The sequence below is a fragment of the Aspergillus affinis genome (assembly GCF_023601865.1).
Source record: "Aspergillus affinis strain CMG 70 chromosome Unknown NODE_51_length_216796_cov_86_014955, whole genome shotgun sequence".
NCBI lineage: Eukaryota > Fungi > Ascomycota > Eurotiomycetes > Eurotiales > Aspergillaceae > Aspergillus > Aspergillus affinis.
In genome coordinates, this window is record NW_026515832.1 from 1 (window position 1) to 216796 (window position 216796).

A 216796-nucleotide genomic window follows, 5' to 3' on the forward strand; every position below is an offset into this window, starting at 1 on the left:
AAAAACGGTGAATTAGTATGGGATACGGAGCTGCGGCGCTCGCTTGCGTGCGGCGCCCGCTTACCGGATACGTTAGTGGCGATGATAGTAGCGTGATAATTGGTGACTATCTCAACAGAGCGAGTATTCAAAGGCTGACCAAGCGCGGAAGGTTGAATCGTTACTAGTTCCCTATCTCTACAAGAAAGACCATTCTCTTCACCTATCAAGAGAGAAATATTTCAGAGTCCACCCTGTTACCAAGATATCCAGCGCACTGGGAAGATCAAATGCGGACAACTAAGCTACGGCTGTTACCTACGGAGGTCCGAGAGATTACTCGGCGAGGTGCGCGATGAGAACTGGAATCTGCCACCAGGAAATACATTTGCGTTTAAAATCAAACCATTGACCATACCTAAACGTAGTACTCCGTAGCTAGGAGTCTAGATCGAGTAAGAAGATTAACCGGGTAAAGTAAAGAGGATCGACGCGGGCCGCGACTAAAGGCGGAACGTCCAGGCAGAAAAGGCGAAAAGCACCAAGAATACCCGAGGGCGGTGAGAGCCCTACAGCCAGTCAGCGGGGGCGAAAAGAACGGCATAATAAACCTTCGACCTTCGATTCTTCCCTTCATTTCTCTACCCTCCAACGCTCTCCTCCACCACCTTTCTGCACCCCCCACCCGCAACCCTCCTCCCCCCCCCTTCAGTCTTCCTTGTCTCACTTTTTGCTGGCATTGACTTGTCAAGCATCGAGGATTCTCTGGGAGACCCGACTGCTTCTCCAATTTGTCTTCGTTGTCACTCAACTTCGTCGGTTTCTTTGTGTGCGCCGGTCTTTGCTGCGTCAGACAAACAACATCTCGCCACGCATCACCCGCTGTTCTAGAACACTACCAATTCGGTCCGTTGTTATTATACTCGCTCGTCCAGTCTCATCCGTTTGGCACACATTAGTCCAGACGTTATCTCTACAAAACCCACCTGAGTTTCTCGCGCCGTCCCCACCGGTTTTACCGTCTCTCGCCGCCGGCTTGCATCCCACTCAGTACATTTCAAGAGACCGGATTCGCTGAAGTCCTGGAACATTGCATCTGAACGCGCACGTTCCACCTCGACCGTGACTTTTTTTGACATTAGAATTTCCACAAAACAGAAGGTTTAACAAGACTCAAAATGGCTGCTCCTACACAGCTTGCGTGTATGTTTTAGCCTCGTCTCCTTCGCGCTTCCCTCCCTTCCCTTGACTCGAGTAGGTTTCGAGGTGATTTCGAGTCATTCGTGTCCAGGCACCGGTTATGATCGAGGATAAATCGCTAATCTGTCTTGAATTTTCGCAGACCGAAGTGTTAAGGGCATTGGCATCTTTGATGCTGATCCCGTTTATGCGCCTTTGTCGGGGTTCGAGAAGTATGCACGGCCTCGTATTTGCGTTAGATCTAATCGATCTTGTACATGGATAGTGGACTAACTTGACTGTCCCCAGACCTGAGGGGAACCTCCGTTGCAGTGCCTACTCGCCATGCGGTCGGTATTTTGCGTGGGCGTCTCAAGATAAGTATGTATACTAGTGGATCTTCCTGACGCGAAAACCCTGTGACTAACCGGCTTGTACTAGGGTTACCATCAATGATCCTTCCGTCGGTCATATCATCACGAACATCCCCGCCGACAACGTTTTTGAACTGGGATTCTCGCCGCTCGGAACCTACCTGATTACCTGGCAGCGCCCTACCAAGGATGCCAACGGTGACGCCGTCAAGAACCTGAAGGTTTGGAAGGTGGTGGAGACGCCTGCCGATAGCAATGGAGACGAGCACACGATCGTCGGCAGCTACGTTCAGAAGTCGCAGACAGGCTGGAATCTTCAGTACACGTCTGATGAGCGTTTCTGCGCTCGTGTGGTCACCAACGAGGTCCAATTCTATGAAAGTGGCAACCTGTCTAAGGTTTGGAACAAGCTACGCGTGGAGGGAGTGGCCGACTTTGCCCTCTCGCCCGGAAAGAACCAAGCTGTTGCCGTTTTCATTCCCGAACGCAAGGTTAGTGGTGAACCATGTTACGATGGCTCGTGCCAACATGTGGCTGATTTATCTCGATTTGCTCTTAGGGACAACCGGCCGCCGTCAAAGTGTTTATGGTGCCGCAGTTCGGAGCGCCCGTTTCGCAGAAGACCTTCTTCAAGGGCGACAAGGTCCAGCTGAAGTGGAATTCCTCTGGCAACACCTTGATTGTGCTTGCGCAGACCGATGTCGACAAGTCTGGCAAGAGTTACTACGGCGAGACCACGCTTTACCTTCTGGGTGCTAGCGGAGGGTTTGATTCTCGCGTGGACCTGGGTATGTGGCTATCGAACCCTAATGGCATCCCTGCACGAGGTACTAACTTATAATAGACAAGGAGGGCCCCATCCATGACGTGACCTGGAACCCCAATTCGAAAGAATTTGGCGTTGTGTACGGATACATGCCGGCCAAGACCACCATTTTCAACTTCCGTGGTATTCCCCAGCACAGCTTCCCTCTGGCTCCTCGAAACACCATTCAGTTCTCCCCCCACGGTCGGTTCGTTCTCGTGGCTGGCTTCGGAAATTTGGCGGGCCAGATGGATCTGTACGACCTTGAGAAGAACTACTACAAGATCGCTACCGTGGAAGCGTCGAACGCGAGTGTTTGCGAATGGTCCCCTGACGGCCAGTTCATTCTGACTGCCACCACCAGCCCTCGATTGAGAGTGGACAATGGCATTCGTCTTTGGCATGTCAGCGGGGCGTTGATGTACAACGAGGAAATGACCGAGCTTTACGATGTGTGCTGGAGACCTCAGTCGACCACTCAGCACCCTCTGACCGATCCGTTCAACCCTCTCCCTACTCCCCACCCCTCGGCTGCCGCGTATCTCAGCACCCGGAAGGCCCCCGTCAAGCCGGCTGGTGCGTACCGCCCTCCCGGCGCGCGGGGTCAACTGACTCCCCTGGCCTTCAAGCGAGAGGACCAGGGCGGTGCCGCCTATGTTCGGGATGGCGCCAACGGCCTTGCTTCTCTGAACGGATTCGGAAAAGCCCGGAGACGCGAGGTGCCGGGTGCCGAGGAATTCCTTCCTCCGGGAGCCGCTCCTGGGGGAGGCGTTGCTCTTCCCCCCGGTGCCGACCAGCCCGAGAAACTCTCCAAGTCGGCCGCGAGAAACAAGAAGAAGCGTGAGGCGAAGAAGGGCAACCCCAACGGAGAGGACGGAGAAGCGGCACCTCCGGCACGCAGCCCGGACCGCCGCGGCGACAAGGGCCACGAGCGCAGCCGCTCCAAGGCCAAGAACGGCAACAACCAAGCCAACGGCGCTGCGCCTCCGGCCAAGGCGAATGCTAATGCGGCTGCCAATGCTGCCGCCGCTGCCGCCGCCGCTGCCGCCGCCGAGGAAGCCGCAGGTGCCCCCACTGCGCAGGAAAAGAAGATCCGCGGACTTTTGAAGAAGATCCGGGCGATCGACGAGCTGAAAATGCGCCTTGCAGGCGGGGAGAAACTGGAAGACACGCAGATGAAGAAGATCCAAACCGAAGATTCGGTGCGCAAGGAATTGAATTCCCTCGGATATACTGGATAGAAAAGAGGGAAAGGAGGAAAAGACCTGGTTGTTTTTTAGGATATATTCCCAGGCCGCTCTCACTGCATTAGAATTTCCTGTCTGGATCTTGTTTGTATGTCAATCTTGTCTGCCTTTTCTCTATCTAGGCTGTACATATAGTCTGCCAATTCTGTTTCTACCTTTTTGGTTCTTGCTCTTGTCAATTCCTTATATCATCTGATGTCTATTAGAGCCAGGTGGTCCTCTTTCAAGAAACCGTCTCTGGTGACAGAGTTGGGATATATGTGTGCTGTATATATACATTGGATGAACAAAAAAAAAGACCAATACATATGATAAAAATATCGACCTGTCCTCCAAATCTCAGTAAACTATATAATTAAAATCCATCTGTAATACCCCCCTCTCGATCCCTCTCCTGTCTCTCTAAATTCGCCCTCCACCACCACCGATGCGTCTCGTCCATCTCGTCCTGGGGATCCTCATGCCACGGCTTCTTCGCAAAAATATAATGCACGTTCTTGACGCTCTCATCCCGCCAAATCGCATCATGCACCCCTTCCCACCGCAGCGTCTTCAGCGCATTATACACATACGGCAGCGCCACCCATCGCCCGCGGAATACGTCCGATAAGAGCTCCTGGTCCGGGAAGTCGTAGTGGTCGGTCCGTGACGGGGTGTTCATGGTATCAGTGATTAAGGAAAAGGTGCGCGTGGAGGGCACGACGACCAGGAGGCCGCTGTTTAGCATCCCCACACCGGTTGAGGACGGTGCGCCGTGGGTTTGGGCCTCTGTGGGGTTGCTGTGTTGGCTTGTGAAGGCGCAATTGGACGGGATCCTATAATCTTCCTTGTTAGCGATATGGTGTGGAGTGGTTGGGACATAACAGCCCGTGTAAGATCCCATATCAATCGACAGCCGAAAGAACTACACCCCAGGAATCACAGGATGAATGGATGGGGGAAGAGAAGAATGCATACCAAGTCTTGGGATAATGTCCCTTCTTCAACGGATTACACGCGCAAGCATGACTAGCCGCAAAGACCCTCGTTCCTTCTTCACCTGCACCTTCACCATCCAACTCCAACTTCATCAACTCATCCATATCCCTCCTCACCAACATATCCCCATCCAGGAGTACAATACGCTCATACTGCGTCAACGAAAACACAACCAGCTTCGTCCACGTCTCCTGGAACCGCGGATCATGCGCATACACTCTATTACTGTTCCCGGGCTGGAGGTTCGGAACATGTTGTGTCTCGATACCCCGCGCGCGCAGAGCAGCGAGGCCTTCGGCGGGGAACGAGGAGGTGTAGAAAGCGACGAATGGGTAGGCGGTGTTGCTGGCGCGGAGGGAGTGCGAGAGCGTGAGGAGGCCGGGGAGGTAGTCGAGGTTGGTTATTAGGGAGGCCCAGACTGGGTGAGATCTGCTTTTTAGTGATTTGTTTCTTGTTCTATGGGGTTGTTGGGTTGGGTATATTGAGAGGTGGGGAGAGAAGCGGAGGAGAGGGGTTTATATTGTGCGCGGGATGTGGATGGGGATGGGATGAATTGACATACTGCGTTTTGAAGAGTTGGATTGAGTCATTTTGAAGGCTGTAGGAACAGAGGGAGAGAGAATTGGAATAGTTGCTTGCTTTATCACCGCATCGTCGGCTGTTCACGGAGGTAGGAGAATCAATTTAATAACGAAGGCGGGGGACCTCCGATCGCGATGCCTTTCCGATCTTATCAGGGTGATTATGTAATGGGATCTAATCTCTCCGCATGGAGTGGGATCACGTGCGAGGCTGCATTGTATAGTGTCGCCGCGGATATACACTAGAAATAAGCCCTTACTACTAAGGGTTGACCCTTTTTAGTGTAGCGGTAATTTTTCTGCCACATATAGATTCAAAACTACTAGTCTTGTCTGATTGCACACCAATCTACGCGGCATAGATAGCAATTAACTCATACAATCAAGAATCCTACAATATGTTCCCATTCACTATCAGTGTCCATACCCCCTCTAGCTCCGAGTTGGCTGTTGTCCGTCTCCTTGATACAGCCATTGACGTAGACTTTGTCCAGGACAAACCGTGAGCCCCCCGCAGTTGAACAACAGGGTTAACAGGGTCCATCCGGCCGAGGCAGGGACTGATCAACGACAGCACAAAGGGACAGGACAGACAGGTGATCCAACAACGTGTTAAAAGGGTTGACGGTATCAACCGCCATGTGGTTCAACAGAGTCCAGCGAACTGGAATTGACGGGAAAGGCTCAAGGCCCATTGATATATCGCATCCGATACAGAGCTTATCCCTTCCGGAGAAAAGGATTTCAAGGCATGGTCCTCGCCTTGCGCTCCACCTTGCAGCGCGAATGTGAAAGCATGAGAAAGAAAGAAAAAGGGATAAAGGAAGAGCGGCGAAATGGGTTGGAAGATTTTCAAATTTGGGTATCTTTGGATCAGTCACGTTTCCATGTTTCATCTTACATTCTCAACAATTCTCTAAATGCAATATCCCATAGACCCCAAGACTCACCGAGGAATACGTTCGAACGACGGTTCGCGGTCCAATTATCACAACGCATGTCACACGCAAGAAAAGGACCATCTCCTGTTGTTTAATTCAAAGTAACGAGCCTATCTCACATACGCGCCCCGGAAGTCAGAACTAGGCTGGCAGATGGTGTTGGTCTTGACTTCAACCGAAACACTATGAAAAGATCCGTGTTCGCTTGGTAGGGCTTCCTGTGCGCAAAGACCGATTGCCACCTGTCATGCCGTTTAGAAGTCGTTCCATGCCTTCCACGTCAAGTTCGCCGCGGCGAAGCATGACCTGGTCGGTTTCCGCGGTTGGCGTGTGACTCGTGGACAGCCGAGAAATAGGGACCGGCTCGGGTTCTCTCAACCTGGGAGCGAGGATCATGATCCGATGTTCGGCGGTAATAAGGATGTCGAAGCTGTCGCCCTCAGACTCGCGGGTGTGGCGGGAGGTAGCGGGAATATGCCCGATTCCCTTCAGGCGTTCACCCATCAAGGAGATATCCTGAATGGCAGAGACTCGGCAGCGGTTGGACGCATCGAAAGTTCCGGTAGCATTCACAGCGTTTCGCCATAGCGACAGGAGACTCGGGATTGCCGCAGCCTGGTTGCCATGACGCAACAAAATTGATTCGTCGGGCAATGAATCCCGATAGGAGTTGGTCTGATAAACCGAGATCTCGCCGCATAACGATGGGTTGGTCGAGCCGACTGTGGCGCCCTTCAATAGCGTATCTTCGCGAACACGTTTAGTGGAAGGTGTCAACGGCGCAAACTTTGGCCTCTGTTCAACAAAGGAACCGTTGGCCTCAGCCCGACTTCCCCCAGGTAGTGGACTCAGAATACGACCACTGACCGAAAACGCAGTCAGCGAGCCGCCTGTTACCCCCTGTACGCTGGACTGACGCTGAAGAGGCCCCTTAGCGGTTCCTGGTCCGGCTCCTTCGATATCCCACACCCCCCAATCGCCATCAGCCATAAGGACCATCACAGCACGCCCTCCAAGAACCCATTCCGCGTGGATTATAGTTTTGCGCTGTGCGGAAATTTGCTCGAATCCAGGGTAGAGAGTGATAAGCCACTTGCCTTGCGTCTCGGATGTTTCAAAATCGCTCTGAGGACCGGATGACCGTCGCGAGGCCTTGGATGGCTTCGTGGAGAAGCAGGAATAGATCTTGACACATCCGGTGTGAAACGTAACGAGCAGTGTGGAGTGCCTAGGGGATGGATAGGAGGATGGGTTGAACGAGATGCTCTTGGCCGGGGTTGGGAGGTAGCGACGCCGAGTCTCAATTTCGTCATCACAAAATCGGTAGACTCCGGATTCTTCCACGACGGGGATGCGATGTAATATAAGCAGACCAGACGATTCCGCGGAATGGGTTGCTACAAGGAGATCCCATCTGCCCGTCTCTTTGGGTCGAGATGCAGCTCTGCTTCGCGTCCTGGGCTGTTCCTTCGACTGTTCGATTTCTTGATAGGTGAATGCGATGCTCACCCCTCTAGGGATCTCTTGATGCGATACACCTCCGCTGATCGAGAGCGTTTGAGCCCACGAGGCGACATCAGTTTCGGAGGGATGGGGAGGTGTCAAAGGTAGAGCGACAATCCGAGTCGAGAAGTCTGCGCAAACGGCCGCGATGACAATCGTATCCTTCAGGACTGGAGGGAAAGGATCTAGTGATGAGCGTGCAGTCTCGGGGGCAATGCGAGGCACGGCCAGCTCGAGAACTCTGCTCGCAAGGGGAATATCGATTTCACGCAGGAGCCCCTCATATGGGTGGGCAGGGTCAACTTCCGGTTCCTCATCATCGAATTCAAAGGTTGGAGCTTCGTTTTTGGGAGATTCCGCAACGTCTTCTTCATCGGAATCAATGATCATGACTGCATCGTCCGCGCTGCTGTTAACTGGCTGCGACTTGTGGTTTTCGGCGGGTTGTTTCAGCGCGCCGAATGCTTTGCCTCCTCTCCAAACAACTTTCAGACCATTCTCGTAGCCATATACTATGACCGATGACCCATTAGGGGCGAGGACTGGGTAGCCTTTGGCGGCGTAAACACGGTGAGGAAGCTGATAGCTGATTGTGGAAAGAACTCTCTATTAGTGCTGCAAAATCCCTCTAAATTATGCCGAGATCCATACCTTAGCTGGAGACCATCGTCCCTGGGACGGACCAAAGGTCTAGATGGAAAGGAAGGCATCTGGAAGGAATGGTGGCGCTTGATCGATCTTTGCTGAGCACCGGGGGAAAAAGGGAAGGGAAAGGGCGAACCACAGTTCACCCACGGTGTTAGGCCCCAGGAAAAATAAGAGAAAACAATTAAGTGAGAAACAGTTGCCGATTCGTGCTAGAAGGGATTATCCGTGGTCCGGTCGAGAGGAACGCCGGTAAAGTGTGAGGTGGGAGAAAGAGAGATGTTTTGGGAGGGAAAACCAACTGAGTTGCGGAGGAAAGAAAAAGCAGCTGATCCAAGCTGCCGTCGCCGCGTTTCGCGCGTCCACCCACCACCGAGTATTCCCATTCCACCTCCCCAAAGCTACGCCGCACCGTCACCCCCAACTCGATTTGATTTGGCCGCATGAATTGACAATGGTCATGGGTGAATATCCTGGCTTCCAGTGCCAGAGATTCTACAACTACATCTAAGCGTTCGCGCCGACAATGGCTACAGTCCGTTCCCTTGGCCTCCACGAACCCTCCGCCGTACCTTTCCTCGTCGCGGAAGGGCTCCTACCTACGGATCCATCAGAGGACCTTTACGAATGGACAACGAGTGTTGAAGAGGGCCCGGATGGCCTGGTGGAGGACGAACTTGCTTGGACGAAGAGCTGCGTGGTCTGGTCTCGTGCGGGGGTGGTAAAGAGGGTCTTTCGGCTGGATCTCGAGAAGGAGGAAATCAGACACGCCCTGCTGACCAGTTTTTCTGTTGGAAAGATAAAGAGGTCTGAAGATAAAGCTCAACAAGGTGTGGGGGGAGGAAGAGGAAAGCCCCGAGCAAACAACAACCCTGGCCGCAGCCGCGGCTCGCATAGTCCGCTTGCTTCGCCCGGCGAATCGATGGTTGCAGCCTCGGGGGTGACCTTGACCGTACGTGGACGAGGAGCTCAAGATGGCAATTCCGGGGAAAACACCAGCACGCTATCCCGGGCTTTGGTGGTTGTGCTCAAGTCGCAGGCGCACATATTCTTCCTAGCGGGCACCAGTCATGTTGTTCCTCTACCCTTTGAGGTTGAGTCGGTTTTCGCAACCCCTAGAGGCTTGCTGTTCCAAAGGAAAGTGCAGGAAGGGGATAAGAGTAGCAAGGAACCCAGTTTCTACCCAATGGCTCCACCCAATTCGTTCATGTCGTCTCAACCTACAATCACGGACTTTCGCACCTCCCAGTCTCTGGAAGTACCTTCGGGTAAAGCCAAGCGCCCTTCGTTGACGATATCCCCTGTCCAAAACACTGGCCTGAAGCCGCGCTCCCCTAAACATGCGAATCTTCCCAGGGTGTTCTCGCTCATGGACCCTCATTCTGAAATGGGACTTGTGGTAACCAACCAGACATCATCGCGTTGGCTCCAGGCTAGCAGCTTGAACAGTAGGCCTTCTGGGTTTGATACCCTGGATCCTGCAGATGAGATAGTATACGTTTCCCCGAAGGATGAGCTTTCTCACTCGAGCCGAAGCCTCGCTACTGGCCCTCTGATTATCGTGATAACGGTCAATGTTAACACAGGGCTCTATACCATCTGGACCGCACGATACAGGGAGGATGAAACTGCCCAGCCCTCGCAAAAGAAGAAGAGGCGAGAAACCGGTGGCACTCGGTCAAAGAGACGGAGCTCTCACTTTGGAATAACAACCGGAACAACGACTCCCGGAGCTCGTCCATCTGCCACTCGGGAGAGCCTGGGAGCCCGAGGCGATGATTGGAACACACCAGGACTTTCGCAGTCTCAATACTCGGTCGAAGGCAAACCTGATGAAGATGATCTGGCCTCGAAACTGGGACAGGATTTTGGTGATATCGGAGTGCCACTGAAAACTTCGCGAAGAGTAAGCTCTTTGCTTGCCAGAGCCGATCTTGCGGCCGGTCCGGATAGACTTACGTTTTCCGATCTGGCAACGGGAAGTCAATCGAACTCTGTCCCTCATGGAGGTCTTCGACAGTCGATCGGTGCTGGTAGCACGCGTGGCAGCTTTGGCTTCAACCCGCGAGGCTCTCTGCCGACGGGAAATAGTTCCGTCTATAGCACCACAAGCAGCTTTGTTGATGCTCCTATTGACAAACTTCTACAGGAGTTGAATGATGATAGCTTGTTTGAAGGTTTCGAGAACATGGACCTGAAAGAATCTGCGTCAGGCCTTCCGGAAGAGGTTTTTTTGTCTAAGGTTGAGAGTTTTTCTTCTCGATTCTCTGGTACCTTTCAGACGTCGAATCAGACAAAGTGGACCCGACGCCTGAAGATCATCACCCTGTGTCCCTCTGAAACTGGGAATGAGCCCAATGGAAATTCAGCTACTTTGGCCATTTGCGTCGTCGACCAAGAAGCAAAATCCATGTCTACTATTAATTTGAGGGCAGACAAAGTTACGCATCCCAAAAAAGACACTCTTTTTAAGAAGACAAAAAAGAAATCGAACTCTGAGGCACGCTCTCTCGTGGTACAAGCAACTGGTATCCAGCATTTTGCCGGTGTACACGATGCCTGTAAGATCGTGGATGGAGAGGTTTTACGAATCTTGACCTTGAGCAACGGGGATAAAGGGAAATCCGAGCTATGCTTACAGACTCCATGGACAAGCCCTATTCCAATCAAGATTCCTAAGAATCTTATGTTATACGATACATACGGTATATCTTCTAACGTATTGAGCCGCCCGAGAGAAAGTGGTATGAACCGGATCATGACGGACTCGTCCATCGCAGTATCTAGAATCGACCACCCTTCCACTCAGGGGAAGGTCGATCTGGTCGACTCCTTGGGAAGAAGACACAAACTCCAGATTAAGATGGAGCCTCATAACGAGCTTGTGAAGACTATCTTCAAAGTCTTCCGGTTTATCTTGCCTGATTCGGAAAAGGCCGGGGAAGGAATATTGGCCGCCTGGTGGGAAACCGTGAGATGGCTTCGCGGAAGGGAGATAACCGAGACGGATGTAGAATGGACAGGCTTGGTCATTGTGCTATTTTCAATGGCAGTGCCGTTTATCGAGAACGATCCCGCACACACGCCTGCAAAGCCCATACGAAGAAAGAAGGGATTGTTGCGGTCAAGTAGCGGAAGCTATGTCGACCTGGAGAGCTGGGAATCGATGCTGGAGCAGGAATCAGGTTACGCCGGAGTTGTCGCCCCTTGGATGACCAATAGCTCTTGGGGATGGATTGTCGAGCAGGATGCCGAAGAAGATCACAATGCAAGCTCCGGTAAAAAGACCCCGAAAACCGAACAGCAGGGTACAAGCCGATCTACCTACCGAAAGAACACTTATTTACTTCGCTGTGCAGCCTTGACTCGGCAATTTCTACAGACGCCCGAGGGCGCGGCGATTGTGGGTACTGATGGTCATCTGCCAACGGCGCTTTCTTATAGCCAAAGCTCACGTCGCGCTGCTCTGTGTACGATACTTGTAGGATTGCACCTTCTCCGAGAAGAGCACAAGCTTTCGATCTGCGAGAGTGAGTTGTCACGCAAATCTCTAGGACTCCTCGCCCCTGTTTTGGCACAGATTGGCGGGTGGCTGGGATGGGAATCATGGACATGGGCCGAAGACTCCTATTATGGTATGGAGATGTCCAGTATCGACCGCTGGGAGTTTGAGAAAACTCAAATCTCCACGCTGGACGTACCCTCGGAGCCGTTCCAGCCCCCTTCAATCTTCTCTCACGTGGAGAGTACATGGCGACAACACTCATCACGGTTCCTTACACTTCTCAGCTTGGTGACTGCATCTGAGCGGACATCTCGGAAGGGACGCCTGTGGCAAGAATGTTTTTCTCTAACTCCAAGGACCCTGGCATTAGATGGCTTCCTCTCGGAGGTGCAAAACCTGTCGACAGCATTCGATCGCATAAAGCTTCTCTATCGCTGGGGGTTTACTCGAAGCATCATTGAGACTTTGCCCGAAGGAGTCAGCACTCCATTGTACGAGATTATCATGAAGTCACAAATGCATGCTTCAACTTCGTGGAGCTCGACGCTATTAGAGCTTATCGACCGAGAAGATCTGAGCATCTCGATGCATACCAACAGCCACGGCCCCCCGTCGTCACCATTGCAGCCTGTTTTGACCCATGAGGCCATGCGCGACTTCCATCATATCGGAAGTTCGGCGTTGGATATCGACGCGATCAACTCGTTCGAGGCTTCAGCCGAAGCGGATAGATTCTCCGTGACCAGGTTGATCTTCCGTGAAGACAAACGTTTCATCGAGGCTGCTAGGTTGCTGAATCAATCCAAGGCTCCCATAGCAGAGTGTGCCCCCGAACCTGAATGGTCCGACTCGGACCTCCTTGAAGCGCAGAAAGAAGTGGTGCAGCTTGTGACGTTAAGGACCTTGTCAATTCCCACTGGTAGGGCTATGCTCGCTTTCAGCGGACGTCTCCCTTTGTTGACCGAGAAGCTACCGATTCCATCCTTCTCCTTACAGTGTGTTATGAAGCCGTCCAATGTAACTGTCAGCGCCGACCGGGCTGCGTTTAGCGAGGAGAAAGTCTGCTGGGCGTTTTTCCATAATGGCGTCTCCACCGGACTTGCCATATCGCGGAACTCCAAGGGAATAGACACGTCGTGGATCCTCTTCAACAAACCCCAGGATCTAACCAACCGACACGCCGGTTTCTTGCTAGCACTTGGTCTCAATGGTCACCTCAAATCATTGGCCAAGTGGGTTGCTTTCAAGTATTTAACGCCAAAGCATACGATGACTTCCATCGGGCTGTTGCTTGGACTGTCGGCATCCTATCTTGGTACAATGGATACCCTGATCACTCGTCTGTTGTCGGTGCATGTTACAAGGATGCTGCCTCTCGGTGCGGCCGAACTCAATCTGTCCCCGCTGACGCAAACAGCGGGAATCATGGGTATTGGGCTACTCTATTGCAATTCTCAACATCGCCGAATGAGTGAAGTCATGTTGTCAGAGATTGAGAACGTGGAACAGGAGGAGGGGTCTCCAGCATCACATGGGGACCTGCGTGACGAAGGATACCGCTTGGCTGCTGGTTTTGCGCTTGGGTTCATCAACCTGGCCAAGGGCAAAGACCTCAGAGGAATGCGAGACATGCACATCGTGGAGAGGCTACTGGCTGTCGCGGTGGGAACTAAAAACGTCGACCTGGCCCATATACTCGACCGGGCTACTGCGGGCGCGACAATCGCCTTGGCTATCATCTTCATGAAGACCAATGATGAAATTTTGGCACAGAAGATCGACATCCCAGACACAACCGTACGCTTTGATTATGTCCGGCCCGACTTGTTCCTGCTTCGCACCCTTGCCCGGCATGTCATTATGTGGGATAAAATTCAAGCCAGCGATGAATGGTTTATCCAAAGCCTGCCAAAGGTTTACCGCCGGCGTTATCGTCTGACCGGTGTCCGCCGCCTGAAGAGTGACGACATGCCCTTCTTCAACATCATCGCTGGTCTTTGTTTCACCCTGGGTCTCCGCTACGCCGGCTCCGCGCAGACTGCAGTGCGCGATCTCCTTCTGTCCTATCTAGACCAGTTCATCCGAATCTGCAGACTTCCCGTTGTGAATTACGATGGCAAGCTCGCGCGGAACTCGGTTCGACACTGTCAAGACGTTGTTGCGCTTTCAGCAGCGGCAGTGATGGCAGGAACTGGAGACTTGGCAATGTTTCGCCGCCTGCGCTCTCTGCACGGTCGTGTAGACATCGAGACACCGTATGGAAGCCATATGGCATCGCACATGGCAATCGGCTTATTGTTCTTGGGCGGAGGAAGTTACACTCTGGGCACGTCCGATCTGGCGATCGCCTCACTCATCTGCTCCTTGTATCCGATCTTCCCAACTACAGTGCTTGACAACAAATGCCACCTTCAGGCCTTCCGCCACTTGTGGGTTCTTGCTGCTGAGCCTCGTTGTCTCGTGCCCCGCGACATCGATTCTCGACGTCCCATTTCCATTCCCATCACAGTGACAGGATTAGACGGTGAAAGCCACAAGTTCGCCGCGCCTTGCCTGTTGCCCGACTTGACTGGTATAGCTAAAGTGGAGGTCAGCAGCGCCGACTTCTGGCCTCTGATGCTTGATTTCGCCAGCAATCCCGTCCTCCGCGAGAAATTCCGGCTCGGCGACCAGTCTGTTTACCTCCGACGCAAAACCAATTACAACCCCACAGGTTCATCCGTGTTCGTCTCGACCCTCGCCGGACATGGAGAGGCGCAGGACGTGCTTCCATCCACCACTTCGATATCGAACCAAGGCAAGGGCTTGCCCCCGGCGGCGTTGCCAAACCTGAACGCACTGCTCTCATCGGGCGCCGTCAGCCGCACACCTCCGTCACCCGCACAAAGCATATGGGAATGGGTGTTCAACCTGAAGTCCCTCCAAGGACTAGACGCCCGCGAAAAGGCCTTAGTGCTACCGGCGTTTTTCCCAGGACGCGCTCAACCCTCCCACCAGAGTAAGGTGTCGTATGCGCCCTGGCTGCGCCAATCCGCGGTAGACAGCAGACTCGTGATCGAAAGCACCGCACAAAACATGATCCAAGCCATGCTAGGCCGCGGTGCGGATCCCGACGAAGTTCGCGACCGCATATGGCAACTTCGACTCCTGTTCAGCTGGATCGAAACCGAGTCGAACGAGCGGGCGCGCATAACGGACGAGGAAACGGGGGGATCGGGACCGGGGCCGGCGAGACAATCGGATAGCCCGTGGCTTCGACGAGACTTCTTAGAGGAAACTCGTTGGAAGATCTGGGGGATTCAGGTCGGGGATCATGCGTAATAGTATAGTCTTTGATTGTTCTTTGTTCGGGTTGCAAATCTGTATCATGCTTATGCACTGTGCTGGAGAATGATGATTACGAATAGGGGTTATGGTATGTCTTGTATGGGTAGATTAATTATATTCATGTCTAGGTGAATGCGTGCATTATGTTCAATGTTCGATGACTCAATTGAGAAGCCGATTGATTCATACTCATAAGATGGATGATTTCCATTCATCATGGTAGAACTTGATACTAAAATAAACAGACCATCCCATGCGCCGTGCGTCGCCAGACCTGCAGTGTTATTCACATTTGATTTTGAAAGAAAAAACATTGATGGAGAATGCCACAGAAGAAACAAAATGAGAGAAACTACTGCGATCGAAGCTCTCCCTCCTTCAGAATCCCTCGATCTCCACCACCCCCAGACTGCCAGAGCCAAATTCCCTCGACGGCCCAGGCAGTAGCACTTGCATGACGGCCGATACCGCTATTAGCTCCGGAAGGACCCTGGTCTTGCTTTTGCTCCTTGTCTGCACGTTTCGTGCCAGATGATGATGATGACGATGCGCCGGCCGCTTCGGCCAGCATACCGGGAACTACACGCTCCTTCTCAACGACAGACCATAGTCCCTCGACCAGCGTGCTGCCGCGTTCTCCAAGCTCGCCTTTTCCAAGACGGAACAGGATCCGTCCGAGGACTTGCCACGCGATGCACCGTTGAGCAGGGAATGAGGAACGACTGAGGATGGCGAGTTCCGGGATCGTGTACCCGGCGGCGTGGGGGTCGTTGCCGTGGTGGTGGAGGCCCAGGGAAATGGGCAGAGCGAGCGAGGTGCTAGGGGAAAGGATGGTGCCGCGCAGAGAGAAACGTAGGTTTGCCGGGTGGACGGCTTGAGCGTCGCTGGCGGGGTGGTATGCCGAAGCGGCGTCCGGAGCGTCGGCTTCGGCGGAGGGCGTCTTGAGCCAGGAGAGAACGGACGGATCGTGTGAGATGTTGGGGAAGTAGTGGGTTTGCAGGTCGGAAAGGAAGGAGGGCGATGAGGGGTCGAGATTGGGAACGTTAGATGACTGGGGTGGCGGAGTTGGGAAATGGACGGCCCCGTCGGTTGGGAACTCGGATGCTGGGTGCACGTCTTCGGGGATGTGCGTTGGCCCTCGGTCATCTAGTGCGGCGGTTGACTTGTCCTGTTGCCTGCGCGAGTCCGATTCGGTGTTGGAGTTGGGTTTGGGGGTTGATTCTGAGGCAGTGTCTTGTCGAGGGGGTGTGGTTTCTTTTGTCGTCTGCGGCGGGGATCTTGCAGCAGGACGGGGCCGGGGAGTAGAAGGTTGTTCTTCCGGGGAGTCGATGCGAGCTCTGCGAAGGAACTTCTCTAGGAGGGATGTGTCCATAGTCTCCATCAGTTCCTCCCGCTCGGCTTGGATTTGATTCTCCGACATGGCTGCTAAGTGGCGACTGTTGTCTTGTCCAATTTGCGTCCTCTCATCAACGGGACCGGAGGTCGATGCGGACGGTTCCAGAACTGTGGAAGCGGCTTCTCGTCGCTGCTTGAAAGCCGACGGTTTGGTGCGACGACGATGCGCAGGGAATCCGGAGGTGGGAGGCTTTGGAGGCGCGGGGGCAACGGTCGGCTCGCGTTCGCGTATCTCGCCGATCATCCCGGGGGTGGAGAAGGAAGAGGGATCCTGAGGATCAATGACGGGGCCGGTCGGCTCCTCATCATCGTCGAGATCTAGCACAAATCGCTGGCCGCGGAACGCCATTTTCAGTGGAGGTCGGGAAGGATGCGACGTTGAAAATGTCCGAAAAGGACCAAGATGAAGCTATCCCGGGGCGGACTAGCGCGGGTTCGGCATGAGCAACTGGCTGAGTCAGCGTGCGGCTCAAAACCTAAATGGCGATGGACTAGTCCCGATAGGGGTAGCGCCATCACCTGATTATTCTGCCGGATTGGGGAAGGCGGGATCATCTGCTTTCCGCCTTTTGATATCAGGACTTTCCAGTCACCATCAGCATCTCTTGCCCTGCGACAGAGAGACGGTGAGTGGCGAGGAATTCCTGTTCAAAAGAAGTAACACAATCTCTCATATCCCTCGAGGGACAATTCTTCCTCCAGAGTCTCCTAGAAGAAGACCGATATTGACTGCGGAATGTCTGGTTCGTACTCTAAACCTGTAGTGCCACCTTGGAGGGCTGGATGGCGTTAGTTTAGTTGCTGTTCCCTTCTCTAATATGACCTGAACATCAGAATTCCCAGCGACACGGGATATAATCCTATCATCCCCAGCAGATCGAGCAATTAATCAATTTATCTTTCCTATTAATCTATCAATCAATCAATCAGCGTCCTTCCCCCCTCTCCGTCTCCCTCCCTCTGCCTCTCTTTCTCGTTTACTGTCTCATTCTACCCGGAACTGCCATCCTTTCCTCGTCTGAACCCTTTTTCCTTCCCTTCTTCACCCTCCCTTTCTCCTCCTTTTCCCGTTCGTGTTTTCTCCTCTCCTCCTCCGCGACTTCCATCCTTCATCTTCCATCCACCCTTTCTATCACATCTCGTCCTATGGTCTAATTCCATTTTCTTTCATCTGCGCTCATCTTTCTTTTTCTTTCTTTCGGTTTTTCCATTTTCTATTTTCCCTTTTCCTTCGGATCCTTCCGTGTTGGAGTTCATTCCCCCCCGACAGTTCAATCCTCGCATCGATCCATCAAAAACCGCGTTCCTGTCATCCACTCGTTTTCCACCTCGCCACCTGCTATACCCTCCAGTCTTCTCTATCTCGATGCTCGCACCCTAATCGTCTCTTTCCATCATGTCCCCGGAGCCGTCCGTCTGGCCGGCTCAGGACGATCACCGCTCGCGTTCCCTCGCCGCCGCCCAACGCCCTCGACGGTCGCGTCGCAAGAAGGACGACGAAGGAGATCTCGACCGCAAAGACACCAAAGCGACCAAATCCAAGGAGAAAGAAAAAGAAAAGGACAAGGACAAGGAGAAGGAGAAGGAGAAGGAAAAAGACAAGGATAAATCCAAAGAAAAGGACAGCAACAAGGAGAACGATAAGGATAAAGACGGGCAGGAGCAGAAGGAATTGAAACGGGGCAATCGGCGTCAACGCGATAAATCCGTTTCTACGCCAAACGCTCATTCTTCGAACAATTCGGCCGCACCTTCTCGCAAGAAACCCAAGCTCGAGGAGACGCCTCCGGAACAGAAGCCTCCCGTGCCAGTTTCCACTGCGCCGCCTGCTCCAATTCCAGCTCATACGGCAGCTCCAGCTCCGCCAGCTCCTACTACCCCCGCGGCCAGTCCTCCAGCTCCTCCGCCGGTCGTCTCTCTTCACCATCATCATCACCAACCTCAACCCCCATCGCACCTGCAACAAGGACCTCGCCACTCGATGCAGTCGTCCGCTTCGCTACCCTCGTCAGCTCACCCTACCCCACCTCCTCCTGTCCAGGTACAGTCGATTTCCTATCATACGATGGCTCCAGTAGGGCCGCCCCCGCGCCCTCAATCTCAACCTCCGCCGCCGCCGCCGACCAGGACCAGCGGCCAGAACTTTGACCCCATTCGATCGGCTTTTGACACGGCCACCCCGGCTCCACCTCCAGTTTCGACGCCAGTGCCTAGCTCTGTCTTCAGTCCATCGGCGCGCCCGCTATCACCCCGGCCACCGTTCCGTGCCAGCGCGTCACCGGCCATTGCCAGCATAATCGACCCCCCTACGAACTCGTCGCCTCCGCTCTATGCTCCCCGGTCTTATGTCTCCCCCGGGCGTGGCAATTCGGCCTACTCTCCCTCGCCGGCTGCCACGCCGGCCATCGCGCCCACCCCTCCACCGCTGCCACCCCCTCAAGTCCGACCAGTTTCTCCTTACGCCAATCGATCGCCCTACCCGCCGCAACCGCAACCACAACCGCAGCAGCCCTCTCAAAGATCTCCGCCCTCAAATCCGTCTCCCCCGGCTCAGCCTGCGTCGGTGATTCCACTTCCAATGCCCGAGCCTTCGCAACCGGCCTCGTCAAATAACCAACGGGCACCGTCGCATGAGCCAACTCCGATGGACGTCGATGCGGATCGTTCGCCCCCTTCTGCGGTGGTTAAAGCTCCAAAGAAGGAAAGCAAAGCACCCCCCACGGCACCACCATCGGACCCTACATCACCGAAACCACCCCGCGGGGCAAAGGAAGCTCCGAAGCCGCTACCCCAAGGCTCCGGACTGATCTCCAATGCGCTGTTCGGCGTGGGCGACGGTGCATCTGACGATCCCTCTTCGCGGCGCACGCCCAGTATCATTCTGCATATCCCCCTACAAGGCAATGGCGATCGGATTGTCAATTTTGCCCGTCTCGCAGAGGAGCAATATGGGTTTGCAGCGCTGCATCCCCGTCTTGCGGCCCACAAGGAGCGACTGGCCCGTGTGGCCGCGGCAGGAGCTGCTTTGGAACGGAACGATAAGACCGGTCGTGGAGTCTCGGCTGGAGAGAGTGCGGACGAGGACCTGAGTCTGGAAATGGATCGAGACAGTGACTTAGAAGGGGAAAGCGCACTAGGACCGTCAGTGGCTCGCGCCAACGGGCCCGAGGCTACGGAAGGAAAGAAGAAGCGCCGCAAGAAGAAGATGGAGGAATATGACCGAGACGATCCGTTTGTGGACGATAGCGAGCTAGCCTGGCAGGAACAGGCTGCGGCCAGTAAAGATGGGTTCTTTGTATACAGTGGGCCTCTGGTGCCCGAGGGCGAGAAGGTGCAAGTGGAACGGTACGTGATTTTATCCTTGTCGGACTTTGTGGTCACGTCGAGAGTAATGCTAATTTGTTTATCTACAGCGCCGATGGTACAATCAAACGTGGCCGCGGCCGTGGACGTGGAGGTCGCGGACGAGGCCCGCCAACCACCCAGCATCAAGTCCCTCTGGCGGCTGCCGTCCCCATATCGCAGGAAACCGGTCTTCCTCTGCGCGGTCCTGGGTCGCGAGGAGGCAATCCGCGCCGTCCACGGACCAAAACAGCTCGTCAACAAACGGAACAGGACAAACCGAGCGGAAATGGGCCTACATCGCATGGTCGAGGCGGAGGAGTCGCTGGCCGCGGAGGCTCGACGAGTACTCGAGGAGGAAAATCGCCGGCGATGATCGAATTGGCTCCCCGTCCGAACATTGCGCCTCCCCTTCCCGGACCTGGGCACGAACTGGCGACGAAGTAATTTCTCTCTTTTCCTTTTTTTTCCCCGTCTTCTTTTTACACCTTTCTATAACTGTTTCTTTATATCTCCCCCCTTTTTCATTATTTTCATTCTGTGTCAACTCTTCTTATCTGGGATCGAGTGCAGAGGGACGACCCAGAGGGTCTTTCTTGTAGAACGATTGATTGAAACTATTGTATGGGTGTGACTACAGTATACGGTGTCTGATTCGATTTTCTCTCTTTGGTTCTGTTCTGTGACATGACGTTCTCACGGGTTTCCTACGCTTCTTTGCTTCTTTGGTTGTTCTCGCTCGCCTGGACCGGTGTCGTTTCTATTTCCTGTGCATGATTCGGTGCGGTGTCAATTTTTTTTTTTTTTTTTTTTTTTTTTTTTTTTTTTTTTTTTGCTATTTTTCTTATTCCAGTTTCTTGTGTTCGTGTTCCATTTTACTATCCATCTTCCATGCGGAAAAATCTATCCGAGAAATAACTCTATTTGTAGTATTTGTTCGTGCTGATTTCGACATGATATGAAACCACAAAAAAACAGAAAAGAAAAGAAAAAAAACGATTCGTATATTCTGATTCTGTACTTTGTACCGACAGGGAGATATAGAAAACCCGTGATCAAACAGACAGATCCAAAATGGATAGAATCAGGTCAGATCAGATGTAACAAGAGTTCCAGCCTCGCTCGACATCTAACTTCCTTTGACAAAAAAGACTTGCATTGACCAAACAAAGACAGCGAAATGGAAGGAAGTATGTTATGGAAACCAACGTGATAAAACCAGAAAAACAAACAACAGATAAACCAGCGTAGCGTAAAAATAGAGAGACGGTTTCAAAATGAACCGAAGAGCCAATCGAGATTTAGAGTTTGAAGTTAAAGACAGGACCGAGGAAGAGGGAATAAAAGACGCCTTTGCCGATGCAGAAATCATCAGAAGTGAATAGATAGATAGGGATGGGTTGGTTAGTTCAGGATCGAGTATTTCGTTATCTGAAAATTGGAATAAGGCGGGATGGGTAAATAATCACGAAAGTAAAAGGATAAATCGCTAGTCCTGCAGGGGTGACGGAAAAGAGGTATGTTCATTGATAGCCAAAGATGACATTGACATGACATGGCGAATGCTACATAGATGTAGACAAGGCAAGGCAAGACCCCAAGCCAGTGGTTTATACAGCACCTCGCATCGAACCGGGTTGGCGCCCCCACGATCCTCCGCCCGACGTTGGGACCGGCGGCGGGGGACCGCTGGGCGGCGGTGCTGCGCGAACGGGGTGCGTCGAGGACTGCAGAGGCATGCGCGATTTCGTGTTGTGAGAGCTGGCCGAGCGGGAACTCATCGAAGGTCGCATTGGGGAATCGATGGCTGAAATGGGATCCACCAGGTGTGCCCGCGACGGACGACGGCCGGAGCGATATTCGTCTTCTTTGGTTTCCAGGGACAGGTGCTCCAGCGAGAGAGGCGGAGATCGAGTGGATCGGGAGGGTCGCGGCGACGGATTCGAAGGATACTGGTAGTGTCGGGAATGGGACGAGGATACCTCGGCGGGCATATTCAATGGGATGTCGCCGGACGAGGGGGGATACTGCGGCGTGCGCGAGGACGATTTGCTGGACACAGGTTTGGCAGCGGCCGGGCTGGGGTTGGCGATGGGCTGCGAGGCCTCCTCCTTGAGCGATTTGGGCGGCGCCGGAGCCAGATAAGATTTACGGTTATGTCGTTCCATCATGCTGATGGCCCATTCTTGTAGGTCGACGGGGGTGCGCTTTGCCGCCTGCAGGAAGGCATCCTTGTCCTGAATCCGGTTGTTAGCAAACGGGAACAAACCCACGGCTGTAATCTCTCTCGGGGTGAGGGCATCATACATATAGTTCTCGAGGCGTCGGTCGCTCCTCGGGCTTCTTCAACAAACATTTCGCCGCGAACTCGTGCAGGATGGGAGGAAAGGCGTCGCTCTTGGGCAGCTTGGGGGCCGGCTCATGCACGATTTGCTGCAGGAGATCCAGGATACCCATGGGACCGGCACTGGCACGGTCTCCGGCCGACGCGTCGGACGCATCGAAGGGGAAGCGGCCCACGGCCAATTCCATCACCGTCAATCCCACACTCCAGACATCCGATCGCACCGTGTACGCACCACCCTGGATCCGCTCGGGCGCCATGTAGGTGGAGGTTCCGACGAACGTGTCGGCGATGGAATTCACGGTCTCGGTGGCCACGCCAAAGTCGCACAGCTTGATGTTTCCTCGGGAGTTGACGAGGATGTTGGACGGTTTGATATCGCGATGCATGATGCGATGGGCCTCGTACAGATAGACTAGACCCGCCAGAATCGACTCGGTGATTTTGCCCAGGACGTCCACCCGAACCGGGCCAAAGTCCTTGGATATACCGTCGAGAGAACTAATCGGGTTCCGTCGGGTTAGAATCCCTACTCATAAAAGTAGCGTCCCAGGGTCGACTTACCCGCAATCCATGTATTCCATACATAGGACGATATCTCGAGCTTCATTCTGGAAGGCTCCGTAGAAAGTGACGATGTTCGGGGAATTGCAGTCATGCCCGACTTGCAGCTCCCGCAATATTTGCTTGCGCACCTTCTCCTTGGCATCGACTCGAATGATCTGCGTTCGTGAGGAGTGAGCAGACAGAAGAGAAGATGACAGACACGTCAAATCGACTGCGCGCATACCTTCCTGGCCATCACCACCTTCGTGGACGCATGCATCACCTTGGAGACCGTTCCGCCATTTCCTGCGCCCAGCTCCTTCAGGGTCACCAAATCTTCGCTGCGGAGGTCGAGTCGGAACTCCAGTCCAATTTCCAGGGTGTCTGTCTGTTTGACCTCGCCGCTTCCGACGGCACCGGAGGCTGCATCGCCGTCGGGGGCGTTGGACGAGGGTTTTGGGGCGGCGTTCAGGGCAAGACCCTTGACGTTCTTGCGTTTTAACGTACGAGCCTTGAATTGATCGGCCATGGTGAAAGGGGGGGAGGGAGGGAGAGAAGGAGAGGAAAGGAGGGTGAAGAGAAAGATCGCGAGCGAGAAGGGGGGAGGGGGAGGATGGATGGATGGATTTAAGAAAACAGAAAAAGGCGCCGATAAAAGGAAAAAGATGCGCCAACGAATCCCCCTGGGCGTGAATTAATGGGACGGAGGCACGGAGAGACTGGGCTGGTGAGACAAACCAGGTGGGTTTATTGGGCGCCGGAAGCCTGAGAGACGCAGCGGCAACAGGTCGAAGGTGGGGTAGTTTGTAGGCGTAGTCGACTACTATTTAGTAGTGTTTAACCTGTTCATAGTCGCAGCAGTATCCTATTCCTGCCTAGGATTATGCGCGTTTCACCAGAGGCGTGGTCGGGTGGGATTCCGTCGGCAGGGACGGTTCTCTCTGGTAATAGGATCTTCTCTACGGTACTCCCCGATTCTTCTTCCCTCCGTAGTGGCATCAATAGTCGGGGAAACATGGAACAAAGACCCTCAAACTATCGATCCTAAGGCAATCAATAACAAGAATTATTTAATCCTCCACTCTAGAGCAACGTCAGCATGCAGGACGGTCCTTTGTTAACTGTGGCATGTAGTGAGTGGATCTTTGAATAACTATAACTATTCAAGATTGTTAAATGTATACATCGTCTATTGTGTACATGGAGTATGAATTTAACTGTTGAGTGAAGCATACGATCACCTGATCTGGCTCTCACCTGATCGCGCGCGTTCAGCCACAGCTCCCGGGCGGTGAGGACAACTGCGCCACGGCCCTTTGGCGCAGCCGGCAAGTCTCGCTCGTCTTGTGTCGCTTCTTGTTCTTCGTCCCTTCTTCCTCTCTCACACTCTCTCTTCCCTTCCAATTCTCCTTCCTCTCTTGCTCGGGCTGTCTGTGCTGGAAACGTTGTCCGCTGCTGGTCTCGGTGGTGGATCTCGTCGCGTCCGTCACTTCTCGTTCTTTTTCCTTTGTCCTCGACAACAACCCGTCCTTCTCCCTACAGCTCGATCCTTTCTTTCCGCCCGAGAACCTACAAGATGAGCGCCCGCGACTTCGTTGAAGGAGAGGCTATGCTGGATGATGATGAAAATGAGGAGGAGCTTCCCGATGACTATGAAGGGAGAGCTCGCGAGGGTGCGGGTACCTCGAATCACTACAACGACTCGAGTGAAGAAGACGAAGACGAGGATGATGATGAAGAAGCCGCCCGCGCAGTAAGTCACGCGGTGATCGGAATTAATGCTGTTCCTGTACTGACCTGTTCTCGTTTGCTAGGTCCGCGAGGGTTTCATCGTCGACGAAGACGAAGAGCTCGAAGACCGCGCCGAGCGGCGGCGGGAGCGAAAGAAACGTCGCAGAGAAGAACGTGAGCGCGAGGATGAGCATCTGGACGATGAAGATTTGGAGCTCATCGGGGAGCTAGACCCGGGGCGCCCACCCCCGGCCGCCCCCGAGGTAAGCCTACTCCCATTCTCTTTGCCTGGGCTCTTTGGATATTGAAACGGCTGTCTCTTGGGGAGAGAGGTGTAAGCGAGCTAACTTGATTTCCTTTTCTCGATACAGTCTAAATTCAAGCGACTAAAGCGTGGCCATAAAGACCGTGACTCTCGACAACCATCCCAAGGTATCAATGATATCTTCAACTCGGATGACGAAGAGGAACCGGCGGGCGACTATGGCAGGCCCGGTCATCGGAGGCCCATGCACGATGAAATGGACGACTTCATCGAAGAAGATGTTTTCTCGGACGAGGAGGGCCAGCGGGAGCAGGAGGATTTGGAAATCGCCCGCCCCAAGACCTTCATGTCTAACCTGGGCACCACCGATGCAACGGGCTTGGATCCGAATGCCCTCGAGGATATGCGCGCCGCCTTCGGAGACGGAGATGACTACTACTTCGCCCTGGCCATGGAAGACCAGGAGCAGGAGCAGGAGGTGGATGAAGAAAAACATCTGGATCTGAAGGATGTTTTCGAACCGTCGCAGCTGGCCGAAAAAATGTTGACTGAGGAGGATAACCAAATTCGTTTGCTGGATGAACCCGAACGACACCAGATTGCCCGCAAGCCCTACCGAGACGTCGCTTTGACCGAGGAGCAATTCCGCGAGGAGGCCGCCTGGATCTCGAACCTCATGCTTTTGAAAAAGCGCATCGAACCCGAGCTCCGGGAGCCGTTCCAACGCTCGGTCGCCAAGGTTTTGGAGTTCTTGGTGACGGACGACTGGGAGGTTCCCTTCATCTTCCAGCACCGCAAAGACTACATGATTCATGCCGTCAAGGTTCCCGTGGACGGCGCCGGTTACGACGCCGATGCTTCGCAGTACACCACCAAGGCGGAAAAGCTGCTGAACATGACGGACCTTTGGGATATCTTCGATCATGACCTCAAGTTCAAGGCGCTCGTGGACAAACGCAACACGATCCAGAAGGCCTATGACAACGTGCAGAGTCTGTTCCAAGTCAACGACCCGGTGGTAGACGAGATGCTTCCGGCCGCCGTGACCATGGAGGAGCTCCAAGATGTGCAGGACTACATTCATTTCCAATATGCATCCCATCTACGGGACATGGCTTTGACGAACGGCGAGGCCAATGGCGAAACGCAGCGGCGGAAGGCTTCGAGCAAGACTTTCTTCGAGCGTGTCCGGAACGGAAAGGCCTACGGATTGGTGCGTGCCTTTGGAATTTCTGCAGATGCGTTCGCACAGAATGCTCTCAAAGAGGGCCGCCGACAATACACCGAAGACCCGACCGAGCGCCCCGACGATATGGCCGACGGACTAGTGGACAACGACTTCTCCAATTCGTCTCACGTTCTGAAAGCGGCCAAGACCATGTTCGCCGAAGAGATCGTTGTGAGCCCCAAGATGCGTAAGGTGATCCGACAGGCCTACTACATGAACGGCGCCGTCGATTGCTTCCGAACTGAGAAAGGTTTGCGGCGCATTGATGAGCAGCATCCGTACTACGAGTTCAAGTATCTGCGCAACCAGCAGCTCAGCGATATCGCCCGCCGCCCGGAGCTGTACCTCCGCATGCTCAAGGCCGAAGAGGAAGGCCTCGTGGAGGTGAAGGTTCGTTTCGAGAACTTCGACCATTTCCGGCAACGCCTGTACCCCGACATCGAGTCGGATAACTATAGTGAACTCGCGGACGCTTGGAACCGCGCTCGCCGTGACGTGCTGGACCTGGCCCTGGGGAAGTTGGAACGGTTGATCAACCGCAGCGTGAAAGAGAACATCCGTCAAGAATGCGAAAACCATGTGGCAAAGGAGTGCCGCGAGGCATTCTCCCAACGGCTGGATCAAGCCCCTTATAAGCCCAAGGGCATGGTGCTGGGTACCGTTCCTCGGGTCTTGACTCTCTCTACAGGATCGGGCATCGTCGGACGAGAACCGATCCATTGGGCCTACGTGGAGGAAGACGGTCGCGTGCTAGAGAACGGAAGATTTACGGATCTATCGATTGGCGACCGCGATCGCAACATCCCCGACAGCAAAGATGTCGACGGCTTTGACGAACTCGTGCGTCGACGCCGACCCGACGTCATCGGTGTGTCCGGAAGTTCTCCGGAGACTCGCCGGCTTTACAAGCTTCTGACCGACGTTGTCGATAAGAAGGATCTGCGCGGTGCTCCGTACACCGACGACCGAGACGACGAGGTCAGCGATCGATTGGAGGTCGTCATTGTCAACGACGAGGTGGCGCGACTTTACCAGCACAGCGAGCGGGCCAAGAAGGATCATCCGAGCTTCGCACCCTTGTCACACTACTGTGTCGCATTGGCTAAGTACCTGCAGAATCCGTTGAAGGAGTATGCGTCCTTGGGGCGAGACATCGTGTCCATTCAGTTCAAGCCGGGGCAGCAGCTGGTCAGTCAAGAATTGCTTCTTAAGCAGTTGGAGACGGCGCTGGTCGATATGGTGAACCTGGTGGGCGTGGATATCAACGAAGCTGTCGCTGACACGGCGACTGCCAATCTTCTCCCATACGTTTGTGGCCTGGGCCCGCGGAAGGCAGCCCATCTGCTCAAGATCGTCAACATGAACGGCGGCGTTGTGAACAACCGCGTAGAGCTCCTGGGTGTGAATGCGCAGTATCCAGCTATGGGCGTGAAGGTGTGGAACAACTGTGCCAGTTTCCTGTACATCGACTTTGAAAACGCTGACCCGGATGCCGACCCGCTGGACAACACTCGAGTTCACCCGGAGGACTACGATATTGCGCGAAAGATGGCGGCCGATGCTCTGGAGTTGGATGAAGAGGATATCAAGGCGGAGACGGACGAGAACGGACCGGGCGCCATCGTGCGGAAGTTGTTCCGCGAGGAGGCGCAAGACCGAGTGAACGACCTGATTCTGGAAGAGTACGCCGAGCAGCTGGAGAAGAACCTCAACCAGCGCAAACGAGCCACCCTTGAGACGATCCGTGCCGAGCTTCAGCAACCGTACGAGGAGCTGCGCAAGCAGTATGTCTTCCTCAGCACGGATGACATCTTCACCATGCTCACGGGTGAGACGGTGGACACGTTGGCCGAGGGCATGGTGGTGCCCATCTCCATCAAGCGCGTGTCGGACGACCACATCGACGGTAAGCTGGACTGCGGCATCGACGCCCTCGTGCCCGAGTCGGAGCTCACGGATCGATACGACATCCCGGTGCGGGCCCTGTACGCGCCACACCAGACCGTGCCGGCCAAGGTGCTGTTCCTCAACCGGAAGAGCTTTACCTGCAACGTCTCGCTGCGCGAGGAGCAGGTCAGCCGACCGGTGGGCAAGGTTCAAGATCGCCTGCAGGGCGAATGGGACGAGCGACAAGAACACCAGGATCGTGAGGCGATGCAGGAGAAGACCCAGAGCGGCGGGCGAGCCATGCGTGTCATCAAGCACCCGTTGTTCCGGCCTTTCAACTCCACGCAGGCCGTAGAATTCCTCGGGTCGCAGAGCCGCGGTGACGTGGTGATCCGGCCTTCCTCGAAGGGTCCCGACCACTTGGCGGTAACGTGGAAGGTCGCGGACGGCGTGTTCCAACATATTGATGTGCTGGAGCTGGACAAAGAGAACGAATTCTCCGTCGGGCGCGTTCTGAAGGTTGGCGGTCGATACACATACAGCGATTTGGATGATCTGATCTTCAACCATGTCAAGGCGATGGCCAAGAAGGTGGACGAGATGGTAGTACATGAGAAGTTCCAGGAAGGCAGCAAGGATGCCACCTGTAAGTTCCTGTTCCTTTCTTTCGTTTCTTGTTGCTTTGATTTGAGAGGCTAATATTCGTGCACAGACTCCTGGTTAGAAACCTACACCAAAGCCAACCCCAAGCGGTCGGCCTACTCCTTCTGCATCGACACCAAGCACGCCGGCTATTTCTTCCTCTGCTTCAAGGCCGGAGAAAATTCCCAGCTGCAGAGCTGGCCCGTGAAAGTGATTCCTCAGGGCTACGAACTGCAGCGCAACCCCTACCCCGACATGCAGGCGCTCTGCAACGGATTCAAGTTGATGTTTACCAATATGCAGGCTGGTAGACGGAGGTAGAGGCAGGGTGATAAGGAAAAGGGGGTTCTTTTTTCCTACTCTTCTTTTGTATACTGTAATATTTCTTGATGCCCATGGCCCCGGATGGTGTTGATTCCTCGGTGATTGCTGTCTTTTTTTTGTACCTTTTCTATTCTCTTATCATGGTGGTTATTATTTTTCAAGTGGTGAAAAACACGGCAGCAAAATTCCAGCACAGATGGCCTCCATCCATTGTACTCCGTAGTCAGGGACACCCTCGGTCCTTGTGAGCCCCAAAAATGGGCGCGGCTGACCAGCTCCATCCATGTGATTTCCCGCGGAGCCTCCTTCGCCCTCAGCTTCCGCTCTCCTCCGCATTCTTCCTTCTGTCTCCATCTCCTTATCTGCGCCCATTCTTCCTCTCCCGTTCGGCCTCGGTTTCATTCTTTGTTGTCGGTAATCCAGGGGTGGTGTTCTCGTCCCTACCGTTCTTCGGGGCCTTGGCCAGTGGGGAAAATCAAACAATCCTGATCCGATTGTTTCCCCAACCTGACATCAGCCGCGCCTTGCACATCTTCTTGTCCAGCCTTTCCGGCCACGCAGCCTCATCACCTTCCTCGTAGACCGGAATCATTTTTCTTTCCATCATCATTTCATTCTCCCTGTGTATCTAGCTCCAACAACTTCCAATTCCGCCTCGAACATCTAGTGTGTCATCTACTCGGACCCCCGCGCAACCATGGCCTCCATGGAGGAGTTGGAGATCCATAGCAAAGTAAGGGGACAATAATGCACGCAGAGTCCCACCCCCCTCCAGAGGAACTGACACCTGCAGACTCTGGCGGGACTCTTGTATTTTTTTTTATATCCCTCAAAAAAAGACCCGTCCGCTGACTCGATCCTTTGATCTTCGCTCATGTCTAGTCCTACTTTGTTCGTTGGGTGAATGTCAAACCCGGCCACACCATCTCCTGGAGCATTCAGCCGCACAAGAAGTCCCTCAATTTCGGGATTTTCAAGCACCCCGGCCATTCCGCCGTCTTGGGCTCCAACGGAGACCCTCAGAGCACCAACTCAACCGAAAATCTGCCATCCTCCGCAAGCACGCGATCGAATTCCTCCGTCCCGATCCTCGACCGACTCGCTGGCTTCGGCTTAAAGCAGATCCGCTGGCTCGGCAAATGCGAGGCTGAGAAGATCGTCAAAGGCACCTACGACGTGCCCGCGAATGAGGGCGGAAATTACGCCCTTGTCTTCGACAACACCTTTTCCAAGCAGATCTCCAAGACCGTGACCCTCGTACTGCTCACCTACCCCACGGCGCTGCCTCCGCAGTCGGTACCAGTCCCACATGCCGCTAGTCAGCCCTCTCAGACGACGGAAGCCCCCGAGGCGGGTGCGACTTCGCGGCGACGGGGTAACAGTACGGCTAAATCGCTCCCGCAGACGATTGACTGCGATTCGGGCTTGATTCATACCGGTATCCTACAGAAGAGACGCAGGAAGCGGCACCAGGGGTGGGCAAGACGATTCTTCTCGCTGGATTTCAAATCCTCGACCCTGTCCTATTATCACGACCGCAATTCCTCTGCCCTGCGAGGCTCAATCCCCCTGTCTCTGGCGGCGGTGGCATGCAGTGAGAGCACGCGGGAGATTTCTATCGACTCCGGCACCGAGATTTGGCACTTGCGAGCAAGCAACGATGAAGAGTTCACCTCGTGGAAACGGGCCCTCGAGAAAGCCTCTTCTTCCAAGACCCCGGCCGAGGAGGTCATACCGCCGTCGCCGCTTCTGCGCGTGCCGTCGCAGCGTTTCGCTCCCCCTGTTGCTGACGAGCGCGAGTGGGGACGTATTGAAGGACTGGTCAGCCAAGTGTCGGGGTCCAGAGACCTCATTCGTCGGTTGGCCAGAGATACGGATCCGAAGTATATGAGCAGCGCCAATGCACTCGAGCGACCCCGTGGCCGATCTCCGAGCCCACCGCCTCGCGAACCCAACGGCGGTGATTCCGAATCTCGCGAAAAGCGTCCATTCTGGAAACGAAAGACCAGCTCGGCAGCCCAACAGGGTGGTTACAAACGGCCTCCGACCGCCGTTGCCGCGTCCTCGTCCTCCCAGTTGGCGGTCCCGGCTCCAGGAAGCGGCGGAGATACTGCTTCCCTCTCGGGTGATCGGAAACCGAGCAGTATTTCTAGTCACCCCGATCAGATTGAGGAGATTCATGAACATCTTCTGACCGTTCTCCGGAACTTGGATCATGCCGTCAACGAGTTTTCTACTCTGATCGCGGAGGGCAAACAGCGCCAACAGCGCCAACAGCGCCAACAGCAACCCATTATACCCATTCAATCCCGCCGCAGTTTTGAGTCGGACGTGTCGCAGGAATTCTTCGACGCCGACGACGGTGGCGACGGGTCTCCGCTGTTGACTATCCAGGACAGTGACGATGAAGGCGCCGACAGCACCAATAACGCCGACGCTGCGACGTCCAAGCCCGAGGAAGATGTAGTGATTGACGATGCACCTTCAGACAGCGAGGATGAAGAGTCCGACGTCCCCGCTCCCAATAGCGACCGCTTCTCCTCTTTGTTCCCCGTTCGTCCTAAGTCTCTCACTCCGCTGCCGCTCAGCAAAGTGCCTCGTCGCTCGAACATCCCCGCTCCCACGGTGATGCCTCCTAGTCTGATTGGCTTCCTCCGCAAGAATGTCGGGAAGGACCTGTCGCAAATTTCCATGCCTGTGTCTTCCAATGAACCGCTTTCTCTTCTGCAACGAGCGGCCGAGGTAGTGGAGTATTCGGCACTCCTCGACCATGCGGCCAGCGCTTCTGACCCTGTCGAGCGACTGGTCTATGTGACGGCTTTCGCCCTTTCCTCGCTGTCCAACGGCCGGGTCCGCGAGCGCGCTATCCGCAAACCCTTCAACCCCATGCTCGGCGAAACGTACGAACTTGTCCGCGAAGACCTCGGGTTCCGATTCATCGCCGAGAAGGTCTCGCACAGGCCTGTGCAGCTCGCGTACCAGGCGGACAGCAAGGACTGGAGTCTTTCCCAATCCCCCATGCCGACTCAGAAGTTCTGGGGCAAGTCAGCTGAAATCATCACGGACGGCAAAATGCGCCTGACCTTGCATACCACCGGCGAGCATTTCAGCTGGTCCTCGGCCACCTGTTTCCTGCGCAACATCATCGCCGGCGAGAAGTATGTGGAGCCGGTCGGTGAGATGTCTCTGGCCAACGAAACCAGTGGCCAGAAGACCGTCTCCGTCTTCAAGGCCGGCGGCATGTTCTCCGGCCGCAGCGAGGATGTCAGCACTAAGGCGGTGGACTCGTCCGGCCGCGAGCTTCCCCTGGGTCTCACTGGCACCTGGACTACCTCGCTCCAACTCACCAAGAACGGCTCGCCCACGAGCACCACGGTCTGGAAGGCCGGTCCGCTGGTGTCCAACGCACCCAAGCACTACGGCCTCACCACCTTCGCCTCGGCCCTCAACGAAATCACACCTATCGAAGAGAACAAGCTCCCTTCGACCGACTCGCGTATGCGCCCAGATCAGCGAGCCCTCGAGGACGGCGACGTGGACCGCGCCGAAGAAGTCAAGGTGAAGCAGGAAGAGGGCCAGCGAGCGCGCCGCCGCGAGATGGAAGCCGCGGGCGAATCGTGGACCCCACGCTGGTTCACCCGTGCAGATGATGACGGCGGCGACGAAGTTGCCTGGCGCTTGAAATCCGGCAAGGACGGATACTGGGACGAACGGTCTCGAGGCAGCTGGTCTAGTGTTACCCCGGTGTTTGAGCCGTAATGAAGCGAAGCGAAGTTAGTACGCTCAGCCGTGTTATCTACCCATGGATCTGGGAATTGTTGTTTGCTCATCTACTGTCTATTTCGTTGTATATCTCTCTCTTTTTTTCTGGGCGCGAGGCATAGAAAGCTTGAATGTGCAGGAACTGTTTGCTATTCGGTTTGTACATTGTGTTTCTTTCTTGTTTCTTGTTCTATCTTCGTGGTATGGTATATCTTCTCTGTTAGATTCATATACATATACATATATATCCCCCCTCGAATATTTTTCTATATTTCGGACCAATAGATTCTTCTATTTTCCTAGAGTGCCTTTTCTTTCAATCCTGTTTGACAAGTCCTGAAATCTGCATCTCAAGAGATATTAATCGCCCACAGAATAAATAATACATATACACCAAGAATCTCAGACAAATCGGTAGGAAATTTTCATCTAAAGTATTTCTGATTGTATGTCTTCTTCTTGCTCTGACAACATAACGAACAACGAAACGAGACGATACTGGTAAATTCTACCTCTTGTTGAACAGAAATCGTATCGAGAAACGCGAAGCACGAATATGAGACGTAACCAAACAAGGAAATAGAAAGGAAAGAACATTGAACAATGAGACAGATTAGTAGAAATAGAAACAGAAACAGAAACAAAACGCCCATCAAGTTCATTAAGCAATACTCGTATGTGCGTAGACTACCTCGTATTTTTTTTATTCATTCAACCCATTTTTTGGTAATCCCGTCGTATCATTTGTTTTGTTGAAGTTATTCTTCATCCGATTGTTGATGGACGGCCCATCGTCGGTTGTTGCGCGACTTGGCCGCTTTCTTGGCCATGCCTCGGTCTCGATCGGCCGGCGTGCTTTGACGGACCATGACGGGGAGACTGTCCAGGACCGCCCGGTTGCCTTGGTAGTAATGCTGCGCGAAACCGCCCTGGAGAATGCGACGCAGGGAGTTGAGTCGGATCCATTTCCACCAGCGGTCGATGTTCATGACGCCCTGGCGGCCGATCTTGACGGTAAGCTTGCTGCCGTAGTGGCGGTTGGTTTCTTGGTCGATGGCCGTGTTGTACATGGGTCCGCGCCGAGGGTTCTCGACCGTGGTCAGGATTGAGGCGAAGTTGCTGTGCAGGTTCTTCTTGTCTCGCTTGCTGATGTGTTTGCTGTGTACCGTGGCTAGCGACTGGAGTTGAGTTTCAAGCTCGTGGGTATTGTGGTAGGCGTTGTAGCGTTTGATCAGTTTGGGACCGTCGCGTTCGCCCTGCGTGCTCATGAACGACTCCTCATCGGACTCTTCCTGGCTTTCTTCGCTATCTTCGTCATCCTCCTGCGGGGTGTAGCTTTTCTCGTACAGAAGCGCGATGTTCTCGCCCGCGGCGATCTGAACCGCCGAGTCGCCGCTGTTCAGCTGGTCCATGAAGATCTGAATGGCGTCTTCACTTTCGCCTTCCAAATCGTCGATCTCGGTCGCCATGGCACCCCACTCTTGAAGAGCTGCCGTGACGCTTCCCGGCTCATCGCCAGCATCGATGGACTGTCCATCGGAGGCTGCAACGTCCAAAAGGAAGGTCATTTGGTCTAGGATGCCGTCTTCACCGGCACCTCCAAACATAGTGCATGTGCCGAGACAATGAATGGCGGAGGCTTTGACAACGTGGGAGGTCGAGTCCCTGATCGCACGACTGAGTAGCGCCTCGACATTTTCGTAAATAGTGTTGTCGAGCGCGGTGATAGTGAGGAGCTCGAGGGCGCGGAGTGCCAAAGTGGTTTCGCGCACGCTGTTTTCAAACTTGACGCTGCGGCAAAATGCGGCCAACAGATCACTTACCCGGAAGCGAATCTGCTCTTCAATGTAATGCCCTTTGGATAGGCGACAGAATGCGGCGTAAGCTTCTTCGCGACTCAAGATACTGCTGCGCTTCCGATCTAGAATGTCCTCGACGACGTCACCAAGCTCTTCCGCCCAGTTGGCGTTGTCAATTTCCGGGTTATCAGTCAGATCATCCAGAGAGCCAATACTGTCGGATAGAAATCGTCATTAGTAAACCTGCTTCTTTTTCTTTTCCTTTTTTTCTACTATGACATCATTCCGCCACTAGTAATCCGACAGGAACAAGAAAAAAGACAAAAAAAAAGGACGAGGAAAAGAAAAAGATGCTCACCTCAAGGCAGTGTCGTCGCTCAGATTGCCAAGATCCTCTTCGTCCGATGCATGTCTACTTGCGTTCTGAGAGGACTGTCGAGAATTCGGAGTAGAGTTTGCGCGTGAAATGCGACGAGAGCCTTCGCGCGAGGCAGCCTTACGAGAGACCGTCTTGCCGCTCTCGAAGACTTGACGACGCAAATCAGGCATGATGAGTGGCGAGGAGGATGGAAACGAGGACGAGAGGTTGGAAAGAAGTCGGGTGAAATTCCCGAAAAGTAAAAAAAAATAGAGACCGAGGAAGAGAAGTTGGTTGGTGAGTGATGGTTGTCAGTGAGTAAGAGTACGGAGTACGGAGTAGCCAAAGTGGTGTTAGACCCCGCTATGCAAAAGGTATGGATGTTGTCGACAGTAAGAAATATTTCTCCGATACAAAGGACATGATATAATCAATTTTGAAAAAGCGGATTTAAACACACAGTGGCGTAAAAAGAAGAGAGAAAGAGGAAGTAAGGAGAAGAGAGAAAAGGAAGAAAGGAAGGGAGAGAAAGACGTTCGTTTTTTAGATTTTGGGACGCGAACCCCGTGATCGCTTCACTGCCGATAAGGACAAAGTTGGCCCAACGCGACCGAGGGAGATGACCACGACACGACAGGTTTATTATTACTATTACGATCCTCTCCCTTCGAACCAGAAGTCGAGAAAGAAGGGAAGAAACAGTGGAAGGACGCATTATTCTGGGACTCTCTGCCAATGACAGTGCGCCTATCGCCACGTGATGCGGGGAGTGCTTATCGGGCCTCAGGCAGAAGATGACGTCCCCTCCGAGTCCCTCCGATACCCAATTAGAGTCTTAGAGTCTATACTCGCTGCATATCATTCAATAGTAATACGCTAGATGCAGGTCAGGATCGCCATCCTAAAATATAGTGCACCGTGAAGAAGTCTATTACCAAATGGAGGGGTATCTAATCTCGTCGCAAGCATACACACACAACCGTCCCAAAGCAAATCTCTCAACTCCGTTCCAACGCCAGTTCCAAGATCCTCCGCGATTTGCTACCCTCCAAGTACTCTCGACCTTCTCCCCGGTGATCGTCGTCGTAATCATCATCCCCAACCTCCAAGTCCACCTGTAGACTGGCCTCGTATGCTCCCATCACCGTCTCCTCGTCCACCCGGACGCCGCCGTGGACTAGGACACGGATACACTGTGCTAGTCGTGCAATTTCACGGCGTGTCTGCGGGGGTATATCGTCGTTCTGGCTGGAGTAGATAGAGCTCGACACCATCTCCTCCATGCGCGTGATGGAAACACTGTCGGTCGTAGAGGATGCGGCGGCTGTGTCTTCCGCGTGCTTCGAGATCCAAATGAAACCGTTCACTCCGAGTATGACATCCACGTCACCGCCCCCGTTGGCGGTACTGATGGTCCATACCTGCCGCCGAGATCGAACGACTCCGCCCGTGGTGCCGGCCGCAGCAGACCCGGTGCCGAGGCCGCCCTTGACATTCGAACTGGACGCGCCGCTACCACCGGTCCCGGTCACGGCGAGAAAGACACCGTTCCGGAGTTTGCCGTACTTCAGCGACCGTGTGTGTAGCGAGGCGGCACCATCAGAATGTACATTTTGAACCTCGGCGACCAACAGATCTCCCTCGCTGAAGAAAGTCCGGATCTGCAGCTCATCCGCACTCGTTCGTCGACGTAGGATACCACCTGGCAGGTTGATTGCGGAAAGTGGAAGTTGTGCAAGGAGAGGAGCGGCGACGTCTACCTTCCACCGGCGCGACTGGACCTCGACAATGCGGCCAACCACAAGGTCACCGATCTCCGGAGTATAACGGGCTCGAAGGGGCTGGACCGAGAGCAATTTGTTGGTTTTCTGGACGTTTCCGGCAACAGTGGCGATGATAGAGGTCGAGAGAGGGTTCATGTAGGTACCGTGTCCTCTATATACAGATGAGCTGGTGCCATTGGGAGGTGTAGCTGCAGCACAGCCGAAGATGGGGATATGGGTGGAACTAACCTCATCCATTGGGGGTCATCGGTCACGGTCTCACCGGGTGTGACAATCCCTGTGTTGCCTGCTAAAACTCCTACTATACCGGAGTGCTTGCTCGGTCTTGAACCTTTTCCTGCAGCTATTCCGACGCCGCCGTCCGAGTCCACGGACATCGAATCGACGTCGGAGTCTGAGGGGATATCCACCTCGTCCACAACTGGCGGAAGAATTGTAATGGCCATCCTTGATAATTGTCGCCTTTCGGAGGATCACTTATTAAGGTGAAATTAAGAATTTCCTTTTCAAGCAATTATGGGAAGTGGCGATTCTGATCGTTTGCCAGTCTGAACGGTTTGGCTTGAAAGAAAAGAAGACTTTCCCCATTTGACAAACAGAGCAAACGTCGTGTGGAGACACACGTGAATGCCAAGCCCTATCATGGTTGATCTCCAACGAAGACTTCTAAAGACTCGCTTTACACCGTACGTCTATTTCTCGATTTTAGCTAGTGATATCGGTGAGCGTATCAATAGGTAACAGTTGTAGTTCAACCGAGGGTTTACATTGGATACTTAAAATAAGATGCAAGAGGAACAGATCGACGGAACACGTCGGGAAACTAAGCAGGACATACGAAAAGGAAGCTAGAGATATTGTTGTAAAGAGACTGAGGCATCATTTAGATTTCACTTGGCCTTCAAAATCACAATAGAGATATCATATGCGAACGAAAATGAACAAATTATTCCCAATAGTATTACACAGGTACGGAGTATCGGTACAGAGCAGGCAGGCAGCATCAAGCTCCCACTCCGGAGGACCTCTTCGACGAGCGCTTTGCGGTCGAAGAGGGCTCTTCTTTCTTCTTTCGGTTGGAACGGCTGCCTCCGCCTTTGTTTTTACCGACGCTCTCGTCGTCGCGCTTGCGTTTGCCCTTGGCACCTGAAGGCGTAGGGCCGCCTTCCATCAAGACGCTGTCGTCATCATAGAATTCTTCATCCTTTCGAGCACCCCCGGTCGCTTTCTTGGAAGTGCGCAAGTTTGAAGGCCGGGAGCCGGACTTCTCAGAAGCATTCTCGTTGTCTTGTAGGAATATATGGGGTTGGTTCCTCCGTAACCAATTGTAAACTGAGATGGAATTTCGCAAACCCGCATCTCTCTCTCGATCGGCAAACGTCGCTTTCTCGGGGGCCCGGCTGAGCTGCAAGGCTGCAGTTTCGTCGCCCAGTTTAGCATCCACGGCCAGATAATGTTCCGTTTCGTGTTGTGGGGTGAAGAAACCAAGACTTTGCTCAAACCCGCCATCCGCCGAAACCTCTTCTTCCTCCATCTGTGGCAGAGTATGGGGGACTTTCAACAATGAGGTATAGTCTAACCGCGGCGTGAACGCTTTGCCCTGTTTGACAGCGTTTTCCAGGTCACGATAGCTTTCAGCGGTCATGTTGCCAGTCGCAACCTCATCTTTGGCATGTTTTAGCATCGACTGTGCTGCTTCCGGGTCGTTGTACGATGGGGAAACTTGTGTTTCGTCCTTTGGCATAAGGGTGTCATCGCCAGAAGCACTCAAGTCGTACCGCAATTCGGGCGAGATGTGAAGGCTGTCGTTGAATTCCAAAAGGACTTCTAGAAGCTGGCTGCACTGGAGTCAGACGAATGATCGCGCAAAAGACAAGTAGGGAAGGGGGGGGGGGGGGGGGTGAATAATGTCAACTCACTCATTTTGCTCCTGAATCCGGTTTGAGAGATCCTGAATGCGCAATCCCTCCCGAACAAGTAACTCGCTATCCCTCATCTGTAGTTCGAACTTGACCTTAAGTTTCGCGAACTTTTTCCTGTGAGTGGATTAGGTATGAGATGTTGCAAGGTCGCACATGGTTGGACCTACTTGAAAGATCGGTATGACTGCTTGGTAGGGGCATCAGGTAGGCTTTCAGCGACAGAGCGAGCATCGTCGCCGTCTTGAGACATAATGAAAATGGAGTGACTAATGACCTCTAAGACAAGACAATGTTTCCAAAAACAAGAATTTGAGATCGAAGGATTCAAGGTGAAAAGGAGCTGAGCGACGATGGGATTGAGATGGGCAGAAGCACAGCGTTAGGTCTGGGATGGACGGAGGAGACGGAGACGCAGCTCGCCAAGTCCTGGACGGAGAAGCCGACGGGGGCTGGGCGGCCGCTTTCTGCCCGTCTTTTTTTTTTTTTTTAAAAAAAAAGCCGACCAGTATTGTTCTTATCCACTCGACTTTCTCCTCACACACCTGCTTGTGACTAGTCTTTATATAAACATTTCTTCTTTTTGTTCTCTTTTTACATTCGCTTGCCCTCCAATCATTCTAATTCATCGAAAGAACTACACTCAAAATGGGTGGAATTGGTGAAGGAACTCACAAGAAGCGCAAGTTGCCTGAAGCGAACGAGATCGAGATTGATGTCTCTGCTCCTGAGCCTCCGTCCAAAAAGGCACTGCGCAAGGCTAAGAAAAACCCCTCCGAGGCGAAATCAGAGACGGCCGCGGAACAAACTTCAGAGGCCCTGGTGAACGCCCAGAATGCTGCAGAGAAACGCTCTGATTACGGGGTTTGGATCGGAAATTTAGCGTTCTCCGTGACCAAAGATGATCTTCGCCGGTTTTTTACAAGCAACTGTTCGTTTGCCGAGACCTCCATTACACGAATCCACATGCCGAAAGGCGCGGAGAAATTTGGGAAGACGCAGAATAAAGGGTTTGCCTACGTCGATTTCTCCACCGAGAGGGCCCTCAAAGAGGCCTTGGGGCTGAGCGAACAGCTCGTGACCGGACGGCGGGTATTAATCAAGGATGCGAAGAGCTTTGCGGGAAGACCGGAAAAGAAGGAAGGTCAACAATCCGGCGCCCAGGCTGCATCTGGCCATCCTCCCTCGAAACGCATATTTGTCGGTAATCTCAGCTTCGACACTACGAAGGCAGACATTGAAGAGCACTTTGGGCAATGCGGAACTGTGGCACATGTACATGTGGCGACTTTTCAGGACTCTGGGAAATGCAAGGGCTATGCATGGGTGCAGTTTGAGGAGCTTGCGGCAGCGGAGGCGGCGGTGAGAGGGTTCATGATGGTTAACGAAGACGACGAGGATGAGGGAGATTCCGCATCCGAGACCGAGCAGCCGAAAAAGCCCATGAAGCCGAGACAGAGAAGGGTGTGGGTAAATATGCTTCTAGGTCGACGTATGCGGACGGAGTTTGCAGAAGATGCGTCTGTCCGTTACAAGAAGCGATTCGGCAAAGACAAAGAAGCCAAGGGAAATGATTTCGTGGAGGAGGCCAGCGGGGCTGACAATTCAGCCGAGAGGCAGCCAGCCCGACCTGCAAAGTCCAAAAAGCCGGCTTATTCACGGTACGATGAGGGAACCGTGCAAAAGCTGAGCGGTGCGATTGTCGAAGCCCAGGGAAAGAAGACCACCTTTGATTAGGTTTTCGGCGCTGGATGACAGGGAAAAAGCCCAAGGGAAGGGAAAGACAATCTAACAAAGCCTCCCGAGGAGAAAAAAAAAAAAAAAAAGAGAGATGACAAAAGAATGACTTCCTTACCCCCTTAGAACGGCCGGGGAGAATCTTGCTGGATCAATGAATCCCTTGCCGGAGAAAGGTGCAAGATTAGGCGGTATAACCCTGGCCGTTTTTCTGGTTTAGTTGCCATCACGACAGCGTCCTCTTCCCAGTCTACAACAAACCTTGCTTAGCCACGGTCAGCAGTCTGCTCATAAGTCCGTGCTGTCCAAATCCTCGACCTCTGATACCCAAAACCAAAAGTTACTCTGGCGTGTTCTCACCATCGTATGTGTGCTTTGTCGATCGATATTCTGTGATATGTATTTGTTAGAATCAATCAGCATCAATAATCAGCATCCATAAATGAAGACAAGACGAGGTTTCCACGGAGCAGCAGGGTGGGAAGTACGGAGTAGATCCGCGCAGACAGACGTGGATGATGCAGCATCACCGACAGAGGGGCTTAGTCAGCAACAGGCTTGTCGATCCCTGCGACGCGGTTAATACGTGATGATAACGAAGACGATAACAAGAAAAAGAAAAATTCAAGCAAATCTAAAAAAAGCCTAATCCAAACGATCGGATTTGGTGGTTGATCAAGTCCCACCTCCGTTTGGAGGTCAGGTCGACAGCCTCGAGATGATCTCGAATCAGCAATTACATGGTTATAGTAGAAAAGTAGTTGTACTGAGGAGAGTGAATTGGTTCTAGAATCGCTGATGTGGTTTGGGTAGGCGCTAACCCGATTGGGCCGGTTGACATCGAAAGAGATGTCATGGCTCATCGCCAAAACCACCAAATCCATTGCTTCTCCTCAACTCTCCCACCTTCCTCCGATCCTCCTCACCCTCGTTCCCCGGGTGCATCGTATTCCCATCAATATCCCTTATCCTAGTCGCTCGTCCATCCTATCGATCGTCCGTTACCCACTTGGTTCACTTTGGACTGTTTCGTTTCCGCCCGCCGTGGCCCTTCCTTGCAGGCCGCCGGTTTCGCCGCAGTTTCTGGTCTTTGCTTCCCCCCAATACCGAAAACCCTCTGAACCGCTTGCCAGCTGCGCCATCCTCCTACTCGACACCGCCTACGTCTACCTTCCCGTCAGATCTATCATTACCTATATATCCGCGTGAATGGCTCCGCGTCGTCACCACATCGGTGCGAGCCGGCGGACAAGGCGAGAAGAAGAGGGCGAAGATGAAGGCTCGATAGGTGGGGAATTGGAGGATGACTCCTTAAGCGAAGCGTCGGGTATCAGTCACCAGGAAGACGACGATGCCGATGGCGAGGGAAGTGATGATAGCGATGATGAGGTGTCGATACCCCCGCAGGGGGCCGACACCAATGGCCATCCGATCAATGGTCGTATGCCTGAGGCAGGTCAGCAGTCGGGGAGGCGCCAATCTATCTCCCCCGACAAACGGGCTGCGACCAACGCTATTTCCGACACCGAGGCTATGATGAATGGGATGAAGATATCGGGGAAGACAGACGAGGTGGCCGAGATACATTTCGACCAGATGAAGGGGGAGACGAGCCAACCGACTGGAAGGACGCCGTCCGCGCCGCCCACGGAACCGAGGAGAGAAACCTTTGCCGAGAGGAAACGTCGTGAGCATGAGAAGTACTCAAAGGAGAGAGACGAGAATCCGGCGTTCGTGCCAACGCGGGGAAGCTTCTTTCTTCACGATAAGCGTTCTACGGAGTCGATGGCCAATGGTTACAAGCCGTTCAACAAGTCGAAATCGAGGCCTTATGGCCTGATTGTGGACGGCAATGTGCGCAAGTAAGTTTATCATGCCCTACGCCTTGTTCCTCTATGAAGAAGCCGTGTTAACCTACCCGTGAGCAGACATCCCGTGAAACCAGCTGCCAGCGGAGGGCAGTGGACTCATGATCTCCACGACACAGTTGCTGGAGATGACCCGCCCGCTTCTACATTTGCTGCTGCATCGACCGCTATCCCCAACCACCCTCCCAAGCCTGTCCCTACGGCTCCCAGGTCATCGCCACCAAACAGATCGTTTTCGAGTACGACCCTGATTGGGAACGTGCCCGTGGTGGTTTTCCTGCCGGGAATGACTAGCTCCGCTTCGTTTCCTGCGGTGGCGAAAAAACAGCATACACGTTTACCCCAGCACCGGCCGCCTCTTCGTCGAGACAAACCCGTTCGGATTTCGCTCCCGGGACAAGCTCCCAGATACATATTTCCTGCTACGGAGAGATCATTCATATTCATACCGCGGGCATTGCGACCGAACCAGCAGGCTTTCCGTGGTCGTGGTCGAGGAGGGTTCTATGGAGGCCGACGCTCAAGTATCTACGGCGGCTCCTCCTATACGCCGAGTGTCTTGATGAGCCGAAGGTCGTCGGTCGGAAAAGCAGCCTCGCAAGAAGGCTATCACTCGCCGGCCGGTTCGGTCCTCTCGCGTCAAACGATAATGACAACGGAAAATGGCAAACCGGTAGTCCGGCTTCCACCACCTCGACCCCCTGGAGGCATTCCACCTGCAGGTGCCAACGCAGTAACCGCTCATCCCGCCATGCCGCTTCCTCTCCCTCATCCACAGACTCTGAATCCCGCTTATCGTGAGAGCCGCCCGGCTCCAATACCTATGCATCAGCCTCGTCCCCAAAAGGCGGTTTCTGTAGCCGATATCGAGACGCCGGCGAGCTTTACCTTCAACCCCCCTCAGCCACAGCAGGAACAGCCGTTCCATCACCAGGTGCCGATCCCCGGGAATGGCCCCATGTATGTTCCGGAGACTTCTGGTCCTCTCCCTTCTGCTCATTCCGCCGTGACCCCGTCATCCCACATACCCGATCGTGCGATTCACGCCCAACCGTTCCAACCATACGGATTCCAGCAACCCCAGCCCTACTATCCGGCACCCTATCCGACCGGCGCTGTTTACTATCCTAATTCCGGGGGTGAGTTCGCGCCGTACAGCGCCGGCGCGGGTCCAGGCACCTCGGTCTCGTCATTCCCTCCCGGGCAACACCCTCAGTATATGGTTCCTGGAGCCCACGCATCAACGGAGCAGTCATCACAAGCGGGGACTGTTGCACACGAGGCCGGTGGAACGGTGTACTTCTATGACGCGACGCAGATGTATCCGAACTCGTCTTTTGCTGTGCCTAATGCTCCCGGTCCTGGCGGAATTGTTGGCATGGGTGGCATGATGACTCCTCCCGGTCCAACTTATTACTACCCTCAACCTCCCGGGGGCGTTTACTATGCTTCCCAGTAGTGGGAAAGTAACCAAGCAAGGAAGAACGGCAATCCCATTTGTGGAAGTAACGGGGTCCCTCCACACTTATGTCGCCTCGTTTTTGCGAACATCATTCTTCACTCCCATCACTTATTGCATGCTATCCTTCCATTGATTTATTTCCCCATCGTGTGAATCTTTTTTATCCCCAATCTTTTTCTGCTTTTCTTTTTCTCGATAATGGTTCTCTTTCTTTTCATGGACATGTCAAGTATTCGATTTTTTTTCTCTCTTTTTTTTTTTACTTGATCTTACGACCTTTTCCTTCTTTTATCGCCCTGTTTTTTCATGGCCGTCTCGTCTTGCCGGAGCATTCTTTTTTACTTCCCATCTTTATTGTCCCTTTTTCTGTTTTTGTCTCATTTTCAGTGTTGGTCCGGGGCAAGGTCTGGTGCCAGTAGCCGGCGCCTCGCCCTATCTGCCTGGCTGCAATGTGGTTAGATTAGGATCCCATGCATTTACTAGCGATTGTTTTGTTCGTCTGCCGTGATTTTGTGTGTATGGGGATGCCTTATGATTTGTATGGATACCGTCTCTTTTATGATAGGGAAGGATGATTCGGCAACGCCCTCAACGCAGAAGTATTTCTGACTCCTTAGCTGGCTCCAGGCCATGAAACACTCCAACCCGGCGAGTCCTCGATTCCCCCGCTTTTGTTGGCTGCAGGGATCCCTACGTAATTGTGCATTGATGATCCCAAAGGTCTCCGCCACCGTCCTTTGGTCGGAAAGGTGATGTGTTTCTTTTTTTTTCTCCTTTTTCTTTTTTCCTGTTCTATTTTAAAAATTTCAGTTTGATCGGTTTGCTTTGCAATCATGCAGGAAAGGACAAATTGAGAAAAGAAAAAAGGGGGGGACTGTTCCGGTTGATCGTGGTTCTAATGACCTGTCAGAAACGGGGAACGAGAAGGTGATGGAGAATCTATATAATTTTAGTATCATTTTAGTCGGCGATCGATCTTAAGTTCCGGGCACGCACTGTGGATGGGAATAATTACTAATGACTTCATTCCTCTTATTTTCCTGTGCATGTAGGAATGTTCCTCTTTCTCCCCTACTAGGGACCAGACATACATCCTGGATGTAGATCCAGCCGAGGAACCGGAAAGTATGACCGCATATTTGTAATTTGCCCAACGGTACATGCCGTGCCGTAGAGCTGGCGGTATAGCCAGAGGTACTTCTGGGGGGGCAAACCGCCAACCAGCCGCCGGGAAGCCGCCTCACCGCCTCGACCGGAAGCAGTCAGAGCAGATGACCGCCAGGCAGCCAATTCTCTTAAACTCGTCATTCAAACTCTCGGTCTCTTCCACTTTTTCGTCTTCTCCTTTTCCATCTCATCTCTCTCTTCCTTCCTTCCTCCCTCTCTCTTTATATCTATCCACCCACACCCCCCTCGTCTCTGTCTTGTCCCCTATCCGTTGGTTCTTCGCTGCATTGCTCACCATACCCGGCCCTACTCTATCCATCCTCTGCATCGGCATCCATCCCCTGCCCTTGCCTTATCTCGTCCTCGTCTCTCACTAGCGTGCCGTCTTCCTTATCATCACCATCATCATTACTACATCTGTTTTCCATCATGTCAGCTCCTCATCCCCCCTCTGCGGTCACTCCCAATACCATCATCACCTTGAAGGTGCTTCATAACGGGAGCAATCGTCGCTTCAAGGTTCCCTTGAGAGAGCTGGGGGCTCGGGTTCTGCCCCAGAAGGTATGCATGTCCCCACCCGCCAGCCCCGACCGGGTCCTTTCCCACCCTTCCCCATACTCCCTCTCTCTACATCAGCCCACCCGTCACTAGGGCTGTTCATCTCTTCCCATTCTATTTCCAACTATCACCTAAAATCCAGGGCGGATGGTGCTCTACAATCACAGCTCCCATAAACATGCGATCGTCAACGCCCGTCATCTAACTTGCTTGATTGGTACTAATGTCTTTGAATCATGTCATAGCTCCGCCAACTTCTTGGCATCCCGGATGATGTTAACGTCATCTTCGAGCGCTTCTCCGACAGTGCCGGTTCTTTCGTCCTCTTGGACAGCGAGAACCCCGCCATTTACAAGCAACTCTACCGTGCTGCCAAGGCTAAACTGAAGCTGCGTCTTCGGGCCACCGTCGTGGACGAGGGCTCTCAGCCCCAGCTTTCCGAGGAACAGCAGCAGCAGAAGTATAGCTACCTTGATACCGTCCTCAGCTCTCCGCTGCCCGAATCTCAGGGTGAATCTTCTCTAGCCATGCCAAATGAGTCGGCGGACAACACCCCTGATATGGTAGAATGTGTAGACAAGCCTGCCGGCGCTGAGCGACAACCCATTCAGTTGTCGGACACCTTTACTGCTACTCAGCCTCAGTACCGCGACTTCGTGCTAGGCCAGGACAACTTGGATAGCCCTATTGTCTCTCACAAGTCCTTGACGGGGGTTTATTGTATTGACTGCAATAACTGCGGTCGGTCTATTCCTAATGAACACTACCACTGCAGCATTTGTGAGGATGGAGATTACGATCTGTGCCTTGATTGCGTTGAGAACGGAGTCACCTGCCCAGATGAGGACCACTGGTTGATTAAACGAGGCGTCAAGAATGGGGTTGTCACCAACAGCATTACCGAAAAGGTTCCTCCTCGAGCGGTTCAAGCCGAGTGCCGAGAATCTGACTCCGTCCCTGAACTCGTTTCGGAAGAGGCCCCTCGCGCTCTGCCCCCTGTGCCAGAGCCGGTGGTCCATGCCGAGGAGCGTATCTGCAACGGCTGTCTCAAGGGTATGTAGGAGTCCTCACTCCCCTCCCTTTAGAAATCCATTTTTTTTCCCGATCAATGGACGTTAGGAACACCGGCTGACCTGCACTAGAACTCGACGAGACCAAAATGGTTACCTGTGCTGATTGCGAGGACTATGATCTTTGTATCACCTGTCTCCTGAAGGACACGCATGGCCATCACCCTGCTCATACATTTTCCCTGCTCCATGACCGGCAATTCTGCCTGAAGAACATGGTGTTGTCTCGTTGCAAGCCTGGACGCCATCATCAGCATGCCGCCATCTGCGATGGGTGTGACAAGGTAAGGCCTGGTCTCCCCAACCTCCCCATATCCGCATCTGGACGCTAGCTTACATATCTCATCAGAGCATCATTGGTGTGCGTTACAAGTGCCTCACGTGCCCCGATTGGGATTTCTGTTCCATCTGCCACATGAATGCATCCGACCGCCACCCAGGCCATCGATTCGCTCCTCTATACGAATCTATTGCCGAGCCACTGCCATCTCACGAGGTTCACTTTGGCATTTTCTGTGATGGCCCCCTTTGCAAAGCTCAGTCGCGATCTACTTACATCACCGGAACTCGCTACAAGTGCTCGGTGTGCTACGATCTTGATTTCTGCGCCAAATGCGAGGCCCTTCCGACCAACTTCCACAACCGCACTCACCCCATGGTCATGCTTAAGACCCCCGTGCGAAACGTCACTGTAAGCACCCTCCAGGAAGACAAAGTCGACAAGCCGGCAGTCTCCTTAGGTGACCCGGTCCAAACGTCCACTCCCAAGCAGGCTGTTTCAATGCCACCGGTGCTTGAGGCGCCCACCCAGGAGACAACCCCCGAGAAAGCAGTCGTCGAGGAAGAGAAGATCGCGACCGAGTCGCCTTCAACGGAGCCCATCCAGCCTGAAGAGCTACCTACCAGCGATCCAGCCTCGAGCTACCAGGCTTTCTTCATCCGTGACACAATTCCTGATGGTTCTATTGTGTCTCCAAACAAAGTTTTCCAGCAGACCTGGACACTCTACAACCCTGGCCCCCTTGCTTGGCCCGTGGGTAGTGATGTGCGCTTCGTTGGTGGGGACTCCATGTTCAACGTTGACACGAACCACCCATTGAGCCTCAACTCGATCTCTGCTGCCATGGAGAGCAACAAACTTTCGGAACCATTGGAGCCCGGAAAGAGCGCCGACTTCACTGTGACGCTGAAAGCCCCTGGCCGGGTGGGCACCGCCATATCGTACTGGAGACTGAAGCTGTCAAATGGCATGCCATTTGGCCACCGGTTGTGGTGTGACATCCAAGTCCAGGACGATAAACCCTCTGCGGCCAGCCCCGCTCCTTCGGAGTCGAAGGCCGTGAAAGAGGAAACCCACCAGGATAGCACCATGACAGGTCGTGATGATGAACGCAGTGGAAGCCAGATGATCTTCCCCAAACTGGACAAGGAGTCGCCGGACTCTAGTACCCACGAAGCGGTGGTTACGGCCCCGGCGGCGCCCTCTCTCTCTACTGCATCCGAGCGGGATGTTCTCGAGGACGTTGAGAACCTGACCCTAGGTGACGACGACATGGAAGCCGGATTTTTGACTGACGAGGAGTATGATATCTTGGATGCCAGCGATCAGGAGTACTTGGACGCTCGGTCCGCCCGGCCTTGATTGGTGTGGGGCCAAGAATCATTTCTAATAATCTCTTTGTTTTCTTTTTATTCTTTTTTTTTTTTTTTTCTTAAATCAACCCTCAGCTCTTCAACCAGTTTGACATTGTTCCCGTCCTTTTCCTTTTTCTACGTTTATGGAAATAGGGGAGTTGCCATTGAAACTGACGGATGGAAAAATGTTCTCTCCCCTCTTCCACTCTCAAAGTCAAAGAGGGTGGAGTTAAGCTGCTGCTGTAATTGGTCGTAGTCTTTTCTACTTTTTGTTTCATCACGGACTATTTACTTTTTGCTATGAGGAATATCATTGCCTAGCTCCTTATTCACTCTTATGATACCAAGCACATCGTGACATCGTACTTCGGAATAGGTTACGTAGTATTTTTCGGTCTCCACATCCAATTCGAACCGAGGGATCTTCGGATTCTTTCCTCTGTCCCACAACACGAGAGAGCTTGTACGGAGTATATCTCCGACACAGTGTGACATGGTGACCCTGGTCCAGTAGTGACCTGTAAGCACTGATAGTCCCGAGGATAACTGATTGATTGATTCAAAATCCGGCCGCGGCAGGTGTCACAGCACTGCCAGCCATCCATCAATGCTCCCTTGACCCTTCGGCTTCCAGTCTCCACTACCTCCCTCGACAGACAACAATCGTCGTCCTACCGTTGGAGTAGACGTCACGAATCACGATTCCCACAAGAGTATCCACAAAAATGGAGGAACTCCACTTCGGTGCATAATAGGAAATGGAATGGGGGAAGAAAGAGCTGCCGTCGGCACATGTTTCTCACACGCCCCCGCACGCTACTGGGTGGTTTCTTTTGTTCTTTCTCCCTCTCTCCCTCTCTTCTTTCTTCTTGGTCATCTCTTCTCTGCACAGAGCCTGGTTGTTGGTTCTCTTTTCAGTTCTCCGGCACAAGTTCACGCACAACTTGCAAGCTCCAAGGTCGGTCTCGATTACCTCGATCTAGGCGAATAGTACCACCATCGCTGCGACAATGGGGTGGCTCATCCGCCTGGCGATTCTTTGCGCCTTCCTCGCAAGGTACTATACCCCGGTCGTCCACTATCTCACAGTTTTTGGGGTATCCCGAACACCGACCCCCGCGGTGCGACTGGCCACGGAACCGTCCTTCGTGAAGATCGAGGATACGGTGGTGTGCGAGGATTTGCACTATTATGAGCCAGCTGGGAAGATCTTCACAGCGTGCGAAGACCATTATGCTTCGCGTTTCCAGTGGTTTCCTCCGTTGGGACACCTGGAGGGAACCGGGGAGACAGTTGGGTCACTCCATGTCATCGATCCCAAGGTGAGATTTGTCTTTCCATGACTAGAAATCCTAGAAAAGGGCCTGGGCTGATTGGGGAATTGATTGGGGCATGGCCGAGTAGACATTGGTATCAAGCCGTTTGAAGTTCCAGAATTTCCAAGGCCCGTTCGTTACGCATGGAATCGACGTGATTGCGGATCCCACCCGGTCTAGTGCTGTCTATATCTTTGCGGTCAACCATTTGCCGAATCCGGAATATGATGGAACGGGGCACACTTTCAAGGCCCGCTCACAGATCGAGCTTTTTCACCATGTCCTGGGCTCCGGGGTCGCCAGACACGTACGTTCGATTCGCCATTCATCGATCGTCACGCCGAACGACATTTATGCCGAAAGTCCGTCCTCCTTTTATGTCACAAATGACCACTACTACCGCCACGGTCTGAAACGAATGATTGAAGATGTGTCCCCGTGGGCTCAATGGACCGACGTCGTTCACGTCCGGCTGGAGCAAATGGAATCCGCAGATGCGGAAGCTGGAATCAATGCAACGACAGCATTGACGGGGATCCGAACGAGCAACGGTATAGGTTGCGGTCGGAACGAGGAAGAAATGCTGGTATGCAGTGCCCTTGGTGGGATCATGTACCGGGCCCGAGCGGATTCCGAAAGTCGCAGTATCTCCATTGTGGATGAATTTCGATTCGACAGCACGATTGATAATCCTAGCTACTTTGTTGACCCTTACCGGACCCCTTCCCATGACGCCAGCGGGTATGTTCTGGCCGGCCTGCTAGGGGCTGCGAACCTTACACGGTCCCATGGGGACCCCAACGCTCGGGATGGCGTTATGGTTTGGCATGCTCGACGGAAGGCGATGGCCAATGGGACGACATCCGCAGACTGGGAAACTCGCCTTATCTTCGAAGACGACGGAAGTAATATCCACACCGGCAGCTCGGCCGTTATGGTGCCAACTGATTCGGCCAAACGAGCGCGACTGTTTGTAACCGGCTTCTCTTCGGAACACATTGTTGCAGTCGAGGTGGAGCTATAGCGTAACCCTTACTTTCTCTTTTTTGTTTCTTTCCTCTTTTCCTTTCTTCTCCCTCGAATGCGCCAAGCGCGCCGAGCATAGCGGAATGCGAGTTCTTCTTACCACTGTGCGCTTGGTGCATGATATTGAGTCCAGATGAGGCAGAATAGTTCGTTACGGGCTTAACATTGGCTCTTTTTGCTAGTAGGATATCCACTTCATATGGGATCTAGTTCAATCAGGGTTTCTTCTCAAGGCTTTTAATCACGTCCGCGGTGCTCATGACCTCCGCGAATTCCTCCTGCAGACTAGCCACGGAAACGGCATGAATGGTCTCGGCATCGATACCGGCCTTGGCAAATGTGGCCGTCGCGTCCGCCACAAGGATGATTCGTCCGTGGTCGATAGGCACAGGGTCCTGCTGGCCGGACTTGGCATCAATGGTGATCGGGCCCTCTGGGAAGTGGTCCACCACTCCCAGGTTTGCTGCCATGCGCGTTGTGGTTGAGACGCAGTGATCTGTCGTGAGACCGGCCAGGATAATCTGGCGGATTCCGCGGGATCGAATGTGCGCCTCCAGGTCGGTTCCGATGAAGCTAGAATTGACGTGCTTCCACATTACCGGTTCGGATCCATCAGGCGCAGGTTGGGCGAAGTCATAGGGTCGAATACCGTTGTCCGGGTGGTCGGCATGGAGCGGGGACACGGGCGAAGCGGAGGAATGGAGGATGTGAATGACCTCGAGATTATTCTTGTTATCCCCGGAGGACTGCTGAATGGCGGCGCGAAAGGCCGTCAAGAGCGACTCCAGATTGGCCTCGTAGGAGGGGTTGGAGCGGGAGGTACCCCAGTGAGTGGGGTGGTTGAAACCATACTGATTGTCGATCAGAATGAGGGCTGTGGGGAGGGAGAAGGAGAGAGACATTTGGGTTCTTGAAGGCTCTGAAGAGCCAAGCGGAGGAAAGAAGAGTATTGGGTATGTGGAACAATAATAGCATTGACCAGATGGACAGATGTGCCCAAAGACGGTCTTAAGTAAGTTCCAACCCAAATCGATAGAGATGAGTCAGAAATTAGGTACAGACTAGATAAATGTGTCCGGTTGCAATCCCAAGGTAAGACAGGGTCTTAACAAAGGGACGATCACGGAAGAGACGAGGTGCCATTGGATGGACTGATGATGTCAAGAGGGACGAGTGAGGAAAGACGACGAAGATAAGAAGCCGGTTCCGCTTGCATCCAGTCGCCGTGAGTGCCTGGGTGCCTAGGAGCCGGGGGGTCTGGGGGGGCCTGAGTGCCTTACTGCCTTACTGCCTCAGGCCTCCATCCAGATCGGTTCGCTCAACTTTCTTTCTGTCTCCCTGCTTCCTCATCCTCTTCTTCTCCGTCCCATCGACTGAAAACCCATTCCCCCTTCTTCCATCCCGATCAATTGCTTCAGTCCTTCTTGATCACACGGTCTGCCGGAATGTCGGTCTCTCTCGCCCCCCGCAGGGCGCTCTTCGCTCGTTCTCCGCCATGCGCTGTCGCCCCCGTCGTCTCTCTACTACGGCATCGTGAGATTCTCTCGCCGCGCCGCTATGCTTCACATTCCTCCTCCAGCAAATCACATGTTCGCCCCTCCTCATCCGCCCAGCCTGCCGACTCTGTCGCTCCCTCGACGTCCGGCACCGCCACCACCTCCCTCGCCGACGATATCAACCCGCCCCCGAGCACTCGCCCAGCCGACCTGAATCTCCCCGAGGCCATCGCGTCCTCTGCTTCGGCGGCCGAGAAGCTCAAGCGCTACGTGGCCATGGGCCGCGCATACCTCTCCTTCTACAAGACCGGTCTGAAGAACGTCTACCACAACTACCGCGCCTCCATCCCCCTCCGCTCCTCGCTCGGCCTCACGCCCTACCTCCCAGTCTCCCCGCCGCCCGCGGCCACCGGTGGCAAGGCGGCCGCCTTCCGCGACGCCGTCCACGCCGTGTCCCTCAGCCGGTCCAATTTCCAGCTCGTCCGCCGCGCCGCCTACGACATCCGTCGCATGATCCCCTTCACCCTGATGCTGATCGTCTGCGGCGAGTTCACCCCGCTGATTGTCCTGGCCCTCGGCAGCGCCGTCACCCCGTTCACCTGCCGCGTGCCGCGCCAATTGGAGAAAGATCGCACGCAGAGTCTTGCTCGGAAGCGTGCGGCGCTGACAGCTCATGAGGTCGCCCGCTCCGGTTCCATGAAGCCGGTGCCCGCGGGCTCCGAGCCCGAGCTGGATCTGCTGGCCCGGACATACACCCGCCCCGCCTGGATCGAGTCGGCGCCGGCCGAGGAGATTCTGCGGGCATGTGCTACCTTGGGTCTGGCGAAGACGCATGCACGGTCGACCGCTTTGGTGTCGCTGCTGTACCGGACGCGTCTGCAGCGCTACGCCCAGTACTTGGATCTGGACGACGGGTTGATCCGGCGCTGTGGTGGCGTGACAGCGATGGATGCCTCGGAGGTCCGGATTGCGGTGGAGGAACGGGGCGGAGTTGGTGTGGGCGAGGGGAGCGAAGGATGGGATCTTGAGAGGGAAGAGAGACGGTGGTTGGAGAGATGGTTGGAGGGGAGAGTGAACTGACCTTGACACTTCTGTTTTCAATTGTACATATACAAACATCTCGGATACTTTGTTTCTTTGTATACTATCTAGTATAGATTAAAAATGGGTTGGATTTAGGAACCTTATATAAATAGCATCTTTTGATTTTCATTCTCGGTGTTTCCAGTGCCGGAGAGAGAAAAACAACTTTATAATGTACATTTCAGAAAGCGACAAAGGGCGCGTTCCAACTCAACCCGTTCATGGGTCATTGCAATTTTTACCTTGATATATAACGCTTGCAAGGTGGCAATTTATACGTTTACGTCCAGATTTTCAAAGTCAGGACACAGAATATATGCAGCAAAGCACATCGTCAGCTGGCGGCGGGCTGGGCCTGTTGTGCCTGTTGTGCCTGCGCTGCCGCATTCCGAACCTGCTTGGCCCATCGGAGTCCGCAGCTGTTGCAAAGATCGCGATTTCCGCTGGGTCCTCGCCGCCATTCGGGCGTTCGCTTGGTCTTGCATATCGCACAGCTCTTTTCCGCCAACACGGTGCTCAGCTTGCGCTTGCGCTTCTTTCTCCGCGTGAGCAGTCGCTGCAGTTCCTCGGATAGGGAGCGGTTCTGTTTCTCCAGGTCACGCAGCTCTAGCTGCCAGCTTGAGCCTCTTGTTGGTATCAGCTCGGTGAAGAGAGTCTCCTGGGTGGATGGGTCGCGCTGGTTGCCCGACGGTAATCGACTAGGTGCGGGCTGAGTCTGAGCAGGTCGATTCAAAGATCCCGGGGAGGCACTCGCCGGGGGCCTGGGGAAAGTGATCTGCGCGACTAGAAAAGAAGGTTTCATCCCTTCTTGAGTATCTCCCGGGTACAGCGTGGTGTGCACCGGCAGCATATGTCCCTTTCGATGACGGATTTTATGCGCGAAAGTGGCTTTTTGGCCATTTCGAGACAGTCCCAGAGCACGCTGTGCCTCCCCGCGCGCATCAATCAGATCTTGGATGCCTTTGCCGACCAGGGTATCCGGCATCCGGCCTAGGACGGCCCGCGCTTTCGAAGACATGAAGAGAATGATTCCCGAATTGGACAATTTAGCCCAGAGGTCGTTTTCAGCCAACTCGCCACGTCCAAGCTTCGCGACCTGATCTAGGTTATAGATTGGACGAACTCTCCCGGATAAAACCATGAACTGTCGTCTCCGATCCGAGATGTGCCACGAGCCGTGGCACTCAAACCAGACATACCCACCGTGCTTCCTTCGGATCCGATACACCATGCTGATCGGGTCCGTGGTCGTACAAGCGCGCATATCACGGACCACGGGGCCGATGTCACTAGGATGGCACACTGTCGACAAGGTCTTGCCCACCAACTCGGAGGGCTCGTACTCTAGGATATTTCGGCAGGACGCTGACAGATAGAGAAATTCACTCTCGAATGAGAGAACGTGGATTACGTCGTCGGCATTCTCGACTAATACCCGTTCCAGATACATCATGAGATTTGGATCCCCGGTCTGGACTCCGTCCAAGACAGTGGACACCTCCTCGGGGCCAAACATCACACCAAGTTCGGGGTTGGTGCGGAAGATCTCAGAAGCAGGCACTACGTAGTTGGGCAATTGCGTGCGCTGGTAATTAATCATGTAGGTACCGTCTAAACCCCGCGAGTCAGTTTTGGGTCCGCCAAAAAGAACATGGGAATTGGGTGGGAAACCATACTTGGATTTCTCCGGGTGACGGCGTCGGGCTTTTCGACGAGGTCGACTTGGAACCCCACGTAGAATCGATAGTCGCTGGAATTCCACCGGATGGGGATCATTGTGATCAAGTTCATGAACGGCTGGCCACCTTTCCTATAATTTATGATACTGGCTTGGATTTCTGACCTGTCCTCGATGGTCGATCGCAGGCGGAAGGCAGTGTGCTGGTCGACAAAGGCACGCTGCATGCCTTGTTGGACCACACCATCTGGACCTTGTAGGAAGCGACAGTTCTGACCAACAATCTCGTTTTCCGTATAGCCCGTGAGCCGTTCAAAAGCTTCCGAGACATAGACAATGGGGTGGTCCTCTTTAGTTATGTCACAGAGAACAAATGCGCATGACAAATCGACCGCACCGATGTCAATTTTCGGATTCGGCCGTGAAACTACTTCAGCCTAAAGAACGAACATTAATGAACAAAACACCAGACGACTTTTGGGAACGGAAGGCGAGACGAGAGGAGGAAGGGATGGGGCTTAGGCCTTGTTCTCCGGTAGTCGAGTAATGGGAAGTGGGTTGTGGAGCTTACCAGGACACCCATGATATCAAAGCCGCTATTAGAATAGATACTAGCATATTGCGAAGATTCGCCGCGCGATGCGGACCTGGGATGTGATGTCGACGAGGAAGCTTTATGGTTGTCGATCTCCGCATCAGCCCGGTGCAGCACGTATTTGAGATAGAGTAAACCCACCCTTCACTGGTGACGGCCTCTTTGGTTGAATGAACCGGTGAGAGGACGCGTTACTTGACGATTGTGCGGACGACTGAAGTGTCCGTGGTCGCCTACGTGTGCTTGCTAGCTCGGCAGATAAAAGAGCATTTGCAGGCGTTATAGTGGTAGCGGATGCCGGTTGAGTACGGGGTATTTCGGTAATGTCTGGGGGGTGAGATTGGATTTGGAGTTGCATTTGAGGTTCGACTTGAGGCTGTTGAGCCTGGGATTGTTGAAGCTGGGGCTGTTGAACCTCGTGCTGCTGAGCCTCAGGCTGTTGAAATTGATGCTGTTGAAACTGGGGTTGTTGAGCTTGTGGCTGGGGTGGCTCCCAGTACGTGTTTGGGTACGTCGTGTGAGTTTGCATGGCCGCATACTGCGCCGTCTGGTCCATATTCATCGAATGCGACTGTAACGATCCGAATTGGGCCGCCGAACGGTGTTCCAAGTTTTGACCATGGGTATGGCTAGGGTCCAATGACATGGTGGACGGGAACGAGGAAGGGTCGTAGGCAAATGGATTTCCGGAGGTCATAGACATGGAGAGTGGATCATAGGCAAACATCATGTTGGGCACGCGACCCTCCTGGTAGCCCGTGCGCTGCAGAGGCAAGTTGGATGTTTGATGCTGAAACATAAACGAAGGATTGGTGGCCAGCATATCCGACCTCTGCGGCGGGTAGGAAAAGCTCCCGACCTGCATGTGATCGGGAGCAGTATAGGGCATCATCTGGCCATGTTGGTCGTCGACGGGCCGAGATTGATCCAGGTGTTGGTTCGCCGACGGAGGCATGTAATAATGGGAGTTGTAGAAGTCATCATGGTATCCGTCCATCCTGCGATCGGCCAACTAGCCAGATAAGCACACCCGATCGGTCCGATCCAGGGGAATGGAACCAATGGGGCAGATGCATCCACGCCAGAAGAGGATGGCAAGACGGGGGGATTCCGCCCAAACAAGAATTCTAGCTGTTTGAGAGGAAAACCGAGCTTCCTTCGAGTCCAAAAGCTAGTGGGTTTCCCCGGCGAGCAAAAAAGGTTGGTGGGAGGCAAGACAACCGAAATGAGGTGGGGAAGAAAAAAGGGATCAATTGCGAGAAGCACCAGCTATTCGGGTGCTTAATATAAAGCAATATACGATTGAAAATAGACGGGAGGAGATATAATAATAGACAAAATAAACCAGAGCAAAAACCAAAATCCTCAAGAATTAACGATTTCTATACAAGAGAGGGAGAGGGTATGTGGAAAAATGGGAGAGGGGAGAGAAGGGAAGGAAGAGGAAATGGAGAAAGGGAGCGAGTGGATGGGCGAGAGAGATGGAGACGGTAGAAAAGAGGGCAGACAAGATCCGAGCAATAATACCATTCACATCATCAACATCATTATGACCGAGATCGCGACGGCAAAAAGAAAAGAAAGAAAAAAGTCCCAAGAGGCCGGCTAAGCCCAGGTATACGAATGGAGAGCGAGGACAAGGGGAATGTCACCTGCAAGCGCGGGCCGTCAAAGAAAAAGTGGATATTGTGCCAATCAAAAGGATGCGGGAAGCACCGTTCCCCGGCGATGTGTCAGACGGCGAAAGGGGTTGGTTGATGGCGTTTGTGATGGATCAATTCGGGGCTGGAGTGGAAAGTGGAGAGGGAGAGAAAGGAAGCGAGAGGGAGGGAGGAAGAGAGAAAGAAAGGGAAGGTTGGAAAGTGGAGGGGGTCAAGGGAGAGAGATCAGGTATGTACTCCTATGTATGTACTTCGGTAGTGTCGGTTAGCGATGCAGATCGAATGCAATGACCTGCAATGGTAGACACGAATCTCAATCTGATCATTTCCAATAATAATAATTTCAGGTTTTAAGGATGGACCTGAAAGAGACGGGAGGGGAGACAAGAGAGAGAGAGAGAGAGAGCGAGAGAAGGAAAGAAGGAAAGAGAAAAGACGATGTCGTCATCTGCAAGGAGATCACGTGAGCTCGTCCATATCCAGTAGTCCGTACACCACACCGAGCACAGTTACAGTAGTAAGTCCAAGATCAAGAAGACTACTGGTTTGTCCAGGGACCAAAGAACTCGTGTTGCAGGTTTCCTCCGGGTCGACCCAAACAATGGACTTTGTTTGGCCGTTAAACCATGGATTTCCGTGGCGGATCGAGATAGATTAATGTCCATGATTCAGCCTTCGGGTCTTCCTGCCCAATTTAACATAGCAAACAGTCCTACCTGACTTACCCCTTCCGTAGATTATCTTCAATCCCATTGCTTAATCTTTCTCTCGGCCGTCAGATAACTACTATCTGCTCATCTCATCGGTTCTCTGCCGACATCAACTCCAAACAGGGGGAGGGTCCTCTTTTTTTCCCTGTTATTATACCCACCCTTGCTTTGAAGTTCCACGGATCTCCTTCTCCCGCCTTCTGTCTCTCTCCCTTTCTTTCACCTCGCCTTCTCTTCTTTTTCTTTCCCCCTTTTCATAATGTCTGAATTTCCTCCCGGGGAGATCTAGTCAATTTCATGGATGTTTCATTCACGCTCGTTATCTCGGAGATTGGAAGGGAATCGATCTTCATTCTTTGATCTGCTATCACGCTCGCTCTCTTACAGCGCGCTCTCCCTTTTCCGATTTTACTCCGTACTTTTTGGACCCGTTGAATTGACTCGTTAACCCCCGATTCCAATTCTGAATCAATACCACTATTGAACCTCTTGACTCCTGAGATCGCAATTCATCCGGGGACATCGTCGTCTCCTGTCTTTCTTTTTCTTTTTTTTTTATACATTCCTTAGATTCCTCTTTCGGCTGCTCCACGCGATGGCGGACGCGCCAGATAAAATTTCCATCACAATATGCGGGGACGGTGGATGCGGTATGTTGTATAACGCCCTGAGCATGTTTGCAACTTGGTCCCTGCTCCACTCCTGTCTTACGATCTAGTCGAGTCCGGGATCAGACTGGCAAACCTTCAGCCCTATTGGTCGCGACGACAGGCATCGGCATGCATCTAACATGCCTCCGTAGGAAAATCCTCCATTACCCTGCGCTTAGTCCGATCTCAGTGGATTCACGAGTAAGCAATTTTTCTCGTTGCCCTTTCCGCAGATTCCCGATGGCGCTTGGGCTCTCCTACACTGGAAATCGGCTAACCCCTGACGCGATATCAGATATGATCCCACCATCGGTAAATATAGACCTTCCTGATCCGATCACCTGGCATCGAATCGATCCTTGACATCCCCACCACTTTTCTAACGCCTGGGTTGTTTGTCGCAAATTACAGAGGATTCGTACTCGGTCACACGAACTATCGACGGTCTCCCCTACTTTTTGTCCATCACCGACACGGCCGGCCAGGAGGAATATCGCGGGCTATGGACGGCATCTAACTTGAAGTCCGACGCCTTCCTGCTCGTCTACGACATCACCAACGAATCCAGCTTGAGCGCATTGGACGACTTCATGGAATTGATCAATATCGAAGCGGAACAGCGCGTGGAAGATAACCAGCGTCTGCTGAAGGAACTAGGGGGCGATGCGCAGGGCTTAGACGTGGGCATGCCGCCCCCGATCAAGATCGTGGCAGGGAACAAGTGCGATCTCAAAGAGGGGCGCGTCATTGGCGCGCGGGAGGGTTTGGAGTATGCTCGAAAACATGGATGCGGGTTCATGGAGACAAGTGCTCGAGAGATGGTCAATATCGAGGAGACATTTGCGCGTACGTTCATTTCCGATCTCTAGCTTGTTGCCGAAATAATTACCGGGAAGGAAAGCGAAAGCGAAAGCGAAAATCTAACTTTGTTCTAGTCCTAGTCCGCCGTGTCGTGGAGGCTCGCCGACTTCATTACCAGAGAGGGACATCGGCGACTAATGCGCCACAGCCCCCAGGGCCTTCGACCGAGAAACCGACCGACGCAGCAGCAGCACCTGAAATAACAAATTCCCATCAGCCCAAGGCGAAAAATCTGCGCCACAGCATTCTCGGCATGTTCAAGAAAGGTGAGGAGCCGGCGCACAAGTCTTCAAAGCAGGAGAAACCATCGGATGACCTCAGGCCCAGTATCTGGAGACGCCTATGCTGTCGTGGTTAGTAACTGGATGGCTTGATTGGTCTCGTTCTTGTTTGTTTAATGTCGGTGGATGTTTTTATTTCATATACCCTTCAGGATTGAGTGTACGGATTTATTTATATTTTATGTATCTATATTGCCTGATTTCTGTCTAATAAAAATTTCTAAACCCCCACAGTAAAATAGTGATCAATAATAGTTCAACTTCGGGGTTACAGAAACCATTACAAATTGTGGTGAGGCGTTCAAACGGCGAAGTAACTTTCCTCGGAACAAGGTTGAATGATGAGGTCATACACATGCAAGAGAAGCTCTTATCAAGCCAAGGAAAACAAGAGGTTTGCCTTATCGCCGTTCAAGAACGAACCTTCCCTGCACCGAACCACTTGTTCCAGGCTAACCAACAAGAAATCAAGCGAATCGAAACGGAGCACAGTAGTACTAAAGTACTAGAAGTGTAGCAGACATCCCAATCCAGGACCAGTTCTCAAGTCACGGTGGGTCGATTTCTCATCAAGCATACGGGATGACGCTATTCGTATTATGCGATTTTTTCGTCTTCCCCCGGGGCCATCGGGGTCTAGAGCATCCCTGCGTCCTACGCGTAGCCTGATGTTTCGGTGATTCGGCCAGGTCGAGCGAGGAAACTAGCACAAGGCACCGTTTACGGAAATGTGAATTAAGGCACCATAAAAAAATCATTGCCGAGTCATACTCCGTAGTATGGGGCAATTCAGAAACCACTTCCAAGTTTCTGACAAACTATTAATGTAGGATTTGACACAGCTTGGCGACGGCGTTGACCTCGGTGCGCCAGTCCTTGGGTCATGGATCGTTAGATATCGGGGGGGTTGAAATCATATCCTGAGGGCAAAAGGCGATCATCTATGGATCGTGGTGTAAGAAAAAGGAAAGACGAGGGAAGCAAGACGATCCTGAAACGAGAAAGCATGATCTACCCGCACCCATGGGAGCCATCGCACCACCGGCGTCAGGGTTGATCTTCAGGGCTTGCTGAGTAGTGAGTACTGAGTCTACTGACTACTGAGATAAAGCAAACTATAGCAATCCCACACAGTACAGAATACTTATTCTAGTCGAGAGAGAATGAGGGGGAAGATAAGCATCAACGTCATGAAACATCAGAAAAGGCATAGTCAGCGGCATCGACAAGCCGGGGCTGATATAGTACCCCGTTTAGATGCATAGCATAGACCAGCATACTGTCCGTCACATCGAGCCAAAATCTGACGCCGTTTATAGCGTCAGGGATTGAAAGGAGGCCGGACTAGCGTTAAGCTTTCGAGAAGAATCGTCCGAAATTCCGAATCACATCCAGGCTCGTGATCCGTTTCCAGGGACATGAGCGATTAAATTTTTTTTAAAATCGAAATCGAAAATTCTCTCGCCGGGGCCAGGATGAAATCCAAACTAGTGCCAAAGCGACTAGACGCTCCGTCGCCGTTCGGCCTGCGTTTGCCGACGGATAGGAAATTCGGAGGCTTTCCCTTCGTTGCAGATTTTTGTACAGACGGGGGTTATGCCGTAATGCCGAGCTATGCACGTCTGAGCTGACATTGGCGTTTTGGCGATTGATTATTTGATTGATTTGTAGCATTAGATAATAATCATGATTAGTGATTAGTGCTCGGTCCTGCCTGCGGTCAACCGCCCCCCCCCCCCTTCCGTCTGAACGTGGGATCGAAGATTAATCATGATGATTCTAGATGACGCCGCGGACATGCATCCTTCGTGTCTAGTAATGGTGTACTGTACTATGAAACCTCCCCTTCACGAGGAGACATAGATCAGACTGGAAAAGTTTCTGGACGGAATCGACGTGAACCCACTCGGATATACGGCTCCAATCTGAGCAGGTTTCGATCCGAGTCCACAAAACCTTAATGGACAGGGTGGAATTTATGAGTCAATAACGTGAAGTCAGTGAGAAAGGAAATGAAAAAAGGAAAAAAGAAAAAGAAAAAAGAGCAGATTGCTGAATGAGGAAATCTCAAATCCCACACCAGCTCCAAGGCTAGGGATGTTGGCACCTCCGAGGTCCGAGCCAAGGCTCCGACTGCCAGCTCCGTTATCCGTACACCGTACGGAGCTGGTATCGTTACGGGTCACCAGGGCCTCGTATATTCCGGTCCTGTCAGGTATGGTACATACCTTAGGCTCTGTAGGTAGTAGGTAGCTACCTAGGTTTACTGTAGGTATCCTGACCGCTGTTCTTCATTTCATTGATGCTTTGTTCAGTAATATTATTTAGGTAGATACGTGTCTGCTAAATCACTGGTCAGATTGAACAGGAAGTGAGTATTGATCAAAAGTCCCTGGTATACCTAGTATTATCCGTCCAAGCTGCTCCCAGAGGTCCCCGTCAGTTGGGCCTCTCTCGGCTAGACGGACAGACACCGACCTGGATGGCGTACGGTCACAGTCAGGCCAGCACAGCTTGTACGGTACATGGTACGGTATCGGTACCAACAACTCCACCAGCATTACCTTAGCTAAGCCAATGATCTCCATCAGACGGACTCCATCGTCCATAATAATATTTAATATTTTAATTCATATTAACTAAAACGAGAGTCCAGCTGGAACTGCCTGCCTCAGCATTACTGACTGCTGCCAGAGTATTAGTGATGGGGACCGAAAATAAAAATAAAAATAAAAAATAATCCTAACATTTAATCCCGATAAAATAAAATAAAGAATTACCCTCCTCCTCATAAGCTTCAATTAGTTAAAAAGCACCGGCTCCCTCGTTCTCCTTCCTCCTTGACTTGACTCTCTTACTTCAGCGGTTACTCACCATCTTCAACCACTGCAACCTTCCCAGACCCGGTTTCTTGGGTCCATCCAGCTGCTACTTATTCATTACCCTTCCATGATCTAATGCACCCTTTCGCTCGTCGATTTTAAACCTTGTGCCTTAACCTCCCCGACATCGTTGGATCATCGAACCAACCTTAAACCGTCTTGTCGATCATCGGCGCTGACAACACCACGAGAGAGACCTTTATAACTTACACGCCCCCTAACCCGTGGAACCTTCTTGGGGAAAACCTTCTCCTAATTCTTTTTGAATTCATCAATATATATCTCACTCCTGTTCTATACTTCGGCTGCGGGATTCTTTCTTTGGATTGTTGGTGTTGCATCCGTACATACTACCCATCTATATACAACGCCACCTCGGCCTACATACATCGATTGTCAGCATGACAGCTCGCCAAACGTCACCCTCGTCAGACCACTCCCACTCGGACAATAATGTCCGCAAGAGGGTCTGCAAGGCTTGTGATCGGTGTAGACTGAAGAAATCCAAGGTAAGCAACGGCCACGGCCCAATCATTCGCATCAGCGCGTTCTGATGCACTGACCCGGTGCAGTGTGACGGAGGCAATCCTTGCGGTCGGTGTAAGGCGGACAATGCCATCTGCGTCTTTGGCGAGAGGAAGAAGGCTCATGACAAAGTGTACCCCAAGGGGTGAGCTTGCACCTTGCTGTTGCTGTTATTGTTTTTCAACGACTTTGGGAGAATGTCGTCGCGCTAACTCACTGCTATCACTAAACAGATATGTTGAGATGCTGGAGCAACAACAAGCGTGGCTAGTACATGGTCTGCAAGAGATGTATCGCCGCACCAGCGAAGGCGAAGGGTGGCCCGGCGAGCCCTTGAAATGCGAACCCAACGGCCACCCGCTCACTCACGATCTGCTCACCCGGTTGGGCGCCTTGGATCACCACAAGGGCGAACACTTCGAGGAAAACCCGGATGTAATGCAGCAGGACCTGTGGAAGCAGAACGCAGGGCACATGCAGCGCCAGGACTCGTCTGATGGCAGTTCCGAACCCGCACAATCTCCCGTCGTACCGTCGCGCTTCTCCGACGCTTTCTCTCGACCGATGCCGCCCTCGCCGTCCACCTTCAGCCCGTCGTCGCGAACGCAAGGACCGACGATCAAGTCGGAGCCGCAGATGACACCCAACAACCCGGCCTTCGTGGCGCCGCTGGCAATGCAAGGAGTGGTGAATCCCGTCGCATTGCAAGCGCCGCAGCAATGGAACAATAACTTCGGGGGATTTGATGAGATGGATCTGATGGCAACGCCCGATTACTCGAATTTCTCATTTGACGACATGTCGTCGCCCATGTTCAACCGTCAAATACCAATGAACTGCATGGTCCCCTCGTCATATATGGACACCAAGAACGACTACGAAGACATCAGCCAGTTCTTAAATGCGAACGCGCCGGAGATCGCCTCCACTTGAGCTTTGATCAGCAACCCTATCTGCTTACGCCGTTTGACGTGATGCATGTATAAGTATACATGTTACTTTCTTCTCTTCTTTCTCCTCTTATCATTCTATCACTTATACTTCTTTTTTCTTATTCAAACGGCGATTTTATTTCCGGCATGGGGAGTGACGGGGTGATTACGGAATTGTACAGTGTGTCTATTTTGAAGGGTTGGGAACGCTGTCGAGTCTATACTAGACAGTCCCCTTGAGGCGTTCGGGAGCAGGATCTCAAAACCAAAGTCTGGAACCATGGAGTTATTGGAAGGTGATTTTTGAACTATTCTATCTGTTATTCTTTGGCGAATACTTTTTTACTTTTTGCGATGATATTTTACACCGGTGTCTGGGCTGGGGGATAGATATCACCATTACACCATATCATCCAATATCATGATTCATACTTTCTGCAGCACATGCCCCTTGAGCCATGGTACATATTTATCTTACAGCCCAGCCGAGCTTTGACCGATCCAGGACCGTCTAGACGGCGGACGAATTTGTCAGGACGTTCCGAGGCCGATGACTAATCGGATGGGCGAGCGAAAGTCAAGTCCGACGCCCTCGTCTTATCTCCGGGCCGCCGCGCGAATGATGACACCTTCACCCCCTTCTCGTCTTCGTCATGACACGTCGAGTTGAACTCACTTGCGCTGATCGGATTCTGACTTCATCTTGGTTGTTACTTTCTATTCAGGGTTCAGGGTTTCAGAGTGCAATGTTTCGATCCTTTCCAGTCTCCCATCATGATGGTCATCTAAATCCAAATGGCGCCCCCTGGTCCTTTCCCTCGTTCTGACTGGGGCAGCGAGATGAAAAGAAGGAGGGTCCAGACTCCACTCCAGATACGACCGGATCAGAGGTCAGGAATCCACCGTCAGCCCAAGCGAACTAGTTAGTCGTTCTCGTGGAATGTTCTTCCCTGATTCAAAAAAGAACCCCGACGAGTCGGCGGCCCAAGAAAGGAAAAAGAAAACAAAAAGAAAGGGCCCCATAAGTCCATAAGTCCATAAGTCCATAATTCCATAATTCCGTGACTGTCAAAACTGGCCGAATGCCGACTCCCCGACGGTAGGAAACGAGGCCAACAGCTACCAGTACCCTACAACAGCCCAACAGGACAGCGCTACACAACTCCTGCGGTAACTGTTAAGCCGATCGGAGTTCCGAGAGTTGGCCTTAAACCGGAAGGGGAATCCAGCCTGTTGTTAACTTGTTCGTTAATCGTTTCCCTCCGGATTACGGCAGAATCCAATAAGCACTGATTCAGTGATTTCAGTTTCAGTCATGGAGTAAATAATAATGGGTAATGGATCTCCGGCCATTTTAGGCCATTTCCTTGTTTGGGATTTTTTATTTCCTTTTATTTCCTTGTCTTCTTGGAGATCCATTATTTTCCTTCTCCCTTCTTCATCTTCTTGGTCTTCCAACGCCTCCTGCCCCCCTGGTCGTACTCGTATCCAGCGACGCTTGTAATTTGCCCGAACTCCTCTCCTCATTATCTATAGAGTAAAATAGTTGAACTCACCTAGACATAGAAGAACTTGTTCTCAGTGCAGACACTACTCAGTACAAAGGATATACTTCAGACGTACGGTGTAGTAAATTTCGGTAACGGGGACCCATGTAGAGAGTCCTGAGTCCATCCAGAACAAAAGTGGGCTTGGTAATCGTTGGTAATCAACTCGGAGACTTTTTGTTTCTGTCTTCCTTTCTTTCATTTTCTTTTTGATTTTTCACTGTTTCGTTTCATGCTCGAAGGCCAGCTGCTTTGATAAGCGGACACGCCCCCCAGTCAGTCTAGATTTTTTTCTTATTGACTATCCTTTGTAAGAGTTTCTCAGGCATCAGCGTGCATGATGCATGAAGTCATCTGGAAAGGATTAAGGATTTTTACCTATGCTGTTTTCAGCTATCGAGCTACATAGGTTAGATGTATAGATAACATACCGTACATGTATGTATGTAAAATAAGAATACCAACCTCCGCACCGTGTAATGCACATGCAAATCGCTGCACATTTCCCAAGAAGGTAAGCTAGTATGTATACTTACGCCTCCGATCTGTCAAACACCGAAAATTAAGGTATCTATTACCACATTTCTTTCTTATAATATTAAGTTAATAACCCACGAAGTATGTCACACGGGATGCCGGGTCTTATTACGTAGATCGTAGCTACCTAGCCACAAAGCCCAGGAAGGCGGAGTTAACTATCCACAACCAAAAGTCGGCAATCAAGATGAGGACCATAGTAATCAGAAGGATTCTAAGAAAGCCCAATGTGGCCGTCGGGCTCGGCGCCGGGGCGAGCGACCTCCGCGGACACCGATCCGAGAGAACAAGGCCTTGGGGCCTGGGAGCCTTGCACGAATGGATCGTCCGGGTCACATGTATCTTGTCCTCCGCGGAGCATCCATCTACTGTGTATGTACACCCTAAGTTAACTAAGTTACCCTCGACACTGTTAGGTAACATAATGGTCTGAGAGAAAATTGTACACATGTCCATACAATTAGGGCATTCTTATTACTCAATACATTCATACAAAACATACTTCCATACATACCTACGGTATACTTTCCTATCCCTGATCCTTGAAACTCTGGGGTATAATTCGGAGACCGTCTGGGGCTCAAGAGGAGCCTTGGATATGTAACTATTAACTAACTAACTAGTGCCAGTGATTAGTTAACTAACTATTGTTTACTACCTATTATGTAACGAGAGAGTAGAGAGGGTATATACCCCTGACCGGGCACGGATTAGCTTTTCCCCTCCTAAAAGACACCTGATATGACAGACTGCCTGAGGCATAAGCCACCCCGGAAGTTTACCCTTTGGGGTAATTGTCAAGTGGGCAGAACAGCAACAGAGCTTCAACGGTGTAAACATCAGCCAAAACACGGGGTCAATGTCTTAGAGTAAGAGGACTTGAGGATCAAGGACCGGAAAAATTCTCGTCGACCCGCCAGTCTGCCAGAGTATCTAATCTGCCACGAACGGTTAAATGAGAGAGAGCTTCAGTCTTGCTATTAGGCTAATATCTCCGGAGCGGATTGCGGGGTAGCAATTAAGTCACTACCCCTCGTTTTGTTTTTTTCCCCTTCGCTCTCTTCGTCTCTATTATATTCACTATTATCCACACTCTGTTCCTGCTTCTGACTTCTTTTTGAGCTCACACACATACACAGGACTCAATACTCACGCTGCCATTGACATTGAATCCAACCTAAAACACCTCGCCGCACTACCACCATCATGGCTCAATTCCCTTCCGTCAAATTCACCTCCCTGGGCGCCATCATCCAGGAACTCAACGTCGCTGGCCAAAACATCGTCCTGGGCTTCGCTAGGAAGGAACACTACGAGAAATACAACGCGCCCTGGTTCGGCGCCACGATCGGTCGCGTGGCCAACCGCATCAGGGATGGCAAGATCAACAGCCTCAACAACCAGTCGTACGAGCTGGAGACCAACGATGCCCCCAATGCCTTGCACGGTGGCAGCCAGGGATGGGGGCGACGAGACTTTGAAGGCCCCTACTTGGTGCGCCGCAACGAGAAAGATGCCCTGCTGTATACCTATCGGAGCGAGCACCTCGAGGCTGGATATCCCGGGACGGTGGAATTGAGGGTCTTCTATACGACGGATGAAGAGGTCGATGGGAACGCCACTCGGACGGTGCTGTCCATTGAATATGAAGTCGAATTGGTGGGGGATGAGTGTGACGAGACGGTGATCAACGTGACGAACCACAGGTAAGGAGCGCCTATCAGTGAAGATGGATGATTCTACAGATTGGTAGTTAACCTGATCGGAGTTTCTAGTTACTTCAACCTGAGCGGCGACGAGACCTTCGACGGAACCTCGGCAAAGCTCTCGACCCAGGACTACCTGCCGCTGGACAAGACCGGTATCCCCTCGGGCACGGTCGAGGCCTATCCCCGCGGAGTTACCTCGCCGTTCACCATCGGTCCAAACCAGCCCGCCTTCGACGACGTGTTTGTCATGGACCGCGACGTTGCAGGGATCCGCCTGGACACGCGCGAGCAGCCACTGAGATTGCTGGCCGAATTCCGCCATCCGGGTTCGCACATCAACCTGCAGGTCTATAGCACCGAGCCCGCGTTCCAGTTCTACACCGGCCAGGGCACCGACGTGCCCGCCGTGGAGGGCAATCCTGCCCGCAAGCCCTTTTCCGGGTTCTGCATCGAGCCTAGTCGCTTTGTCAATGCGATCAACGAGCCCGATTGGCGCCACATGGTGGTCTTGAAGAAGGGCGAGAAGTACGGCAGCAAGGTCGTGTACAAGGCCTGGAAGGATGCGCAATAAAGTACCGGCTACGGAGTACACAGTAATGGTCTGACCGGTCGATGGGTTTCAATTACTATGTTTCTTTTATACTTGGCTATGACCAATCAGTTAATCTGGAACCGATCTCTTTGCATCTAGGCACGAGAACCATGAGTTAGCGAATTTATTTTTATGTTTGTGCGGGCATTTTCCGCTCAGAGAGCAGAAACCTGGAAAACCGGAGTAAATCATCCGATATTGTATCAGCTGATGGGCCGATTATCCTCCAAACCCGTGCCATGTATCCGATGTGGGCCTGAGATGGAGACCAAGTCGGCGACTTGATTACTATTTATCATTGAAGCGGTTAGTCCATCCAGCACACTTTTCCACAGGACCAGACTGTGACTGTCACATCGTTTGAAGAAGGGAAAAAGCAGAAATTGGATGCTCCTGCGTCATCATCCTCGGCAGGAGGGGGAAAATCGCTCATGCTCTTGGTTCCTGAATCGCCAAGAATTTCTCGAATGCAGCTATTGTTTCTAGGGTCTTGGGGTTAGTCTCCCCGTCGATATCAAAGACGGGGGATTCTAGGGTTTATCGAGTGAAAGGAAGGTCTGACGAGAGTACGGAAAAGCCTCGATACGGCAAGTAAACCCTGTCTGTAATATTACCGTACGAGGTTACGAATACGCCAACCATACCAGGAACAACGGGTATCGGGAGCGGCGTCACGTTCTGTCACAAATACACCGGAACGGAAGGGCAAAAAGCTTGGCAATGACAATCGGTTTTCTCTCTGACATAATATTATAAAATATGTGAACATTGCAACATAACTAACACTAGCTAACTAACTAAACCATGCAGTGTCCCCCTTTTCTTCCCCGCATATCGTTCCATGCACTAAGTGATAGGTATATTCTTGTCTCTCGAATCGCAACTTCATAATATTAATGTCAATGGCCCTTTAGACCGGGGATACCCATCTCCGGCGTCCTGGAAAGATGGGACCATCGGATCCCCTCTGCTAGACGACGGGACGCCTATGGAGTACAACGAATCCTGCTGCCTGATCGCGAGGCAGTGTTGAGTGCATTGTCCACGTAGTCGTAGACAGATGCGCTGCGATGGCCAAGGCTGTGCTCTCGTCTTCGTATTCGGAGTTCGTTGTTCGGGGGGTCTGGGCAACGTTCAAATCTCAAGTCAACACTCCGTAACAATTCATACTTCGATCCGATATGTCGCACGTGACATCGCGGAACCTCCCGAGGGCGTTCGGTGCCCCGCGCGGGGGAAGAAGGGAAGGTTGATCTCTCGAATATCGTCCTCCTTGACTCATCAACATCCTCTCGGATTCCTGTTTTAACACCCCCAATAGCTCAATGGCTTCTCAGTACGGCGACCTGCGGCACCTGCTGCCACTCAACTACAAGAGCCTGATCACCTCCTGGCTGGAGGAGGACTGTCCGAGCTTCGATTATGGCGGCTTCGTCGTGGGGGAATCACAAGGAGAGGCTCGTCTGCTGGGGAAAAGCAAGGTATATACACTCCCTATTAGCGAACCTCCTAGTCTTCTTACCTGACCCTCTTTCTACCGTGACGAATGCACCTGCTAAATGAATATCTCGGCTTAGGGTATCGTGGCCGGGGTGCCTTTTTTCGAAGAAGTCTTTTCCCAATTAGGATGCACGTAAGTCCGATCCGCTAGATCTATATGTCCCTTGGCATATATGCACGTCCAATCTATACTCTACAATCTACAAGGAAGCACTGGTTTCCAGAACCAACCCGGCTAACCCCCGCAAACAGAGTGGAATGGCACATCCAAGAAGGCCAACCCATCTCCGCCAACACCGACGTCACCCACTGCGCCACCGTCCGCGGTCCCATCCGCAAGATCCTCCTTGGCGAGCGCGTTGCCCTGAACATCCTCGCCCGCTGCTCCGGCATCGCCACTAAGAGCGCCTCGCTCGTCTCCGCCCTTCGCTCCCACGGCTGGACCGGTACCCTGGCCGGCACCCGCAAAACCACCCCGGGCTTCCGCGTCGTCGAGAAATACGGCATCCTTATCGGTGGCGCCGATCCGCATCGCCACGACCTTAGCCATATGACCATGCTTAAGGATAACCACGTCTGGGCCTGTGCGAACAACTCGGCTGCGAGTGATGGCGGCGCCGGTACGGAGTCGGTGGCTGCGGCAATCCCGCGCGCGGTGCGGGCGGCGAAGGCGGCCGGTGGCTTCGCGACGAAGGTCGAGGTCGAGTGTCGCAGCTTAGAGGAGGCGAATGCGGCGATCGGGGCGGGGGCGGATGTTATTATGCTGGATAATTTCACGCCTGAGGGCGTGCGCGACGCTGCGAGGCAGCTCAAGCAGCAGAATGCGGCGAACGGCGGCAAGCATTCCTTCCTGATTGAAGTCAGTGGCGGGTTGAATGAGAGCAATGCCGCTTCGTACGCTTGTCCGGACGTGGATATTATCTCGACAAGTTCTATCCACCAGGGCACGGGGATCGTGGACTTCTCTCTCAAGGTTTCGCTGCGGTGAGAGTTATATACTGCTTACTGGGTGTCATTGGAGAATGAAGAGAGAGGGAGGGAAAAGAACTCGACGTGAAAGTGTTACGACGAAATGTATATCTGTACCATGTATGTACGTGTCCATTCAGCTATGTATGCAACCTGACACTATTCTACCGGTGTAAGAATGACGAACATCAACTGACTGAAGTTGGTTTTCTCAACGATGCCTCTGTGTGTGTATATATATATCCACCCAAGAAGATCATCTGTCCAAACGAGCATTCGTAGACATCACTATCCAGCACTCAAGCCGGGAGGCCTCAATAATAATAATAGACATCGAAACGGCCAAACAAAACGCAAAAGACCGAAACTAAAGGGTATATGGTGTATGCAAGAACAAGAACAAGCAGGCGAACACGCAAATAAACAATAGGTGAAGGATGCCGGAGACGCACGTAAGCCAATGGGTGGACATGGCGAATCAAGAGCCCCCATCACAGGTTGGGTTTCTTAGACCTCAATATCGACATAGATGCCCTCGCCTTCGCTCGAGCTTGGTTCATCGTCCCGGTGACCAGCATAGTTTTCGTCTGATGCTTGGGTCCTCCCTAGTTTGTGTCCTCGGGTATCATCGGCGGATGGCCCGGCCGCAATGGCTTTCTGCGCGTATTGTCTTTCCAACTGGGCCCGGAGCCTCTCATTTTCCGCGTCGCGCTCTTCGAGTCGCTGTCGCGCCCCGCTCCGATCTGCTAGACGTGCCTCTCGCTCAGCCTTCAGCCTCTTCTCGAGTTCGTGCAAACGACGCATCCACTTCTCGTTCCCTGGATCGTTTTGCGTAGGTCGGGACCGGGAGCCGTGAACCATGGCCCCAGCGCCCTCCGCTAGAGTCGTCGTCGAGGACAAATGAGATGGCTGAGGAATACCGGAGGTGGAGCTGCGTGCAAGTCCCCGCGATGCGTGAGGTTGCGAAGGATTCTCGACCGTCGAGTTGTGGCGGACCAAAGAGGACGGGGCTTCTGCATCGGACTCGACACTTCGATTGCGCGTAGGTGACCGTGGGGAGGGAGACGCCATGCCTGCAGCGACGGCGGCGGCCGACGTCGGGACGCGAATGCGCGAGTGAGGCTGCCGCAGATTCAGCTCGGCCTTGAGAAGTCGATTCTCGCCCCGCAGTCTGGCCAACTCCGGCGACATGCCCGTTTGACTCTGACTGTACCGTTGCGCGCGCATATTCATCATGGACTCCTCCATGCGCTCCACCCGCTTGAATCGCACGCTACACGCATGCTCCAAAACCTGGTATTGCTTGGCCAGCTCCCGCTCGACCCCCTTGATGCGGCTTTTGAAGCTCGAAATCACCGTCTCCACGGTCTTGACCGCAAGCATCATATTGCGACTGAATCCCGGCCAGAAAAGGATGTTGCCGATGACCTCTTGACTGGGGAGATTTCCATTGATTAAGCTATTGGAATGCGCCCAGTCCGGTCCGCACATGGCCGATAGCCGCTTCCAGATGGTCAGGAGCATTGCGTTTCTCTCACTGAGTTGGTCCCTGAACTGTTGCTCCAGGTTAGTGAACCGCTTGCGATCCTGGTTACGGGCACTCTCCAACTCCGAGATGCGAGAGTTACTCTGAGTGATGGTCCGCGATGCCTGCTGATGCGATTTGAGCGATTGTTCAAATGATTGCTTGTCCGCCCGCCGCGCGACACGCTCGTGGTCGAGGATTTCGGATAGTTTCTTGGTCTCTAGGGCATGGCTTTCAAGCAGCGCATCGCGGTTGCGCAACAATGACTCCGTCTCGTCTAGCTTGGAGCGGACGCTTTCAAGCTCTAGAGCGGTAGATTCGAATTCCTTTTGTAATTTTGTGATACTGGAGATCAAGCTGGACCGGCTGCCGGTCAGGTCACCCAGGGTTTCTCGAAGGTTGTTCTCCAAGTCCATGAGCCGATCCCTCCAAGTGGTGGTTTCGATCTCTTGCACCGACAGACTCTTCTTGAGTCGCCGAGCTTCCTCCTTGGCTGCGAAGGCCTCGCGGTTGAGTTCGTTCACGATTCGCTGCACCTCCTGTTTTTCCTTGCTCCCGACGACCTCACGCTGATGTCTCTCCTCCGCGAGGCGCTCTTCCAGTTCCCTGGTCTTTTCTTTCTCGCTCTGGAGACTCATGCCGTACGTCTTGAGATCTGATTCCAAGTCGCCGATCTTGATCTTGTCGCCGTCTTGCTCCTCTCGTAAGAAGGCGATTTCGTTCTGGCTGGATTCGATTTGGACCGTGAGACGCTGGACCTTTGTGTTTGCTTCGTAAAGACTCTTCTCTAGCGACTCCATCTCCTGGTTACAATGCTCAAGCTCCTGTTGGACAGCTTTGTACCGATGCAAGTTGTTTTGCGCATCTTCTTCAAGTCGTATGATGCCTTCGCCCGCCGAACGCATCTCGGCTTGTAAGGTTGCAAGGTTCTCCTCTTGTTTATGTAGTGCTTCCTCCAGCTGCTCACACTCGCCGCTCTTCTGGTCAAGATCACTACACAAAAACTCCACCTCCTGTTGATACTCACTTCTGAGGTTTTCGAACTCAACCTCACGTGCCCTTAACAACTCATTGAGGTTATTGTGTTCTTCAATGATCTGATCACGTTCCTGGATGACTTCATTACGTTCCTGGAGGAATTCATCACGTTCCTGCTCCGTAGCTGATATTATCTCTTCGGCTTGATCCATCTCTTCCCCGTACTCCTGTTCAAGGGTTTGAATGTTTCGGCGGGTTTCGTCCAGCTCCGATCGTAGATTTTGGTTCTCAATTTTGAGCCCGGACAGCTGATCACGCAGCTGTCCGTTTCGAGCCTCCAGATCCTCTCGCTCGGCGTCGTCGTCCGGTGATGGCCCAGTCCTGTCACTGGCCCGCGAGGACGATCTTCCATGAGCCCGGGACGCTGATCGATCAAAGATGCTATCGCCGGTGACCGATCGCCCGCCGTCGCGCCGCTGGCCAAGTTTCATCTCCTCGATTTCCTGGTATAGCCGTTCTTTTTCCTTGTTGCGGGATGTCAGCATAGAGGTCTGAGCGCTGACCTCTTTCCTTAACTCCGCATTCTCTTGTTTCAACAATTCTAGCTCCACAACCAAGGTTGAACTAGAAGAGCTACCAGTAACTGTATGGCGGAAGTCTCTATCTGAGGGCGCTGAATATGAGGCCGTCGAGGCGACTCGATCCCGTTGTCCTGATCTTGCAGGGACCATTGCCAAGGTCATCTCACTCCTCAAGCGTAGGGCCTCATCCCGTAGTCTCTTATTCTCATCTTCGGCTTGTTCCCGGGCTGCCGTCTCCGCCTCAAGCATGTCCTTCCACATATCCTGTAACATAGTGTCTTAGCACAAGAAACGACGAAAACTATAAGTGAACGTAGACTGGGGGATTGAAAACTCACCCGTTCCTCCCTTGCACCCACGTCCGAGCCCATCGGCCGCCCGTCACTTAAGGATTTGACCATCTCGGCAAGTCTTCTCTTCTCGCTCTCTCTAGCGATGCTTTCAGACCTCAACCGCTCGATCTCCAGCTCGTAAGTCTCCACCCTCTCCCGCAGATAGAGCATTTCGCCGTCTTGCGCCGGGTCGCGATCTTCCTCGTCCGAGCCTTCCGGGTCATGATTGACCATAGATTCCTTGTCAGATTGTTGATCATTCAGCTGCTTCTCTAGATCGCGCATCTTCCTCTTCAGCTGCTGGTTATCCTTCTGCAATTTTAGTTTGTCAGATTTCAGTTCGACGTTTTCCGAAATCATTTCCTTGATTCCTTCCTCTGAGCGTCGATTTAGGGCCTCATTGAGAAAGTGAATACGCATCTTCAGGTCAAAATTCTCCTTTGAGAGCCGATCTATGGTGCTACTTTGCTCCTTTAGGGTCATGGTCCGACCGCTTTTTGCAAAGGCGGGCGTAGCACCCGCACGCTTATCGGGAGACAGCCCACGGCCACCGTAATCTTCTCGAAACTGCCGCACAAATGTGCTCGGGACTTGTACATCCTTGACACGCTCCGCAAGAGCGGTATCTGTAGGGAAGCTATCATCATGGTGTTTGGCCCTTGGTGTTATTGGGTCCGATGTATCTTCCGCTGGTGGCTGAGGGGACTGTGAATATTGTTCCTGGTAGCCGTGGAAGTACGGTTGTTGCTTGTGCTGCTGAGGGTAGGATGATCCAGGTCGTGACTGGGGATCTTCCTCGTCCAGAGTATGCAGTCCACCCTCCGTAATACTATTGGGATTTCTCTTGTCCAGGAAATTTTCATCGCTATAGCCAGAAATACCAGACGCCATGCTGCCCAGGCTTACCGATCTTGCTAGGTTGTTTCGTTGCCCCGACTGACCACTGGGATTTGTCGGCACAGCGCCTCCTGATTGAAGAGCATAGTCAGCGCCTAGTGTGGCATCGCTAGCTGTCATTTCTGTGTTGTAGCTTGCTGCTGAAGAATATGAAAGTCGATGGGCTGAGTGGCGGTTCGTCAGGTATTTCGGTCGGTCACCCCTTTGACTGTTGGTGCGCGATGCAGCTTCAGTGTCATTGCCATTGCTGTTTTGTGAGGTCTTGGCTTGTGTGGGTGACATGCTTCGTGAGGTGGCCCTAGTGTTGTGATCTTGCGGCTGCAGTGCTTGGTCCAGGTTGGGCACAGATGACATCTCCGTTGACTCGTCAAGGGAAGTTTGGCTATTTTCGCGAGTATCCTCAGAGACAATGGATTGATTCCGATTCACGGTCCTCGCCGCCGCTTCGGCTGCAGGAGATGAAGGAATCATCTCCAGCATGGTGGTATTATCTCCTTGTCGATCAGATGACGCTGCAGGTGTAGTTTCCAAGTCGACTGTGTTGTCATCCTCGGGTCTTAAATTAGGGGTGTGTGGTATCGAAACTCCATCGTTCGGCCAGGCCATGTCGCGACTAAATTCTTCGTCAGGTGCCACGAGGGATAATTCTATGTTGTCCAGCTTTGTAGGTTCCGGCGCGTTCTCAACAGGGACCCCGACCAAGTATGTATCGTCGGCTCCCGCGGAGGGGTTCGGTGCAGCAACCTCAATCGTGGAGGGCTCCGGTAAGAAACTCGACTCCATGTCCATCAATTTTCTTCGCATCTCTCTTTCCTCCATCATTGTTTGATCATCCACACGCTCATGATCACCCTCCTCGCTAGATAGGGGCAAAAGGCTGCTATCGTCATGATCGGGTAAGGGAGGTAAGTTGAAGGACGCGTTTGTGTCGTCGTGAACTGATTGTCCTTCGCTTGGCCCTGTAGTGCTCTCATTTTGTTTCTCATCCGACGCTGCCTCTTCTCGCGTGGTCTGGGCTCCAATGGTATCCATTATGTCTTGGGGGGGATCGCTCGGTGCGTCCTCCTGCACCATTAAATCGGTAGCACCGTCAAACTTGTCCTGTACAGGCGAATATTCGTCTTCGACGTCGAAAGGATCGGGAAGCCAGCGGGGAGATAGTGTGCGCAGCGGAGGCGCGTCCTCGATCGCATCAAGGGTCTTGGTCGGAGGGGAGGATGGTAGTGGTGGACGGGCGGATCCTGTCGACATGGTGACGGATGTCTGGGCGCGGTGTTTGTTTTCTCCACATTCACCTTGACTCCGAATGGCGACCTGAGTTGCTAGCCTTAAGCCTACCCACTTAGACAGTCGATTTAGCGCGAAGGACCTAGGTCTAGGTAGTCTATCTAGTTTTAGAATCTTGGGCTCTCAGCAGCTTTGAGTTCAACAGACTTGCGTTGAGAGCCAGAGGGCACTGAGCTCGTTTGCTTGAGGGAGTGCTGCTCTCGAGTCATGGGCGGTCTTCGAAAGCATCCAACAGAGATGAAGAAAGAGTGATGTTGAGAGCTGGAGGAAGGAAAAGTCGGGCCGTCGGGCCCGTGCAGAGGCGGAAGGTGAGGATTTGTTTACACCTCAGGCCATCCAATCAGCACCTGCCGCGACCGCCTGACATCATCCCCTTTTCTTCTGGTTACGTCTACAGAATAGATCTTGAGACTTCCTACGTGAACGAAGCAGAAAGATTGGGATTGAAACTTTTTCAAATAAATTCACATCGACTATATCTAGACCACAAAGGAAAATTTTCATGATGCCCATTTGTCTCGTGATAGCTGCCCAAAGGGTGGCGCTAATAGTAGTCTTATAATGATAGGCAAAGAGATAATATAAAACCAAGAGAGAAAAGAAGCTGAGAATAAAAATTCGAATAAAGGGGAAGGCATAGTGTAGAATAGAAAATTTGGACAGACAATTAATGAAATTGTACACAGAAATCTTAAGAGAATGCAAGAGAAAGGGGAACTTCCTAGAATTGAGAGATTCACATCGAAAAAGAGGACACGACTGGATGCTATGAGGAGCGCAAAAAGAGTTATGAATATTATGATTCTTGCGTGGGAGGATCATCTTCGCCTTCCCGGGTTGCATGGATTTTGTTTTTCTGGTCAATGCCGGCCTGGAGAGAGTCGATGTAGGTGCGAAACTTGACGATCTCCCGTAGCAGATATGACGATTTGCGTTCCCAGTTGGCCATCGCCTTGGACGCATTGGGATGTCGAGGTGAAAAGGCTAGCACCATTGCGGGCCGGAGTTCATTGTGTCGCTGCAGTTCATCCTCCACATTCTTGACATACGCGCGCAATGCAGCCAACTGCTCGTCTTCTGGCAGAACGGAGGCCATCATACTCTGCTGCGGCGGGCCCCAGTCGCTGATATGTACGCGATCTGCCGGGAGTTTAGGTCGGACCCCTCCCTGTTGATCAAGGGAGCTGCGGATCGAGCTTTGGATGCTCGGCCGTGCTCCAGATGAGGACGGCGGCGTGCGGCTGCTCTCCGGCGATATCAAAGCGCTGTTGATGACGGCGTCACTCCATCCATACTCGATATTACTGATACCTCCAATTAATGGCTCTTTGGAGAGTCTTGCACTCCAGTAGTTGGCACTAGACACGAACTCGCGCACGATCTCCGGAGTCCCGGCTTGGAAGAGGTGCACCGCACCGGTGGGCAGGCTTAACGCCCAGACATGGGGACGGGACTTGGAGTATCCCGGAGGTGGTAGCGCGCTGGCAATGGTCTGGCGCAGGACAAACTTCCATATCTCTTCTGCGTTTTCCGTCCAGTTTCCTCCTCCCACTACCATACCTCCAGGCTGACGCTGTTTTGCCTTTTGACGCCCAGTTTTTGCAGACGAATTGAAAGAGAAGAGACGCATCCATCCCTGCTGGATTACAGCGAAACACTCATTCCAATTGCGATCCTTGGATCTCTTGTCCACGGAATCGAGATGGTGTTTATGTTTCAAGCTTCCTTCTTTGGCCCACGGTGCGCCAGCCAGTTGCAGAGTCTCATCCTCCAGAAGCGGCACGCTTCGTTCGGGGTCCTCCGTGCTCGTGATCGAATGGGCGTAATCCTCCCGAATTATGGCTTGACTTAACGCGTTGGCAAAGCCAATCGACTGCTGATAATCCCCGCGCATATATTCCGACCCAAATGAGTCGACAGATGCAGAGGTAAGTTTACCCAAAGAATACTTGCTCCAGGTGCTAGAACCCGATGGGCTCCAGAGGGACGACTGGTCGTCCAGGCTGGTCCGGCTCGAGCCCATGGTTGAAGGAGGATACAGCCTTGCTCGCGAACGAGGCTTGGAGGACCAGCGTGCCGTACCATACCGAGAGTCTGCCGAGCGACCGCGAGGATAAATGTCGGAGCCGCTCTTGCTTACAGTGCTAGGGCTTCTGCGAAGGCCACCCGGGTTAGGACCAAGCAGGTTATTTGACGAGACGCGCGGGCCTTCCTTCTCGGGTTGGGATCCATGAAGGGGGAGCCTTTGTTTCTGGATTGAGGAGTAAAAGTCCCGAAGGACAGTCTCAAGCTGCTGCTCCCAGGCTCGCATTGTCCCGTGAAACGGCACGCTCACTAATGGGCCACTGTCGCTCTCAGGATCACCCGCCAGCTTCACGGAAAGGTCGGTTCGAGACAGTCGATTCACAAGTTTCGCCGGAGGGTTTGTGAATTTTTCGCTCTCGGCATTGGCAGCATTCGAAGGCTCTTGGGTCGGGTTTTTTGATTTGTTGTTTGGCCGCAAGCCCTCGAAGCCCTCGGAAGCGGCATCGACGGCCACACGATGAATCGTTGGCATTGTATTTCGAACAAATTGGTTTTTCGTCATCTTCTGCTCTATGTCGGCAAGATGCAGGTCGGTGTTTAGTAGAAGCAGGGAGTAGCAAATGGTGTGCACAACGTCTAATGCAGATGAATCAGCAATTATAGTTTTCAGCAAAGCGCTCGATTTTAAGAAATCTTAGACATACCGGCAGCTTTGAAGCCATGATTTGGATTACATTGGCACCATCGGGCGGAAAAGGCGTCCAAAACCCGGTCAACCTGCTGCGTCTCACCTTTCAGCACTAACCGAGTGCAGAGACCTCGAAGGGCGGCTAAAATATTGATGTTCGACCAGTCGAAAAGTTCCATGTATGCTGTTCGGATCGCAGACCGGTCCGGGTCACCAAGCCATGCAGCGGGGGCATCGCGACCGACAACCTGATCCTGATTATCGTAGAGCCTTTGCGCCTGTTCCCTGTCTGATGGGGGTGATTCATCAGCAGCAATTTCAGTGCATTCGTCCCTACTTTCGGCTGTATCCGCGAATTTCTGATCCGCCGAAGGCACAATGGGGGTATTAGAAGCCGTGTGATAATTCGAGACCTCTGAGGTTGAGGCTGCGGGAGATCCGCTGGTGTCCAACGTTGGCTTTGGTAATTTGCTAAAGTGTTCCTGTTTATCTTCATACGAAGCCGAGTCCGAGATATCCTTGCCCTCGGCTGGTTCGCTCGAGCCCAATGGACGTGACTCACCAGGGCCCTCAACTGGCGAAGCGCTTTTCTGGGAGAAATTTTCAATCACAGGGGAGAGTGAAGAAGGAGCAAGGCTCTCTGGAGGGACCAGCATATTTTGCAGGGCATCGCGAACTCGATCGGACTCGGTTCGTTCTGTGACGCTGTTACGTGACCCTGCGCCTTCTCGGGTCGCTGGCTGCTCTTGTCTGTTATCCGGTGACGACACAGCGTCCGAACCCCGGGATTGGACACCGACATCCTCATCACCACCGGGGCTCCCCAACGGCGAGGGATCAGGTGGGGAAGCAGGCGAAATCGTAGGATAGAGACTGTACTTGGATTTTGAGCCCCCGCCGACCACTGGCGCATTGGGCTTTTGGTTCGGCACATGGCGAGTCCCCTTGTTCTCGGTCGGTTCTGCGCCAGCGGCCTGGGCCTGAGTGGGAAAGTCGACAGAATTGTCCATCATTGGAGCTCGGGTATGATCTGTTATATAAGGGTTCATCATTTTTCTTAGGCTGCTTACAGGGCTGGGTGCCGGCTTACTCGTTTCTGTTGGTTTTGGCCCAAAGTCCGGAATTGGGACAGCAGGCGGTGGGATATTCTCGACAATGGACTTTTTCCGCCGGCGAAAGAATGAAGACTTCTTGTTTACAACTTGAGGGGGGCCTTCTCGGCCCGCATTGGCACCTCCCGCGGTGTTTTTCAAAGGCTGTCTCCGCATTCGAGAATTGCCATAGCTCTCCTTGAGGTCGTTTTCTAGAGGAAACTGGGCATCCGGCTGACCAGTATCGAACGGTCCGGGAGAAGGTGCCTTCGAGGACCCAAATACACGGCGAAAGAATCCTGGGCGCTCCTTCGTGGGAGTAGGGTCGGGTGGAGGGGGGAAAGAAGGTTTGTTGAAGGATATCGTAGGGCTCGGGGCCGGCGGGTCCAGAGATGCCGCTGGTATAGCGGGCGGAGGATCCAGCCCTGAATCACCCAGGTTGGCCAGATGGTTGTCACGACCCCTGAGAGTCGCGGTGCCGAGGTGCTCCGGTCGGTGCTTCCGGGGTTGATCAGTTCGGGACGACTTCACGCTGTTTCGTCGCGATGCCACCGGGGTGCGCGAGGACTGGGAGTTCAAGGTCCCCGGCAGATCGCCCTGCGCGGAGGATTGGTACTTGCGCGGGCCAGCAGGAACGCTAGGGGTCGGAGCGGCATCAACTCCGTCGTAGGCTGACGAGTCGTACTCAGCGGGAAGATCTGCAAAAGGAATGAACGCGGTTCTGGAGCCAAAGTCAAAACTCGCAGACCGCCGCTGGGTCAAAAGAGGGGGCCCGAATTCCGGGGGAGGAGAGCTGCCTTTGCTGCTCTGTCGCCCCGTGCGCGCGCCAGTGGCCGCGCCACTGGAATGAATTCGATGCTCGTAGAGTTGACCGTGCGACCCGGTGCCATCTCTGCTACGGGCACTTCCGAATCTCTTCAGGCTCGAGTGGTAGTTTGAACTACTGTTGCTCCGACGGCCTCTTCCAGCCTGAGCTCCGCGAGCCGCAGATTCATCGTAAGGGTATTCAGGGTCGGATGACAAAGAGGAGGAAAAGGTGTGGCCTCGATAACGACGTTGGGTCATGGAATCTTGCGAGTTGTGGCCGTGATTGTCAGACTCGAAAACGGAATTGAATAACCGGTAATCGTCCAGGACGGAGGAGCCCGATGCTAATTGGTCTAGAGAGAGGAGCATATTGTCGACTATGGAAGTCCGGGCTGCATGTTTCGGCGATAAGGACAGGTCGTGCGGATCCCGCTCGTCCGCAGACTCATTGCTGCTGTTGGCATTGTCTGGAGAATTGAAATCATCTAAAAAGGTCTCGCGTACCGAAGGGCGAGGATGGCGCCCTCTTTTGGCCGGGTTATAATTGTTGGAGGCCGCCGACGGCGGCGTCCGCGGAGGAGAGTGGCTTCCGTGCATATCGGCTTGATGCTTGGACATTCTTCCGCTATGGGACGGCGTCACTCGGCTCACTGGCTGTAGCTAGAAGTGATCATGAGTAGCGCCTCGAATCGTATATCGGTCAATCAATCAATGGTAATCCCAGACCCGTTCGCTGTGGTGTCTGCAGCTGTGCCATCGACTTGGACCGTTCCACCCGTTTGAATAGCTAGAGAAAGCGCCAGGACAACAGTGACCCCCCGACGAGACCCGCAATTGAAAGGAGAAGTTGTTTTCGTGAAGGTTCGAAGATCCAAGGGGCCGTCTCTCGGGCAGAGCAACGCTGTCACCTCTCGGTCATTGCGTGGAAGAAAAGGATTGTCTCGTGTTTCGGCAGCAGTGGAGAGCAGAGGAACAGGGCGACCGTTCGTTCCCACGGACGGGTAGGGTGGTTCGGACGTTACTCTTGTGTAATGTATTGAATTGATTGATTGAGGATTATAACTATAATTATTATTGATTCCGGTGACCGTCAATTGTTCGGGTGGGGAGTGGGAATTGGTCGTGGTACTAAATGACGGACAAGGGGGTCAGTGTTTCACGTTGGTAGGAAGGGAGGAGAACGAGAGTATGAGAATGGGGGGAGAAGAGAGAGAGAGACAGACAGATAGAGAGGGGGAAGAAAAGAGCCTAGAGGAAGGGGAAAAGAAAAGGAAGCGAGGGACAGACCAGCAGTTTGAGAGCAGAGAAAGATGGAGGATGGACTAATTACCCCAAAACCAGGGGAAGGAAAGGGGACCAGAGCGACTAGCGAGAGCAGAAGATTGTCATGCGATGGTCGGCCGCGAGACTTGGGGGCTTTGGGATCCAGGAATTATTTATTCTACTAGTGAAAATTATCTTATTCGAAAATATCCAGAAAAAGAATTGCATATACCAGAGAAATCAAATTAAACCAAATAATACTAGTAGAATTAAATATTAAAAGCGCAATGCTTCAGGGGGCGCTTGGCCCAGACCCTCCCTGGGACCCAAAGTGCCTCAGGCCCGCATGCCACCAATCACTGGGTGGAGACGCCGGATGGAGCATCTCCCCATCCTGCATCTTTCATCTTTCATCTCATCATTTATCGATTCGTGAACCTGCGAGATGATCTATCGGCCTCTCGTTTTTGGCCACATGCCTGATAATGATAGATACAATCTGCGGAGTCCACCTGCAATACATACTAGATGATGTGCATCTGTACAAATCGATCTCTTAGAGCCACTGGACCACTCCCTAAGGCTGATCCTCACCATTGTTTCTTCTACGCAGATCCATGAAATTGATGACCCATCACTCTACCGTAGCATTCTATATGTCATAAAATTTTATTCCAAATTCTTCCCTCTCTGTCAAGTGAGTAGAAGAATGGAAGAAATAGGATTCCAATTTCTGACTAGTCACACATGCAGGTGCTCACTCCCCCAGACTTATACATCACATTTACCATATGCATCATCCTATTAACCACACAAGCACTGGTCTGGAATTTGCCACTTGTGCCAACTTCAAAATGCAAGAACTAAGGTAACGATGCGGCTATCTCCATATTCAACTCCAATCACGAGTTTGCGATCGTCAGACGCGGTTTGTCCTAGTGCAGCTGAAAGCGACCCCAACAGACATCGGCACGCCAATAAAGGAACGATGATAAAATGGCCGAAATTAATTCAACAGAAGCAAAAAATCCCATACAGGACGGTCCTACTCCGGATATCGACGCCAGTGCTGTCCGATGTCGATAGATCCTACAACATCTCCCGCGTGGTGAGAAGGTCCACTAGAGCATGGAGAATTCAACCACCGTCACCAAGCTCGCCCAGTCGCTGTTAAAAGGGCATCCCGCGTCGCTCTGCGATGCGGCGCAGACCGGGAATACCGATCTGGTTCATCATCTCCTCGCTGCTGGAGCCGATGCCAATGTCCAGGGTGGCCCTTACGGAAATCCATTGCAGGCTGCCGCGTGGAAGGGAAGCCGAGAGATTGTTGCGCTTTTGATCCACCGTGGCGCGGCCGTAAATGCCCAAGGTGGCATTTTTGGGTGTGCTCTACAAGCAGCCGCGCATAGTGGCTCTTCCGACATCATTCGGTACTTGATCCGAAACTATGCCGATGTTAATCAACTCGGCGGGGACTATGGCAGTGCCTTGCAAGCCGCTATTGTCAACGGACATGAAGATGCTGCCCAAGCTCTATTTGAGGGAGGAGCCCTAATTGATACCCATGGCGGTATTTACGGACATCCTCTCCAGGCCGCAGCCTATATCGGCAACCTGAGGATCATGATCACTTTACTGGAGAACGGCGCCGACATTAATGCGCAAGGGAGCAAGTATGGAACTGCTATGATTGCAGAGGCATATGGTGGAAGTTACGAGGCGGTTGAATTTCTGATCAAAGAAGGGGCCGATGTCACTGCTGCAAGCTCCAAATTCGGGAGCGCTGTTTGCGGCGGAGCTTGGAAAGGAAACGATAAAATTATAGCACTTTTGATACAAGCTGGTGCTGTGGCCGATTCTCGTTCCGGGGAACATGGCAGGGCTTTGCGAATTGCCTCGTGGAGAGGAAACCGGAAAGCAGTGGATGTTCTAATGGCACACCCACCGGGTGGGATCGTCCAAACGGAGATCTATGGAGCGGCCTTACAAGCTGCAGCGTAGATTGGAAACGTGGACATCATGCAGGACTTGGTTGGGGTAGGCGCTGATGCTAATTCCGAAGGGGGGCGAATATGGGCCTGCGTTGCACGCCGCAGCCTGGAATGGAAGTAATGCAGCAGTACACAGCCTAGTCCAAAGCCGCGCTGAGGTCGATGTACGTGACAAGAGACATGGAACGGCCATACAAGTTGCCGCCTGGGTTGGACACGTGGAAATCATCCAGCAGTTAATCGATGCAGGGGCTGATATCAATACCAAAGGGGGCGAGTATGGGAACGCGTTGCACGCTGTTGTTTGGGCTGGAAGCAGGACAGCAGTATGTATCCTGATACGGCATGGTGCAGATGTGAACGCCCATGATAAGAGATATGGAACAGCCCTACAGACTGCAGCACAGGCTGGGCGCGCCGAAATAATACAAGACTTGATCCCGGCCGGGGCTGATGTCAATGCGGAAAGGGGTAGATATGGCACTGCACTCGAGGCCGCAGCCGGAGCTGGAAGCATTCCTGCTTTGCTAAATCTGGTCGAACTTGGCGCTCGTATCGATACTCCAGGGAACAGATGGGAAGAACCACTGCAGATTGCGTTCCAGAGAGGACACAGTGGCAATAATTCCGAAACTATACAAGCCCGTGTTACCAAGACTTTGCAGTGGTATCAATCTGAGAAAGCACGTCTAGAAAGCGCTGTGTGGGAAAGACATATTGATTATTTGCGCGGCCGTCTAGACCGGGATGTATCCCCGGGAGATTCTTGTGGAGACTGCACTATCATGCAGCTCGCAGCAACGAGGGGACATATTGAATTAGTCAGGCTCTTGATCGCAAGGGGCGCCAATGTCAACCAGCGCAGCAGAGAGGATGCAAATACACTTCAGGCTGCTGCGAGAGTCGGAGATTTGCAAATCGCCAAACTAATAATACACCTCTCGGATATCAATGCCCCCGGAGGGGGGAGGGGGAGGCTTGGAAGCGTTCTCCAGGCTGCTGTGGCCGGTGGCAACCGGGAGATTGTAAGAATATTGCTCGATTGTGATGCAAACATCAACATTCAAGCTGGAGAGTTTGGATGTGCCTTACAGGCCGCAGCATGGAGAGGGGGCCGAGTTCTAGCGGAAATGCTCATGGAGAATGGGGCGGATGCCAATATACAGGGCGGGAAGTATGGAAATGCATTACGGGCAGCGGTAATGACTGGCCACTTTGAACTGCTCGAGGTCCTGTGCCCGAGCTACACGACTTCGGGGGCACAGGATGAATTCAGCAAATATTTACATGATGCTGCATGGAGTGGAAGTGCTGAACTAGGGGCCAACATGATCAGCCGGGGGGCGGACGTGAACACCAAAGGAGGTCTCTACGGGAAACCCCTCTCAGCTGCGATCTCTATCGGAAGCTCAATAACCGTGCAGCTTCTTTATGACCATGGGGCAGAATTTGCAGAATCCGAAATTGACGGATCAACTCCACTGCACGCGGCAGCTAGATCTCGAGATCCTTCTACGCTTTGCCTCGTCCTAGGCGCGGATGCGGACAGATACAAGCACAAGGAAGATGACTCTGGACAGATACCCCTACATCTTGCCGCCAGAGCTGGGCATATGGGCGCATTGGAGATTATCGGCCGCCGTGCGTGCGACAATTTCAACCCCAAGGACCTTGATGGGCGTACTCCGCTTCATCATGCCGTAGAGGGTGCTCTACCGATGCAGTGCAATGGCTTCTCGACAATGGGGTAGCAGCTGCAGATCGGAATTTTGGCGACAAGTCTCCTTTTCAGAGCGCGTTCGAGTTGAGACGGCATGATATCCTGAGGATCTTGTTCCCCATAGTACCCAGGATCTAGGTGTACTCCGAGCTTCAGACTGGGGACGAACTTTCTCGATGAAAAATTACGTATTGCTGATGAGCTTTAGAAGGTCTGCCTGTTTTACAATCGTACCTTCGCGCCAATTCAGGCAGGATATCTGACCAAATGTCATAGCTTCTCCGTCATTCCATCGCCTCCCTCAGTACTTGGATGGTATAAATGAACCAGATCCTACAGGCACCAGTCTCGTGATTCTTCCGAACAACCAGGAGCCGTGGGACTTGCCAGGCCTGAATTTTCGCTGGTGTCGACAAACGCTCAAAGACGGGCTCATCTCCCGAAGAAGCCAGTCGAAAAACATCCCTAGCGTAACAACCATTGCGCGAGTGCCCTCAAAAGAGTCTTTCCTTGAGTGTCGTCATTCAATTCCTGTCCTTGATAGACTCAATACGGGTGATGTGCCTTCTGTTTTATCTGCCCTCTTAGATCCTCTACGAAGGAATCTAAACATTGCCTGGATCATGACAAAATCAGATCGCACCGCCACTGATTCCAAGACAGTCAAGGCGGCTTTACAGAACCGAGTGTATTTCAGTACACTCGAGTATGCTGAAATACCGGAATCACCACTTCAGCTCTTGCGCGCTCTTGTTCTAGAACTTGAAACTTATTGGTATGATGTGTGCGATGCTGCCGAACAGCATCTTGTGACTCTGGTACTAGTCTCTCAATCTTTTCTTCTTTTGCCCTCTGGGAGGAATAATGCTAATATTACAAGCGCACCCAATTTTTCCGTTCAAGCGGGAATACAGAACAATTTCGCAGCCTCCTAAAAGATGCCGAGCTACGGGGAATCCTTCACAACCTACTGGCCAAGCAGGTCCAAATACTACGGAGCACTCATGTCATTCTATCTGATAAGAAGGCGACTGTACTGTACGAAGTACACGACGATACGGCGTTGGCGCTACAGGAAAAACCAGATATAAGATCGGCTCTTGGGGATTTTGAGATGGGTATCTCAGGTCTCGAAAGGGAGTTAGATAGAAGCTCGACAATTTAGCGAAGCTATCGCAGGAACTCATTCAACTGGTAGCTAATTGTCACTGGGATTTTGGAGATATGTGCTGACTATATAGGAATTTAATCTGACATCGATCGCCGAGCCTCAAAAATCCATTTCCATGAATCGAAGCATGAAGCGGCTCGGATTACGGTGAGATAATCTATAAAGGGATCTTGAGGCAATAAGCTAACTTCATTACAAAGTTTATTTTGCTTCCCCTTATGTTCATATCGGTGGGTGATGCTATGCGTATGGAGTAGGCCAATTCGGATGCAAATCTAACCGGTTTCCCAGAGTTTATTTGGAATGAATATCGATGTGCTAGCTTCCAATCCCGCGTGGTGGATATACGTCCCTTTGGCAGCAGGAACCATGATCTTGACATTTGCTGTTTGGATAGTTTTCAAGCGCAATGAAGGGGTAAGCATCAATTCCTTGTCTTGCTAACTTATAGTTACTCTAGCTAACATGGCTGTCTACAACTAGAGAATCGTGTCGAAGCCAGGCTTGGATGGTTGGTGGGCTCGCGAGGCTCACGAGCAGACACGACGAGTAAATGGCACTTCCTCACGCAACTGAAGACCGGTACTCGCGAACATTGGAATTCTCAGCTTGGGGGAAGAAGAGATCATAATTATACTCCGTATTGTTGATTGAAGACGGGGCAACGTTCCCCCGAGGCGGGGATGACATAAGCGGATCCGCCAAGCGCCACCTGCACCGGAAGGGGAATCGCATCAGGAACCATCAATAATCAGCATCTGGACGTTTCATTATCGCCGTCGTTGTTCGAAGCCCTTGATCCTCGGGATCCCTTCCATCCTATCCTCGGTCCCGCTGCCTCCCGGAAAACGAAATCAGACAAGAAAACGATGAATCCTCACATATCTGTCCCTCGTCAACATGCCAGTCCTTCCAATTTCGGCGGCACGACGCCGGCAAGCCGCGGTTCCAGTATACGAATGCCGCGTTTCTTTAAACGGTGGGTTTTTGCCTTCCCATATCCGATGGCTAGATACACGCGCAAGCGGGTTGACCTGAGGCTAATCGGAGAACATGTCCGTTTTAGAATGTTCAAGTTTCCCCAGATGGACTTTGAGATGGCAATCTGGGAGATGACATCACTCCTCATCGCTCCGAAGAAGGTCTTCAAATCGATATATTACCATGTGAGTGGAGCACCTCAATCATGAACGATTCCATGTGCCGTTGCTAACCCGGATCTTCCAATCCTAGAAACGTATGCTTGACCATCCTCCTCTTCTCAGTCGCTCTCGCTCTCAATATATTATTGAATACTAATGGATGGCTACAGAAACCAAGAACACCTGGCACCGTCCGGACCCGTCATTTACCTATCTTCTATCCTTCTTTCTTCTCCTCACGGCCCTCGCATGGGGCCTCGCATATGCGCCGTCGTTCGGGTCCATAGTCCGCCTATCGCTACTGTTCATCTTCCTCCATTTCATCGGGTCGTCGCTACTAGTGTCGACCGTGGGATACTTCGCCATTGGTCGGTTCTTCGGCCCGAACGGGGCGGCGGCATCTTTGAACGGATTCAGGGGTGCACGCGGAAGGAGGCGCGGCGCGGCGCAAGGTCTGTTCATGCAGCCGGGGGAGAAGGATCAATTGGAGTTTGGATATTGCTTCGATGTGAGTTGGATAGCCCCTGCGGAGTGGACTTTCTCAGTCTCCGGTCAAACTCCTTGGCCCCATCAGGCTAACCAAAGCGTCCACCTCTAACTAGGTCTCTATCCGCGCATTTTTCCCTCTATATCTTCATCTCTATGTTGTACAGTTTCTTCTCCTGCCTCTTCTCACCCGCACTCCCAGCAATTATCTCGCCACATTCCTTGGGAATACGCTTTATCTGTCCGCTCTTACGTATTATACCTATATCACCTTCTTGGGCTACAACGCGTTGCCGTTCCTGCACAACACTGAGCTCCTCTTGCTGCCCATTTTGGCATTCGCCATCATGTGGCTTGTTAGTTTGATTGCAGGATGGGGCATCGTTGCCCAGGGACGGGGCGTGGAGGGGCTGTTTTGGGGCGCGTGATAAGTTGAGGGCGGCGCGCAGTTATTCGTTGGCGAGCGTTTCAGATTCAGAATTATTTCAGTTGATTAAGTCCGGCGCGCTGGTGTCTATGGCGATCTCTCTGTTCGGTATTATTGCTCATGCATGTTTGCGGTCTCCCTCAAAAAGGGGGCACTGGTACATTCGCAACGGTCCAGGCGCTCGGTTGCATATTGCATTGTTGTTATGTTTTCTTTATATTAACCCCTTTTCCTTGCTCTTTTGATCGCTCATTCCCCTGATTTGTTTTTTCTTTTGCCTCGAGGACATCTAGGCGTCGAGGGCACGTGATAATGTACGCACATACCCCTGCTTTATAGATGTAAATGCTACTGGCCTTAGTCCCTTACTACTCTACATTCCGCTGCTTATCGGCCGAAGGAAGCACTGAATATAAAGAAACTATCCTCTCAAGCGGTCTTTGTTTAATGTATTCCAAAATATGAGCGTGCTATGAGAATACCGGGCCATGACCGGGGGTTTGCCAAAATTTAAGTAGATCGAGGGAAGCGAATGGTTCATCAACATGGCCGGGTGGTGATCTCTATTGGGAGACATGGACAGGGAAGGAGAGAGTGAGGCGGAGGCCTAGCGGAAGGTAAAGGCTTCCCTTAGGTATCCCCCTCGCCGGCAGCCATTCCGAGTCATTTATTTCTTCTTGGGGGCGCCCTTCTTCTTCCCGCCCAACTTCGCCTCTCGTTCTTCTGCCCGTGCCTTGGCCAACTCGGCCTTCTCTTCCTTCTCAGCCTCCTTGCGCAACCGATCCTGTTCCCGTTTTTCCCGCACCAGGGCCAGGCGCGCCAGATCGGCGCGCGCCTCGTCGGTCTTGCCCTCCGCGTGCAACTTCATATAGCGCTCTCGTGCCTGCTGGGCCTCCACGGCCTCGCGCTCCCGTCGAGACAATTGCGACGGATCCTTGGCTACCTTCTCGGGCGCGTCGCTGCTGAGCTGCGATCGGGACTTGGCCGTGTGATTCGGGTTGGCGGGCAGGCCCTCGTCTCCTCCGTTGTTGGTGTTGGTGTTGTTGTTCTCGTCATCAGACTCCGAATCCGACGACGGCATGTCCCCCGGTTGCACTTTCTGTCGTCTCGCAATCGCTGCTTTCTTCTTTTCCTTGGCGGCCGCACGACGTTCCTCGCGCGTCAGTTCCTGGGCTGCAGAGGAGCCGGCGGCACCGTCCGCCTGGTCTTTGGGTCCTTCCTCCGAACTCGACTCCTCCTCTGACTCGCTGTCTTCCTCTTCGCTCGACGACGTATCGGGTTCCTCATCAGGTTCCTAAAATCAGGGCAGTGCAGAAGACCAGAACGTTAGAAGGTGCCCGAGTCCGGGAAGGTGAACAGGAACAGGAACATACCCTCCATAGGCCAACGCGGTTCCCATCTTTATCCACCGGCTGCACATCTCGACTAAAATGTTTTCCACCTTATTGGGTCCAACCTCCGTCAGCGCTCTCCGTGTCGTTTAGCTCGGGCCCCGCTCGAGGGGTGTCGGCGTTTGTTTGTATTTTTTCAATTTGCCTTATTGCTTCACATACCTCCTCGAGAGGGCTTAGAAAATTTGCCACCACGACCGCGGGGTGCCATAATGTGTAAGTTTATGATAAACTGCGAGGCGAAACCAAGAAAGGCCCAACAAAAAAGATCGAGGTATATGGTGGGGGGTAGAAGATGTATCTAGCTAGACAAGACTATAGGCGTTAGTAAACGAGGGGCAGCGCTGAGGCGGGGAATGGAGGATAGTGCACTGACATTTAGGTATGGGGATGAGACAAAAACGAAATGTCTAGAGGTACAAAGCGAATAGTAGAATGCCGAAGACTCCAAATGCTCCGTTCAATTGGCAACAGATGAGGAGAGAAAAGTAGAGAAGGAGTCACGCCGAGGATTTCCCAGAGCAGGCGGGGTGGAGGACCTCAGGCACATCTTGTTGCCTCATCCGAGCCGCCAATCACATGTTTCGGATTGACACATGACCCGTCTTACCTCTCTCGCAGATCTACGGAGGGATGAATCTTGTCATTGAACAAGGGATATATGTTTGTATCTCTAGTACTACCCAATGATCTGTTCTACTACTATAAGAAGACCTGCTCACGCTCGCTGCCATGCAAATCCCAACCGGGCCACGCGTGACGCCATCAGGGTCAGCGTTCCGGCAATGATCGCACTGCCCATGAACATTTGCGCATACAGATACTGACCATCTCCCCGTTGAATCAATGCGCCCGCAATCGGGGAGCCGATGAGAGCGGCGACGGCTACGACGCTCAACACCATCCCCATTCTGACCCCGGTTTTCTTCAAGTCTGTCGTGAGCGTGCTGAGCGTGGCAGGGAAGAGGGACTGGATCCCGGCAGCCGACAGACCGTAGAAGACACTAAATGCATACAGACCCCCTTGGCTACTTACCGCGGCCCAGCAATATGAGACCACGGCGGTGGCTAGACTGAAGGGGATCAGCATATTCAGAGGGCCGGAATACCAATCGGCCACGAGGTTGGGGATGAGTCGACCGAGCAAGCCAACGCCGTTCATGACCAAGAGCACGTCGATCGAGGTCGACTGAGACACGCCGATGATGTTGCGTCCAAAGCTGCCGATATAAAAGAACCCGACATAGATGCCCCAGAAATTGAGAAACATGCCGACGGCAAAAAGCAGATACGGCAATTCCTTGAAGGCCGAAAGTTCCACCAGAGGACCGCTCCGGCGCGGTGGCAGCCGTTGCTTCAAAAAGATCAAGCACGGGGTCAACGTGGCAAGGGAGATGAAGCCCAATGTCCGCATGGTCCATCCGTACCCGACCTGGGGGAGCAGGCGCATGACGACGGCCGGGAACACGAGGCCCCCCGTCGCGGACCCTGATGCCACGATGCCCATGGCGATCGAACGTTTTGTGGTGAAATATGTGGGAATCAGGGCAATGGTCGGGCAAAACATGAGCCCGCAGCCGATCCCTTGTCCGACACCCTGGGCCAGGAACAGTTGCCAGTATTCCGTGCACAGCGAGGTCATGAAGATGCAAAACAGCTCCAACAAAGCCCCTATGGCCAGAGTGACCTTGAAGTATCCGGCATCCGTAGCACGACCGGAGAAGGTGCCGACGAAGAAGAGGAGGAAAATCTGGATGCTTCCCACCCACGATATATCGGATGGTGGCCGTCCCAGCTTCTCGGTATAGTAAGTTTGGAAGACGCCAAAGCTGTTGATGTACCCCCATGTGTTGAAGATGACAAAATGCCCCAGGGCTACTTGGGTCCACGCCGCGAGACCGCCGTCCGGGGCAGGGCCAATTTCTTTGCCCGACTCTCTCGTGCGGACGATGGAGAGCGTCCTCCGCGCCAGCGTCCCGGCATGACTACCGTGAGTCATAGTCTTGGAGAGCTCTTTCGATTGACACTCGTCGAGGCCCGATTCCTCATCGTCGAGGTTGGCTCGAGAGGGAGCGTGGTCTTCGCTTATCGTTTCATCTTGAGGCGGGTTCCAGGTCTTCTCTGCTCCGGGTGTGGAATCGGGCAAACCGTCGTGCGACAACGGAGCACCCATGATGGCCGTGCGCAGGACAAGATAAATAACTTGGAGGCAATGCCGCACAGGGGGGAAGATGAGCGACTAGGCGAAAGAGAAACGCTACTGAATGGTGGGAACTGAATTTCAAGGAACGAGACTCAACAAGAGACAGATACCTAAGATAAAGATAAGGAAACAATCTGCGGGACGAAGAAGAAAAAAAGAGAACAAGAGTTAGGGGGAGAATGGCTCACCCTAGGCATTAGGCACTGATGCACAAACCCATGATTCTGCATAGATAAAAGAAAAATGTCGAATGAGTCAAGAATTGAGATTTGCAGAGCACAGCGTTGGACCGTAGTCACTGATTGGCATTATTATTATTACTCATAATAAGGTGCCCCCTCTGTGGAGACGGGCAGGGCAGCAGTAGGATTCAGAAATGGAATTGACTCCGGAGTTCGCACCAAAGGCCGAGGGCAAGGATTTAGGATGCCCGCTCGGAAGCGTGTGCCGAAGAGGCCTGGTTTTGCGGGCAGCCGGGGAGATGGCGTCACCTCCGCATTTCCCCATATTTGGTTGAGTCCACCTAGTTGTACTGTTCAGTCTGTTCTATTTGTCTACTCGGGAGTACATGAAGATATATCACTTCCGTGTTTCGCATTCAACACTTCGGACTTCTGATGCTTTTCTCTCCTCGTTCCGGTCTCTATACTCTCTAGGTACATACAACAGTCCCCAGCTGCACAACATTCCAAATGGCTTTCTATGAACATGATTAAGAACGAAAGGGAATTAAAATAGAAAAGAAAATGGGGGCAAGAGGAGGGAAAATGAAGCGATTTGAAACTAGTCACAACGGACATCCGGCCGAGGATCTCAAGATTCACGTCAAAAAAAGATCAATATTCTTGCTTGGCGCTGCTGTTCAACATCGTGACCGTTTCAATAACATCGGCAGGCTCGAGCAGATGCCAGCTAGCGGCTGTCTGTTTCGAACTGGCGCCGACGGTCACTGAAAAGACATGGTCTTGCGGAAGGTCAAACTTTGAAAGGGCCCGGAACATATCTATACCCAACATGTCAGTAAATCAGGAAACTAAAACAGAGAGTGATGGATTGGGGGGGGTGAGTTTACCTTCATCCGTGAAGTCATCGCCCGAGCACAAGATGAACTCGGGGGCCTTTCCGGGGCCAGTTCCATATTCATTCACCAGTCGAGTGGCAATGAACCCCTTGTTGACAAAGGTCGGTCGCACTTCCAAGTTCGCCTTTCCGGCCATCACTTCAACCTCCCATCTTTTCCCGACGGTCTCTTCCAGATGCTTGCGACACTCGCGAGCCTGGAAAGCGCCGTACTCGGGGTCCGCACGGCGGTAATGCCACGTAAGGGCCACCCGCTTCCGCTCGATGAAGGATCCCTGCGTCCGCTCGGTGTAGTGCTGGAAGGTTTCCATGACTTCTCTCTGCCATCCCATGTTAGACCGTTCGGCCAGATTCTCCCAATCATCCGAGCGCGGTTTACGGATAAAGCAGCCATGCTCAGCACTCAATCCCAGCTCGGGTATATGACCCATCCACTCGTCAAGGAAGGCTTGGTCTCGTCCACTAATGATCCAAACGGCGTTTCGAGGATCGGCGGCCAGCGATTTGATGGTCCGGAGGACTCGGTCCGATGGGATTGCGGCCTGAGGGTCTTTGACGATCGGCGTCAGCGTCCCATCGTAGTCAAACATGAAGAGCCTCTTCCGCGCTCTGCGGTACTGCTTTAACAGTTTGGCCCGGTCGAGCGCCGGAGTGGCCACTGATTGGTCAAACGAGGAGAGGTTGGTCAGCAGGCGCGTGAGGAACTGCTGAGACCAAGACGACACAGTATTTGAAATGACGTGGTTGTAGAGCATCGTGTGCTGGGACTGCTTTTGCTCCGACGCCATCTCCAAAGCCTGGCTAATGGCCCCTGCCACACCCGCAGTATCCCAAGGGTTGATGTGAATCGCACTTGACAGGGTCCCGGCTGTTCCGGAGAATTCGGACAGGATTAAAGGACTATGATTGTTTTGTTGACAGATGATGTATTCCAGACTGGTCGTATTCATGCCATCGCGGACGGTGGTGATTAGACCTACATCCGCGACCCGCAGCAACGCGAAGTATTCCTGCTGGGATAGATATTGGGGATAGTACTTGACGGGGGCGAAGCTCAAAGAGCCGAAACGACCGTTAATGGTCGAGACCATGTTGGAGATCTGGCTGGCAATCTTGTTCTCCTCTTTCTCCTCCTCAACGCTAGTGGGGCTGGTCACCTGGATGAGCACAACCTTATCGCGCCATTCAGGGTACCGCTCCAAGAACAACTCGAAGGCCTGCAGCTTTTGGGTGACACCTCGAACACTATCTAGTCGGTCTCTACCGACAATGATCTTCTTCCCGGCGTACAACTTGCGGATGCCCACGACAGCCTTCTCAATGTCCGGGGGGCCGAAAGCGATCTTCTGGATCGCCTTCGCATCGATGCCGATGGGGAACACGTCCACGGCTACATGAGCGCCATACGCGTCGACCCCGGCGGAGTTCGAATCGAACCCAAGAACACGAGTGCAGCACGAGGAGAAATGACGGGAATAAGAGAACGTTTGGAAGCCTAGCATATTCGCGCTCAAGACACCCGTGAGAACCTCCTTCCGTTTGGCCAGGCAGCGCATAAACTCGCTGCTTGGGAAGGGGGCATGCAAGAAGAAGCCGATATAGATATTGGGAATCCTTTGTCGCAGCATACTGGGGAGAAGGAACAGGTGGTAGTCGTGAATCCAGACAATGTCGCCTTCTCGGTACTCTTGCGCAATCCGATCCGCGAATAGCCGGTTCATGCGAACATAGTCTGCCCACCATGTACGCTCCGATCGCCCATCCGTAGGGCCGTGCTGCTTGTAGTGAAGTAGAGGGTATAGCTCCCGTTCCGCATACCGTCTCCACCGGCCTTGATCGGATAGCGTTATTGTGTCCTCGGGCACCTCGGTTTCAGCTGACAGCCATACTGGCGCAATTTTGCCATATCGACTGGACACTAACCGTCGATCAAGTCGTTCCCGATCTTCCGGGCCGACCGAAACCCCCTCCACAAGAGGATGACTAGGCGGTCGGTGAGTGGTATCGACGGGGACCGGCGCCGCCGCCTTGTTCAGAGGCACAGAAGTGCCATTGACACCGTTGGCGTTGGAAGGAATCTGCTCTAAAGAGGGTGCGGTGTCATGGATCGGTTCAACTTCGCCAGTCCAGCCAACGAGCGTATGGGACCACTGTGTCTCACTGGAACCGAGATATGCAAACGAGTCGAAGAGGGCAGATGTTCCCGGGCGAGTTTTAAGCTCCTGCAAGATGAATTAGTACGTCATCAAATGCCTAGTTCCTGGGTGCGGCACGAGGGGAATATATATGACGTACCCAGTCATGACCCGTTCGAAGATACAGCTTGTAAGGAATGCAAAAAGCCGCGCTGATTATTCGCCCACTGAGGTTGAGATTCGGATACTGTTCTCGGGGGTGTGCTTCCAGCACCGGCGGGTTGCCTCTGAGACTCAATCGACGTAGCAACTCAGATCCGGATTTCACATCCTTGGCTGCCTGAGCCGGAGTGGCGGGGGAGGTGAGATCGGAGTCTGACCATTGCTTATTTCGAGGGTTCGCAGAGGTAGTAGACGAATTTTCCGGAATCAAGAAAGCAGTGGAGGCATTCGGGCCGGATTCCTTGCCCGGGGAGTTCATGCTGGCTCCTATCAACACCGAGGCTGGTTGTTCAGCGGGTGGGCGGCCGGCAGTGCCGTGCTTGGAGGGGTTCATGACGGAACCGGATCAGATAGCGATGACGAGATAGAGAGCGACGCAGGGAACGAATTGACGATGGCCAACAAAATGATTGGTTCTGAAGAGCTTTCTCGGTCAGTCAAACTCATGCATGTTTCGTCGTGTTTCCAATCTTGGGGATGTTTTTCACATGCTCAACAATCAATAACAGGTGAGGCGGTAGATGATGGACGATAGGATTGCAGCACGATAGCTAGGAAAGGGCGGCGATAAAGAGACAAGATGAATTAAATGGATAGGGATGAAGGAAAGCAAATTGTTTCATAGGGAGTGAGAGATAACAAGGCGTGAAAGCTGTGGTGATTATTTGGAGTGTTAAAATAGATAAGAGAGATAGCGACACATAGTGCAGGTAAAGAAAGGTAGTATTTCTCACTTTCACCGGGGTACTCTTGCTATTTCTCTCGCTTTGTTGGACACTCACACACAAGCAGGCTTTCTGGCCGGCACGCACAACACACACCCGCTGTTCCCGACGGGTGAGAGAGGCGAGGTGGACAACGACAATAAGACAGACCGGGAATTTGGGCAACAGCAGGGAAGAAGCCAAAGGACGGAGAAGAGGCGGGGCGCGGAATGGATTGGTCCAGGCGGTGAGGGCCTGAGGAATTAGGAATCAACGCCGGTCGGAGCTCACCATGAACATTGGGTATACTTACTAGGTGAGCAGTCACTTTCTCGATCTTAGTTGATCTTGGGTATCTACACTCAAGGTCCAGAGAGACAATCACAAGAGAGAAAAAGATCGGCAGATTTCATTGATTGGTTGCCATAAAATCCCAGATCCCGTGGTGGTCATTCTTCGTCTCTTAAAAGCACGTCGCACAGAGGAACACGCCCAAGCAAGTGGACGCGACAGTGGAAGTGCCTACGGGGAACCGGACAATCCCTGGATCAGGAGAATTAGTCGATGATGTTCCGATGATGACGACGCTAGAAAAGTGGGAGAAGAAGAAGAAGAAGAATATCGACCTTCTCCGAGCAATCTACGTCATGATCTGACTGGCTTGCCAACCCTCCCAGGATCATGATAAGAGTTGACTGCCCGTTGCATAATACCAACGTGTCACATTATCTATTCTGTACCTTTCACTCGCAGTCTCGACTCTCGACTCTTGACCAAAAGAACAAAGTAAGCCAGCCCAACGTGACAGGCCGCAACTCTGACCTGGATCTTGATTACCTCATCCGGATCGACTTAGGGCTGATCTGGATCCCGTGACATCGGACCCCTCCTGCATGCCTGAGGCAGAAAGAGCATGTGATCTCAATGCCCGAGTCTCCAGGCAGCCGGAGGAAGAGCAAATCTTCCGCTCAGAAGTTGACGGACTTCACGACGGTGATGGCTATGACTATGATGTGGTGACGGTCATTCCTCCATCCAGCACTTGTCACCGCCTGTCACCCTCTCTGCGCCCTACCTTACTTCCTAAATTAATATTAATTCGAATTTAACTTTTCTATCGTCTTCCCACTCCCTCCGGTTTATGTCCCGGTCTGTGACTATTCATCCGCAATGCGTACTGCGCTGCTTGGCTGATCGCTCGACCATGCGCGATTTCCTCTTCGCTAAACGCACATTATTTTCCCCTCATTTAACGACGTCCATTCGATCGCCTTTACGCCATCCCCTTCGTTTTTCCTCGTCGACGTCCCGCCGCGAGACTCATGGGTCTGGCCCTGATTCGAAGGACCCGGCGATTTTCAACAATAGCCTCTGGAAGACTCTGGAAGCCCACCGATCGCAGAATCGGAATGGTTTGATCCGCAAAGTCATTTTCAAGAATCCCCCCGAGGAGCAGTACTCCCTCCCGGAAAATACCGCCGTGGTCCCGGAGGAGCAGCCATCTCTAGAAGCCCACCGATCGCAAAAACGAAATGGTTTTATCCGCAAAATCATTCGCAAGGGTCCTCCCAAGAAGCAGCCGTCACTCCCAACCGCCACACCTCGACGTGTCTTGACCTCAGAACGGCCCGCATACGCCAAACAGAAGGCTTCCACACCAAGTACTACTGCCGGATACTCATCGGTATGGGAAGGTGAGCAAGTGCGGTGGGCCGCGAGCTCGAAAATAAATCGCCCGGAACAGTCGCCATGGATGGCTTACGTGGGAGGACCACGCCACGCGCAGCTCCACGGCATCTCGCAGCTAGATGCAGAGGTGCGCGCGCTGGACAAGTACCTTTCCCCAATAGCCCAGGAGCAGAATCACGTGGCGCAAGTCGTCACGGAAGTGCAGGATCTTATTGCAGATACTGTACCTCGCCCCCCTCTCCTGATTGGGCCTTGGAGGACCGGGCTTGCCATGAGCCATTCGGCCCTGGAATTCGTATTGCCAGTACCCGACTCGGCACGATCAATCGAGAGAGATCGGAAACCCAGCGCTACCCGACCGCAGGTGCTTCAATCTTACGCCGACCTGCTCCGCAACGTCGAGAATGCCCTTCGCCGGAGCTCATTATTTAGAGATCAGATTTGGATAGACGGTAAACCAAACCCAGCCCTGACAGCCATCCACCGCCCAACCGGTCTCAGATTACAGTTCCGTTGCGGAGAAGGCCCCCCTTCTTCCATCGAGTATATCCGGGATTACCTCGCCGAGTATCCCTCAGTTCGGCCGCTATACATGACTTCCCGTCTGATGCTCGAGGCGCGGGGTTTATTCAGCATGCACAACCACTCCATTACCACAAACGCTCTCGTGATGCTCGTCGTCGGCTTCCTGAAGATCAATCACGGGCGGTTTCGGGCATCGGGCGGCAGTCTCGGAGAGCAACTCCTAGGATTTCTGCAATTCTACGGTACTACAGTAGATTTAACCACTACGGGGATCTCTGTCGACCCTCCGGGCTGTTTCAACGCCGAAACCGTCAAGTCCGCCAGCAAGGAATACGATCTCGATGACGTGCCTGCCTTCCTTCGTGGCCAACGAGCTCTCGTCAATATCAAAAGAACCGCCGCGTCCAGGGGCAATGTGCCCAAGGCTTCGCGGCTTTGCATCCAAGACCCGGCCAACTATATGAATGATCTCGGCCGCTCATGCACGCGCACTTCGGACCTTCAAGCCGCGTTTGCGCATGCATATAACCTGATCAGTGCGCCGTTGGATAAGCACATTCGCCCCGGTGAGAGTCTGCTAGCGCCCGCTCTGCAGGCCAACTTCGATGACTTCAGTCAAGTGCGCGCCCGCATCATCTATTCCTACAGAGGTTCAACTGCAACATCCGATGTGGAATAGACACATTAAGGTTCATATCCGTGACTCCTGGTTACCATCTCGGTAGAGTTCTTATTGAGGCCAATATGTAGTATAGACATATTCCAGCGTCCCTGGTATATTCAATTGGGCGGGACAGTTAACCCATTCCAAGACGGCAGAAATAGGTAGTTAATTACATTACATTAAGGAAGAACAGTACTAGCAGAAAGAACGCCCGCTTGCTATCAAAATGAAACAAGACGAGGGAGGTGTAAACCGGTAGAAAATGCGAAAGGATTAGGTATTCCGACTCAAAACAGAGAAAGTAGTAGGTATCCAAGAGCAAGAGCCAGTTCCAAAGACAAAGTAGGCAAGGGGACTAAGGCTGGAGTGACGGGGTTCGTGTCATCCGGTATGAGGACATTAATTACTATGTCGGGGTTAGCAAAGAGTCCGTCAAACCCTTGATGGGGGGAGGGAAGCCTACTAAATTTCCAGTGGGGAAATCTGATCCAACGTGTAAAGCCAGTTTCCGCCCTGTTCCTCTTTTTCAAGCCTAGAATATATGGTCAACACTGAGCATGCAAGACAGTCGCAAAGGATCACAAACCAGTCATAGGGCCACAGGATGAGATGCCCCTGAGTCTTCTCCAACATGTTCTCCGCTCGCTGCATATCCATCATCTCATCTGATGCATGGAATTCTCGCTTCGATCCCAAAGTTGTGGCTCTTCGCCGTCGTCGGCGGGAATGAGTGGTAGCATTCCGATTCAACGCTTCCGAGTATTCAACCACCGGAGGATCAGAGCGCTGCTTGTCCGCATCCTCGCCAGACGAGACACTTTCATCATGTCGCCCGTTTCGTGCGTTGCCCGAGGATATCACGTCACTTATTCTGCGACTAGCCTTCTCGTCTAAGTCTGGCGTCTCTTGCTTTGTCGGCTCAGACGCCGAACGGTCGCCGAGGGTGGCTTCATTTGTCTGTTTTTCGGTGCTCGGACTAGCAGCCTGCAGATTTGACTTGGTTGCCTTGGAGCTTTGCTGGTTCTGCAACTCGGTGAAACGCTCTGAATAAGCAGTGTATTCTTTGTATTCTTTCCAGGATTTCACTTCACTGTCAGGCATGCAACGGAAAACGTTGCGGTAGATCTTTGTATTCTTCTCTGCAACGGCATGCCATGTGTCCAGGTAGAACAAATCTATCACCGGATCTCGCATACAGTCCTGATCGATGTAGACATGCTTCATTTCTGAGCCAAGTGGATGCGGGTATTTGTCGGAATCATATTTGTCTCTTGATGCACTCTCAGGCTCAGCAGGACTCGACTCTACATCATTACCCGTTGCAGCAAAAGAATTCCGGGCGTCCCTCTCATCAGTGTGCTGGGAGGGCTGTTGTTGTTGTTGTCGTGAACGCTTCGGTTGCTGCACAGTGCCTCTGCCCTCACTTGCGACGGGAGAAAGCAGTACTTCGGTTTTCGTATCCACGAATCGGGTATCGCGGGCGTCTCCCAATCCGGCTTGCGCAGCAGCATCAAGATTGTCATTCCCAAACCCATCCACGTCCTTTTTGTGCCCTGGGTTGGCAGTTACCCTGGCATCTGCCGTCATCTTTCTGTTGGACTTGAGGTTCGGGTTGTTGCCCTGTTCCCAGTCGACATCATGATTAAAGCTGTGCATGTCTTCCGAGCGTGAGAGGAATTCGTCCTGGATACGATGTCGACGTTCAATCATATCCCGCTCCGTCTGTTTCTCCTGCATAAGAGACTCAGAGTCAAGCCTTTCACGATCTTCTATGGGTTTCGATTCCTCCTCTGCGATTTCAATTCTTCGCAGTTCCTCCTCGGTCGCCATTGAATGCTCCATCAATTCGTCCACATCGATGCCCAAATGCTCTCTCATGAGACGCATCCGAAGCGTGTGGGGGAATCTCCCGACGAGGTAAGGACGGCCGTTCATCGAAGACCAGATCATATCAGTGTCCCGGACGACGGATGCGACCTCCGAGTCCCGTGAGCCTAACATGGATCGCTCGTTGATATTCGCAGACCCAATGATCGCGGCTCGGTCGTCCACGATCATACACTTGGCATGGATGTATAATTGTTCGGTGACCAGATGATTGTGAGGTCCGATTTTTCCCCAGGTCCGAAGACTGTAGAACTGGATGTAGTCTTCGGGTTCAATACCGAGAGCTCGAAGTCGCCCAAATATAGACGTTTCCCCGCGACAGATACTCCGGTACTGGCACATCATGATCAGACGAACGCTAGTTCCACCTTCACTGTCCACGGTATTCTGAAATCCGGGGATTAGTGGGATGACGATGGTAGCGCGCCAGGCTTCTTGATTCTTTGCAGCCCTAGTGATCCGCTCCACCAACGCGTCACCGATTAGATTCTCGATCTTCCTACCGTCGATTTCACATGTACTGACGAAAAACTGGTTCTCGATGTAGACGAAGTGTTCGGATTCCTCGATCAACTTGACGTACGCGTTCATGATACTGTGTTCCGTCAAGTCCCCAGTGCCAGTCGACCAGGCACTGCTAGATCGTAGGATCTGAACTTCACAGGTCCCATCAAGGCCTAGTGCCTCTAGGTCGGCAGGTTCAAAGTCCGGCGGAGGCAGGAGAAACGGAGTAGGCCGTGTTGGTTTGCGCTGACGCAAGATGTAGTTCCAGCGCTGAACGAAATGACGCGTGAGATCCCGAGCTGGTTGACCGACGACATGCATTGATATGTCATGCCACGGCATCCTAGGTGTGGTGTTTCGGTCATACATCTCCTCATATGGTTTGTCCAAGTCATAAAAGTCTTGAATACGCGGGTTGGAATAGTCTTTACCGGGCCAGAGCTGGCAATGGTCTGCATCTTTTGGTCCGTCTGGTGTCTCGAACCCAGTGGGCTTGTCGTCCGTGAGCATGTGCTGTGGTGTGTCCCATCTTCCGAAACACAAATCGATACCTCCCACGAAAGCCAGCGTATGGTCAATGATGCATAGTTTCTCGTGATGCGCCCAGAAGAAGGTGTTTTGTCTGAACTGATTGGGAGATCTTTGGACAAAGACGTTGGGATGCAGGTCGAGAAGAGAGAACTTGGAGTACTCCGAGTCAATCGGAATGGCAGAATTGATGTTTCGATACATAATCACAAAGATTTTCACTCCCTCGCGAGCCTTGCGCTGAAGAAGGCGATCCAGACGCCACTTTTGGCTGATAGCAGCTGGCCGTCGCATGTAAAGCTCAGGACTCAGCCACCAGTCATGGATGTAGATGACATCCTTTGCCTGGTTGATTGCCCGCGAAACTACCCACATATGGTCACGAGCATCCACCAGCCACTGGGCAAAACAATTTTGACGCACGGGGGCAAAGCTGTCGAATCGGTTGGGCTTTGCCCAAGGGGTGTTGTCGACCATGAACCGAATTGAATCCTCAAACTGGTGGAGCTGACGTTCGTTCCTGGCCAGGAGCTTGAGCTTTCGCTCCGAGTTCTCAAGTTTTAGCGTATGATGCTGCGGATGTCTGGCCGACTCCTTCGCCGACTTTGCCAGCTCCTTTGCCTTCTGATTGCGTATACTGATCTTCTGTGTTTGGAGTCGGAAAAGCGGATCGACCAGAAACACGTCGTAGATGTTCATCTCCTCAGGCGAATCGACGCAAACGACATAACTGTGTCTGACAAGGAACCACTTGGGGGAATGACGCTTCTTTACCATGGCCGGTGTTAAGGCCCTCCGGAAATCAAGGCCCTTTGATGACTGGATGATCAGATATCCTTCCTTACCATGGTAGCTGCCCTCGGCAGCAAGACGAACGCCCAGCGCCGAAAGCTCCAAGAACTTGCAGAGGCGGTTGCTATCGGGCTTAAAAATCAAAAAGCGTATCAATTTTTGGAGATAGGATTCCAGTTTCTTTCTCTGCCGCTCCGGGTAGCTTTCCTTCTTGGCTGACGGGCCTGCTTCTGCCGTCTCGCCTTCGGTGTTTGTCACGGTCGATTGCCGTCGAGAGGGGCCAGCGGACGATTGCCTTCGTACGTGCTGATGTCTTTTACCAGCTCTCTCGTTGCCGCTCGTTGCCTCCGCGGCGGTCTCGTAGCCACCATCATCCTCTTCGTCCTCCATGTCACTGTCCAGGCCGCGCACGCCACGCAGGTAGGGGAACGCGCTTCGAGGAAACCGCGGAAGCTGTCCACTTTCGGTGTTTCGCAATTGGATGTATTTTTGCGTTCCAAAATGGAGCTTGTACTTCAGATGGATGTTGGCGAAATCCTTCAGGGTCCGATGAATGATCCATTTCATGCGAGTCATACCGCTGCCGTATTCAAGTTCAATCCTGAACACCAGGTGGCGATCTCCAGAATGCGAGTCAATCTTACTGTCTGTGACTCGAACCTTGAGCTGCTCCAGAAGAATTGGGATTCGCTTGCTCCCGTGCTCATCACGTTGGAACATACTGGCCAGAATCAATGCTGCCGGCACCCCTGAGGTTAGTTCAGCTAGCAGCTCGGCCGACTTTGCGTGGTCCACCGTGTTATCAGCTTTACGGCGCTGGCCGATCAGCTTCAAGCCCGCTTTGATCTGTCGCCATCTTTGGGCACTCAGGCTAGAGCCACGATCCGCTCGATGTCGCCTCCAGGGGGCCGAAAGCCCTTCCGCGTTTTCTGAGGGCCCGAACCCGGTTAATCGCCGGAGGTTACTTGGCCGCCTTTCGTCCGGCCCGCCTTGGGTCATTCCGCGCGAGTTGGCGAGCCAGGCACTTCTCCGCCTCCAGGTGGTATCCCGGTTGAGGCGATCCCGACCTTCATCCTCCGACACTCCCTCACGCTGGGCGTAGTCGCCGGTATTCCGTCGGGGGAAAAATGGAGGCCGATAGTTCTCAGAAGGGGCAAAGGAGCTGGTGAAGTTGAATGATGGCCGGTTTACGGCCTTGGGCGTGTTCGGTTCGGTCTGGGGCGCAGACTCATTGCCCTTTGCTCGTCGCAGATGTTTCTTCTTCTTGCGATGTTGAGCATTTTGCTCCCCAGCACTTTCCTCGGCGTCGGCGTCCATATCACTCCCCTCTTCCTCCAACGTATTTGGAAAGCGGAACTCTCCCCTCTCCGAACCGGGGGTGGCCAGGTCATGGTTTGGTGGTCTGATATCCCCGATTGTTGCGCCGCTGGCTGACCGCGAGTGAGAGAAGGAGGGCGAGGCGGCAAAGGCTTTGATTTTAGTGAAGAGTGAATTTTTCCCTTTCGACCCTGGATCTGCCTCATCGCCCATGACCGACGGTGGCCTAGACTGATTCAATTCCGGTAGATGGTCATTTTCCGAAGCGTCCTGGGTGAACTGAACGCTTGGGCGGCGGGGGGTAAGGGGCGTTCCGGGGTGGTTCTGTTGGGAGCTCAGGCTTCTGGGTTTCTGCGAGTTACTGACCAGATCGGTCGGTCTTCGAGAGTTCAAAGAGGCGGGCGTGCTCTTAGGGACACCGTCGAGCCCCTCTTGGAGTCCGTTGGCGCCCCCCGTGGGTTTCTCTGTTTGGTCATTACCACCTAGTTTGGCAAGGAAGTAGTCCGTGCGATCGCGGTCATCTACGAGTTTTGCGTTGTTGTTTGCCGGCGTAGCGTTTTGGGTTTCCAAGGATTCTAAAGGGGGGGACAGCCTCGGGCCACCGGGCAGCGACAGCGACAGAGGCTCGAATCCGCCAAAGTTAAGGTGATTCGGGGTACTTTCGGAGGCCCTCGTGTCCGAGGGATTCGCGGTAGGGTCCGTCATGTTAATTGCTGCTCGCGAAAGGATCGGGTCAGTCAGGCTCATGGGCACCCCGGGGAACGGGGGCAAGCATACCTTGCGGTACGGAGTGGATTCGATGGAAACCGACCTCAATGGACTGGGTGAATGCTCATATTCAAGGGAAGGCCATCCAAGGGAGAGGGGAATGAAGGAGAATGTGAAGAAATTAATTTCCCCGGGGTTTAGAATTGCAAGAAACAAACAAAGCAGAAGGACAAGTTAAAGGAGAGACGTGCAAGTGAGACGGGTTGAGTTTTGAAAGGAGCGTTGCGTGAGCAGCAACTGTCCCCAACTCGCGGTGGAGTAGTGTCCGTCCCGTAGATGGAACTGACCCCCTTGCTGGGAATTCAATTGGGATGGAAAAAAAATTGAAATTAATTGAACAAAAAAATGGAGCACTACAATGAAATCAAAACCCATCATATTCAGGAGTCTATTCTAACCGAGTATTCCTCCACTTCATGATTAATCCGAACCCCTTTAATTCAGTCTGTATCTGATACCGGATACGGGTCTAGTACCTACAGTACTGTACCTTACTGTGTGTACTCCGTAAGAACTACCTAAGGTAAGACTGTCTGTCTGGGGTCTTCCGGATCTTCTCTCCCATTGAACCTACCCCACGCGTATACAAAAGACAACAGGCAACAATGACCGACCCTTTAAACACCTTAGATTCGGCCTCCAGCCCGGTGGCCGTTTCGCGCAAGACGTACCCTATCGCGGGGATCCTCACAACCGTCTTCGGTCTCGATGAGCTCCCCTCCAACGCTACCGAGGTTGCTTGTCTCTGGCTTCTGCACCCTCGCCTGGCCACCCAGGAGCGCATGAGTCCCATCGCCGGTGCTGTCATCAAGGATTGGAATCAACGGATCCACGATCGTGCCGCTGATAGCAAAGCACCGGTCACCGGCTTGATTGCTGTGGCTTTCGATCAGAGGAATCACGGCTCTCGCTTGGTCGATCCCCTCGGCAATGAGGCCTGGAGACAGGGCAACCTCCGACATGCGCAGGACATGTTCTCCATCTTCCGTAAGTGTTGCCGTGAACACCTAAATGGACTGGGTCTCCTGCCGGAACTGACATGGTGGAAATGTAGAGGGCACCGCACGGGATGTATCACTGTTGATGGACTATCTTCCGTCATTCATCTTCCCCACTTCTCAACGGCGCATCTCTGACAACCTTGTCCTTGGTGTATCCCTAGGCGGCCATGCGGCGTGGAGCTGCATTCTGCACGAGCCTCGCGTGAGTGCGGGCGTGGTCATCATCGGTTGTCCGGATTATGTGAATCTCATGGCGGACCGGGCCAGATTGTCAAAGCTCGCGGCCTGGACGGAGAGCAACCCGCCCGGCGCCCAGTTCCTGGGTTCCGAGGCGTTCCCTTCCACACTCCTGGATACCGTCCGCAACTACGATCCTGCCGCCTTGCTTCTGGGCTACCTCGGCTCGAGATCAGATGGGCCTGTGCGGGAACCGAACGAGGAAGAAAAGCAGGCCCTGCGCCCTCTTCTTACTCGCTGCCTGGCAAACAAAAAGATCCTCAATCTGTCCGGGGGTGTGGATAAACTGGTGCCGTATCACCGGGGTCAGGACTTTCTCACCTGGCTGAAACAGAGCGTAGGGCCGGACGGGTGGTTCGCTGATGGTGCGGTGACGCTGGAAGACATTATTGATGAGAATGCCGGCCATGAAGTTACCCCTAAGATGGTCACCGAAGCCGTCCGGTTTATTCGTGAGACCTTAGAAGCGGGCAAAGAAAGCTCGGGTTCCGTCCGCGAAGCCAAGATATGATCTTATGTCTTATGATTATCCCTGGTGCTAAATTACACCTGGGGGCTCATGCCACTTTGTATATAGTCGGTTTCCGGGCCGGCCACCGTACTTATCAGGGTGTCTAGTTGATTGAAGTTGTAGACAATCTAAGATATTGGACCCTCTAAGGGATTTACATCATAAAATGGTCATAGAGACAGAAAAACGGTAAAAAGCTTGGCATTTGCGCCTCAGGCGTCTAGAACGCTTACAACAGAAATGGGCCGCTAAATACTACTTTCTCGAGGTTAAAGATATATGAACCAAGAATATCAGAAACACCCGCCAAGCCAGAAAACTCGATTACACCGTACGCAGCAACTCCAAGATCGAGGGCATTGTCTGATATGTTCTACGTGCAAGGACAGAGCACATTTAATATGCAAAGATCAAGATCAAGTGACTTTGGAGAGAATTGGGCGAAGTAAAGAATCGCGAAAAAAGTCAAAACGTCACTGATGGTATTTTGTTTAATAGAGTGAGATCGTAAGGGCGTCTGGAGGCCACAACATGCTCATCGCAAACAAAGTCCCTTTATTTTTGTTAAATACACGGACCAATGCGTTTCGATCCGCGGTTCCCTTTGTCGAGTTCTCAGATCCCTTTCCTGATGAGACTGATCCTCTATTACACTGACCATGGCCAGCGCAGCACCCGCCTAATACTTTGTCTTTCCGTTGTCATTCCAGCTTAAGCCACCAGCTCAACGACACCACCGGCCTCCTTGATCTTCTTCTCGGCATCACGGCTGAAGTACCGGGCGCGAACGACGACGGGGACTTCGGGGATACGGCCCTTTCCGAGGACCTTGGAGTATCCGAGGGGAAGGAGGTCGATAACGGGGGCAGTGTCGGTCTTCTGGCCGCTCAGGTAGGCCTCACGCTTCTCGGCGGGGACAAGGGTCCACAGCTGTAAGGTATCTCTTATCAGCATTTGCTTCTATAATCCAAGAACCCTCCCAAAAGAACGAAACCCATTCCCATTGCCCTCAATTTCGCGGTTTCCTTTATCCTATCCCTTTTCACGCGATTGCTGGCTCCGGGGACTGTCTTTCGTCTCGTGGGTCCGATTTCCAAATCTTCAAACGTACCTTGTCGAGGTTGATCGTGGGCTTCCAGAACTGCTGCTGGGTCTTGTGGAAGTACCTCATACCGACCTTACCGAAGTAACCGGGGTGGTACTTGTCGAGGTTAGTGCGGTGGTGGTGCTGACCACCGGCCATACCACGACCACCGGGATGCTTGCGGTGCTTGCCGATACGTCCGTAACCGGCGGAAACATGACCGCGGCTATGAGAGAGAAAAAACTCAGTCAGTCGTTGTGCTCATTCGAAAGGCTTTCAGTGCAGTATCCAAAGGGGTCGAGCGGGAACATCGGCGCTGTCGCATTTCGCGGCAATGACAACGTTCAACCGCTTTTCGAGGCGATATAACGGACGGTCATAGACTCACGCTTTCCTGGTCTTGGAGAAACGGGTAGGCATCTTGTCGACGGTGCTGTGAACGACAAGTATTTGGCGATGGGGGATGGCGGTCCTGGGTGCTGGCTCAGATGTTGAAATCAAGGCCCGGGGCGGCTAGAGTGTGCGCTAAACCGTTCGCTTGCCCTGAAGTAGGGTCAAACCCTGACTTTTGCCGCTCGCGGGCGGTGAGACACGTGACCCAGTCTCCGGCGCCGCTGAATAATGGCCTTGGCACTTTAGTTGGCGGATCTATCAATAACTATGAACTATCCGTTACTTGTTGAGCATTAACTTGGCCAATTCCTTCATCATCATCGTTCGTATTCTATCGATTTTGGTTCCTGCCTTCCTCTCTTTCCAGTGAAAAATTTAGCAAGACTGCCTACTACTGCCCCCGTCGGTCGCTGCACAGAAGTGCTCGCCATACTCTGCTTAATCCATGTCGGCAGTTTCCCTTGTACACTAGCGTTCTGATACCGCTTGTCAATGAGCACAATGGCGGCGTAATCATTCTGGTGTCTGATAGCCCGTCCAATACTTTGGTTGACTGCTCGCATGCAGGCATTCTCGTAGAAATCTCTGCCCGCGGCTTTGGCAGCTGACTGTCGGTTGGCCCCGGAGCTTTGCGCGTAGGCCTTCTGCTCGACGTACTGAATTTTGGCCTGCCAAACCGCGCTGTGTATATTCGGAAATGGCAAACCAACAATCAAAACCCCTCGCCCTAATATGTCGGAGAAGTTAATGCCTTCGGACAATTTACCCCCTACTACCGATAAGAGCAGAGCCCCTTTACCCGCTTCAATGGTCCGAGCATAATTCTGAAGGAGCTCCTCGGTTGTGACCGTCATATCGCGGGACTCGTACACAATGGGTTTCTTCCGCTCGATTAAATCGTAGACGGTTTTGCTCTCGTCGCCCGGAATGGGCTTCTTCCATGTGCTTATAACCTGATGTAGATAATCAAAGCTTGGGAAGAAGGCAACCACGCCGTCGGGGATCACCTGACAGAATGCTGCAATTGTTCGCCCAAGATCGTTGATCTGTGTAGCGTGGTTAGAGAAGATATAAGATTGCTCGTTCAGTGTAATAACGCTTACTGTCTTCTCGGAATTTCGATTTTCATAGGTGAAATCGAAATCGGAACCGAAGATCCCCTTTCCGAGAGTATGTGCAACCAGGTTTTCTGATGGGATGACATGGCCATAGCTAAAGGTATCTATCCGATTGGGTGGCACATATGAGAATAAATGATTCATATAATCTGCCACCTTGATACGGGTGTTAGCTCGTTGGCAGTAAGATAAGAGGAAATTCGTCCTACTGGAGACATTGTTCCACCCGCTAAGATGACTGCCCGAGCGTCTTCAACTATCTCCCTGAAATGGTTTGTTGGGTCGAGTAGCATGTACTTCAATTGAATATCGTCCGGAGTTTTCGAATAGAATAGCCGTCCTTCAGCCGAAAGGTTCATCAGAGGTAAAAGAAAACTTGATATGTGGAATAGAACGGGCGTGGTAGGTCTCAAGCGTGCTTGGTGATCCTTTTTCCTGGAAAACTCAACATAGCCATCAACCTTCCTAGCCAGTTTGCTCTCCTGTAAGTACCTACACAGTTTGTATGGGTTAATTTGGTCAACACCTCTTCCAGCCATAAGATCTGAAGATTGCACGCAGCCCTCAGGAGCAGAAGTGTTTTTGAGAGACCGAAGATGATCCGCTATTGAACTGACAAGTCTAATGGCTTGTGCGATGTAGCTTCTATTCTTCCCTTTTAAGCGCGTCTTGAACTTCCGCGCGTAGGTTGTTAACTGTGAGATCGAAGTCTCTAGTTGGGCAAGCGTGATTGTGACTGAGTGGATGTTAGAGATGGCGTCCATCAGGTTGTGCGCCTCGTCAATAATGACGATGTGATCTTTGACAGAGATTTCTAGGGCCTCTCTTGCTGATCGCTGAAGGAGAAGGGGGTATGGAAGCGTCACGATCTTGGTGCATTAGCAACATATTCGTAAAGGACCGAACGGTTGGCCTACCTCGGTGTGTTTGATAACCGATCGGGATGCGTAGTAGGGACAGGTTCCGATCTTCTTGCCAATGTTTCCCAAATCTTCAATGTCTTTGACTGTCGCTAGCGCATGATCGCGGAAGTTCAGTAGTGGCGCTTCATCGTTTTTGGGTGGTAGGAAGGGGCATTTGTCCTGGGCTGCAACGCCAGGTTGTTGTAACTCAAGGCATCGTTCATTGATTGCGGTTGGGTTTTCCAAAGCAGCCACTTTGGGGTTAATGCACAGGTTTCTACGGGACCCAAGCGATAGATGCTTGATCCGCTCTTCGAGCTCTTCTTCGCCTGTAATATCAAGACCGAGCTCCTTCGGCACGCTTGACGGCAGCGCAACGCGCCTTAGCTCGCTCGCAAATTGTGTCAATTGAGAATGGGTTCTGGAGCAGTAGAAAATTCTAGTCAACCCTTCGCCGTCGTCTTCCTCCGCCGGTTTGCTTGAGAGTTTTCCTTTGAACTGCTCCAGCAAATTCAGGGTGCTGGCAGACAGGCCACTAGGTTGGCCTGATGGAATTCGCGAATTCTTTTGCTCCTCATCATCACTTTCATAGTCATCTAATGCGAAAGAATCTTCATTCTGTGCATCTAAACCTGTGGATGGGGCATTCAATTTCTGGGAGGAGCACATTAGTACTAATGTCTCTATTGCAGGTAGTTGGCATCTACCATACCTGCCGTTTCCGAGGACCCTCGGAGCTTTCGTGGGCCACTCTAAGCTTCTCTTCTTCTTGCCTTATCTTTGCCAACCTTGATTCGAGTTTCTTCTTCTTTTCAGCAATGGCCCGGCTTGATTCGCGTTTTGCGAACTCTTTCATCCATTCCGGTTCGTCTTCATCGCCTGAATGATCACGAATTAGGAGAGTTCACCCGACATCCGAGTTGATTCATGACTCACATGCGGTGTTCTCCACTAGTTCTTGAAGAGCCTTGCGCTGGTGGTCGCGCAACCAAGTTAAAGAGCCGCATATTAAACTTAAGGATTTTCCCTAGCAGAAAAGAAAGTCGGGATTTAGCAACCGCAAGCGCAAAGAGAGAGGACCAAAGGGAAGAAATTTGATTTGAAAGCCCTGACGACTACAGGCCCGTAAATCCTATCTAGGTACTGAAAACCATGAAGACTTGAGAGCAATACCATGGCATGGACAGGATTTGCGTCACTCACCGTGCCTAGAATGAGTACCATTAGCATATAGCTCGCGAAGGAGATGGGAGGGGCATACCAGTAGGAGACTCAAAAACAGCAACCTTGCCCTCTTCGAGAGAAGTGTAAAGGGCGCGCATAAACTGAAGCTGGATGTCGTAGGGCGAGTAAGGGTGATTGAAATTGGAATTTTCCGGAGGGAGGTCCATGGCGCTCTTCCACGTGTCTGGAACAGAAATTACTAGATCAATGACATAGGATTTAGGATTGGGCTAGCAGTTCTTTCTAACTACACCCTAGATACTGTACACCGTATGTAATCGCTGGACACCGATTGATTCTTTGCCTGCAAACCCGATGTACGATGGCGGATTAGGTAATCCCATATATACAGCCTCAGGCACCACAGGTCACCTGAGGTCTTGTTTCACATATGACCACCTGCGTATAGGTACCTACCGTATAGTCCTTTACAGGGTACCTATTCAATCATGGATTGTTTACACGTTATGTTCACTTGTATCTGATTATCAATGGTGGGGTCATTCACCATCCACTCAGGTAGACACGAAGGGTACGTCCGAAGGAGGCTGATAAAACCATGGACGATGGACATACTGAGTACACTCTGTTAGTGCCATGGAATGGAAGATGGCGATGACGAAGGGTTCATCTAACTATTGGAGACTAATAATACTCATTCTTCCCCCTGTGGGTCACAGCCGACTCTTGCATAAGATTTTATTAATAGATATCTAGTTCGGGAAGTAATATTTTAGCTCCTGTCTCCTCCGACCTTTGCATGGACGACAAATCTTGATTTAAATGTAGGAAATGAAAGAATAATCTGAGAAGTACTAATAATTAATGTCAACGGATGAGTTATTTGATCACTCATATCCCTATCAATATCCATGTGATACTCGAGAGTACCTGCCGATACTCTACGAATACTCTATCTCCGACACCCGGGATACTTGACCAGACTGAACAGGGTCTGGATGGGGAAATTACGGCATAAGAACAACAATAATAATAGGAATAGAATTACTATCCGAGTATACGACCGTCGCCAGACTTTACTTAAAAGCCTTGAACTTACTCCGTCAGGCCTTTTTGCCCCTTTGACCCGAATTGACAGCTCTGACTATTGACTCTAGTTTCTTGTCCGTGTTTCACGGTGGATAACGTTCACTTGTTCGCAGCCTTTCCTTACACCTGTCTTCCCCGCGGGCCTTTTTTTTCTTGCCCCTCCCCCTGGGTTTTTTTATTGCATTTTAATTATTGATTGGATTGGATTTCCTTTTTTTTTTCATTTCCACTCCAGCCCTCCCTGAATTCCATTACCATTACTCTAGATCCTCTAACTCATCTATTATTGATGAATCGTTGAAACCGAGTCCCTCCTAGTTTGCGCCAACACCCCTCCTTCATTAATTACCTAGCTGGGGCTTATTTAACAACAATCCCGGAAAAAACCCCCCCCCCAAAACAAAACAAAGGGAAAAAGGAAAGAAAGAAAAGGAAAGGGAAAGAAAGAAAACCATTAACTACCCCACGCCATTAACAAAGGGGGCGACCTCGAAAAGAAAACAACGGTTTAATTCATAAAAAGAAACAGAACACTAACAATCAATCCAAAAAAATCCAAAATCCAATAGTCTCAGATACGGAGAATAAAAAAAAAAAAAAAAAAAAAAAAAAACCGAAAAACAGGCGCCCAACAATGAACAGGCCTCCGCAAGGTCGCGGTCAGCCACGGTTAGGTGCTACATGGTATCCAGGGGGCCAAGATGATTTTTACATGCCAGAAGTCATATCCCCTTCTCCTCAAAGGTGCGACCGCCCCGATTCCTTTAGTTGCGGATAAAACCAGGAAGGGGTGGGAAATTAAAAAATCCAGAACAAAACACAAAACAAAAAACAAAAAAGCAAAAAGTGTTCAGGACTACGCCAGGCTAGACGACTAGTCTTTGCTCCAGCCCCTTCTGGTTCGGTGGATGTCGTTGCTAATCTAAAATTACCAATAATCTCCAGGGTGATGCCTGAAGTTCCGGAGACGATGCAGGACAATATTGCCCACCTCGAGCATGAGGCCCGAAACCCTCACCGCAGTCAACACGCTTCTCCCGCTCAATATGATCGATCGCGTTTCCCCGAGCGAACTTCCTCCGCTGCCGTAGTCCAAGGTCAGCCTGTCCCCTCCGGCTACGAAGCCGCCCACTACGAGCAGTCCGCCGTCTACGACAACATGGAGTCGCCCAACTTCTCCCCGTTTCCCGTCCTTCGCAACCCCCCGCCAAACGTGCCCCCTACCGATGAGCAGAAAGAGGCCAGTCTGGAGAAGGCCCGGATCCCGGTGCTGTCCTCAAATGACCCGGAGATGCAGCTGGCATGGGCTCAGGATGCTCTGGCTTATGTTGAGGCCGCCACCCAGAATGAAGCCCGCCTGTCTTTGATCCAGCCGCCGCGACCGCAAACGCCCCCGGTGGAGCGTCAGCTCAAGGTCGACGCCATGAATATCGTGAGCTTCCTGGCCGACCAGTTCCACCCCAAGGCCGAATTCATCAAAGGCATGTGGTTGGAGTTCGGCAAATTCGGATTCCGCGTCGACAAGAAAGAGGCATTCCGCGCCTACTCGAGGGCGGCGGAGAAAGGATATGCGAGAGCTGAATACCGCATTGGAATGCAATTTGAGAGCTCCGGGGAGCCGGAGAAGGCCATCCGTCACTACCAGAAAGGCGTCGCACTGGCAGACTCTGCCTCCTTCTACGTACGTCCCCGGCCGTCCGAGAACCGTCCGGGCACATGCTGACTTGGTATGACAGCGTCTAGGAATGATGATCCTTCTAGGCCAACATGGACAACACCAGGACTACCAAACGGGTCTGGAGTATATCAACCTTGCCGCGCAATCATGCGATGAGAATGCCCCTCAGGGCGCCTACGTGCGTAGCCCTCTTCATGGTTTCAAGTTCCCTGCAAGGCCTCACACTGTGTACAGGTTTACGGCATGCTTTTGGCGCGAGAGTTGCCCCAAGTGAACGTCCCCGAGAGCTACCTACCCCTCGACCTCAATGCCGCGCGAGTCAACATCGAGAAAGCCGCCTATCACGGGTTCGCCAAAGCACAGGTGAAAATAGGCGCCGCTTACGAACTATGCCAGCTTGGCTGCGATTTCAACCCGGCCCTGTCTCTACATTACAACGCGTTGGCCGCCCGCCAGGGGGAGCCGGAAGCTGAAATGGCAATCAGTAAATGGTTCCTTTGCGGACACGAGGGTGTCTTCGAAAAGAATGACGAGCTGGCCTTTACGTATGCCCAGCGCGCCGCCCAGAGCGGCTTTCCCACCGCCGAGTTTGCTCTGGGCTACTTCTACGAGGTCGGCATCTACGTTCCGTCGGACATCAAGGAAGCGAGAAGCTGGTATGCCAAGGCCGCAGCAAACGGCAACAAAGATGCAACGGGCCGGATCGACAGTATCTCGCGCTCGAAGACCCTATCGCGGAAAGATCACGAACAAGTTGCGATCGCCCGGATCAAGTCCCGCTATGGCTCCCACCAGCGAGGTGATTCCGTGCAATCCACCCAGGAGAACATTGAGATGCCCGATCCGTCTCGAATGAGCCTTTCTGACAGTGGCCCGCCGGCGAATGCTCCATACCCGGACAGACCATCGTCTCGCGCCCGCCCAGTGTACCCGCCCGGTTACGGCATGCCCGACCCACGACCGAGCTCGGCCTTTGGCATCAACCCCAACATTCGCTCCAACGCAGCAGCACCCAACTACAACCGCGCCGCCTCGTACGGACCTGGGCCCATGGGCTACCGATCTCCTGCGCCCGGGACTTCGAGCGCAGGGCCAACAAGCCCCATGTCCGCGGCCCCTAAGCTGGATATCGGATACTCGGCGCCTCTGGAGTCCGCCAATGCTGATGCTCGCCGGCGTCCCCAGCGGCTTGATAATATGCCAGACCCCAGGCAGGCGAGGACACCCGTCTCTCCTCCCCAAGGCGGCCCGGTGGGCTCTCCACGGTCCGGCATGTCCGGCATGTCCTCGCCTTCGTCGGCAAATTTCCCTCCTCGTACCGAATCCATGCAGCCCTCCAGCGCGCCGTCCACCCCCAAGCCTCCTGCATCTTCATCAAGCTCAACTAGCCAACCGCCACCTCCCGCCGCGCCGCCGGCCAAACCACAGGCTGCAAAAGCGGGCAAAGGACCGAAAACTTTCGAGGAGATGGGAGTTCCAAAGGTAGAGAAAGACAACGATTGCGTAAGTATAGTGACGTCCCCGAGAATTAGACTCAGTATTAATGCCTCCGCAGATTGTGATGTGATACCCTTAGGTCAAGCTGTGTCCTAAATCATCCTGCCGCTTCCTATTTCAATATTTTGGAGAGAGGAGCCTTCGTCGTCTGCTACTGTAGTTTGCTTTGATGGGTCTTGAGAACAAACCAAAGTGATCTTTCAATGCAAGATGAAGCTGGCGATTTGACATTTAGGTTTCTTTTCTTTTACTTATTTTCTAGTCTCCTCTATCTTCTCTTTACTCTACTTTCTGTGTCCAACCTAGGTTCATGTTGCCCTTGCATTTCATCTCCGGTCTTCTCGACTTTTTGTTTCATAGCTTGCACGACTGGGGTTTACTTTTTTCGTATTGGGGGAATATGATTTTTGTTACAAGCTACAACCAATCCTACATTAAATAAGCGTATCAATAAAACTTATCAAGTTCGATGTTGACTGTTCCAAGCCTTGTCTAGAGTCCCGGGTCAATCGGGGTAGAAGATGTAGACCGAAGCTGAGAGGCGTTTGCACTCCACGTGACGTGCGTTGAGGGGAGAGTTCGATCCAGCCTTCAGTTCTGTAGAAACTGCATGTCAACCACGCCAGCGACAACCACTTGCATCAACGTCGACTCGCTCATCGATGATATAACCGACTTCTCGTCAACCACCATGTCTTCAGAACCGGGAAGCGGCAAAGGTTCGAGTGATGGTGAGCTGGTGGCCGCCAACAACCTCTGGTCTTCGAGTGTACCTAACCCTGATCAGTTGCCCAGGAAGGGACTGTGTTGATTCTGGATTATCTTCGTAAGCTTATTTGCCGAGCTACCGTGAGCTTGACTTATAGGGTTGCTGTTGGCGATTTTAGAGAAGCAGAAGTATGCTTGAGACTTTTCCCCTACTATGATTGCTCGGCGCTTAATTCCAGCAGTCGTCCATACTCGGTCAGTTCAGACGTGGTTCACACCAACGATCTATCTCTCGAGGCTTATTCTAAATAGGCTAACGACGTCTCGACGAACCTACATAACAAAGTCACCAAAGGTGAGACAGTCCGTGGGTCTGGACTCGAGTGTTGCCTCTAACCACGACCACTTCTCGTCCAAGCCTACGCAACCAAGGCTCTCAGGGAACTGCACCAGAGCAAACGAATTGCAGGGAAAACATCCGGTCCGTGAGCATTCCCTGCCCGAAGCCTGGAGGATGATAGGAGCGCTAAGTTCCGATGGCTTAGGGAAGCAAACCGTTTACCACGCCCTACAGGAGGGACCGAATGCGGACATTTCAGAGACCCTGGCTTCTATCGATGAAGAAACCCAGAGTCTGCGGCAGCAGCTCGGCTGCCTCAAGGAAGACGAAAAACAGGCGCATGTGGAGCTGCTGGCCCTCGGTACAAGACCCTTACTTTGTGACCTCCGGCGTGATATCAACCAGCTAGAACAAGAAATTCAATCCACCATCACCCATCTGTCACGGGACGGGCAGGCGAATTCCTGCTGCATATCTCAGGAAAGTTTCGCCGATGTCAGTCGAGACTGGAAGATGTGGCAAAAGCATGCTAAAGCCCGCCGTCGAATTTGTTTCGACATGTGGCAGAGGTGCTCGGAGGTGATTCCGGGGGGCATGAGTCGGGGCGAGCTATGGGTACGTGCATATAACTCGGATTTTGTAGTTACGACATGGTTGCCCTAACCCTCCCTAACCCCGGCGCGCAGGAATCCTTAGGGCTCGAGGGGGATCCTTTCGATTGAAGGAGGAGCCCCAGCCTTCTTTTATGATTGCTATTTTTTAAGAGAATACTTTGCACTCTTGAAGATCAACAGAAGGGCAAAAAAAAAAAGAAAAACATTAGAGGTTTCTTTGCAGACAGGGGGGATCTGGGGATACGGGATTTGTGGAGAAACGAGCGATGATCGGCGGGGGATGGAAATAATGTTTGAATGAAAGCTTCTGGATGGCAGGGTAGTTTGCTTGCATCAGATGGACAGTGAGCGAGTCAGTGGAGCTAGTCATGGTCTTCCTGCAGATGACGGATGGGCGTGAGCGTGCGAGAATGACGCCATTAGACCTGTCGACCCTGTCATGCGACGTGATCCGACGCAGTCTTCCTTGGATGCGCGAGGCAATTAATTTTCTAGCTACCATGCCACGGCGTCTTTCTATGGCTGTTTCTTTGTAGATCGATATCCACCTTGATGTTAATGTCCATTCATGTCCATGTCTATGTTCACGTTCATAGGCGTATGGTAAGGACATATATAGATGTTTGTATGTAGATATATACTCCTGCGGGTGACTACCTCCAAAGGACCTAGATATGTATGGTCCTAGCTACTACTAACGAGGTACCCCGCAGGTATCTCGTCAGGGAAGGAGAGTACTTGCCGAGTACCTCTCCGATGTACGGCGACCGACAGCCAGGCGGCGGTACTCCGGGCGTAGATATCGGAGAAGTGGTGAGGTCGACCTCGAGGCTCACCGCCAACCGGTTTGGCGCAACTTCCCCACCGAGTGGAGACCGATAAACCCCTCCGGATATTCGCCCAGTTCTCGCTCTTCCTCCTTCTCACAGTCTCGTCTCCCTCCTGGCCATGCTGCTGTCGGCCTCTCGCATTCCCCCGTCCTGCTCCTGATCCCTATCCTGTCTGCCTCCCCGACCAGCTCGTCTCGACTTTCCATTGATATGAAAAGTCGTGCTCCTCTCCCCGTTCCCTCCGGGGCTCAACCGCTGCAAAACGGTCATTCCCGCAATCTCTCCGGCCTCGACATGACTGCTCGGAGCCCTCCCAACCAAAGCAGTAAGGGTCCCCCCTCTCCATCCCCTAACAGCTTGTGTTTCATGCCGGGCCGTGATAATCACAGATTCTCTGCTCTGGCTGGAGAAGCACTGATATCTCTTGTCCCAGCGGCAGGGACGTAGAGGGGTTTTCCCTTTTCTTTTCTTTTTTTTTTTTTTTTTTTTTTTTTTTTGGGTTGGAGGTTGACTTCGCCACAGACACCAAGCATGTACCCTGCAAATTCTATCGCCAGGGAGCTTGCCAGGCTGGGCCTGCCTGTCCCTTTCTGCATTCCACCGATGCTGCAATCGACTATGCGCCGTGTAAATACTTTACCAAGGTATGAATCGGGGGAAACCGGGCGAAGAGGAGCCTGACTGCAGGTGACTAAAATACTCATTGCTCTAGGGAAACTGCAAATTCGGTGCCAAATGTGCGCTGGCGCATATCCTCCCCGATGGACGGCGGGTTAATCGACCCACTGCAATGGGTGGAAGCCATCTCAATCTAGGTGGCCGCGTCAATCCACAAGCCTATGTCAACCAAGATTCGGCCCTGACCAATTCGGTGCTTTCGCAACAACGAATGAATGGCCACGACCCACGCTATGCCTCCCAAATTCAACACCAAGAAGATTTCGCCTCATTACATCCGCAGCAGCAACAGCAGCAGCCGCAGTCGCAGCCCCCGCCATATGATGCCATTCCTACGATCGATACGGGCCTGGCTTCGGATACGGGTTCTAAGTACGGGTCGCCAGTCGACGACATTCGCTTTCCCATGTCTCCAAACCACCACCACTTGACCGCTCTTGATGCGCCTTTACCTGCGTCTTTTGACAGCCAGGGAATATCCCATGCTGCCCGCTATGGTCCCGTAGCCGCCTCCATGCCCTCGAAATTTGGTTTGGAACTTTCTTCGCCACCTGCTCAACGGATTGGGGTTCCATCAGACGCCCTCCGCAATCTCCGCGACGCGGCCTACGGACCGGACGCCCGGAAAGCTTCCTTTATTGGATCGTCTCCTCCTGGGATACCCGAAGATGGTCTAGGTCCGCGGTTCATGCATTCCCAACGGCCCGTCAAACCTCGCATGCTCTCTGCCAGCGTGCCTCGACCCACAGCTCTGGAAGATTGGGACGAAAGCAATTTTCCCATGGAAGAAGATTTTCTGCCTATGAATCTACACGATGACGTACTGACGCCCCAGGAGCGGCTCCGTCGTCTATCTCGAACTGATCATGAGCTTAGTTCAAGCCATCGTGATCTCAGTGGGCTTGGGATGACTGGCACTAGCCTGTCAAAGATGGGCTCGCCCCTGGCGTCTAGTCCCTCTCGCTTTGGTGCCTTGTTTGCAAAGCAGCGACAGAAAAAAGAAGAAGATGCCCATGGTACATCATTTCCCCAAGTCGGATCGCCTCTTCGTGAGTCTTCGCTGAACCTGGAAATGAGAAGCCCCAGCCTGGGTCCCATCGGAAGTCGCCAGGTCTCTGGTGATATTCCTACATTTGCTTCTCCTTCCCGACAAACGTCGACATCCATGATTTCTCAGCAACTTAGTGGCATGTCTCTTCACCCTGGATCGGCTCGCCATTTGTCGTCCTCCGGCCCCAGCAGTCGCCTAGACAGAACCGTCTCGTCCCCTGTCAGCACAAGCAGGATTGACGAAGAACAGAGTGATTTGGTGTTCTCTATGGAAGAGGAGGAGAGCAACAACAAGCGTAACAGTGCCTCATGGGATATGCACAAGACGGATTCCAATGATGAGGACACGACCCCGACCAGCAACTCCGGTTTTCAGTCTTAGTTGACAATTGGAAGCCGAGAAAATATCCTATCACATGGTTTGTGACATGGCAAGCACCGGATCGTTTTGAACGCAAAGTCGAGTTTCCTATCTGTCACCTGCTCCCCTCAGCAACAAAAACCCCCTCCCGCCTAAAAAAGATCGGACGAAACAATAAAAGTCACGCCGGTACCAGTCCATAACGAGCCTAATTTTGAATACTTCCAAAAGATCATCTCAAATGCCTATGTTGGAGCGACTACAGTTGGGGCTTTTCTTTACATCTTTTTGTTTCTTTTGCATAGACTGGTTAACCGAATCCCGGGAAATCACTGCAACCTTTTTCTTTCTTGCATTTGATAATCGGCCATTAGACAACTGTTGGGTCTATTCATGAGTGTTTTGGAGGCTACAACCCCCCCCCCCCCCCCACTTCCCCCTTATTACTTGGCTGTGAGAACCATCCTTCCTTGTCCAGTTGGGATGTCACAACTTCCTGATGCTCCAGGACGTACAAGTTGATACAGGAGCGAACATTTAATTGTAGATCTGTTTCCAATCTGCTGGGTCTGCTCTGTCTTTTCTCTTTTTGCTTCACTCTTCTTGCCTTTTTTTGTCGCCTCTACATGCCTTGGAATGTGTACATTTTTATGTATTCTGGTCTCATCGCTTACCCTCTCATCTCTTGATCTATTCTCAATTCCCAATTCACGAGTCATGACCTTCTCTTGAGTTCTTAAAGTACACTTTTATCGTTCAATTTTGCCTCGACGGACACTGTCTATGTGTTATGTTCAGAGACTAGTTCATTAATCATGTAGACAGTCTAGCCTCCCAGTTGGAAACCCGGGGAATGGATTGCAGACTACTGTCATCGACAGATAGTGTCTAACGAGTCGAGTACGAGGATGATTTGAACGATAAAGGCATTCCATACATTAGTTTAAGCCTACGCTAATCTAAACAAGAACGAACCATATCCTGCCTTGGTCCCCCAAAGATCGATCTGAATCAAGATAAACTGTGCCGTTGTCGAACAGACAGCAGACTGGCTCGATTAGGTTCCAGTATCAATGCCATGCATGTACATGGGACTACCTTTCAGGCTCACGAAGCGAGCTTCCTCCGAATGCGCTAGGATCTGAGCCGTTCTCTTGCGGGAGGCCTGATCGGCAAGCACCTGCTGCTCGCGAGACCGGTTCGCAGCCGACTTTGCCTTCTCGGCCTGATCAGCGTACAGGATTTCGTAGAGAGTGTCCGTGCCGGACACTATCTGACTCGTCATGGTGTTGACTGCTCGGGCAGTCAGATCTTCTACTTTGGCCGCAAGAGCCGTCTCCTCGTCGGCTCGTTGGCGCTTGGCTCGCTGTTCGAGCTCTTCCTGCTCCGTGCGTTCCTTGCGCTTCTTTTGCTCGACAAGCTTCCGGCGCTCCTCTTTGGCGGCCAGATACTTGAGTGAGTGGCCGAGTCTTTGCTGAGTCGATGGGATGATATCCAGCGGCGGAGAAGCGAAGAAAAGCACACGGCCCTGGTCGTCACAGTGGAATTGCCCCCGGATATCTTCCGGGATCGCTGTGTTTGCGGCTTCACTTAGGTGGAATACCTCGATTGGGCGAGGGGCATTGGGGTTATACACCGATGCGCCCGGCATTGCCATGCGACTGGCTTGGTAGGGTGCGTATGGTGACGGTTGCGCAGAAGCATAAGGATGCGACACTGCAGATGCCTGGTATGCGACCGGATGTGAAGGTTGCGGTGCAAGACTGCTGGGGCGTCTCTGCAGGGCGGGTTGGTACGGCTGGCCTGATGGCACTTGGGGTGGTTGGAAAGTCACCGGGGCGACGGCTGCCGGGGAATGCTGTACCGGCGCGACAGGTACAGCCGGAGATCGCGCTGGTGGGGGAGCCGCCGCTATAGCACTTGGACCTTGGCTTTCTATGCTCGGTCGTGTAGATGGCTGGTTAGTGGAAGGTTGTCGAATGGGGGCAGAGGGCAACGATTGTCGAGGCATTGGGGGCGGAGAAGGCGATGGTTCTGGGGGTGGAGATTCCTGGAGAAATAAATTATTAGTCGTCAAGATACCTAATAAGACTAGGCGGGGATCGAATGGGTACAAAATAGAGGGAGGGGAAGGCCTCACATTTTCATCCCGCGGGCGACGATGAACGGCGCCTATTGCTGGAGGTGCATTGTCAGCTCCCCAGGTGGGTTTTGGAAGATCATCCGTTTCTTTGGCCTCGTTCTTGAGCAAATGCTTGATGGGACTGGGGATTTTTTTGATTCTGCGAGGGACATCGAAGAGATCCATCTCGTAATCTTTCTCTCTGACCTCATCTGGGAGACAGCTAGCCCATGTCTTGATTTTATTCAGCTTATGTTTCTCTTCGTTGTACCGAGCTTCGCAGACATATACGTCCTTATCAAGTGGAAGGCCTCTGGGTCGCCCGCGATTGTAGCGAGTGAAAAACATCACAAAGCACCGATCTACTATCTCTTCAATTCGGTGGTCTCGGTATTGGCCGGTCTTGACCACTTCATTTGGGTAGAAGTGCTTTTCAAAATGATGGACAGTTTGCTCTGGGCGATAATACCAGCAGGCATTGATCCATTTGTCGCCGTCACCATCTTGCCAAGTGCGGTATATTTGGGCAACAATGGGTTTTGTCACATCATTGGGGTTTTGGATGTGAACCCAATCACCGACCTTCCAAAGCTCGTTTTTGTAAAGGATGCCGTCGGGCAAGGGTAGGCGCCCATCTTCCATGAGATATTCACTGTCCGGCTTCTTTTTCTCAAGCTCGGCAAGCTTTCGGGCCTCCACTTGCAGATCAACAGCATCTTTGTATATTTGGCTTTCGGGCTGGTTGTAAGCCTTCGCATTGTTGAACATGAGGTCCATGTCCCTCATGAAGTGATCAACCGAGCTGTACTTCTTCCGTTTCGACTTCCGCTTGATAATGTCGATGGCAATCGGCTCTTTGGTTTCCACATAGTAGTCCGGGTAGGTACCCTTGTCAGGTAGGCGCTCAAAGTGGACGACTTTGAGACCCCCCGGTCCTTTCAGCTTTCGAATGCCCTTCAGAACCGCCTTGATCCTAGCCTCCATTGGGGTATCGACGCGCGGTGGCCGGCCCCGCTTCTTTCTCAATTCGGGGTCATTGGGCTTTTGACTGTCTTCTTTGTTACCCTCGCGTTTGCTTCCCGATCGCGGACCTCGCTTCTTCTTTCTTCGACTATCATCGTCCGAATCTTCCTCTTCGTCTTCGTCGTCGTCATCTTCTTCCTCTTCCTCTTCCTCTTCGGGAAGAGGATCTGCCTCGGGAATCTCGCCAAGATCCGGAAGCTCAGCTTCTTCAGCGGAAATAATCCCTGTGTTCACCAGCTTCTGGAACTCTGCAATAAAGACATCCTTGAAAGAAGATCGTCAATAACTCAAGTTGGCCTTGTGCGGAGTCAAAACAACTATACGGGGAGACAAAGCGCAACCAACCTTGATGACAAGTGCATCTTCATATGCTTGAGATTTAGGACGATTATAGGTTTGCGCATTATGAGGGATCTACTATGATCAGCGTGCGGTTCCAAAAGAGCTTGCCCACATATTCTCCGGGTTGAGCAGGTAGGGAACATGGTATAGTTACCAGGGCGCAGTCTCGCACAAACTCAGTAAATTGCTTGTACTCTCTCTTGTTGATCTTTTGCTTCAGGATACTCAGGGCCATGGGCTCCTTGATGATATCATAATAGTCGGGGACATTGCGCTTGTTGACGCTGCGTTGGAACAGTTTCGATGGGTCATGGTTACTGCGTGTTCACGAAGAGACGGGAGTGGTTAGCCTGGGGTATGCGACAGGGAATCGAGAAGGACCGAGAACTTACTCCTCCTCTCGATACTCATAGATGGCCATCACAACATCCATCATCACGCGCCATTGTTCGTCTGTGACACCGCCTGTCGCTGCCACAGGTCCATCTTGTCTATTTTGTCCGTCATTCCCGTCGTTCGCGACCGGGTTGACGGGCGCCTCAGGAGTGGGCTGGACGTGCGACGGCTCCGATCCCTCCATCTTGGAGGCAACCTGCAGTCGCAAAGACCACCGGTTGGAAGTCAGGGGTAGTTTATAGGCTCTTTCGGCGAGTAAATTGCAACCTAGCGACACTGCGCGCAATAGCGCAATGAAAAAGCGAGAGAGGGAAGAAGGACGAGCTTCAGCGAGGGAGAGGTTTGACCGTTTGGCGCAGCAGCAATGCTGATTCAGCAAGAATCACCTGAGATACGGTACTGTCACATACCTCAGTATTCGTACACCGCATTACAGTACTTACATAATACGGACTGTACCTGAAAGGAATTCGGCGCTCTTCCAGCTCCTTCTTTGTTTCTCTTCCTGTTCAGTTATTCGGCTTGAAGAACCCAATTCCCAGCAATTTCTGGACTAAAGGGACATGCATGGTGGTCTTTGCTCCATAGAGTCATCACCGCAGATAAGGATGTATGGAATAGTAGTATGTATGTACCTAAGACCATGAATAATGGAGGTAACTACTACCACGACTGCCCCACATGCGCCTACTACTTCATTCATTCTACTTTACTTGCTTGATTCAGTCCGCTCTTCTTCCGGCCTGCTCTCCCTCTCTTCCTCACTTATACCAGCCCATTACTTGTTCTTATTCTATTCTTTACATTTTCGAATCGCTCGCTCAATTTCCTACTCATCGTTTATTCCCAACACAATAAATACTAGACAATAAGATTTGACCCGCGCCATGGGGATGAAGCTCCGAATCCGTGGCCCGGAGGGGCAGTCCACGGCCCTTCTCGACGACTCGGCAACCGTGGATGACCTCCGGAATCAAATTGTTAACGCAACCGGGTTAACTGCCTACGAGGTAAAATACGGTTATCCTGACCTCAGGCCTCTCTCCTTGGATGCGCTCGACCCAAACCGGAGCTTGAAAGAATACGAGATCAACCTCCACAGGGAACAACTGATAGTCACAAGGAAAGGAGACTCGCTTCAAGCTTCGGATAGCAGTCGCGAGCCGGCCGTTTCTGTTCCCTCTAATCATCCTGCTCCTGCTCCTGCAGCGCCGTCGTCCCAGAACAACGCGGATGACCCTCCCGAGATCGCGTCATCCGAACATGCGGGTACTTTCGTTCTGCGCATCATGCCCGATGATAACTCATGCCTTTTCCGCGCCGTGGGCAGTGCTCTCCTGGGGGGTGTGGATGCGATGAACGAGCTTCGATCGATTGTTGCTCAAACAATTCAAGAGAGACCGGATCTGTACTCGGAAGTGGTGCTAGAGAAGCGGCCGGACGACTATTGCCGTTGGATCCAAAATGAAGATTCATGGGGAGGAGGCATTGAGCTCAGCATCCTGAGCAAGCATTTTGGTATAGAAATATGCTCGATCGATGTGCAAACGCTTCGGGTTGACCGTTTCAACGAGGGCCCGCCCACACGATGCATCTTAGTTTATTCCGGGATCCACTATGATACCATAGCGCTATCCCCGTCCGCTCCCCCATTCGCTCACTCTGATATCCCCCCGGAGCTCGACACAAAAGTCTTCGACTCGGCTGATAGCCTGGTACTAGAGAAGGCGTTAGCACTCTGTAAGATCCTGCAGGGCAAACATTACTATACCGATACTGCAGGGTTCAGTATTCGTTGCAATACATGCGGAGGGATATTTACGGGCGAGAAAGGCGCCGCTCAGCACGCGGCCCAAACCGGCCATTACGATTTTGGAGAGGCTGGCTAAAGAGCTTGCACTATTCTAATGAGAAACGGCTCCAATTTGCCCAGGCCAGTATATAACACGACTTTTGACTGTACACGAGCAGGAATGCATTGTTCGTTCAACTTCTGTACGGCGTTCTTGTGGTTGTGTGGTGCGGATACACAAGTATATACTATCGTATAAATTTATGACTTTGAGAATGATTACATGCTCTCCCTTCATACTCCCTCGTTTTGATGCTTGCTATAGTATCACAACCACAGTCCAAAGTTTGCATTAATACCAGTACTAATTGTCATTGTCACGTATGAAGATTGAGATTCTAAACCATGGCCACCTCGTCTGCATCCTCCTCTTCTTTGTCTCGTTCGCCCTCCTCACCAGTGTCTGGGCTGTCGTCGGGGTTTCCTCCCCATGGCACGTCGTGGACTATGGGCTCGGTGAAGAACTCATGTTGCAGTGCCTCTTTGGCGCTCATGCGTTTGTAGGGATCTAGTTCCATGAGACCAGCCAGTAGACGCGTAGCCTGTTTCTCGCTCTCTGTCAACTCTTCTACACAACTAGCCCACTTTACGAGCTTCTCCCAACTGTATCCCTTCTCACCGATGGTTGGAACATTAGTTTCAAAAATTTGGCCATGCATGACGGCTGCCGACTTCATACGGCGCGTGCCAAATATGCTCGCCATTTCTATCATTGCGTCAACATCATCAGCCGAGTTGAAGAATGGGAACCGCCGCCCAAGTAAGGTTAGAAGGATAACCCCGGCGGACCACATGTCGATCTTGGTTGTTTGAGAGGTGCATTTGAACAGAACCTCCGGTGCACGAAAGCCTCGGGTTCCCGCTCGATTGGCTCGTTTTGACGGCCTGGAATCGTTTTTGGGATACCCTGCCGATGGCGCGGTCGCCGGACAATGGGTGTAATAGTAACTCTGCATTAAGCGACTGCGGCGCACATAACTCGAGTTGGCGCACAAGCATGTGCCAGTATACTCAGCGCCCTCGCGCTGCAAAGACGAGTTAGCTAGTCGGCCCAAATATGTCTGTATTGTAGGTGATGCTTTGACTTACTTCCGCTAGGCCGAAGTCAACCAGAACACCTTCTCGGAGCTCCGGGTTGTAAAGAAAGTTGCTAGATCGCGGTATCGTGGTCAGTATCTGAGGGGGAACAAGTAGTGGCGGTCCTGATTGCGGTAGGAAGAGCAAAGGCACTGTAATTCTTACGTTGGTTTTATGTCACGATGGAGAATGTTATGTTTATGGACCGAATGTAGGGCGGTAAATAATGACCTGAAATAATGTCGCATATCCGCAACCAGGAAAGTCCGGTATTGAATTCGGAAGTCGGTATGAGGGAAAAAGGGCAAGACGGCGACGACCTGATCTTGGTACCGGAAGGCAGTGATTAGGGGACATACGGATCGACATCCACGCAAATCATGTAGTAGTTCAAGTTCGTTCTGAATACGAAGAGGGCTGCTTGTCACGTAGATCTTTTTCAGAGCCACGAATCGAGGGCTTCTTCGTTTGGAGGGTAATGACCGGCCGCTCTCATCTTCCAAACGGCGCCTCTTTGGAGGTGGACTGGCCCAGGCATCATTGTGATTGTCTTGGAACATATCCCAGTCGTTTCTGTAATGGTCATATAGTAGATCTTCCGCTTTGTACACGGTAGAAAATGTACCTACAGATTCGCAATGAATTAGTCACCTAAAGTCAGGCAATAGAATGCCAAAGCCCACACTATACCTTCTCCAATCCTATTGACCAGTCGAAACCGGTCTGAGATTCCTGGGAAAGTATCCTCAAGTTTCTGCATATCCTCCTTTACTGAATCATCGATATCCTCTTCTTCGAGTTCCTCCTCTGGATCGGCTTCGTTTCGGGGTTGTGCTGCCGACGCATCGCTGTCCGTGACTGCACCGTCGTCACCCGCATGGCCGGGCCTCGTTGACGGACGTGTTGACCTCCAAGCAGCGGGTCGTTGTAAATCAAAGAAACCAGCCGGTGCCGGGTGGAGAGCGGACATGTCGAGGAAGTAATGAGACCTAAAGCAGAGCTCAGGTTACCGGGGGAGGTTGCGCTTTGGCGACAGTTGCATGCGCTGGATCAACGGAGTGGGCGGAGGCAAACAGAGGTGAGTCGCAGGGGCACGAAAGATGACGTGTGGCAGGTGCTGCAGGCGGGAAATTCAAGATTTGAAGGGATTCTCATGTCAGTGAATTGAAAGTCTTGGAAGTGAGGTCACCTACCATAGATATGCTCCAGGGCGCGCGCAAAAAATCCCCCAAAGCGGTTTAGTGGAGGAAGGATGTTTGTGTTTACCTTCTGGTATTGAAAACACAGACGCATGCGGGTAAGCGTTACCGTATAGCACCGAGATCCATGTACCGGGGTACAGTACTTGAATGCTCAGGGACCGTATAGTACCTGTATATACATACAGATACATACGGTATGATCGATTGTCCGCCGCGGCCACACCATACCCAATCAGGAAATCTCCAAACAAAGCCCACGTGCTTTTTGCGCTTTCTTTGACTTCTTTTCGCCGTTCCTCCCCCGCTCCTCCCCCTCTTGGTCAAACGCCAACCCAACACCGCCGCCATAGATCGCTCTATCATCTGTCTTCCGAGGAATCCTCTCCTCGTAGTCGCCCACCATGGAAGATAGGATCCAATTCGATATCAATGAATCCCTCAAATATTACCTGAGCGACCCGACTTCTGTTCCGACTCCCGACGCCGACCCGGAACTGCTGGATTGCGAGACCGACCCGGACAATCTGTCATCGACGTTGATCGACCATGTCTTGAATACTATCGTCGACGGGGTGGCCGAAAGCCCCGAAGGACTGGCCAGATCGTCCTTCTTTGACTCCCTTCAGTTCCTTTTAAAGTGTGCACTGGCCCTCAACCCATTCCCCGATACCTCTGGCCCGTGTGAATCAAATTCTGAACTGTTGAATTCTTGCAGATACTCCTCCTTCCTTCCCACGCGATCTCTTAGCAAGCTTCTCGATCTAGTCGTTTCTAGTTTGTCTGTCGAAGCAGACATTATCCACGGAGATCTCGAGTCAGACGAACAAGATGGCATCCAACACCACAAGCAGCTTTTGGAGATGTACGGCTTTCTACTCCAATGGGCTCTTTCGGCCGTTGAAGTCAAAGCAGCCGAAAAACCCGCGGAAGCTGCGCCTGCTCGTAGAGGTGCAGGGAAATCCGCTAAGTCCAAGACCAGCGCCAAAGATGGAATTTGGGATTGGACGGCGCAGATTCAGATATCCATGGAAACTATGTGCAAAGTCATGAAATTGAAACTCAGCAGGATATTCTTAACTACGTCTGACCGCGACACCTTTATCAACTTGTTCACCCGCACAATTTATCTCATACTAGAGAGCGAACAGCGAGTGAAGAGTATGGCCATCAGGATGCATGCATTCAAAGTCCTTTGCATTGCAGTGAAGCATCATGGACATGCCTTTGGTAAACTTTAGCGTATCTATTTCGCTGTGAAACGCAAGCTAATTAGGTGTCTAGGTGCCCAGACGTCTATCGTGCAGAGCTTGACGTATTTTGAGCACCTATCGGAGCCTATGGCCGAATTCCTGCACATTCTTGCGGAACAATATGATTACCCGCAACTCTCCGATGAAATTTTGAAGTATTCTCGACACTACTTCTTGCAGTTGAATGGTCGCTTATTTATCATAGGGAGCTTGGAAACAAGGAGTTCAACTCGAACGATACCCGAGGACCCAAATCAGTATCTGCATTTATCGTCAAACTTTCCGAGCTTGCTCCACGTTTGATTATAAAGCAGATGACTCTTCTGGCCAAACAACTAGACAGTGAGGTACTACAACACCATACTATATATCTCTCGCCGTTCACGCCTTGTGCCCATCAACTAACCTCCTGATAGTCGTATACTCTCCGCTGCGCCGTTGTCGAGGTTTGTGGCAACTTGATATCCGATCTTAGTCGTCAAGAAGAGCGAAGCGACAACTATAAGACACAGATCAATGCTTTTTTCGATGTATTGGAAGAGCGTTTTCTGGACATCAACCCTTATTGTCGTTGTCGGGCTATCCAGGTCTACATGAAGATCTGTGACCTAGAACAAAAATTCCCCAAGAGACGACAAGCCGTTTCAGAACTGGCAGCTAGGAGTCTTGAAGACAAGAGTAGCAACGTGCGACGCAACGCCATCAAACTGCTGGCTAAACTAGTTTCTACTCATCCCTTCAGCATTATGCACGGTGGACAATTGTCGCACAAAGAATGGACAACCAGATTGGAGAATGTTGACGCCGAACTCAATGCCTTGAGACCCCCCGAGACTCCTGGTTTTGAAGGGGCGGAAACCTCGCACGTCGACAGCGAATTATTGGATGATGCCACACAATTGCCCGAAGATTCTCCGCAAAAGCCATCACAAATGACAGATGAAGAAAAGGCTGCAGCTGTGAAAATGGCCGCGGAGCAGGCGGCAACATCTGAGCTGCTCGGGCGTCTCCAGCTCACCAGAAAATACTATAACGAAGCCCTCCGATTCATTGAGGTCCTCCACACAGCTGCCGGAACCGTCTCCCAGCTTCTGTCATCACGAAATAAGAGTGAGGTCATTGAAGCAATGGACTTCTTCGTCGTGCTTGATGCGTACAAGGTCGAAACCTCTCGTAACGGAATCCGGCGGATGCTCCGGCTTATTTGGACCAAAGGCAATAGCGACGAAGGCAAAGGTGTTCAAACTCACCTGATTGATTGTTATAAGGGACTATTCTTTGAAGCGCCAGATTCCTTTAGCTCCAACGATGCTGCAAATTACATCGCTCGGAACATGATCAGTTTAACCTTTGGTTCATCCCCCGCGGAACTTACATGTCTCGAGCAACTACTGAGTACCATGATGAAGGCGGGCCACATTTCAGAAGCCGTGATAGCCAAGTTGTGGCAAGTCTATGGTGTACAGAAAAAGGAGATCTCAAAGACTCAACGACGCGGGGCGATCATCGTTCTCGGAATGCTTGCCTTGGCCGATCCGGAAGTTGTGGTCAAGGAGATCGAAGCGATGCTGAGGATTGGTCTAGGGAACTTAGGACAGTCAGATCTCGTGCTCGCCAAGTACACCTGTATTGCATTGAGGCGCATGGTCCCAGGTCGCCAGGCTAAAACTAAAGAAACCGGCATCCCCAAACTCGCTAACGACCATCCTGTTTTGGCTAAACTTGCAGCTATGGTCGAAACCGTGTCGGACAGCCAGGAATGGTACGGCGTTTCGGAACAGGCTATTAGTGCCATCTATACGCTATCCAAACATCCCGATGTCCTCTGCTCTGACATTCTCAAACGAAAGACGAGGTTTGTGTTTAAGCCGCAATCGCAACGCGACGCGTCCAAGACACCTGCGGATGACGACGAACAAGAACGCCCAGGAACAGCTTCTAGTGGAATCCAGGAATCAAGGAAGAAACCAACGTCTATTGCATTATCCCAGTTGCTTTTCGTCGTTGGTCATATTGCTATCAAGCAAATTGTCCACCTGGAGCTATGTGAACTCGACTTCAAGCGCCGCAAAGCTGAACAAGAAAAAAACAAAGCCGTCACTGCGCCCCAAGACGACGGCGATGCAGAGGGTGATGAATTGGACCTCATCGGTGGAACTACTGAGGACGACTTCCAAGATGCCATGGCGCATATTCGAGAGCGAGAGCTGCTCTATGGGGAGAATTCGTTGTTGTCTAACTTTGGGCCTTTGGTCGCCGAAATATGTGCCAACAGCAACACGTACTCCGACCGCAACCTCCAGGCAGCGGCAACCTTATGCATGGCTAAACTGATGTGCGTGTCGGCAGAGTACTGCGAAAAGAACCTGCCCCTTCTGATCACCATAATGGAGCGCTCCGAGAACCCAACTGTTCGCAGCAATGCGGTGATTGCGCTAGGTGACATGGCAGTGTGTTTCAATCATCTAATCGACGAGAATACTGACTTTTTGTATCGTCGACTAAATGACGATGATGCCTCCGTAAAGCGCACATGTCTCATGACACTGACGTTCTTGATTTTGGCGGGCCAGGTCAAAGTCAAAGGTCAGCTGGGCGAGATGGCTAAATGCCTGGAGGATGACGATAAGCGAATTGCTGACCTGGCACGTATGTTCTTCACTGAACTCGCCAGCAAGGACAATGCGGTGTACAACCATTTCGTTGATATGTTCAGTCTGCTGAGCGCCGAACGAAATCTTGAAGAGGCATCGCTGCGACGTATTGTCAAGTTCTTGATTGGATTCATTGAGAAGGTTAGTTCAGTCCGAAGGAACCAACCCCCCCAACTGATGAAACGATATCCGTTTGTCAAGGGTTTGATTACGATCTAATCATTATCTTGTTGCAGGAGAAACATGCCCGACAATTGGCAGATAAGCTCGCCGCTCGACTACTGCGATGCGAAACTGAACGACAGTGGAACGATGTGGCCTATGCACTATCACTTCTTCCTCATAAAAATGAAGAAATAACGAAGACAGTAACTGCAGGATTCAACAAGGTTGTCTCAGCCAATGCTTAAGATGAATGATTACATGACTGTTTCTGGTTTTTAATGCTTTTGGTGTGGGTTGTAGGCGCACTGGGTGAACGAGTATAGGACTGGGGAGGAGTTATGCAGCTTGCAACATGTATTATGTTCATCTTTTGCATTTATTCATTTTTGCCTCTTATCTCTTGGTTCTTTATCTTTAGGTTCAGGTTTTATTTGGGAATCAATACCACTGTGCCATTTTAATATTCTTGACAGGCTGTACCAACGAATGCATTGTATACTTCACGGATTGAATGGTAGTAATTAGTCAATGATGTACGTGTCTCGAGCATGCCTACAGATCCTTATTTGTTGTGGCAAAAGGCTCTTCAGAAAAATAATGACTGGAATTCTTGTTTCTTGACGGCCAGAAATCAAGCCTATTATATTATATATGGGGGGTGTAAGGGAGTCAAACCACTCTATATGCTCAGTTCCCTGGCGAAACCAGCGGAAATAGAAAAGAAAGAACGGAACCCGCCATTTCAAGGACGTTCCGAAGACTCTCGAACCAAAACGCCCGATATTCAATCCAATCTTGTGTATTTATTATTATCCTACCGCAACCACAGGCATGCGTCTATGCACCCTTGAATTCACTTTCTTCCAAATCATACTTTCCACGACGGAGTCCCTCGAGGGCTTTCTGCCCTTCTTCGGTTAACTCAGGTTTACCCAATGGTGTGACGCTACCGGTGAAAAAGCGAGGCTGCCAGGTCTCGTTTTTAGCCTGTCGTTCAGCAGCCTTCTGACGTTGCCGCTCCTCAATCTCCTGCTTGAGCTTGGTGGCTTGGCCGTATCTTTTGTCGACAATGGCATCCGTGACCCCGGACCAGAACTTGCGGGACTCGTTGGACAGTTGTTCGTCGTCGGAGGGCACTTCCTTGGGGACGGGGAAGAGAGGCCCGATGTCAATCAAGAGTCGAGGCTCGTTGGTCCCCGCCAGGGTGTAGAAAACTTGCCCATGCCAGGACCCGCTGATTTTGGCAAGAAGATCCCCGTCCGTCACATCCTTGATTCTCGTCGTGGTATCTTTGTCCGGGTTGTAGCGAAAGATCACGCCCTCGACCTTGTTCTGAGCTCGGCCAATCCAACCCTCCTCCAGGTACTGCAGGATGACCTTGATCCGGGTCTTGGGGCACGTTATGTAGCATGTATCGGAAACTGTGATGGCCAGCGCGCCTCTCAACAAGCCTCCAAGGTGGGCATCGGGGTGGGTGAGCTGGTATTCTTCATTGTCTCGCTTGGCGATGTTGACAAAGATGCCTAGGTTGTGCTGCCCCGGCGCCACGCGAATACTCGTACCCGTGAATTTGGCGCTTATTTGGTCGAAGCCGCGGGCGGAGACGCCTCGTTCCTCGCAATCGATGAAAAAGGCAGACACTGGTGGGTGGTGAGAAGTTTGTTCGGTCAAGTAACATACCTTGACCGCTCCGTTAATGTCGTCCGTCTGGGTGGAACCTCCGCTGGTTGGATCCGACTTCGAAGGTATTGAAACCGCCGGGGGGAGGCCGTCAATTTCCCATTTACACTGAAGTTTCGCGCCCGCACGATCAGTCTTGGGGATGGGGGGCGTTTGAGAGCTGGTCAGGAGGCACTCACTCTGAAAAATTCACCCAGTGTAGAGTTATACGGTTTGCAGGGCTTGCCCTTGATGTATTTCTGTGGAACGATGTGAGTGAAACTGCCCTTTCGACACGATAAGGATCCCGCGGGGGTTGTATACCAGATCTTTGGTGAACCAAAACCTCAGAATTTCTAGCATCCGTCCCAGCGGATCGTCTGATTTACCAATGCTGTGTGGTGCTCCTGTCAGAACTTGGGCCTTGGCGATGAATCGGCTACTTTGCTGACCTTGCAAAGGTCTCCGGTCTATCCAAATAATTCCAGTACTCTGGCAATCGCCGGGTTTGGTTAACCAACAGTCCGCCGAGCTTCAAGGCGAGCAACCACCTTTGAAACAGGAAAGGGGGGAAGGGCGATAACATACCCAGGTTGGGCATCGGCTCCAGGAGATGCGCAGGCAATGAGAAGCGAACGGACGCTATATCCGTCACTCCGACAAATCTAGTACGGGTCAAACACGAAGGAATTAGCAGGGACCGGGGGAGGAATGATGGAGCTAAACGAGGGGACAAATGTGCAGGCAGCCTATACCTTCGGAGGATGGATAGGAAGGTCTTCAACTTAGAGGAATCATCGGGGGTCTTTTCGGGGGCCTCAGAGGCCACGGCGGAAGACATTTTCCAAGGCGATGACCGAGTATTCACAAAGTGTACAAAAAAAGAGAGTCTTGAAAAGTAGAGGCGACGCGCTATGCAGCGGAAGCCAAGGGGGCGAGAGGGAGGAGCGGCGACAAAGCACCCAGGGAAGACAACCTGCACGCCAACGCAACGCTGAAGGTGGAACGGCAGGCAGCAAACAAGAAGAATATCTCGCTATCCTCACTGGGGATTGTTGGCAAACAATCCACGGAACAGATGGTGGTTGGACCTCGGATCAGATTCCTCGCTGAAACAAGGCGGCGTCGACCGTCCAGGCGGTGACGTTCAGGCCGGTACGTCACCGACTCCGGCCTGAACGTCACCGACTCGCCTCCGCTGTTTGCTTTTACGGGTCACCCGCCTACGTACACTTGATAGGACGTTTGGTATGTATAGTATCCTCAACCATTCCTAGGGCTAGGCATACCTAAAGGAACCAAAGGGAAAACCGCCAAGGACCTCGATCTATCATCCATCAACCCGGTCGGTCGCGGTCGGCCAATCGACACATCAGAGCCCTCCCTCCTGGGTTGTTCTCACGCCCTAGTCCTATTCCCTTAACAAACGCTCCTGAGCCACTTCTCTGCGGGGTTCCAGCTCTTCTTTCTATACCCAGCGCAGCGAAGAGCAAGCGGGGGTGACTCGTGCCGAAACAAAAGGCCGTCGAGGGTGTCGATTCAATGACAGGCCAGGTACCGACACCTTGTCAGATTAAGTCCTCAAGGACCTTTTTCCGGGCCAAGGAGCGCACCCACGCCCTGACAGCGGGCCCGTAGTCATATCTTCTCCCCGCCACGTAATCGGCATCGGCTTGGAGGGCCTGTTGCTCTTCACGGATTGCAGCTCGGAGGAATTGTTGTTCAGCCGCCAGCTGCCCCTGATGCTCAGCCAGGTCCTGGATGGAGTAGGTATCGTACTCAGCCTCCCGCTCTGCAGGAATCTTGGCTTGGTCGATGCGCTCCCTGGTTAGACCATAGGTTTCGTCGGGTCCAAGAACCGCGTTTTGAAGACGGTCCTCCAACGCCGAGTCGAAGCCCGTTCCTCCCTGCTGGGAAGAGATCAGGCGCTGGTTAACTGATTCCAGATGTCTCACATTGGTAGCTAATCGGTCTACAAGATCAAGAAGCGGATCTTTGGCAAGACTCAGAATTGAAAACTCAATCTGTCCTTCTTCGTATTCTTCCATTCTGGTGCGAATGTTGGGCTTCACCAGGTCTAACCAATCCGTGTGCGACGTGTACTTCCCTATTCAACAAATGAGCTGTGGTCTCACCTCTAGTCCAATAATGGCTTACCAAGCGCATGGGGCTGGCGCTCGAGGCCATCGAACTTCCATACTGTTCCCAGGGCGGGCACAAATGCAATAAAATGAAATCCTGCATCCGTTTCGGATTCATCCTTAGTGTGTTTAGCTGAGCGCGATCGTTTGGAAGTCGCTTCACTTTTGAGCATAAGGTCGGAATTGAGAATATCCATTTTACTGGCCCAGAGTCAGGTAAACCCCAGAAAGGCGAATGGGGTTGTCTATAAATTGCTTGCAGGCTTACCGCGCAAATGAGTTGTGGATTTGCTTGACGAACTCGAAATTGTTGATGGCATCGCCCCTTAATGCAGGCGTAAAGGGCATTGTAAATTCTTTGAAATGCTGCAGATTCTCGCCAAGCTCGATTCCTTCGATGTTGTTGACAATGTTCAGGAGAGCAACACTCGCGCAAGCATTACTTGCTGTCTAAGCGAAAGATATCAGCCATGGGATATGCGCTTTAGGTGAAGAGGAGCAGACCTGATTCGCAAACCAAAGCCCTTCGGGACAGCTCGCTTCCTGCTTGTTGGGATCATCCTCGCGCCACCGAAACAAGAATACCAACCCGTAAACAGGCTTGCTGATTGCACATAGAGCATTAGCAGTAGATCTCGCGTGTATCAAGACCATTTCACCTTAAGCCTGCCATCATATCCTCATCCAAGGACACAACCTCTTGGACCTTTACTCCCTCGACGCCAAATTCCCGAAGCATTACATTGAATAGAGCCTGGCGAATGATAGGTCAGACCAAGCCATGATAGATTTACCACGACTCACTGGCTCGGATTCTATTTCACAGAAACCATTCCACCGTTCCTTCTCCTGCGTAGTTGCTGAACCACATAAGTCATTGCTAAGGTGGGTAATCCCAGATGATTCCTGGACATTCGACTTCTTTCGGGTCGAATTATGATTCATCCTGTACTGAGGGACCCGCCTATCTAGGCAGTCGGTCCTAGATATTCGAGCGGTTTATTAATAGAGAGAGGCCGGGAGATAGAAGGAAGAAGGATGGACTAACGGCCAGTTTGAGGCCGATTATGATGTGAGTAGGTACCTGGTACCCGGTACCACAGGCCACTGCCAGTGTTGAGCGACAACGCAAGTGCCGGTACTTATACTCATCTCACCGAGCAGCGACGTCTGCACCGCTGATTGGCCGAAGCTCCGGCCGGACGCGACTCCACGCGTTTTTCTCCCTCGCTCTACCTTGATTCTTGCCCTTTAACACTTCGCATCTCCCCTCATCTTGACGAGGACATAGCTGGTCTATTCACATCCCTGGAAGGTCTGCCCTTGAGCTCAGCTCGTATGTCCAGTTAGTGCTCTTTTTTTCTCTTCTTCTCTTTGTCGTTTCCTTGCTTTTTTTGCTTTTTACTCTGAACTAACTCCCTCTCTATCTATCCCCCCCCCCTCTTCTTCATCCCACACACGCCAAACAACAGCTTGATTGCTCCTCTCTGACGGATTATTTTTCCTTCTTTTAGGTTGAAAAGCTATAAATCTCTATTCGCGGAAAGTCCGCGACCACAGCATGCCATGAACGGGACTCCTCGACTCCGCTCTGCCTTTCCTCAAACGCCGCAGACAACGCAAAGAACTCGAGCTTTTAAAACCCCACCGTCTCGGCCGACGCCTCAGGACCCTGGGATACGGAAAGCCTCCACAGGACCGCCAGCTACCCACGATGCGTCTTCGCCGCTTATCCCAACCGGGGTCGTAGATGCCCCATCACAACGTCTCTATGTTGTGGCTTTCTACCTCGCGCTCCATGCATGGCGAGTTTACGAATCTCTGAGCGCCTCCGATGATCTGGATTCCACTTGGCTGTTTCTCAAATGGGCTTCTATCGATGGCGTCTTCCTCTTCGGACTCCAGGCACTTCATATACCTTGGCTGGAATGGACTTTTCCGACGACGCTAGCTGCGTTTCTTCTTCACGCAGTTGGCAATGTGTTTTTAATGTTCCGGATCCCCGTAGGCTCCCCCATCCCTCTATCTACTCCTTCCGTGAACATTTCACTAAATTCCCGACCAGATTCCGCTGGGCGCCTGGTTATCTGGAATGGTCAAAATAGCTTATGATAGGGAGCTATCCATTTCCGAACGAAGTGTCAAACCCGGAGATATTATTCACAATGCATCCCTCATTTTGGGAAAGCAGATAGTCCACATCTTACCGGAGGGGTAAGCTCTTTGTCCTGTTCTTTAAGGACCACCTTGTCCGTGTTGCCATGCCGATTACTGATGAATATAGGTCTGCTGTGCTAAATCCGGATCAAATCCCGCTGTGTATCAACTCGCATGGGAATACTGTCAATCTCCCCATTCGAATAAATCAAACGAATCCGATTGCGGTGGAGCTTTTCCGCCTAGATTTCGACAGCGGGGAGAACGAGACAATCCCTATATCATCGAAACAGTTGAAGCAGATGAAGCAACAGTCGAAACGCGCCCCCGCAGATTCGCCTCGTGATCTTCTTTACCCGATCCGACAGCCTGGAATTTACCGTCTCAAAAGAGTAGTAGATGAGTCCAATCTCGACGTTCACATGCGTATATCCGATGCGCTTGTTGTTTCCTGTCCCCAAGCGCTGATCAAAAGTTCTCCCACGCACAAATGCAAGGGCGAGCTATCGAACTTGGTGCTTACGGTTGAAGGCACCCCGCCCTTGAAAATCAAGTACAGCAGACAGGTGAACCACCTTGACCGGGGCTTTTCCTTCCAGAATATCCAATCAGACCATTTACGTTCACCTCTCATAGGTCAGAGGAACTCGGGTGCCTTGTTCAGTTCCCGGGAGCTGGATGTCTCCTGGGCGCAGAGCCAGGTCATTGAAGTTCCCCTGAACGAGTCGTTGAACGTTGGAGGAGAATGGCTCTACTCAATTGAAGAAGTTCACGACGGTTGCGGGAATGTCGCGAATTACTCGACCCTGTTACTTGAAGGCGGCCAACTACCTGCAAACTCTGTGTCTCAGGCGCATAAATTTGCAGTCCATGAAAGGCCTCGATTGTCCTTGCATGGATGTAACGACCAGCAGTTTTTGCAGGTCGCTCGGGGAGAGAGCGTAGATTTACCTGTCAATTTTCACACTTCGGGCCAAAAATACGCCCAGGACGGCCCTTTCTCTCTTATGTACTCATTCAGTGGCAGAGAGCAGGAGGGTACGGATGATATGCCAAGTAAAGTTCACAAGCTGTCCCTCAAAAGTCTTGACCAGAAACCACAAATCAAGGATCCGGGATGGTACAATTTGGAATACGTATCTAGTCATTTTTGCCCTGGAGAAGTGCTAGAGCCGTCATCTTGCTACTTACACAACCCACCAGAGCCAGACGTCGCCGTCAAGTATGAGAAGATACTTGACAAGTGCGCGAACAATCCAGTTGGCTTATTGGTTGACCTTGACCTCACTGGGTCGCCACCGTTTCGACTTCGATATGTCGTGGAGCACGCAAAGGGTGTTGAGACCAAATCGCAAATCATCGAAGGCCTACGTGCTCAGCTCGATTTTACGCCATCCGAAGCCGGCTTTTACCGGTACCGTTTCCTTGACGTGGCAGACACGATTTATGCGCCTCGGTCCTTGAAGGACAAAATGCCCGTCCTAGAACAAGATGTCAAGCCTCCGGCTTCTGCTCACTTCCTTGATTCGAGTGCTGTGCGCAGGGCCTGTTTCGGCGAGCCGGTAGCCGTGGACGTGGCATTTGTCGGTGAAGCGCCGTGGACCTTGCAGTACGAACTTGTTCACAATGGGAAGAAATCGAAGCATACCTTGGAATCCGAGAGTGAAATTGCTACTATCAAAACCAATAAGCTTGTCGGTGGCGGCGAGCACAGCCTCGTGCTAACAAACGTCAAAGATCTTTCGAACTGCAAACGAAGCCTCAGGGATAACATTAGAATTGACGCCCGCTCAAAGCCCCCACAGGCGTCTTTTGGTGAAATAGAGAAACGCCGAGATTACTCGGCTCTCCAGGACTCGAGAGTTGATATTCCTCTCAGATTAAGTGGCGAGCGACCGTGGGTAGTCAGACTCAAAGAAACAAGCACTGATTCTGCGGTTTTCGAAAAAACCTTCTGGCAGGAAAACAGTGTTCTGTCGGTCAGTCAAGAAGGACAGTATGAGCTCGTCGGGGTAACCGACAGTTCCTGCCCCGGATCCATAGACCAGGCAGCCAAGACCTTCAAGATTTCCTGGATCCCTCGACCGCGTATCACGGCTGTGGATAGCTCTCCCGTCGGGGTCACCAACTCTATTGAGAAGCGAGATGTTTGCCAGGGCGACGATGACAGCCTTGAACTCCGCCTGGCAGGAAACCCGCCGTACAGCGTTCAGTATGAGCAACAACGGAAGACAGGCCGTGGATCGCCTTCTGTGCGTGTGCAGACATTGAAGACCGCTCTACATGCAGCCTCTATGGAAATGGACACTTCCGAAGCTGGTCTCTACACTTATAAATTCCGGGAAGTCGGCGATAGTCTCTACGATCACGACCCTAAGGCCAACCCCGTCGTCGTGACCCAAAAGGTGAACCCTCTCCCATCTGCGCGGTTTGATGCTCCGGGTCATATTTATGGGTTTTGCAAGGAGGACGTTAGCGGCGAAGAGCTGATTCCCATAACCCTTGAGGGGGTTCCGCCATTTTCCCTCGAGATATCCATTAAGCACCATTCGAAGACCAAGGCCGAGATTGTATCAATCCCGAGCATCGGATCAAATCGACACAAGCTTCCTATACCGAGACGTCATCTTGATTTGGGGCAGCACGTCGTCAGCATTCACAAGGTAAGGGATGCACGAGGCTGTCAACGAAGCATTGACTTCGACACATCGTCGGTCAGAGTCGCCGTGTCTGACGTTCCCACAATTATCCCTCTTGAATCCAAGGTTGACTACTGCGTCGGGGAACGGTTGTCCTTCTCGCTTTCCGGTCATGCTCCATTCGATGTGTTCTATACATTTGATGGGGCGTCCAGAAAGGCAAACTCCCGGACCACCGACTTCCGCCGCATCGCAGAGAGACCAGGCGTGTTCACTATAACCGCTGTCAGTGACGGCGCAAGTGGGAAGTGCCAGGCCCACAAGAACATCACGAAAACTATCCACGAAATGCCAAGTGTCCGGATGAGCCGGGGTCAAACCTCTATTATTGATATACACGAGGGCGGGGAGGCAGAGCTACACTTTGAGTTCTGGGGGACACCGCCGTTTGAGTTCACGTATGTTTTATCTTCTCCCTCCCATGATGAACGCGATGGGACTAATTACCCTTGGATTTAGATACATCCGGAGTTCCAACCCCCGAAAAGGCAAGAAGCCAGAGATTCTGGACATCAAGCATGACATCTCTTATGAACACAAGAAAACCATCAGGACCTCAGATGAGGGAACGTATGAGGTTGTGGCGATCAAGGACAAATTTTGCTCCTTCTCTCAGACCCCTGTAGAGAAATCTGAACGATGAGGTATCGGCTCCGGAGGAAGGTAATGCCATTAATGTTCCAAGTTGCTTTTTTTATTTTATGATCTAAATAGATATCTTTTGGAAACTCGATTCCTTCGTTTGTAATTCAAAATATCATCGTTGCATTCACATAGCACCCGGAGTCCGTCTTCCCCGGTAAAGAACATACTATACATTAACCCGAATGCTGCCCTGTCTCGATGCTGTCCACCAGGAGGGTGCCCAGGCGGGAAATCTCATTTAAGATAGCAGCACGATTGATCACAACCACCTCGTCACCCAGTTGCTCGATTTCATCCGACACGCTCGGGGATGTTGAGTATGCCATCTTCAGATTCCAGGTTTTGGGTTTCAAGGTTTGCGGGTTCCAAATCCCAGCAATCGCGTCGCCTTGTTCACCCCCGTAAAAGAAGTGCAGATGTGGGCTGTAGCAGGATTGCAGATCGCGTACGAGGGATTTCACTGCGAAGGCCCTTCGGCTGGCACGGGTAGCGTCCTTCTCTTGTAGATTCTTATACATCGACGGAGCCGAACCACCATCTGAGACCCCCGGCCGAAGGTTGAGAATGAAATCATATGGCGCAAGGGAGGTGTGGAAAATATCAGATATGTTCAGAGCAAACGATTTCTCCCGCGCCAGCTTCACGGCCGCCTTGGCCAAGGTGGACATCCGAGCAGCCACGACCTTGGGGGGCATTTCGTGCTGAGTCCAAGTTACACCCTCCGTGTCAACATCAGAAGCCACGAATAGTACGACGGAGTTCATCGCAGGGTCGACATTACGCCAAGCAGCAAAGCGGGTGCGAATCAATTCCATGGTCTCGTTGTCTAGCTCTCCGCCTAGATCGACCATGAGAGGCTCTTGTTGCCAGTCCCAGCGAGAAATCAAATGAAGGGTTCTGAAAAATCCAACCATAATACTGGACGGAGTCTCCCAGGGAAACGGTTGCGTAAAGGCTCGCACAGCCAACAACTCGATGAGCTCTTCGCTGATGTGGCCTGCAAAAAGATGGCAATCAAACCAGTGTTTCAGGAGACGAATAGTAGGCGACAGTAGAGGAAAGCGGGTGCACAGAGTACGGATGGCCTGGGTTAGACGGGGAGAGTGGACAAATTGACGCTTATACTCTGACAAGGCGTAGGCAACTTCCTGTTTTGCCTGTGAGCGAGGGCCTTTTTCCTTTAGCTGACGTTCCAATAGAGTCTGTTCCCGGTCGTGATGAATCCTTAAGTGGAACGTGACCCCAGATTCGTGAACGATTTCTAGGAAAGCACTATTCAAGATTGGACTCGATTCGTTCTCCAGCCCCACCCTGCATGATGAAGCAGTGCCAGATGATGACAGACAGTCTCCTATCTTGACGAGGAAAGCCGTTTTTGTCATTTGAATTGCCACCAGATCGTCCGGCCAGCGCGTAGAGCTCTCGAACTGGAGAACAACGTCCACCGCCTCCTGCCGTACACCGGAAACGGCCTGGGCATGAAGAGCTGTGTATCGTAAGAAGGGACTGGCTGGGGCTAGATGCCTCACAGTCAGGGGAACTTCGTCCATGCTCTGGACAGATTTCTCCAGGGAATTGAAAGCATCGGAAATGGTTTGGAAAGGCGGGCTGGAATACAACAATACTCCATCGCCTTTGCTGCGAAGCTTTTCATCATATTCATCGCCGATGTATCTTAACTCGCTTTCGGGACAATCGAAATGACGTTGTAGAATATATGTCAGGATCTGGTGCACTATGGAGGATGACGACGGCTGGTCGGACCACACCAAACTTTCCCTAATGCTACCGTCCTTGAAGCGTCTCAGCTCGGCCTTGTCGCCCCAGAAGGACCGGAACGAGGCTGCCTCTTCTTTTTCTTCTGCGAATGGGCCATGATCAACAATACGTGCAGCATTATCAGCATTCAATAATAACCCAACATGAAGGCAAGCGCCTGCTGCTTTCCGGGAAGCTTTAGTATCGACGGGCCATGGATCGGCACGGCTGCAAAAAAGATAGATAAGATCGGCTCGATCATCGAAAGCCCTTTTCAGCACCTCGTAGATCGCACGGTGGTTGTGCGATCCTTGTAAAGCATTGTTACTATTACCCACTGGAAGAGTGGCAATTCGGTCGAACCTAAACAAAGGCTCATTGACCTTGAAGATGAAAACTTTCTCAAAATTGTCATCACGAGATTCGTTCAACATCTTCAAGGTATTTCCGGCTTCGCGACGAAGAAACTCATACGACCACGGCGTCATCTTGTAAAGCACATTCAGGCCCTTCGCACCATCGTACAGCACAGGTCCGTCGTTAGGGGTTGGAAGATCTTGGCAAGATAGGAATAGTGGTTTTGTCAGGTCTCTCCCCGCAATGAATTGAATAGTCGCTTTGAAAAGTTGATAGCTGCTGTACGATTTAAGGAGGACCGGCTTGCCATTGGGACCCCCGCCTTCGAACAAGAGAGACATGAGCGCTGTCCACTCGAATCCTCCAAATCCACCAGCCTGAATCGAGGAACTGAATCCTCGTTGTTGGAGCCAAGTTCGGCCGAGGATACAGCCATCTTTAAAAGATTCACAGTTCCGGGCAGCCGAATATAGCGACTTATGAAACTGTGCCACAGTGGCCTCTGAGCGGAGAGCTGCATTGTAGAATGGCGTGGGTTCTTTTTGCTCTGTCGTTTCCGTTGTTCCCTGTCGAATATTATTCTTCATCGGTAAGGTTCGGGAGATAGGGAACAATGTATCTTCAATTGCCGTGATGATGCGAATTTGTGGCTTTGAAGATTTAGAATCTTTGGGCGTCTCCGCGGGCGTAAGCACGATCTCAGGGCGAAGACTATTGCCATCTTGTAAATCGAATTTGATGTCGAGGCTAAGACCTTTTGTTTCCTTGATACCAGCTGCAAGACAAGCAATGTAGTAGGCCCTCTTGTGGAAGAATCTATAATTGGTATAATCCTTTTCCTGGAAAAGTAGTTTCGGCATGGTCACGGCGAGGTCGACTGTCAAAGACCCTGCCGATTTCGCGCCGGTTCTCAGAGCAAAACTTCCGACAACGTTGACATTAATCGGCTTGGAATATGAGACCGAGTATTTCGTATCTCTGCCAGGGCGAGGCTGGGGGTAGGGGACAATAACGCCATGAGTGTTGCGCAACTCTTTCTCGGCGTCTAAGGGAGCTTTCGCGGGCCTTTCGGGGATGTTTTCAATGGTTTCTTTCAGCTTATGAAGAGTGTCTTGAAGCCTTGAGACTTGCTTGTCATAATTCGGTCTCAAATCCGCAAGTAGGTCGTCCAATTGTAACTTGAAAAGGTTGGACTTGTAGAAGCCGCTAGCCAATGCTATTTCCGCAGAGCGATCGCCTGAATCCCGTTTGTTCATGGTAGAGTTATCTTCTTTGGATTTCGAAAATTGAGGATTCCCGTTTGGTTTTGACGATATGCTCAACTTTCTCCTCTTCGGAGAATGCGACATCCTGGTGGTGTTGAGCCGGACTGCGGAGCAGTATTCCAAATGGTCGATAGAGAGCGCAAAGAGGTAGCTAGAGGATGAGTGTGGAAGGTATCAAGCCAGGTCAAATTGAACTTCTTGCTGACTTGAGCAACAGGGCACTAAACATTTGGATACAATAGTAATTTGGGGACTGTCGTACTTGGAGCTTTTGATTAGAAAAAAAAAATTACAAAACTCCGGGATTTTATCTCCACGTGATTTCGACCGTTCAGATACTCTATAAGTACTCCGTACGCAGGTACTGTAATTTGTATAATTACACTAAGGTACTCCTGGGCTCTAGATATTATATACGATGTATTATACATCTCAGACTTTCAGAATCTGGTAACATGAAGTATGTATGTACATACATACCTACACAGTACATGACCTGGAAGTACCTAACGTACCCGAAAATCCATTATGAGAACTGGAAAATGTGGGTACAGTTCCTATCAGTGATCATTGGCTGAGCTCTTCTACACCTCTCGCCGAAGTCGCTCTCTCTTCCCCGCCATTACTCATTACCCATTACCTATCTTCCTGCTCAACTATCTGTCTCTCCAGCTGCTTTATTATTCAATTATCCCTCATTGAAGCTCCAATCCCGAAAATTTTGCGCCGAGATCCCCCCCAAACACCTAAATTATAATTTTATCCACAATGCTCCAGGACGCGGGGGGCACTGTTCCCCCTAACACCGACCATGTTCGTTGAAGCCCCTCATCGTACCCTTTTTTTTTCACTCTCCCTTCCCTCCTTCAAATTGACTGTCTTATGCCTGAAGAATGTTTTCCATCCCCGATTCCTGTCTTTGAAGACTTCAGGATCTGTGCGGATTGCTCTTGGAGTTCTAGCACTAGCTTGCTTTCTGAACAATTGATGTCAAATTGCTAACTAAGAACAAGGCAGTCAGTGTGTCGCTGCCAACATGGAAAGACAATGTCGCCTATGAAGAAGGAGAACCCTGGCTTATCAACAAGATGCAATGTGGCTATCCTCGATTTTTTGTGCATCCGATCATCCAGGAGCTAGCAAAGGAGGTGGTGCTACGCCACGGAAAGCCAGACACAGAAACTGTCATGCTGTTCCCGTCCCCTAATACGGCACGAGTCTGCTATTCGTTTTTCCTTTCGAGATTATCCGGCGCCGAATCGCAAAATGTTCGTATAGTGGATCTTGCTCCCCCTCCTCACACGGAAACCGACTCCCCTACTGTCACCTCGCGTTTGTCGGGTGTAATATTTCCAAAGGAGTATTTCCCAATTGCCAAGCAAGTGTGGCAGCACACTGGAAGTGGTGTATCAAGTCGCCGAGGTGAATTCTGTCTTGGCGCTTTGCGAGATGGCTACCTGCAGGAGAAAAAGGACATTGGCTTGGAAACGACAGCACCAAGAATTTGCAAGGGCCCACGGAGGTACCAAGGAAAGGACTCGGCCACCGAACTCGTTCGAGGGATAGGGTCACAGTCCACGGCACCGAATCCATCCGCCGCACCCAATGGATCACAGGAAGGGCGCGAATATGCTCAGTTCATTGAAGAACGGTTTGGCCGGAATCTAAGCACCTCTCTATCCCAACAAGCCAAATTGGCCGTTCGCAAACGGATAGCAGGCGTTCTAACTGCAGATGTCGATCTGAGCGAAGCTCTGCAAAAGACTGCCGGGGTAGGTAGAGTAGCAGGTTTGAGCGAGTCTGACGTTTATGCCTTTCCAACAGGCATGAACGCTATCTTTAGTACGCATCAGATGCTACTTAGTTCAAGGGGTGCTATGAAAAGCGTGTGCTTTGGATTTCCATACATTGACACACTAAAAACTCTGGAGAAATGGGGACCCGGCTGCTTATTCTACGGACACGGCTCATCTGAGGATCTAGATGACTTGGAGTCGCGTTTAAATAATGATGAAAGGTTCCTGGCGCTTTTCACCGAGTTTCCTGGAAATCCACTACTGAAATCGCCTGACCTTCGACGGATTCGTGCCCTCGCTGATAAATATGACTTCGCGGTTGTTGTAGATGAGACGGTGGGCAACTTTCTCAATGTCAATGTTCTACCATACGCCGACGTCGTCGTCAGCAGTCTGACAAAAATATTCAGTGGGGATAGCAATGTCATGGGAGGAAGTGCTGTTCTCAACCCTCATGCTCGGCACTATCAAGCATTGAAGGAAACGTTTTCTCGAGAATATGAGGATAACCTGTGGGCAGAGGATGCTGTTTTCCTGGAAAGGAACAGTCGTGATTTTGTGTCCAGGATTGAAAAAATTAACACAACCACAGAGGAGATAACAGAGATGTTAAGGAACTCGTCGCTCGGTAAGCTCTCGTCGGTATCTAGTCGACCTAATTCTAACTTGTCTTTCCGTGCAGTTAAACAAGTTTATTATCCGAAATACAGCCAATCGAAGCCATTTTATGATGCGTTTCGTACTCCTAATGGTGGTTATGGCGGTCTCTTCTCTGTCACCTTCCATTCAACAGCTGCTGCGGCCGCTTTCTTCGATGCCCTTGAGGTCCTGAAAGGGCCTAGCCTTGGCACAAATTTTACCTTGGGGTAGGTTTGAATCCATTATCAATATTTCGTTTGACGAGCATATCCTAATATCTACACAGCTCGCCATACACCCTTCTAGCCCACTATAGCGAACTTGACTGGGTATGTGTGAAGAGGGAAACCCGCCGAAGCTATTCCCCTCCCTTTTCCCCATTACTTCAGTCAGATATACTAACCGGTCCGTGCAGGCGAAATCCTTTGGGGTGGAATTTGACTTGGTCAGGATAAGTGTTGGCCTGGAAGACATACCGGATCTCCGTGGCCGAATCCAAAAAGCCCTAGATGCTGCGGCAAGTGCTCAGGCATAGATGATTTGACGATTTTGGTGCAGGAAATGAATTGTTTATGAAGAAAAATCAAGTCTACATGACGAATACCTCGCTAAGCTGCAACGGAAGCAAATCTATCCGGAGGGGATGCAACCATGGGTATACAGCTTCATATTGGCTGATGTAGTACAGTGATGGCGATTCGAGAGGCAAAAGAATAGAAATTAGAAATAAAAATGAGTAAATTCAGGATACACAATAGGTGTGGCAAAGGTGAATTTCTATGAGCAATTGTTGCTGTATATCCCTATAGCAGCCGGTTTGCTTTACTAAATTTCTCTTTCGAAATGGACGGTTTGCAGCCGTAGTCCCTGAGCTATAGAACTGCCTAAGGTACCTGGTAGTAAGGTACCTAGATACATACATACATACAGTACCTAGGTACTGTATTATATATGTGGTACAGGGCATGAATACATACTACCTACCCGTGGTGTGTAGGTATGTAAGATAGTGATGGTTACACGTACATGTCCCTAACACCCGGTATTGTCACTCCTTCTCTGTCACGAGACTTGTGCGGCTTGAGAGAAAAGTCCATCTCAAAACTTACTCCGGTCCTTTAGCCAACCCATCTCAATTCCCATCTGCCATTGAATCAAAGCATGCTACGAACATAAACCAATCTGTGACTGTATGGACTTTACATACGCATTCCGTCCTTTTCCCTTCCTGTCAATGAAATAAAGAAGTCTGAAAATGCTAACTGTTGGATCTGGCTATTGTAGTTATCCTGGACGCAACTAACTGATCCTCGACCCTCTTAATCACCCTTTGTGTCCCTGCGCGGCAATTTGTTATTGCTGTCTATATTCACAATGGTTGCATCTATCATCGTGCCCAAGAGGCCCGTAGTCGCCTTGCCGTTCCTTCTTCCTTCCTGCCACCCTGTGGCTCTCGAGTCGCAGCGGAGTCAGTCTTCGTACGCACGCACCAAACAACGCCTGCGCGTTAAACCAGATGCTTCGTTCGGCTCGCCGACCAACCAGCTATACGACAATATCATCCATAACCCACCCTCCAGTGCACCTTCGGTTTACCACACACCATCGAAATTTCTCCCCTTGGATGATGCACGAAGAACGCTACGCGCTCCTTCTGGTGTTAAAGATCAGGGACCCGAGGAACTACCTTCCGTGTTCAAATCAACTACTCAGAAAAAATACCACCTGAAGCCGTCGGACATCGAGGAAATTCGTCAGCTTCGACTCAGTGATCCTATGACGTGGAGCCGGTGGAAACTGGCCAAGCGCTTCGATTGTTCTCCCATGTTCATTGCAATGGTATGCGAAGCCGGCCCGCAGAAGAAAGAGATCCAGCGACAAGTTTTGGAGGCAGTGCAGTCGCGATGGGGTATAAAACGTCGGATGGCCAGGGAGGACCGCCAGCTCCGAAAGGAGACCTGGGGAAGAAGCGAATAAAAGCCACATCCCAAGAATGGCATATTCATTTAACTGCGAATAATCTTCTTCTCTAACATTTTCATTATCTCACCTTTCATGAATGGCTCTGTGACTCGAAACCCCGGTCTTGAACTTTGCTTTGCTCAAGGGGGTGGTGATACTTGTGTATAAAATCCTGTATTTTAGCAATTCTTGCAACTTGTCTAGATTCAAATCTTATAACTGCCAGTGTTGATGCCTTCGTTATATTTATATTTAGTGGTAGTTTCAGCAACAACAAATCGGCGGTTGGGTAGGTACGGAGTACTTACTACTGCCACAAAGAAGGTAGGTAGTTAATTAAATAAGCCCGCACCGACTTTATCTGCCTATCAGCGTTTCCGTGTTGATTTGTAGCGCTTAGATGCGGCTAAGGTCAGCTCATAATCCTGAGATATGATGTAGGTTTTTTTTTTTTTTTTCTTTTTGGTCTCTTTTCCTCTCTTACTGGTCCCCGCTCTTGAGCTAGGTAGCAATCGCCTCGGGGGTACTTTGATTTTCTTCCGCAGCTGACCAAATGCCCCTCCCCCTCCGTCGTATCCCGGCGACAATTGGAGGATTTAAGTCCTATTTACATTTTCCTCCTTCCCCACGGAGCTGTTTGACATCTCAACTTTTCCCTACGAATATCTCTCGTCTTCCTTTCCGTCGTTCATTCTACGGAAATATCAGTGATCGGAAAATGGCGCCTCAACTTGAACCTTTTTTCCAGCAGTATGTGTTTTGCCCTTCTTCTTTACCCTCTCTGCCTCATTCTCTCTCCCCTCATTCCCCCTCTTCCCTGCCTTCCCTGCGACGCTGCAGAGAGCGTATGAGGGCAGGTCCTATTAATAATTGCGGTACATATACTGATTTGCCAACTATTACCCAGGGTTGACAATCTGTCACCTTCTTTCATTGACCGTACGTCTATTGGTTGTCGAAGCTTTTCTCTCGAATTAGACTAACGGGGATTTTAATCGTGTACAAGGGTTGCGAAAAGCTGTTGCTATCCCGTCCGTCTCTGCCCAGGATGAGAACCGAAAGGATGTTTTCAGAGTAAGTCGTCGTCAAATGTCCGTATCATAACACAAGGACCAGTCGCTCATCCATTCGACTTGGCTTGAAGATGGCAGAATTCTTGGCCTCGGAGCTCAAAGCCCTAGGAGCTGAGGTGGAGCAACGACCGCTCGGCAAACAGCCGGGAAAAGAGCATCTCGACCTTCCCCCAGTGGTCATCGCGCGTTACGGCAACGACAAGAACAAGCGGACCATCCTGGTCTACGGCCACTACGACGTGCAGCCTGCTTTGAAGGAAGATGGCTGGGCTACGGAGCCTTTCGAGTTGACGGAGGATAGCCAAGGAAGGATGTACGGTCGTGGAAGCACCGACGACAAGGGCCCTGTTTTGGGTTGGCTCAACGTGATTGAAGCGCACAAGAAAGCCGGAATCGAGCTACCTGTGAACCTTCTTTGCTGCTTTGAGGGAATGGAAGAGTATGGCTCAGAAGGTTTGGAGGAGTTTATCCAAGCCGAGAGCAAGAAATTCTTCAAGGATGCCGATGCCGTTTGCATCTCCGATAACTACTGGCTTGGTACCGAAAAGCCGTGCCTTACTTACGGGTTGCGAGGCTGTAACTATTACTCCATCAGTGTCTCGGGTCCTGCCCAGGACTTGCACAGTGGAGTCTTTGGTGGCTCTGCGCATGAGCCGATGACTGACCTTGTCCAAATTCTGTCCAAACTTGTCGATACGCACGGCAGAATCTTGGTGCCCGGACTCATGGACCTCGTCGAGCCATTATCGGAGGAAGAGAAACTCCTGTACCCCAATATCAGCTACACCATGGAGAATCTGCACGAGTCATTGGGCAGCGAAACTGGCATCCACCCGACCAAAGAGGAAACCCTCATGGCCCGGTGGAGATACCCATCTTTGTCTATCCACGGCGTTGAAGGTGCATACTCGGCTCCCGGGGCCAAAACAGTCATCCCGGCCAAAGTCATCGGCAAATTCTCCATTCGTACTGTCCCCAACATGGAAAGCGCCGATGTCAACAAGCTCGTTTTCGATTACATCCGAGCAGAATTCGCCAAGCTTAACAGCAAGAACACCATGGATGTTTGGCTCCAGCACGACGGAAAGTGGTGGGTTGCCAGCCCGAAACATTGGAACTTCTCGGCTGCCAGCAAGGCCGTGAAGCAAGTATTTGGCGTTGAGCCAGACATGACCCGTGAAGGTGGCAGGTATGTTTTCCAGCAACAGTTTCGTCCTTTCTGTGGAATCATCGTTGCATGATGAAATTGACTCGAGATTATAGCATTCCCGTCACTCTGAGCTTTGAACAAGCAACGGGTAAAAACGTTCTGCTTTTGCCTATGGGCAGCTCAACAGACGCAGCTCACTCCATCAACGAGAAGCTCGATAGAAGGAACTATATTGAAGGCTCCAAGCTGCTTGGTGCCTATCTGCATTACGTTGCGGAGGAGCCCACGGATGCTTAAGTCACTCGCCAGCGGCTGCAGGTTCGACATGAGGAAGCGTAGATTCCTTTCGGTAGACAGGTATCTTGATGGGGCTCACCAAAAAGGTCAAAATCATGACTATATGTCGCTCTACAGTGTAGGTTTTCTACAGTCTTCGGGGTTACGAGATGTATCTATACGGTCTTAAATTGAACATTTACACCAAGCGCTGTACTTGACACTTCCTGTTTTAAATTCTACGTAGGATATGCATGGTACAATTATCTATTTTGCATTTAAGAAGTCAGTATTGATTCCATTGGGAGCGGGGCTGCGCAGACCTACTCATATACCTAGCACTCCGTAGTACTCCGTAAGGGCGGATCGATAACGAACGCGCGGAAGTTCGCGTGGGACCGCGACCACGCGACAAGGCCTCCCTCCGCCCACTTGCGGTCTCATTAGCCCAACCGACAACAAAGGCAACCAACTGTTTGAGCATGCTATAGCCTGGGTGCTACTGAAGCCCTGCTCTAACGTTTCTTTGCCAGTCTTTCTTTTTGCTCTCTTCTAGCTCCACCTTGCGTGACTATGAATAACTTTAATCGCCTGTTCTAGTCCTGTCGCGTTTTCTAAATGCCGTCTCTAAAGCGCCCTCAAGCGTCCCTACGGACCACAGACTCTGATGACGAGAGCGAATCGGGTGCCTCCTCTACCCATCATTACTCGGTATGCAATCGTTGCGACGGGCTTTCATTTTTTTTAACAACGAATTAACATTCAAGCAAAGCAAAAACGCATTCGGAGATCGAACTCCCTGGCCACAGATGACAACAGTGGGGCCAGTGCCGATGACGATGAAGGACTCGATACTGGCTTGATAAACGAGGCTCTTGGTGATGAGGAAGATGACCTGGAGCTACGTGCGACGCAGGTGATCCAGGAAAAGTACTCTTTTGCCAGTGATGAGCCAAATGTGCCTGCCGAACACGGCATCCTTGAGCGGGTGGAATGCTATAACTTCATGTGCCATGATCGCTTCTATGTCGAGCTAGGTCCGTTGATAAATTTTATCGTTGGAAAGAATGGCAGTGGAAAAAGTGCAGTCCTTACTGCTATCACACTCTGCCTCGGTGGAAAAGCATCCGCCACGAATCGGGGTCAGAGTTTGAAAAGCTTCATCAAAGAAGGAAAAGAGTATGTCAGTCCACTGGGATTTCATTTGGCCCGAATTCTAATGTCGAACCAAGGACGGCTACAATCGTTGTACGAATCAAGAACCAAGGCGATGGTGCTTATATGCCGGACGACTACGGGAAAGCGATCGTCGTAGAACGCCATTTTACGAAGAACGGCACCAGTGGCTTCAAGATAAAAGCTGAGAACGGACGCATAGTTTCCACGAAAAAAGCAGAGCTGGACTCCATTATTGACTTTTTCACTTTGCAATTCGACAATCCGATGAATGTGCTCTCACAGGACATGGCTCGTCAATTCCTTAGCTCATCAAGCCCTGCTGAGAAGTACAAGTTCTTCGTAAAGGGAGTTCAATTAGAACAACTTGACCAAGACTATCGACTGATCGAGGAGTCTGCGGATCAGATAGAAGAAAAGCTCAGGAACAGGGAGCAAGACATTGCGATCTTGAAAAACCGCAGGGATGTGGCAAAACAAAAGCTTGATATATCTGATCAGCATGAATCTCTCCGGAATCGGCTCCGGAATACCCGAAGTCAGATGGCTTGGGCGCAAGTTGAAGAGCAAGAACAGGTGAATTTTTTCTTCGCGAAAGTATCTGAGCCCCTTTCTAAATTTACGACAGATGAAAAGTTCCCTTGACGATGAACTCGATCGCTCCCGCGATAGGATAACAGTCGCCGAAACTGAATTGCAAGAGTTTGATGCAGCTATTCGGGCAGCTGAGAGTGAAATCGAAGCTGCCTCCGAGTATGCTCAGCAAGCCAAGCAGAGAGTCGACGATGCAGAGACGGAGAAGGAGGAAATCAAGTCCGGGTGGGAGACCAAACTGAGCGAACGACATGACCTTCAGGTGCTTCACATAATTAAATCTCTGTTACTGCATGTACTAACAGTTATACACAGGCTGAGCAACGTAAGATAAGAGAATATCTGAAGGCAGCAGAATCACGAATCAGTGAAACGCAACAGAAGATCAGCGATGAAAATCAGCGATTGGCCGAGCTTCATGGGGGAAGTTATACTTGGAAACAAGAACAATTAAAGGAGGTTCAAAACGAGGCTGCCCTGCTTCGAGAACAGCTTGAGGAGCACCAAAGCGAACATGGTCGCCTCGTTAAAGAACTTGAAGAAGCCAACAAGGCAGTTGATAGGGCATCTGCGCCAATCAACAAAGCCAAAGTAGACGTGGAGCAGGCTGAAGCTCGTTTGAAGAGTCTCAGCGAAGAAGGGGGGGTTAGAAACTCGGGGTTTCATGCAAAAATGCCCACTCTCCTCAAGGCAATTCACCAGGAACGAGCATTCAATAAACAGCCTGTTGGACCCATGGGGTACCATGTGAGTCTGTTGAAGCCCGAATGGTCATCGATACTCGAGAACTCTTTTGGCACAACCTTGAACAGTTTCGTTGTCACGTCGAAAAGAGACATGAATCTGCTTTCGAGGATCATGGAAAGGGTCAATTGCGTGTGTCCAATATTCATAGGGAGCGACGGGGCTCTTGATACATCGCAAAACGAGCCAGACCCTCACTTTGACACGGCCTTACGAATCCTCCAAATCGACAATGAATTAGTCCGCCGACAACTGATAATCAACCATGGTATAGACCAGATGCTATTGATTGAAAGACTGGAAGACGCATCTGCTGTTCTGTTCGATGGACAAAGGCCCAAGTATGTAAAGCGCTGTTATTGTATTGATCGAGCAGACAGACGGCGTGGCATTCATCTCTCTTACAGTAGCACTGGCGAGCCAAGTCAGGCCCCTGTATCGGCGTACAACGGAAACCCGCGGATGAAGTCTGACTTAGCTTCCCAGATCACAATTCAGCGCGACGTGGTGTCGGATCTGAGACGCAATCTAAATAATCTAGAGAACCAACTCCGCCTTGCTCGGTCACAATCGGAGAGTTGCAAGCAAGCTCGTACAAGACACGAAAGAACAACGGCTGACTTACGCGTTTCCATACAACAAAAAGAGGATCTTGTCGAAGAACTTTCAGCTGCACTTGAGAAAGAGTCGGCAGAAGATGGACATCTTGATGTGCTGCGGACCACTCTTGAAGAGGCCGAAGAAGAGAAACGTCTTAACTCGGGATCGTTACAGGACAGCGTCAGTGCTATGGAAACAATGATGAAGGAGTTAAAAGCAACAAAACAACAGCTCGCCGCGAAAGATGCCCAGATTGAGGCTTTAGCGGAACAACTCCGAGTTGCTCGGAGCGAGGAACTCCTAGGTACAGAAAAGCGCCGGGGCATCATCAGCGACAAGAATGTTGCCCTTGATCGAATTCAAGATTTGAAGCGAGAAAGCGAAAAAGTCGGTCGTGAACAAGAAGAGGCTGCTGCCCGCATCCTTGATTACAGTGAGAAAGCTAGTCTCGTTTCACCACGAGTAGTCATCCCCGAAGGTGAAACACCTTCCAGTTTGGACAGAAAGCTGGAGAAGCTTCATAACGATGAACAGCGCTACAATCAGCAGTAAGTTCTCCCCTATGAAGTATGCGTGTCGGCTTCTAAATAAAGCTCTAGGTTAGGAGCATCTCGTGATGAGATTGCCGCTGAAGCCGAGAGAACGGCCGCTGATCATGAGCGAGCATTGAGACAAGTACGAGAGTTCAAACTGCTTGCAGATGTAAGTTGACTTGAACATCCATTCCCCGTAGGGAGAAAAAAAGACAGGAACAGGGGAAGAGGAGGGGGTTGACCCTTTACCGCAAGACCGCGGTGCTAACGCAGAAGCTCTAAACAGGTTCTCAAAGCAACTCTCGAGTACCGTCAAAAGCGTTGGAAAATCTTCAGGTCACATATTTCGTCCCGCGCTAAAGCTCAATTCACATACCTTTTAAGTGAAAGGAGCTTCCGAGGCCGACTCTTAACCGACCATGAAAACAAACTACTTGATCTACAGGTTTGTTGCTTTTATTGCTCTCGATACCACCGTTGTTATGGTTAGCTAACGACGCATTATAGGTCGAGCCTGATATTACGAAAGACAGCACTGGTCGTGGTGCCAAAACTCTCTCCGGTGGTGAGAAATCGTTCTCCCAAGTTTGCCTACTCTTGGCACTTTGGGAGGCCATGGGATCTCCAATCCGCTGTTTAGATGAGTTGTAAGCCGGAAGAAAATCCCACAACAGACAACGCTAACCCGTCAATCTACAGTGATGTGTACATGGACCACATCAATAGAAAAATGGCCATTGACATGCTTGTAAGGGAAGCTCCTTATCCCGGACCCAAGGTGATTTGCTGAACGGATTTTCTACAGATGCTCGCTGCGAGGCGGTCAATTGGACGGCAATTTATTCTTATCACGCCAGGCTCAAGAGCTGAAATCAGCTTAGCACCTGACGTTCGAGTCAAAGAGTGAGTAAGCCCCGAGTAGACCGAGGACGTCATAGCTAAAAATATATTCTTTAGGTTGGCTGAACCCGAGCGAGGGCAGACCAGGTTGTCGTTTCGACCTTGATCAGGATGTTGGTGTTGTGTGGGCACCAGAAGATCTGCATCATCATGAATGACCAATCTAGAAATGAAATGTAGAAAAACTCCATCCAACCTACCTTAAGATATGTAGGTACTCCGTAGGAATGTACTGTGTACCGTACCGTACCCAGTTCCATGCATAAGTGCATAACTATGTATGTACTGTAGCCTTGTTCTGGTACTGTATGGTATATACATAACCCTACCGACCACATTACAATGAAAGAGAGGTCGGCAGAGAAAAATCGGGCGGTGGGAGCCTTGTTACCGCTTCCAGCGCAAGTAACGTTAATTAACTAGTTCCCTTCCGTTATTCATTTCCTCCCTTCAGTAATTGAGATCGAGCTTCTACCTCACTCTAATTCCCCTCCCCAAAAAGTCACCACTCTACAATCACCGCTTGACCAGAAACCACCACAATCTCCTCCATCCGCTTCTATCTCGATACCAACTTGAAAACCAGTACAAATATTATCTGCCTCACTTCCCGACAGATTCCTTTGCTTGACCTTCGAGGCCATTATTGATTGCCCATCGCAAAGACCTAACTTGCGTGCACGTGCAGCACGGTCGAGTCCACTTCCTTCTTTGTCTGCCTCTTCACATCTACGACTGTTCGTTTTGTTGGCAAACCCTGCTCACCAAGCCACCTATTCACCGCAATCTCGTTCATTATTCTTCACTTTCTCTGCGTTATACCTTGGAATCAACATCATCGAGACAGATAAAATACCTCTCTCAACTTTCGCCAATCTAAAGAATCGATCATCATGGCCGATGCTCTTGCCTCACAATTGAACAATACAAGCTTAGGGTATGTCATTCTCGGTGTTGTTTACCGGTGCGAAAATCTTCTAACATTGTTGCATTAGAGAAGCAAACTCGGAAGGGAAATGGAAAGAGCAAATCAAAGCCCCTGTTAAAGATGGAAGGCCGCAAACTGAGGTTTGATCCGCTCCGGACTTGATTGCTCTACCCCAGTCCAATTAACTGGGACTTAGGATGTCACTGCTACCAAAGGACTCGAATTCGAAGACTTTTATATCAAACGCGAGCTTATGATGGGCATTTTCGAGGCTGGCTTCGAAAAGCCTTCGCCAATTCAAGAAGAAACGATCCCGGTTGCCCTCACTGGCCGAGATATCCTGGCGCGAGCGAAGAATGGCACAGGAAAAACGGCAGCTTTCGTCATCCCTACCTTGGAGCGCATCAACCCTAAGAGCACAAAAACACAGGCCTTGATCCTAGTTCCGACAAGAGAGTTGGCACTTCAAACATCTCATGTTTGCAAAACTCTAGGAAAGCATGTGGGAATCAATGTCATGGTAACTACTGGAGGAACTGGCCTGATGGATGACATCATCAGATTGAATGATGCTGTCCATATTCTTGTTGGAACTCCGGGAAGAGTATTGGACCTGGCCAGCAAAGGGGTTGCCGATTTGTCGCAATGCCCTACCTTTGTCATGGATGAGGCCGACAAATTGTTGTCGCCTGAATTTACCCCCGTTATCGAGCAGCTCCTTTCCTTCCACCCCAAAGATCGTCAGGTCATGCTCTTCAGTGCCACATTCCCTTTGATTGTGAAGTCATTCAAGGTAAATCTTACATGTTATCCTCGTGCGCTTTGGTTGGCTGACGGTTGAAATCACAGGATAAACACATGCGCAATCCCTACGAAATCAACCTGATGGACGAACTCACTCTCCGCGGTATCACTCAGTACTATGCATTTGTTGAGGAGAAACAAAAAGTCCACTGTCTGAATACACTCTTCTCCAAGTTGCAAATCAACCAGTCGATCATTTTCTGCAACTCAACGAATCGAGTTGAACTACTTGCCAAAAAAATCACAGAGTTGGGTTATTCCTGTTTCTACTCACACGCCAGAATGCTCCAACAACACCGCAACCGGGTTTTCCACGACTTCCGAAACGGTGTCTGCCGCAACCTTGTCTGCTCTGACTTGCTGACCCGTGGTATTGATATCCAAGCTGTAAATGTCGTCATTAACTTTGACTTCCCTAAAAACGCCGAGACTTACCTTCACCGAATTGGTCGGTCCGGTCGTTTCGGGCACTTGGGTCTCGCGATTAATCTGATCAATTGGGATGACCGGTTCAATCTGTATAAGATTGAGCAAGAACTGGGGACTGAAATCCAGCCCATTCCGCAAAACATCGACAAGAAGCTCTATGTATACGACTCGCCGGACACCATTCCTCGCCCTATTGCAAATCCTACACCGGCAAACCAGGCAGCAAGCACAGCTTATAATCAGGGCCCTTCGGACCGTCGCCACAACCATCACTCCAATGGCAATCACTATCAATTTAGCCGAGGGCGAGGCTCATACCGAGGAGGTCGCGGGCAGGGTCAGCGCCGCAATGTGCAGAATGAAACAAATAAGCTCAATGCGCCTCACAGTCAGCAGCAGGGGGGTAAACCCCCGGCAACCCAGGTTTCTTAGAAAAGGAGAGCCACCGTGTGTGTCGAGCAAGCCTTGTTACACCTCTGACATGCTAGCTCATGTTCTGGCCCGCAAGACATTGTTCATCGATTCCTTCCAGCCCAACTTTTACTGGACTGAACAAACTCATATTCGCTTCCTCAAATCTTATTTTTGTTCCAGTGGCATGATAAATATGATGTGATCTGTATCATACTCCACTTGTTATATCTTCCATTCCGCCCTTCCTCTTGAAGTCGTTTATCTTACCCCTCCATTTGCTATTCAGTTTTTCCTCCCCTACCCCTCGGAGTCCATCTCGTTCTGGTCATTTTACAGCAACGTTTTCCATGAGGCTGCGTTATCGACCCTTCAGCTTTGTACATATGATGATTCATCACCGCATTCTGTGTTTGCCGGAGCACAATTGGCGTTTTTCATGACATTTCTGGCGTTTGGAAGTGGTGTTCGGGTGAAATCCATCGGCCAGTCGTCACTTTCTTCCACTCAGGTTTCGGAGTTTTTCGTCGTGCTCTGCTTCCTATGTTATATTGTTCTGGGTTGTTTCCAAGGTTCTTCACCGGAATGGCCAAGACCATGGGGATTCCCGAGCAATCTTCTACGTTCTTGTGCTTGTTTCAATGCTACTCACTGCTATCCTTTCGCGTCAGGCGCCTCTACACCTGGTTGTTTTGACTCTCCGCCTCTTCTCTCTATGTGCCTTCCCTTACTGTTGCTCGCCCCGTTCGGGTACTTTGGCAACCATAAAGGATTTCCCGGGTGTGCTTCGGATTCTTACAGCTTGTACGCTGATTACGCCTCGACCTGATCAGGGAAATTCTACACTTCAACCATTGGCGTTTAGTCTACTCCTGGAGTGTGACTGTCTGACTCTGCGCCTTGTCGTTTGTGCAATCTTTCTCCGCAACAAGATCATCGAACTTGATATTGGGATGAAGGGGCCAAGGGAGCCACCGTCGGGCGTGAGGACCCTCATTTGGGATCCAAGCAGGTCCGCGGGCAAAAGGCAGGAGAGGTCGACCGTCATTATTTTTTGAAGAGAAAAGAAAAAGAAAAAAGAAAAAAAGAAGAAACAACATGAAGAAAACCGGAAAAAGAAGGGGGATTTTCGAGTTGGTTCATATGCTGCCACTTCGGGACAGACGGTATTAGTAGACCCATACTAGTATTTAGGTAGCATCAAACCAATGCAATGGCAAATGAATCCCCCGAAGTGACGTTCTTGTTCTTATGAGCCCAGTAATTCAACGCACGAAACTATGGAGATGGAAAGCCCGCCGAGAGTTGCATGAGGTGTCTTTCTTGCCTTCCGTATCGAAGTCGGCCTGGCGCCCGCCGGACTTCGGGTGCGCCCCCTGCTCTTCCATCTCCGCGCCTGTCCTTGTCTTGCCCCGGCTTTGCATGCACAATGTCTGCTACAGAGAAAGATCAAAATCGCAAAGTATGTCAGCCTGGGGAGGTGCTCTCCCGAAATTATCTCTCTAAATTCAGCCTCTGACCTTCCAATTACGGTATACAGCCCAGCGCTCTGCGGTCTATCATCGCCGGCTCGAGTGCGGGTGCGGTAGAAATCGGTAAGAACCACTGGCGTCATTGTGGTTAACAAGCGAATGCTAAACACTCGTCTACAGCAATCACATATCCAGCAGAATGTACAGTCTTGACCAATCCGCGGTTATTTGGGCTTAACTAATAGACATATGCTGAAGTCGCAAAGACCCGGTCGCAACTCAATCGCAGACTACATGATTCCAAGAAATTACCATGGCCGCCGTTCGGCAAGCAGTGGTATGCCGGCTGCACCACATTGATCATAGGGAACTCTCTTAAGGCTGGCATTCGTGAGTTTTACCTAGCCCTGTCGTATATCGTCATACTCACGGCGTCATTTGTGCACAGGGTTTGTTGCTTTCGACAAGATCAAATCTCTCTTGCAAGATGAAAATGGCAAGATCTCCGGCCCAAGGACCGTGATTGCCGGGTTTGGGGCTGGATTTACCGAGTCTCTTTTGGCGGTGACACCGTTTGAGAGCATAAAGACTCAATTGTCCGTTACCATCACGAATAAGTCTCCTCTCGGCCCTGCCGACTTACATGGGCGAAGACGGCCGAAGAAGATCAAAGATAGTGCTGACAGTGGAATCAATACAGGATTGATGACCGGAAATCCGCAAACCCTCGTATGCGCGGTTTCTTACATGGCAGTAAGGTGATTTTTCAGGAGCGAGGCATTCGCGGCTTTTTCCAGGGATTTGTGCCTACAACGGCTAGGCAGGCAGCCAATTCGGCGACAAGGTTTTCAAGTTACACCATGTTGAAGCAGATGGCGGAGGGCTACGTTGCACCGGGTGAAAAGCTAGGAACCGCGAGTACCTTCGCCATTGGTGGCATTGCGGGCCTTATAACAGTGTTCGTCAACATTTACCCCTCCTCCGGCTGAGTTGAACAGGCCCCGTGCTGCCTGTGAATGCTAACGTTGTTTCTACAGCTATGTCACCCAACCCCTTGATACCGTTAAAACCAGGTTAGTGACTAAAACTTAAGGAGACTCTCGCGTTGCTAGGCACTGACCAGAATTAGGATGCAATCGCTCGAGGCGAGCAAGAACTACAAGAACAGCTTCGTCTGTGCGGCGAGAATTTTCAAGGATGAGGGGGTTTTCACACTGTGGTCGGGAGCCATGCCTCGACTAGCAAGGCTAATTTTGAGTGGAGGAATAGTGTTCACGATGTCTGTCCAGCCTAAGTCTAGTCTATGCTCTCGTTCTCTGGCTAACAGGTTCACTATACTAGGTATGAAAAGACGATGGAGGCGCTGGACACCGTCGACCCGGACAGGAAGTATATCTAACACTATTAGAGAGAAACAAAATATAGAGTCAGTTATACGCGCCGCGAACGATATTTTAAGACAGTCGCAACAATCCGTACATGACGTCCTCCCGACATCAGCAAAACACGCATCTTATTGTCGGGTAAAAGCATTAGAGTGTAGGAGAGTTGTTGGCACAGAGGCCCGGTGTCTCTATTTCTTCTTAGGGGCGTTCTTTGCTAACTCTTCAGCGGCCAAGGCTGATATCTCTTGGTCAGTAAGCCAGGCCCGTACACTATCCATAACAGTATCAAGTCCTTCGCCACCGTCCAAGATGCCATCCAAGTTATGAACGGTGATGCCACTGCGGTGATCCGTACAGCGATTCTGCCCATAGTTGTATGTGCGGATCTTATCACCACGGCCCATTCGGGCTACGCCCCCCAATATTCCTCTTCTCATCTCCATCATCTCTTGCTCCCTCGCCGTTTGCCTAGCTTCTGCCAACCTCGCTCGCAAAATTTGCCATGCTTTCTTACGGTTAGCATGTTGCGATCGGGATTCCTGCATTGAGACAGCAATTCCTGTCGGTATATGAGTCAAACGAATGGCTGATTCCGTCTTATTCACATGCTGTCCGCCGGCACCGCCAGCCCGCATTTTCTCGGCGCGCACTTCCTGGGGATCGACATAGTAATCACTATTTGGGTCCTCGATGTTGAGGGCGCTGTCCAAGCCGCTGCCTGTTTCTGGGAAACTAGGAAGAACCATCACGCTCACGGCACTGGTGTGAGTCCGCCCTTTGGTTTCGGTGGCAGGTACTCTCTGTACCCTATGAACCCCCGATTCAGTTCTCAGTACGTCATAAGCTCCATCCGTTTCGATTTCTATGACTGCTTCACTCAGCTTATCCTCTGCGGAACCCTCCCCTACTTCCAATTTCATGACGCTTGATCGAAAGCCACGATGCGAGCAAAAGGCAATGTACATTCTGAAGACTTCGAATGCGAAGAGGCCGGCCTCATCTCCGCCGGCGCCAGGACGAATCTCGAGAAGACATGGAAGAGTGGCGAAAGGATGCCGGGGAATAAGAGCCTGCTTCAGGTTATCGGATATGACTGACAAGGCCCTCTTACTGATTTCCAAGTCCTCGAGTGCTAGAGTCCTTAGCTCCGCGTCAGTTTTTGGGTCATCGAGCAGGGTTTGCAGCTCTGATATGGACTAGAATAAACGCCAACGTCAGAGGTTTGTGTCCAGCTGTGCTCCGTGCTTCCCCATATGCCTATAGAGCGCAAACGTACCTCGTTGGCATCATCCCATTCCTGTATAGACTTCGCAACCGGTGCTAGCTCGCCGGCTCGTCTCGCGGTTTTGGTATCAAAGGCTTCGGCCAGGTGCGTCGAGAGGGTGGAATGCTCTGTTGCCAGTGAGCGAGCCCGCGCAAAGAGTGCCGGGGAGAGGTTTGAGTCCGGGGCTATGAGCAAGAAACACTCGATCAGCTTGATTGGAGGTGTACAACGGTGGTGCGAAAGAATGTCATACTTGTGTTCAGACGTCGGCGCTGTAGCGGGGCCCACCGGGCTAAAGGGACTCGTCCAGAGCGCAGCAGACACCGAGAGCACACCCATGGGGTTCTCCACATGATCCCTGGTGCGCTCGAAGAAAACATCGTAGAACGATGTCCCGAGGAGAGGCAAGCAACAGGCGTGTCTGGGGGACTCCGGGGCGCAGGGCCGATCACGTGGCGGGTAGTTACGATACGGTAACGCCCGTACGGGACGGTAAAGGCCAGACTGCGTCCTTCGGGGCTTGCGACGGGGTTTCTATACTTCGGAGCCCTCCATCATAAACGGTCACCTTAGCCAAAGGCCATGTAAACACTTTGCCAGTTCTCTCCCCCTTCTCGCTCGTTTTCTCCTACTCACCAGTCGGTCTTCCGCCTTCAATCCGTTTCCTTAAGATATTTAATTGCTATGTTCGACCTCCCCTAAAACTTTCCTTAACGTCACAAATCTAGGGGACTTCGCTCATGATGCTTGTTTCTCTGACCACCTTTCTTGCCTTCTTGTCGGCTGTCCATGGCCTGACCCCTTCGCAAATCCCGCCAGACACCCCACTGTCATCATTGGTCGCTTCTGCGAAGACTAATCTCGCCAGTGGCTCGCCCCGTGAGGCTTTGCTATACTTCGACGTAGCGGTCTCAAGGGATCCCACTAACTACATTACCATCTTCCAGCGGGGTGCCGCGTACTTATCACTGGGGAAAAGCTCGCAGGCCCTCGGCGATTTTGACCGTGTTCTACAATTGAAGCCAGACTTCGAAAGCGCTCTCCTACAACGCGCCCGTCTTCGGGCCAACTCTGCTGACTGGACCGGTGCCCTGGCTGATCTGGAGCAGGCCGGCAAGCAATCTTCTCCGGACTATCAAGAACTGCAGGATGCGCGGGATGCGGCACTTCAGGCGCACCAGGCAGAGGATAATGGCGACTGGGACACCTGCGTCAATCAAGCAAATGTGGCCGTTCTGAAGGCGAGCGGCTCTCTTGGGTTGCGACAAACCCGGGCGCACTGTCGGTTTGAGAAGGGTGAGATAGAAGAAGGGATTAGCGATCTTGCCCACGTATTGCTAATTTCACCCGGCTTGGTTGAGCCGCACCTACAAATATCCTCGATGCTGTTCTATTCCCTTGGAGACAGCGAGCGGGGGATCGCACAGATTCGAAAATGCCTTCATTCCGACCCCGATTCAAAACCATGCAACCGCCTCTACCGAAACGAAAAAAGCCTACTCAAACGACTACAAAAGCTACAGGATGCGCTAAATTCGCGCAAATTCAACAATGCCATCAATCTGCTTGTCGGTGTAGAGGACGAAAGTGGCTTGCTTGGGGATGTGAAGGAGGACGTGGCACTTGGGAGGGAGAGCGGACATATCCATCGCACGGCTCCCGATAATCTCTATTCGTCATTGGTAGAACATACCTGTGATGCGTACCGCGAGGTTTGTGGCCTTCCCGAGCACACACATGGCAACAGCACCAGCTAACATGCAAACTCAGGCACACTTGTTCAAGCGGGCAACCCCGTACTGCTCCGAGGCGCTTGAGTCCAACCCAAATTCGCTGCCAGCACTATTGTTCCGCAGTCAGGTCGCTATTGATGAAGAGCGTTTTGAGGACGCCATACGCATGTTAACCACCGCCAAGGAGCACCACGCTGGTTCCAAGGATGTCCAACAGATGTTGCAGCAGGCCCAAGTCTTGCTAAAACGCTCGAAACAAAAGGATTACTATAAGGTCCTGACTGTCAGCCGGGACGCCGATGAGCGCACAATCAAGCGAGCCTATCGTCAGCTAACCAAGCAACACCATCCTGATAAGGCTATCTCTCAGGGTGTCACAAAGGAGGAAGCTGAAAAGAAGATGGCCTCTATCAACGAGGCGTACGAGGTTCTATCCGACCCCGAATTGAGGGCGCGCTACGACAGCGGCAATGACCCAAATGACCCCGAATCTCAAAGGGGCCATGGGTTCCAAGGGAATCCTTTCGGCTCGGGCGGCGGGCAGCAATTCTTCTTTCAGCAAGGTGGGCCACAGTTCAAGTTCTCGGGTCAGGGATTCAATTTTCCAGGCGGCTTCCCATTTCGCTAGTACATATAAATGACTTGTTGGCAAGAGGCTGGGTGGGATGTTCGTGTACACTTCTACCCTTGGCTAGTGTGTTCTTACTTTTACCTTACGCAACGATCATAGTTTGCCGATGGATACAGTGTCAAGCAGAAAGCTATGATTCACGGGCTGCCTAAGATAATTTGATTAACTGTACTTTCGTTCATTCTCCTTTCTTGCCTTTCGCGTATATTCAATTCAATCAAAGGAAGACAGATCGGGATGTCATGTCCGGGGGCGGTCGGTCAATGGCACGTAGCTAACGGGGAACACCTTTTCCTTGTGAACCGACCCATCGGCCTTTTTGTCCACTACCCAGATATACTGGCCTCCACTTGACCCGAGATTGCCGAGATGACCTCCCTCATTCTCCGTGTCTACGGGGATGAACATCCGTCCCGGGGCACGGAGCTGCTCGACCAGTACGGGGTGGAGAGTCGCCGCCGCGGCGCCGACGTGAATAGCATCGTATGGGGCGTTTTCTTTCCATCCCAGGCGACCATCGGCGGCGACAAATCTGACCACCCCGGTATCGAGAAGCTCTCGACCTTGGTCGGACTTGCGCATATTATTAGCAGCCAGATCCACCAATTCTGGTATATGTTCTAGGCCAACGACCTGGCCATTGGTGCCATCCTGGGATGAAGGCCCCGCCACCAGATTGGCGAGGACACGTGTTAGGTATCCGGAGCCAGAACCTATGTCTAGGACGCGCGAACCCGGTTTGAGATAATCAATGAGGTGCTCGCAAGCGTGGCCATGCATGTGGGGAGCTGAGATCGTGGCGCCATGGCCTATGGGCTGCGGTGAGTCCGAATAGGGCCTCGAGGGCGCGTAGTGGGCTCGATCGACCTAGTTTCGAGAGATCAGAAACTCGGCTGATTGACAATTGACGGTATCCGGTGTGTGGTCTGCTGGTTTCGGGGAGGGCCTTCTTACTCCCATCATCGCCTTCTTCACTCTTTCATTCTTGATTAGTCCCGTCTTGGAGAGATTCTCAATCAACTCCGTATTGGTTGAGCCAGAGCAATACCAAGCCATTGATATGAATTTCCTTACGGCTCCGAGGAGTTTCGGTGTTGTCCTGAGCCTCTTGGGCATACGACGGCGACTTGCGTTGTTGGGGTGCGTGTGTGGATTACTGTGGGATGGATATAGTGTGAGTTACGTCAACAAGTATATGTGTAGTGACAGGTCAAACAAACGACATGATCTGATGCTTGGAGGTGATGAGCTCGTGTGACGACATGTCAGTTAGTCCTGTGTCACGTGGTCAGTTTGAGGGGAAGGTGGTGTTGAATCATTTAGACACTACACGAGTCTACATGCTCCGTACCTGATTATATATATATGCATATAGACCTTTGACTTGCAGACTAGAGGGAAGCCGCATAGAGATATTTGTATTCAAACCCAAGTCACCCCCAACTTCATAGCTTCCTGTAAGCACGAAGCAGATGCGAGAATATCACGTATAGCATACTAAGTACTATCTATACTCGACCTTTCCCCTCATGGCGCCGCGATAACGCGGATCTGACGTCATGACGCAGAAAAGCCCGACCGGTCGCTGACTCATCCTTCACGCACTTCCCTCGGAGCGAACAATCGTTAAGGGAAAAACAAGAAGGCACCCAAAAGTCTAGGTAGAGGACTGCCGGCCTCTCTTCCTTCTACCCTCCCCGAGTCATTGACTGATCACCGAACGAAACCTGCTCCTAGGCCATGATTCTCATTGTGGCTTACTCCGATTTACAATGGATTGTCCCAGCGTGGACCCAAACACCCGATCTGAAGTGGATTTGATGATCCTGGACTACATAGTATGCACCGCTATAAGTCGCTTGCTAAACACTAGAGAGGTGGAAAGCGTCACTTGGTCGCAAGATATCATCGACAGTATGCTCCAGAACAGGTCCCTTGCACGGAACATTTTGCCGGTGGATCACACTAACCGCCCAAGCTGGCACAGCCTTTTTATTGACTTTCCAAGACACCGAATCAATCCCCGATGATCTCCGCACCAAACTCCAGGTTTTTGATTTCATGTGCAACTTCCTTCGCTATGCCTGGCCCACAGCCCAGTCGCCCTCTTCTGTGGAGGCACGTTCTTTTGCTGGACATTGGCAAGTCTGCCCGAAACGGGACGATGACCGTGGCAGACCAGCCGCCCTCCCTGAAATCGTAACTCAATTTACACTACTTTGCAACGACGCACATACCCAAATATTTGGTGAAAAGCAAAGACGAATAGCGGCGCGGCTAATCATGCAGGCTGCTCTCGAAGTAACAACAGTGCAGGAGAGGAGGGCATCGGAGAATTTCGATCAAGAACTTTACAAAGAGGTCGATAACCTGATTACGACACTGATAAGACAAGTGGATATCGACATGACAAATTACTGGTCACCGCCGATGGGAATCACGCTGGCTGTCCAGGTAGAATCGTCCTCCCGAGAAATGCCCCTGCTGAACCTTCAGGATGCGATGGTTGATTTTTTGTCTAACCTGATGGAAGGATTGGAGGCCCCGGTACTCGTCCAACTCGAGCGAGGCCAACTCCAGGGACTGAGTCGCACTGAAACGAAACAGCTAAAGGAAAAAGTGGGATTTAGATGATATATGGTCCGGTGTAGCACATGCACACTATCGATTGAAGTTCTTTGGGGTGACACAAAGCAGGTGTATATGGTTTTTCATTTCCCTTCTATCTCGCCCCCTCTCCACATTGCCTTTATCGACAGGCTGATAATGTACATGACGATCTGAAATGGTCCAGAATAGAACAGAGGTTCGTTAATATTTGTAGACACATACCATATGGACCGAACAGGCTTTAGTTATTGCATTTAGCCGAGCAACATGCGACGAGGGTCCTCGATATACTCCTTGATCTGTAATTAAAGAAATCAGTACAAAGACCTCCCAAAACATTGAAGTGCGGGATTTCACAAACCTTAACAAGGAACGTAACCGCCTCCCGGCCATCCAGAAGACGATGGTCATAAGTGAGAGCAAGGTACATCATCTGGCTGTGGTGTTAGTGGTAAGCTAAGTACGAGGGGCCGAAACAACATACGGGGCGAATTTCAATTTTGCCGTTGACCACGACGGGCTTGTCTTTGATCGCATGCAGTCCAAGAACGGCTATAGAAAAGAAGGAGAGGAAGTGTCAGTCTGCAAAGTCCCTAGAAACCATGCGACGGGGCTGCCATACCTGTCTGGGGCAGATTGATAATCGGCGTGCCCATCAGGGAACCGAAAACGCCGCCCTATATAAGGTTAGTGCGAGTTCAGTCAAACAACCAAGCTGTCACGAGCAGGTATACTTACATTGCTGATAGTGAAAGAACCACCGGCCATATCTTCAATGGTAAGCTTGTTATCGCGGGCCTGTGGAAGTTCGGTCATCAGCGCGGTCCCCAGAATGGCCTAACACCTTTACAGACCTTTTTGCCGAGATCCGCAATGGCCTTCTCAATGCCAACAAGATCCATAGTCTCGGCGTTCCGGACCACAGGAGTGACAAGACCCTTTTCGGTAGCGACAGCCACACTGATGTCCACGTAGTCGCGGTACACAATAGTATCACCCCCGTTAGGACCCTCAATGGATGCATTAACAGCAGGCACATCTTTCATGGCCAAAACACAGGCACGGGAGAAGGCGCTCATAAAACCAAGCTTAACGCCAGTTTTCTTGAGGATATCATCCTTGTATAGTTTCCGGAAGTCCATAAGAGACGACATGTCGACCTCGTTGAAAGTAGTAAGCGAGGCAGCAGTGTTCTGAGACTGCTTCAAGCGCTCAGCGATGCGCAACCTCATTCTGTTCATCTTGACCTGCAGAGTGAATTGCGAGTCAGCATGCATGCAAAATGCCCACTGCTAAAGGGCCGAGGGGAAGACGCACCCGCCGTTCCTCACGACCGCTAGGGCTGGACTTGGCTGCCTCAGAAGACGGAGGCTGAGAGGCTTCGGACGCCGGCTTCTTGTTGCTCTCAGATGCAGGAGCTGCCGGCTTTTCCGACGAAGGTTTCGTCGATTTCGTCTCCTGTGCTGGCTCGGCTGGTGCCTTGGGCTTTTCAGCGGCAGGTTCTTTCTTTTCCTGGGAAGATCCGTCCTTTTTCGCTTCAGGGGCGCCACCCAGTTCCAGCTTTGCAAGTTCCTGTCCAACAGTCACAGTATCTTCCTCATTCACTAGGAGTTCTTTGATCGTGCCCGAATCAGGTGCGTTGACGGAAACATCGATCTGTTGCGTGTGAGCAAGTGCTACTCCCAATGTCGCCATGCCACAAAATCGGAACTGGCTCCATGCACGGATTGCTTACCTTGTCCGTCTCAATAGTCGCTATCTCTTCATCACGTTCGACATAATCGCCAACCTCTTAAAGAGAAGTAAATACATGGCTCATCGATAGAATAGGGAAAGAGGAGTGTTTGGGGTTATTTATGGCCATACGTTTCGAGAATTGTTTCAATGTGCCCTCCGTGATGGATTCGGCCATCTGAGGAACCTTGACAACGGAGTCCGCTGCTCTGCAGTTAGCTAGCTATATTTCGCAAAGAGAAAGGCGATGTCTTACCATAAGTTCGGACCTGGTGACGTCCAAAGAATCCGAGATCAAACCGGGGAGCTCTGGAGCGTGTTAGCTCAAGTGCACTGTTTTGCCTTCTCCATAGCCTTCTCATAATCGCCCCTCCTTGCGGAAAAAATGTCGCAAAAGTAAAGGATAGTCTTACCCCGAGACGGGAACTTGCAGTGGGCTGGTGGAGGATCCGTTGGAACGGCTGAGATGTCTGCGGAGCGCAGGCGAACTGAGATTCCTGCGGCCAACAGTACTTAGATGGCGAGAGCCATTGGCGACCCGAGGGATTGCCCTGAGGCGCTGTTCGGACAAACGGGGAAGTGGTAATCGAGAAGGCATGATGACCAGGTTTCGCTAAATCAATGCGCAAAGAAACGGAGGTCGAGAGCAACCCAGCTGGTGTTGGATATTAGGTGGCAGGTGAGCTTGGAGGAAAATCAAAACTCTGCCGTTGTAACAGGGCAGCGGAATGAACGAAGCAGAAGAGGAAGGATGACAAGACTTGGAGCTCCCACCCGGCCCGAAACTACCGGAATTTCCCTGCACGCCTGGAGTCCTGCACCCGGCGAATGACGGCCGGAGTATTGTTATTACGTTATTCAAGTGGACCGGAAACACCGCCCGGGCAATTCCTCGCCCGGCAAAGAGAAGAGACTCCCCTAAGCACCACCGCAATTGAGCGATAACCAGTCGGCGGCAGGATTGGTAATATCTGTCTATCCAGCTACCTGACTACCGGGAAGAAACCAACTGTCGTCAAAAATCCTCCACTCGGCTTCACCCCGTTCATCATGTCTACCAGCGCTGTCACGTACGTTGACTATGAAATCAATGGCAAATCCGCGATGAACAAGGGACTAATTATTATCACTACGGTTGTTACTTGCGCAGCTCTCTCTATCGTCGGTCGTTAAAGCTTGCGCTTGACTGGGCTGTTCACAGGCAGCTGTGGCGCGGACAGGCAGTATATATTCGGTCACTCTTCGAGGCAAACAAGGATGTGCGCGATCCTCGCCAGCAAAAGGTGAGCTTAAACTCCTCGATGGCCAAACGCTTTCCGCGCAACCTTGCTAATCGCTGCATTTTCTCCTAGGTACTCCTGCGTGAGACTGAGAAACTGCTAGAGAACTGGAAGCACCCTGATCCCTACAGAGCGCCTACTGCCCCTGGTGGTATGTTCTCGAACTTTTCCAAAGCCATGATCTCGGACCGGGCACTGATTATCTTTCCAGGCAATAAATATGAGCGGAACCTCCCTACACGCATACTGCCTTGTACGTCAAGTGTCCAACCATCTGCAAAGTTTGAACTAACACCGGCATAAGATGCCTCGGGCAGCCATTAATCCTGGACGCAAACCAATCCCGTTGTGCAATATCTAGTTTACAAATGAAATCGAAGTGAATTGATTGATTTCGTCACCAAGGGGTCAGGTTGGACTGAACCGTAGTATAAGAAATTGCATCCTCCATAATCGCGGGCGAAACCGAGGCTGAAATGCATGTGGTTAAAACAATTTACGAAGCCTTTTTACAATTTTATACAATGGACATGCCAGTTTTGAAACACATAATCTTATCATTCCGTAGATGACAGCCATACGTGACTATCTCCTAGGGTCTCGATCCGTAAGTAGTGCCGGTATCATTCCATGTCCGTAGACATAATGTACAACCATAAAAATTAGAACAGAAACGCAGAGCCATAAAGGTGCCCAGTCCAGAACCCCGTTATCACATCAATGAAAACCAAACCGCGCCGAAAGACAAATCCCAAACATGAAAAGAAAACAGCTCACAGCTCCTGGCTAGCACCACCCTTGCCGGCCTTGGGGGTCTTCTTGGGCAGAAGGTCTGAAAAAGCGGGGTTAGCATCGCTGTCTCCGGTCCCCCCCGGGGGGGAGGGGGTTGGTGATAAGGTCGGAACTTACTCTGGTGGATGTTGGGCAGAACACCACCCTGTGCAATGGTGACGTGACCGAGAAGCTTGTTCAGTTCTTCATCGTTGCGGATGGCGAGCTGCAGATGACGGGGAATGATACGAGTCTTCTTGTTGTCACGAGCGGCGTTACCGGCCAACTCCAGGATTTCAGCAGCAAGGTACTCAAGCACAGCGGCAAGGTAGACAGGGGCACCTAAACGCGATCAGATTGCAGTCCACGGTCAATCGGGAACGCAAGAACTTACCAGCACCAACACGCTGGGCGTAGTTGCCCTTGCGGAGAAGACGGTGGACACGTCCGACGGGGAACGCGAGACCGGCCTTAGATGAACGCCTGTGCAGATGGATCGGTTAGATAAAGGCACCATAGATCATCAAAGAGGGGTGAGGGGGACTGTACGATTGCGCGTTCTTGCTGCCGCTGGCCTTGCCTCCAGATTTGCCTCCAGTCATTTTTGCGGTGGGTGGGGATGAAAAGGGTTGGTGATGGGATGAGAGAGCGATGGTAAACGCGTTGGACGAAGAGAGGCAGATGGTAATGGTTAGGATAGGGTGTCGAAGATAAATGGCCAGCGCGAGGGAGCAAAGGACATTTATAACGACGCGACGAGGGTGACGTTGGGCTGGCTAGACGCTCTTCAGATCACCCTCTCGCTTAGCGGGGCTGGCCAATCACCAGATAGATCAGGATCCGGCGCTCCCACCGCTTGGCAGCGCGGTCGCTACTTTGATTCCCAGCCTTCGCGGTATGCGGGTCACCCACATCAGGCTAGACCTACCTCCCCGTCCCGGCCGTACCGTTACATACCGTAACCTTGGCGTGATCCTACCCGATTTTCTATGGCTGCCGACGCGTCCCGCCCCTCTTAATCATACAGATCATACGCGACTCTTACCGTATTGAAATTCCGCTTCTTTTGTGCACCTCAGGATCAACTGGGCTTTGGCACGCCGGTATAAGTAGCGCGTCTCCCTCGTCACCGCGTTTCCAACTTTCTTATCCTCCTGTCCATTCCATCTCCATCATCCCCCATCTACGCTCGACGTTAACCGTTTCTTTCACCACTCTCACCTTCAAACACTTTCAATCAACCTCATCCACACCAAACCACAAAAATGCCTCCCAAAGCCGCTGAGAAGAAGCCCAGCACCGGTGGCAAGGCCCCCGCTGGCGGCAAGGCCCCCGCTGAGAAGAAGGAAGCCGGCAAGAAGACCGCCGCCGCTGCCTCTGGCGAGAAGAAGAAGCGTGGAAAGACCAGAAAGGAGACTTACTCCTCTTACATCTACAAGGGTAAGTCTTGGTTTGCGGATCATTCAGTGTCAGTTACATGAGACTAACGAAATATGCTTTGCAGTGCTCAAGCAGGTTCACCCCGACACTGGTATCTCCACTCGTGCTATGTCCATCTTGAACTCCTTCGTCAACGGTTGGTTTTTCTCTCCTAGTACCTCATTTGGCAGTGCACTAATGAATTCCCCAGATATCTTCGAGCGTGTGGCGACCGAGGCCTCGAAGCTGGCTGCTTACAACAAGAAATCCACCATCTCGTCAAGGGAGATCCAGACCTCGTATGTTCTTTCCTGTTGTCGCGATGAACGGGCCCCGTGCTAACAATCTCAGTGTGAGGCTCATTCTGCCCGGTGAACTGGCCAAGCACGCCGTCTCGGAGGGTACGAAGGCCGTGACGAAGTACTCTTCTTCTGCCAAATAAGTTATCGCTGGGGTTGCTTCTTTTTCTTTTTCTTTTGTTTTGTGCGCAGGATTGTTTCTTTTTATTGCCTCTTATCAACCGTGGTTTTGAGGTTGGTGGGTCACAGGGTGTTCGTGGGATTTTCTAATGTGTCATGGGATGGCTTTTATTTTATTTTCCCTTTGGGCCAAATGTTTTTTATGGTTTTATTCGAGACGTGAACGCGGTGTAACATAACACGGTTCTCTGGGGTTGTTTTTCATGGCTGCGGCCGGCCTCTTAGGAATTCGAAATCACTTTCAAATATCATGGTCCCTTGTGCAGGTATGAATTTCATGTTGCTAACCAGTCCAGGGTCATCGGAGAGTTACTATATTTATGCTATTTGGTCCATTCTGTTCCTGGTGTCTATTCAGCCTCGTCGAGAGATTCCACTTCATCGAGCGCTTCTTGTCTTCCCTGACAAATATCAGGTTTCGTTCCTTCGAGAACGCGGACAATCGACTTCCCTTGCACCGACGCGACGCGACCCTTCAGGTCTTGCCAGTCCTCCTCATTCTGAACCAGGAGGCCTATGAGCATACTTGGGTCCATGTCCGTGATGTGAATCCGTCGCAGTCTACGGCTGTGGTACGTATCGGTTTCTTCACTCGAATAGGGCACGTGTATCTCGTGGTGAGGAACAGCCGGGCGGGTGCTGTGGGGATCAAGGTAAAAGAAGTTTGAGCCCTGGACGCCGACGAAATAATGGGATGCTGCTGGGCGTCCGCTATGCACAATACATACGTCAGCATTTCGTCCGTGTGCTTCAGTTGAAGTATGGCACATCGATACATACCCTGCGATACCTACTGATTGGGGTAGTTGCAGTGAAGCCTTGAGGGCATCCCAATAGACTGGTGTGATGTGATCTATTCCGAGTCTCGTTCCTACGAGTATCAGCGTCGGTTGAAAAGCACCCGAAGCATCTCGAGCTACTTTGAAGAGGCTGTCTTCATGAATATCAGAGCTTTCGTTGCTGACGTAGACCTTCAGTTTTACATCTTCACATCGATCGGATAGAAACCTGGTTTGCTTCTTAGTCCTCCGACTCAAATGCTGTTGGGGCCGGGAGAAGGCATACTCGATGCATTTGGCGGTTGCCGAAGGCCCAAACCATTGCCCGGGGTATTTGCCGCAAGATTGAGCCCCGTGTTCGACAAACCGGTGTATCGACAAGGGGGCATCTGGATGATCGGCAAATAGCCTCAACAATTGAACCTCTTCATCAGTTCCTTTTCCTCGGCGCCAGTCTGGCACGCTATCAGTACAGTAAACATTTGTGTGTTGTTGGCCACATACCGCGTCCCAGAAGCAAGATCGATAGAGTATTGGCCAGGAGGCTCTGACCTGATCTGATCATGCAACCCCATCCTGTGTCGCAAGTAAACCCCTCCGGTTCCATCAGCTGGCTTCTTAGGCGTACGGACAGTGTCATTCCAGGTCTAGCATCGGGACTGTTAATTTTGGGTATGGGGGTGAAATTCGATCGATAGGTCATCCAAATTCTCGACTCAAAGTCCTGTAGAAACCCCTCGGGCCAGCCATGGGCTGTGTCTTGATAGGACGACTTCGACTGGTTTGGCCTGTCCAGGGCTATTCATTCCACGTATGTCAGTGACCCATCTTGCCGGCTGCAGTAGAACGTGTGGATGTTGCTATCCAGACTTACTGGACTTCGGCTGTTGCAAGGCGCTTTCCTGGCCAGGAGAGTATGCTGTCCCTAGGCACCAGATCACGGCATCTGGGTCCTCGTCGTTCCTAGGCTCGGGGTCCCATAGATACTGGACGATACGCTTACCACATCGCCCTATGTCGACATTATTCATATTCACGTTTATCGCAGGTACGATGCGCTGCCTGAGTGAGGTATCTTCCTGGCTACGGCGTGATAACCTTCGGGCGGTGGAAATGGTGTACTCCGCAGTGACTAGAAATATATATTATCTCGTCAGGGTGGCGTTGTACTGAAACAAAGCGACCACAAGAGAAAGCACCAAGGGCAAGAGAAGCGCTGGAATCGAGCATCAAGCGCATACACGGAAAAGCATAGTACCCCCCCAAGATGAAAGAGTAGAGAGGGATGGATGGCACCAGTGAGAGGGGGTCATCACCGTCCCGGCGGTCACGAGGCCGAGCCCTCAAGGGGGATAGACGTCATTAACAACACTGCGGAATCATCGGTGCATCGTGATTTCGCCTCGCACCACAAAAGGGCTTGCAGACGCATCGAGACCCCACCCTCGTAAAAAAACACCAAGGCATCCCTAGTGGCATCTCCCATTAAACCCCTACTTAGTACGTACATGGAAACTGCCGGTGGTTCATCGGATCACCATACGGTGTGGGTGCTCCGTACGGACTACGGAGCACCTAAACCGACCCACCGCCTGCCGGCAGAAATCCGAACCAAAGGCGGCATCTTACCACAACCGAATCCTTAGTTAATCCTCAGGTCCGAGTTACCTACTGTCACTGACCACACCAACCCGGCATCCCCAGTTGGGCTACCGGGAGAACCGAGTACAAAATATTTCACCCTGCGAAAACAGGAAACAAGGACAGTACAATAACCACCAGAATGCCCCGCACCAAGAAGGGCAGGGCTCCGGTCAAGAAACGAAACCATACAACGCCCGTCGATGTCGTACTGCGCAATGGAAGACACCAGGCTCAATTCACCAGCCATTCTACCGCAGCAAACTTTACCATGAATGAAGAAGCACGGAACACAGGAGGGCGCAACTTATGGCGCGCTGGCTCTCTTCTCCGCCACCAAGCAGTGCAGTTTGTCAGCGCAGGGAAACTACAACCGGCGGACGATGAGTTGCCACAGCAGACCCCAAGCGTTAATAGGACAATCGATGAATCGCAAACCGTGATAGAAAGCGCAACCACCACACCCGTACAAACGGTAGACTCGAATACGGCAGACGATGGCACACCGTTTTTCATTGACCTAATCGGCGAAGCAGCTCCGGAGACGGGAATGGCAGATCCAATCACCAATATCGCATCGGATGAGTCCAGCGAAGATGAAATAGTGTTTCATGGCCGGAAAAAGTGGAATGAACCCAGCACGCGTCTTTTAAATGATCACACGGAATTTTATATCAACATCCAAAATTCGGCAAGGAGAAAAAGTCACGATGCCGGCAAGCCGCCTGCAACAGCATCTGCTGAGATGCCCGCCAATGGCCCACCAGCAGCCTCGGATAGCTGTCAGGCGACGCCATATATAGAGACAAAGCCAAGCAAGGATAGCAGCATATGCATGGACACACAAACGCAGCAGCCCGAGAAACAATATGCAGACAATATTTTTGATGGCGAATTCGATGTCCTCACCGACTACATCTCAAACATGGACGACGTGTATCTCTATATGGATACCTCACATCATCCAGAGCGTGAACCAGACGTTGAATTAGCGACTCGAGAAGCTCAAAACCATACTGGTGAACATGCTCCTAGACGCAACCGCGCGCAATCAATCCACGAATGTAAGTTGTACCAAGAAGACTCATTTGGAAATAATTCCGACGACAACCAACACCCTTTAATTTTTCTGCGCCCTGCAGCTTACGTGGCCGTTAATACTTGTTTTTTTCTTTTAGCTCCCGAGCAAGAAAACAGCCCCCAGGAAGAAGAGGACGTGGAAAGATCGCAGAGCTCTACACCCGCTAAACCCCAAAGCACAGACCCTCTAGATGATGATACGGAAAGCCAGTCAAGCAACACCTACGACAGTGAGTTTGATGTGGATCTTGATGAATTAGATGTGTTAGAGGAGTTGTCCTTGCAGGATCGAGGTCAAAGGAACCCAAACCAGCAGAGGCTTGCCAAAAAAGTGGGAAATAAATTCGCCTCAGCAACCGCATTCGCCGATGCCTTAGAATCGGATCATTACTATGGATTTGATATCATGGATTTCGACAGACCCAGTCTTCGAAAAAAATCGAAAGCCAAGCGCCACGCCCCCGATTTTGACCTCTCTGATCCTGAGCTTGAGATGGAACTGGTTAGAGCATGGCAAAACGACCGGGAAAAGAAGAAAACCAGAAAGCAAAAGCGAGAAGAGCTTCGCTCTAGGGGTCTGTTAGGTCGAAACAAAGACAACGCAGATCTGAATGTCAAGTACGCAAATGGCATTGGAGTTGAAGAGTTGAGAACAGAAATACACACGTTCCTTCTCACACCACGGAATAGGTATGTCCTTTTGCTCCACACACAACCCAGCAAGCGGTTAACAAAATGGGAAATTTAGCCTTCCTCTCCCTCCTATGCCGAAGCAGCGGAGGAAGGTAATACATGATCTAGCGAATGCTCTATCTCTGAACTCAAAATCACGAGGGAAAGGGGCCTCACGATTCCCCATTCTGCACAAAACTTCACGCACCCCAGAATACAGCCCGAAGACGGTTTTGCAAATAAACAGAATATTATCAGCAGGGAGTTTCAAGGCCAGGACCGCGAAACAAAACGTCAACAAAATCTCTAAACCTCGGCGTGGCCAGCCCGGTGGCGCCGTTTCATATATGGATGGTGATGTTGTTGGCGCATCCGCGCCTGAAATAGGTGTTGAAAATAAAGGGAGAGCCATGCTAGAAAAAATGGGATGGAGTACAGGCACTGCTCTTGGCGCTTCTAACAACAAAGGAATTCTTTTGCCAGTTGCACACGTGGTTAAAAACTCCAAGGCTGGCTTGGGATAACATGATATTCAACTAAGATCTCTTCAAGGGGACATGGGTCCGCCTTTGGGTTTGTTTACATGTTTGTGAGTATCTCGATTCATAGGTCTAAATATCGATTGTCCATGCGAGTGTGAGTGCTCGCAAATTGGTGCTTTTGTACATACTTTTCATTCCCCTGGAAACTATGTTGAACTTGGTTGTATGAATTATGCTTTCCTCCTTTGAGGTCCTTTGACGGCAGAAAGGGGTTGTGCATGATTCGACTCCTTAATATGGGAAAACAACTGAGTTCTGGATGGAAACGTGGAATTGCATGAAGCACACTTGATTCCCCCAGTTTGATCAGTCGAGCGCTGGGCTCTTCGGGCCCGTCGCTGCTTAGCCTTGCCAGTTTTTTTCACATTTAACCCTGACTCATCGAGTTTGCAGTCCAATAAATCCTGGGATAATATCCCCATCTCGCTACTCTGCTCCCCGCCGGTGTCAGATGTACTTGAATGGCCTAGTCTAATTTCAATGAACTCCCTTGGCACATAGTCATCCTCGCCAACACCCGAATGATTTTCTAGGCTCGTTGACAATGGAGGAGAATATTCGCTGGGCTCAGTTGCGGCAGTGATGTCTTCCTCCAAAGGTATCCCTGGACTGGGATTAACCGCCGTGTCTAATGATTCATCGACGGGGTTGATTTCGCTTTGTGATTTGATTGCCGAAATGTCTTCGTCTGACTGCGGATGGACATCATCAGGTGCCCCTTCCAGATCAAGTTCCTCATTTTGTGCTCTCATTTCCGAACGAAGTTGTTTGACAGCCTTCAAATGTTTCTTGCTACGTTCATGGGCCTCGACCTGATTCTGGCTTTTAAACGTTTTGTAGCACACAATACATTCAAAATGTTCCACTTCTTCCTCGGACGTGTCAGGATGGTCCTCGTCGGCATACTCTGATCTAGACCAGTCTTGCTGGACATGGTCACGTAGTTTCGCCGAATTTGCTGCTCTTGATCGAGCAGCCTGCGCGGCAGTTGACTGGCGGAGACTCTCCTGTCGCTGGGATTCGCTCTGAGCGTTGTATTGGTACCGAGGGTCGCGCTTCCTAACAAAAGCCACGAACGCTCGAACAGCTCCGTTGAACTCACGAATGCCATCCTCACGGAGACGTTTGTTTTCTTTCTCCATCAATCTACGAACACGCCGATCAGGTGCTTCGGAATATCGGTATTTATCCTTCCATGCGAAGGACTTCTTAGTAGAAAAAGCAGCCCATACAGAATAGAACGGCCGCACCACATCTTCGAAGCTGTCGTTCTGAAATCCGAATGTCGGATACTCTATCATGTCAACGTTTTCTCCTTTGCAGGCTGCTCGTTCTTCTGTGGCTAGTCGAGTGAAGGTGTCCCGCAGTCCACCAAAAAATCCATCCGGGGAGTCACTAAAATCCATCCGAGGGCTGAATTTTGTGAACAACTGGAAAAGGTCGTCTGATGTTGTCATACGGGTATTATAGGAATGGCCTGCATCTTCGGGTCTTCCATGACTCCCAAGAAAGACCTCCCGATGCGAATCGTACCAGGCACGCTCTTGGGGATCCGAGAGAACTTCGTAAGCGGACTGAATTTCTGCAAAAAGTTCCGTGGCTTCTTCCGCATTGCCATAATTTCGATCAGGATGCAATTCCAACGCTCTCTTCTTATATGCCTTTTTTATTCTGTTTGTGGTTAGCAACGCCTCGCATGACAAATTGCAACAGGCAGTTGGGCTTACTCCTCCCCGGTGGCATCTGAATCTACTCGCAGGAGCTCGTAATAATCTGCCTTGTTGCCCTCCGCTGGGTTACCGGCGTCATTACTTCTGGACTGAGATTGTCCCATGTGTTTTGCAACTATATATGGTAGATGTGGAGGTATGGGGCTTTGGAAACTGGGATGGTGGATGTTCGTGGCAAACTTTGGTCAAGAAACTTGATTTCAGGCCTCGATGGAATGTGATGGTGGTCGCAGTGCGCGGGAAATTTGGGTCGGTTACTACGGAGTAGGCTGGAGCTATGAAGTATGAACACCCGCCGCCTCGACTCTCAGTCTAGATTTTCAGGTGGCTGTCCCTTTTTATACGCATCTCCTCAAGGTGAGGAGCCGCATTTATCTATCAGCCATCATTCCAATTGTCAAATAAATGCATCGGAATGGTTTTGTCGCTTGACAGTCTTCCTCAAGAAATACTCCACAATATTCTATGCTACTGCCACCCTTGCTCTTGCGCCGCCTTGGAACGGACCGCTCGCCGATTCAGATGCATCACCAATGAGCCCGTGCTGTGGAGATTATACTGCAGATCTCATTTCAAATTCTGGGATTCTCGACATGATCTGACACAAAAACTTATAGGTTCTTTGTCCGCGGTGAACTGGAAGGCCCTCTATATATCAAGGCATTTAGCCGACCGTTCAACTTGCGAAATCTTGGACAGTATCCTGGCTACGCAGACTGGCAGGATTGAAAAATTCCGTTCAATACTCGATTATGGTTGTGATGCCAAAGACGCTCTCTTGCGAAATATCTCCGCAGCAGAGGATGGAGGCGACTATCTAGCAAGAAGGTTTGCCGCCTTTCCCTTTGGTCCTTCTAGCTGCGCTCTGTTTCGTTGGAAATTAACGGATCTGGTCTTCTCGAAGATACTTTTCCCAGTCACTCCTGGCGAGCCTTCATCGGAGCATTGCTATACCGGAATGGAGTAGACTCGGCAACAATGAGAACGTCCCACTAGAGCGCGCACTTGGTGCCTTTGACCTTTTTATGCCAGAAAGCGGCTATGGGAGTTTGGATGAGGTAAGATTCTGCAAATGGAAAATCCGTGGGGTTCTAATGTTGGGCGACAGATAAAGCGCAAGCTGGACGGGATATCGGCTGCTGTTTTTGTGCAGAATCCTGACATTGGCCAATACACGCCTCGTGATAAGGCTAGGGCCATCGCATTTCATTTGAGGCAAGGCAACTTAACTGGCATCGAACAGGGGCGGGAGTATCATTGTCTGGAGCATAACTTTTTGGGGGTTGCTCTGAATGAACCGGGCCATAATTCACTGCCACTGGTATCAGCAACTATATACTGTTATGTTGCCGAAAGACTCGGCCTGCGTGCGCGACCTTGTGGGTTCCCTTTTCATGTGCATGTTATCGTTCAGCCTCCACGTGGTTTCGACATGGATGGTAACGTACTGGATGGGATCGAGGGCGACCCGATTTACATGGACCCGTTTCGCTCGGACAGGGAGACTCCAGTCGCAGACCTCGAGAGTCAGTTGAACTTCTTAGGCGCCTCGCCTCTTGAGCGAGCAGCACTCCTAGGTGAATCTTCGACATCTGATATCGTTTTACGGTGCAGCAAGAACATATTGAATTCCGTCCAGCGCATGTCTCGTCGCTCCGATATTTTAACTTCAGTTGATGTTGCTAGCGCTACCTACGCTGCCCTTTGGTCAGCAATGTTGCTTTCTCACTCTTCCCATCCGGCGGAGTTAAGGCATCATCTGCGCTGGTTGATGGAATTGTTCGCTACAGAATTCCCTTTCGACACGCTCCTTGTTGAGCGATATATTGCGCCGCTCTTCCACGGGATGGTAGAACATGAACATATTTTGGAAAATTTACACGTCATGCGAGCTGTAGATGAATTACCAAAACAGGAAAAGAGACGTACCTCTTATGCCGGTAATATAAAATATCGGATTGGTCAGTTACTTCGACATCGACGCTATGAATACAGGGCTGTCATCACAGGATGGGACGTGGAGTTGGATACTAGTGAACACTGGGTTGATCACTTGGGTGGAGGAAGGCATCAGATTTTCTATCATGTCCTGTATGCTCTTCCAGTCTGTGCAGTCATTCACTGCGTGCTGACCATTCCACAGCTTTGAAGACGGCACTGTTCGGTATGTGGCGGAGGAAAATGTTGATATTATATTTCCTTGTGCGTCAGAATTGCCACCATCCCTTTTCGCAGTGGCAGGAAAGTATTTCAAGCGGTGGGATGACGAAAATCGGATATTTGTAAGTAATATTAGAGATGAGTATCCCAGCGATTAGGATTGGGATACAGACTACCTATGCATTGATGGCCATTTAGTTTTTATCAAGTACAGGCCAACACATGGATACACATTTATATGTATTGTAAACGGGGTCAGGATGCTCACCGCGGCAAAGGAATTAAGAGATACAACACAGGGTAAACGCCAACTAATATAAAATATATTATAACACTACGTAGAGATCTGATAAAAACCATAGCTAACTTAGTACAGGAAATGTTTGACATATGGATGTTTATCATTGGTTTTATGTTAGATATTAGATTGAATATTATACATTCATAAATACACATTATTTTGGTTATAATGAAAGAAATAGCTACATTTTATAACAAGATAAACGGAAGGCAACAAAAGACATCAGAGGAAGGATCTATATTCACGTTATACAGCAAGGAAAGCGGTAGAGAGTGAAAGACAAGAAAGGAAGAATATATATTTGCTCTGCGCAGTGAGGCACCTGACGCCCGAAAACTTCAATTTCACCGACTTGTTCGTCATCTTCAAAATGCCATAATTCAACGAATATGGCTTCAATTGATGAGGCAATTGCATGATTGGAATCGTTGACACTTGAAGAACGATCTAGCTATACGTTTATAGCGAAAAAGTATGGTACAAGTCGAACAACTCTAGTAAGACGGTTTCGCGGTGTCCAACATTCAAAAGATGATATCAAGACCAGCGATTGCTCAACGATCGGCAGGCGAAAGTGCTTATTTCGAATATCAACGAATTAAGCAAGCGAGGCCTTTATATTTCGCACGAAATGCTACAAAAATCTCGCTCACGAAATAAGCGGAAATCGGCCAGGAAAACAGTGGCCGAGCCGCTTTTTGAAGCGCCATTCGGACAAGCTTATCTCTCGCTACACAACCGGTATCGATTCATCTCGAAAAAGGCCGATTCTGCATGTAAATACGCTCATATTTTGAACTTTTGAAGCGAAAAATCGATGAATACGAGGTGCAGGAGGAAGATATTTACAATGTGGATGAAAAAGGCTTCTTGATCGGCGTCCTCGCTAAAGGCAAAAGGATCTTCTCAAAGAAGGCCTACGAGCGAGATGGAAATCGCGAATGGATCACTACGATTGCCTGTATCTGCGCTGACGGGACCTCGCTATCTCCGGGCCTTATATATCAAGCCGCATCTTCAAAACTTCAAGCTTCCTGGCTGCAGGATTTTGAAGCCCTTCAACACAAGTGTTTCCTTGCATCTTCACCTTCCGGGTGGACGAATGATGAGCTCGGATATGCGTGGCTGCGTGATATATTCGATCGAGAAACTAAGGCGAAGGCAAGGAGGCGTTGGGGGCTTCTTATACTCGATAGTCACGGCTCACGTCAATATGAAGTTTTTCAACTACTGTGAAGCGAATAGGATCCTTTTAGTAACGTATCCGCCTCATTCTACGCATTCGCTGCAGTCGCTTGACGTCGGAATATTCTCGCCGCTTTCAACCGCGTATAGCAACGAATTAGAGCGATTTCTTCACACCAGCTTAGGCCTCTGTCATATCACAAAACGGGACTTTTTTCGCCTCTTTTGGCCCTCATGGGGATGCGCTTTATCGCTTGAAAATATCATTTCTTCATGGAAATCGGTAGGAATCGCGCCGTGGGATCCCGAGGTCGTTTTATCTCGATTCAGCCGAGATAACGATAATCGGCCTTCCTCTAGTGAATCTTCTCGCTCAGTACTCGGTGCAGAAGATTGGGGGAAGATCGAGAGGCTTCTCAAGCATGCAGTCACCGATTTGTGTGATCAAAAGGCCCAAAAATTGAGTTCTACGATGCATCATCTCTCTACAGAGAATATCATAAAACTGCGCTGTCAAGGCCTTGAACAAGCTCTACAACTAGAGAAGAAGAAGCGCCAGCGAAGCAAACCTCTTCTTTTTGAATTACGAGCCCCTGAGGACGGTTACGCGGTGTTTACTCTCCTAAGAAGATTCAGCAAGCTCGTGATCTTCAAGCGGAGAAAGATGAAGCTTTACAACTTGCCAAGGCTTCAAAAGAGGAAGAAAGGCTTCGTAAACAGTGCGAGAAAGAAGAAAAGAGGCTTTTAATCGAAGAGCGCAAGCGAATCCGCGCTTCAAATAAAGAAATTCGACTTCGTGAGGCGGAGGAAAAGAAGCGTAAAAACCAGGATGATCAGCTCGCTAAGCAGGCCGATATACAGCTTCAAAATAACTTCAATAATCAATTCGGCTCAGCGAGGCAAAAGTAAGCCTCCTAGCACTCCGTGGGCGGTCGTCAGGTGATCAACTACGGTACCCATCCCGTGGGCCTTCCAGTATCTCTCGACAACCGGCGTGGGCGTAGGGGGCTCTGGTATAGGCTCTGCTTCTACCGGCGGGTCGACTCTCCTACGCTTTCCTGCCTCCTGCGCTTGCAGCCATTCGGGTGCGGGGTTGGGCTTCTTTCCCTGCGCTTCCTCCAGATGCTTCCTTCTCTGTCTCTCGGGGCATTGGTCGTCTGTGGCGGCATGCGGTCCGTGGCATATCATGTAGCGGTAACGTTCTATGGCTGAACGATCTGCGCGTGTCCCTCCAGCCGTGGCAGCCAGGCCTTTTCATTGTAGACTGGATCGATAAGCCCAATCGTATCCCGTGTAGCGTACCTAGAATGTTGCCGAATAGACCAGCTTTAATCGCGTCCAAGCCTGCGATAGGGGGGTTCTATTTGGCCCTTCTTTAGCCACACCACTCGGACTTTTATCTCCTCTTTCACGGGGTGAGCAGCCGGGAGGGAATCATTTAATCCAGATCCTGCCCATCCGCTCGAGACTAACACATTGCTCGGGATCCCGTTGGTCCTCCACCCGGCGAGGGACGTCGCTGAAGACGAAAGCCCGATCAGGATCGGGATTAGTACCCTATCTAATACCTATAGAGATATGCCGGCTCAAATCGGCCGTGGAACCCATTACTGTAATAAACGTGGCACGGGCGTTCTCGCAGGGGGCTCTGGCTGCCTCTAGCTCTTGCTGTTCCGTAATAAGCTCCCGTATAAGCAGCCAGCCAACCAGCTTATTAGTGGTAGTTATAAGGCTCGCGGACATACCTGGCTGGGGGCTTTGCCTGGGGGTAACTACCTGCACCGCACTATTGCCTGGCATTGTGAGCGGAACGGGTGGATCAATTCGGTAAAAGGTCGGGTATTATCTAGCGTGAGCCATAAATTAGATTCCATTTTGAGTTACTTTAAGGAGGAACCATCGCGCTTAACATAAATGTAATTAGATACCGAACCACAGGCCACTTTTTACTGCGTCGCACCTGATGGCCTACATATAACGCGGAATGTCGATCATGGGAAAGTTAAGATTAACTAAATCTGATGGCCGGAGGGCTTTCACCTCCTGAGCTTAGGGAGCTTCCCGGTACGCAGGAACTATGGCAGTCTGTCTACATGTGACGAACTGACTAAGAATCACTATATAGAGCGATGCGCGTACCAAGTCGTTGACTTGGTATTCTGGTCTTTTTAGTAGCTCAGTTGGTAAAACGTCCAACAGGCCTACTAAACGGTCTTGGCGGGTAGAAGCGCACCTACCCACTGCCAAGCCCGTAACACTACAAAGGAGCTTAGTGAAGATAAGTTTGTTTAACTCATAATTAAGCAATTTTCTTATAAAGAATGAAAGCTATTCAGAATAAGAATCTAGAGTTTTTATATATTTTTTAAAATGAAATTTTAAGTAGAATAAATTTAAACTTTTTTTTTTAAAAAACTAATCTTGAATTTTTTTTAAAAAAAATTTAATTAAATAAATAAATATTATTAATTATAAGAATAAAATGATTCGCTATGTCATGTGATGTGGTCAGGTGATCAAACTAGGTCAGGGGTCCTTCCATTTTGTGACAGTCTACAAAGGAGCCTAGTAAAAGACTAGTTTGTTTATGACTCGTAGTCAAGGAATTTTCCCATGGAGAAGAAAGGCTATCTATGAGGGAGGATCTATCCTATACATACTACCTGAGGCTTCGCCTCAGGTAGAAATGCCTACCGGAGGGTCCTCCATATCAGGAAGTTCGTATCGGGAAGTCCTTGGCTCAGGAGGTAACACATTTTGTCACGGGCTTGGCAGTGAGTAGGTGCGCTTCTACCCGCCAAGACCGTTTAGTAGGACAGTTACCAACTGAGCTACTAAAAAGACCAGAATACCAAGTCGAAGACTTGGTATGCGCATCGCTCTATATAGTAGGCCTTGGTCAGTTCGTCACACATTTCAAGTGCTCAATTAGACTTCGGCACAACCCAACCCAACCCAACCCAAAATGGGTTTTGGGTCCAATTCCCCGACCCAACGCTGGGTTTTGGGTTCTTAGCTATATCCCAAAACCCAATGGGTAACCCATTGGTTTCCCAAAATCAAACAAACAGGCTAAACAGGCCGCTGTCCCCGTGACTGCATAATTAATGCATTTTCGACTGTAACACTGAGTATTTCATTTACGCACTTTCTCCAGAAATGACAAAAAAGTCACACGATTATTCAAACTTTATAATATTCATCTAATATTGCTCAAAATCATCATCTGCTCTGCTTTTACGTTTTCTTCCAGGCACCCGCAGCTGAGTTGTAGTCTCTGGTAGTTGTAGCTCACTGTCTATACTAATCAGACCAGGAGAAACTTCTTCTACCTCCTCCTCTTTATCATCATCACTAATTACATCAATCTCAATCTCTTCCAGATTCTTATGATTCTGCTCCCTTACTGCCTCAATCTCCTCTAATGTAAAGAATTGTTCGAGCTGGCTTGCCTCTGTATCCTTTAGGTCAAATCTTGTTACACAGAGGAATAACATAATCTCCTCAACTGTTTCGGACTTTAACTGTGGTGATCACGTGACGTCGTGACGCAAGATACTGGAAGATCCCTGACAAACTGACCACGCCGATAATGACGTATATCTCGAGCAGAATTAAAGAGCCGTTCAACACCAGCGCCAATTGCTGGAATAGAAAGAATATCTCGAGCAAGTAATGCGATCGCAGGGAAACGTGATTGATTATCTCGCCAAAATTGAAGGGATTCGGTATCAACTAGATCTAGAAAAAAAGAGAGAATCAGTAGTATAGATAGAGGATAATATAATAGACATACCACTATCAAGATACTGAGTTACCTTATCTCCAACTGGCTTTGCTGATATCTTATTCCCATTTAGCATTTTATTTAGCCGTAAACTCGGTTTGATTTGTACTTGAGGGTTTTGAGAATTTTGACCGCTTGAGAGGCGCTCTTGATATGGAATCAATGCAGCTTGAAATGTTTTCTGGTAGGTATTACGCCACTGAGGGTCCCAATCATCGGAGAGAAAGAATTGGAATCGGCTATCAGGCACAAGCATTGTACCAATTGCATAGATATGTCCTCGGATACGGTCGGTTTGAGAGTAATACTTATTAAGCTTTTGTCGGCTAGCCTTTAGAGATTCAAGCATCTGCTGCTTCCACGAGACACGTTTTCTTTTGAGCTGACTCATTGACTGTTCCAGATGTTCAAAAAGTGCATTATAGAGCTTAAAGACAAGATGTGTTGTGACTTCTTTTGTCTTTGAAAGCTCTGTTGTATAGTCAAAGAATGGCTGAGTGATGCAGAGTAGATAATCAATTTGACACCACTCTTTATCATTTAATAATATCTCCTTACAGTCATACTCTTTACAGAAGGGCTTAAAGAAGCTGCGTAATCTTTTAGCCCGGCGAAGCATCAGAAAGGTAGAATTCCATCGGGTCTTCACATCCTGAATAGGAATCAGCTTTGGCTCTACTTTTTGAAGACAGAGAAAGTTCTCACGGCGCTGAGGACTAGCATGAATATATATAGCCAGATAATGTACCTTATTCAGTGTGAACGAGATCTCATGCTTCTGATGTTGAGCATTTGCCTTTGCTGCTTTTGACTGTGAAGCAGTCCATTTTGTTTCTGCAGTTTCATTTTGAGGAACGGTCTTAAGACGACCAAGAAGCTGATTCAAACAAAGCTGGATCACATGGGCGAGACAGGGAATTCGAATAATTGTTGTGTTAGTAGGTAGTGCTTGTTGAATAGCATCTACTAATGTCTTGTTATTTGTTGCATTATCGTTTGTTAATCCGAATATCTGGTCTTGAATACCATGCTCAAGTAGTGTTTCAAGAAGTACACCACTTAGATTTGAACCAGTATGGGAGCCATGAAGTGGTTTAAATCCAAGTAGAACCTCTTGGCATACCCAGTTCACATCAACAAAATAGCCTGTAATAGCCATAAATGCCTGATTGAATGGAGAAGTCCAGCAGTCTAGCGTGATTGATATTTTTGAGCTATCCGGAAGCGCTCGGAGAATGGATTTCCGTCGTTCTTGAATTATATTGTGTAGACGGCGACGTATTGTAGAAGCAGAAGGTATATAAGGAAGTGATAGCGCAGAACGTGCTAGTCGAAAAAGACTATGGAATGTCGGTTGCTCAATAAGATAGAATGGAAGTCAATTCATAGTAAGCAACTGTAGAAGCTGCTCTTCCCATACAGATTGTGAGAAAGGAGTTTCGATCTGTATTTGATCCTATTAATCTCGATATATTAGCATTGATTATTAAAAGGACCTGAAAGCATACTCCTTTCTTAAGAAATTGCGTGATTTCCTCTTTCCCTCCTTGCTGAGCTTTAAGACAGGCTGCTGTTTTAAGATGCTTTTGCATAGTTGATGTACTATGGTAGCCCTTCTGACTCGGTGTAGAGAAATGAGGATGCTCTAGGATTCTTGAGCAACGTTTACACATAACCTTTGGTGCACAATCTTTGCCATGTGCAACCTGGTCAAAGTGTTCCCAGATGCTTGCATTGCGACTTGAATCCCAGATTATCTTGCTTTTCCTTCCATAATCAGTTGTAACTATCATTCTACCCGTTCCTCATGTGTTATATTATCGTATCGCACATATGTCTGTCTCCGACCGGATCTAACGCGTATAAGAGAGGAAGGGATTGGAAGGGGATTACTTGGTGGAAAAAAATCAGCCTCACTAGGCTTAATAATCAAGATTCAAGGGTAAACTGGCTGCCTGTTGGGGTGGTGAGATGCTGTGAAAATGCAAGATAATTAAGATTGTCTGTGTCCCCATCATAAAGAGAGGGTAAAAATTCAGAATGCTGGCTTTGAGAGATATTGAATAAGGAAAAACATGATAAGGTAAACGAAGAGAAAGAGAATAGAAAGACTGAAAGAGTACATACATTGATCAGAAAAGGCCCAAAAGGGTATTGATCAGAAAAGGGTATTCAGACAAAAGTGCCTAAGACTGACATTAAAAAAGGTAGATCAAAAGAAATATACTATGATAGCTTCTGATTGGCTTTATTAACTAGGTTAAACTGGGTCCGACCCAAAAGAAAACCCAATGAAACCCAATGAAATCCCAAAAGAACCCCGCAGAACCCATTGAAATCCCAATAAAACCCAGCAGAACCCATTGAACACCCGCCCCCAACCCAATCTCATATAGGTCACCAAAAATATTTTATTCTCTGAGTATTCATCAGAGTATTCCTTCAAGGATTCTCTAGAATATTTACTAGAAAGTAGACAATACACAATTCTCTAGACTATTGGTACTGTATTAAATTCAATTTTGCTAGTAGATATAGATAATTGTTACTGATTAGCAAAGATGTAGGTACACAAACTGCTGACTATATCAAAGATATATTGCTGCAGAAGTCAATATGCATTTCTGCAGAGTTCAGCATATTATAATCACAACAATACAGTGGCACTACATTACCACACACACCCAAGATCTATATCTTTGATGAGTAAATCACAGAAAACAAAGAAATTATAATTTGAGTATGAAAACCTAGTGTTTCAGAAGGGATAATCTAAAAATAATAGCTATTCAATAGATAAACCAATACAGGGGTAAATAACAGCATTTTTATTCTGCTTAATGAGCAGAGTTATGAACGCCAAGACCAATATTATGCAAAATTGGGTTATTGGGTTGGGTCGAGGTAAGTGGCCAGAACCCTAAACCCAACCCAGTTGGGTTTAGGGTCTGAAGCTTCGACCCAAAATGGGTTTTGCCGAAGTCTATGCTCAATAAGGAAGAATGAATGAATAATTCGATTGAATTGATTGATTCAACTTAATAATTAATATTGAAAAACGAGAGGAATTTATCTCATATTTATAGACAATTTTTAATATATAAAATAATGAATAAATTATAAAAATGATACAACTGGGATCTGCATCGGTGTGACGAACTGACCAAGAACCACTATATAAAGTGTAAGGCACTGACCTCAAGAAACGTAGGTATGCATTAACGAAGAACAAGCTGCACGGAGAAACTATTTACGCCTACTATTCGTGGCTCACGTGACATAGTCATGTGACCCAGCATACCGGAAGGTTCCTGACATAAAACACTTGGTACGCGCATCACTCTATATAGTGGTTCTTGGTCAGTTCGTCACAGTAGGTAACTGAGTCTGACTAGATGGTCTTGGCGAGTAGAAGCGCACACACCCACTGCCCAAGCCCGTGACAATCGGAATTTACACCAAACTTAAAATGAGCTAAAATAAATGGAATTAATTTTGAAGTAATTTTGATAGATTTTAAATCAATTAATTAATATATATAATTCAATAACTTAAAACTAATATAATATTATTATATAATACGATATCCGGGCTTTACGAAATAGAATTTTATCTTTATTAATTTAAATATAATACTAATTAATAGAAATAAAAATTTAGAAATTTTTTTTTAGATGAATAAATGCAGTAGAAAGGAAAGAAGCGATTATTATTAGATTTAAATAAAAAATAAATTGCGGGAAAATACTAATAATTAGAGTATGTACATATAATATTTTTATTTAAATAAATAGATAGTAATAAGGGCGAAATATTTTTAAAACATTTTTTTTAATTTTAAATAATTAAATTAAATTAGAATTGTATATTTCTAATTGTTTTTGATTTTTTAGTATTTAAAGTTTTTTTTTAAGTTACTTCCAAATTTCTATACAATTTTATTTAAATAAATATTTCAAAAATTTTATTTAATAAATCTATAATTTATTTATTACTACATTCGATAATTAAGCGTTATTTAAAATTAAACTTTATAATATTAAAAAAGTATTTTTATAAAATATGTTTATTAACTGAAATAAACGCTAAAATTACTTTATTAACTAATTAATGGGACTGTTATAAATAATAAATAAAGCTTCTAATTATTTATTAGATAAATCAGTAAATGTTATATCACTTGTAATAAAAAATTGATATATTTGTTGAAATAAGGTTAGATTTTCTAAAATTAAAAATTGGTAACGTAAATTACATAAAAGTAAATTCTTTAAAAAAATTAAATAATTAACTATAATTTTATATATATTAAATATAGCTTAATTATAGCTTAATTATAAATTATAATAATATTTAATAAAATTTATAATATTAAATTGTAAAATAATAGCTATATATAGGCTGCGTCACTATCCGCATTATCGTACAATAGTCATCGATCGGTCGCTCGTATCCAAGTGCCGATAACGATAGATTTTAATTATTGATTATCCGCAGCGGATACGATACGATACGATAATTTTTTTGACCTCAGCGGATATCATACGATATCCGTCGGATCATAAACATTACAAATAGCCCAAGACTCGTGCTCTAGTGGAGCCTGCATAGATTATGCAGTTTTTCTGGTATTTTTTGTGTACCTGCGTGGTATAGCATGATCGAAAAATCAAAGACTTTAGGTACAGTTTCATTATTTAATATTTAGCAACGTATACACTCTTTGATATTAATGTAAAGGTACCCTGAGAGGCTTTAAATTCAGCTAGTTTACATAATTTTGACTATTTATATCAGATTTTTTTCTATCTCAAAACTATTCGGCATCTTTGGCCTTTTCCGGAACTTTCTCGATCGCCCCTATATAACTTCCTCAATTATCATTTCAGGAAGAGGATAGCCATTACCATCACTGTCTTGAGACTCGATAGCCTCATGTAGCCTTTTACTCTGTGTTATAGTCTGTACAAGATATATTTCGTTCTCTAAATCACTCTCTGGTTTATCTAGTAGCTCCTCAGTTTGGTATCTACCTTCCTCCTTATCGTCACTGATAGGATCAATGTCATTCAGTGATAGAAAAGGCTTCTATAATTCATTAAAGATAGCAGTTTTTCCTTCTAAGGTATACTCTTTAATCAGATTAAGCTCGTTTTGCTAGAAATCAAACATAAAAAAGAAGAAATGGAGCATAAGCTCTTTGATTGTTTTAGATTTGAGCTTACTTCGGCAATAGTAACAGATATTGCAAATACAATTAAAGAGCCGTTCAATATCAAGACCGCTTGCAGGAATAAAGAGAATATCCCGAGTTAATGCTGCAAGTACTGGATATTTTTGCTTATGCTCTTTCTAAAAGAGACGAGGGTTTCCTCTTGTAAGGCCTATAATATTGTAAGCTAAAATCTAGGCATTACTACAGAGATATAAACCTTTTGAAAGATATTGGGTAATCTTATCCACTGGCTGATCTACCTCGGGTTGGAAGGCTATTTGTAAATCTATAATAAAAGCGAGATCATCATCAGGATCGTCTTGAGAGGCTTTGGATTCTGTTACATTGATCTGGAAAAGAATACGCTGCTTGTAGCGTTTAAATTTGGCTTGTAACTTGTCCCGATAGATCTTTATAAAATCAGCCTGTTTACCATTTGCATGAGTCCTTCGCCAGTCCTCATTATCAAAGTAGCGAAACTTCTTAGATGGGCAAAGGATAGTAGCAATTGTATAAACTGCTTTATATGGTTCAGTATTAATAGCTGTATAATACTTTCTAAGCTTAGTTTTGGCTACACGTAGTGCCTGAAGCATTCTAATCTTTCAGAAAACACTTTTTCGTTTAAGCCTTTTTTCAGCTGCATCGAGATAATTGAAGAGTTTGTTATAGATACTGAACACAGAATAAACTGTTATATCACGGGTCTTTGATAGCACATTTATCATATCAAAGAATGGCTTTGTAATAAGAAGAAGATAGTCCACTTGACGCCATTCTTCTGCAGAGAGCTTGAAATGGGAATAGTAATGTGTAGTACAGTATAGATTAAATACTTGCTGTAATCGTTTGGTACGATCGAGCATCAGAAATGTTGAATTCTAGCGTGTGCGTATATCCTGGATTGGCAGAAGCCTAATAGGTATTATTTAAAGAGCCTAAAAAGTGTTATGTCGTTAAGGACTAGCATTAATAAATACAGCAAGCTCTCGGATCTAGATTGAGGATTAGTTATTAGAATATAATATACTAGGAAATAATATACCTTCTTTAATGTATTTGTAATATTACCTGATGATTGTTCTGAAGAAAACTGAATTGATTTTGTTCGTGATTCTGGCCACTCTGATTCCGCTTCAGCATTCTTTGGATTGGCTCTGATCTTCCCAAGAAGATCGTGTAGGCTTAGCTGTATAACATGTACAATACAGAGAATGCGGAATATTGGAGTATTACCAAATGCTAGAGGCCCAGCTAGCTCTTGAATGGCTTAAATAATTTTTGCATTATTGAATGCATTATCGGTTGTGATTGAGAGCACTCGATTGGTAATCTGGTACTTCTTGAAGATGCGTAAAATAGTTTCACTGAGATGAACCCCTGTATGTGATCCAGGCTGGTGCTCAAAGCCGAGAAGAACCTTACGATAGTTCCAATCTTCATTAATAAAATAGTCAGTGATAGCCATAAAGGCCTGAGAGAATGGGGACGTCCAGCAATCAAGTGCAGTAGAGAGAGAGTTTCCTGTAGGAAACTTACTGAGTACGTTTCTCTGTTGTTGTTTAACCTGACTCTCTAATAGTCGCCTGGTAGTACTTACGGAAGGGATATGTAGTTCAGAATCAGCATATCTTGTATATTGCAAAAGATCTTTGAATGCAGAATGTTCAGTTATCCGAAATGATAAACGAGTAATTGTAATAAACTGAAAGATTTTATGTTAAAAGATATTTTGGTCAAAGTTGAGGCTCTTTTGCTGGGACTAAAGAGATATTAGTAACGATATATATTCATTCAAGGGAAGATATATTATATTCTAAAGTAGCTTATTGATACCTTGCTTCGAAGTCTTTTGAAACTGTGGCTTAGTACATTGAGCACTTGTCAGGTAATTCTTTATAGGTGAAAAGCCAGAGCGTTTATATCCAGGATAAATAACTACTGCAAGATATCGTTTGCACATAACCTTTGGCTCGCCCGTCTTTGAATGTATAACCTGATCGAATGAGCTTCAAGCTGCAGATCTCTTTTGGTCACTATCCCAGTTAATTGCTCTCTGCAGGTCTTTTCTGGTCGAATTCAGTGGTTAACCACCATTCAACAAATTGGGTACGAGAGATATCCATTGCTGAATTAGTTTTGTCCCCGTTATATAGAATATAATGTTGTTGTAGTGGTTTTACTGACACGCTGAAGAGAAGTAGGGGGTAAAATATATCGAGGTAAAGAAAGAATTTTGAAAACAGAGTTTGAACGTGTCACGAATTGACTGCTTATCGCGTCATCTGGAAAATTAATAGATTGTAGGAGTTCTGGATCAATGAATGAATTAGCATAATGTGACATTCCATATTGGCTCCCACTATCTTGTGAGTATAACATGGTAGGCTATAGGTAAACGAATCATACTAAGTAAGAATAGTAGAATTGAAGAGACTTACAGGGGATCTGTAGAGTAGTGATATAGGTAAACAATACTTTGTAAACTCGACGTGTTAAATCAATTATTGAGATTGATTGGATAGATAGTAAGAAAAGTGGAGATTCTATAAAATAATCAGACGATAATCAGACGATAATCGGATGATATCTAACACTATCCAGAATTGCTCAAAAAAACTAAGTTCACTCGATTAAGTTCTCTAATACGATTTTCTCAACATTTTTGTATGTACATATAATATATAATGTAGATCTCTAATAAGCTTAAGCTCTAGTGATTCTATTGCACCTATTTTGATTCTACTTCAGCCTGTATTTACCATAAAAAAATAACGATCAATGTTTGCGAACAGGTATACTTACTTTGCTCTGCGTCAAATATATTTCTTTCTCAATACTATCGATAATTTGATAATTCTAGATTGCTTCCTTACCATTACGTACAATTGGTTAAAAAAAGATATATATAAAGCTTCTGAGGTCATCTAATAATGAATACAATCTCAATTTGTAATATTTCACAAAGACTATCGAGCAAGATAACGAGTACAATCGTTATAACTATACCATTTAGATTTCAGGTATAGAATCCGGCTTTATCAGCAGCATAACTGTCACCTGATCGGCTAGAACAGGTTAAATTAGCGAGATTTATGCTCATGCCGATAATCTGCAGATATATACGATTGATAGTCGATAATACTTCATTATCGGTATCGTACGATATGCCGCAGCCTAGCTATATATAAAAGCTATATATGAAATTAGGCTAATTTTTTAAAAGGATTTTTGACCGGGAAAAACATTTTAAGTAATATTTGATTAAATAAAAAGTAATAAATAATTTCTTAATAAAATTCGATTTATTTTGAAACCCTTGTTTTAATTACCGTAGGTAAGAAATTGGGAGGCGGTAAAATGTAGATTTTTTTTAACAAAATTATTTAAAAAGGTCTTAACTATGTTTTATTAATTCGTTTTAAAGTTAAAAGCGATAATTAAAGCAAAAATAATTTTGAATAAGTAATTAGTTAAAGTTATTAACGTAATCCACGGGCGAGGGGAACACACGGGTGAGGGTAACTTTTTTTCCGCAATCTCCGAAAATCCTCAACTGATCACTTTCAACACGCCATTCTTTTTATTATTATTTACACAAAAATGCTACCTTCTCAAGAAGCCCGAATTCAAATGGCTATTGACGGGTATAAAAATAGAATAAAAATACAATCAAAATCAAAGGCTGTTGCAATATTTGGGGCACTTAAGACTATCTTTTGGAAGCGGCTTAATAGAATTCAACTACGATCAGAAACACACGCTAATAACCATAAATTAACAGCTCTTGAAGAAGTCCTTTCTAAGCGCCTGCTAAGATGCAGATGAACGTGGCTTTTCAATTCGACCGGAGTTTCTGCGTGGAATAGCGCAGATTTTACTTTACAAGCGCACACAGGATCCTACTACAACTACAGGTGTTAACTGGGCATTTACTTTTTATTAACGGCATTCAGCACTGCGTACACGATATAATCGAAGAATAACATACCAGCGTGCAAAGCAGGAAGATCCAAAGGTTATAAAACTATAGTTTGCAACTGTACAAGAAGTGATTCAAAAACACGGGATACATGAGAATAATATCCGGAATTTTAATAGAACTGGTTTTGCAATAGGGCTCTGTACAACATCTAAGGTTATTACTGCAATAGGACGCAGTGAGAGATCTCGCAGAGTTATTTAGGGGAATCGTAAATAGGTTACAATCATTGAATGTATAAATTTTAAAGAAATTTATATACTACCAGTAGTTATCTTGAAAGGAAAAAAATATTAAGCTCCTTGGTGCTCTTCCTCAAGATTAGAAGCTCACCAATAGCGCTAATGGCTGGACAACGGATGAAATAGGCCTTATGTAGCTGAAACAAGTGTTTAATCCTTTTTTTAAACTGTATTTAACCGATGCGAAGCGGTTGCTCATTCTTAATGTCCATTCAAGTTACCAAACTGCATATTTTGATAATTTCTGTAAAAAGAATGCAATTATCTGTCTTTGTATGCCTCTGCGTATATCCTATCTTCTTTAGCTACTTGATGTTAGTGTTTTTGGACCGCTTAAATGCACATAGAGAAAACTAGTTGAGGGGATGATAGTAGCTGGAAATAACTATATTAACAAGGAAGATTTTCTATACCTATATCCTTCTGCACGTGAAGCAGTCTTTACCCCCAAAAAAATATATGCAGTAACTTTGCAGGGTCAGGTCTTAAATCACTTGATCAAGACCGAGTTCTTGAGAAAATTACCTTTCAACTTCCTATACCAATACTGCTACTACTTGTCGAAGGCTCAATATCATCTGCTTTTTAAACACCCCAGAATCCTCGTCAGATTGATCGCAAGGTTCAAAGCCTACAGAGAGGTCTTCAAAAGAAAAGAATGCTTTCTAGCAGTCCAGTCTGTTATATTCAACACCTTGAAAAGGCCGCGCACATAGCAATGAATATGAATCTTTTTCTTCTCCAAGAAAATAAGATTCTACGGGCTGAAAATGAGCGAAAAATAAAGATGAAAGAGAGAAAACGTGCTTCCCTAGGAAATTATTTCTTTATATCTATCTATACAGGAAGGTCGTGACCGTATTCAGCAGCTTAATCAGATAGTGAATCCGCAGGTTAAAGATACTGAACCTAGGCCTCGCAAGCTCGCTCCACAACGCTACAGTGGTTGTGAGACTGTTGAACATACAATACGGAATTGCCCTAGTAAATAGCTATATATTTCATCTTTTAAATAGTCTAATTTAATGGCATTGGTGGTTGAAATGCTTCAATATTCTTATGGCTGCGGAGAAAACGTTCCACTCACGCGTGTGTTCCCCACGCCTGTGGATTACGTTATTTTAGAATTAAGATTATTAATTAGTTAGTTGTAAATTATTTCGAACGTACATTTGTATTTTAAATTTTAATATAAATCTTTGATTATTAAATTTATATTATTAAATTTATTTCGTAGGATTAGACGGCTATGTAATTCGGTTAAAAATGGTATAATATTTAAAATTTTTATCTTAATAAATTAATTATATCTAATTTGATAGGCAATAAACCTATTTTTATAAAATAAATTAATTATTTTTTTAGTTTATTAATTTTATAGGTATATATTATTTCAATATAATTTTTAAATATTTTATTAAATTACTATAAATATCTATGCGCCATATAACGTTATATATAATCGCTTTAAAGGTTTATTAATGTTAGATAATTTAAATCTATACTATTTTTAAAATAGTAGTTTATAAAAATTATTAAAATTAAATTTTAGATTATCGATCAAAACTTACGAAAGAGTAAAAACAGGTCATAAAATTATTTATTTATAATACTATCCTTTTGTGAATACAGAAGATAGATAGATGTCCTATTACTGGAGACAAAAATACCCAATTACTCCTGGAGTGAATGAGTGATTGAGTGTTTCGCTTTATATTAGATATAATTTGTAAGGCACCGGTCCGTTGACTTTACCACTACACCACATGCCAAAAAGGCTCAATGAATGACCAACAGGCCATTCAGTCAACGTACTATATAGGGACCCTGACATAATTATTTATTTCGCTAACTATCCGGCCTAGCTACGTCAGGCCTAGCCAGGGCTCAGGGCTCAGGGCTAGGGGCATTATAATATATGAAGTCTTTCTCTTCTCCCCTCTCTCTCTCTCTTATACCTGTCTCACTCTACCACCTCGAGCGACCACTGTTACGGGGTCGGTAGGCAGGTGCGCTTCTACCACCTAAAACCGTCTAGTCAGACCCACAGGTGGGACGGTTACCCTTGAGCTATTAAAAAGACCAGAATACCAAGTCCCTGACTTGGTACGCGCATCGCTCTATATAGTGATTCTTGATCAGTTCGTCACAGGGGTTACGGGAAAATCGGAGTTTTGAGTATGTTTTTTATTAATTTTCAAAGAAATAAAAAGAATGTTTCTCTTTCTTGGCATGGAGTAATTAAGTTTCTTAAATTTATGTAATATAATTATACGGGATTCGCGGAAATATTCGAAACAGTAATCTAAAAAAAAGAAAAAATATATTAAAAAATGTTTATAATTAATAAGATAAAATTCCTTTAATATTTTATTAGAGTTTAAAGGACCTTATTTGTTATTTTTTATACGGGCCTGGGGCACGATCAAGGGCGTTCTAATCGATAATAGTTTGTATTTTTATTTTATAATTATTGGAGATTGAAAGATTAAAAATATGGGCATCTAAATAGGTTAAAAAAATTCGTTAGAAGTGGTAACTTATATTATTTTGGTTTAGAAAATCTTTCCCGTATAATGCAATATCTAAACGGTTAAGAAACATTCATAGGTATTTATTAAAACATAAGAATATACGGGGAAGGGTATTTCTAAAGGTTGTAAATTAATAAAAATAAATATATACAATTTTTATTATTATTGCTGCCCCTATAATTACGTCAAATTTAATTAAAAACTTTAACACAATTAACCAATACGCCTCTCTGCAAGTGGTTCTTTTTCTATTATATATTATAATTAATTATCATATTAGCTATTAATTTAGGGAAGCGCTACAGACACACCCCCACGTGACCAGGTGCCTTAGTCAGCCGCCGGTGCCGGTGCTGCGTAGCGCGTAGGTGGGACCTCAGGCTTCATATATTAGCCCCTAGCCCTGGGCCCTGAGCCCTGACTAGGCCTGACGTAGCTAGGCCGGATCATACAATGAAGCTATTCAGAAACAGAGAAGGCTGCTTGGTGATCAGCAAGCGGACGAGGTAAACAGACGGTAAAGTAGAAAGGTAATAAGGCTACTGAATTGCTCTATTATTTATACTGAGATATTACATTATAAAATACCAGTTTCTGACCAATCAGAGCCTTTCAATCAATGATAGTCATGTTTATTATCTCTCTCGCTTACTCGCTTGAGTACACAACTACTTCTCGATACAACAGGAGCCATTACCAGTATATCAGGCGAGGATGATCGTACCGGAGGTAATGACCGTATTAGAGTTAGATTTTGAGGCAGCTGTAGGGGTAAGGAGACAAGGAATGGTAACGATAATGGAAATAACGAGCTTACTGCCTTCCTTTCAGGCCGTCCAGGTGTTTTAGGGATTTCTCCTTAGCTAGAACTCACTCAAATTCAGAAAGATCTCTTCTTGTTGATATAAAGGGCGTAGCGGGTGTATTTGATAATGTATGAAAGTAAGGGCTTGACAAGAACTCCGATATGCTTTAATTTGAACTGATTCCAGCATTCCATTGTTTGAACGTGTGATTTCACTTGTATAACAGTTTATCACTTAATTCATATACTTTTCCAATTTTTAGATACTTCTGTATAGAATGCAGCCTTTTCTTTGGGATCTTTAAATTTTGGAGACTCGGGCTTTAATAAGAATATTTTTATTAATATTCCAGAGGCATATCAGATTGTCAGCTGTAAGAAAAACTTTCTTACATAAATTTATAAGAGCTTTCTCCTTATCTGTCAGGATTGTACGTAGTAATTGTAAGCCAAGCTAAATGTAGACTTTAGATAGATTTTAAGTGAAAAATTATATGAGCTTTGCTGCTCATTATAAATAAACACAAAACTAACAAAGAATGTATGCCCTGTTGCTGTAATCCCATTGATATCAAGCAATGGCATATTGTATCTGTTGATCTTGTATGTGCAGTCTATGATCAAGACGTAAATTCAAGCGAAATAAATCGAAACTGCTTTTGTGCATACAAAAAAGGTCTATCAGATAATGATTTCCGTCGGTTATATAATTGAAAAGTTACTCTCCTGATAGACCCGTAAGAAGAGCCTGAATATCCGGCCATCAAGAAATTCATAATGACGTTTCTGCTGAAAGTTGTAGATATCCCGGGAAAGTAATGTTGTGGTATTATTCTGTCAGGTACTTTGAACAATCTGACGAGGTTTTGCACCTACTGCAAGTTGATTCTCAATAGATTCAATGTTTCTTTTGAGATCAATTTTTTGTAGTGTTGGACGGGTATAAGCTGAAGATACTTCGTAATTATAATTACTATTTGTAATTTCAATCTTTTAGAACTATTTTGATTTTGAATCAGAATCAGATTGGACACGTTTAATAGCTGCACAGAAAGGACAATTATCTTAATGAGAGCTTTTTTTGTCTTTTTTTCGGTTTTGTTAATCTTGCTTTTGTATATTCTGCAATTACACTGTAGATATTGTGTTTTGATCTGTTTGCCCTTCTTATCTTTTTTTTGAATTCTTCGTAGTTAAAGCGTAGCCATGCTGCCGAGTGAAATCGTTAATAAAACCTATAGTTTCTTGCTCTGAGGTAAATCGGCCGTCAGTTGATAGTAGGAAGAGCGTTTTTGATTCGTGATATTCGATTGGCTCCTCAGGTATGATGAGAAAATCGAGTTATAGATCAAACTCTATATCAAGTAGAGCGTCTTTATCAAATTCGGACCCTAGGAGATCAGAAAACGCGTTTTCTGCCTCTATAGTAGCGAGTATGTTAGTTGTATCTTACATTAAAATATGTATGTAACGTGAGATGAAAGTGGTGAGGTCCCCACCTGCGCGTTGCGCAGCGCCGGCACCAGCGACTGACTAAGCCACCTAGTCACGTGGGGATGTGTCTGTAGCGCTTCCCAATTTTAAATCTCAAAATCTTAAAATATATATGTTAATAAGTATCTTCTTTATAGTAGTAGTTAGTTATATAAATAGTATAGAATTTAGTAGTAGAATAGTGACTAGCGTTAATAAATAATTTTTAGTAAATTATTAATCATTAATTATCGAAGACTAGATTTTCGCTATTATTTAGTATAAACAAATCAAAGAGTTCAATAGATTAAGAATTACTAGACATTAGCTCGATCTCTAGAGAGAGTCTATTTTATAATAATAATTTTATATTTAATAGTTAAATTAGCAATATTTATTTTAAATATTAAAATAATTTTTTTTTGTTATCTTATAAGTTACTTTCAAATTTTTTTTAAATTTTCCAGTAATCTATCTTTAGTTATAAAGACTTAATCAATTTCATTACTCTAAATTATAGAACAATTGTTTTCGGCAAAAAACCTTTTGTTATATTATTTCCTAGAAGGTCTAGGCCAGGTACCTACGAAGGATCACAGGGGCATTTAGAGTAACACTAATGTCTACCCTAGAGTCACGCCTATATTCCGCTGATCGCACACTACCTTACAGGAAAACTGGCCGGGTACCACGCGAGGGCCACAAGACGAGAAACCAGCGAACTTATAGAACAGATATACAAGAGGGTAGAAAACAGTATCTTCTGGCTAATAGTCTACAGAGAGGAAGTCGTAAGATAAAATAGGCCTGTATTACAGGATTAGAGTCAAATATAGATCAAAAGGGTACTACTACTAGCAGCGAAGAAGTAGACCGAAAAACGTAAGATATAGAAAACGGTCCTGAAAAAGAAAAAAAAAAAAAAAAAAAAAAAAAAAAGAGAGAGATCCTGCAGGAACTTATTCGAAACAGTCTGATACAGACTAACTAAAGATCAATTTAAGCTTTAGGTCGGTCTGTACAGGGCCGAAAGCTCGGTATTAATATAGCTTTAAACAGGCAAGGTAAGACTGGCAGCTATACCCCTCATAACGTAATCCACGAGCGAGCGGTCCGTTTTCACTGCAACAACCACAAATTTGAAGATTTGCAACTTCCAACGCCATAGAATTAGACAATTTAGCACACTAAAATATAGCTAATTACTATGACAGCTTCGTATTTATTGCCATTTGCGCAGCTTTTTCAGGATGTTGGTTGAATATGAGAGACTAGGCTGCTAGAAAGTGTTTTTTTTCTTTTTAAGACTTCTTTGTAGCCTTTAAACCTTACGATCAATCTGGCGAGAGTTCTGAGATATTTAAAAAGCTGATGATATTGAGCCTTCAGTAAGTAATGGTGGTGTTAGTGTACGAAGTTAAAAGGTGATTTTTTCAAGAACCTGATCTTGATTAAATGGCTTAAGACCAGTTCCTACAAAGTAATTATATAAAATTTTTGAAGTAAAGACTGCTTCACGTGCAGAAAGATGTAGGGAAAAAAAATTCTATTTGTATTTAAATATAGTTAATTTTAGCCTTCATTATGTCTTTAAATAATTTGCTGTACGCGCGTTTAAACCCACCAAAAACACTAACATCCAGTAGTTAAAAAAGATGAAGTATACGGAGGCATAAAAAGACAGATTATTGCATTTTTCTTGCAGAAGTTGTCAAATCAAGCAGTTTGATAACTTGAATAGCTATTAAGAATAAATAACCGCTTTTCATCAGTTGAGTGTATTTTAGAAAAAGGATCAAATACTTATTTTAATTACTTGAGGCCTATTTTATCTGTTATCCAGCCATTAGCGCTATTGGTAAATTTCTAATCTTGAGATAGATTAGACTCTTGCTACCAAGGACCTAATTTTCTTTTCCCTTTAAGATTATTACTGATAGCATATTAATCCTCCTATAACTTACACATCAATAATAGTAACCCATTCGCGATTCTCTTGAATAACTCTTTGATGTCTTTTACTGCGCTCCACTGCAGTAATAATCTTAGATATTAAGCGGAGTCCCATTAAGAAACCAATTTTATTAAAGTTCCAAATATCATTTTTATGTATATTATGTTCCTGAATAGCTTCGTGTACAATTGTAAACAATAGTTTTATAATTTTTGGATCCTCCTGTTTTGCGCGCTGGTGTGTGATTTTCTGATTATATCGTGTGCATAGTGCTAGATGGCATTTAACGAAAGTAGATGCCCAGTTAATATCACTGGCTATATTAGGATCCCGTGTACATTCTCAAGGTAAAACTGTGCCATTTCACGCAGAAACTTTGGTCGAATTGAGAAGCTTCGTTTATCCGTGTCTAGCAGATGCTTAGAGAGCTTCTTTCTCAAGAACTGTTAATTTATAGTTATTGGCGCGTGTTCCCGCCAGTGGTTGAGTTCCTTTGAGTCGATTAAAAAAGGTAGTTTTAGATACACAAAATACTGCAGCTGCCTTTGATTTTGAATGGATTTTTATTATTATTTTAAGCTTCAATAGCCATTTGAATTCGTGATTCCTGAGAAAGAGGCATTTTGTAAGGTAATTGCAGAAATATACAATGTTTAAAGGATGAATGTTGGAGGTTGACGCGAAAATGGACCGCTCGCCCGTTGATTACATTATTGGCTCTTGCATTTATTTCTTTATTTACTTCAGATAACGTGATTCCCGGCTGACCGCCACCTCATCAAAACTTCAAAAATTCACAATTTTCAACAGCAAGTTTAGAACCAAAACAATAATAAAATTGACTATCTAACTCTCTTAGGGTATTGGTTAATTATGTATCCTTTCGTATTACAGCCAGAACAAGAAAACTTGCAGCAAATAATAAATATCTAAAGTAATTCAGGTTTAACCATAACTTCTATAGAAGTTAGATCTAAAGATATAATTATCATTACCGTTTCTTTTAATACTAATATTATCTTGAATCTTTTCTAACTTTCCTAGACTACTCTTGTGAGCGATTTGTTTCTTATATTTTACTCTTTTTTTTACTTGTTTCTTATTTGTTTCTTCTAACTGGCGGCATCGATCAGAGAGAAAAAAAATAATAATAAAACAATTAAACTATTATATTATAATAGTACTGAATCTCTCTTTTTGTAGGTAAAAAGAGATTATCGAATAAAAGTTCTAGATCTAAATCGATACAAGATTTAGATTTCTCTAACTTTTTAAATATTAAGAGAGAATTAGAGTCATTATCACTGCCAAAAGATGATAGTCGATTTGGTAATAGTTTAAGAGATATTAAAGATTCGAGCTGAATATTTAACTTTTCTAATACATAGTCCGGATTAAAAGAGACTAATCTATTAGCTAAAAAGCTATTTCGAATAGTAGTTACCTTAAAAGTGTCATATTGTATCCCAAAAAAGATATCCAGGAAATCTTTTTTAATCGAATTGATATTAATGTTACAGACCCCTGTTCGACGAAAAGGCTATGGGGCGAGAACAGCGGGGTGATGACCAACCAAATATAACCCAGCCGCACCCGGCACGTGATCAGAAGGGGGTATACAAATGATAGGCTTGGCAGTAGGGGAATGGTAGACAATATACCAGTTGGCTACCAAGGCTACGATCAAGGGTATACCAGGGAGGACTATATAAGGACACTCATTCACCTACTTGTTAGATAGTTCTTGTTTAGTTCTTCGTGTTCAATAACGACTACACTCTTTGATAGTAACTCGTTACTGCTATTAGATTCGCCTATCACTATCACAGGAAGGTATACGTACCGACCTGGCCTTACTTCTATCTTCGCTGCATTCAGGATCCTCCGGCAGGATCACCGAGACACTCAACACCAGTTTCAGTCGGTAGAGCCACCGGGCTCTCAGGTTAAGTATTACCCATCCAGGACTCAGGGTCAACCAGTTGATCACCAAGTGCTTGAACTTATCTACGGTAGCAGGCTTAGCGCAGCGAGACGGATCCTAGGGTTTGACAATTAAGTCTTATGTATTCCGTTACCTTACCTCCGTATAAGCGTTTTAAAATTGCAAAATAGTTTACATTAAGTAGCTGTAAGAGATGCGATACATAAGGTAATATACAGATAGAAATAATATCATTTTTAGAGTATAGTTGGTCAAATTCTAGAGTAAGATAATTTTTATATCTAATACTAGAAAACAATGTTTTCCCTTTCTTGATCGTATATTTAGAATAAAATATATTTGTAATCAGTTAAGAACAATCTTATCGCTTGTTTAACTATTTTTCGAAACATTAATTCGCCAATCAGCTTCATTTGGTAGAAAATTGAACTAATGATGCTTAAGCACTTTTCTTTTAAAAATGATATATAGCGGTAGAGCGACTCCAAAAGCTCTTATATATTTAATTAGTAATCTATTTGCAATTTTTAGTTTATAAAAGAGCTCTCTGACTATAATAATTAATAGAAATATCAATTTTTAGATAATATTTACTCCTATCGCAAATCTAGATTTATTGAAATTAAAAATATCATCCGAGTCGATACTATATTTTTAAATAGTTTCTTTAACCAGTTTAAACTATGGCAGGATAATTCTAAGATCTTCAAAAAGAGCCCTTTTATAGTTATATTTGGGAGATAAATGTGTTATAAGATTTAGATAACGTTTAACGAATTTTATAGGCTAATTTTTTTTAACAGAAAAGGCAGTAACAGAGGTTATCTTTTCATACAATTAAAATAATAAATTGGCTATATTTCGTAATATAAATAAATTGAAAGCTGTATCTTTCGAATCTATAGAGATTAATCAATCTTCAATTGACCTTTCTTCAAGCTGAATAAATTTATAGCTATTTAACCACATATTATGCTTGTTTTGGCGACCCTTTATTTGAGTTAAAAGGGTAATACATAACATTTTAAGAGAGCGGGCAGCAGCAGCAATAAAAAGAATTCTACTTTTTTTAATAGTTTTTACAGCAAGTAGAAGACGACCCTCTTACTGAATCAATTTTTGTGTTTTCTGGGGTCTTTTTGGAGGCATAGTAGTGTTTTAAAAAATATAAACAATGATTACTAAGGGAAAATTGGATGGGGTAACCGGTCGCCCGGGAATCACGTTATATGTAATAAGTCTTATTTTAAAATAATGTTAAAATTTATTAAAAGAAAGTATTAACCACGAACTTAATTTAATTTTTTTTTAAATATAGTAAAGTTAAATATTATATTTTAATAGTTATTATTTTTTTGTTAGTTAATAATATATTTACAAAAGTATCAGTTTGTTATTATTGACCGACATTACGAACTACTAATAAATTAATAATATTTTCTAATAGAAAGGTATAGTTTATTTCTAAATTTATAAAATTTTTCATTTTATAATTTCTCTGATCAAATTTTTTTTAAATAATAATAATGATATTGTTACTCCGTTGGGCTAATCGCCATCCGGTCTATCCCGCTATCTAGGGGGGAAAACCTTGTAGGGCCGGAGGCCCTACCGGGTGAAAAACCCCTCCGCCTCGGTAGTTCATCTCTCGCTCTTCGTATATACCTCTGGGACCTGTTTGCTAGCATCTGTCTCGTTAACCCTCGATCAACCTATTGGCCTATTGTATCCCACTCTTTTCTTTCTGTAGATCACTAGTCGGAAGACGCTATTTTCTACCCTTTTTGCATATCTGTTTTGTGACTTCGCTGGCTTCTCGCCTTGCAGCCTTTGCATTGTACCCGACTAGTTTTCCTGTGAGGTAATGTTCGATTAGTAGAGTGTAAGCGATTGTATCTAAAGTAAACGTTAGTGTAACTTTAAAGGCCTCTGTATTCCTTCGTAGGTACCTGCCCTGGACCTTCTGGGCCAGGCGGAAACAGAGTGTTGTCTTGTATTTTCCTCTGATTAGAACAAGCCAGGCGTAAGTCGCGTAAATAAGAGCCGGGCAGACAACAGTATTATAAATTTTCTAGGCTTGTAATATGAGGAGACCCCAGATTGAGCCTGTCAGCTGTTTGAATGGCTTTTTTTAGGTAATTATCTTTTCCTGTAGCACTGCTGTATAAGCCCCCCCAATTGCGTCTCGTATCTAGGTACAGTCCTAGGACTCTGACGCTCTTGGATGGGTATTTAACCACAGGCCCGATGTATATCGGCCTGCCGAGGTCATCTTTTTTGTGCCGTGAGAAGTGGATTAGTTCATATTTCTCTGGTGCAAACTTGGCCTCCATGGGCGGTCGCCCATGAAATAATTAATTTTTCGTTTCTAACCTTAACTATCCTTAATGCAAGTTAAGGGGTGTTGATTAATAAATTAATTAAAGACAACGTTATTTTTAGTAAATAGTTAATATTCTGTTCTTGATATTGTTATCTTGTTTTAGACCCAGTTTTAGCGTATTATTCGAAGGAATGCCCTTCTCGCGTAGATAGGGAATAATTAATTTTTAGGTTGATGGGAATTTTCGCGTAAGAATTAGTTTGTAAGAGTTAATATGTAAATAGATAATATAAAGGCTTATTTAACCTTTGTGTAGTCGGCCGTTTCGGCTGTGAAAAGATAGGAAAAAGTAAGCTTTTTGTAATAATGTAGTGAGATAATTGGTAACCGACCCCTGCGCTGTAAGCATCCGGGTGTCGCGTATCCGCGACCCCACCGGCTCAGCGGTCAGAACGGCTCAGCGGTCAGTAAAATTGATCAAATAACTTCATAAAGCTATACCACAACGAATATTGCATCAATTTATATAAAAAGTAGATGAAATTAAAACTGAAATCCTATTCAATTCGCTGAGACTTTCTCTGACGTCGTGAGATAATTCCTTCGGCCAGGGCGTACTCACGAAGTTCGACCATAACATCTTTCCATTTCTTCTTCTATTCGATTTTTTTTTGGCCTCTCCTTTCGCTCGTCCTCTAGAACCTTCATCCGCTGCATTTTAACGCTTGAAACGATACCTCCAATCGATATACGGGCCCTAGAAGCGTTGGAACGTCGATTTTTTTCGTGTTGGGCTTGTGTAAAGTCCTTACGGTCCCGCTTATATTGCTCGTATAGATAGCCCATCGATATAGCGCCTTTTATTGTATGACGAAAGCGCCTTCCGTACAGCATTCCAGCCTCTCGATATGATTTAACAAGATCAAAGTTGATTTCCAACTTCCTCGCGGTTTTAGGGGTGGATTCAGAGCTAAATCCGACGTCCTCCTGATCACTAGGGATTGGCGTTGCCTCAGGCGTTGCAGGAGGCGATTCCGGTAAAGAATCGATAACGATTGCAGGATTAAAAGGAATAATCCCTGTATGACGAAAGGCATGCTGTATAGTACACTTCTTGAAAGTTAAATATCGTATATGACTGAGTGCGTAAAGAAAATCGTTCTTTTTAAATTTTCCGGTTCCTTTGCACGTTGAATCGTCAATCCATCGAGAATGATAGTATTTGTATAATTGAAAGACCCCTACATCAAGCGGTTGAAGTATGTGACTTGTATAAGAAAGTAAAAGGAATAAAATAATCCTTTCTTTCTCACAAAATTCAACGAATTCGCGTGTTAAATGAGATCCGTATCCGTCACAAAGAAGAAGGCGATAATTGCCGACTTTTTCTTTCTTTGTATAGCGATTATAGTGCTGAATCCATTGAAATGCAAGCTCATCATTTATGTAGCCTGTATTAGAGACCCCTACAACGCTGCCGGCTTCAATGAAGTCAAACCAACCGCGTAAGTAACATCGAGCGCTCATAATAATGAACGGCTTTATCACGATCTCGCGCGGATTGATTACCTCTACTACGGTAACGTATTCTCGATTTGTATTACTTCCAATAAACTGCTTCTTTTGCGGATCGCGTGTGACAATCTACTGATCCTTCCCGATTCCAATTTGGAAGCCAGTTTTATCAAAATTCTATATATTATCCTCTGCTATCCCTCGATCTTGTATGGCCCGACGGAGTTCTTCAAATCAGCCTGAAATGATTTTACGATTATGTGCACTTCTTCGGTCTGCCTCTATCGCTCTTGTCCGCTTTTTAAAGTATTCAGGATGACGTTCTAGCCATCTTCGCAGCCACTGTTGGCCGACTTTTGGAGGAGGTAAGGGTCATCGTGAGCCGATTTTAATATCGAATTCGCGAAATTCTCGATCATCCGGGGCCGTAGGGATACATTCATTATATCTAACTGATTTATATAATTTATTAGCGCAGCCTCTTGAGCGTCATTTAGCCTCTGATTTATAGGTTTTCTGGTCGATCGAGAATTTCGTCCGCTTAACCTAGATCCCAAGGTAGTTTTTGCAACCCCAAAATCACGCGCAATTTTCGAGATAGACGCATCAGGATCATCCTGAAACGCGTATATAGTTTTCTGCATTCGATCTTCATATTTAAAATAAGAATCCGACATTGTGGCGTTAAGATATTAAGATTTGAAGTCGTGGAGTGGAAAATTGATTGAGTTGACCGCTGAGCCGGTGGGGTCGCGGATACGCGACACCCGGATGCTTACGGCGCAGGGGTCGGTTAAGTGAAAACTCGCAAAATTAACAAATAGAAAATATCTTTAATTAAAAAAGGGATTCATCATTTGTGAATAGTAAATATTTTTTTGGATTTATGTGAATGCTTTTAATAGTAAAGATTAAACTAAGATATTTAGTTTTATAAATATTAAAGTTATATTCGTTGACATTAATTTATAAGCCGCGGTTCCGTAGGTGCCTAAGAAAGAATCTTGAAAATATATTTAATTATATTTTTTGCTGTTACTGAAGATTGATATATCGTTTAACTAGGTAGTGCAAAATATATTGAAATAATTGGATAAAATATTTTTAATATATTTTTAAAATAAAATTGCGGCATTATAGAACCCAAGCAGCATAATAAAATATTTAAATTAATTAATTATATTAGATATTAAAAGCGATCAGCTATTTTTGGTTTTCTTTAATATATAAATAATTAAGTATATAAATTAAATTTACTTCATTAAAGATTTTTGTTTGCTGTAGGGTGTTAAGGATCTCGATAATTAATAAGATAGAATAGCGATTCTTGATTGTAAACTCGTCTAGAACCCTATAACTAATGTAGACCTATAGGCTACCGTTGAGCTTACAAATAATTAAAAAACGTACAGTAATTTGTAAAACATTTAAATAAAATCTTTAAATAATTTTGAGGTTTTATTCGATTATCGGACGGTAGTTTTTTTTATAAACCAAAAAAATATCCTTTGTTAATTGAATATTATAATTTTTGGGGAAATACTGTAGTAAATTATTAATTATAGAATGATACTTTTTGGAGTTTTTTTTAATTGGTTAATTATATAGGTTTTTTTATTAGCTAAAAGTTTATTAAAAATTTTTAAGGCGCATCGCATTAGTAGTAAAGGCATAAAAATATTTACAGTTATGATAATTATAGTGATTTGGCTTATTACAAAGATAAAATGCCTGGTAAAAATAATTAAAAGATTACTATTGGTAATTATACTAGAACTTTATTTATTAAGCCTTTGGACCCGCTGGTATATATAATTTAAGAAATATCTCGAGACATAATTTTTGGCGAAATAATATAGTGAATTGAAGGGTAGGACATGGTTTACAAAATTAGTATAAAAATTATATATAATTAATTAATAGTTAGTATTAGTTTGTAGTGTATTAGAGGGGCAACTGGTTATTAATATAGTTATCTATTATATAAATAATAAAGTTATCTAAATAACAGTAAAATAAAGGGTACCGTTCACGAGGTAAAGTGGGATTTATATAATTAACCCATGAAATAGGTAAATTAAAGGCACATATAAAAGAAAAACTAGCTATTTTAATTTTAATTTTATTATTTATTAAAATAGGTATTATTCTGGGTGATCTCACTGCGTTGATAAAAAAGCTCACTTTTTTCTACCTTTTCGCGGTCGAGACGACCGGCTGCGTGGGGATTAAACAGGCATTTATACCACTTACCTGCGAATCGATCCCTACTCCTATAAACCGATCCCTACGTGAGGATTTCTATTAATCCCGAAATCAAATACTCCCTATTTACGCAAAATAATATTTTTTGAATAACACGGTAAAACAAGCCCCAAAATAAAATAATATCATTAAGGGCGGATTGTTAATTACTTATTAAGAATAGGTATCGTTAGTTATTTAGCTACAATAGTTAATAGTAGTTATTAAAAACAGCTAAGATTATTTATTTAGCTATAATAATTAATATTAGTTATTTTTGATTAATTTATTGATTGGTGCCCCCTAGCTCATGTTAGGAATAATAAAGATCAAAGACGGAATAACGCATTTCACTAGCGAGTGAGTCACCCACCGCGTTTTGGACGCGACCAAAAACCTCATCCAATTAAACCACGCACCATGCCCCCAAAAGCGCGTCAAAATACAGGAAACTCAGCTCAGCAAGAGGGCAGGATTCTACTTGCTATTTCTGCTTTAAAAAAACAAGAAATTTGCAGTATCCGTGAAGCTACACGTTTCTCATATCTCTTTTGAAACGTTTCGTTACCAACTTAATAGAACAACTTCACGCTCAGAGATACGCGCCAACGGCCATAAATTGACTCAAAATGAAAAGTAATCGCTTGTACAATGGATTATATCATTAGATTGACGTGGAGCCTCTCCCCGACCTTCGCATATACGAGAAATGGCCAATATTCTACTTGCTCAACGCGGTACTATCTCAGTTTAATGAGTCGGAAAGAACTGGGTCACCAACTTTATTAAATGATAAGATCGCTTGAAAACTCGCTATACTCGACGCTATAATTATCGACGTGCTAAATGCGAAGTCCCTAAGATTATACAAGAGTGGTTTAACTTCGTACAAATTACTATAATGTAACACGGGATCGCGCAGGAAGATATCTACAATTTTGACGAAACTGGCTTCGTTATGGGCCTAGTAACTACTGCACGAGTAGTTACTAGAGCTGACTACTATGGAAAGGCCTCTCTTGTACAGCCATATAATCGCGAATGGGTTACTTCAATCGAGTGTATCAACTCTACTGGTTAGGTACTTCCTCCATGTGTGATCTTTAAGGGGAAGGTCTATATAGAGGGTTAGTATCAAGATATTAAGCTCCCACGCGATAACAGGATTGAAGTTAGTCCTAATGGATGGACTACCGATGAGATAAGCCTTCGCTGGCTTAAAAACCTCTTTATTCCTGCTACTACTAGTCGTATAGCTGGAATATATCGGCTTCTTATTTTTGACGGCTATAGCAGCCATCTTACGCCTCAGTTTGACCAAATATGCAGTAAGAATAATATTATTCCTATCTGTATGCCAGCTCATTCTTCTCACAAGCTTCAACCTTTGGACGTGGGCTGCTTTGCGCCTTTAAAAAAGGCGTACAGGAGTTTAGTGGAGCGGAAAGCACGCTTAGGAATTAATCATATTGATAAATTTGATTTTCTAGAGACCTTTCCACAAGCTCGTGAACGCGCTTTTCAAACAGATACTATTCGGAATAGCTTTGCAGGCGCTAGCCTTATTCCATTTGATCCAGATAGGATACTCAATCAGCTGAATATTCAACTAAAGACCCCTACACTACCAGGCAGCCGCGGCTGTCAACCAATCAGCCCCAAAAATACCCTACAATACTAGGCAGCTGGAGAAGCAGGCATCTACTGTAAAAAAGCTGCTTAAAACGCGTATGCAGAGCCCTTCATCTTCACTAAAGATGCGTATAGATAAGCTTATTAAAGGTCATGAATTACATCTTAATGAGCTTATTCTTGCACGCGAAGAAATCCACGAATTGCGCGCTTCTCATGAAAAGAAGCTTCAAAAAAGGAAACGCTCTACTAGGTAAGTAGCTATTACAGAGGGATCAGCTATTCAGGAGGGCCTAGAACGATTTCAGCGCGAGAATGAGGTTGATGAAACTCAAAATATGCTTTCCCTAGATCCTACACTTCCTACAGTCAAGCCACACGTACGAGCGCCCCCGCGGTACAGCGATTGTCATATTCTAGGACAAACGATTACAATGTCCTAATCGAGTTCCTAAGTAGTTTTTATATAGAAATGTAATTGTTTCGTTGATAAAGCCTCTAGTATTTTGGCCCGCGGGCAGAAATTGGGTGGTGACTCACTCGCTAGTGAAATACGTCATTAGTTATTTAATTACTAGTTAGCATTTTCTTGGATTGCGTTAAAGATGGCTAACCGTTATGGGCAGAATATTATATATTTTTAGTTATTTTTAGTTATTTTTAGTTATTTTTATTTATTTTATTAATTAGTGCCCATTTTGTTTGTATTAAGGGTAATTAACGTTAAAAGTAAAATATTAATTATTTAATTTACGAGCGCTTATAGAAATCTATTCAAATAGTTAAAAGAATTTATAATTATATTAGATTTTTGCTGCTTTAGCTCGCTATTTTAGTGAGAATTTGAATTTTTTTTATAGATATTTAATTAAATGAATAGTAAAATAATTGGTATCGGAACACTTTCCGAATTTTTTATATTTTTTTTATCATCGCATTCGGCTATTTGATCCAGCTATTTTTATAATTTTGTAGTGAGCTAGCGGTACGTTTATAGGTTGTATATAGTATTACAGTAGTAGAGGGCTTTCAGTTAGGCGAATATTTGCGCGATTAGGGATGAATTAGGACTGCAATAATTATATCGGACTACTGTTTATTATGTTGCCATTACAAATTCCAACGTGGCCCTCCCTGTGCGGGTGCCGAATGGAGGATAATATAATGAATTAATCAATCAATCAGTCGGTATTATTCTGGGCTACTTATAGAATTAAACAAACATAACTGAATGTTAACACTAAACTAAATCTCTAAATCTAATGTTAATAATAATAAAAGACGATAATTATTTTAAATTTTTGTTGAATTAGGTTTTTAGTCACAACATTAAATAAGGATTATTGGTGCTCCGAATTAAAAACTTATTTAGAGTCTATTACAGCAGTAACCTCATTTATTACCAGTAACTCATGCGAGTAAGAGTAATCTTATTTTTAAAAATAAATTGTAAGAAATTATATTATAGTGTAAATCATTTTTTATTTTGACTTTCGGGCTTAGTACTAGAGAGAAAAAATGAGAATAATTGTTATTATTATTAAAGGAAATAATAGTAAAATTAATAAAAATAAGGCTATAGGGATTTGAAAATGTAATAAATAGTGTTAGAGCAGTCCCTAGAGGCAGATAATAGAATATTAAAAAAATAAAAAAGGGTAAAGGCATTAAAAATGTTGATGTTAAAATAATAATGATGATGATATTGTTACTCCGTTGGGCCTTTGGCCATCCGGTCTTTCTCGCTATCTAGGGGGGAAAACCGTGTAGAGCCGAATGCCCTACCGGGTGAAAAACCCCTCCACATTGGTGATGCATCTTGTGACGGTCTACAAAGGAGCTTAAAAAAAGACAAGTTTGTTTGACTCGTAGTCAAGGAATTTTCCCATGGAGAGGAAAGGCTATCTAGGAGGGAGGATCTAGAGCTTCTATATACTGCCCGAGGCTTGGCCTCAGGCAGGCAGAGCATCCAGGAACCTTCCTGGATGCCTACCGGAGGGACTCTCGATCCTATACTAACTAACCAGAACGTTCTCCGCACCGGGAAGTTCCCTGATTTCAGGAGGTCACACATCTTTCGCTCTTCGTACATGTCCCTAGATCCTGTTTGCTAGCACCAGCCTCATCAAGCCTCGATAATGTTAAAAATAATAATAAATTAAATATTGGATTAATAATTTTTATTAAAAGTAATGTTATTTTCTTTATTATCGCGCTCCTTGCGCCAGGCTATATTTAAAATGGCAGTTATTATATTAAAGGTTTTATAACTAAAAGATTTATTAATGTAAGGAAAAAGACCATATTGAAAATTAATTATATGGTCCTTTTTGGGATTCTTTAGAAATCTATAAAGGAAATAACCGCCAATAATAGGCTAATAAACGCGCATATAGTACTAAAACTAAAAATCTTAAAGGAAAAGTCAAGAATAAATAAACTGACTAACCCGGTCAAATATAATAATTAAGAAAAAATATTTCTATAGACTATATACCACATTATTTTATTATATAAAATAGCTTTTCCACCTAATATCATTTATAATCCTAATATCAATATTTCATTGTTAAAAGCCTAGCTTATAAAATAGTTCCTCTATCTAGTACCGTCGACAAACCTAATATTATCAATACCTTCGTTATTAACCCCAATATTAACGGTTTTGACGCTGAAATTAACAATTTATCAATATTAATATTTATCAATAACGATAACAGCTATATATTACATTTTTTAAAAAAAATAACACAAAATGGAATCCAAAAAAATACTTTATTAGTTATTTAACTAATTTAATTCTATTAATTTTCAAAATTATTAGAGAACCAATTATTATCTACTTAATTTCTTTTCTTTTTAATAATAGGCTTTATCCTTCCTTATCTGTGTCACGGGCTTGACATTGGGTAGGTGCGCTTCTACCCGCCAAGACCGTTTTAGTAGGTCTGTGGGACGGTTACCG

The 216796-nt window shown here is 49.2% G+C and overlaps 62 protein-coding genes across 62 annotated transcripts; 34 read left to right on the forward strand and 28 right to left on the reverse strand.

Annotated features, from left to right (window-relative positions):
- Positions 1-1157: 1157 nt before the first annotated feature.
- KD926_008168 (translation initiation factor 2A) lies at positions 1158-3578 on the forward strand (the record flags this gene model as incomplete). The annotated part of the gene is made up of 6 exons (XM_053100866.1): positions 1158-1182; positions 1322-1391; positions 1468-1539; positions 1600-2023; positions 2092-2320; positions 2377-3578. 6 exons carry the CDS (start codon positions 1158-1160, stop codon positions 3576-3578), a joined length of 2022 nt encoding a protein of 673 aa, XP_052955444.1.
- Positions 3579-3939: 361 nt separating this feature from the next.
- Positions 3940-5152, reverse strand: KD926_008169 (glycosyltransferase family 8 protein; the record flags this gene model as incomplete). The annotated part of the gene is made up of 3 exons (XM_053100867.1): positions 3940-4399; positions 4542-4980; positions 5125-5152. The coding sequence occupies 3 exons, from the start codon at positions 5150-5152 to the stop codon at positions 3940-3942; spliced, it is 927 nt and encodes a 308-aa protein (XP_052955445.1).
- Positions 5153-6267: 1115 nt separating this feature from the next.
- Positions 6268-8297, reverse strand: KD926_008170 (uncharacterized protein; the record flags this gene model as incomplete). The annotated part of the gene is made up of 2 exons (XM_053100868.1): positions 6268-8173; positions 8239-8297. The coding sequence occupies 2 exons, from the start codon at positions 8295-8297 to the stop codon at positions 6268-6270; spliced, it is 1965 nt and encodes a 654-aa protein (XP_052955446.1).
- Positions 8298-8758: 461 nt separating this feature from the next.
- On the forward strand, positions 8759-15058 carry KD926_008171 (anaphase promoting complex subunit 1; the record flags this gene model as incomplete). Its single annotated transcript, XM_053100869.1, has 1 exon — positions 8759-15058. One exon carries the CDS (start codon positions 8759-8761, stop codon positions 15056-15058), a length of 6300 nt encoding a protein of 2099 aa, XP_052955447.1.
- Positions 15059-15416: 358 nt separating this feature from the next.
- KD926_008172 (RPAP1 family protein) lies at positions 15417-16808 on the reverse strand (the record flags this gene model as incomplete). Its single annotated transcript, XM_053100870.1, has 1 exon — positions 15417-16808. The coding sequence occupies one exon, from the start codon at positions 16806-16808 to the stop codon at positions 15417-15419; it is 1392 nt and encodes a 463-aa protein (XP_052955448.1).
- Positions 16809-17855: 1047 nt separating this feature from the next.
- Positions 17856-20177, forward strand: KD926_008173 (uncharacterized protein; the record flags this gene model as incomplete). The annotated part of the gene is made up of 1 exon (XM_053100871.1): positions 17856-20177. One exon carries the CDS (start codon positions 17856-17858, stop codon positions 20175-20177), a length of 2322 nt encoding a protein of 773 aa, XP_052955449.1.
- A 1234-nt stretch (positions 20178-21411) lies between these two features.
- ste7 (MAP kinase kinase Ste7) lies at positions 21412-23220 on the reverse strand (the record flags this gene model as incomplete). The annotated part of the gene is made up of 4 exons (XM_053100872.1): positions 21412-22038; positions 22109-22646; positions 22710-22867; positions 22936-23220. The coding sequence occupies 4 exons, from the start codon at positions 23218-23220 to the stop codon at positions 21412-21414; spliced, it is 1608 nt and encodes a 535-aa protein (XP_052955450.1).
- A 1047-nt stretch (positions 23221-24267) lies between these two features.
- spt6 (chromatin-remodeling histone chaperone SPT6) lies at positions 24268-28765 on the forward strand (the record flags this gene model as incomplete). The annotated part of the gene is made up of 4 exons (XM_053100873.1): positions 24268-24444; positions 24506-24685; positions 24794-28448; positions 28515-28765. 4 exons carry the CDS (start codon positions 24268-24270, stop codon positions 28763-28765), a joined length of 4263 nt encoding a protein of 1420 aa, XP_052955451.1.
- A 700-nt stretch (positions 28766-29465) lies between these two features.
- On the forward strand, positions 29466-32527 carry KD926_008176 (oxysterol-binding protein related protein OSH3; the record flags this gene model as incomplete). The annotated part of the gene is made up of 2 exons (XM_053100874.1): positions 29466-29501; positions 29651-32527. 2 exons carry the CDS (start codon positions 29466-29468, stop codon positions 32525-32527), a joined length of 2913 nt encoding a protein of 970 aa, XP_052955452.1.
- A 761-nt stretch (positions 32528-33288) lies between these two features.
- KD926_008177 (IFRD domain-containing protein) lies at positions 33289-34878 on the reverse strand (the record flags this gene model as incomplete). The annotated part of the gene is made up of 2 exons (XM_053100875.1): positions 33289-34543; positions 34688-34878. 2 exons carry the CDS (start codon positions 34876-34878, stop codon positions 33289-33291), a joined length of 1446 nt encoding a protein of 481 aa, XP_052955453.1.
- An 807-nt stretch (positions 34879-35685) lies between these two features.
- Positions 35686-36917, reverse strand: KD926_008178 (exosome non-catalytic core subunit RRP4; the record flags this gene model as incomplete). Its single annotated transcript, XM_053100876.1, has 2 exons — positions 35686-36622; positions 36700-36917. 2 exons carry the CDS (start codon positions 36915-36917, stop codon positions 35686-35688), a joined length of 1155 nt encoding a protein of 384 aa, XP_052955454.1.
- Positions 36918-37474: 557 nt separating this feature from the next.
- On the reverse strand, positions 37475-38643 carry KD926_008179 (uncharacterized protein; the record flags this gene model as incomplete). The annotated part of the gene is made up of 3 exons (XM_053100877.1): positions 37475-38309; positions 38391-38507; positions 38561-38643. The coding sequence occupies 3 exons, from the start codon at positions 38641-38643 to the stop codon at positions 37475-37477; spliced, it is 1035 nt and encodes a 344-aa protein (XP_052955455.1).
- A 395-nt stretch (positions 38644-39038) lies between these two features.
- KD926_008180 (putative RNA binding protein Rnp24) lies at positions 39039-40127 on the forward strand (the record flags this gene model as incomplete). Its single annotated transcript, XM_053100878.1, has 1 exon — positions 39039-40127. One exon carries the CDS (start codon positions 39039-39041, stop codon positions 40125-40127), a length of 1089 nt encoding a protein of 362 aa, XP_052955456.1.
- Positions 40128-41336: 1209 nt separating this feature from the next.
- Positions 41337-43454, forward strand: KD926_008181 (uncharacterized protein; the record flags this gene model as incomplete). Its single annotated transcript, XM_053100879.1, has 2 exons — positions 41337-41989; positions 42056-43454. The coding sequence occupies 2 exons, from the start codon at positions 41337-41339 to the stop codon at positions 43452-43454; spliced, it is 2052 nt and encodes a 683-aa protein (XP_052955457.1).
- A 1599-nt stretch (positions 43455-45053) lies between these two features.
- On the forward strand, positions 45054-47894 carry KD926_008182 (ZZ type zinc finger domain protein; the record flags this gene model as incomplete). The annotated part of the gene is made up of 4 exons (XM_053100880.1): positions 45054-45185; positions 45428-46235; positions 46325-46536; positions 46602-47894. 4 exons carry the CDS (start codon positions 45054-45056, stop codon positions 47892-47894), a joined length of 2445 nt encoding a protein of 814 aa, XP_052955458.1.
- A 1003-nt stretch (positions 47895-48897) lies between these two features.
- Positions 48898-50227, forward strand: KD926_008183 (serum paraoxonase/arylesterase family protein; the record flags this gene model as incomplete). Its single annotated transcript, XM_053100881.1, has 2 exons — positions 48898-49209; positions 49322-50227. The coding sequence occupies 2 exons, from the start codon at positions 48898-48900 to the stop codon at positions 50225-50227; spliced, it is 1218 nt and encodes a 405-aa protein (XP_052955459.1).
- Positions 50228-50444: 217 nt separating this feature from the next.
- KD926_008184 (cysteine hydrolase family protein) lies at positions 50445-51131 on the reverse strand (the record flags this gene model as incomplete). The annotated part of the gene is made up of 1 exon (XM_053100882.1): positions 50445-51131. One exon carries the CDS (start codon positions 51129-51131, stop codon positions 50445-50447), a length of 687 nt encoding a protein of 228 aa, XP_052955460.1.
- Positions 51132-51674: 543 nt separating this feature from the next.
- On the forward strand, positions 51675-52805 carry KD926_008185 (uncharacterized protein; the record flags this gene model as incomplete). Its single annotated transcript, XM_053100883.1, has 1 exon — positions 51675-52805. The coding sequence occupies one exon, from the start codon at positions 51675-51677 to the stop codon at positions 52803-52805; it is 1131 nt and encodes a 376-aa protein (XP_052955461.1).
- Positions 52806-53142: 337 nt separating this feature from the next.
- lreA (GATA transcription factor LreA) lies at positions 53143-56036 on the reverse strand (the record flags this gene model as incomplete). The annotated part of the gene is made up of 4 exons (XM_053100884.1): positions 53143-54419; positions 54485-54923; positions 55058-55158; positions 55223-56036. The coding sequence occupies 4 exons, from the start codon at positions 56034-56036 to the stop codon at positions 53143-53145; spliced, it is 2631 nt and encodes an 876-aa protein (XP_052955462.1).
- Positions 56037-58047: 2011 nt separating this feature from the next.
- KD926_008187 (putative RAS small monomeric GTPase) lies at positions 58048-59321 on the forward strand (the record flags this gene model as incomplete). The annotated part of the gene is made up of 3 exons (XM_053100886.1): positions 58048-58102; positions 58514-58948; positions 59038-59321. 3 exons carry the CDS (start codon positions 58048-58050, stop codon positions 59319-59321), a joined length of 774 nt encoding a protein of 257 aa, XP_052955463.1.
- Positions 59322-62527: 3206 nt separating this feature from the next.
- Positions 62528-63584, forward strand: KD926_008188 (Zn(II)2Cys6 transcription factor domain-containing protein; the record flags this gene model as incomplete). The annotated part of the gene is made up of 3 exons (XM_053100887.1): positions 62528-62635; positions 62699-62796; positions 62885-63584. The coding sequence occupies 3 exons, from the start codon at positions 62528-62530 to the stop codon at positions 63582-63584; spliced, it is 906 nt and encodes a 301-aa protein (XP_052955464.1).
- Positions 63585-66873: 3289 nt separating this feature from the next.
- KD926_008189 (aldose epimerase family protein) lies at positions 66874-67947 on the forward strand (the record flags this gene model as incomplete). The annotated part of the gene is made up of 2 exons (XM_053100888.1): positions 66874-67373; positions 67443-67947. The coding sequence occupies 2 exons, from the start codon at positions 66874-66876 to the stop codon at positions 67945-67947; spliced, it is 1005 nt and encodes a 334-aa protein (XP_052955465.1).
- Positions 67948-69293: 1346 nt separating this feature from the next.
- On the forward strand, positions 69294-70456 carry KD926_008190 (nicotinate-nucleotide diphosphorylase (carboxylating); the record flags this gene model as incomplete). The annotated part of the gene is made up of 3 exons (XM_053100889.1): positions 69294-69449; positions 69546-69601; positions 69721-70456. 3 exons carry the CDS (start codon positions 69294-69296, stop codon positions 70454-70456), a joined length of 948 nt encoding a protein of 315 aa, XP_052955466.1.
- A 488-nt stretch (positions 70457-70944) lies between these two features.
- On the reverse strand, positions 70945-76001 carry KD926_008191 (putative anucleate primary sterigmata (ApsB); the record flags this gene model as incomplete). Its single annotated transcript, XM_053100890.1, has 2 exons — positions 70945-73785; positions 73860-76001. 2 exons carry the CDS (start codon positions 75999-76001, stop codon positions 70945-70947), a joined length of 4983 nt encoding a protein of 1660 aa, XP_052955467.1.
- Positions 76002-76833: 832 nt separating this feature from the next.
- On the reverse strand, positions 76834-81266 carry KD926_008192 (Sec7 domain protein; the record flags this gene model as incomplete). Its single annotated transcript, XM_053100891.1, has 2 exons — positions 76834-78698; positions 78767-81266. 2 exons carry the CDS (start codon positions 81264-81266, stop codon positions 76834-76836), a joined length of 4365 nt encoding a protein of 1454 aa, XP_052955468.1.
- Positions 81267-83039: 1773 nt separating this feature from the next.
- KD926_008193 (uncharacterized protein) lies at positions 83040-88849 on the forward strand (the record flags this gene model as incomplete). Its single annotated transcript, XM_053100892.1, has 9 exons — positions 83040-83696; positions 83974-85543; positions 85899-86440; positions 87085-87210; positions 87277-87342; positions 87549-87772; positions 87860-87963; positions 88106-88443; positions 88538-88849. The coding sequence occupies 9 exons, from the start codon at positions 83040-83042 to the stop codon at positions 88847-88849; spliced, it is 3939 nt and encodes a 1312-aa protein (XP_052955469.1).
- Positions 88850-89515: 666 nt separating this feature from the next.
- KD926_008194 (PDGFA associated 1 family protein) lies at positions 89516-90450 on the reverse strand (the record flags this gene model as incomplete). Its single annotated transcript, XM_053100893.1, has 3 exons — positions 89516-90142; positions 90222-90289; positions 90402-90450. 3 exons carry the CDS (start codon positions 90448-90450, stop codon positions 89516-89518), a joined length of 744 nt encoding a protein of 247 aa, XP_052955470.1.
- Positions 90451-90957: 507 nt separating this feature from the next.
- On the reverse strand, positions 90958-92412 carry KD926_008195 (putative MFS monocarboxylate transporter; the record flags this gene model as incomplete). The annotated part of the gene is made up of 1 exon (XM_053100894.1): positions 90958-92412. The coding sequence occupies one exon, from the start codon at positions 92410-92412 to the stop codon at positions 90958-90960; it is 1455 nt and encodes a 484-aa protein (XP_052955471.1).
- Positions 92413-93278: 866 nt separating this feature from the next.
- On the reverse strand, positions 93279-96213 carry orlA (putative alpha,alpha-trehalose-phosphate synthase subunit Tps2; the record flags this gene model as incomplete). Its single annotated transcript, XM_053100895.1, has 3 exons — positions 93279-93445; positions 93515-95744; positions 95818-96213. 3 exons carry the CDS (start codon positions 96211-96213, stop codon positions 93279-93281), a joined length of 2793 nt encoding a protein of 930 aa, XP_052955472.1.
- Positions 96214-97787: 1574 nt separating this feature from the next.
- Positions 97788-99476, forward strand: KD926_008197 (uncharacterized protein; the record flags this gene model as incomplete). The annotated part of the gene is made up of 1 exon (XM_053100897.1): positions 97788-99476. One exon carries the CDS (start codon positions 97788-97790, stop codon positions 99474-99476), a length of 1689 nt encoding a protein of 562 aa, XP_052955473.1.
- Positions 99477-99923: 447 nt separating this feature from the next.
- Positions 99924-105194, reverse strand: pld3 (phospholipase D; the record flags this gene model as incomplete). The annotated part of the gene is made up of 2 exons (XM_053100898.1): positions 99924-99993; positions 100048-105194. 2 exons carry the CDS (start codon positions 105192-105194, stop codon positions 99924-99926), a joined length of 5217 nt encoding a protein of 1738 aa, XP_052955474.1.
- A 668-nt stretch (positions 105195-105862) lies between these two features.
- Positions 105863-107006, forward strand: KD926_008199 (uncharacterized protein; the record flags this gene model as incomplete). Its single annotated transcript, XM_053100899.1, has 2 exons — positions 105863-106244; positions 106312-107006. 2 exons carry the CDS (start codon positions 105863-105865, stop codon positions 107004-107006), a joined length of 1077 nt encoding a protein of 358 aa, XP_052955475.1.
- Positions 107007-107717: 711 nt separating this feature from the next.
- chl1 (DNA helicase) lies at positions 107718-111894 on the reverse strand (the record flags this gene model as incomplete). Its single annotated transcript, XM_053100900.1, has 11 exons — positions 107718-107936; positions 108118-108316; positions 108479-108603; positions 108876-109529; positions 109587-109757; positions 109811-110470; positions 110519-111157; positions 111216-111382; positions 111440-111476; positions 111677-111711; positions 111765-111894. 11 exons carry the CDS (start codon positions 111892-111894, stop codon positions 107718-107720), a joined length of 3036 nt encoding a protein of 1011 aa, XP_052955476.1.
- A 1517-nt stretch (positions 111895-113411) lies between these two features.
- Positions 113412-116022, forward strand: KD926_008201 (putative chitin synthase activator (Chs3); the record flags this gene model as incomplete). Its single annotated transcript, XM_053100901.1, has 5 exons — positions 113412-113521; positions 113723-114458; positions 114514-114633; positions 114690-115958; positions 116011-116022. 5 exons carry the CDS (start codon positions 113412-113414, stop codon positions 116020-116022), a joined length of 2247 nt encoding a protein of 748 aa, XP_052955477.1.
- Positions 116023-116562: 540 nt separating this feature from the next.
- KD926_008202 (uncharacterized protein) lies at positions 116563-120554 on the forward strand (the record flags this gene model as incomplete). Its single annotated transcript, XM_053100902.1, has 6 exons — positions 116563-116683; positions 116740-116849; positions 117025-117615; positions 118328-118769; positions 118967-119088; positions 119157-120554. 6 exons carry the CDS (start codon positions 116563-116565, stop codon positions 120552-120554), a joined length of 2784 nt encoding a protein of 927 aa, XP_052955478.1.
- A 1036-nt stretch (positions 120555-121590) lies between these two features.
- On the reverse strand, positions 121591-124600 carry KD926_008203 (putative RSC complex subunit (RSC1); the record flags this gene model as incomplete). Its single annotated transcript, XM_053100903.1, has 4 exons — positions 121591-123942; positions 124024-124092; positions 124175-124304; positions 124413-124600. 4 exons carry the CDS (start codon positions 124598-124600, stop codon positions 121591-121593), a joined length of 2739 nt encoding a protein of 912 aa, XP_052955479.1.
- A 703-nt stretch (positions 124601-125303) lies between these two features.
- On the forward strand, positions 125304-126305 carry KD926_008204 (ubiquitin-specific protease OTU1; the record flags this gene model as incomplete). The annotated part of the gene is made up of 1 exon (XM_053100904.1): positions 125304-126305. The coding sequence occupies one exon, from the start codon at positions 125304-125306 to the stop codon at positions 126303-126305; it is 1002 nt and encodes a 333-aa protein (XP_052955480.1).
- A 301-nt stretch (positions 126306-126606) lies between these two features.
- Positions 126607-128315, reverse strand: KD926_008205 (serine/threonine protein kinase CDC7; the record flags this gene model as incomplete). The annotated part of the gene is made up of 4 exons (XM_053100905.1): positions 126607-127293; positions 127358-127418; positions 127577-127970; positions 128036-128315. The coding sequence occupies 4 exons, from the start codon at positions 128313-128315 to the stop codon at positions 126607-126609; spliced, it is 1422 nt and encodes a 473-aa protein (XP_052955481.1).
- A 633-nt stretch (positions 128316-128948) lies between these two features.
- KD926_008206 (condensin subunit YCS4) lies at positions 128949-132861 on the forward strand (the record flags this gene model as incomplete). Its single annotated transcript, XM_053100906.1, has 5 exons — positions 128949-129774; positions 129829-129952; positions 130003-130144; positions 130214-132592; positions 132688-132861. The coding sequence occupies 5 exons, from the start codon at positions 128949-128951 to the stop codon at positions 132859-132861; spliced, it is 3645 nt and encodes a 1214-aa protein (XP_052955482.1).
- Positions 132862-133453: 592 nt separating this feature from the next.
- KD926_008207 (putative oxysterol binding protein (Orp8)) lies at positions 133454-135116 on the reverse strand (the record flags this gene model as incomplete). Its single annotated transcript, XM_053100907.1, has 5 exons — positions 133454-134404; positions 134476-134535; positions 134600-134669; positions 134728-134940; positions 135031-135116. The coding sequence occupies 5 exons, from the start codon at positions 135114-135116 to the stop codon at positions 133454-133456; spliced, it is 1380 nt and encodes a 459-aa protein (XP_052955483.1).
- A 727-nt stretch (positions 135117-135843) lies between these two features.
- KD926_008208 (ubiquitin C-terminal hydrolase 37) lies at positions 135844-137361 on the reverse strand (the record flags this gene model as incomplete). The annotated part of the gene is made up of 6 exons (XM_053100908.1): positions 135844-136382; positions 136433-136617; positions 136685-136866; positions 136921-137020; positions 137076-137170; positions 137221-137361. The coding sequence occupies 6 exons, from the start codon at positions 137359-137361 to the stop codon at positions 135844-135846; spliced, it is 1242 nt and encodes a 413-aa protein (XP_052955484.1).
- Positions 137362-137982: 621 nt separating this feature from the next.
- On the forward strand, positions 137983-141915 carry KD926_008209 (putative nuclear envelope pore membrane protein; the record flags this gene model as incomplete). Its single annotated transcript, XM_053100909.1, has 4 exons — positions 137983-138420; positions 138482-138630; positions 138701-141670; positions 141732-141915. The coding sequence occupies 4 exons, from the start codon at positions 137983-137985 to the stop codon at positions 141913-141915; spliced, it is 3741 nt and encodes a 1246-aa protein (XP_052955485.1).
- Positions 141916-142090: 175 nt separating this feature from the next.
- Positions 142091-145381, reverse strand: KD926_008210 (rRNA-processing protein UTP22; the record flags this gene model as incomplete). Its single annotated transcript, XM_053100910.1, has 1 exon — positions 142091-145381. The coding sequence occupies one exon, from the start codon at positions 145379-145381 to the stop codon at positions 142091-142093; it is 3291 nt and encodes a 1096-aa protein (XP_052955486.1).
- A 684-nt stretch (positions 145382-146065) lies between these two features.
- KD926_008211 (cystathionine gamma-synthase) lies at positions 146066-148267 on the forward strand (the record flags this gene model as incomplete). The annotated part of the gene is made up of 5 exons (XM_053100911.1): positions 146066-146110; positions 146311-147721; positions 147776-147959; positions 148019-148061; positions 148148-148267. 5 exons carry the CDS (start codon positions 146066-146068, stop codon positions 148265-148267), a joined length of 1803 nt encoding a protein of 600 aa, XP_052955487.1.
- Positions 148268-149106: 839 nt separating this feature from the next.
- Positions 149107-149709, forward strand: KD926_008212 (mitochondrial 54S ribosomal protein mL58; the record flags this gene model as incomplete). Its single annotated transcript, XM_053100912.1, has 1 exon — positions 149107-149709. One exon carries the CDS (start codon positions 149107-149109, stop codon positions 149707-149709), a length of 603 nt encoding a protein of 200 aa, XP_052955488.1.
- Positions 149710-150247: 538 nt separating this feature from the next.
- Positions 150248-152214, forward strand: KD926_008213 (M20 family dipeptidase; the record flags this gene model as incomplete). Its single annotated transcript, XM_053100913.1, has 5 exons — positions 150248-150444; positions 150602-150633; positions 150701-150768; positions 150839-151956; positions 152031-152214. 5 exons carry the CDS (start codon positions 150248-150250, stop codon positions 152212-152214), a joined length of 1599 nt encoding a protein of 532 aa, XP_052955489.1.
- Positions 152215-152811: 597 nt separating this feature from the next.
- On the forward strand, positions 152812-156846 carry KD926_008214 (DNA repair protein SMC6; the record flags this gene model as incomplete). Its single annotated transcript, XM_053100914.1, has 11 exons — positions 152812-152904; positions 152966-153372; positions 153426-153945; positions 153998-154225; positions 154279-155855; positions 155907-156009; positions 156127-156285; positions 156348-156487; positions 156540-156588; positions 156646-156743; positions 156798-156846. 11 exons carry the CDS (start codon positions 152812-152814, stop codon positions 156844-156846), a joined length of 3423 nt encoding a protein of 1140 aa, XP_052955490.1.
- Positions 156847-157633: 787 nt separating this feature from the next.
- dhh1 (DExD/H-box ATP-dependent RNA helicase DHH1) lies at positions 157634-159333 on the forward strand (the record flags this gene model as incomplete). Its single annotated transcript, XM_053100915.1, has 4 exons — positions 157634-157677; positions 157736-157808; positions 157865-158461; positions 158518-159333. 4 exons carry the CDS (start codon positions 157634-157636, stop codon positions 159331-159333), a joined length of 1530 nt encoding a protein of 509 aa, XP_052955491.1.
- A 1408-nt stretch (positions 159334-160741) lies between these two features.
- KD926_008216 (putative mitochondrial tricarboxylate transporter (Ctp)) lies at positions 160742-162183 on the forward strand (the record flags this gene model as incomplete). The annotated part of the gene is made up of 9 exons (XM_053100916.1): positions 160742-160774; positions 160853-160907; positions 160965-160985; positions 161043-161174; positions 161233-161380; positions 161485-161742; positions 161822-161857; positions 161914-162063; positions 162126-162183. The coding sequence occupies 9 exons, from the start codon at positions 160742-160744 to the stop codon at positions 162181-162183; spliced, it is 891 nt and encodes a 296-aa protein (XP_052955492.1).
- Positions 162184-162357: 174 nt separating this feature from the next.
- On the reverse strand, positions 162358-163772 carry KD926_008217 (putative mitochondrial translation release factor (RF-1); the record flags this gene model as incomplete). The annotated part of the gene is made up of 2 exons (XM_053100918.1): positions 162358-163365; positions 163446-163772. The coding sequence occupies 2 exons, from the start codon at positions 163770-163772 to the stop codon at positions 162358-162360; spliced, it is 1335 nt and encodes a 444-aa protein (XP_052955493.1).
- Positions 163773-164176: 404 nt separating this feature from the next.
- On the forward strand, positions 164177-165794 carry KD926_008218 (DnaJ and TPR domain protein; the record flags this gene model as incomplete). The annotated part of the gene is made up of 2 exons (XM_053100919.1): positions 164177-165145; positions 165204-165794. 2 exons carry the CDS (start codon positions 164177-164179, stop codon positions 165792-165794), a joined length of 1560 nt encoding a protein of 519 aa, XP_052955494.1.
- Positions 165795-166037: 243 nt separating this feature from the next.
- Positions 166038-166913, reverse strand: KD926_008219 (protein-L-isoaspartate O-methyltransferase; the record flags this gene model as incomplete). Its single annotated transcript, XM_053100920.1, has 2 exons — positions 166038-166664; positions 166752-166913. 2 exons carry the CDS (start codon positions 166911-166913, stop codon positions 166038-166040), a joined length of 789 nt encoding a protein of 262 aa, XP_052955495.1.
- Positions 166914-167569: 656 nt separating this feature from the next.
- On the forward strand, positions 167570-168431 carry KD926_008220 (uncharacterized protein; the record flags this gene model as incomplete). The annotated part of the gene is made up of 2 exons (XM_053100921.1): positions 167570-167711; positions 167776-168431. 2 exons carry the CDS (start codon positions 167570-167572, stop codon positions 168429-168431), a joined length of 798 nt encoding a protein of 265 aa, XP_052955496.1.
- Positions 168432-168661: 230 nt separating this feature from the next.
- Positions 168662-170739, reverse strand: KD926_008221 (putative dihydrolipoamide succinyltransferase; the record flags this gene model as incomplete). The annotated part of the gene is made up of 11 exons (XM_053100922.1): positions 168662-168706; positions 168769-168840; positions 168892-168959; positions 169030-169084; positions 169146-169205; positions 169262-169654; positions 169725-170063; positions 170143-170198; positions 170274-170345; positions 170398-170450; positions 170555-170739. 11 exons carry the CDS (start codon positions 170737-170739, stop codon positions 168662-168664), a joined length of 1398 nt encoding a protein of 465 aa, XP_052955497.1.
- Positions 170740-171191: 452 nt separating this feature from the next.
- On the forward strand, positions 171192-171745 carry KD926_008222 (NADH dehydrogenase [ubiquinone] 1 beta subcomplex subunit 9; the record flags this gene model as incomplete). Its single annotated transcript, XM_053100923.1, has 4 exons — positions 171192-171211; positions 171343-171424; positions 171494-171674; positions 171726-171745. 4 exons carry the CDS (start codon positions 171192-171194, stop codon positions 171743-171745), a joined length of 303 nt encoding a protein of 100 aa, XP_052955498.1.
- Positions 171746-172194: 449 nt separating this feature from the next.
- KD926_008223 (histone H2A) lies at positions 172195-172794 on the reverse strand (the record flags this gene model as incomplete). The annotated part of the gene is made up of 4 exons (XM_053100924.1): positions 172195-172253; positions 172331-172534; positions 172587-172675; positions 172742-172794. 4 exons carry the CDS (start codon positions 172792-172794, stop codon positions 172195-172197), a joined length of 405 nt encoding a protein of 134 aa, XP_052955499.1.
- Positions 172795-173457: 663 nt separating this feature from the next.
- Positions 173458-174053, forward strand: KD926_008224 (histone H2B family protein; the record flags this gene model as incomplete). The annotated part of the gene is made up of 4 exons (XM_053100925.1): positions 173458-173632; positions 173697-173768; positions 173823-173910; positions 173963-174053. 4 exons carry the CDS (start codon positions 173458-173460, stop codon positions 174051-174053), a joined length of 426 nt encoding a protein of 141 aa, XP_052955500.1.
- Positions 174054-174440: 387 nt separating this feature from the next.
- On the reverse strand, positions 174441-175900 carry KD926_008225 (cysteine protease ATG4; the record flags this gene model as incomplete). The annotated part of the gene is made up of 4 exons (XM_053100926.1): positions 174441-174801; positions 174871-175324; positions 175374-175667; positions 175744-175900. 4 exons carry the CDS (start codon positions 175898-175900, stop codon positions 174441-174443), a joined length of 1266 nt encoding a protein of 421 aa, XP_052955501.1.
- A 752-nt stretch (positions 175901-176652) lies between these two features.
- KD926_008226 (putative R3H and G-patch domain protein) lies at positions 176653-178786 on the forward strand (the record flags this gene model as incomplete). Its single annotated transcript, XM_053100927.1, has 3 exons — positions 176653-177574; positions 177689-178280; positions 178339-178786. 3 exons carry the CDS (start codon positions 176653-176655, stop codon positions 178784-178786), a joined length of 1962 nt encoding a protein of 653 aa, XP_052955502.1.
- Positions 178787-178974: 188 nt separating this feature from the next.
- On the reverse strand, positions 178975-180638 carry KD926_008227 (putative C2H2 finger domain protein; the record flags this gene model as incomplete). Its single annotated transcript, XM_053100929.1, has 2 exons — positions 178975-180475; positions 180532-180638. 2 exons carry the CDS (start codon positions 180636-180638, stop codon positions 178975-178977), a joined length of 1608 nt encoding a protein of 535 aa, XP_052955503.1.
- A 106-nt stretch (positions 180639-180744) lies between these two features.
- KD926_008228 (YccV-like-domain-containing protein) lies at positions 180745-185089 on the forward strand (the record flags this gene model as incomplete). The annotated part of the gene is made up of 7 exons (XM_053100930.1): positions 180745-180766; positions 181152-181362; positions 181439-181592; positions 181643-182625; positions 182678-182816; positions 183803-184190; positions 184779-185089. The coding sequence occupies 7 exons, from the start codon at positions 180745-180747 to the stop codon at positions 185087-185089; spliced, it is 2208 nt and encodes a 735-aa protein (XP_052955504.1).
- Positions 185090-187383: 2294 nt separating this feature from the next.
- Positions 187384-188358, reverse strand: KD926_008229 (uncharacterized protein; the record flags this gene model as incomplete). The annotated part of the gene is made up of 2 exons (XM_053100931.1): positions 187384-187634; positions 187977-188358. The coding sequence occupies 2 exons, from the start codon at positions 188356-188358 to the stop codon at positions 187384-187386; spliced, it is 633 nt and encodes a 210-aa protein (XP_052955505.1).
- Between the last annotated feature and the right edge of the window lie 28438 nt (positions 188359-216796).